The sequence below is a fragment of the Microcaecilia unicolor genome, chromosome 6, assembly GCF_901765095.1.
Source record: "Microcaecilia unicolor chromosome 6, aMicUni1.1, whole genome shotgun sequence".
Lineage (NCBI taxonomy): Eukaryota > Metazoa > Chordata > Amphibia > Gymnophiona > Siphonopidae > Microcaecilia > Microcaecilia unicolor.
The window spans coordinates 1,092,715-1,355,102 of NC_044036.1; the positions used below are offsets into that span (position 1 = coordinate 1,092,715).

Below are 262,388 nucleotides of genomic sequence, written 5' to 3' on the forward strand. Positions count from 1 at the left end.
TGCTGAAGGGGTGACTTCATTTGTTAACAAGATTTCTTTGGTGTTTAAAAGGTTATTGAGCAGATAATATAATTTTTTGGTGTTCAAGTTGGCACCTCCTATATAGATATTGAAGAACTTAGTTTTGACTTCTCTTATTTTCTTTTTATATTCTTTAATAGCTGCTTTTTTTTTAAACCCTGCCAAGCTAACTGCTTTTACCATATTCTCTGGCAACGAATTCCAGAATTTGATTACATGCTGTGTGTAGAAATATTTTCTCTGATTCATTATACATTTACTACTTTGTAGCTTCATCCTCTCCTCTTCCGGCTCTCCCTCCAACTTCCACATCTCAGCTCTTCCTCTCTCCGATCATCACATAATCACCTTCACACTTCTTCACCCCCCCCCCCCTCAGCCCCGTCCAACTTTAACCACTACCTCCAGGAATCTCCAGGCTATTGACCCTCCCACCCTATCCTCTAATATTTCTAATCTCCTCCCCTCCATCATGTCCTCCGTGTCTGTCGACAAGGCTGTCTCCGCTTACAATGCCACTCTCTCCTCTGCTCTGGACACCCTCGCACCATCTACCTCCCGTCCCACAAAGCGTACAAATCCCCAGCCCTTGCTGACCCCTTGCATCCGTTACCTTCACTCCTGCGCCCGATCTGCTGAACGCCTCTGGAGGAAATCTCGCTCCCATTCAGACTTCCTTCACTACAAATTCATGCTATCCTCCTTCCACTCCTCCCTATTCCTTGCCAAACAGGACTATTACACCCAATTAACCAATTCTCTCAGCTCCAACCCCCGTCGTCTCTTCTCCACCCTTAACTCCCTCCTCAAAGTGCCCTCCGCTCCCACCCACCCCCTCGCTCTCTCCTCAATCACTGGCTGATTACTTCCGCGACAAGGTGCAAAAGATCAACCTTGAGTTCACTACCAAGCCATCTCTTCTTCACCCTTCAACCCTCTCCCTTAACCAACCAACCCAGGCCTTTTTCTTCTCCTTCCCTGTCATCACCGAGGAGGAAACCGCTCGCCTTCTTTCCTCCTCGAAATGCACCACCTGCTCTTCTGATCCCATCCCCTCCAACTTACTTAACATCATCTCTCATACTGTCACCCCCTCCATCTGTCATATCCTCAACCTCTCTCTCTCCACTGCAACTGTTCCTGACACCTTCAAGCACGTCGTAGTCACACCTCTCCTCAAAAAACCATCACTTGACCCTACCTGTCCCTCCAATTACTGCCCTATCTCCCTCCTACCCTTCCTCTCCAAAATACTTGAGCATGCCGTTCACAGCCGCTGCCTCAATTTTTCTCTCCTCTCATGCCATCCTCGATCCACTTCAATCTGGTTTTCGCCCTCTTCACTCGACAGAAACAGCACTCTCTAAAGTCTGCAATGACCTGTTCCTTGCCAAATCCAGAGGCCACTACTCCATCCTCATCCTCCTTGATCTATCCGCTGCTTTTGACACTGTCAATCATGACTTACTTCTTGCCACACTGTCCTCATTTGGGTTCCAGGGCTCTGTCCTCTCCTGGTTCTCCTCCTATCTCTCCCACCACACCTTCAGAGTACACTCTCATGGATCTTCCTCCACTCCTATCCCCCTATCTGTTGGTGTCCCCCAGGGATCTGTCCTTGGACCCCTTCTCTTCTCAATCTACACCTCTTCCCTGGGCTCCCTGATCTCATCTCATGGTTTCCAGTATCATCTCTATGCCGATGACACCCAGCTATATCTCTCCACACCAGACATCACCGCAGAGACCCAAGCAAAGGTATCAGCGTGCTTATCCGACATTGCTGCCTGGATGTCCAACCGCCACCTGAAACTGAACATGTCCAAGACCGAGCTCATCGTCTTTCCACCAAAACCCACGTCTCCTCTTTCTCCACTTTCTATCTCAGTTGATAACACCCTCATCCTCCCCGTCTCACCTGCCTGCAACCTCGGAGTCATCTTTGACTCCTCCCTCTCCTTCTCTGCGCATATCCAGCAGATAGCCAAGACGTGCCGCTTCTTCCTCTTTAACATCAGCAAAATTCGCCCTTTCCTCTCTGAACACACCACCCAAACTCTCGTCCACGCTCTCATTACCTCTCGCCTTGACTATTGCAACTTACTCCTCACCGGCCTCCCACTTAGCCATCTATCCCCCTTCAATCTGTTCAGAACTCTGCTGCACGTCTCATATTCCGCAAGAACCAATATACTCATATCACCCCTCTCCTCAGGTCACTTCACTGGCTTCCAATCAGATACCGCATTCAATTCAAACTTCTCCTTCTTACCTACAAATGCACTCAGTCTGCTGCCCCTCACTACCTTTCTACCCTCATCTCCCCTTACGTTCCCGCCCGTAACCTCCATTCACAGGACAAATCCCTCCTCTCTGTACCCTTCTCCACCACCGCCAACTCCAGGCTCCGCTCATTCTGCCTCGCCTCAGCCTATGCTTGGAACAACCTTCCTGAGCCCATACGCCAAGCCCCCTCCCTGCCCATCTTCAAGTCTTTGCTTAAAACCCACCTCTTCAATGCTGCGTTCAGCACCTAACTCTTACCTTTCAGTAAATCCAGACTGCCCCAATTTGACCGCCCCTATCGGACTGACCGTTCACTTGTCTCTTAGATTGTAAGCTCTTTGAGCAGGGACCGTCCCTCTTTGTTAAATTGTACAGCGCTGCGTAACCCTAGTAGCGCTTTAGAAATGTTAAGTAGTAGTAGTAGTCATCGCATGCCCCCTAGTCCTAGTATTTTTGGAAACAGTAAACAAGCAATTCATATCTACCCGTTCCACTCCACTCATTATTTTATAGACCTCTATCATCTCTCCCCTCAGCCGTCTTTTCTCAAAGCTGAAGAGCCCATGCTGTTTCAGCCTTTCCTCATAGGGAAATCTTATCATCCCCTTTATCATTTTTGTCACCCTTCTCTGTGCCTTTTCTAATTCCACTATACCTTTTTTGAGATGTGGTGACCAGATTTGCACAGAGTATTCAAGGTGCGGTCGCTGAGATGTGCAGACACACCGCACTGGGCTCTGATACTGGGAATGGTGTGTGTGAGAGTGAATCTCCCTTTCCCTGAGGTATGCAGACACCCTGCACTGGGATCTGATACTGGGAATGGTGTGTGTGAGAGTGAAGCTCCCTTTCCCTGAGGTATGCAGACACCCTGCACTGGGCTCTCTGGGAATGGTGTGTGTGAGAGTGAAGCTCCCTTTCCCTGAGGTATGCAGACACCCTGCACTGGGCTCTGATACTGAGAATGGTGTGTGTGAGAGTGAAGCTCCCTTTCCCTGAGGTATGCAGACACCCTGCACTGGGATCTGATACTGGGAATGGTGTGTGTGAGAGTGAAGCTCCCTTTCCCTGAAGTATGCAGACACCCTGCACTGGGATCTGATACAGGGAATGGTGTAATGGAGAGAGAAACTCCCTTCCTCTGAGTTGTGCAGACACAGTGCACTGGGATTTGATACTGTACCAGCAATTCTGGCAGTTCTTGGTGCTGGCATCAAAAGTTTCAGTGGCCAGAAGCATTTCTCCCTGGTCTCCAGTGTGGTTGAGGATCCTTGTCATTGGAGCTTTTCAGTGGTCATTTTTCTTATAGGCTCCCATCGCATGTGCAGCACCTCTGTTGTCACACCTTCCACTACCTTCCTGCTGGCCCCAGCACACGAGAGCCCCTGGGTCAGTACATCGTACATATGATTAACAGTTCTGATCTACTACTGCTACTACTACTTATCGTTTCTATAGTGCTACTAGACGTACGCAGCGTTGTACACTTGAACATGAAAAGGCAGTCCCTGCTCAACACAGCTTACAATCTAATTAGGACAGACAAACAGGACAACATACCGTGTTTCCCCGAAAATAAGACACTGTCTTATATTTATTTTTCCTCCCCAAAATGCGCTAGGTCTTATTTTCGGGGGATATCTTATTTTCTGGGAAACATCGGTCGCCCCCCCCCCCCCCCACCCGAGGTCGCCCGGCCCCCCCTCCGTCACTCCCGGAACTAACTTGAAGCTCCTTTCACCTTCACAAGTTCGGATTTGGAGCAGCAAGCAACAGCAGGGCAGACCTCTCCTTCCTTCCGTGCCCTGCCCTCGCCTGACGTTATGTTACGTCAGGCGAGGGCGGGACACGGAAGGAAGGAGAGGTCTGCCGTGCTGCTGCTCCAATCCGAACTTGCGAAGGTGAAAGGAGCTTCAGGTTAGTTCTGGGAGCGATGAAGGGGGGGCCCAGCGACCTCGGGTGGGGGGGTGCGACCTCGGGTGGCTCTCAGCGGCCCTGCTTAAAAAAAAAGTTTGGTAGGTCTTACTTTTGGGGGGATGTCTTATATTTTAAATTTGCAGGAAAACCCCGGTAGGTCTTATTTTCTGGGTAGGTCCTATTTTCGGTGAAACACGGTAGTAACATAGTAGATGATGGCAGAAAAAGACCTGCACGGTCCATCTACTCTGCCCAACAAGATAAACTAATATGTGCTACTTCTTGTGTATACCTTACCTTGATTTGTATCTGCCATTTTCAGGGCACAGACTGTAGAAGTCTTGCTCAACACTAGCCCCGCCTCCCAATCTCAGCTAAGCTTCTGAGGATCCATTCCTTCTGAACAGGATTCCTTTATGTTTATCCCACGCATGCTTGAATTCCGCTACCGTTTTCATTTCCACCACCTCCCGCGGGAGGGCATTCCAAGCATCCACCACTCTCTCCGTGAAAAAATACTTCCTGACATTTTTCTTGAGTCTGCCCCTCTTCAATCTCATTTCACATCCTCCAGTTCTACCGCCTTCCCATCTCCGAAAAAGGTTCATTTGCGGATTAATACCTTTCAAATACTTGAATGTCTGTATCACCCCTGTTTCTCCTTTCCTCCAGGGTATACATGTTCAGGTCAGCAAGTCTCTCTTCATACAAATAAGAGAAAAGGTGGAAATGATAAAACATGGGTACTGAACAAGTGAGTAAGGGTTAGGAGTTAAAAGCAGCATCAAAAAGATGATGTAGCTGCCTTCCTGCCTTTGCCTGTTTTTCTTCTTTGTCCAGGCCCTTCATTAGCAGGTGAAATTGCTTTCATGGAGAGCTGGAATAAATTGTCTTTACGCTTTTCAGCTCCAGCCTGCAGTGAGTTCGTGCTGGAAAAAAGCATGGAACACTCTGTACAATTACTTCAGATTTACTGTGAATTCCAGGCCCCACTCTTGGTTGTTTTTTTAAAATGCAGGCAGATGTTAACATTAATTTGATTTCATTTCACTACTGGATGATTCTCTCACCAGCACAATCCATGTAGGACAGCCAGCGGTCGGTGCACACGAGGTAGAAATGAGAGGATATGGCAGAGTTTAGAGTTGTGATAGACCAAGGGAAAAGCTGGTGGTTAGATTCGATTTAAGAAAGGGCAGAGAGATGCCTGATGTTCAAACTGATACTGAATCAGCAGAATCCCAGTACAAATCCTGAACCTTCAGTTCTGCAAACAGGCACTACTCTGGGATGTAGACCGTTTGGTCCTGGCGATTTGCTACTCTTCAATTTGTCAAATTGCCCCATTACATCTTCCAGATTTACGGAGATTTGATTCAGTTTGTCTAGCATTGAATACTATTTCTGGCACCGGTATCTCTCCTACATTTTCCTCGGGGAAGACTGAAGCATTCATTTAATCTCTCCGCTATGGTCTTATCTTCCCTGAGTGCCCCTTTTACCCCTCGGACATCTAGCAGTCCAACCTATTCTTTTGCCAGCTTCTTGCTTTAAATATACCGAAAAACAATTTACTGTGCATTTTTGCCTCCAACACAATCTTCTTTTCAAAGTCTCTCTTTGCCTTCCTGTTGGCAGTCTTTAATGAATAGGAGTAAATACCAAGGGCATCAGATATTACTACTACTACTAATCATTTCTATAGTGCTACTAGATGTAAGCAGCACTGTACACAATATATGCACGTACTTTTTCTGTCCCTAGAGGACTCACAATTTAAGTTTTTGACTATAAAGGGCCTGTCTTCTGTGTCTAGGAAGAGATGTTGCATGCACTGAAAGACAACTGAAGGAACCTTATGGGGCTAAGATCACCTGAATTGTGTCTTGTTTTATAGACCACCAGGTAATTGGAACGAAGGCCAGACAATCTTCACTGACTTCATTTCGAACGCATGTGCAACCAACGCCAATATACTAGTATTAGAAGACATTAACCTTCACCTAGAAGAACCAAACTCCACAAACACACGAGAATGTAAGGAATTCCTCCACTCATGGGATCTCAGATGGCCTCAAATGGAAGCAACCCATGCCAAAGGGCATACACTCGACCTCATCTCACACAAACTGTCAATAGACCAGAACCTAATAATAACAGATATCAAATGAACAGAAACACCATGGACTGATCACTACAAACTAAACCTATCCCTAAAATGGTGGAAGAAGGGCTCAAACCATACACAAGAACACACAACCTACAGCACCAGAGGCCAAATAGACCCGAAAACATTCTGGTTACAGATATACAATAACGAATGGACAGCACAAACGGACCCCACACACTATCTCACAGAATGGGATAAAAGATGCAGAAGTATACTCGATGAAATAGCACCCATATGAACAAGAACCTCACGTAGGCATAACTGTATACCATGGTTCAACGATGAACTGAAAACATTAAAAACACAATCCAGGAAACTCGAAAAAATAAAAGATGAAAACACACTCAATGCATGGAAACAGATACAAAGAAAATACAAATACGCAATAAGACAAACCAAACGGACATACTATAAAATTAAAATAGGGCCTGATCACAAAGACACGAAGAAACTATACCAACTCGTGAACAAACTACTAGACACTACGGTGGTCACTACAACCAATACAGACATTCCATCTGCAGACAAACTTGCTAAATATTTTGATGAAAAAATCACAAACCTACGCAACACACTACCTCTACTAGACACTACGGTGGTCACTACAACCAATACAGACATTCCATCTGCAGACCTCCCTGTCTGTTCTCTCTCAGAGGTGCAGATTCTCTCACCCACCTCTGAACTGAACAGATCGCTTTCCTGTTCCACTCCTAGGGAAGGTATTCTCTCTTTCTCCCTCCCCTGGAGCCTTTCCACTTCAGCCCCTGCTTCTGATGCCAAGCGGAAAACCACCTTAGCTCCACGGGTTCTGGGCAACCAAAGACCTCATGCTGACTGCATAGGCAGTTTTATTCCCATCAACTCCACCCCCCCAAGTATAAGCATCCATCAATCATAAAACATCATAATTTAATACAGCATCAACAGCATATTGCAGCATAGAACATGTTAACCCTGTCCCTTACAGTGGAGGGCTAACAGCACTGATCGCCACTGCCCCCCCCCCCCAAGCAGAGCATCACTCCCAACCACTCTCCCTGCCTGTCATCAGTGACACACAATTCTTTCCTCTAGTAATCCCCTGGGGGAAATTCACTCAGTATTTTCTCTCTCTTCACCAGGGGGGGGTTTACATGTGCAATTAAAAAAACTTGGAATTTAGACACGGTGTCTTCACTGGAGATTGGTATCTGGTTTAACCGAATGATTAGCAGTCCATAGGTGCAGTGAGATTATTGACAATTGCATAGGTATAATTTGGGTTCCTCTTAGTAACATAGTAACATAGTAGATGACGGCAGAAAAAGACCTGCATGGTCCATCTCGTCTGCCCAAGATAAACTCATATCTTGAGTTTGTACCTGTCTTTTTCAGGGCACAGACCGTATTAGTCTGCCCAGCAGTATTTCCCGCCTCCCAACCACCAGTCCCGTCTCCCATCACCGGCTCTGGTACAGACCGTATAAGTCTGCCCTCCCCTATCCTCGCCTCCCAACCACCACCCCCTCTTCCCCCCAACTGCTCTGCCACCCAATTTCAGCTAAGCTTCTGAGGATCCATTCCTTCTGCACAGGATTCCTCTATGCATATCCCACGCATGTTTGAACTCCGTTACCGTTTTCATCTCCACCACCTCCCGCGGGAGGGCATTCCAAGCGTCCACCACCCTCTCCGTGAAAAAATACTTCCTGATATCTTTCCTGAGTCTGCCCCCCTTCAATCTCATTTCATGTCCTCTCGTTCTACCGCCTTCCCATCTCCGGAAAAGATTCGTTTGCGGATTAATACCTGTCAAATATTTGAACGTCTGTATCATATCACCCCTGTTCCTCCTTTCCTCCAGGGTGTACATGTTCAGGTCAGCAAGCCTCTCTTCATACGTCTTGGAACGTAAATCTCTTCCTTACATGCATCACTTTGCTCTTGCTCACATTATTATTTTTGGATTTTGCTCACACCTTTTTCAGTAGTGGCTCAAGGTGAGTTACATTCAGGTACACTGAGCATTTCTCTGTCCCAGGAGGGCTCACAAGCTGTTTGTAACTGAGGCAATGGAGGGTCAAGTGACATTAAACGTCATCTGCTGTTTGGATTCCCAGTCTTGTGAGGTGCTCTTGCAATTTTTCACAATACTCTTGTGATTTAATAACTTTGTGTCGACAGCAAATTTAATCATCTCACTAATCATTCCTGTTTCCAAATCATTTATAAATATGTTAAAAAAAAACAGTGGTCTTTGTAAATGTTCTTGCTTTATTCTGTGACTTATTGTGCATTTTTGCAGTTGAATCTTTATTAAATCTTGCAGCCTGAATGTACAGCTCCTGCTCTGCCCGTGAAAGGAGACTAGAATTTCCATTTTCTGTACCGCGGGATTAACCAGGGAAGGTTTTCATAAGTGGACAGCAGCTACAGACTTATAGTGCTTTACAGCAGACACATGGGACCTTCTGTTTGCCATTGTGCTTCCTGGTACAGATCAGAGACCTTGCTTAGCTCTGTTATGTACAGAGCACTTCATTACAGGCTATTTTTTTAGCTTATTAAGCAGTGATTTTCCAAGTGAATTGAAATGAGCACTTAGTTGCCTTGGTAAATAAGTGAAGTCCTGGGGGGCAGCAATGTGGGTGTCTATCTACAAACAGAGAAATGTATGTGTATATTTTTATTTATTTATTTTATTTCCGTATTTGTTATACCGCCAAATGATCCAATGGATATCAAGGCAGTTTATAAAAAGGTATAAGTAAACTGTAATAATTAGAAAAGGTTCAAAGAACAGCGACCAAAATGATAAAGGGGATGGAATTCATCTTGTATGAGGAAAGGCTAAAGAGGTTAGGGCTCTTCAGCTTGGAAAAGAGACAGATGAGGGGAGATATGATTGAAGTCCACAAAATCCTGAGTGGTGTGGAAGTAAATTGATTTTTTACTCATTCCAAAAGTACAAAGACTGGGGGACACTCGAGGAAGTTACATGGAAATAACTTTAAAACAAATAGGAGAAATATTTTTTCACTCAGCCAATAGTTAAGCTCTGGAACTCTTTGCCAGAGGAAGTGGTAACAGTGGTTAGCGTATCTGGGTTTAAAAAAGGTCTCGAGGGAAAGTCCATAGTCTGCTATTGAGACAGACATGGGAAGCATGTGGTATGGAGTGTACAGTATGGGATTCGTAGTATGGAGTGTTCCCTTGATATGGGTTTCTGCCAGGTACTTGTGACCTGGCTTGGCCACTGTTTGGAAAACAGGATGCTGGTTAGTTGGACCATTGGTCTGACCCATTATGGCTACTCTTATACATAGTAACATAGTAGGTGACGGCAGAAAAAGACCTGTACGGTCCATCCAGTCTGCCCAACATGTTCATTTAGTGCAATATATTCCAGCTCTCCCATCTTATTTCTTAGGCTTCTGGCATGCGCATAAAGGCATTTCTAACTATGTTGTTCCTATTTACATCATCATGCTCAGTACTTGACAGTATTAATTTGTAATCTCGTCTGATTTTTATTTAAGGACACCTGATCTACTATGTTGCCGATGCCAGCAGCCTGGTCCCACCCTGGTTAAGGTGGAGCTCATCCTTTTGGAATAGGCACCTCCTTCCCCAGAATGTTGTTCAGTTCCTAACAAATCTAAACCCCCCTCCCTGCACCATCGTCTCATCCATGCATTGAGACTCTGGAGCTCTACCTGTCTCTTGGGCCCTGCATATGGAACGGGTAGCACTTAGTATGTACATGAAAGAGGTTTTGCAATTGTCCTTTGAATGTTCCGATATTAAGTTTATGTATTATTTGCCTAGAGGAGTGCAAATATAATCAAGAGGGTGAATTTGATAATTTTTGCCGATAGCTTAGATTTTACAAAATTCTTAGAAACTTCTAAAGATAATACTGAAAAGCATGCTACTTTACTGGTTTCTTTTGTTTCCTCTGAAAAGAAAAAGGAAATTCTACATGCTTATTTTAAGAAAAAGGATTCTGACTTTTATGTTCTTATGCTTCCAATGTCTGTAAGTTCTGTCGAGAAGGGACTGTCTCATATTTGTTTATTGGGATTTATTAACCACCTTTATGAAGAGATTCACCCAAGGAGGTGTATAGCAGGTGCAGTTTAACATAGTAACATAGTAGATGACGGCAGAAAAAGACCTGCACGGTCCATCCAGTCTGCCCAACAAGACAAACTCATATGTGCTACTTTTTGTGTATACCTGACCTTGATTTGTACCTGTGCTCTTCAGGGCACAGACCGTGTAAGTCTGCCCAGCACTATCCCCGCCTCCCAACCACCAGCCCCGCCTCCCAACCACCGGCTCTGGCACAGACCGTACAAGTCTGCCCAGCACTATCCCCGCCTCCCAACCACCAGCCCCGCCTCCCAACCACCGGCTCTGGCACAGACCGTATAAGTCTGCCCAGCTCGATCCCCGCCTCCCAACCACCAGCCCCGCCTCCCACCATTGGCTCTGGCACAGACCGTATAAGTCTGCCCAGCACTATCCCCGCCTCCCAACCACCAGTCCCGCTTCCCACCACTGGCTCTGGCACAGACAGTATAAGTCTGCCCAGCACTATCCCCTCCTCCCACCACCGGCTCTGGCACAGACCGTATAAGTCTGCCCAGCACTATCCCTGCCTCCCACCACCGGCTCTGGCACAGACAGTATAAGTCTGCCCAGCACTATCCCCTCCTCCCACCACCGGCTCTGGCACAGACCGTATAAGTCTGCTCAGCACTATCCCCGCCTCCCAACCACCAGTCCCGCCTCCCAACCACCGGCTCTGGCACAGACCGTATAAGTCTGCCCAGCACTATCCCCGCCTCCTAACCACCAGCCCCGCCTCCCACCACCGGTTATAATTTTGTTAACAGCATAACAATAGCAAAAAAAAACCAAGAACAAACATAAATACAATAATTGAGGTAAACTTGAAAACAGTAAATTGAAAGCTAATAATAGAACTACCGTGAGACAGTTTCAAAAATATACACATTTAACAGCAGTGGAATTCAAGTACAAGAGATATAATACAATGTCAGCATAATACTTATGATACACCAAATAAATATTGTCATATGTTTTGTGCACATCATTGCAATAGTAGTGATACCCGTGTATCCATTATGTTTGGGTAAACTTCCATATTTAGTTAGTCTCCTTATTCCCTACTGCCGTGCCTGCGAGCTTCGTTCCACATTTGATTGCCATTTATCTGTGCCATCTGTTCTCGTGCAGGCTCAATGTGGCTTACAATATGTTAAAACGATAATCACATTAATGGAATAAGACTTTCAGAATATTGTTACAAATAAGGTGTATAAGAATATCATGGCAATCATAACTAATAATAATCATAATTGGGAAGCAAAGCCAGTGCTGGGCAGATGCCTCTGCATTTTTCTGTTGGGCTTCTTTTTTCTGGAACTCCTTACCCCCTTCTCTGAAGTCAGAGTTTTCATTTCCCTGCTTCCATTCTCTTCTTAAAGCACATTTGTTTTCTCAGGCATTGCCCTAACCTATATTCTTTTTTGGAGGCCAAGTTATTGATAAGCAACTGGTCACTCTGTTCCCCCTCTCAATTTGATCTATTCTCTTCCCTTCCTACTCTAATTTGTGATTTGCTCTGTCCTATTTGAGATTGGCGTTCTTTTCTTACTCCTTTTTTAATTTTTTTAGTGTTTGTTCACTGCTTTGATTGTTTGTGAAAGGCGGTATATCAAATCTTCAACAAACATAAACATGAACCCTGGGTTCCTCAGATCTGAGTCTGCTGTTCTGTAGAGCCATGAAGGAGCCGTTGGTATTCTGCAGGAAGCCTGGAGTTAATCAGAGGCAAAGTCAGCAATTTATAGCCATGAACAAACTGGTAGGAGATCCTCTCCAGTAGGGATGAGCATCCATGCTTTCAGTCAGTTTTACGAACACGAAATTCAAAGACAGCTCTGCTTCCAAAGGCACAATGACCCAGGAGCGCCTCAAGGCTACCTTTCTGGCTTGTGCTCTATGCAGAGTATTTTTCCAGCCTGCAGAGAGACCCTTTCTGCAGCTGACACAGAGGCAGGCTTCCTTTCCTTTCAGTAAGGACATGAAGTGGTGATATTGTGATAAGGAGGACTGGGTTTAGTTGCCATGCAACCCCCCCTCCCCCCCCCCCCCCCCATTTCACTACAAAGCTAGAGGGAAGGGATTCTGTCAGTCTCACTGCTACTGAGGTTGTGACCAGTTAGAAGTACCGAGAGCTCCCTGACTGCCACAGCCAGCCGCGATCCTCTAGACTCCTGCTGCCGACCACCAACCATGTACTGCCACAGCCAGCCGCAATCCTCTAGATTCCTGCTGCCAACCACTAACCACTGACTCCCACAGCCAGCCACGATCCACTAGACTCCTGCTGCCGACCACCAACCACTGACACCCACAGCCAGCCACGATCCTCTAGACTCCTGCTGCCAACCACCAACCACTGACACCCACAGCCAGCCACGATCCTCTAGACTCCTGCTGCCAACCACCAACCATGTACTGCCACAGCTGGCCATGATCCTCTAGACTCTTTCTGCTGACCACCAACCACTGATTCCCACTGGCTGCCACTGTGTTTGGCGCTCTCGCTACCTATTTCTATCTAAGAAAAAGGAGCAAACATTAACAAAAAAAATTAGAGAAAGTGCTGAAAAGCAGCCAGAACTTGTATTCTTTTATATGGAACTGGTTGTTAAGTTTCTATATTTCTTTACCAACTCGTTGGAGTCTGGCTATAAAGTCTGAGAGCCTTTCATTTTGCTTTAATTTCTTGGTTTTATGTGGTATAGTATTCAAAAGCTCTACACAGCTCTCACAAGAACATACATAATACCAGCACTTTACTGAGATTCGTTTATACAACTCAATAGCTTTTCAAAGAGTGGATTTTTGATGCTTTCTAGGAGAGTAGAAGGGCCGTGATGGTCTCTGTGAGAGATTGGATCACTGGAAGATGAGAGACACACAGTCCTCACCAGGAGGTGGACAAGAAAAGAGACTGCAGGGTGGCAGGCTGCCTTTTTTGCTCAGCCTGAAAGCGCATAAGCTGAAAAGGGAAGGAGGACACTGACAGCAGTCATTGTCTAGGGGACCATTTTGTCCATCAACTGCCCTGGTCTGGCACACACTGATACACTAACTCTGACACACTGCTCCCTGGTGCTGACAGACATACACACTGAGCCCATGACAGACAGACCCACAGACCTCGATCAAAACACATTCCTCACAGGACCTGAGCAGTAAGGCTGTGGATCCATCTGGAACCTCTGGAAGCGACGATGCAGAACACCTCTGCTGCATGTCTCTCAGACTGGGACAGCAACGGCTCCAGGGGGGAGAATGGGAATGGGACGGTTGCTGATTTGGTTCCCTTCTTGACTGATGCATGGCTGGTGCCCCTTTTCTTTGCCCTCATCATGCTTGTAGGGTTGATTGGGAACTCACTTGTCATCTTTGTTATCTCCAAACACCGGCAGATGAGGACAGCTACCAATTTCTACATAGGTAAGCCTGTGTGTCTACAGTCCACACACATGGACAAATACAGACGTACACTGTAATCCCGATATTCAGTCAGCAGTGACCAGCGTTTTGCTGACCGCCGCTTTCGTTAAACTTGGAAATTCAGTGCCAGGCCATGTCCAGGTTCTGGCATTGAATTTCCAGTTAACCTATAGCCGATTAACTACAATGTTCAGCCTTTAACCTATGGGTTACCGTATAAAGATAGGATGGACTTTTATGCAGTTCTATTTATGCAGTTAATCTGGCCGGTTAAATGCTGGATATTGGCGCTTAACTGGACAAGTGCTGACTGCATCCCCCAAATAGCTTGTTTTCAGTTCAGCGGTAACTGGTTATTTTCAGCAGGACTAACTGGTTAAGTGCTGCTGAAAATGACTGGTGATTTCCGGCTGGTTAAAGTTGTGTCTATGTATATATCAGTTCATAGGTAAGCATGGACCTTTCCCGTGTGTTTCTAAGTGTTTGTGCTTGGATAAACACAGACGTGTGTGTACATCGAAGCATTCCATGTGCGTGTGTACATATAGCTAAGTTGTGTGTATCTAGGCCACCAATTTGGGAGGGTGGAGGCACAGTTGCAGCAATCAATGTGTCTGTGTTCAGCATTTCCCTATTTCCCCCCCAAGGTGTTCAGCAACTTTGATTCCCTTCCTTACCCCCCTGCACAGTGGCCCTGGGATGTCAGCTTGCCGACACAGCACTCATCATGCCCAGTGTGGGGCCTTTAGCATCTGCACATGATCAAGGGCCAACAGGTCCTGCCCCTTAACTTCCTGTTTTGGAAGAAGTGAGACCACACAGGCCTCGAGTATGCACAGAAGCTCAAGGCCCTACCGGTTGCAATGAGTATTGTGTTGGCAAGCTGACTGACATGCCAGAACTACTGTGGAAGAGGTAAGGAAGGAAAAGGACGTCATAACAGCTTAGGGGAAGGATAGGGAGATGCTGGACAGCGCTGCATACGTCTAGTAGCGCTATAGAAATGCTTAGTGTAGTAGTATTATTCTTGTAACTCTCTTGCTTAAACTATTTGTCTTAACATGATATGATCTCAGTGATGTAATTTATTCCTTCCCAGTGTCTTCACTAAGGAAGTGACACGGAACTCACAAGGCATGAGTGGGGTGAGAGAGATGCTGGACATAATGGGGGGGGGGGGAGGAGGTAGGCAAGGAGTGAGTTGCTGGACACTATAGATTGTGATGGTGAGAAGATTATTATGTATAAGAAAGTGTGGTCTGGTATGATGGCAGAAGTGCCATGTGATCCTCTGGGCAACTTTTTCCAAGATAACTGCTCCAGATTTGCAAGTCACTGGTCTCTGGGGATGGGACGTATGATCAGCTGGGTAAGAAAGGAGAAGTAGTTGTAAGTTGTTGTTGTTGAGGTGGATGGACTTCTTTTTGCCTGTGAGTAAGGAGTAAATGATACTTTTGAAGGCTGATCACATAACTTACAAGGAGGAGCAATGGCCTTCCTGGCTTGTGAGAGCAGCTGAGTCAGTAGTAGTGGACAGACCTATCTGTTCTTGTAAATGCTTCCTTGTGAGACGTATTCCCAGTCTCTTTTAGAGAAGTCTAGACCAGGGCAAATCTTCCATACTTGTGACGGAGGAGATGGAGTATAATCTTTTAGATCCCTATCAGTTAAGACAAGGACATGAATAAAAAAGTGCACATACATTTTGAACCTGAATTGGGATTTCCGTGCGTACAGGCAATCTTAGCAGAGAGCATTCGAGTGCAGGGATGGTGGGAGGTCCACCGGAATGTCCATTACCAGGTTCTCTTGCACACATCCTTCCATCCTCTTCATTCTTCCCCTCATCTCTCCTTCTCCACCAGGCCTGTGGCAGTACTGGAAAATAATCAGTAGGGGGCCTGTGAGCACACGGAGACTCATAAATCCTGTGGCACCCACTGTAAAGTTTTTCTCCTTTGCTGCAGAATTAAGAACTACTCATAGACACATTAATCTAAAGCTGTTTGTATTAACAAGCCTCAGAATAGCTCTATCCAATTGCAATAGTTATAGTGACACCTAGTGCCCACCACAATATTACACCTCCAGTAGACATTTAGAATAAGAACCCGTTGCATCCATATGAATAGGATGGCTAACACAAGGTCAATTACAAGTGCAGCCTCGGTGTAGGCTTCACAATGAAACCAGAATGAGTGACCCGCATAATACTGCTCCTTGCTTTAGTCTCCGTGGCCTGCATTTACCCATCAGTATGTGTAGAACAGCTTTGTGGCTCCAGTAGCTCCTTAGGGCTATCAGTATTTGCCCCAAATTCTCTCCAAAACCTTCTGCTCTGCGTGTTTTGATGAAGTATTGATGATGACATCTGTAGCCCTTTCCATCTTCGGTTTTCACCACGTACAGCGTTGGAGCCTGTAGTGTTGCAGTGACAATGACCAGTTAAAATCGCCTGTTCAGGTCTTGACTCGATAATTTTCATCAGCATTTAACTGGTTAACGCTGAACTGCAAACTGGCTATTTCGGGGGTGTTTCAGGGGGAGAGGCAGCACTTGGCTGTTAAGTGCCAATATTCACCAGGTTAACCACATAAATGGAACCACGTAAAAGTTAGTCTTATCTTTATGCCATAACCCATAGCTGGTTGTGTTGAATATTGCACTACACCGGCTATGGTTAGTCAGCTCTGGAAACCTGGAAATTCAGTGCTGATGGCTGCCGGCTGAAAGTGGATGGGACGACTTCCCTATGAGGAAAGGCTAAAGCAGCTAGGGCTCTTCAGCTTGGACAAAAGACGGCTGAGGGGAGATATGATAGAGGTCTATAAAATAATGAGTGGAGTGGAACAGGTAGACATAAGTCGCTTGTTTACTATTTCCAAAAATACCAGGACTAGGGGGGCACGCAATGAAGCTATTAGTAGTAAATTTAAAACAAGTCGGAGAAAATATTTCTTCACTCAATGTGTAATTAAAGTCTGGTAAAAGCAGTTAGCTTAGCGGGGTTTAAAAAAGGTTTGGATAACTTCCTAAAAGTCCATAAGCCATTATTAAGATGGACTTGGCTGGGGAAAATCCACTTCTTATATCTAGGGTACCTGTTAAATGATTGTGGACCGTCACTCTGTCCCGTGATACAAAATACCAAAAGATATACACAGAGTGTGTGAATGCAAATATATGACCCCTAAGGGCTATTTGACTAAGGTGAGGAAGAGTCTCATATGTAATCCACGATAAGAATACTTTCATTCAACAAGTGAATCAATTCTTCGTGTTCATGTCTTAATCATTGACTCAGCCTCCACCATCCTAACTATACTACCAAAGCAGTGACTTACACGAAATTCTCTATATATTAATTAATGTACACTGCACTTATCTTAGGCAGGTTGGTGCGCTCTTAAACCCCGACAGGTCCCCGTTTCGTATTCACTTTATCAAGGGGGAGTGCTACCAATTCCGATTACTGCCCCAGACATATATGTGTGCTGACTGGGGCAGTAATCGGAATTGGTGGCACTCCCTCTTGATAAAGTGAATACGAAACGGGGACCTGTCGGGGTTTAAGAGCGCACCAACCTGCCTAAGATAAGTGCAGTGTACATTAATTAATATATAGAGAATTTCGTGTAAGTCACTGCTTTGGTAGTATAGTTAGGATGGTGGAGGCTGAGTCAATGATTAAGACATGAACACGAATAATTGATTCACCTGTTGAATGAAAGTATTCTTATCGTGGATTACATATGAGACTCTTCCTCACCTTAGTCAAATAGCCCTTAGGGGTCATATATTTGCATTCACACACTCTGTGTATATCTTTTGGTATTTTATATCTAGGGTAAGCAGCATAAAATCTATTTTACTGTTGTGGGATCTGGCCAGGTACTTGTAACCTGGATTGGCCAGTGTTGGAAACAGGATACTGGGCTTGATGGACACTTATGTTCTTATACACTAACGGCTGATACCACATCCTCTGTCAATTAATTCCAGAGCTCAACTGTTCATTGGGTGAAAAAATATTTCCTCCTGTTCATTTTAGAAGTAGTAACATGTAATTTCTTTGCATGTCCCTTAGTCTTTGTACTTTTTGAAAGAGTAAAAAATTGATTTACATTTACCCGTTCTACACCACTAAGTATTTTGTAGACCTCTATCATGTCCCCCCTCAGCCGTCTCTTTTCCAAGCTGAAGAGCCCTAATTACTTTAGCTTTTCCTCATATGAGAAGTTCCATCACCTTAATCATTTTGATTGCCCTTCTTTGAACCTTTTCTAATTCTGCTATATCTTTTTTTTTTAAGATACAGAATTGCACATAGTACTCAAGATGAGGTCACACCATGGAGCGATACAGAGGCATTATAATATTCTTTGTCTTATTTTCTATCTCTTTCCTACTATTTCCTAGCAGTGAAAGTCAATAATTTGCCTCTAGTCTGAGTACAGTCACTGTGTAGTTACCCACATTACACTGCTGGAGCAGTAACTTCTGCTCTCCAGTGCTGAAGATTTATTCCAGTTTTCAATCATTTGAATGGTTTTTGGCTGCGATATGTGGGTCCTTTGAAAGGTAGCATAGCCTACAAAGAGTCCCTTAAAACAATAGAGGGGGAGATCCAGGGATTCTAGAAATTGCACATAGTTAACATTTCGGGGGGGGTGGGGGGGTTGGCGGGGTAGTACCCATATCTCCTTCAATTCTTGCACAGAATTTCAGTGTGTGGATATTTGATGAGTGTTATCTTCTTTCCTATCGGTTATTGTAGTTCCTTTCCTCCTGTGGAATTTTGTTTGTAGATTGTAAACTGCTTAGATCTGCGAGTTAGTTTAGGTGGTGTAGTAAGTTTCAATAAATCATAAACCATATTAGTGTATGGATGCTCATCAACTGTTTTTTGCTGCAAGGGTGGAGGTAGGACTGAGAGGGAAGGTTGTGGGAACATGTGATGTCATGCCCTGAAAATCCCCCTTGGCCGCTCAGGATCTCAACGGTCTGGGAGTCTTGTGGTCCTAAACCTCCAAGACATGCTAAGATGGGATTGGAAGAGCTCTACAGAGAAGAGGAAAAAAAAGGAAGAGTGAGGGGTAGAAGGATAATTTGTGGAGAGAGTGGTGTAGGGTCTGCTGGTCACTCTGGAGAACGGTGCATGGTAGAGTGGAGGCATGTATAGTTTTAAGCTCCTGCCAGGCAGTCAGCCAAATAGTGGCTGTTGGTACCATAGGAGCCAACTCAATATTGAGCAAATGCCTTCTCTTTGATCAAGTATAGGTAATGTGATGGATTCAGCACCCCCCCCCCCCCCCCACCCCACACTCATTGAGAAAAGTTGGCTCCTATGGTTGGTATCCTTGGGCAGAGAAACACAGGGTGAGGCAAAAAAAAAAAACCCTACAATTTTTTGCAGTTTTCTCAGCAACCGTTTTGAATTTTAATGAGAAATTTTATGTGCTTATTTAGTTAAACAACTTTCAATTACGTTGACGTTACTGACATTTTAGCGTTACTACCTAGCAAGTTTTGCATGTTAAAAATGTTTGAGCTAAAACACAGAACAATTACGTCATTCAAATGATCCAATTAACAATGTGTCAGAATTTTGCCGTCATTGTGAAGGCTCAATATGTCCACCTCCAGCTTTAACATAGGCCTTCATTCACGTTGGGAAGTTCTTAACAGCCTTGTTGATCGGTCCCAGGCTGTCCCAGATCATCTTGCCCATGATTGCCATTCTGATCCAAAATGCTTTTAAAAAGAAATTATCTATAAATTATCATATTATCAAATACAAACTATTCAAATTATTGTTTACAGAAGTCAACGGCACTGTGATATCATTAACAGGAAGCTAGTACCTTATTTATTTTTGAAACAATGGTTGTTTTACAGTGCAAACATCTTTGAACAAGTGAAAATGCCTGAGTAGTCATGCTAAAAAGTCTGTAACTTCACCATGTTTAAAGATCATTTCATTCCACTCTGCACATAACTTAGATAGTAACAAGAAATAAAGCTGTAAAATTTCATGTTGAAATTCCAAGCAATTCTGAGAACAACAAAAAACTCCAGGGGTTACCTTTTTTTTGCCTTACCCTGTATATGTGTATACTAACCCCCCCCCCCCCCCCCCCCCTGTTTACAAAGCCGCATGGCAATGCCAGCACAGCCCATTCAAAGTGAACGGGTTTTCTCAACAGCACCGCAATGCCAGCCACTAGTGCGGCTTTGTATACAGGAGCATAAATTTTCAAATGTTTTGTTTAGTGAATTTTCAAAGGGAAACTACCTCACTATCTTATGTCTCTATTGCTGGGTGTACAACAGAAGACAGGAAAAAGATCCCTATGATGCATCAAAAGAGCAGAAAACAGAAGTAGGGAATGACGCAATGACGTCCAGTGAGATCTTGGTGGCAGTAGCGTTTGTGAGTTCTCAGCCACATGCTGGGAGTGTTTTTGACTTTAAGGCTCTTTGCATTTCCATTGAAAGTTTTCTGCACCAGACAACATGAGTTCTGCACCATTCACAGAGCAGCTGTCACCTGAAGTGCTGTTGACCCCTGAGGCAGGCAGTCTTATCCGCTGAAACATGGTCCCATGTCAGCTCCTATATTGGTGCTTGTTTAATAAAGACCTTGTTGACACCAAGCTCTCTCACTGGAAGCCATTGGGTCATTCCCTACTTCTGTTTTCTGCTCTATTCATGGGTGTGACACGCAGCCTGTCTCCTTCTGTACCCTGACTGCAGTCTCTCTGGTTTTTGGTTAGAGGTCTCTATACTCTTGCTGTAACTGGATCTTTATTTTGCCTCCTGTGTCTTTAGCTAACCTGGCATCCACAGATATCATCTTTCTGGTGTGCTGTGTGCCCTTCACTGCCACTCTCTACCCACTGCCCAGCTGGATATTTGGGGACTTTCTGTGCAAGTTTGTGGCTTATTTACAGCAGGTGAGTCCCAAGTTTGGGGTTGTGGATACCTACACTAGATGCGTCCTGAGCTGGAGAGGTGGTGTGGTGGCTTGATATTTACTGTAGCTATTCTCCTCAAGTTATGGGGAGGGTCATACCTACAGTAGTTGAGTTCTGAGGTGTGGGGCAAGAGAAATACTACAGGAAGTGAGTGCCAGTTCAGAGTGGTGGAGGAGAGGGAGTGTAACCTGAATCAGAGGAAGAAGAATATTTATAGCAGGTTAATTCCAAGTCAGAGAGGGATTGAGGGTGAAGAATATCTACAGGAGCAGCAGGCTGAGAACCAGAACAGCTATCAGATCCTCTAACACTTCTGATCTTGGGCAAGTGATGTTGTCCTCAGTTTCCTCAGATATGAACATACAGCTGGATTCACTAAACTGTGCTTCTCTGTTAATACATATTAATACTGTTAATGTGTTATCTATAAATAAGTCTCGTGTAACCCTGTGTGTGCTTGCAGTGAGGTTCCTTGGGAATGGGGAAATACCTACCATATCTGAATGTAACTTGCCTCAAGTTGATCCACTGATGAATAGGTATTAGCTAAATTTAAATCTAAATAAATACAATGGTTGTGTCCCAGGCTAGCTAGGCAAGTAGGGGTTGGGCGTGAGACCCCCTTGGGTGAGAGAAAGCATTTCCCTTGGGACGGGGATGAGGTCTCCCTCACTGATCTTTATTGGATCTGATGATTGTTCTTTGTAGACACAGTTCAAGAAATTGTGGGGAGGACCCCAGCAAGGGACAGGAAAGCAGTTTCATATCATGCAACTCCACTTTCACTGTGGCACCTGTCCCAGGAAACTGAGTAAAGGGTATCACACCTTTGAAGAGCCAAAATCAAGAACCCCCGCTGAACAGGGCCACTCAGGAGCCAACCAGTCGATTCTCCATATGTCAACACTGAGAAGAATAATCCAAATCATAGTTACTTAATGCTAGGGTCCTCCTTGGGGGTCAGCACCCAAGAAAAAGATCTAGGTGTCGTTGTAGACAATATGCTGAAATCCTCTGTCCAGTGTGCGGCAGCAGCCAAAAAAGAAATCAGGATGCGAAGAATTATTAAGAAAGGGATGCAAAATAAGACTAAGAATATTATAATGCCTCTATATCGCTCCATGGTGCTACCTCACCTTGAGTACTGTGTTCAGTTCTGGTCGCTGTATCTCAAAAAAGAGAGAGCAGAATTAGAAAAGGTTCAAAGAAGAGCGACCAAAATGATAAAGGGGATGGAACTCCTCCCGTATGAGGAAAGGGTAAAGAGGTTAGGGCTCTTCAGCTTGGAAAAGAGTTGGCTGAGGGGAGAAGTGATTGAGGTCTACAAAATCCTGAATGGTCTAGAATGAGAAGTATTGAATTGTTTATGTTTATTAAAATTTGTTAAACCACCCTATGTGGATACACAGGTCAGGGTGGTTTACAAAAACTAAAACATAAATAATAAAATTAAATAAGCATTAAAAAAAAGGAAATGGAATTCCATTATTGATAGGAAGGAATCATGCAACAAGAAACTTACAGGCTTAAATTATCAATAGTGATATCAGGAAATTGGACTTCACTGAGAGTTCATAAGTACATAAGTATTGCCATATTGGGAAAGACCAAAGGTCCATCGAGCCCAGCATCCTGTTTCCAACAGTGGCCAATCCAGGTCACAAATACCCGGCGAGATCCCAAAAATGTACTAAACATTTTATACTGCTTATCCCAGAAATAGTGGATTTTCCCCAAGTCCATTTAATAACGGTCTATGGACTTTTCCTTTAGGAAGCCGTCCAAACCTTTTTAAAACTCTGCTAAGCTAACCGCCTTTACCACATTCTCTGGCAACGAATTCCAGAGTTTAATTACACGTTGAGTGAAGAAAAAGTTTCTCCGATTCGTTTTAAATTTACTACATTGTAGCTTCATTGCATGCCCCCTAGTCCTAGTATTTTTGGAAAGCGTGAACAAATGTACAAGAGAAAAAGTAAGTTTTAAGTATTGAACTTTTTTAAAGAGGGTTCTGAGCGGATAGAGAGAGGTAAATCATTCCACAATTTGGGTTCTAGGAAATAAAAAGCAGTGTCGGGTGGATTCTTGATGTGTAGATTTAGCGGTTGGGAGAAAGAACGGAATGATCTAGTAGGAGTGTATGGAATAACCGAAGTAGAAAGAAAAGAAGGAAAACAAGTATGATATGACTTGTGGACCAAGCAGAGAATTTTGAAAAAAGAACGAAAGGGAAAAGGCAACCAGTGGAGTTGATGGAACAAAGGGATGACATGATCATAGTGCTTGGTCCTACAAAGAAAGCAAGCAGCTGAGTTGTGAAAAGTTCTTTATTTCTTTTAACTGAGATTGTGGAAGTTTTGCATATATAGAGTTACAGTAATCAATTTTGGAAATGACAAAGGTGTGAACCAAAGTGTGTAAAGATAGAAAGTCAAAGTAAGAGCAAATAGAGCAGAGTCAACGAAGAGAACAGAAACTGGATTTAAGAATGGAGGAAATGCGTTGGGAGAAAGAAAGTTATGAGTCTAATAGAACACCCAGATAATGGAAAGAAGTAACCAGTTGAACTAATCGTTTGAAAAGGGTCAAAGGAATTTTAGGGGTTGGAGAAGAACCAGTAACCCAGCAGGAAAGAGTCTTATCTGGGTTAAGAACAAGCCTGTGTTCGGTAAGCCATGATAAAATGGTGTCAAGACAGAGTTGTACTTTAGAGAGGTCGTTATGAAGTGGAATGAAAGGAAAAGCCAGAAGGATATCATCTGCATAAATATAAAAGTTTACATTCATGGAGAAGAAAAGCAAGCAGACTGAGAAAAATATTAAAAAGAAGAGGGAAGAGGACAGAACTTTGGGGGACTCCATATTGAAGAGATGTGCGGTTTGAAGTGGAGGACCCAACAGAGACAGAAAAGGAATGATCCGATAGAAAAGAGGAGAACCAAGCCAGGGCAGTGTCTGAAATGCCAAGAAAGGCGAAGAAGAAGGAGAGCGTGATCAACAACATGAAATGCGGATTAAGTGAAATTAGAAGTGAAATTTTGTGTTTGTCAAGAGTAGAGTGAAGATCACTAAATAAAGTGGTTAGCTCAGAAGATTAAGGTATCTTCAGGAAAAGGATAAAGATGAGAATAGACAACTCGTTCTAGTAATTTAGATAGGAAACATTAGAAATGGAACAGTACTTAAGACTGGACGTACAAATGCATTTTTCCAGCTTATGGGAACAACTCCTGTTGACAGGCTTTTGTTCAACTTCTCAAGTATACTAGGAAGAAGAATTGGGATGCTCAGCACTCTAATATTGAACATAGGGGTTGGGGGGGGGGGGATTGGGATGCCCAGTACTCTAATACTAAAGTTACTGCAGTGGGTCCAGTCCTGTCTCTCTATAAACAGAATGCGTATGTGTAGGGGGGGGGGGAAGCTGGTAGTGCAGGAGACATGGGATTCTCAGCACTCTGACATCTTCCATGGGGGGTGGAGAGGGAGAGCTGTTACACAGATTCAGTGCTTAACCATTCTACTTTGCCAATGTAGGTTACGGTGCAGGCGACCTGCATCACTCTTACTGCCATGAGTGCCGACCGATGTTATGCCACCATCTACCCTCTGAAGTCCCTGCGCCACCGCACTGCGCGTGCCGCCATGATCGTCAGCATCTGCATCTGGATCGGTATGTCCTGAGTGTTCATGGTGCAGCCGTACAGCTCTGCCACATCTGCATACTGCCCCCGTAGTGCAACCGCTGAGCTGAGATCCGTCGCCCCCGTGTTTCACTCAGACTCAGGCCATGCATGTTTTCATGATGTGATAAAGATGATCCCTTATCGGCCTCTGTGACTTACACCTGCACAGTAAGCAGGCCTGGTCTTCCCCTGTGTGCCTCCTTGCTGAAAGGAGCCGACTGTATATGAAAACACATACAAGCAGTGAGATCCTTGATTGCTCCTCCCCGTATGCACAGAATTTAGTATATCACTCGTATGGTAAAAATATAACTGCCAGAATTTAAGCTTTACACAGAGATAAGGTTTGCACATTTCTGTCATGGTTTCCATTCACCTGCTTTTAAGATTTGGTTATTTAGGACCTGGGAAATATAATTGGAAACTGCTATTTCTCAGAAGAAATCTCAAGAGATTCAGAGAAGTTTAAATTGGGGGTATTGAAAAGGGTGTGTCTGGAGAAAAAGGAGGTTTCTAATGATTTTGATTGAAAGGTGAGCCCTGAGTGTATGAACTGTATCTGAGTGATGTAAAGAGGACACAGTCTCGCATTCTTTCTCAGAAGCAGCCCATGAGCTCTTGGAGACTTACAAGTGAGAAGATCAGGTGTGATGAGATGGTTCTGAATCCTCTTCTTTGTTTGCAACACATACCACCCCCCCCCTTCAATACAAATACGAAGAATTAGTGGGTATCTGATGAGTCTCATCCCTGCTGAGGGAGATTCCATACCCCTCGTGCCTTATATTACAAAGAAAAGGCAGAGAGAGCCCCAACCTCACCAATTGATCCCCACCATAGCCCACTGGTCCTCAGAAGCTCCATCTGTGATCCATGTAACCCATCATGGAAGCATTTTATGAAAGAGAGGAAAGATTTATTATGAGAGCACACGCCCTGGCATCTCCACACAGAGAAAGTTTGGAGGGCTGGGACCCATCCTCTCGCTATGACATTCATTCCAGACTGTAGTCAGGGTTTCTTTTAGAAATATAAAAAAAGACGTGAAAACTATCAAACCCTTTTGAGATCTTGCCAGGTACTTGTGACTGGATTGGGCACTGCTGGAAACAGGATACTGGGCTTGCTGGACCTTTGGTCTGTCCCAGTACAGAAATGCTTGTGCGCTTATGTAGTTGAGCAGATTCCAAATTCTAGAAAATTCCCTTGAGAGACCAGCAAGGCCTAAGCATTTCTCCTGCCTCAGTAGTAGTTGTGGAATATGGAGAAGTCCTTATCTACACCAATAGTTCTCAAGTCAGTCCACTGAGCACAGCCAGCCAGTTGGGTTTTCAGGTTATCCATAGATTTGCATACAATCTCATGAAGAGTCAATATGGATATTCTGAAAACCCCCACTGACTGTTTGTGTCCTGATATCCTCTTAGGGTGGAAGCTGCACAACCAGAAAATTAAGAAGCCATGTACAACAACATAGAGAGGATCTAGCATTTAATTCAGTTTCAGCTCCCCCTGCTGTATACACAAGTGTTGGGGGGGGGGAGGGAGAGAAAGAGGGAGATGGATATAAGCTGAACTATTGTAGTGGGGGGCTATACCCAGAGGGGAACTAGAGAGAGAGATGGACATGGGGGGGCGTTGGAGGGAGGTGGACATGTGCTGGCAGTGCCAGTCTTAAGCAGTGGCTACAGGGGCGGTTGCACAGGGTCTTGCATTCCCAGAGGCTCTGTGGCAACAACCTCAGCATGTCCCTTTTTCTCCTCCTCACCTTGAATCTAGCGTCTCCCTTCTCCTCACCTTGAATTCAGCGTCTCTCCCTACTGCATCCTCTAGTTACTTATAGGAGCCAACTTTTCAAAATTATTGGGGATGCTAAACCCAACAGAAATAATCTTTTCCTGGACACAGTCAAGGATTTTGTTCAATATTGGGGGTGCTCAAGCACCAACAGCACTCACAGAGCTGGCTCCTATGACTTCACCCCCAGCACCGGCTGCGATTAAGGTACACTACTGGGGCCAGTGTTGAGATCTTCCCTCTGCTGGTCCTGCCCGTGTGGAAGCAAGAAGTTACCGCATGGAAGGCAGGACTACAGAGAAAAAGACCTGACGCTGGCCACATCAGTGTGCCTTAATTGCAGCTGGCACCGGGGTTGAAGTAACTTTAGAGGATCGGGGAGGGAGGGAGAGATGCTTGATTTGAGGTGGGGAGAAGGGAGAAGTATGTTGAACCCATTGGGGGGGGGGGGTGAGGAAAAGGAAGATGGATATAAGCTGGACTGTTGGGGGGGTATACCTGGGGGAAAATAAAGATTAAGATGGACATGAGCTTGGAGGGGGGAGGCTAGAGGGAGATGGACATGTGGACTGGGGAGGGGGGCTGGAAGGCAGATGGACATGTGCTAGGCCAGGAGTGGGGGCATTGCAGGGAGATGGAGGTGGAGAGAGAGAGAGACCGGATCAGGGGGGGTGGGGAGTGAAACAGGAGGAGAGACACGTACCCACAGATGCAGAGAAGAGGTTATACTAGACCACAAGGGGGGCAGGGAATAGAGAGTGAGAAATGCTGGATTTTTGGGGTATGGGAGGCAAGAGATGTCGAGCATGAAGTAGAGACAGGGACACAGGACAATGCTGGAAAAAGGGCAGATAGGTATGCTAAGAGGTCAGATGCTGAACAGGGACACAGAGGAGAGATGCTGGACAGGACAGATAGAGACGCAGAGAGAAGTTGGATGACAGACATGGAGATGGAAGAAATGTCAAATGGACAGGAGATCCAAGAAAAGCAGAAGAGACACAGACCAAATAAAATGGGAAAAAAGTGCTCAGATTACAAAGGTAGAAATAAATGTATTTTGAATTTATCAGTTGGAACATGTCAGCTTCAGGAAATATGCCTCTCTGATGGCTTGCATTTGCATTTCTGTTTGTCTAGTTTGCTGTATAGGCAGATTCTGACTCCATGAGTTTTCCAGTTCAGATTTTTGCTTTTGTATCTCTTACTAGTCTGTGATTCCTTGTTTCATATTTGTTGATGGCCTGTCTGTGTTTTGCACATGTGAGCAAGATGCATTATTCTGCTAGCATGTAGTTTCTGTGTAGAGTTCTTTAGCAGTCTCATCTGTTCTGTTTTCTCACTAGATAGTGTATTGGGGTTTTAGGGTCAGATGTAATATTTACAGTGCTGACTTTTCACAGATAAGGTTGTTTCTCTTTGCATCCTGGGAGTTAGTGCTGTTATGGTACAGTAAAGTTCTGAGTGTGTTTTTGTACAGGTTTGTCCTTAGTGTTTTGCAGTTGAGGGATTGTTTGTTGACCTTATTGAGGTGACTTCAAACTTGAGTTTTTCGTAACATCAGACAGGGTTTGTAAAACAATCATCAACTGTACATACATGTGTTAATTTGCCTTTTGAGATGGCAACCCTAGTGTGGACATTTGGTTATAGAGGGGCAGGGTGAGGGAAAGGGAAATGGGACTTGATATACTGCCTTTCTGAGGTTTTTGCAACTACATTCAAAGCGGTTTACATATATACAGGTACTTATTTTGTACCAGGGGCAATGGAGGGTTAAGTAGGAATCAAACCCAGTTCCCCAGGATCAAAGTCCACTGCACTAACCACTAGGCTACTCCTCCACTCCAGGGTGCAACAGTAGATGTGGCAAGGGACTTGGAGCAAGGCAAGGGATGGTCATGGAGCAGGGCAGTGTTGGGTTTCTCTTTGTCAAAAATTGCAACCCTATCTGCTAAGGTCTCCCTAAATACTCTTTGGCTTGCTATAGCCGATTTAGGGAAAATTTTGCTACCCGTAAATATGCTGTGATTTTGTCTTTAGTAAAATATATCTTTTTGGGAACCTGTGCACGTGACTTATTTTTTGGCTACTAGTTGCTGCCTCTCAATATTAGCGAGTTACAGTAATGGGGGAATTTTAAAGTACTTTGCCCACATACCTGGATCTTTTCTTAATTAATATTTTTCCTTTATTCTCTTCTATGTATGAGAATTGGAACTCCTAATTGTAGTGGACTTAACCAGAAATTGTTCAGTTCATTTTCATTGTTTAATACCAGGTTTCCTATAATTGCATTGTGCTTATTTGAATTAGTTTTGTGTACGTTTTGCTTGATTTGTCTTTATCTGAAATTTCATAAGTACAAATTTTAAAACACTTCTTGTCAACAAAGGGCGGGGTTAGGTGTGGGCTGGGCTAGGCAGGGGGGCCCACTGAATTTGTCTGCACAAGGCCCCACAATTTCTAAGAGACTAGTTACTTGTCGTGTCAGTGTGAGCTGTGCCATGGATCCCTGATTTATCTGTGTTTAAATCTTGATGAGGACTTGTGTGGGTGACTATTACTCTCTACTAATAATATATATACAATTTGATTTGTCCAATCCATCTGTAAAGTGCCTCATACTACTACTACTAGGGCAGTCTAGATTTCCTGAATAGAGATATAATGGTTAGGTGCCGAAGGCGACATTGAAGAGGTGGGCTCATACTGAGTCTTCTATCATTATGCCCTGACTACCTTGGCATTTTCATGGGAAACCAGCGGGGTCCATTCATGCTTACAGCGATAACCTGATGGTATACCTTGGCTCTTCTCCTTTCCTCCACCAGGCTCCTTTCTTCTGTCCACCCCCATCCTAACTTCGCAGAAGATGAAAGATGGTTATTGGTACGGGAACCAGACATACTGTATTGAACAGTTCCCATCAGATGCACATAAGAAGGCATCTATCCTCTACCAGTTTCTGGCTGCCTACCTGCTGCCTCTCCTTACCACTTGCCTCTGCTACTCCCTGATGCTGAAGAGAGTGGGACAGCCAGTGGTGGAGCCTACAGGTGACAGTCATCAGGTGAGAAAGCAGGACCCACTTCCCCCATACCCCTGTTACCATGAGATTTGAACAATCAGGGCTCCATCCATCAAGGTCTTCTGTGATCCCTTCAATGTATTCACGTGAATGCAATAGGAATGTATCTAGGGCAAGAGATTGACCAGACTCATCATCACCTCAAGCCTGACCCAAAGGTTGTAACCAAGTAATAATCAGTGGTCTCCTCAGCATTACCAGATTTCATCATATTAACTTATTTTCATCCCCAGTCTTTAATAACTACTCATCTCACCACAATATCTGCCCCAGGGGTAGCTCATGTCAATAATGTTCAGTCCATTTCCTTGACCAGGACAGGACACCTCCTCCCATATCACTCTTTTAAAAGGGACAGCACATCTCCTCCACACAAATAATCCAAATTTAAGATGATGGCATTTGCCTTACCTCCGTCTGTAACGTCATACCCAACACATACATCCTGAGCATCTATTCTAGCTCTCTAAGAAGATGCTTACATGAACACTCAGATTTGTTTCTGTGCCCACTTTTATTGATTCCAATTCTACAACATTCTGGATTGAAATCTTTTCTTACCCATGAAACTGTAAAACGACAAAGCCCAATTGCTTCTTGAATGGCAGATAAACATGGAAAGAATTAAATATTGAAATGTTTTTGGAGACTTCTGACCTCAGAAACAATAAAGCTGTTAATTAACGAATACCTCTGTTGTGCCTCTTTGCTTTTCATTTCAGGTTCAGCTATTATCTGAGAGGACCATTGCAATGAGAAGTAAAATCTCTAAGATGGTGGTGGTCATCGTGCTGTTGTTCACCATCTGCTGGGGGCCCATTCAGCTCTTCAGCCTCTTTCAAGGCTTTGATCCCAACTTCAAAGTCAACTACACTACCTACAAGATTAAGACTTGGGCGAACTGCATGTCTTATGCTAATTCCTCCATCAACCCCATTGTCTATGGCTTCATGGGGGCAAGGTTCAGAAAGTCCTTTAAGAAGGCCTTTCCCTTCATGTTTCGTAGGAAGGTGAGAGATGGGAATGTAACCTCAGCTACTGGCAATAATGAAATGAAATTTGTGGCCATGGATTCTACCCAAAATGAGCTGAAATAGCCAACAGCTTGCACTGTGTTACGCAGTCTCACACTGTCATTTGCAAAAGACAGAAGCATTGTAGTTTCAGGTCTAGAAGAGGGGAAGATAGGATGAAAGAATAGATGCTCAAAACCCTATATATGAAGCACAGACTCTGCAGGGATTCTGAGTCGCTTGCATTCATCAAAAACTTTCAAGTGATGTGCATGAGATTCTCATTTAGAGTACTGACATGTATTTATCTGTGCTTTTCCAGTTTCTTGTGTAGGAGGAACTAAGAGAAGCCTCTGAGTGAAAGTTTTCAGACATTAAATCAGCCTCTGATGGTAATTGAAGGAGTGTATGTGGGAGTGTTTTGTGCATTTGGAAAATGGGAGGGGATATGGAGATTTATGATGATGTAATATGAGTGGGAGGGATTTTTTTCTTTATGTCTTTTCTGCCATTCTTGTACAGGGTGCAGGACACAGGAGAAGAGTTCCTGCCCTGATGAGAGTTGGGTTCTAAACTCCAACCTGGTCTAAGTATCAAGGAAAAAGTGGTTTAGTGTTACTACTTCTTCATCCATGAGAGGGCTGGAGCCTGAACTTGAAGGTGTTTATTGCCATGGACACAGGTCCTAGATCAGAAGTTCTCGTATTCGAAGAAGAGATCCAGGTTTCTTGAAAGACATTTTAGGTTTTCACTTTGAAACCTTCAGGATTAGGAATCACCCAGAAAGTACCTGAATTTGCAGGAGAGAGTTCCGAAGGCCAAAGCAGCTGATGGATTGAAGAAATCAAGATATAGAGATTTTGGGGTGTTTTGCCACTGCACTAGGTTCTTCCAGAGTTTACAGGATGAGTTCAGGTCTCTGAAGTTTTAGGAGGGAAGAGAGAGGAGATTCTGTGACAGAAGAGAAGATCACTCTGATTTTCTAGAATTAAACCTGGATATTCAATGCAGGTCCATGTCCGGGCACTGGTACAGGATATATGGGGCTCATTCAGCATTTTCTGGCCACAGGACAATTCAGCTGGGACTGGCATACGACACTTTCATCCAGCATCTCCTCTCTATCTCTCTCACCTTTCCGTCCAATATCTTCCCCCTCTCTCGAATCCCTTCCATTCACTATCTCCTCTCTCATAGAAACACAGAAAAATGTAGGTAAAGACCATATGGTCTATTCAGTCTACCCATCCATGCCATCTACTCTCCCTATTACTCCCTTACTCCCATCCTATATACTTGTCCCAAGCTCTCTTGAATTCACTTACTGTTTTAATCTCTACCACTTCCACTGGGAAGACGGTCCACAAATTCACCACCCTTTCCATTAAAAAGTATTTCCTCAGGTTACTTCTAATTCTATCCCCTTTCACCTTCATCCTATACCTCCTGTGTATTTATGCCACATATTTATACGTCTCTTATCATATCTCCACTCTCCTGCCTTTCTTCCAAAGTATACATATTGAGATCTTTAAGTCTGTCCCCATATGCTTTATGACAAGGACCACTGACCATTTTAGTAGCCATCCTCTGGACCGACTCCATCCTGTTTATATCTTTTTGAAGGTGGGTCTCCAGAATTGTACACAATATTCTAAATGAATCTCACCAGAGTCTTGTACAGGGGCATCATCACTTCCTTTTTCCTGCTGTCCATTCCTCTTCCTATGCATCCAAGTATACCTCTAGCTTTCTCCGTTGCTTTTTCTTTTTTTTTTATTTATACTTTATTCAAATCTTCATTTATGCAATCAACATAAATACACCTTTCAAGATAAAAAATATCATGAAAATGGGAATTAATTCTCTAAATAAAGGAAAAGTCTTTAAATATTTAGTCCACATAATGTTGATCCAAGAACTAGGAAATATCAACTCTAATAAAATAAAGTAAATTAATACTTAATCAAGTAGACAGAGCCTAGAGGGACGCAGCTGGGCTACACGCTAGCAATCAGGAACTGCTGCAGTACATTCTTTAGAGGAAACAAAATCTATTAACTTCGCTGGTTCAAAGAAAATATAATTAACAGAATTCAAAGAAATATAATAACATTTACAGGGGAACCTTAACATAAAGGTCGCTCCAATATGTAATACTCTTTCTTTTAACAACAAAAATCGATTTCTTTTTCTTTGAGTTTCTCGTGCAAAGTCAGGAAACACTTGTATTTTTGAACCCAGGAAGGGTGAATTTGTGTGACGAAAATAAAGCCTGAAAATGTTATTCCGATCCAATTGCAAGGCAAAAGTAACCAAAAGCGTAGTTCTCTCAGTTATAACATCCAATGAGGACTTTAAGAATTACGTTAGATTTAAATCAGATTGGGGGTTAACAGGCAATCTTGTCTCTCCAGCTCCAGAAATATACAATGCTCTTGTAATAGGTGGATATCCCTCAGGGGGAATTCCCAATACTTTGTTAAAATACTTTTTAAGCATAACTAGAGCTGGCATGAGAGGAGACTTAGGAAAGTTGAGGAAACATAGATTGTTTTCCCTAATCTGATTTTCTAAATACTCTATCTTCCGCTTTTGGAGACTACTATCTTTCATCAATACTTGCGTAGAAGAGTTCACCATTTTAAGATCATTATCAAAAAGTTCCATCTTTATAGATTGTTCTGCAATTTTCCCTGTTAAGTAATTTTGCGATCGCTTTAGCTCCGTTACTTCACCTTTCAAAATACCTGTTATTTGCTGCAAGTTGGTGTTCTGTCCCTGTATTGCCTCCCACAAAGAATCCAATGTAACGGTCAATGGTTTATTCAATACAAGACTCATGGAAGGTACGTCAGGACTTCTTTCAGACATTACTATCTGAGCTGGCAAACTCACTGGCGTCGACACGGCGGCAGGGTCCCCACTCGCAGCCGCTGGTGACCGACTTCCGGATTCAGCTTGCTGCTCTCTCGCTCCCGCAGTTTCACTTCCCGGTCTTGGAGGAGCCGTTATTGAAGGAGGGCTCACTCCCTCAGCACTTAGGTCAGCTTGTTCTCCCGGACCTCCCAAAGCGTTCGCGCGAGCTCCCGGCATTTGGAGCCCAGATTCTTCCAACGTCAGTTGCCGCAGGAGAGGGGAATCAACCCTGCCTGTGGAGATAGGCACTCCGAGTTTACCCTTCTGCTTTCCCATTACGGGTCCCTGGCTTCTCAATTGGCTAACATTTGGAGGGTATCTGGAGCTCTTTCCTGCACATCTACTCAGGCGGCCATCTTGGATCCCACCATTGCTTTTTCTACCTGTTTGGCCAACTTAAGATTATCACATAGGGTCACACCCAAGTCCTGCTTCCTCTTTCGTGCACAAAAGTTCTTCACCCCTTAAACTCTACCATTCCCTCAGCTTTTTGCAGCCCAAATGCACGATCCTGCACTCCCCAGCATCAAATCTTAGCTTCCAAATTCCAGACCATTCCTCTAGCTTAGCTAAGTTCTTCCTTATGTCATCCACCATCCTCCCCTTCTATTCACCATCTCCTCTTGTATGCCCCCTTCCATCCAGGATCTCCTTTATCACTTCCCCCCTTCAATTCATCATCTTATTTCTCCCCCCTGTTCCATTCGCTAATTCCTCTCTCTCTCTCTCTACTCTTTCTATTCACCATCTCCTCCTTCTCATCTCCCCTTTCCATTCTTCATTTCCTCTCTCTTCCCCTTTCCATTCAGCATCTCCTTTCTCTCACCTCTTCCATCCTGCATACCTCTCTCATCCCTTCCATCCACCATCTCAAGTTTCAAGTTTATTAGGATTTACTATTCCACCAAATGGATATGCTATTTAGGCGGCTTACAATATTCATACTGAAAAAAGAAATAGTGTGAACGTGAACATTAGACAGAGAAGGGGGTAGAACTCCATTTAATCAAAGAGCAAGAGGAGAGAGGAACAAATAGTAGGAAAGTCCTCAGTCATTTCCTGGGGTTTGCCTAGGTGGTTCACCTAAATATGAAAGGATTAATGGAATGCACCATTAAACAGGAAAGTTTTAAGGTTGGTCTTGAATTGAGGTAATGATGTCTGTAGTCTTAGGTGTAGGGGTAGTAAATTTCAGAGGCCTTTGCACAAAGAAAATTGAAGAGCTGATTTATTCATGGACTAATTCTTTACAACTTGGTAGTTTAACTTGGTTTTAGTTCTGAGGTCTGAGAGTATGGGGTGTTATGAACCTTATGAGATGACAAAGATGCGAGTTCACCTGAAGATAGAATTTTGAATACTAGCAAGAGTAATTTGAAGGTGATCCTGTGAGTTATGGGAAACCAATGAGCTGTTTTCAAGAGGGGTGTTATGTGATCAAACTTGCTGGCGTGCATTATTCTGTACTAACTTAACTAACTGAAGTCTGCACAAATCATTTGACCTGATCCCCTTGTAAAGTGAATTACAGTAATCTAGTTGAGAAATGAGGGTGTGGACGAGAATATTTAGAGGGCTGTATAAGGTGTTGAATTGATCTGATCAGATGAAGTCTAAAGAAAGTACGTTGAACCAACCACCTGTCCTATTTGTGGTTCATATGAGAGATCAGCATCTCTCTCTCAACCCTTCCATCCATCCTTTCTCTCTCTTTCTGACCCCTTCCATTCACCATTCTCTCTCGCACCCACCCCTTCCATGTAATTTAGTATCTTGACCATCACCTGCCGCAGCCTGCTGTCATTGGCGCGTTCTGCTCCCACCCTGTGGGCTCTCTCCACTTGCAGTTTGTCCCCTTCCAGGTCCAGGCCCAACTGTGTGGGCAGCCACTGCTCCACAAACCTGCGGAGCTCCTTCTCCTTGATCGATTCAGGTATGCCCAATATTCTTATGTTGTTGCGCCTGCTTCGATTCTCAAGGTCGTCTGCCTTTTGTGCCAGCTGCTCACACTTTCTCTCAAGCGCTGCGATTCTTCCATTCGCGCCTTCCGCCGTATCCTCCCCTTCCATTCACCATCCTCTCCCCTCTCTCCCCCACCCCTTCCATTCACCATCCTCGCCCCTCTCCCCTTCATCATTTCTTCTCTCTTCCCCCTTCCATCTAGCTTCTCCCCTCTCTCTTTCCATTCATCACTTTCCCTTCTATTCAGCATCTGCTCTCCCCCTTCCATCCAGCATCTTCTTTGTCTATCTTTCCCCATTCCTTCCAGCATCTTCCCTGTTTCTACCCCCTTCCATCCATCTCTCCCCTCCCTTATCCATCCCCCAACATCTTCTCCTCCCCCATTCCCTGGCATCTCAGTTACTGCTGCAATATAATAAAAATGGTGCAGGGCCATATGGTCAGACCAATGGTCCATCAAGCCCAGTATTCTGTGTCCAACAGTGGCTAATCCAGGTCACAAGTACCTGGCAGAATCCCAAATAACAGCAAGTTGTTGCCAGCTCCTGCAATCCCACCTCCTCCAAAACAAAATATCTATATTGGAGAAGGCAGCAGCAACTGCAGCCTGCACAGAGGACTTAGCCTTGCATGTTTTCTGTTTGTTTGGCTGCTGCTACCGATCTTGAGAAGCAGCAGCAGTGGAGTTAGCAGTGGGAGGGTCAGGTTGGGGCTAAGGAGATCCTCCCCAAGCCACTTGTACTAGGTACCTATCCTACTTTATAAATGAAGAGTGACCGATGTGCCATGCATGCGCAGAACAGTGCGTGGCATGTCACAGGTCTCTCTGTACGTGCCATTGAAATCAGCTGGGATCCGTCACTCACCAAACACGGGCTGGCCTGCCTGCTTCATCTTCTTCCACTTGGCCCAGCACTGGGCCACGTTGCGCGGGTAGCCCTGCGCCGCCAGCTCGCACAGATGTTCTGCCGCAGTGCTTTGTTGGGCCGGCTGGTGGAGGCCATGAGGAAACGGATGCCCCCCTAGCTGCCGATCTGGCCTAGGAGGAGGCGCACCTCCTCCGAGTTCCACCAGTGGCCTCTGGGCATCTTCGGTGCGAAAGAGGACTAAGCCCGGCATACTAGCGCAGGCACCATATCAGCCCTCTGATTTTTGCCTGTAGCTATGCAGCTATGAAGGCATGCTGTTCCTTTCAGCTGCTCGAAGCCTTTCTAGCATCCTGCCCAGAAACAGGAAGTTCTGTCCGAAGAGGCAGGACGCTACAGCGGTTTCGGGCGATTGAAAGGAGAAGCATGCCTGCAGCACTAAAGATGAAGTCGGAGGGCTGAGAGGAGCAGGTATAAGAAGAGAGAGAATGTGGACTGGGGGGGGGGGAAGGAGTGAGGGTTCAGGAGTGAACAGAGATAGAGAAAGGGAACCAAGGGGAGGGGTAGGGACTCAGGAGAGCAGGAAAAATTGCAGGTAGAAGGAGGGCACAGAGAGAGAGAGATGTTTGAGAGGGATAGATGCTGGAAATAGGGGATGAAAAAAACAAGGGAGACTGTGGTCATGGAGTGGAAGGGAGAAATGGTGATTATGGAGGGCAGGGGAGAGCTGGTGCCCAAGTAGGGGAAGTAAAGGGAAAAGAGGAGAAAACAGGAGGAGACTGCGATCGGGAAGGGGAGAAAAGGTGCCCATGGAGGGGAAGGGACCTGGAGAGAAGAGAGCCAGGAGGAGATGGTCATACACACTTACACACTCTCTCTCTCTCGTAACTCACTCTCACACTCTCTATTTCAGACAGGCGCACACACACACTTCCTCTCTCTCTCTCTCTCTCTCTCACACACACACATTCACTCTCTCTCTCACACATACACACAATATTAACTCCTGTACTTTTACAAGACAAACAGAAGCAGGGAGAAATTTATCTCCTCCTTCCTTGACTCTCTCTCTTTCAGACAGACACACACACATTCTCTGTCTCTCTCTCTCTCTCTCTCTCTCTCTCACACACACACACAAAATATTACACCAATAAGGGAATTACATTTCACAAATAAAAAATGTTGCCCGTTTTAATGGGCTTAACGGCTTGTTCTTATATATTTATTTCTCTACAAAGCATTTTTGGTACCTTTGGTATATTTTATTTTTCCATTGGTTTGGGCTTGGCTTGTTTTTACCACTTCATCTTATTGGTTTTCTCTTAAGTCCTTCTTCAGGATCTTATTTCCAATTTGTTTGTTCACTCTCCCTGTCTTCTTCCCTTCCACCCCTACATCTTTAATTCTGATCCTTGTGTGTCATCTTTTTCTTCATTTCTCTCACCTGCTTTTCTATCTACCCATAGCTAGATTTCATTTTTTCTTCTCCCCCCCCCCTCCATTCTTCAGCCTCCCTCTTTTAACCTTTCACTTACCAACTTTTCATTTCTTACTCTTACTTCCCTAATCCTTCCATTCCCCACCTTTCTTTCATCAGCCTCTTTCTCCCTACCGTTCATCTACTTTGTAATCCCCCATTTCCATCATCTGTACTCATCACCTCCCCAGCCTCACTTCTTTTCCCTCAGCCTCTCACCAGCCCCATCCCTGTCACTAGTCCCATCTAGATGAAATGTTTCTTGTCAAGCCAATGCTGAACTAATTATAATTATCAGTGAAGCCAACACACTATCAAAGGTAGATCCACAAATGTCTTTAAAGATTAGTGCTAGATCTAACACTATTTGTGATTCCAGTTTTGTGATATACTCTATTCTTTGCCCTTGCAATTTAGTCTGCGTTGGTTGTACTAGGGGTGATCCATTAAGGTACAACACACTGAACACAAATCTAGGATTAACTGCAATGTTGTGACGGCACCATTAATTCAGCATTGGCTTGACAAGAAACATTCCATTTCTGAGATTTTTGCAACGACATTAAAAGCGGTTTACATATATTCAGGTACTTATTTTGTACCAGGGGCAATGGAGGGTGGTGGGTTTTGGATCAGATAGTGATGAGGCAGGAGGGTGGTGATCCAGAATCTCTTTTAACTTATAAAGAACAGCTTTGGATTTTGCTTTAAATACGTCCTTATGGATTAAATCTGGAGATTGAGTGGATAACAGTTATTTGAATTTAATCTGCCTGCTCTGATTGGTGCCTTTCAGTCATGTGATTGAGCCTCACATATCACTAGCAGGGCTGCCATTTTTTTCTGGCTGCATGATGGGAGATATATGAGCTAACGGATATAGGTTTGTAAATCTTGTTATTGTAGACCTATTTTTGCCACTCTGTCTGTTTCTTTTGACATTTTCTTTTTTAGGAGACTGCTTGCCCTGAGGCAATAACTGAAATATGGGTGTGTCGGCATATGGTTCTCCATAACATCTTCAGCTATTTTTCAGATACATTTTTCCATTTCTATAAAGTTCAAGTGTTTTGATTACAGTGATGTGGTGGCCCTATCAGTCCCTGTTTAAAGGTAATAAATAGAAATAAAACAAAACAGAGAAAATAAGATGATACCTTTTTTATTGGACTAGCAAGACATTTTTTAATTAGCTTCCAAAGGTAACTTCAGATCAGTGTTTTGATGAAATTGTGGAAGTTTTGTGCAAGAAATTAAATTGGACTGATCAGGAAACTCAACAGCTTTGAATGGACTGCAAAAAAAAAAAGTTAACAGAGTGACATGACGGGGGCTCATTTTCAAAGCACATAGACTTACAAAGTTACATAACTTGCTTTGAAAATATGCCTCTATATGAGAGAGTTTAAATTGTTTGGTGTGGGGCTATGATACATGTTACGTACGCTAAAAATAAGACAGGCAGATAACTGTAACAACCTGTGCAAGAGGGTCCCTCATCCAGGTCACCATGCTACACATCCTGATACAACTTGGCAGTTGAACCTTCCCTTGGATGAGCTGCCAGGCAGCCAGGAAGAAATAAGGAGCATTTGAGCAGAATTGCCCCTCTCTCTATCGTCCCATGAGAGAATCTAGGAACCAACACAGAGCTATGAACATAAGAACAAAGTAGAATGAAGATAGAAAATGCCTTCTTATGGTTCCTGCTGGAGAAGAATTTTGTATAAACTCTGATACATATCACTGCCTTGAAGATACCTAAAGGAATTATTTACAAATGATGAAATTCTTATATAGATATTGAGTTCAACATTCAAATAATTTGTTATGTTGACTTTGGGAGATAACCAACCAGATCAGATCATGAGTTCTTAAATTTAAGGTCCACAGACCAATTAACTCTGGGCAGGAGAACTCAATGTGTACCTCTCCCCCGCAGTTCTGTACAGTTGCTGGTAGTAGCAGCTTGACAGGCTGCCTTCAGCCAGTCCCTGGGTCTTCTTTCTGCTGCTGTTTCCTGTGGGTGGGATGCCAGCAGGGGGGGAAGACCCAGGGGCTGGCTGAAGGCAGCCTGTCATGCTGCTGATGCCGCCACCGCTGGGAACTGACAAACTTTGCAGGACTACAGGGGAGTGAGAGAGGTGAGGGATCAGTGCTGGACCCACAGGGAGAGAGAAGAAAGGGGATGGGACTTGATACACCACCTTTCTGTGGTTACAATCAAAGCAGTTTACATATTATATACATGTGCTTATTTTGTATCTGAGGCAATGCCCAGAATCACAAAGAGGTACAGTGGGGATTGAACCCAGTTCCCCAGGATCAAAGTCCTGACTACTAGGCTACTCCTCAACCAAGACTGGGAGTGTGGGGGGGGGGGGGGGAAGAAAAGGCTTAACCTTTAGACCAGGTGAGGTCAGAGGCTGGGTATTTTGGTGCCCTTAATCAATGGAGGGAAGATACTGAACCTGCATGGGGGTGGGGGTGGAGGACTGGAACAGAAGCCATAGTTACCATCCTAGAAGGTAAGCAAGAGAGATCTAACCATTGATAGCCCACCTGGAGCCCCAGACCTCCATGTTTGAACTGGTAAGACCAGCATGCTTTACACTTGAAAAGATATAGAAAACAAGTGTGTCAATTGGCCATATGTGGTCAGACTGGCAAAATTATTACTTTGGGACAGAATGTGGATAATCATGAAACCCCACCGATCCAACATAAATCCCCACATCCAGCAACACAGCATAACCAATGATTGTACTGGACAATAAACTATCTTCATTCCCTTCGACCCTCATGGTGCCTGACACACACCTACCTAACTCGACCACAATATCAACCGACTGGTGAATGCCTTTACGGTACTATGTAAGCCACATTGAGCCTGCAAATAGGTGGGAGAATGTGGGGTACAAATGTAATAAATAAAACACACTTGATTGTGCTTCAGAATTCTTATGAATCTCTTTCCACTTCTGTACAGCATTTTGATAATATATCTAACAGTTTGGCTAAGGGCTATACAAACTTTACAGGACTGCAGGGGAGTGAGAGAGGTGAGGGAGCAGTGAGAAGTTAAATGTGAGAACTTAGAATACTCTGGAAATAGGAGGCATTAGTTCTTTTGGAACATGAAGAATCTCAACACGAAATACCAAGAATTGGGGGGAAAATTTATTAACCGAAGATTTCTCCTATGGACCTGATTTTCTATCTCCCTCTATAAGAAAAAGTCTGGAGAAGGGGTATGAAGCAATTATCACCTAGATCTGAAGACGGTTTAAATTTGACTGCTTTTCTGGAATCATCAAAAGAGGAGGTAGCAATAGTATTTACATTGACAGCTACTATGACTCTTGATTATGATAGAGATTGGCTCTTAAGATTGTATTTTTGGCACAGTGGTTTGTTGTATGTTCCCAGAAGTGGCTAAGGTCACTCAAAAAAAGAGAAGGGAGCAGTATGACCAAGACACTTCCAAAAACCACAGAGGGACAACATATGTTCAATCTGCAAAAACTTTATTTCATGTAAGATGACAGCACCGTGTTTTGGCAAGATGCCTGCCTCAGGAGTCGTTAATAATGGGTAACAAAAATATAGAAATCCAAAGAGACAATACCCAATAGCTGCTCACAAATGACACAAGTAGTCTTTAAAAAGACTGTACAAGTACAGAAAATCGTGAAGGGCAGCAGTATTAAACTGCTTAAAACTGTGGTTTTTGGAAGTGTCTTGTTGGTTATACTGCTCCCTTGTCTTTTTCTGGTGGTGCGTTCGCAGTTGATCACGTTCTTCCACTTTGTTGAGTTCTGTACATAAGGCCACTCAGAAGCATCATAAGCAATTCATGCTTATGAAAACCAGGGTCTTGGTCACAGGGGTTTTACAACTCTTGAAGTTTTCCTGTAAATATAAGAATGAAACATATTTTTTATGAACCTTCACAGTTAACAAAATGGTTGATCAGGGCTGAGAGGTGGAACCCAAGTTGTTTGAGGATTGAATCATCCTGCTCTGATTTAGATTAATATGGTCTGCACTGTAAGGATTTTTCTTAAGGATATTTTTCTTTCCTGGCATATAGGTTGTTCTCTTACCTATCATTTTGTGGACTAAGCTAAAATGGTATAAACTGTTTTTTTTTTTTGTTCTTGATTATTGATCCTGTATTTGTTTTCTGTTTTCAAGTGCTCTCTTGAAATGAATAATTTGAAATAATAAATATAAAATGTAGAATCTTGTAACTTCACCATATTTAAAGATAATCTCATTCCACTCCGCACATAAATGTAGATAGTAATAACAAATTTTATTCAGAAAATCTGTGGTGTCTTGGATGAAGCTGCTTGTCTTGTGCACGAAAGGTTTCAGAATCCCCTCTATGTCCAGATATTTCCTCCGTGAGTGTGCCAATACCAGATCTGATTGGTCTGCCAGGGTTTCCAGGTTTGTCCCTCATCCACCCAGCTCTCCCTGTCTCTCACCTAATCCACCCTCATCCTGTTAGACTGTCACTGAAATACTTTATATATACTGTCATTTATCAACATTTGCTTATTTCCAATCTGACAAAGAAGGGCAACCTTCGAAAGCTAATCAAAAAAATGTATTATGTCCAATAAAAAAGGTATCATCTTATTTTCTTTTCCATGTTTTATTTTGTTCTATTCCAAGTCTACCTTAATAGTAGTTTTAGTTTATGGACTTTTCATCCAGGCATTTTGTCCAATCCTTTTTAAAACCCAGCTACACTACTTATAACAGGTCACCAAACTTGTGCAGGAAGTATACCAATTTTCAAATGAAAAGTATATGCACACTTTCCCTTTGAAAATTACCCCACGTACACACAAAACCTTTGAGAAAATTGACAAGCATAATTTTGTAAATCCAAAAGTATGTGCATGAGTCCAAATTCTGCCCCGATTCTGTCCTTAAGAAAGCAAAATGGCACTTCACCCATATTTTTACTTACTTCTACTCCTGGCAATTTTCAAACAATCCATTTCTGCACACACAAACCTCCGTTTTATGCGAAGAAATTCCTTTGAAAATTACCCCTTAACATTTTATTTTGGTGACTCTGATTCATAAGATTCTTTATCGATTAAATTGGGACCAGACTAATAGTAAAAATAGAGGTCTTTGCGATAATTTACATCTCCATTATCCCAACGCTAGTGGGCTGTAACATAAGACTATTTTTTTCTGCTAGTCTTACGTATCAAGCACCAGCTATCTGGAATTTGATTCAATTATGTTTGAGAAAAACCTCAAACTATTCTGAATTTAGGAGAATATTAAAATCTTTCTTTTTAAAGAATTTTTATCTTAAAGCCAAATTTGGCTAGTTTTATGCTGGTATTGTTTTATATCTTGTTTATTCATTCTTTTCTGTGATCGACACTGAACTCTAAGGATAGCTGAAGAATATAAGAAGCAATGTAATGTAACACATGTAAAATTGTCATTGCCAATAAAGTTATCTGAATCAGTGAAAGCCAACCACAAGGTTCCCCCCACCCCATCATTGATGACTACATAGTAGTAGATGACGGCAGAAAAAAAAGACCTGCATGGTCCATCCAGTCTGCCCAACAAGACAACTCATGTGTGCTACTTTTTGTATATACCCTACTTTGATTTGTACCTGTGCTCTTCAGGGCACAGACTGTATAAGTCTGCCCAGCACTATCCCCACCTTCTAATCACCAGCTCCGCCTCCCACCACCGGCTCTGGCACAGACCGCATAAGTCTGCCCAGCACTATCCCTGCCTCCCACCACCGGCTCTGTAAGTCTGCCCAGAACTATCCCCGCCTCCCAACCTGCAGCCCTGCCTCCCACTACCGGCTCTACTATCCAATCTCGGTTAAGCTCCTGAGGATCCATTCCTTCTGAACAGGATTCCTTTATGTTTATCCCATGCATGTTTGAAATCCGTTACCGTTTTCATCTCCACCACCTCCCGCGGGAGGGCATTCCAAGCATCCACCACTCTCTCTGTGAAGAAATACTTCCTGACATTTTTCTTGAGTCTGCCCCCCTTCAATCTCATTTCATGTCCTCTCGTTCTACCGCCTTCGTATCTCCGGAAAAGGTTTGTTTGCGGATTAATACCTTTCAAATATTTGAACGTCTGTATCAAACCCCTCCCCCCAAAGACTGCATTAGGACTATCATCAGAAACAAAACATAGCCCCCTCAGGGTTAATATGGGCAGCTGACCACAGCTAAGTTGGAGTTTGAAATGATATGGGAAGTGCCGATAACAGAAATACAATATCTTCTCTTTTGTTTCAGACACCTTTGGGGGTTTTTGTTTTGCTGCTGTTGCCATGTTCAACTTGCTTAAACCCCCTTCCCTGGGCAACCCTGGACTTAATAGATCCCCCATACTCCCTTCCTACAAAGTATAACCGTTTGGGCAGAGTCAATTCTTTTACTCTGGTCTTGCTGCTTCTATTATGAAGATGGTGCCACCACCATTTTGTTGTACAAAATTCTGCTCTACAATAAAATGTGCCATCCTTAGGCTGTCTAACATCATCTCATTAAAACAGCAACACAGCAGGAGCAAGAGAGAATCACTCCTGCCCAAAGTAGGAGTGTAGCCACGATGGGGGCCTGGGTAGGCATGGGCCCTCCACTTTCTCCTTAGACCCACCCAGCAGCTGGTGCACCATTGATGTGTATTCTTAAAGTCCCTCCAACTGAAGACATCCAGAGTCCACCACCCTTGGTCATGAAGCACGGCAGCACTTTGAGCTGCTGATGCTGCCGCTACCACCACAGGAATGCATGGATTCAGTTCATGCATGAGAACAGAGTATGCAGCCATGTAGTGCAAAGTGTATTTTTCTGAACAGGAGAGGTAGACTCTGGCTGTCTTCAACTGGCAAGATCTAGGGTTCCCTTCCTGCTAAGGTATTTCTGTCTTGGATGATTTTGTTACTGTTTTTGTTTTGACCAGTGAAAGGATTTCTTTTTCTGTAATGTACTGTTTCCCAGGAGTGCTAGCAGCTGATTATTCCTCATTGATAGACCTCATCTCTTCCTTTTCTATTGACTGTAGTAGACGGCATTCTGGGGAGGATGACAAATTACCATTCAGCCAATGAAGCACATGGTTCTTGTAGCGTGATTAGTTTGTATCTGGTAAATTATATGCTTTCAGTTTCCGCCTGTTTCCCAAGCCACGCATAAGGATGGACATGTACTAGATTTTGATTTTCCTCTCAGGTTTCCTTGATCGAGTCCTACTATATGCTCTAGTTCTTGTTCTACACCATGATCTTACCATATATTGGTAAAAATTGCCATTAGATTTTCTGGCCCTGGAGTCGAATCTGTCTCCAAGCCTTGATGTAGGGTCATTAAACCTCATCTCAACACCTCAGTACTATAGTAGGACACTCAATGAAATTTCATGGAAGTACAAACAGGAGGAAATATTTTTTTCTCAATAGTTAAGCTGTGGAACTAACTGCCAGAGGATGTGGTAACAGTGGTTAGCGTATCTAGGTTTAAAAAAAGGTTTGGACAAGTTCTTGGAGAAGTCCATAGTCTGTAATTGAGGTGGCCATAGGGGAAGCCACTGCTTGCCCCAGGATTGGTAGCATAGGATGTTGCTAATAATTCGGTTTCTGCCAAGTACTGGTGACCTGGATTGGCCACAGCTGGAAGCAGGATACTGGGCTCACAGATTTCCAAACTGTGAAAGATGCTGCTCTGTAGAATTCTTCTGACATATTGGACTTCCTAGCACCAAAGAAGTTGATACTTGGAAGAGATTTCTTGCCCTGGTTTAATGTAGCTTTAAGGTCCCTAAGCTGTGAACTCAAAGTCTACTACTACTACTTGACATTTCTAAAGCACTACTAGGGTTACGCAGCACTGTACAATTTAACATAGGACAGTCCCTGCTCAAGGAGCTTACAATCTAAAGGACAAATGTACAAAAGTCCTAAAGAATATGGTGATGCTCACACACATCTGAATATCTAGATTTTTATTTTCTGAATTCTGCAAGGAATATCTATTTTAAGACTAAAAATAGAGATGGCCCTGTATTGTCCAAAAGAGCTTTTTTGAAACTGTTAAATTTGATTCAGGATAAATGTCCTTTTACATGCTCTCAGTCTATTTCTGAGAATGACTTTATACTTGCTTTTAATAAGATTGAAAGTCTTTAACATTGTTTGATCCATATTTAATACCTGAAGTCCTCTTTCTTGATGTTGGCAGTGACTGGTCAGAGTTTGATGTGGCATCTACTGATGAGATCTGTTCAGGTTTAATGAAACAGAGTCAGCATGGATTCAGCCACAGGTCTTCTCACCAATTTGCTTAATTTCTTTGACAGTGTGAAAACATGTCGATAAAGGTGAGCCGGTTGACATAATCTATCTAGATGTAATTTTGTCAAAAGTTTTCTGAACATCATAACAGACTCCTAAGAAACTTAAGGAGTCATGGAGTAGGAGGTAGTGTCCTCCTGTGGCATAAGAATTGGTTATTGGACAGAAAACAGAGAGTAGGATTAAATGGCCATTTTTCTCAATGGAAGAGGGTAAATAGTGGAGTGCTAGAGGGATCTGTACTGAGACCGGTGCTATGTAACATTTATAAATGATCTGGAAATCAGAATGATGAGTACTATGATTAAATGTGCAGATGACACAAAACTATTCAAAGTTGTCAAAATGCATGCAGATTATAAAACATTGCAGGAAGACATTAGAAACCTGAAAGACTGGGCATCTAAGTGGTAGACCCAGGATGGCTATTCTTATGTTTTTATATTGAGACAGTTAAGGGATGACATAGCTCCTTCTTTGACTTGCTTAGTGAACATCCCTCTGGCTTCAGGCAAACTACCAGATTCTCTGAAAGTAGCAACCATATGCCCTCTCCTAAAGAAAGTCACTATAGACCCTCAGGTTTTGTCATATTACTGCCCTATCTCATCACTCCTGGCAATCGCTAAGGTGACTGAAAAGGTCATACTCTCTCACCTTAACACCTACGTGGCAAAAACCACAGTGCTGAATCCATACCAATATGGATTTCAAAGTGCCCATAACGTAGAATGTCTATTTCTACCATGTGTATCATTAGGACTGGGCTTGGACCACTGCTCATCTTTTCTGATAGTTTTATTAGACAGACCAGAACCATTTTTTTCCTTTACCATACTTATAGTCTTTTGTTCTACCATTTTACCCTTGGTTTGAATGGTTTCTAATTGTGGACAAGTTTTACTTGACACAATGTGTTCTGCCAGACCTCCACAGGAATCTGCTCCATCTGCATTACTGTTTAATCTGCATCTAGTGCCATAATGTCTTCTTTTCTAACACATTTAATGATGCTGTGTTCAGACACAATGACTGCCTCCAGGTTGTTTCATTCAGCATGGATGGTCACCAACCATCTAGCTTTAAACTTAGCGAAGTCTGATATTATAAATAGTTGTTCTCCACTCTCTACAGTTCCTACTCATTAGTCATATGTATTCCCCTAATGTCAGTTTCACAACTGTGCAGTTTAGGAGTTATTCTAGATACCTCCCTTTATATAAAATGTCAGTTGAAAGCAGTTGTGCGAGTGGCATTCTGTCATTTAAGATTGCTTAGTAAGCTGAAACCCATGTTGGTGCATGAAGATTTCAGGACAGTTTTGTAAAGTCTGGTATTATCAAATCTGGATTATTTTAATTGCCTATAGTTAGGGACTGCACAGGTACATTTGAGAGCAAAATACAACCCATCAATAGGAGTGGAAGAGCAGCCTAGTGGTTAGACATTGGGAGTGACCAGTCCAAATCCCACTGCTGCTCCTCTTGACAGGGGCAAGTCACTTAACCTTCCATTGACTCAGGTACAAAACTTAGACTGTAAACATAGTAGATTACGGCAGAAAAAGACCTGCACGGTCCATCCAGTCTGCCCAACAAGACAACTCATGTGTGCTACTTTTGTATATACCCTACTTTGATTTGTACCTGTGCTCTTCAGGGCACAGACCGTATAAGTCTGCCCAGCACTAGCCCCGCATCCCAACCACCGGCTCTGGCATAGACCGTATAAGTCTGCCCAGCACTATCCCCGCCTCCCACCACCGGCTCTGGCACAGACCGTATGTCTGCCCAGCGCTATCCCTGCCTCCCAACCTCCAGTCCCGCCTCCCACCACTGGCTCTGGCACAGACCGTATGTCTGCCCCGCACTATCCCCGCCTCCCAACCTCCAGCCCCGCCTCCCACTACCGGTTCTGCTATCCAATCTCGGTTAAGCTCCTGAGGATTAAACCCTTCAGAGACAAGGAAGTAACTAGTCTACCTAAATGGAACCCACCTTAAACTACTCCTGAAAAAGGTGTAAGCAAAAACCAAATAAACAGTAGGGATACCTGAACACCATCATATGTCGTCTCTCTGTAAGGCATTCCATTGTCTAGCAGTACAATTTTGCATCCCATTCAAATTTCTATAAGCTTATTCACCAAGCAATGTAGTATCCTGCATGATATTATTGCTTGTTTTGAATATATATTGAAAGCACCACACAAGATCTTAACATATGGAGCAACATTGAAGGGAAAACAAATTTCAGCACTAAAAAAAAGTGTAGAAAAAAAACTTCAGAAAAATTTAAGCCTACAAAGTACAAAAGGCTCAAAATCACACCATCATCATAGGTCAGAAAAAATATCCACTTACCATATAGTGTAAGGAAAACATTTTAATTCTCAAACAGTATAAAATACATATGTCCATCCACAGGAATGGAAAAAACCCCCAAACATTTCAATGAAATTTCAGCATGAGATAAGTAGATTATAAACAATTAAATATTGTGATTTTTTGAAATTTAATTGAAAAGTGTTTTTTTTCCATTCCTGTGGATGGACATATGTATTTTATACTGTTTGAGAATTAAGAATTTTTCCTTACACTATATAGTAAGTGGAGATTTTCTCTGACTTATGATGGGGGTATGATTTTGAGCCTTTTGTTCATTGTAGGCTTAAATTTTTTCCAAGGTCTTTTTTCTCCACTTTTTTAGTGTTGAAATTTGTGTTTTTTTGTTACATTTTTACCCTGCACTTTCCCACTCATGGCAGGCTCAATGCGGCTTATATGGGGCAATGGAGGGTTAAGTGACTTGCCCAGAGTCACAAGGAGCTGCCTGTGCCTGAAGTGGGAATCGAACTCAGTTCCTCAGTTCCCCAGGACCAAAGTCCACCACCCTAACCACTAGGCCACTCCTCCACTCATTCAGTGTTGGATTTTCTAATTATATAATACAAGGTGCTCGAGTGACCTTTAGTTTTGAATATATATTGACCCAGTAGATCTCTTAGATCAGAAGAACACAAAGTCTTCACACCATCTCTTTTCTTTGTCCAAAATACACTTCGTAGAAACTAGGGTCCCTACATACAGGACAAGCTCTCGAGTGAGTGAAGAATTCTCTCAGACACTTTATTCTGTTACTTTGTTGATTTATGGATGTATTGATGTAATCTGCCTAGGATTAAAGGTTAAATTATATAAATATGTAAAGACAAATTAGATCTTACCTGATAATTTACTTTCCTTGAGTCTCTCCAGACTATTCCTGACAAGTGATTACATTAGTCTCTTACCAGCAAAGGGAGACAGAACTATTGACTGCTGTCAATTTAGAAGATTGCGTTGAAGGCAAAAAATCATAGTAAAACTTTTTTTTAAGGTATATTAGAAGCCAGCAAAAGAATCAGTTGATCAAGGGGGTAAAAGGGGCACTCAGAGATGACAAGGTCATAGCATAGAGATTAAATGAATTCTTTGCTTTGGTCTTCATTGAGGAAGATGTGGGAGAGATACCATGGTCAGAAATGGTATTCAATGCTGACGTGTCAGAGAAACTGAAACAAATCTCTGTAAACCTGGAAGATGTAATGGGGCAATTTGATGAACTGAAGAGTAGCAAATTGCCTGGACTGGATTATATACAGTGGGGGAAATAAGTATTTGATCCCTTGCTGATTTTGTAAGTTTGCCCACTGACAAAGACATGAGCAGCCCATAATTGAAGGGTAGGTTATTGGTAACAGTGAGAGATAGCACATCACAAATTAAATCCGGAAAATCACATTGTGGAAAGTATATGAATTTATTTGCATTCTGCAGAGGGAAATAAGTATTTAATCCCTCTGGCAAACAAGACCTAATACTTGGTGGCAAAACCCTTGTTGGCAAGCACAGCGGTCAGACGTCTTCTGTAGTTGATGATGAGGTTTGCACACATGTCAGGAGGAATTTTGGTCCACTCCTCTTTGCAGATCATCTCTAAATCATTAAGAGTTCTGGGCTGTCGCTTGGCAACTCGCAGCTTCAGCTCCCTCCATAAGTTTTCAATGGGATTAAGGTCTGGTGACTGGCTAGGCCACTCCATGACCCTAATGTGCTTCTTCCTGAGCCACTCCTTTGTTGCCTTGGCTGTATGTTTTGGGTCATTGTCGTGCTGGAAGACCCAGCCACGACCCATTTTAAGGCCCTGGCGGAGGGAAGGAGGTTGTCACTCAGAATTGTACGGTACATGGCCCCATCCATTCTCCCATTGATGCGGTGAAGTAGTCCTGTGCCCTTAGCAGAGAAACACCCCCAAAACATCACATTTCCACCTCCATGCTTGACAGTGGGGACGGTGTTCTTTGGGTCATAGGCAGCATTTCTCTTCCTCCAAACACGGCGAGTTGAGTTCATGCCAAAGAGCTCAATTTTTGTCTCATCTGACCACAGCACCTTCTCCCAATCACTCTCGGCATCATCCAGGTGTTCACTGGCAAACTTCAGACGGGCCGTCACATGTGCCTTCCGGAGCAGGGGGACCTTGCGGGCACTGCAGGATTGCAATCCGTTATGTCGTAATGTGTTACCAATGGTTTTCGTGGTGACAGTGGTCCCAGCTGCCTTGAGATCATTGACAAGTTCCCCCCCTTGTAGTTGTAGGCTGATTTCTAACCTTCCTCATGATCAAGGATACCCCACGAGGTGAGATTTTGCGTGGAGCCCCAGATCTTTGTCGATTGACAGTCATTTTGTACTTCTTCCATTTTCTTACTATGGCACCAACAGTTGTCTCCTTCTCGCCCAGCGTCTTACTGATGGTTTTGTAGCCCATTCCAGCCTTGTGCAGGTGTATGATCTTGTCCCTGACATCCTTAGACAGCTCCTTGCTCTTGGCCATTTTGTAGAGGTTAGAGTCTGACTGATTCACTGAGTCTGTGGACAGGTGTCTTTCATACAGGTGACCATTGCCGACAGCTGTCTGTCATGCAGGTAACGAGTTGATTTGGAGCATCTACCTGGTCTGTATGGGCCAGATCTCTTACTGGTTGGTGGGGGATCAAATACTTATTTCCCTCTGCAGAATGCAAATAAATTCATATACTTTCCACAATGTGATTTTCCGGATTTAATTTGTGATGTGCTATCTCTCACTGTTACCAATAACCTACCCTTCAATTATAGGCTGCTCATGTCTTTGTCAGTGGGCAAACTTACAAAATCAGCAAGGGATCAAATACTTATTTCCCCCACTGTACATCTCAGAGTACAACAGAATTGAAAAATGAACTTGAAGAACTATTGTTAGTAAAATGTAATTTATCTCTAAAATTAAGCTTTGGTACCTGATGATTGGAGGATGGCCAATGTAACGTCAATTTTTAAAAAGGGTTCCAGAGGTGATCCGGGAAATTATAGACTGGTGAGTCTGACGTAGGTGCTGGGCAAAATGGTGGAGACTATTATAAGGAACAAAATTCCGGACACATACATAAGCATGGATTAATGAGACAAAGCCAACATGGATTTAGTCAAGGGAAAATTGCCTCACCAATCTACTACATTTCTTTGAAGGGGTGAATAGACACGTGGATAAAGGTGAGCTGGTTGATACTGTGTATCTGGATTTTCAAAAGGCATTTGACAAAGTACCTCATGAAAGACTTCTGAGTAAATTAGAAAGTCATGGGATAGGAGGCAATGTCCTGTTATGGATTAAAAACTGTTTAAAAGATAGAAAACAGTGTAGGATTAAATGGTCAGATCCTCAATGGTAGATAGTGGGATTTCCCATGGGTCTGTGCTGGGACCACTGTTTTTTTTAACATTTACAAATGATCTAGAGATGGGAATAACTAGTGAGGTAATTAAATTTGCTGATGACACAAAATTATTCAAAGTTGATAAATCGCAAGATGATTGTGAAAACGTGCAAGAGGACCTTACGAGACTGGACATCCAAATGGCAGGTAACATTTAATGTGAGCAACTGCAAAAGTGATGCATGTTGGAAAGAGAAACCCAAACCACAGCTACGTGATGCAAGGTTCTATATTAGGAGTCACCAACCAGGAGAAGGATCTAGGTGTCATTATTGATGCGATGTTGAAACCCTCTGCTCAGTATGCAGAAGTGGCTAAGAAAGCAAATAGAATGGAAAACAAAAATGAGAATGTTATAATGCCTTTATTGTTCCACGGTGTGACCACACCTCAAATACTGTGTGCAATTCTGGTCTCCGCATCTCAAAAAAGATATAGCGGAATTAGAAAAGGTACAGAGAAGAGCGACAAAAATGATAAAGGGGATGTAATGACTTCCCTATGAGGAAAGGCTAAAGTTGCAAGGGCTCCAGCTTGGAGAAAAGATATAATCCCACTCTTTCCTGCCTGCTGCCGCTACTCTACCTGTGCCTGGCGCTGCCGTCTTTTGAAAATGACTGCCGAGACTTCTGAGACCCAAAAGATTACCATGGGAAGTCTTGGCAGCCATTTTGAAAACACGGCGATGTTGGCCCCGCACACAGTGGAACTGATGACTTCTATTGACCAGACAAGTGTTCAGCTCTAGGCCTCCTACTCTAAATCTAAGAATTCTGCATACACATCCACCAGGCAGATTTGGGAATGGTCTGGAAAAACTCAAGGAAAGTAAATTAGCAGATAAGATCTAATTTTTTCTTCCTTATCTCTCCAGTCCATTTCCAACGAGGGGGAAGTACCAAAGCAGAACTCAATGAGGGCAGGACACAGAGAGACGCTGAGCTAGCACGGAAGCCCCAAAAGCCGTATCCTGTGAAAAATAAATCAAGGAATGCTTTGCCTAACATGAAGCCTGAGCTCTGGTACAATGAAAAGGAGCTGAAAGAATAGGGAAAGGATGTAGACCAAACCAAACAAACTGGTTTCCAGAGGTTTTGGCAAAAGGCTGCCTGCTTCACAAGTCAAATTTATCTAAAAACATATACATTAGAATATAATACACAAAGACTGATTAAAAAGAAAAGAAAAAAATGACATAACTCCATAAAACAATGTTTGCATTAAAAAATTTATACACAAATTGCACATATATAATGGAGATGAGAGAGCTTTTTGCCGAAACACAGATTGTGCTGAGTCTATTTATATCTGGCTTTTCAATAAATATATTCAACTACGATCAACCTCTGGAGAAGAGTTTGTCTGGTTTGGCCTACATTCCTTCCCTACTCCTTCAGCTGCTTTGGCTCTTCAACACCTCTGGTACCTCTCTGCTAACGGCCTCCTTAATACATTTAGTTAGTGAATCTTTTGAGACTGCTTCACCATTCTTCACACACCCCAAACAAGACCAAGAGTCAGTCTGTCTTCTGAAAATCCACCGTCCTTTGCACGTAATGCAAGGCCCTACAAACTTCCAGACAGGTAAGGGACAGGAAAGGCAGGTAGAGAAGTGGACTGATTGGCACGAAAGAAGAAACCACCTTAGGCAGAAAGATGAAACTGGGTGCAAGCTCTTTTTCTCCTGAGAAGGAATGTTTAATGTGAGAAAGTGCAAAGTGATGCATGTGGAAAGAGGAACCCGAATTATAGCTACGTAATGCAAGGTTCCACATTAGGAGTCACTGACCAGGAAAGGGATCTAGGTGTCATCGTTGATATGTTGAACCCTCTGATCAGTGTGTGGTGGCGGCTAAGAAAGGAAATAGAATGCTAGGTATTGTTAGGAAAGGAATGGAAAACAAAAATAAGGGTGTTATAATACCTTTGTATCGCTCCATGGTGCGACCATACCTCAAATATTGTGTGCAATTCTGCTCACTGCATCTCAAAAAAAGATATAGTGGAATTAGAAAACATACAGGGAAACAAAAATGACAAAAGGGACGGGATGACTTCCCTGTGAGGAAAGGCTAAAGCGGCTAGGGTTCTTCAGCTGGAGAAGAGACAGTTGAGGGGAGATATGATAGAGGTCTATAAAATAATGAGTGGAACGGAACAGGTAGACATAAATTGCTTTACTCTTTCCAAAAATACTATGACTAGGGGGCATGCAACGAAGCTACAAAGTATTAAATTTAAATGAATTGGAGAAAATATTTCTTCACTCAACGTGTAATTAAACTCTGGAATTCGTTGCCAGAGAATGTAGTAAAAGCAGTTAGCTTAGCGGGGTTTAAAAAGGTTTGGATAGCTTCCTAAAAGAAAAGTCCATAAGCCATTATTAAAACGACTTGGGGAAAATCCACTGCTTTCTAGGATAAGCAGCATAAAATGTATTGTACTGTTTTAGGATCTGGGCAGGTACTTGTGACCTGGATTGGCCACTGTTGGAAACAGGATGCTGGGCTGGATGGACCTTCAGTCTGTCCCATTATGACAATACCTATGTACTTAGGAAGAAAGCTCCCTTACATATAATAACCTGTAGCTCTGAAAATATGCTAAGGTGATAGCAACCAAATATACTACCTTCAGAAAAAGATCCTTAAGAGTAGCTTGCTTCAAGGGCTTGAAAGGCACCTTAATCAAGGCTGACAAGACCAAAGTCAGAACCCACAGAGAAAAAATCTGCCTGAGTGGTAGCCTCAAATGCTCCCTTGAAAAATCACGGCATGTTTGGATAACAAACTATGGACCTTGAATCATTGCAGGAAAGGAAGTGAGTGTTGCCAGATGCACCCGAAGACAGGGTCAACCCCTTCTCCAAACCATCCTGGAGAAAATCCAAGATATCCTCTACAGAAGCTCAGAGTAGGATGATTTACCTGTCATCACACCAATCTTTAAAAAAACGCTTTGCCTTTCTTTTCTCTGAACTTGGATGTATTCAACACGTACCATTTCCCATGCACCTGGCTGGACATATTCTTGATCTGGTCCTCTCCCAGTCTTCTGACTCTTTTGATCAGTGAGTTCTCTTCCTGTCCGTACTCCTAAACTGATTACTACCTTATTTCCTTTTCCTAATGTCTTTCTAAACTTCTTCTTTCTAAATGTTTATTTATTTATTGCATTTGTATCCCACATTTTCCCACCTCTTTGCAGGCTCAATGTGGTTTACAATACATCTTGAGTAGTGGAAGTACATTAAAAATAGACAATTATTGTTACAGAATGATCTTGGACAGCATGATAATGATAAAACATGATAATGGTATAACAAGCATATATTGTTATGTGTATTCACATAGGTTGATCTTTGTGGTAAGCCTTGTCGATGTTCCAATCATGAGACACATTTAGACTTTCACTCTATTGACCCTGTGACATTGTTTCCCTGTTTTACTTCTTTCCCCAATGATTTCCTTTCTCTGATGTTGTTTGAACAACTTTGGGATTCCACTTTACATAACTCACTCGCTGCAGCCATCCCCCTCCACCCAACTCTCCCCAGGATCTTGCACAAACTATGGTAGTGGCCAAACCTCTGGGTTCTGAAAAGACAAATGCATCAAGTCGAATGTATCTGGTGAAAGTCGCGATCTCCACATGACCTTCATATCTGCAAGAGCCTCATACAACAGTACAGATCCTAACTATGAAACCTCTGTTGCCTTTACTATACAAACTTAGTCAATAAATCTTCAAATTGCCCCCCAAAAAGCTCTTTTCATTAGCCAATCAACTATCTAGTCACCCTGGCATTTTCTTACTCAGAATGTATCTCAGTGCCTGATTTTATCATTACTTTTCCACTAGAATAGGATCACTATTATCCCTATCCAACAATCAGCCTCCCTACCCCCTTTGTCCCCTTCCACCCCTCCCAGTGTTCTCTCACTCTTGAACACAGTTCAACCTCCCTCTTATTAACTTCCACAAGCAAATTAGATCTCTGTACCACAGATATCTCAGCAAGTCTTGGGCCACCAAAACAACCTGGTCGGAGTGAGTCTTCTTCCGCTGAAGAACATGGACTGTCAGTGGCCACAGGGAAATACGTACATCCCTTCTTGAGGAGGCCATGGTTGGATCACCACATCCAGCCCAGCGAACGATGGCTCTTTCCTGCAAACGAAAAATCTTGGTGCCTTTGTGTTATTTATTTATTTAGATTTTGCTCACACCTTTTTCAGTAGTAGCTCAAGGTGAGTTACATTCAGGTACTCTGAATATTTCTCTGTCCCAGGAGGGCTCACAATCTAAGTTTGTACCTGAGGCAATGGAGGGTTAAGTGACTTGCCCAAGATCACAAGGAGCAGCAGTGGGATTTGAACTGGCCACCTCTGGATTGCAAGACTGGTGCTCTAACCACTAGGCCACTCCTCCTCTCCGCTGTTGTCTGCTGTGGCCATGAGATCCATCACAGGTAGGCACCAAAAATGCACAACAACAAAGACCACTCTCCAGGATTTAGAAGATGCCTGATAGTCTGCTTCTATATTGCTGACCCTACCATATGCCTTTGCCAAGAGTAACAAAAGATGTTCTGCTGAAGCCATGAGTTTGGCTGTTCCTAGGGCCAGTGGAGGACTTTTGGTATCCCCCTGATGATGAACATACGCAACTACTGTTGCGTTGTCTGACAAGACCCTGACCACTTTGTGGAGCAAAAGTGGCTGGAACACTAGGAGAGCCAAGTGAATGATCTTTGTCTCCAAGAGACCGATCGACCATTGGGACTCCACACTCAATCAGGGACCCTGCGCTTCCTGTCTCTTTTAATAAGCCCCAACTAAAGACTTGCATCCAGGGTCACTAGAATCCACTGAAGGGTCTCTAGTTCTAAGGCTGATCCAAATTACTCTTGGCTAACCACTGCAGACTGTGATACACTGCCCACCTGAGAATCAGCCAGCAACATTGAGGGGGAGGGGGACTGACTGAGGAGACCAAGTTGACAACAGGCCTGCCTACATATGTGCTCTCGCTCAAGGTACTAACTCTATGGTGGCTGCCATTGACCACAGCACCTGCATCACTGAGAAGGCGCTGGATATGAGAATGAATCTTCTGAATCTTGGTCTCCAGAAGGAAAACCCTACCCTCACAGGTGTCGAAATGAACCCGAAATATTCCAAGGACAGAGTCAGAAACAGCAAACCCTTGGTGAGATTCATAATTCAAACAAGACGCTGGAGGAGGTGAAATCACCCGGGCCATGATCCTCTGGTTCTCCTTGAAGGACTTTGCCCAAATCAACCATTCAGGTAAGGGTGAACCAAGATTCTCTCCTGCCACTGATGAGCTGCCAGCACAACCATTGCTTTGGAGAAGGTCCTCGGATGTCAGAGCCAAACTGAAGGGCAGGGCCTTGAACTGAAAATGGTCACTCAAGATCACGAAATATAAGAATTTTGATGATTTGGGTGACTAGGAATGTCAGATAGGCCTCTGACAGTTTCAGAGATGTCAGAAACTCTCATTGTATTACTACGATGATCGATCTGAAGGGTTTCCATGTGGAGGGATGAGACCCTCAGTGTTTGACTTACCTTTGTGAGTTTTAGAACTGGACGAAAGGCACCTTCCTTCTTGCACTATAAATAAATCGAATATCTGTCAGAACCTCTCTCATCCGAGGAATGGGGATAACTGTCTCCAGAGCTAAAAGCCTGTCTCCAAGGCAACACCATGAAGACATCTGAAGAGGCAAAGAAATTCTAGAGAATAGCCAGTCCTTATGATCTCCAAGACCCACTGGTCTGAAGTTACATAAACCCATATCTGATAAATCTGTTGTAATCTTTCTCAAATGGAAACTATCATAGGATGGGTCCCTAAACCTTCATTGGAAGGCTTGGGAGATGCCCGGTGCTCCCTGTCCTCCTCGACTACTGTGTCAACCACCCCAAAAGAACTAGAATTGTTGACCTTTGTTCTAGAAACTACTTCACTGCGGACCACTCACCTTGCCAGGATGATATCTCCTAGGGTCTCAAATATCCTCTAACTGAAGAGCAAGAACTCGTGCATGGCTTACCCTCCAGAAACCTCAGAACCTTAGACTCTCCCAAATTCCTGACCAACCTATCTTTCAAAGACAGATGACTCAAACTTTAGAAGACACATCTGCAGACCAAATGTCTCTCAGTAACTGCCAAGGCCAAATTCCTCGCCAAGGCATGAACTAAATCATACACCAGTAAGTACATGCCCATCTCTAAACTAATGAATCCCTGGACACCTGAGATGAACCCATTCCCAGGGAATCCAGCAAACGCTCAGCTCAACGAAAGCAAAATCTAGCAACATAACTACCACAAATGGCTTCTTGCAATGAAAAGGCTAACACAAAGAACCTCTTTGAGCGCTTCCATCCTGAGGGTCTTTCAGCACTGCTCCACCTTCTACTGGGATCGCCATCTTCTTAGTGACTGCCATGACAAGTGCGTCCACCTTAGGCAACTTAATGTTTATTTATTTATTGCATTTGTATCCCACATTTTCCCACTTATTTGCACATAATTTAGTTATGATGTTGTCATTCCAGGATATTAGATACAATTAGTAAGAAAGGGGAAGAAGAAGGAAGTGATTAGGTGTGTAAATCCTAGCAATGGCCCTGCCAATCTATAGGGCTGCATCCAGGGATTGCCACTAAGCTTCAACCATTTGCATAAGGCCTTCAATGAACAGAAAGGGCTTAAGAACATAGGTGTTGCCATACTAGGACAGACCAAAGGTCCATCAATTCAATTCAAATAAATTCTTGTATACCCGCTAATATCCACTTTTCAGGGTTCAGTGCGGTTTACATTCTAGGTGTGACAAAAGCAGTGTGTGAGGTATAAGAAAATTAGATATCATTGATGTAATGTATGAGACCAAAAATATTATAAGAAAGGATAGTGGGTGGTACTAGGAGGTAGAAGTCATAATGGATTATTATGAAGCAGTCTTTGGAAAGAGAAAAGTTTTTAGCCTCTTCCTGAAGCTAAGGTAGCTGTTTTCTGTTCTGATGGCAACAGGTATAGTGTAGAAAAACTCTAACTACTATACTCTGTAGAAAATATACCAACCTAACAAAAGGAGTTTGATTAATATATATGAAGATAGTTTGGAGGTGTCCCTTTAAATTGGTGGAAAACAAATTCTTTCACCTCATATACAATTTAAATCTTAACAAATAGAACCTCAAACCTCCTAACAAGGAACAATACCAGAGTATTACCAATCCCTTGTATAAACAGGAGTAGGTTAATATCATAGGTTCTATTTAAGGAAGAAAAAGAGAAAAAACCCCAACGCAAAAACTCATGCTACATGAGAAAACCGTATGGGATAAAAAACTCTCTTTCCCTCTTAAAATATATATATAAATTATAAATTAAACGGACACCAGAAAGCCAAACTACCCAAAACTGACCCCAGCCAGTGAAAGACTACCTAAAGAAGCCCCCCTGGGAGGAAAAAAGCCTGAAGTTCAATTAAAGATAACATAAAGCCTCAGATAAATATTTAAAGGAACCTTCTCTATCCTACCAAAATATATAGCAAACCAGGTTTACTTAACTTAGTCCAGGCGTAACAGCTTCAGGAAAATTTCGATCAAAAATCCCCCCCAAAAGGACTCCGGAGCCTTACAAAATTTCTGCAGCGGCGAAAAAAACGCCGACCCTTCAACAAGAGCGCCTTGTTTCGCCAACCTCGTGGCTGCTTCAGGAAGGGCGCTTCACATCCATCTGGAAAAATAAAGCCAAATTAACACTGAAAACTAAAGCGTCAGTCGTATGGATCCCAAAGATGGTGCAGGAGCAAGTACTCCAGATCTAATTGAATTTTTTAAAGAAACGTGTCGAGACGTCATGACGTCATAACGTAAAAGCGTCATTACGTTACATGTCCAATCCTGATGTCTAAAAGGCGAAGGAAACCACACCTCCCCAACAGCACCTCATTAATAATAAGCATTCCACTCGATATTTCTATTTAACCCTTGAGGAGCAACTGTTTTAAGTGTATAGATCCAATGTTGTTCCTTACGCCATAGAATTGATCAAGTACTCATGGGTAAGAGAGGGGGGGGGGGGATTTAAAAACAATTCTATGGCGTAAGGAACAACATTGGATCTATACACTTAAAACAGTTGCTCCTCAAGGGTTAAATAGAAATATCGAGTGGAATGCTTATTATTAATGAGGTGCTGTTGGGGAGGCTTTATGTTAACTTTAATTGAACTTCAGGCTTTTTTTCCTCCCAGGGGGGCTTCTTTAGGTAGTCTTTCACTGGCTGGGGTCAGTTTTGGGTAGTTTGGCTTTCTGGTGTCCGTTTAATTTATAATTTATATATATTTTTTAAGAAGGAAAGAGAGTTTTTTTATCCCATACGGTTTTCTCATGTAGCATGAGTTTTTGCGTTGGGGTTTTTTCTCTTTTTCTTCCTTAAATAGAACCTATGATATTAACCTACTCCTGTTTATACAAGGGATTGGTAATACTCTGGTATTGTTCCTTGTTAGGAGGTTTGAGGTTCTATTTGTTAAGATTTAAATTGTATATGAGGTGAAAGAATTTGTTTTCCACCAATTTAAAGGGACACCTCCAAACTATCTTCATATATATTAATTAAACAGGTACAGTGTTCCATATTTTAACTCCAACAGTGGCGAATCCAGGTCTCACATACCTGGCAAGTTCCCCAAACAGTACAGATTTCATGCTGCTTATCCTAGAAATAAGCAGTGGATTTTCCCAAATCCATCTTAATAATGGTTTATGGACTTTTCTTTTAGGTTATTATCCAAACTTTTTTTTACTTGCTTATACCACATTCTCTGGCAACTGAATCCAGAGTTTAATTACTTACACATTGAGTGAAGAAATATTTTCTCTGATTTGTTTTAAATTTACTACTTTGTAGCTTCATTGCGTATCCCTTAGACCTAGTATATCTGGAAAAAGTAAACAAGCGATTCTCATCTACCTCCATTATATCTCCCCTCAGCCGTCTCTTCTCCAAGCTGAACAGCCTTAGCTGCTGTAGCCTTTCCTCATAGGGAAGTTGTCCCACCCCTTTTATCATTTTTGTTGCCTTCTCTGTGCCTTTTCTAATTCCACTATATCTATTTTGAGATGCAATGACCAATTTAGGATGCAGTCGCACCATGAAGCGATACAAAGGCATAACATTCTCATTTTTGTTTTCCATTCCTTTCCTAATAATTCCTAATATTCTATTTGTTTTTTTAGATGCCGCTGTACACTGAGCAGAGGGTTTCAATCATCAACAATGACACCTGCAAATAGGTGGGAAAATGTGGGATACAAATGCTACAAATAAAATCTTTTTCCTGGACAGCGACTCCTAATGCGGAACCTTGCATCACGTAACTATAGTTTGGGTTCCTTTTTCTGACATGCATCACTTTGCACTTGCTCACATTAAATGTCATCTGCCATTTGGATGCCTAGTCTCCCAGTCTTGTAAAGTCCTCTTGCAATTTTTCATAATTCTCTTGTGATTTAACAACTTCAAATAACTTTGTGTTATCAGCAAATGTAATTACCTCTCTAGTATCATCTCTAGATCATTTATAAATATGTTAAAAAGCAGTAGTCCCAGCACAGACCCCTGGGGAACCCCCCACTATCTACCCTTCTAAATTGAGAATGCTGTGCCCGGTTTATGAAAAATCCAAATCATGGAGGGATCCTTCCCAGAGGAATATCTGTATCCCACAGGTCCTGTCTAGGGAATCATCCACAGGAGCCAGAGATCCTAAAGATTCCATGTCTTCCTACTCGTCTGTAACTGAAATGCAGCCTTTTGGGCCCCCCATCTGCATCCTGAGCATCAGAGGATTCCCATGGGGGGGGGAGGGGGGTGCACACAACTGGCAACCTCTTCTTCATACAGAAGGCCTGGTGTAGCTAAAGTATAAATACTCTGGGGAGAATGGAGCTGTAGCTGCAGAGGAATCCTGTCTTGTCAGCACCAGGGGCTCATCCTGCAGCCTGTGTACCTTTGCAAGAGCTTCCAAGATGGCAGGGTTTCCTGCCAGAATCAACCCTTACATCTTCACAGCCCAGCATTAACTCCTCCTAACTGAACCTCTGGGACTGCCCAAATTACCTTCATGGAGCCAGAGGGCTCTCTGAGATGAGGTCCCTTGGGTCTCTGGCTCTGTGAGGGCTGAATCTGCACCAACACGGCACAGGCTGCCTACTAGTCCACGTAAGTGGCACACAGATACCTGCCCTGAAAACATCCAGAGCTGAAAATCTACTTGGCAAAGGTACCATGCTAGACATTGTCTTTTTCTTTAATATGGTTGTTCCATTCAGCCCAAGGAGAGGTACTCAAGGAACTCTCTCCCAATATGAATGGGGGAGAAGGCCAAGGCACACATACACACTCCAGATCGTGGGAAAATGGGGGAGGGAGCCATAAAACTGGTGTATACACCCCCAGGGAACAAAAAATAAAATTAAATTAAATTTAAAAAAATGTGTGTGTGTGTGTGTATATATATATACTAGTAAAACAGGCCCGTTTCTGACACAAATGAAACGGGCACTAGCAAGGTTCTCCTCGGAGTGTGTGTTTGAGAGTGACTGTGTGAGAGAGAGAGAGAGAGAGAGAGTGAATGTGCGAGTGTGTGACAGAGAAGATTGAGACTGGGTGCGAGTGTGTCTGTGAGAGAGAGTGTGAGTGTGCCAGGGGCCTCCGCCCCTTCCTCCCAGTTCCAGTGTCACCCCTTCCTCCTTGTTCCAGGGTCGTCGTCACCCCCCCTCCCTCCGAGTTCCAGGGTCACCCCCCCCCCCGTTTTTTTTCCCCTAGTTTTTGTACAGGTGGTGCATTCCCTTCCTCCTCCGAGTTCCAAACCCCTCTCCTCCACCGAGTTCCAGACCCCCCTCCCTCCTTCCTTGCCCCCTCCCGATTTCTGGCCCCTCTCTCCTCCCCGAGTTCCAGACTCCCCTCCGTCCGATTTCCAGACCCCCCCAACCCGTTCCTGACCCCTGGACCCCCCTGCCGTGACCCTATGGAGCCCCCCTTCCCGCTGTCAACCCTCCCCCGCCGCCGTCACGTACCTGTGCTGGCGGGGGACCCCCAACCCCTGCCAGCCGAAGTCCTCTTCTCGGCCACGCGGCGTGGACAAATGATCTGATCAAGTTTTAATCTGTTTGTGTGCAGCCGAGAAAAGGACTTTGGATGGTGGGGGCTGGGGTCCCCCGTCAGCAGAGGTACGCAACGGCGGTGGGAAGGGGGCTCGAGCGGGTCGCGGCAGGGGGGTCAGGAACTCGGAGGGGGGAGGAGTCTGGAAATCGGAGGGAGGGATTCTTCTGACGTCACGTTACCATGGGCGGAGCTATTATGAAGCCTACAAACACTTCAGGGCTTCACAGCTTCACTTCCAAGCTGCCACAGAGTCAGCTTCAGAACGTTGGAGGTGCGAATTATTACATTATATATAAAATCCGAAGCCTATAATAATCTATGCTCTGTACATTTTGTTTTAATAGGGCCAAATATGGTGCTCCAAAACAAAGACAGGCCAAAAACAGGGCTGCACAGTCACTTCACTTGCTATCTGCTGGGAAACCAAGAAATACTGGCTGGCCCAGGGCTACACAGGACCTTACACAGTGACATCATCAGTCTGCACCTTCTCTGCTGGTAGGAGAGCACATAACCACTCACTGAGAATGGTCTGCAGGGAAGGGGAGGGAAGAGGAAATGGGAAGCAACCCATGCTATCCATAGGCCCTCCCCAAAATTCCTTTCTGGCTATGCTACTGGCGCAAAGACTATTGCACGTGGTAAGAAGGGAGGTAGGGTGGATAATGGCAACAGATAGTTGTGTTTTCATTGGATTAGTTTTAAAGAAATGAAAATAAATGTTCCCACTGGGCTGAGTCTAAAGGTAGCTGTTCATATGTGAACATGTCCATGCTGTGGCTGAACTTGTGACTGCACCAGTGACCCTGGGAGCTGTGTGTGCGGGCGTTGCTCCTTGCATCAGCTGTATCCCAGGAAGCTGTGCAAGGAGGAGTGGCTCCTTGGTCTGCTTGTACCTCTACGGCTGCGCACGAGGGATGGCTCCATATGACACTGGTAATGAGCACAATGTAGTAGAAGCTTGGCATCTGCAAAACAAAAGTAGCTCAGAGGCTGAGGAGGGGTACATGGTATTATAGTTTATTAAAAATAAATTAAAAGCAAAAACACAGAGGAAACTGGTTTGGGGAAAACATTTCATTCCAGGAGAATTGTAACCCCTCATAGATCCTTGAGCTCGTGTCCTGCTGCAATTTCCTAAGCACTAAGGGGCTTCAGCCCAGGAGCACTGCAGCGGGCAGACTGGGGGGGGGGGGGGGGGGGGGGGGGTGGAGGATACAATGCTGCCTCCACATGCAACGGAGTGGACAGACTGCCTTGCAGACCTAGCCAACGAGCCTGAAAGGAGGGGGGGGGGAGGTTGGGGGAGTGCGAGTATCCTCTGCATGCTCCATACAGGAGCACGGCACTAAGGAAACCAGTAGTGGAATCTAGTAATGCACCAGGGACCAGGATTCAAATCCTATATCACACACTGATGCTCCTTGTAAGCGCTTTTGTTGCTGCAGACGCCAGTGCAGATAAGCTCTTTGAGGAACGGACTCAATGTACCTGATTGCAATCTGTTGTATTATGTCCTGTTTTGTCCATTATATCAACACAGAAATAAATAAATAAATAACTGCCAACAGAACTCCTGCCAATCCCCAGCCTCTCACATATCACCTCTTACAGTAGTACACCTAAGGTGGGTGTATAGATTAAAAACTGCTTTGAAATGGAGGGGTGGGGCTACGTTTTACACTAATACAAGCAATGTCCAAGGGAAATATGGACAGAAGTGAACAGGGAAGTGGGTCAACAATATATGAAGTCATACAATGCAGGGGTCAATGACGTGACAGTAGACACTGGAGGGATTGGTGACACAAAGCTGTGTAGTGCAGTGGGTCAGTGATTCATAAAACCATAAACTGGAAGGGGTCAGTAACATGAACCTATTCACTAGGGGATATGGAACATGTGACACCAAAGGGAAGACGAGAGGACAGTTGCCAGGGTTTGGGGATGTGCAGATGGCTTTGCTGGTACTTCTTCTGGGGATAGCAAGTATGCTTTGAAGGATGTGAGAAAGGCTCACGGAAATAAAAAAAAAACTGCTAGCCAGCTGCCTGCAGGATCCCAGGGGCTCCCGAGTCTTCCTCAACTGTTGCGCTCCTGAACTGCCCCTCAAAAAGATTGAAAAACATATCCTATTTAGAAATATTAGTACAAGCAGTGGTCCTCAGAGGAAAGGGCTGGTTTGTTGTAACTCATTCAGAAGAACGTGCAACCCTCCAAAGACCAAGATTCACCCCTTCTGCTGCTTCTGTGCAGTTAGTTTGCCTCTGTTAAGATGTGAGAAAGGGTTGACAGGCTTTAGATGTAGCAGTCGACTTGCCTGGACTCTCTTCCATACATGCTGGACCCAGGCTTAGGTGGCATTCGGCTCAGTCACAATTCATTTGGTTGCCAGTCCTGGTCTTCAGAAAGAAAAGGATGAGGGAAGGAGGATGCAGGGCGATGGTCACAGCATTGGCAGACGCAGCTGGTTAGAATGGGAGATTACTATGGAAGATGTTTTACAAATGACACGTCCAGTTTCAAGTAGCAGGAGAGTCAGGGCATCCATCTACGACTCTGTGGGCTCTTTACAGTCTCTGCCACTTTGGTGTTTAGTAATCCGCTGTGTATTCTGTGCCATGCAGACCTCGACACAATAACGTGAACTCCTTCACCATTTCCTTCATACGTCTCTTATTTACACGTTCTCTGTCAACAACAACAAAAAAATCACAAAGAAAAAGGATCAGAATTTCTAGTGCTCTGGTTATTGCCAAAGATCTTCTGCTGGAGCCTGAAGCCAAACCTATAGAAGATGGCTGGTACCAATGGCACAGGAAGCTGAAAAGGGATTTGCACAAGGTCACACAACTCCAATGACTAGAGATTAGAGAACAGACACAGGAAGAGAAAGGGACTTGACCATTTTGTTCTGATTGTGACCTTGTGCAAGAGAAATTTTCAGAACATTTCATGTATGGAAACTGGTATTTGAAAATCTCTCTCTCTCTGCCCCACCCAAGTGGTGCAAGTATTCATGCTGTTTCTTTTATCTTTTGGATGTCAGATTAGGTCAGGACAAGACTATTGAGGATCTCATTTAGACATCCCCATATGTACTTCAAACACACAGGACTCACATTCCCTTGCCAGCAGCCCCAGACTTCCCTTTGGAAAATGAGTTTGCCAGCCCAAAAACTGCCCCCTCATTGTACTGCATCTAAGAGTGAAATAAGGACTGTAGTGTGATAAGCACAAACTGCCTCCCCTCTACAGAGGGACCCTTAACACATTACACAATTTCATGCATATAGGATCATGGAAACACAAGCACATGAATAGATGCACTCATGAAGGAATGCACAGAGATAGAGAGAAAACCAAGCAAACTTGCATGCATGCAGAGACAGACACACCTGAGCACTTGCTGGCTAAAGGTCTCCTTCTGTTCAGGGCTGATTCGGCTGGAGGGAAACCCTTCCTGCTGCAGGACCTCCTTGATCCAGATGCTTAGGTAGCTGAAGCATTGCTTGTTCAGAGCAAAGAGAATCTCAGCAAAAAGATCCATCAGGTTGCGAGATGCCTGCCCACCAATTCCCTACAGGAAACAGGATAAAACAGCACTGAATAAAACTGCCCTCAAACACACTGAGGGAGGCCCAATCGGGATCACAATGAAGCAATGTATAACACAGAGGACAAGCCATAAAAACATAAAACATAGTATTCTGGACCAAACCAAAGGACCACTGAGCCCAGCATCATGCCTTTGATAGTGGCTAATTCAGGTAGCAAGTATCTTACAGGATCTCAATGAACACACCCATTCCTTATTGCTCGTTCCCAGGAATAAGCAGAGGCTTTTGGGCTAGTCTAATGGTTAGAAAATAGGAAAGCTCAGTTCAAATCCCACTGCTGCTCCTTGTCATCTTGGGCAAGTCACTTAAACCTACATTGCCTCAGGTACAAACCTGGACAGAAGTGATCATCACACACCATGAGCTAAAGTGGAGAACAGACACACAAAACTCCGCTCCTGGATTGTATGCATTCTGACTTTAGTAAAATGGGGGAGTACCAAAAGCACAAGCTGCGGAAACGCAGTGGTCCAAGCTGAAGGAGCTATAAAAACGCCTTCAGGTTTTTAAGGAAAGTCAACAAAAGCAAGAAGAAAAGGGAATTGATGTAGTTCTCCAGTTGGCTGAGAAAATAAAGGCAGGATTCATGAAATACTGAAGAATGCAAGAGAAGGAACACAGGATAAAATTCAAAGAAGTGAAATGAGAAATGTGGCTGGCAAAACACTTTGTGATGTACAGATAGGTGACAAGGAAAGCAAGATGTGGAATTGTAAGACTGAAGGATGCTGGAAAAAGCAGATGTGTTAAACAAATACTACTGTTCTATGTTCACGGAAGAAAATCCTGGAGAAGGACCATGGATATCTGCCGAGGGTACAAGTGGGAATGGAGAGATATTGTACCGTTCACAGAAGAATGTGTCTGAAAAACTGAAACTGGACAAAGTCAGGAAGCCGGATAATGTTGAGGGAGATCAGAGAGCTTTTGGTGACAGAGAAGAACTGGGAAACTGCAGGTCGGTAAGCCTCACTTTGGTGGCTGGAAAAGTAACAAAGGAACTGTTGAAAAAAGAACAGGGAACTTCCTCAACTTGATGTGTTGCAAAAACCAAGGCAACATGGTTTTTCCAAAGGAAAATTGTGTCAAACATGTCCAACTGATTTCTTTGATGACTGAGTCACCAGAGAACAGGATCAAGAGTAGAAGCCAGATGTAGTCTACTTGGATTTCAGCAAGACCTTTGCTTGTTTGATTCTTGATATACTGCCTTTCTGTGGTATAACTATAGTGGTTTACCTTATCACATATATATAGGTGCTGTATTTTTTCTGTCCTCAGTGGACTCACAATTGACTCATGAATAAACTGAGCAGGCTGAACTGGATTGGAAACTGGTTGACTGACGGGTGATAAATGGATCCACTAAGAGAAAAGGAAGGTGAGTAGTACAGAGGCCTATTCTATTCAGTATATTGTAAGCAACATTGCCAAAAGAATTAGAACAGGGGTGGGCAACCTAAAGCTTCTGGGATAAATGTGGTCGTAAGACCATGGGAAGTATACACAGAAATCATTATTAGCCAAACGTTTGGCTATTTTAAATTCCGTACTTCACAACTATTTTCAGAATGGCCACTCGAGCAGTTTGTTTCCTTTGTTTTTAGTTAAATTTTTAACTTATTTATCAGAGACAGTGTGTGGAGTGCCTTGCATTTCCAGTTCCAACATTACATAATGTTCCAGCCAGTTAGGGATAGTTCTGTCATTCATGCGGTCCTCTGTGTATAAAGGTTGCCCACCCCTGGGCTACAAGAAGTTTCCTTTTTCGTGGATGAAGTGAAGATAAGCCACAGAGTGGACACTATATAGGGAATGGACAACAAGGAGAAGTCATTAGAGACTTGCACAGGAACGGGGTTCCCGGGGTTCCCATGGGGACGGAAGCAGTTCCTGTGAGGTTCCAGTGGGGATGGAAAAAATTCCTGTAGGGTTCCCATGGAAGTGTACGCTGCACTTGCACCAGCCTCTCACCTACTGAGTACCAAGTTCTTTGAGTTCTGTCTCCTCCTCCTCCTCTTTGCTTTAACAACACAGATGCAGAAAGTCTCCATTAAGGAGATGGTAGAGACACAAATGGTGACGGCATTCAAAAAGGAATGGGAAAAACACAGAGGATCTCTAATTCGAAAATAGAAGTTATAAAAAACCTAAACTTAAACGGCTGCATGTGTGTGGATGTGTCGAGTAACACTTAGATGGCGATTCTGGCTGTGATGAACTAGGGCTGATACCGGACAGACTTGTATGGTCTGTGTCTCATATATGGCAATCTGGTTTAGGATGGTCTGGAAAGGGCTTAGACAGCATGAGGAAAGTGCTGGACAGACTTATGGTCTGTGTCTCGCAAATGAGAAGACAAATAGGCTGGAGTGGGCTTTGACAGCAACTCCAGCAGTTGGAACATAAGGATAGGACCGGATGGAAACGCCAAAGAAAGACCATAATCAAGTATATAATAACACATTCATTGTTGATTTAATTATGAATTGATAATGAGCGTGACTATTGAGCAGACTGGATGGACCGTTCAGGTTTTATCTGCTGTCACTATGTTACTGTTAATCCTCTCTGCTCCCGGGCTGATGTGCAGACCTCAGCTCTGACACAGGCACGGTGTTATAGAATATTGGGATTTCGTGGCCAAATTGTGCACCAAGATGTTACCCGACCTACTGGCGCGTGCATGTGGCGACCTCTCAGCACACAGTGCCAGTGAGTCAGAGACAAGTCTTACTTGTGTGCACCAGAGTGTTCCAAGTTCCATTCCTTCCTTGCCTGCAGTGCTGCAGCTTGAACCCTGCGAGAGACAGAGCCGACTGGAATTTTTCTTTATGCACCATTACATTCTTGTGGGACTGAGTGGGGACAGGTTAAATTTTTGTGGGGACAGGTAAGATTTCTGTCCCCGTGCAACTCTCTAGAAGTCATCTACAAAAATTGGAAGAATGGTCTGTTTGGCAATTGAAATTTAAGGCAAAAAAAGCACAGACTGATGCGCTTGGAATGTAGAAATCCAAAGGAGCTGTACATGACAGGGGATGAGAGCCTGATGTGCAAGGCCTGGAAAGGGACCTTGAGGTGACTGTGTCCGGGGATCTCAAGTTGGTGAAACATTGTTATAAGGCAACAGCCAAAGCTGGAAGGATGCTAGGTTGCTCAGAGAAAAGCATAACCAGGAAAAAGAAAAAAAAGAGGCGTTAATGCTCCTATACAAGTCATTGGTGAGGTCCCATTTGGCGTACTGTGCTCAGCTGTGGATGCCTTACCTCGCTAAGGACACAGGAAGACTTGACACAGTTCAAAGAAATATGAAATGGGGTTTGCACCAAAAGACATGACAAGATTCTTACAAACCTGAATAATATATACCCTAGAGCAGTGGTTTTCAACCCAGATGCATGCAAGTCTCTCTCATGCATATTCACTGTGGATATCCTGAAAACCAGATTGGCCAGGTGGTCCCCGAAGAATGGGTTGAAAACCACTGCCCTAGAGAAAAGGAGAGAAAGAGGAGATGATACAAACATTTACTTGAAAGGTATTGGTATGCAAACAAATCTTTTTCAAAAACGGGATATAACCGAGCCCTGCTGTAATAAAAGGCCCTGAAAAATGCGTGGGATAAATGCAGAGGATGGAATCAAAACAAGCTTAAGTGACCTCATGGCTCATACAGGAGGATTCTATATATGGTGCCTAACGCTGCATGCAGAAATTGAGGAGCGAGTCCAAGTTGCATGCACAACTTAACTGATTAACAAGCCCTTAACTAGCAATAATTGGGTGCTAACCAATTAATGCAGTTAATTGGCATCAATTAAAATTTTCATGCACTATGCTATAAGGCTCAGCATTTAATTCTCATAGCGCATTTGTGAAAAGGGGGTGTGGCCAGGATTTCAGGGGCGTCCTGAAAAGTTGTGGGCGGAAGCACACTTAACTTGGGCACCAGCATTTACACCTGCTTTCAGCAGGCCTAAGACTAGCGCCCAAAAGATAGGCTTGGGATCCATGCCTAGTGGGGCCTTTATAGGATAGTGCTGCTTAGTGCAAAATGTTTTGGGTGCCATTTATAGAATCTTCTTCCCTGATGTGTTATAATGGGCAGGATAAACAAATATCAACTTATATTCCGTAAATTAGCTTAGTGGTCCAATGGGATGAAAAAAAAAAAAGCAAAACGTTACTCACCTGTAGCAGGTGTTCTCTGACGGAGCCCAGTTCAGACACTGCCTAACATGTATAGCTAAGTTCTAGCAGTGTCCCACCAAGCATGCGTGGGTGTGTTCCAGCTCAACATGCAAGTGTGGGTCCCGATAACTCCTAGGGGAGGTGGATACGTGAGAATACTTGGCCTACTGTAACTTTGCTTTCTCTGAGGACAAGCAGGTCAAATGCATTCAAATGTGGGAATCCCTAGCTAGGACAACAGGGACTCGAAATGCCAAGGCATTCAAGTAAATTAACCTGAACCTAAATACAAATTGGTCTTGAAGGTGCAGCCTGGAACAGAACAAAACTGGGCCTAGGAGGGTGGAATGGATTCTAGACTCCGAACTAATTCTGCACTACTGTCTGACTGAACTGGCTGTCACATCAGGTATCCTGCTCAAGGCAGTAAGTAGTAAGATGTGAACGTGTGAAGACCACGCCATCTATGGAACGCTCTCCCTAGACCTATCCGAGCAATCCATGACCACCTACCATTCAGAAAAGCACTAAAAACCCATCTATTCAAACAAGCCTACCCAAAAGACCCAGATTAATCTCATGAACCCATCTACCTTACATATACTGAAGAGAAAACGACATTGACTCAGAATCTATCTCCCACCTTACTCTCCTCTCTCTATCACCTGTCTCTACCTACCTACCCATCCATTTACTACCCATCCATCATTCTATTATGTTATACTTAATTTCCCACTTTACATAACAAAATTCTGTGTTACCTATTACTATTTAAGACGCATTGAGCCTGCTTTTAGTGGGAAAGTGCGGGATACAAATATAATAAATAAATAAATAAATAACCTTGCTAATCTCCTCGATGGAGCTGATCTCAAGAGGGCTACCGACACAGCCATAGCTCTAATATTATGAGTTGTGACATAACCCTGGAGAGTCAGCCTGGGCATAAGTGAAGGAGATGCAATCTGCTAGCCAATTGGAAAGTGTGCATTTGCCAATGGCTACCCCCATTCTGTTTGGATCAACAGAAGCAAAAAGCTGGATGGATTGTCTACGGGCTTTAGTCAACTCAATATAGAAGGCTAAGGCTCGCTTGCAGTCTAAGGTATGCAGAGCACTTTCACCAGGCATGAGGTTTTGGGAAGAATGTTGGCAGAACAACTTACTGGTTAAGATGGAACTTCAACACTACCTTAAGGAAGAAACTTGGGGTGCATTGAAAAGAACTACTCTATTGTGATGAAACTTCATGTAAGATGGATCAGCTAGTACTAGGGCCTGAAGCTCACCGACTCTGTGAGCTGAAATGACCACCACCAAAGTCACAATTTTCCAGGTCAAATACTTCAGATGACAGGAGTTAAACGGCTCAAAAGGTGCTTTCATCAGCTGGGCAAGAACAATGTTGATATCCCATGGCACAGCAGGACGTTTGACCGGTGTATCTGTCGGCAGCAAACCTCACATGAATCGAACTAGAAGCTGTACAGAGATGAGCTTACCCTCTAGAAGGAGATGGTAAGCACTGATTGCACTGAGGTGTACCCCTTACAGAGTTAGTTTTCAAACCAGACTCAGCGAGAGGCAGGAGACATTCAAACAGTTTTTGTGTAGGGCAAGTAAGAGGATCTAAGGTCTTGCCCTCAAACTAGATGGCAAATCTCCTCCATTTAAAAGATCATCATCTTGGTAGAATCTTTCCCGGAAGCAAGCAAGATTTTGGAGACACCCTCAGGCAGATTCAAGAACTGAAATTCTACGCTCTCAGCATTCAGGCTATGAGGGCCAGGAACTGGAGGCTGGGGTGCTGAAGGGATCCCTCCTTCTGCGTGATGGTCAGGAAAAGCGAAGATACTTACCTGTAGGCAGGCCTTATAGTTTTACAATTGGGTAATGCGGCACTGCATTGTCCAGTCTGGAGCTTATAACAAGACTTTTCAGAGCTTCCCACCCGCTATGAGGGCGTGGTTAATATAGTTAAATACTACAGCACAAAAAAAATAAAATAAAAAATAGGAGACAACTCCTAGGGGAGGTGGGAAGGTTTGTGAGAATATAAGGCCTGCTGTCCTCAGAGAATACCTGCTACAGGTAAGTATCTTTGCTTTCTCCCAGGACAAGCAAGCCATTACTTCTCACAATTGGGGTATCCCTAGCATCCAGGCTCACTGAAAACAACAATTGGGCCTCATGATGGTGAGGACATAACTCAGATTAACACAAAACTATATACAAACTGAGTGAGAGTGCAGCCTAGAACAGAATAAAACGGGCCTGGGGGTGGAGTTGAATTCTAGACACCAAACAGATTCTGCAACACTGTTTGCCCGAACTGACTGTCACGTCAGGTACCTTGCTCAAGGCAGTAATGAGATGTGAATGTGTGGACTGAAGACCACGTTGCAGTCTTGCAAATTTCTTCAATGGAAGCTGACTGCAAGTGGGTTACCGATGCAGCCGTGGCTCTGACATTGTGAGCCTTGACATGACCATCCAGTGTCAGCCCAGCCTGGGCAAACCGTGTGATATCCTGGGGCTCCATGGATGCCGGCTCACACCCAAAAACAAGGGAATAACAGCAGAAGCCAAATCTAACAGCTACTAGCAACTGCCTACAGCAAAGTCTTAACAGAATTACACTGGATACCACAATAAATCTTCTGCGAGATGGAGAAAAAAAGCCTCAAATTTTGGTAAACCCATTACTACTGTCTTAAGTGTGACTGGCATAAAAAACTCCATCTCACAGAATACAAAAACTTTGTCTGTATCACACTTTGCCTCACAGTACTTATCTGCAGTCTCTCTTCAAGGGATGCCACTAAATGTTCTGCAGTGACACCCTTCACAACAATCATCCATCGAATTGGTGCTCAAATCAAACTGCAAACCAGACTCCTGACAAAGATCCTTGTTTCGCCAGACCCACTGGCTGCTTCAGGGAAAATCAATCTTCAACTAGTGCACACCTTTCAAGGATGGCACCTGGGCTAAAAAGATGCAATTCCTACCGGAAGTGCAAATGCTGCCTCTACCAGTTGTGATGTCACTTCATTCAAAAAGAACTTTAATAAAATGCGAACCATTCAATTCTGTAATTAAGGTCCAATGGCCAAACAGTATCCAGTTTGTAAATCCACCATCAGATCCAGTATTAGCACCCTGCCCCGCCTGTAAAAATTGACACATGTATGTACCCTGTCTGATGTTATAAAAAAACAAATTAAAGTTTTGAAGTCACCTCAGTAAGGTCAACACACAATCCCTCACTGCAAAACACTAAGTAGAAACTTGTGCAGAAACACACTCAGAACCTTACTGTACCATAACAGCTAACTCTGAGGACTCAAAGAGCAATATTATGCATGAAAAGGCAGCACTGTAAATATTATACAATATCCTAAAAACCCAATACACTATCTAGTGAGAAAAAAAGAACAAGACTGCTACAGATCTCTACACTACATGCTAGCCTAGCAACACACCTTACTCACACATGCGAAACACAGACAGTCTAACAACAAATATGAAACTAGGAATCACAGACCAGTAATAGAGACACAAAGGCAAAAATCTGAACTGGAAAACAGTCAGACACGGCATATACAGCAATACCAGAGAAACAGAAATACAAAATATCAGAGAAGCATATTTTGCAGTCTGACATGTTCCAACTGATTTCCTGGATCTCCTATTCATTTCACATTTCTTCTCTATCCATGTCTGCCATCCATCTGTCCTGTCCAGCATCTCTACGCTGTGTTCCTGTTCAGCATCTGCCTAGTCTCTTTTCCACTCTCCATGTGTCTTCTCCTAAAATTTCTTTCCAGGGTGGCTTTTCCATTTTTTCTCTCCTCTTGTCTTCTTCCTTTTCTGATCTACATCTGTCTGGCACTAAGCTTTCATTTTATGTTCCCCCCCCCCCCCCCCCCCCCCACCACACTTTTCTCTCACCTGCATCTATCTACTGGCTTTTACCATCTCCCTCTCATTCCATTTCCAGCACTCCTATTGCCCCCCCCCCCCCCCCGTCTCTTCCTCACCCACTTCTTTAGTCCTCCATTCCCATCCTCTATACTTACCCTCTTAGCTCTCATCTACCTTCCACCGCATCGCATCACTCTATCAGTCCTAGCTCAATTCCTCTCTCCTTCCTTTCCTTGCCTCCAAGGCCATTCTTCTGTCTGTTACTTTATACCCAATAGCCCCATTTCCACTCTCACTCAACCCTTTCAGAGACCCATCCCCTTCCTCCAATACCCCATTACCCCCATCCCTTGTCAATGCCTCTGATCCTTTCTCCAGTCTTCCAGGTCATTCACGGTATGTCTCAACCTTTCTCTCTATCATCCCCTTTTCTTGCCCCTCTTCTCATATACTTCATTTCACATCCTCACTCATTTTCTCAACCCATCAATATACCCTCCCTCATATCTAAAACTGCCAAGTATTCACTATCTCCTCAAATTCCGTCATCCCCCCCTATCTGTAATTTCCTGTCCTGTTCCTCTTCCTCTCCCCTCCACCCACAATGCCTAGCCCCATCCTCTTCCACTCTGCCCCTCTCCCCATACCCCCTAGCCATCTCCTGCTTTCTCCTCCCCATACCCCCTAATCCCATCTATTTCCTGCTCCTCCCCCCACCAAACATCCTCGCCCCATCTTCTACTCTGTTCCCCTCCCCCACCCACACCCCCATCCATCTCCTGCTCCTTCCCCCTCCTCCCCATGGTCTGGAATCTATCACCTTCCCTTCCACTGCCCCCCCCCCCCAATATTCTGGCATCAATGTCCTTCCCTTCTCCTCCTCCCCCCCCCCCCCCCCCCCCCCCGTCTGGCATCTCTCTGATTTCATCCTCCTCTCCCCTATGGTCTGTCATCTCTCTTTTCCCTGCCTTCCCCCCCCACCCCCACCTGCGGTCTGGCATCTCTCTCCTTCCCTCCCTCCCACTCCTGGCGATGTGGTGGTTCTCCCTCCCCCCCCCCCCCCCCCCCAATCGGCAGATTCTGCATTCCTTGCTTCCTCCACCTCTCCCCCTGTGGGATCTGGTACTATTCTCTCCCTTCCCACTTCCTGCATCACTGCCCTTGTTTAATCTTCCATGCCGCTGCCCGCTGGCAGAGTCAGTGAAGTAAGCAGATTGCCTTTGGTGGCCTTGGAAGCTTTCTCTCTGCTACAACTTCCTGTCCCGCATAGGCAGGACATGATGTAGCAAAGGGAAAGCTTCTGGGGCCGTGAAGGCAGTGTTTTTATTTCACAGACACTGCCGGAGGGCAGCAGTACGGAAGATTAAACAAGGACATTTTATTTATTTATTGCATTTGTATCCCACATTTTCCCACCTATTTGCAGGCTCAATGTGGCTTACAATATGTTAAACAATAATCACATTAGTGGAATAAGAATTTCAAAATATAGTTACAAATAAGGGACATCAATGCAGGGAGTGGGAAGGGAGAGAATAGTACCAGATCCCACAGGGAGGGAGGTTGATAGGCTGGATTTCAGGTGGAAGAAGGAGAGAGAGGGCCATGCCAAGGCTGGCATGGGGTCCCTGGGAGCATGAGGCCCTGTGCGATCGCCCCTAAGACTGGCCCTGTCCTTTCTGGTGGAGTTTTGTTTTCAATTCCCCCTGACTACAGAATAGGGCACCACATCGATCACGGCACATCTTATGCACCAGTTCGATGGACGGTTGTTGAGAACAGTATCACTGCAGAACATTTAGTGGCATCCCTAGAACATAGTAACATAGTAGATGACGGCAGAAAAAGACCTGCACGGTCCATCTAGTCTGCCCACGATAAACTCATATGTGTATACCTTACCTTGATTTGTACCTATCTTTTTCAGGGCACAAATCGTATAAGTCTGTCCAGCAGTATTTCCCGCCTCCCAACCACCAGTCCCGCCTCCCATCACCGGCTCTGGCACAGACCCCGTATAAGTCTGCCCTCCCCTATCCTAGCCTCTCAACCACCAACCCCTCTTCCCCCCGCCACCCAATTTCAGCTAAGCTTCTGTGGATCCATTCCTTCTGCACAGGATTCCTTTATGCCTGTCCCACGCATGTTTGAATTCCGTTACCGTTTTCATCTCCACCACCTAAGACTGAAGATAAGTACTGTGATTCTAAGTGCTTATGAAGACTTGGAAGTTTTTCACTGTGATACCTGGGTTTTTATATTGTGTGAGACGGAGTTTTCTTTATGGCAACGATAGTACTTATGACAGTAGTTGTTATGGGGTTACCCAGAATATATAAAAGTGTCACCTAAACTTGACGCTGTCTCCATCTCGTGGAAGATTTATTGTGGTGTTCACTGTAATTCCATTAAGACTTTGCTGTAGACAATTGCTAGTAGCTGTGCATCTATTTCCTGGCAGGTGAAATACTTTTGAATATCGTGTGTGGGGGTGGGGGTGGGGTCAGCATTTTCTCTTTGCTAAGCCTCTAGTAACATTGCCCACTCACCTCCAATACAGCCTGCAGTAACATCTTTCCATTTTCATGCACCACCTGACCAACAGGTGCTATTTCCCCACAGCGAGGCAACATTTCTGTCTGTAATTAAAAGATAAAGATCCATGAATACCTCCCCCCTCAGCTTCTCTTTCATGAAGACTGCTATTATAAGGTACCACATTCAAGTGACTGGGATCATATGGTACTGGATCCTGAGATGGGACAGTTACAGGAATATCTGGGATGTTGTCTTACTGGGCCATAGCTGAAGGAGGGTACACCGAGTCCCTGGGAAAACACATTGAGTCTTTATTTATTTTTATTTATTTATTGCATTTGTATCCCACATTTTCCCATCTATTTGCAGGTGCAGTGTGGCTTACAATATGTTGTAAAGATGGAAGTACAATTGTAGCAGCTTGGTTATTGATTACATTGTGACGAGTTATGCGAAGACAAGTGAAGTATCATCGAGGGAAAAGAACAATTGAAAGAACAATGGAACAATGGAAAGAAACAGCAAGAAGAATGATAGGACAGCAGAATAGTAATAGGAGAACATTCTATAAAAAAAATATATATATATATATTATGAGTAATGGTATACATTGCGCCTGCATGAGTGGGAAAATGTGGGATATAAGTAACAAACAAATAAAGAAATAAATGTGGTAAATCTATTAACAGTGTGTGGACTTCATATGCTTTGATCTTTTCTATAAATTTTATCAAAGAGATGAGTCTTCAATAATTAGCGGAAGTTGGTTAGTTCGTAAGTCATTTTCAGGTTGCGTGGTAGTGTATTCCAGAATTGTGTGCTCATGTAAGTAAAGGTTGATGCATGTAGTGTTTTGTATTTTATTCCTTTGCAATTAGGGAAGTGGAGGTTGAGGAAAGTACGGGATGATCTTTTAGCGTTTCTGGGTGGTAGGTCTATTAAGTCAGACATGTAGGCTGGGGCTTCACAGTGAATGATTTTGTGGACTAATGTGCATACCTTAAAAGTAATGCGTTCTTTGAGTGGGAGCCAGTGCAGTTTCTCTCGTAAGGGTTTAGCACTCTCGTATTTTGGTTTTCCGAAGATGAGTCTGGCTGCTGTATTCTGGGCTGTTTGAAGTTTTCTCAGTATTTGCTCTTTGCATCCTGCGTATAGTGAGTTGCAGTAGTCCAGATGGCTGAGTACAAGTGATTGCACTAGGCTGCGAAAGACGGATCTTGGGAAGAGTGGTTTTATTCTTTTCAGTTGCCACATGCAGTAGAACATCTTTTTAGTTGTATTGTTTGCATGAGTTTCGAGTGTTAGGTGGCGGTCAATAGTGACTCCAAGGATTTTTAAGGTTCCTGAGATCGGAAGGTTTAGGTTTGGTGTGTTTATAGCGGTAAATTCATTCGTGTTGTATTGGGAGGTGAGTATTAGGCATTGAGTTTTTTCTGCATTTAGTTTCAGTCGAAAGGCATCTGCCCAGGTGTTCATGATGTGTAGACTTTGGTTGATTTCATTGAAGATTTCTTTGATGTCATGTTTGAAAGGGATGTATATTGTTACATCATCAGCGTATATGTATGGGTTAAGGTTATGGTTTGATAGGAGTTTTGCCAAGGGGATCATCATTAGGCTGAAAATTGTTGGTGAAAGAGGTGATCCTTGTGGGTGGGGGGGGGGGGGGGGGGAGGGAAAATGGTAGTGAAGTGTGGTTGGACCTTAGGTGGCTCACACATATAGATATAAATAACTATGATAACCAAGACTGAATAGATAGGGATGGGCTGGAGTGTTAAATTTTAGCTTCTGAACTTAGTACAAGAAGAGTGCTGGGCAGACTTCTAGGGTCTGTGCCCTGAGAATAGCAAGGACAAATCAAACTCGGGTATAAAGTATCACATACCATGAAAAATGAGTTTATATTGTTGGACAGACTGGATGGACCGTATCTGCCGTCATTTACTATGTTACCTGTAGAAAGTGTTCTCCACAGAGAGAGAGATACAAGTCCTCCTACTCTCAAGCTCAGAAAAGATATGTAAGTTTTAGAGAGTCCCTACTTTGCATGTGCATGACTTTCCATCACATACTATTACACGAGACCTCCTCAGTCAATGGTTGGAGGTTGGGCCAACAATTTATGTTAAAACTTAGCTTCCATCCCCCATCCTACTAGAAGGTTCTCCAGCACAAATACTAGAACTCCGGTTAAGTTATTCTGGAGGCAGACAGAACCCTATTCTGGGCTTTGGCCAAAAGGATGGTTGTAAGCTTTTGGGATTGCTGCTCTCTGGGATGAGAGCGAGATCATGGTGTCGAGGACAAATCTTTCATCTTGTTTGTGCAGAAAATTGGTTGATGCCTGCTTGTGGTAGCTTCTACTGACAACTGGCATCAAGGACAGCGATGTATTCTCAACACTGATTCATTCCCAAGGAAGCAGTGTAGCTCCTTGTTTCCTTGAGATTAATGCCAATGTTGATGGATTAGACTTCAAAGCCACCAAGAGGAGGAACGTCACAGTACAACCACAAAAGGTAAAGAAAACACTTATGTAAAGGGAATTAAAGGGCAGCAACACAGACCTTATTTACCTTTGAACAAGGATTCCTCTCCTGAGCTTAAGAAAGACCAATGCAATCATTAGGTTTGGCTACAATGCAGGCTATACAACTACAAATGAGGGAAATGTTTTTTTTAAAAAACTGTTAAGCATCCTGCTAGTCCAATAACATATATTCACTTAATCAAGAAAAGGGTATAAAAAAAGACTTATAAATAAATAAATGTCTCTTAGACCCTTTATACCCCAAGATAAAATTATATGTGAGAGATTCCAGCCATATTACAAGTATTAACCTAATGGTGACACTTTGGATTTACTCATCATCATTAGAAAGTTTATATAATGTCTTCAAATTTAAGGGTCCCCACTCATTTTTAAAAACTGATTTAACATCCTTAGCATTCAATGAAAAGTTATTTTTGTTTTCAAGGGCAATTTTTCCAACAAATTAAGGGAAATGCGATGGGTGCCACTATGGCACCCTATTGTTAATTTGTATTTTGCCAGTTTTGGAGAAGAAAGAATATAGATGATGCTCTTAAGGAGGAAGTGTGCTTCATTTTTGAACATGACCCAGTCACTCCATTCAGGACTTAACCAAGAGAAGGATCTCAGACCCTTTTTTTAATATTTAATTTTGAACTGCATTTTATAAATTCATAATGTTTTTCTTTATTTTCATTTGATTCAGAACATATACACAGTAACGGTGGTCTGTATCCACCCAATTCCCTTATTTGAAGAGAAGCCCTATTAGGTATTTTTATTAGGTCTTCAATGAGGTTTTTTTTTTTATGCAGATTGTTTGTTTCATGTGCTTTTCATGGAAATTTCATTCCTGCTTTTTAATACTGTGGTCCTGGTTCTTCATAGCAATCTTTATGCCTAATGTTTGTACCTCCTTGAAGAAATGTGAGAAACATATTTCCTGTTATGAAGAATACGTAAGAATATGAACAAATGTTTTGAAAATCTACATTGTGTTTATTAATCCTCAGTTCTTTAAAAGACGTGCTTTTGAAGTCTTCTTCAGTCTGTTTTTTTTTCAGGTGACATCATTAGAGACTCTGCTAAAGTTAGCGGCCCATGCATGATGACCCAGTCTTTACTTTGGTACGGCAGTTTTCCTGCAGAGAGGCTAAGGAAAGATTCTGGAGTGCAACGTTTCAAATGTTCAAATTTTTAGAACATTCTAGGCCACATGTTAACATTGGAAAGGATAAACTTTTTATGTTAGAGATTGTTTCTGTTCAATAAAGGCACTAATTTTTATTTTTAATCACTCGTGACTCTAATGTATTCTATTTAAGGAACACACCTCAATGCATCAGAATTAAGTCAATTTGGATTTGCATATCTTTTAAGGAGTGACCTAATGGTTAGTGCAGTGGGCTTTGATCCTGGCAACCTGGGTTCAATTCCCACTGCAGCTTCTTCTGACTTTGGGCAAGTCACTTAACCCTCCATACAACATTCTTCAGGCATGTCATCTTAAGGAATGTAATCAAGCCAAAGAGAAGGACTCAATGGTGCAACAGAAACTGTATAACAAAGAAAAAGCACACAGGACTCAGGATGGAAAGAGGCCCTCAATAAAGATCACTTTCTGTACCGATTCCTGAGGCTTACATGTTTTTTCTTTGTTATGTATCTCAAGGAATCTGGGATTCACATTTTTGTGTGTTTAGAGCAGTTCTTCATGAAATGGGCACATAAGGGAACATACATTTTACATCTATCTATATACACACACACACACACACACATTTAGTACTGTAGGGTTTGGTTTATATAATTATTTTTTATGCCTAATATTCCTACCCATTAGGACAAGATATGGGAGACCCTTGCCTGAACATACTATTTTCATAACATTTTTGTGGCCCTTTTTTTAATGGTCTGTATTTTAGAAATTGATGTCATTAAAACTCAAAAGCAAGAGTGGATGTGTGGTGCTTCTTTCTTGCTTTTGTTCAATGGCTATCAAACCACATGGCTTAGGTACATTTTAATTGTGGTCCATTAAGGTACAGTGTTTTGAAGCCTTAGACAAGATGCTTGATTATTTTACATGTTGTGCCTTAATGTGCTGTTTTAATGTGTGTATTTCTGATACTGTATGTAAATGCTATTACTAGGATTTAATTTGCCTATCTTTAAATTTACCTCATTGACTGTACCTCATGCATATATTTGGTCATTTTACTATTGATATGCTGTCAACACAATTGTAAGTTGTTTATGTGAAGCTATGCCTGATGTACACTGCCTTGGGGGGATCTTTTCATAAAGGGCAGTCAATAATTCCAAACTGCTTTAAATGGATATTCCAGGAAGGTGTTACGTCCATCTTATAGGCTCCATGGAAAAAGAAAAATCAAGAGGTCCCACGTGATGGCCAAAAGCAAGACGTCATGCAGATGTGTGGTAGTGACTTTCAAAACCTCTCTCATGCTGATTTTACTGGAAGACAACTGCCCAGTCAGGAGGGCTTACTATCCTACTTGTCCTTGGAGAACAGGTCTTATGAGGCCCATAGCTGGAATAGGTACACGAGTCCCTGGGATAATGCGTTTTTGGGCTCTACATGACATAAGTACTGTACTCCCTGGGATAAGGGTTAATGGACCCTGATTTGGATAGGTAGAGTTCACAGTTCAAATGCATTTAATACACCAGAAAATCATGACATCTAAGTGGTTTACAATATAAAAACATATAGAGAAATTGAGGAAATTAAAGAGAAAGAAAAAGGTGGGATGGCCTAGGTTACGACATTATGTAAAATGTAAATTATATTAGAAATTAAGTTAAAAAGTCAACTTTAACATTTACACAATAATTAACTATATATTACTAACTACAACTAAGACATTTAAGGGAGGGAGGGAGTGAAAAGAAAGACACAGAAAGTGCACATCGCTGTAGTAGGGCAGGCCTGATGCAAGAGGATGCATGAATGGGCAATCAAATCAATGATGGGGAAACCGCCAGAAAGGCATGCTCAAATAGATGCATTTTCAGGAGAGATTTAAATTTTGATGGTGAGGCCACAGTGCCTTAATTCTGAAGTGCATTCCAGAAGTCAGCAGGATGAGTTATTTGGCTCTCGTTTGGGTAGCTACAGGTTAATTGCATCCTTGGGCTCATGGAGGAGTAGGTACAACAATCCCTGGGATAATGTTATTGTTAGGACAAAATGGCTCTTCCAGGCAAAAATTGATTTCAGTAGCTCCTTCCCTTCAGGGCCCGTGTGCTTCCACCCAGTGGGATTGTGTTCCAAGTGATGTTATGCTTTCCCATCTCTTGCAACAGTCCTACTTAGAGCAATGTGTTATTAGGCTCTAGGTGAGGGTAGGTACAGGTGGATCCTTGAAAGAACAGGATAGGTGTAAGGCTCTGTGTGTGGAAAGTGTAGACATAAGATATGGAAAAGCAAGTTTACTACTCACAAAAAACCCACACGAGGCCTTGACTGTTGGAGCTTCTGGAAACTTCAAAGAGATAACACCTGGAGTAGAGAAATATAAAAACGTGAAACTTTCAGGAAACTAAATTTAATGCCCTCCCTGAAAACTCAGTAGAGGATATGCTCAACATTCCAAATATTGCCAATGAGCCAACAGGCTCATGAGACAGAGAGACAACAATCTACCAGGGCAATAAAGTCCAGGACTTATCCACAGAATCATATGTATATACAAACTTCTTGAAAGTTCAGTAAATCTTCTTTGAGGTTTGCAAGTTATATGTTCTTAGGAATTTGGCTGAAATGACCATCACATGGGCTGGCCTCATAAATATATATATATTTTTTATATATTTATTTCTGGAACAATCGATTGACAATACATCTGAAAGAGCTACATTATTGGTTTCCTTTGTATTCAAACAGGATCTTAATAATATCTTGAGACTTTAAGCACTAAAGATCTGTTTGGGGGTGAAAAAATCTGGATCTATCCAGACGTTACCAGAGTTACCCAAGAGAGGAGAAAGATCTTCTTAGAAATGAAACAACAAGTGCTTGATCTTGGAGCCATGTTTTTCTAGCTTACTCATGTAAATGCATGATAAGACTTGGAGACTCAAAGTACATATTTTATGTGCCAGAACAATTAAAAGTTTTTCTAGCTTTGAAAAGACTTAAGTAATATTAGATAATGTTAGAGTCTCTATTCACTGCCTTGATTTAAATTTGCTGTTTTTTTCCTGTTTTACTCCTTTATTTCATAATCACCCCCCCCCCCCCCCACAAATGTGGTCTAAGAAAGTTAATGTTTTAATTTCCTATTTTTTTTCTTTGTAAAATTCTTCATTAATAATACACTATACTGTGTTTCTGTATACAAGTGTTTGACTTGTAATAACATATGAAAATTATTATAAATAAATATATTAAAAAATATATTTTAATGGAACTTGTCATAGGTTCTAGGGGAGACAGAGCATTGAGGGACAAGATTGAGATCTGCTAATAGGTCTGATTTTACCAGAGAAGGGACAGAGGCCTAGTTATTTTCTCACATTAGATCACAGAATAAAGTCATTGTCACCCTGTTTCTGCAGTTGTTCCATGTTATACTCACCACACTGAAAGACAGCTTTGATGTCCAAACTACTACACAAAAACAAGTCCGGCTTCCTTTTCAGAGCCTGCAAAGTACAGACACAAGTTAAAGTCTGCTTCCACAGAGCCAGGCAGCAAAGCTTCCCTGCAAAGACTCCACTCAAGCCCTTGGCAGTGTGGGCTATTTCACTGAATGTTAGCATCAGGCCCCCAATAGACAATCCCAACTTTCAAGAGGCCTTGAGCTTCCAGAAAAATCACAGGAAATAAGGAAGAGTTTGCAAGGAAACTACCATGAGTAGGACTGATGTGCTTTTATTCCTGGATCCCTTTTTCCAGCACAGGATGGAAAGAGACAGTATATGCAATTAGGAGCTCAGAATATTGTTCCCAGCAGACCAACATCAGGCTCATTCTTACTCTTACACTCAATGTGTGCAGCTCTAAACCTTGAAAAGAGAAGGGTCTGTCTGCATTAAGTGTTACTGTTAGATTCCCATCCTTAAGAAACTGATTAGAACCTTTATCTGCACACCATCAATCACTGGCAGCTCATCACATTTCAGATTTCTAACTTGCCCTTTTTCAAAACAGGAGCCCTGTGGCCTCAGGACCTGAAGAGGAACCCAGGGTAAGATGCTCTCATGCACTCTTCCTGGAAATCACTTCCTAGTACATGTTATTAGTGGAGAAGAGACATCATGGTACCAAAGGCAGACGGGTACCCAAACACACTCTTTTCAGTACCATGTGCACATGCAGGAAAAGGAAACAGCAGAAAAAGTGAGGAGAGGCAATCAATCAACCAAACATTTTTAGAACATGTTGCAATTGAAACTCCAGCTTTTCTTTTCCCCGGTGTGGGGTGACAGTGAGGCACGAGCAGCAGTGAATGAAATGCATTTTCTTCAGGAGCTGCCTGTGCCCCTCTTTCCCTGCTCCACCTGAATACTTCTTTTTATTGACAGAAGGCAAACTGAGCCTCCATAGGAATCTGGGCTGATTTGTAAAACAAATCTCTGTTTCACTATCAAGCTCTTGAGATGGGAGAAGGCGAAAAGCTACAGAAAGTAAACCCCTCTGCTTTTAAAGACCTCTACCTGGTAGATAAAAATTTCCCAAAGTACTACAAGTAAAGAGGGAGTTAGAAAAGGAAAAATATTTTATCCTGAGGGTTATTCTCATTTTTGCAACTAGGATCATGCTTGCTCAGATGCTTCCAGAGAAGCCACGCTCTTCCCTTCCAAAAGTGGCGTTTTCAGCTGTATTCACGTACCTCTCTTTTGAGAAACTACTACATGCAGACAGTACTTTGCCTCTATTACCATCTTTTGCATATTTACAACTTGAAACAGGAGAAAAAAAGTACAACACAGATTGCAATAATCCCATGAAATAACACTCTCTGAATCATACTGCATCAAAGCTCTAAGTGTGCAGCACTGAGCAAAAGAAACACTACTAGCTACACGCAGTAACGGCAGAAAAGCAAATCTCTCCACACGCTCTCATGATGTCCCAAAGAAACAGAGGAAGACAGTACAAAAAAAGCAGCCAGGCCCAGGGGTGCCACAAGTCACACATCCCTTCCCTGTCACATCAGTCACTTACCTGTCCAGTGGGTGTCAATGTGGAGCATCTTCTCCAGAGTTCTGGAGAAGCTTAGAAGGCTTTTCTGAATATTTGTAGGACTTCCCACAAAGGTCTCCTCAAACCAATTTAGTAGCTCTAGAAGGGGGGATGGGGAAGGAAGAGTGTGTATGGCGGATTGCCTGCAACGGATAAACTTACGCTTTCTCTGAGGAAAAGCAGGACTCATGAGCTACACAGTTGGAATTCCATAGCTGAAAGTGGCTTTCCAACAAAAGAAAACACACACAATGAATGAGCCACTAATGGCTCAACATATTTAAGGTCTCTCTCTCTCTTTTTTTTTAAGAAAGCCCAAAATAAAAACGGGCGGTAGGTAGAATGGAGTCAAGTTCTGCCCCTAGACAACATGTTGGAAGTGTCCAGACAACAGTGGGATTTTAATACGTATACTGTAAATTTACTCAGCGAAAGCCACTCTCATAGGGGCCAGGGATGCTGCCATGATTCAAACGTTTTAAACCTTGGCATGTCCTTCTAGACCAGTGCTTATCAATCTTTTTGTGGCTGTAACCCCCATGAGTGTAGTCAAATAAAATTGGGTACCGGTACCGGAGACCTCACCTCGGGAAAAGGGCCAGCCGTCGCCTCACCCGATGGTACCGGTGGCGCAAGCACCCCCCGGTACCGGAGGAGAAGGGCGCAACAGCTCTCCCAGAATCTCTGGAAGAACGGCCCGGAGACTCTCGTGCAGAGCGGCTGTGGAGAAAGACTGAGAAGCCGATGCAGGCATTGAGGTCAGAGTCTGTTCCGGGCGTGGAGGCGGTTCCGGGCTGTCCAAGGGGGAGCGCATCGACACCTCCTGAATAGAGGGTGAGCGGTCCTCCCGGTGCTGATGCCTACTGGGTGCCAACTCCCTCGGCGACCCAGAGCTCTCGGTGCTGAGACGGGAAGGAGACCGGTGCCGATGCTTCTTTGACTTCTTCAAACGAAGCATGTCACCAGAGCTTCCCGGTACCGACGAGGAGGACGTAGAATCCAGCCGTCGATTCCTCGAGGCCGAGGCCGAAGAAGGTCGATCTCGGGGGGGGCTGTACCGCAGGAGCCCTCAGGGCAGGAGGAGACCCACCCGAAGGCTCACCGCCACCAGCAAGGGAATGGACAGCCCTCATCTGCACTCCAGACGAAGCACCACCGTCCGACATCAGCAACAGCGGAGGTCCCGGTACCACCGACTTCGACGCAGCCTTTCGATGTCTCGGTACCGACGATGCAGGAGGTAGAATCCTCGATGCAGTCGATGCCGATGCAGAGGCCGAAGACTTCGATGCTGTCAACGTCGATGCACTCGACGAGCCCCGTGCTGTTGTCGTCGAAGAGCCTGAGAACAGGACGTTCCACTGGGCCAATCTCGTTACCTGAGTCCTCTTTTTAAGAAGAGCACAAAGACTGCAGGCCTGCGGGCGGTGCCCAGCCCCCAGACACTGAAGACACGAAGCGTGCCTATCAGTGAGCGAGATTACCCGGGCGCAGTGGGTGCACTTCTTGAAGCTGCTGGAAGACTTCGATGACATGGGCAGAAAAAGCACGCCGGCAAAATCAAAATTCGCGATGATGACGAAAGGCAACAAAACGAAGGGAGAAAAAAACCCGTACCGAGGCCAAATAGGCCAGTCCCGAAAGCAAAAGGAAACTTACGCGGGGAAAAAGCTGGAAACACGGGAAAGGGGTAAAGCCCGGATCGGTCTCTTTTTTTTTTTTTTTTTTTAAAGCGAAAATCGCTTGTCCTCGGAGAATTCTAGATATAAGCAAAAGAGATGACAAAAACCGAAGCATCCTGCTGTACAAAGTCGCAGACACTTATCCTAAATGACTCATGGTGGTTACTGCTGAAAGAGGAATTATGCAATCAAAACTCTTTGCTTTCTAACTTTATTGAATATTCTTTCATGATTAAGTTTAGTCTGTTTAGATCAATAACACACAACTCCTACTTTAAAGGCTTTTCAAATTGTATTTTTCAGACAGGAGATGGTGTGAAGACTTTGATAAGGCATTGTAAGCACACATGTACACATGCTCTGAGGTAGGTAGATAGGGTGTGGTGTGTATAGGCCAAGTTCATCTTGGAATCCAGCTGGGAAGTGTAACTTTGGACTTTAGGTTAAGTTAGGATCCACTGTGTTAAGCATAAGAACATGTGTTGCCATACTGGCACAGACCGAAGGTCCATCAAGTCCAGTATCTTGTTTCCAACAGTGGAAGATCCAGGTCTAAACCTGCCCCAGCTACCTAATACGATCTGCCCCCCACCGCTTCATAATAGATCTTACATCCCACTTAAACTTCATGCTTCAACAGGGTATCTACCCTAAAGAAAAAGGCAACATCCTGCTCACCCCAATACCAAAAGACACCAAGAAAAAACAAATGACATTACCAACTACCGCCCAGTAGCATCTATCCCATTAGTAGTCAAACTAATGGAAGGACTGGTGACCAAACAACTCAATGACTAGATAAACAAATTCACTATACTACATGAGTCACAATCAGGGTTTCAACCCCTACAAAGCACCAAAACAGTACTACTCACTCTCCTAAACAAATTCAAGCAGGAATTAGCAATAGGTAAGAGCATTCTCCTCCTCCAATTTGACATCAAGTGCATTTTCGACATGGTTAACCATAACATACTGCTAAGACTCCTAGAATACTTTGGAATCAGTGATGGCACTCTCAATTGGATTAAGGGTTTCCTAACTACAAGAACATATCAAGTGAAACAAAAAACAAACATATCGTCACCATGGAAACCAGGCTGAGCAGTACCGCAAGGATCAATCCTATCACCGATCCTTTGCAACCTCATGATGACTCCACTAGCCAAGACCTTAACCCATTTATCTACGCTGATGACGTCACATTATACATCCCCTTCAAACATGATCTGGTGGAAATCACCAATGAAATCAAGTTTAAACATCATGAACTCATGGGCAAATGCATTCCAACTAAAACTCAATACTGAAAAAACACACAGTCTCATCATCTCATCTAAATACAATACATAAAAACAAACAAACAAACCTACAAACATTAACACCCTAGGATACACCCTCCCTATCTCAGTCTGAAAATTCTCAGAGTAACAATTGACTGTAACCTATCACTAGAGACCCAAGCGAAATCCACCATAAAGAAAATGTTTTTCTCAATGTGGAAACTCAAACACGTGAAACCATTCTTCTCGAGCGAAATATTTCGTAACATGGTACAGTCAATGGTACTAAGCCACGCAGATTACTGTAATGGAATCTATGGGATGCAAGGATCAAATCATAAAGAAACTTCAAACCACCCAAAACATAGAAGCCAGGCTTGTATTTGGAAAAACACTTTTTGACAGCGCCAAGCCACTCCGAGAAAAACTGCATTGGCTACCAATCAAAGAACGTATCACTTTCAAAAACTGCACAACTGTCCATAAAATTATCGACGGCAAGGCACCGGGATACATGACAGACCTTATCAACCTGCCAACCAGAAACACCGCAAAATATGCACGATCATACCTAAACCTCCACTACCCAAGCAGCAAATTACTCAAATACAAATCCACCTATGCAACCAGCTTTTCTTACCTAAGCGCACAACTATGGAACGCATTACCAAAAGCAGTAAAAACTACGCTAGACCACCTAAATTTTTGGAAAGCACTAAAGACAGACCTGTTCAGAAGAGCATACCCCACCGACCCAACATAAAAATACCTGGACATTTGCGACACAATGTAACCAAAGACCGTAACGGACATTACCTGACTCTTCGGGACACGCTACAGAGATACAATTCCTTGATGAAATCAAGGACAGCTTTATGGAGCAACTGGTGCAGGAGCCGACGAGAGAAGGAAAAATTCTAGACTTGGTCCTTAGTGGAGCGCATGATCTGGTGAGGGACGTTATGGTACTGGGGCCGCTTGATAACAGTGACCATAATATGATCAGTTTTGACATCGACCTTGAAGTAACTGTACACAGAAAGTCAAATACGTTAGCGTTTAACTTTAAAAAAGGAGACTATGATAAAATGAGAAGAACGGTAAAAAAAAAACTTAGGGGGGCAACTGAGAGAGTAAAAACTGTACAACAGGCGTGGACGCTGTTCAAAAATACCATCCTGGAGGCCTAGGCCATACATATTCCGCAAATTAGAAAAGAAAGACGGAAGTCCAAAAGACACCCGGCCTGGTTGAAAAGTGAGGTGAAGGAAGCTATTAGGGCTAAAAGAAACGCCTTCAGAAAATGGAAGAAGGAACCGTCTGAAAATAACAAGAAACAGCATAAGGAGTGTCAAAGCAAATGCAAGGCGCAGATTAAGAAGGCCAAGAGGGAGTATGAAAAAAAGATAGCATTAGAGGCAAAAAAACATAGTAAAAAATTTTTTCGGTATATTAAAAGCAGGAAGCCGGCAAAAGAATCGGTTGGGCCGCTGGATGACCGAGGGGTAAAAGGGGCGATCAAGGAAGACAAAGACGTAGCGGAGAGACTGAATGAATTCTTTGCTTCGGTCTTCACCGAGGAAGATTTGGGTGGGATACCAGTGTCGGAAATGGTATTTCAAGCGGACGAGTCGGAGAAACTTACTGACTTCACGGTAAACCTGGAGGACGTAATGGGGCAGTTCGGCAAACTGAAGAGTAGCAAATCTCCTGGACCAGATGGTATTCATCCTAGAGTACTGATAGAACTGAAAAACGAGCTTGCGGAGCTACTGCTAGTGATATGCAACTTATCCTTAAAATCGAGCGTGGTACCGGAAGATTGGAGGGTGGCCAATGTAACGCCCATTTTTAAAAAAGGCTCCAGGGGAGATCCGGGAAATTATAGACCGGTGAGTCTGACGTCGGTGCCTGGGAAAATGGTAGAGGCTATTATTAAAAACAAAATTACAGAGCACATCCGAGGACATGGATTACTGAGACCAAGTCAGCATGGCTTTTGTGTGGGGAAATCTTGCCTGACCAATTTACTTCAATTCTTTGAAGGAGTGAACAAACATGTGGACAAAGGGGAGTCGGTTGATATTGTGTATCTGGATTTTCAAAAGGCGTTTGACAAGGTACCTCATGAAAGGCTACAGAGGAAATTGGAGGGTCATGGGATAGGAGGAAATGTCCTATTGTGGATTAAAAACTGGTTGAAGGATAGGAAACAGAGAGTGGGGTTAAATGGGCAGTATTCACAATGGAGAAGGGTAGTTAGTGGGGTTCCTCAGGGGTCCGTGCTAGGACCGCTGCTTTTTAATATATTTATAAATGATTTAGAGATGGGAGTAACTAGTGAGGTAATTAAATTTGCTGATGACACAAAGTTATTCAAAGTCGTTAAATCACGACAGGATTGTGAAAAATTACAAGAGGACCTTACGAGACTGGGAGACTGGGCGGCTAAATGGCAGATGATGTTTAATGTGAGCAAGTACAAGGTGATGCATGTGGGAAAAAAGAACCCGAATTATAGCTACGTCATGCAAGGTTCCACGTTAGGAGTTACGGACCAAGAAAGGGATCTGGGTGTCGTCGTCGATAACACACTGAAACCTTCTGCTCAGTGTGCTGCTGCGGCTAAGAAAGCGAATAGAATGTTGGGTATTATTAGGAAAGGTATGGAAAACAGGTGTGAGGATGTTATAATGCCGTTGTATCGCTCCATGGTGCGACCGCACCTTGAGTATTGTGTTCAATTCTGGTCGCCGCATCTCAAGAAAGATATAGTAGAATTGGAAAAGGTGCAGCGAAGGGCGACTAAAATGATAGCGGGGATGGGACGACTTCCCTATGAAGAAAGACTAAGGAGGCTAGGGCTATACAGCTTGGAGAAGAGACGGCTGAGGGGAGACATGATAGAGGTATATAAAATAATGAGTGGAGTGGAACAGGTGGATGTGAAGCTTCTGTTCACGCTTTCCAAAAATACTAGGACTAGGGGGCACGCGATGAAACTACAGTGTAGTAAATTTAAAACAAATCAGAGAAAATGTTTCTTCACCCAACGTGTAATTAAACTCTGGAATTCGTTGCCGAAGAAAGCGGTGAAGGCGGTTAGCTTAGCAGAGTTTAAAAAGGGGTTGGACGGTTTCCTAAAGGACAAGTCCATAAACCGCTACTAAACGGACTTGGAAAAATCCAAAATTCCAGGAATAACATGTATAGAATGTTTGTACGTTTGGGAAGCTTGCCAGGTGCCCTTGGCCTGGATTGGCCACTATCGTGGACAGGATGCTGGGCTCGATGGACCCTTGGTCTTTTCCCAGTATGGCATTACTTATGTACTTTCCCTCCCTAAGTTCCCCCCAATTGTACCTACCATACATGTACCTCATTCTACCACAATATCACTTTGTATTCATTCATACCATGTATTTGTTCAGACCGGAATCAGCTAACGTCGTTAATGGTTATATGTAAGCCACATTGAGCCTGCAAAAAGGTGGGAAAATGTGGGATACAAATGTAACAAATAATAATAATACTATTCTTTCCTCTGCTCTGGATACACTCGCTCCTCCCATTTCCCGTTCTGTAAAACGTATCAAACCCCAGCCTTGGCTGACCTCTAGAATCCGTTACCTACGTTCCTGTGCCTGCTCTGCCGAACGCCTTTGGCTGAAATCTCGTGCCCATGCTGACTTCATACGTTTCAAATTTTTGCTGACCTCCTTCCAGTCTGCTCTTTTACTTGCCAAACAGGACTATTACATCCAGTTGACAAATTCTCTTGGCTCAAACCCTCGAAGTCTCTTTGCCACACTGAACTCTCTCCTCAAAGTGCCTTCAACTCCCCCTTCACTTTCCCCCCCAGACTCTGGCTGAGTACTTTCATGATAAGGTTCACAAGATTAAACTTGCATTCTCAACCAGGTCACCTCCACCTCTCCTTCCCTTAGTCCATTCTCTCAACCCTCCAACCCCTGCCTCCTTTTCTGAAATCACTGAAGAGGAAACTACACATCTTCTTTCCTCCTCGAAACTAACCACCTGTTCCTCTGATCCTATTCCCACCCATCTACTTAACACTATCTCACTTAACACTATCTCTTCTACTGTCATCCCTTTTATCTGTGGAGGAGTGGCCTAGAGGTTAGGGTGGTGGACTTTGGTCCTGGGGAACTGAGTTCAATTCCCACTTCAGGCACAGGCAGCTCCTTGTGACTCTGGCCAAGTCACTTAACCCTCCATTGCCTCATGTAAGCTGCATTGAGCCTGCCATGAGTGGGAAAAGTGCGGGGTACAAATGTAATAAAATAAATATCCTCAATCTTTCACTTTCCACTGCGACTGTTCCTGATGCCTTCACACCACTCCTTAAAAAAACCTTCATTGGACCCTACCTGTCCTTCCAACTATCACCCCATCTCCCTCCTCCCTTTCCTATCCAAGATACTTGAACGTGCTGTTCACCACCGTTGCCTTGACTTTCTTTCATCTCAAGCTATTCTTGATCCACTTCAATCTGGCTTTCGCCCACTTCATTCAACTGAAACAGCGCTTGCTAAAGTCTCCAAAGATCTGTTCCTGGCCAGATCCAAAGGTCTCTATTCTATCCTCATCCTTCTCGATCTATCTGCTGCTTTTGACACTGTTGATCACAGCCTACTCCTTGATACGCTGTCCTCACTTGGATTTCAGGGCTCTGCTCTTTCCTGGTTTTCTTCTTATCTCTCCCAGCGTACCTTTAGTGTATACTCTAGTGGATCCTCCTCTACTTCTATCCCACTGTCAGTTGGTGTACCTCAGGGATCTGTCCTGGGACCTCTTCTTTTCTCCATCTATACTTCTTCCCTTGGTACTCTGATCTCATCCCATGGTTTTCAGTATCATCTTTACTCTGATGACTCCCAGATCTACCTCTCCACACCAGAAATCTCAGCCAAAATCCAGGCCAAAGTATCAGCCTGCCTGTCTGACATTGCTGCCTGGATGTCTCAGCACCATCTGATACTAAACATGACCAAGACTGACCTTCTTATCTTTCCCCCTAAACCAACCTCTCCTCCTCCCCCAATCTCTATTTCTGTGGAAAACACTCTCATCCTTCCTGTCTCATCAGCTCGTAACCTTGGGGTCATCTTCGACTCCTCCCTCTCCTTCTCTGCAAATATTCAGCAGACTGCTAAAACCTGTCATTTCTTTCTCTATAATATCAGCAAAATTCACCCTTTCCTTTCTGAGTACACTACCAGAACCCTCATCCACACTCTTATCACCTCTCGCTTCGACTATTGCAACTTGCTTCTCCCAGGTCTCCCACTTAGCCACCTCTCTCTTCTTCAATCTGTTCAAAATTCTGCTGCACGACTAATATTCCGCCAGTGTAGTTATGCTCATATTAGCCCTCTCCTCAAGTCACTTCACTGGCTTCCTATCCGTTTCCGCATACAGTTCAAACTCCGCTTATTGACCTATAAGTGCATTCACTCTGCAGCTCCTCAGTACCTCTCCACTCTCATCTCGCCCTACATTCCTCCCCGGAACTCCGTTCACTGGGTAAATCTCTCTCTTATCTGCACCCTTCTCCACCGCTAATTCCAGACTCCATTCCTTTTATCTTGCTGCACCAAATGCCTGGAATAGACTTTCTGAGCCGGTACGTCAAGCTCCATCTCTGGCTGTCTTCAAATCTAAGCTAAAAACCCACCTTTTTGATGCTGCTTTTAACTCCTAACCCTTATTCACTTGTTCAGAACCCTTATTTTATCCTCACTTTAATATTCCCTTATCTCTTTTTTGTCCTGTTTGTCTGTCCTAATTAGATTGTAAGCTCTGTCGAGCAGGGACTGTCTCTTCATGTTCAGGTGTACAGCGCTGCGTACGTCTAGTAGCGCTATAGAAATGATGAGTAGTAGTAGTAGGAGGAGGAGTAGGGGAAAGGTGCCGATGCAAGCCAGAGAACTTTTTTTTCTAACTGTTGTCCTTCCTGTTAGTGTTTGAACCAATTACCATTCACACGCTGACAAAAGTAGGGGCTTTTATAATAAACTGGATATTACTGCTGCAATTTTAATGAAGTAGCAATCTGCATGCTCACTGACTACTGTATCTTGGCAGTAATGTTTTGTGGAAAGCTTGCCTTTAGAAAGCACAGCTTTTTTGCATCAGCCTTAGTTAATAGGCCTTCAACAAAAACAAACTATTACAAGTGCTCAGTTTGATACGAAACACTGCTGGCTAGGCAGACACTGGATGAAAACACAGAGATAGGGTTATTCCTGTTTTCAAACACATTAATTTGTTCCTTTTGTAACCTGCCCAAAATTGTAGATGGAGCGGGATATAAATCTAAATTTTAAACAATGATACCTTCCACACTTTGATCCTTTTTTTGTTCCTGACTCGCCTCTATTACTGTAACATTGTCTATGCTGACCTTCCACATACCACACTAAAGAAACTTCAAACCCTCCAGAACACAGCTATTCATCTCCTTTGCCATGCCCACTGAAACGATCGTATCGCTCACTCTCTGAAAGCTCACCATTGGTTACCAGTTGAACAACAGATAATCGGGTGTTCCTAGGTGGAAGCCCTTAAATATGAATGTAGCAACTTTGTCGATTATCTATCGGTCCCACAATCATGTACTCTCCTGTCAGACTTTTCCATTCTCTAAATGACCATTGCTTGGTTCTCCTTGGTCCCAAATCTGCTCAGCTCGAATCCACCAGCTGTCTTCTTTCTTGCACCTTTTGTCTGAAATGAGCTTCCTCTTTCTCTCTGTAACAATCTTTCTTTTAAGAAGTTTAAACTGAATTAAAAGCCTGGCTTTCTGGTACTTGATTGGGGTCCCAAGTAAGAGTCTGCTCCCCCCTTCCTATCAATATTGTAGTTCCTCTCCTTTTTCCTTTGTTTGTTTTAACCTAGCCTGTACACTGCTCTTCTCTGCCCACAAGTTACAGTGGTATAGTAAATTTATGTTTCAACGTTTTTATTGATGATGATTCAACAAAATTACACATTCAATATGCCCGTTCAATTTAGTCTTACTAACATCACAAACCAAGTGATCAACAGAAGAGCATAATAATCAATTAATCACCACAATTTTCTTACTTTCTCCCTCTTACTCCCCACTGACCCTCTGATTCTAAATGAAGACAATCTCTAGTAGTACTTCAAACTGGTGTTTTGCCACCACATTAGAGTTATTAAAGTGGTATAGTAAATTTAATAAAACTATAAATAAATAGGCTCTCAGTGGACAAATAAATTAAATAGAAAAGCGATCGTCTGACTTTTAAGGCTCTTCGCGGTATTGGTGCAGGATATCTAACAGACTTCACTCTTTGAACTCTCACTTACTTTATAGATTTAGTTCATATCTTTTCACTAGTAGTTCGAGTGAGTTACGTTCAGGTGCAGTAGGGTGCACATTTCTTAAGCACCAGATGTTGGAACTTTTAGATACATCAGGTTGTGGCTACAGAATACCTTAAACTTGAAAGCATCAGGACTTTGAAACCTTGTTACATTGAAACAGAGATAAATGTAGATAGATAAAGACCATATACATAGTAACATAGCAGATGACGGCAGAAAAAGATCTGCACGGTCCATCCAGTCTGCCCAACAAGATAACTCAAATGTGCTACTTTTTGTGTATACCCTACTTTGATTTGTACCTGAGCTCTTCAGGGCACAGACCGTATAAGTCTGCCCAGCACTATCCCCACCTCCCAACCACCAGCCCCTCCTCCCAACGACCGGCTCTGGCACAGACCGTATAAGTCTGCCCAGCACTATCCCCGCCTCCCAACCACCAGCCCCGCCTCCCACCACTGGCTCTGGCACAGACCGTATAAGTCTGCCCAGCACTATCCCTGCCTCCCACCACCAGCTCTGGCACAGACCGTATAAGTCTGCCCAGCACTATCCCTGCCTCCCAACCACCAGTCCCGCTTCCCACCACCGGCTCTGCCACAGACCGTATAAGTCTGCCCAGCACTATCCCCGCCTCCCAACCACCAGCCCCGCCTCCCGATCTCGACTAAGCTCCTGAGGATCCATTCCTTCTGCACAGGATTCCTTTATGCTTATCCCACGCATGTTTGAATTCAGTTACCGTTTTCATTTCCACCACCTCCCCCAGGAGGGCATTCCAAGCATCCACTACTCGCTCTGTGAAAAAATACTTCCTAACATTTTTCTTGAGTCTGCCCCCCTTCAATCTCATTTCATGTCCTCTCGTTCTACCACCTTCCCATCTCCGGAAAAGGTTCATTTGCGGATTAATACCTTTCAAATATTTGAACGTCTGAATCATATCACCCGTTTCTCCTTTCCTCCAGAGTATACATGTTTAGTTCAGCAAGTCTCTCCTCATACGTCTTGTAACGCAAATCCCATACCATTCTCGTAGCTTTTCTTTGCACCGCTTCAATTCTTTTTACATCCTTAACAAGATACGGCCTCCAAAACTGAACACAATACTCCAGGTGGGGCCTCACCAACGACTTGTACAGGGGCATCAACACTTCCTTTCTTCTGCTGGTCACACCTCTCTCTATACAGCCTAGCAACCTTCTCACTATGGCCACCGCCTTGTCACACTGTTTCGTCGCCTTCAGATCCTCGGATACTATCACCCCAAGATCCCTCTCCCCCTCAGTACATATCAGACTCTCACCACCTAACACATAAGTCTCTCGTGGGTTTCTACTCCCTAAGTGCATCACTTTGCATTTCTTCGCATTGAATTTTAATTGCCAAACCTTAGACCATTCTTCTAGCTTCTGCAGATCCTTTTTCATGTTTTCCACTCCCTCCCGGGTGTCCACTCTGTTACAGATCTTAGTATCATCTGCAAGTAGGCAAACTTTATCTTCTAACTCTTCGGCATTGTCACTCACAAATATATTGAAAAGAATCTGCCCCAGCACCGATCCCTGAGGCACTCCACTACTCACCTTTCCCTCCTCCGAGCGAATTCCATTCACTGCCACCCTCTGGCGTCTGTCCGTCAACCAGTTCCTAATCCAGTTCACCACTTCGGGTCCTATGGTCTATCTAGTCTGCCTATCCATGCCAACTACTCTCCCTAAGACTCCTTTATAGGCAGATGATCAAAAGCCCCATGCTGTTCAAAACAGCGCTCTAAAAATAGCGCTGGAACAGCGTGGGGCTTTACCATCCCTAAGATCAGAGATAATTGATAGCAAATTGAAGCACGCTATTCTCTCTGATCAATTGGGTAGAAGTGCGGGAGGATTTTATTTGACAGGTCTGGGCTGTCAAAAGCCCAGACCTGTCAAACATAGGGGCTGGAGGTCCATGGGACCACCAAACCCCAATTACCCACACCCCGAGCCGGACCGGCGCCAATGGAAGAGGTGGGAGGCCACCTCCCTCCTCCAACCGAAGATAGGGGATGGGGATGGGCCACTAGACCACCAGGTTGGGGGGGGGGGGGATTGACCTGTGGCCCACTGGGCCACCAAGGACATCTGAGGGGGGTTTAGGCAGACTGGAGACCCCACCAGATCTCCAGCCCCCATGAACCTGTGTTGGGGGGGTAAGGGGGACCGGAGGTCTGCCGGACCTCCAGCCCCCTGTTGCTGGGGGGGGGGGGGCTGCTGCTTTGGGGGGGGGGGGGGGGGGGAATGGGGGCCTGCTAGCATGCAAATGCATGCTGGACAGGGCTCACCATTCCTCCCCAATGGTCTGCAAACCCTAATGCCAGCTCTGAGCTTGCGTAGGGTTTGCTGCGGCCAGCGAGCCAATTGTTGGTGCGCTGGTCACTGATCATTGGGGATGAACAGGTTTACTAATACTACTACTATTTAACATTTCTATAGTGCTACAAGGCACACGCAGCGCTGTACACCATACACAAAAAAGACAAATCCCGCTCAAAGAGCTTACAATCTAAATAAGACAGGTAAACAGACCCATAGGATATTCACAATGAATATGCATCATGCGTTTGCATGCTACTTGCACTATTTTGCATGCATTTGCATGTTAGCTGCGTTCAGAGCCTGTGAGCACGTTGTTTCACACGCTCAGGGGCTCTGATCATGGGGCGGTAGCAAACGCAGGTGCTAGCATGGCGCTAACAGCCTCTAGCGTCTGAGTTTGCTTCTGATTATTGGGCCATTAGAGATCCTGTGTACTTGTCCCAAGTTCTCTTGAATTTAGATACTGTTTTCATCTCCACCACTTCCACCAGGAGGACATTCCATGAATTCACCACCCTTTCTGTGAAGAAGTATTTCCTCAAGTTACTTCAGAGTCTACCCCCTTTCAACTTCATCCATGCCTCCTCGTTTCAGAGCTTCCATTCAATTGAGTTTCGGCTCCTGCCTGTTTATGCCACATAGGTATTTGAATGCCTCTATCATATCTCCCCTCTCCCAAAGTATACATTTTGAGATTTTAAGTCTGTCCTCATACGATTTATGATGAAGACCATTGCCCTCTGGACCAACTCCATCCTGTTCAGATCTTTTTCTCCAGAACTGTACACAATATTCTAAATGAGGTCTCACTAGAAAATTATACAAAGGCACTATCACCTTTTTCCTACTGACCATTCCTCTCTAAGCACCCAAGCATCCTCCTGCCTTTTATATGTGATTGGCTACCTTAAGATCATCAGCTTTTTTGAGCACAATTAAGACTTGGTTGGCAGCAAATAAACTGAGGTTGAAATGTAGCCAAAATGCAGATTCTCTATCTAGTTTGGAAAATAATAGTATTCTGTCTAGTTTTTATTTTGAGGGCTTTGATATTCCAATATTGAAAGAAATTACTTACTTGGGCAATATTATTGATTCTTCATTGTCTTTTAAGTCGCATTTGAAGACCCTTGTGAGGAGGGTATTTTTTAAAATTGAGAGTGTTGCTGAATGCAATGAGCTTTAGATCCGTAGTTTTGGCTCTTGTTTTCTCTCTTTGATTACTATAATTCTCTGTTGATAGGGTTGCCATTTTCATCATTCTGTGTACTTCAAGTAGCACAAAATGTTACTGCTAGATTAATCTGTAATGTTCGTGGATTTCACCACATTACTCCGTCTAAATTATATTGGTTACCCAAACCAGAGTTCATTTTAACATTTTGTTGCTAGTTTTCAAAGTATTACATGATAAGACACTTGCATGTATGGCAAGTATGTTGAAAATTCATACTGCAATGCATAATTTGTGGTCTGCTAATAAGGGTCTGTTGGATGTACCATGTTTTAAGCAAATAAGATTAGATATTTTGGGGGGGAAATGTTTAGTTTCCGGACCAGCTCTTTGGAATACTCTGCCAGTTGCAATTCGCTCAATTCCTATATTGTTGATATTTCGAAAACATCTCAAACACATATTTTTCAAGTAGCCTTTTCAGACTAATATGGAAATGGTGAATATTTGTTTTACAGCACACATTTTGTAGTGCTTTCTGAGTATGTGAATTATAAAGTTACTAGTGAGAAATGCCCGTTTCGGATAAAAATGAAACTGGCACTAGCAAGGTAATCCCCCCCCCCCATCCTCCCTCCCTCCCAAGTTCCAGACCCCCCCCCTCCGTTCCTCCCTTCCGATTTCCACACCCCCCTCTCCCTCCCTCTGTCCCTCAGTCACTTGGTTGCGAGTTTGTGATTAAAGTTCGCAGCGCTCTCCCCGCTGCTGTCACTGAATGTGTGGGACTCCCCGCTGCTGTCACTGAATCTGTGGAACTCGTGTGTTGTGCCTTCCCCGCCCTCTACGTCATTGCGTTTTGACGCGAGGGCGGAGCTACACTGACTGCAGGCCAAACCGGATATCTCTGGCGCCTCAAGTTTCCGGCTTGAGGCTTCATTGGAATGTTGGAGGTCCCTTTTATATATATAGATATATAATTGTTTTGTATGTATTTTGGGAGAAACCTAGATTAGTAGATAGAACAGCACATAAGAATAAAATAAAGTCCCTGGCGTGCCTAAAATAGCCTTCTAGCTATTCCAGAAGCCCAGAGATGATGCTCCATGACACTGCCTTTGGAGGCTGACTAGTCCTGCCTGAGTATGGAAAATGGTGAAAACTGGCTTTTCAGAATCCATTATTTCAGAGCCATATTGGGCTCTCTGGGGAAGCTGTGACCTGCCAAGTTTTGGTCTATCACATATAGCAAGAGAAAAGAGATACAGTAAAGAGCAACAAGTTGCCATCTCTTGCAAACTATTACTTCACCCATATTAAACAATAATTAGATATTGGCAGAGTTTCTACTAAATGTAACCGTAGCATAGATAATAGCAGTGCAAGCTTTTATCATCCTCCCTTCTCCCTAAAGGAAGTCCTACTACAGAACAGATACAGCATGGGCTGAGCGGTGCATGCATCCCCCTAGCCACCCACCCTCACTACAGAACAGGCACAGCATTGAATGAGCAGTGCATGCATCCCCCTACCTCCCCTACAGAAAAGGTACAGCATGTGCTGAGCAGTGCAAGTATCCCTTACCTCCTACTACAGAACAGGTACAGCATGGGATGAGAAGTGCATGCATACCCCTACCTCTCCTACAGAAAAGGTACAGCATGGGCTGAGCATAAGTACATAAGTACATAAGTACATAAGTAGTGCCATACTGGGAAAGACCAAAGGTCCATCTAGCCCAGCATCCTGTCACCGACAGTGGCCAATCCAGGTCAAGGGCACCTGGCACGCTCCCCAAACGTAAAAACATTCCAGACAAGTTATACCTAAAAATGAGGAATTGTTCCAGTCCATTTAATAGCGGTCTATGGACTTGTCCTTTAGGAATCTATCTAACCCCTTTTTAAACTCCGTCAAGCTAACCGCCCGTACCACTTTCTCCGGCAATGAATTCCAGAGTCTAATTACACGTTGGGTGAAGAAAAATTTTCTCCGATTCGTTTTAAATTTACCACACTGTAGCTTCAACTCATGCCCTCTAGTCCTAGTATTTTTGGATAGCGTGAACAGTCGCTTCACATCCACCCGATCCATTCCACTCATTATTTTATACACTTCTATCATATCTCCCCTCAGCCGTCTCTTCTCCAAGCTGAAAAGCCCTAGCCTTCTCAGCCTCTCTTCATAGGAAAGTCGTCCCATCCCCACTATCATTTTCGTCGCCCTTCGCTGTACCTTTTCCAATTCTACTATATCTTTTTTGAGATACGGAGACCAGTACTGAACACAATACTCCAGGTGCGGTCGCACCATGGAGCGATACAACGGCATTATAACATCCGTACACCTGGACTCCATACCCTTCTTAATAACACCCAACATTCTATTCGCTTTCCTAGCCGCAGCAGCACACTGAGCAGAAGGTTTCAGCGTATCATCGACGACGACACCCAGATCCCTTTCTTGATCCGTAACTCCTAACGCGGAACCTTGCAAGACGTAGCTATAATTCGGGTTCCTCTTACCCACATGCATCCCCACAGGTAATGCATCCCCTACTGCCCCCCCCCCTCGAAAAGGTACAGCATGTGCTGAGCAGTGCAAGTATCCCTTACCTCCTACTACAGAACAGGTACAGCACGGGCCGCAGCAGTGCAAGCATCCCCCCCTCAAACTCCACTACAGAATAAGTGTGGCATGGGCTGCAGCAGTGCATGTATCCCCCCCCCCCCCCCCCCAATAAATCCTACAAGAAAACAAGTACAGCATGGGCCTCAGCAGTGCATGACACCAGACCATTGTTCAGTCATCCTGCTTTCAACAGAACTACTTGTAAAGGTCAGAATCATGTTTTTATGTCCAGTCAATCAGTTTAAGTTGGTTGCAATCAGGATCAGCCATGATGGTTATTTCACTGAAGAGGAACTGGACAATAACCACTAATTAATGTCATCTGAATCAAATAAGTCATGACCTCTTAACAGCAGTATTTACTATAATATGAAAAAAAAACCACACCTGACTGGCTCCTCCCCTGAGCTCTCCAGTTCTAAAAGTAAAGAGGCTCTGTATCCCTGTATCCCATTCTCTGAGCTTTCCAGTCCTAGAGGTGACAGCTCTGTATCCTTGTGCCCATCCCCTGACCCTCAAAGTCCTAGAGATGACAGGCTCTGTATCCCTGCACCCATCCACTGAGCTTTTCAGTCATAGAGGTGGCAGGCTCTGAATCCTAGTGTCCATCCCTTTCCAGAACTAGATGAGGTTTACTTACATATCACTTTATACCTTTTTGGATAAGCAGTTTCAATGGAATAACTAAGCAAATCCCTGTGCTCATCCCCTCATCCACGTGGTACTCAACTTTTATTTTTCCTAAACAAACTGAATGTTTTTGGTTTTTGTTTGTTTGTTTTTGGCAATGAAAGCAAGTTGAAAATGCAGAGGATCTTATACACACTTCTGTGCAGCCCATTGAATTGGGAACAGAATAGGGGGCTTGTCATTGAGTCGCTCGTCCTGTGCCATTTTATTCCTGGAAACTGAAGGAGAATCTCTGAGGAAACAGATGGAGAAACTCTATCCAACTAAAAGGAAACAAAACTTGTCAACAGAAAGCTAAAAATAGGTTTAAATTGAATCAAAAGAGGAAGAAATTGAGAGAAAAAAGAAGTAGAGAAAGAACAGAAAGTGAATGAAATAAGAAACTAAAACACACCTGTGCGAGGAGTTGCATAAATGAATCAACAATATCAGGATGATCCCTGGGCCCTAAAAATATAATAAAGATGTAACTTAAGAAAATCATACAAACAGCAACTCAATATCATATAGTTATGTGATACAGAAATAATTCTTCAGTGGAAAAAAGGAGTGTGGGGTGGGGAGGAGAGCAGGGGAGAGAGCACATGAAGAGCTGAAAGCAAGTCAAAGAAATAAAACATGTTCAAAATCATGAAACTTGGAAAAGAAAAGGGTAAAAGAAAGGGGCAGAGCTCAGGAGGCACATGGCACAGCAACAGCAAGGTGGCCATACTGAGGAGACAGGGGGCTGCAGGATGCACCCAGCACATGCCACACATGGGCTCCCTGGGTAACAGGCTGCCTCGACTCACACGGTTTAAAAATCATCTTTCCAACTCCTGGTACCCTATCAGGACCTGTCCTCCCCGGTACACCACTAGACGGTTCTTCCAAGCTGAGACTGCTCTGAGCCAACACTGTTATGATGGCAGACAGCCTGTTAGTCATCCTTAAGTGCCCAGAATGGACATAAGTGTGTGTGATGTGAGATATTCACTTCTATCACTACTTTCAATTCTCTCCTTCAATAAAACAAAGTTACTCACCAGTAGCAGGTGCTCTCCATGGACAGCAGGCCAAGTATTCTCACTGCTGGGTGACATCATCTGATACAGCCTGGTGCGGACACTGACTAGTGAGACTAACGTAGAACTTTCTAGTAGGGTCCCACTGTGCATGTGCTGGTGTCTTCACACCTGATGCACGAGTGTGGGTCCCTCAATCATTTAAAATAATTGAATACAACTCCAAGGGAAGATGGGAAGATATGTCCTCAGAGAACACCTGCTACAGTTGAATAACTTTGCTTCCTCAGAGTACAAGCAGGCTGTCAGCATTCTTGCTTCTGGGTATCCCTAGCTACCAGGCTCACTAAAAACAACAAGGCTAGGACAATAGGGACTCGAAACGTCAAGGCCCGGAACTCAACCAACATGAAACTATTTGCATATTAGTTGTGAAGATGCAGCCTGGAACTAAAGAAAACCGGGCCTAGGGAGGTGGAGTTGGATTCTAGACACCAAACAAATTCTTCAGGACTGCCTATTCAACCAGCTGTCATGTTGGGTATCTTGCTATAGGCAGTGATGAGATGTGAATATGTGGACAGCTTTGCAAATCTCCTCTATGGAAGCTGACCTCAAGTGGACTATCGATGTAGCCATGGCTCTGACATTATTGGTCTTCACATGAATCTCCACAGCCAGCCTAGCCTGGGCATAAGTAAAGAAGATGCAATTTGCTAGCCAATTGGAAACTGTGTGTTTGCCAATAACTACCCTCATCCGGTTTGGGTCAAAGAAACAAAAACTGGATGGACCGTGTCTATGGATTTTAGTCTGCTCCAGATAGAAGGCTTAAGGCTTGCTTGCAATCCAAGGTATGAAGTATACTCTCATCAGGATGGGCATCTGGTTTTGGGAAAAATGCTGGAAGAACGATCGATTAAGATAGACTCCGTACCTACCTTAAGAAGGAAGTTAGGGCGCATGTGGATAACTACTCTACTGTGGTGAAACTTGGTGTAAGGTAGGTCAGCTTCTAGAGCCTGAAGCTCACCGACTCTATGAGTTGAAGCGACTGCCACCAAAAACACAACTTTCCAGGTCAAATACTTCAGATAACAGGAATCAAGTGACTCAAAAGGAGCTTTCATCAGCAGGGTGAGGACAAGGTTGAGATCCCATGACACAGTTGGAGGTTTCACATGGGACTTTGTTAATAACAAACTTCACATTAAGTGAACAGCTAGAGGCTGTACAGAGATGGGCTTATCTCCAACATGGTGATCAGCAGTAACTGCATTGAGATGACCCTTGCAGAGTTGGCTTTCAAACCAGACTCAGAGGTGCAAGAGGTGTGCAAGCAGTGTTCGTGTAGGGCTGGTGAGGGGCTCTAAGGCCTTGCTCTCACACCAGATGGCAAACCTCCTCCACTTAAATGAGTTAACACCTCTTAGTGGAGTCTTTCCTGGAAGCCAGCAAGATGCGAGGCACCTTCCAGCAAATTTAAGGATTCAAATTCTACTCTCTCAACATCCAAGCCGTGAAGGCCAGGGACTGGAGATTAGGATGCAGAAGGGATACCTCATTCTGCGTAATGAGGGTTGGAAAATACTCCAATCTCCACGGATCTTCAGAAGACAACCTCAAAAGAGGAAACTAGATCTGCCTCGGCCAGTACGGGGAGATTAGGATCATAGTTCCCAGGTCATGCTTGAGTTTCAGCATATAGAATACACATATGGAAGACAGTTTCCCCAATGTAGGTGAAGGGCATCTGACGCTAGCCTACCGTGTGATCCGAGCCTAGAACAGAACTTGGGGACTGTTGTTGAGATAAGTGGCAAAAGATCCACTGAGGGGGTGCTCCACTCTCACATCTTGAGGGCTATGCCCATGTTGAGACCACTTGTACGGCTGAAAATCCCTGCTCAGTCTGTCTACCAGGCAATACTACTTTCCTAGTAGGTATCTGGTGCGGAGGATGCATCCATGAAGGAGGGCCCACTGCCACATTCCCATTGCTTCCTGACACAAGGGGTAGAACCCTGTACCTCTCTGTTTACATAAAACATTGCAACCTTGTTGTCTTTTTGAATGAGAATGATTTGATTCTATAGCTGATCTCTGAAAGCCATTAAAACATTCCAAATGGCCCTCAGCTTGAGGAGGCTGATATGGAGATCTGTGTCCTGAGCAGATCAAGTTCCTTGGGTGTGAAGCCCATCCATATGAGCTCCCCATCCCATGTTGGAGGCATCCCTTGCTAGCACCTTTTAAGGAGGTAGAATTTGGAATGGTAGTCCCACAGTCAAACTCGATCAAATTGTCTACCAGAGAAGGGCATGAGTCAACTCTGGAGGTATGCGGATGACATCCACTATATTCCCAGCAGCCTAAGACCACTGGGCCACTCTCAAATGGAATTGTGCCATGGGAGTGACATGTACTGTTGATTAATCTCAACATTTTCTGAGCTTGCTTGCTGCTTTGGACCTGCAGTCTCTGTTCTCGCTTGTGAGAGAAAAGTTCTAAGTTAGTCTTGCTAGTCAGCATTCGAACCGGGCTCCATTAGATGACATCACCCAGCTGTGAGACTACAATGGCCTGCTGTCCTTGGAGAAATTGTGTTACAACTCATGTGCCTTCCATACATTCAGAGGAGGATTCTGTAACAAGGCACCTACTACAGGTGGGGGTCATGTTGCTTATTTTAAGCCTGTTAAAGAGTAGGAACTTACTTTTCTTTATAGAATACTAGCGGAAGTGGCAGAGACTGTGCATCTATCTAGTCACAATCACTTACACCAAAAGCTGGGGTAAACACCCACGTCTAGGTGTGAAGATGTGTAAACTATAGTGTTCCATAACTTATGCATGTACATGTGCTCCACCCACTGGCAAAGTACACACTGTGCAGACTTTTCCACTCCAAGAGGCCCTTTATGTGCCTTCTTGCTGTATAAAACCCCTTAATTGTGTAAACATAGGCCCAATTTGCGTGTCTACATTTATAGAATCATGCTACTCACCCGGGTAAGAGTACGGTTACAGGCGTAAATGACGACACTGTGCTCAGCGCCATTCTAGACTGTGTATGTGTAAATGCAAAGGGAATACTCCCGGACGCAGTATGGCTGGACCATAGGTGTGTCTAATAATAATGCGGGCAACTGACAGAATACTTGAGTTACGGGAGTATCACATTCAGACGCAGCCTTTTATGTCTGCCAAGTGAATGTACCTAAATTTAGGAACACCGATGTTGACATGTAGCACTGTATAACAGAATCAAGACGCCAGCTGCCTGTATTACATTGGCACACTTAAAAGGGGGTGTGTAGTTCTAGACTTGCTCCTTTCCCACTGATCCTATATCCTGGCACTTAACATTTACATGCCACATGTACACACAAGTTAAAGAACACACAAATTGCACTGTAACTAATGAGCTAAAGTACCACATTTAGGCATGCGCATTTAGACCAACTGACATGGTGTAAATGTAGGTGTGCAGGTGTCAACTTCTGCTAGTATTCTGGGCAACCAGATGCCGTAACAGAATTAGCGCTCAGCACCCAGTTAAAGAACTGCTCTCTTAGTGTCTAAACATTGTGCTGTGCAGCATGTACCACATGCCCCTATGTATAGATATTTACAGAGCATCCGGTATGCTCCTCATGTATGTATGCTGTATAAGGGTTTCCGTGAACAAACTCAAGGGCTGATCATGTCTACACACTGTGTGACTCCTACAGGCTAAGAAAAAGTTTGTGAACCCCAAGTACTATAATTACAAATTCTCATCATGATACCCTTGTTCAATGGAAATCAATTTTTTCTTATGCAATACAAAGGGTATACATGAAACAATTCCATGTTTGACACAATAATGTATATAGTAGGGATAAGTAATTCAGAATCAGTGCATTGAATAGTAAGTGAACCCTTAGATTTCTTAACATTACCTGGTATTTATCATGTTACTGAAAATGCATCAAGCCACTCCCTCTCCCTCGTATCTCCCCTCATCCATCTCTTTTCCAATCTGAAAAGCCCTAACCTCTTTAGCCTTTCCTCATACGAGAGGAGTTCTATCCCCTTTATCATTTTAGTTGCTCTTATTTGAACCTTTTCTAATTCCGCTATACCTTTTTTGAGATACAGTGACCAGAACTGAATGCAATACTCAAGGTGCGGACGCCCCATACTCATAACAACTCCATCTTCTTCAGTAAACACCATTTTCACAGTGTAAACAATGACATTGCACCAACATCATTTTTGTATGGTAGAGAAAAAAAAAAAAGTAGGCAAGCAGCGAGGTTGTTCTGGTGTTTCAATTAGTACAAATTACCCAAATTTGCTTAAATTATGTTATTAAACACTAAAGTTAAATGGCAAAATCTAGGGGTTCTCTTTTTTCCACCAATCATCATATATATATATATATATATATATATATATCTTTAGTTATATGCTATTTTCATAAACACACATGGAAGGCCTATCCAGAATATAGATGTATTTTTTGAATACAAAAATACCACAGAAACTTTTCCTGTTGGTATTTCAGTAATGTAGAATCTCTAGCTAGCTTCTCTTTTGGACCTGGGGCTTGGAGGAGTGTTTGAGGGGGAAATAGTGCTCACCTCTCTGACATTCAAAACCATTTCTCTTGAGATAAAAGTTTGAGTTTTGGAGGAACTCCTTCTCGGATGCCTTGTATAATCTGCTCCATGTGTACTCTAAGTCTATGGCTCTTGGTATAGCGGCCCAGAAGTCATTGTGGATCCGGGGCCCAAGTCTAAATTGAGCAAGTTTTCCCTTCTGAGGCTCCCTATTAGTTGGCAAGGATCTGGATAAGTTGGTCAAAGTCTACGGAAGACTAAGGTTTCTTGGCTTTCAGATAGGCCTCATCCGGTGGGCAGAGGAATGCCCGGGAAATCTAGGTTTAGGGAGTAATGTTGCTATAAGCCAGGTAGAGGAGGTGGTCCTCAGCATAGCCATTTCTTTCAGATAATGCAGTCCTTTCGGGGGGGGGGGGGGGGCTAGGACTCCAGACCTTCGGCACCACTCTCCGGCAGACATGCACAATGAAGGTGTCTGGGTCTAGTCCTTGATTATCATATAGGCAAGGCTGCGGGAATTCTACCAGGAGTGGACCTGGATTACCTTGTATCTGTGGGTGCTCGAGGTGGTTCACGATGTCTATGCGCTTGAGTTTGCCCGTCCCTTGCTAGACACCTTCATGGTGTCTCCTTGCAGGGCCCCTTGGAAAGTACATGTGGGTTCAGCAGATTTCCTTGAAAAGTATGGATGGTCGGCTGGTGGCCTTAAAGGTGGTGGTTCCTATCCCTGAAAGGGAACGGAGAACAGGTTGTTATTCCATCTATTTTGTGGTCCCCAAGAAAGAGGATTCCCACCGGCCTATTCTGGATCTCAAAGAGGTAAATCACGCTCTTCAGGTCCTTTCCTTTCACACTCAAACCTTGTGCTCAGTCATTTTAGCGGTGCAGCCCAGGGGAGTTCTGTCATCTTTGAATCTGAAGGAGGCATACCTTCATATCCCTATTCGCCTGACTCATCAGCATTTCCTTCGCTTTGCCGTTTTGGGCAGGCATCAGTTTTGTGCACTCCCCTTTTGTCTGGCAATGGCTCCCCGTACCCTTTCCAAGATGATGGTGGTAGTGGTAGCTGCTCTGCTCAAAGAGGGCATTTTGGTGCATCCGTATCTAGATGACTGTCTCATCTGAGCAAAGTCTTACCAGAAGAGTGTGCGGGCTAAGGCCCAGGTGGTGCATGTGCTCCAGTCCTTGGGCTAGGTAGTCAATCTGGACAAGAGTCATCTTCAGCTGTCCTAGACCTTGGAATATTTGGGAGTTCGTTTCAACATCAGCGCAGACAGAGTTAATTTTTCTCCCGAAGGCCAGGATTCGCAAACTTCAGTCGCAGGTCCGGTCTCTTTTGGACTCCCAGTGCCCAAGGGCCAAAGATTACTTGCCAGGGCTCATATGCAGCCTTTGTAGTGGGTACTTCTATCCCGCTGGTCTCCCTAGTCGCACTCCCTGAAGGAGCACCTCCCTCTGCGCTGCCTGGTGAGATGTAGTCTGCGTTGGTGGATGGTGTCAAGTCATCTCTCAGGAGGCATGAGTCTGGATTCCCCACAGTGGACTGTGGTGATAACGGACGCCAGCCTATTTGGCTGGGGGGGAGTGCATTGTGTTTGGACCTGTTGATGCTGGGCCTCAGAACCAAAAACTCAACACGTCACCCAGACAAATTCTCCAACTGATTTCTTAGTACACCTGACCTGATGAGTACCAAAAACAACTATTAAAAAAGAAGCTTCTCACATTAATAAAGTTTACTCTTACCCAAGAATATGAAAAAAATAAGAAATTAGTAGAAGCAAATAAAAAGTAGGGTAATAAGGGAACATAAGCAAAAAGAATTTGCCATGGAAATGGACGCCTATTCCTTAGTATGCTAAGACAAACTGAAAAAGACTTTCAGCATGCTCTCCTGCCTTTCAGACCAGGCCTTTATATAGAGTTTTCTCAGCCCAAAGTAGAAAACTGGTTTTTCCAGGAATACATCATATAGAATATGTCATTTGTTTGTTATAATTGCCAAGAGTACATTAAAAAATATTACATTTCCTTACGATACGTCAGTCCTTTTGTTAATTAAACACATCCTCAGTAAAAGAATACTTATCTCACTTCAAAGGGTCAGGATCCAGTTTTCACAGAGTCCCCACCCTTGCAATATGTCACTCTTCTTCCCTTGCCCTTAGGATACAAGAATCTGGTCTCTCTCCCATGTCCACTGCCTTGCTCCCTTCAAGTTGGTGAGAAGAGGTGGCGTACCTACGCCTCAGAGTAAGAGGGACTCCTCCTCGACTTGCCAAAAGACCTTCTAGCTGAGGAGGCTGATGTAGAAGGCAACCGGTGGGAGAGAAAAGAGATAACAGTGTGCTTTTTGATCTGGTCAGTGACTTCCTCAGCCTTCTCTCCAAAAAGGTTGACCACCCCCCCCCCCCCCCGGCATGGGGCATCCATTAACCTCTGCCAAATCGACTGTTCCTAGTCAGAAACAAGCAGCCATGAGAGTCTGTGAACTGATATACTTTGGGCAGAAATCCTGGAAGCCACATCAAAAGTGTCATAGGCACCTCTGGCAAAGAACTTACAACATGCCTTCTGCTGCTTGGCCAACTGACAAAGTGACTCAGCTTGCTCCGGTGGGAGCATGTCAGCTAAGTATAGCATCCTGCAGACCGAGTCTCGCAAGTAAAGTGAAGAGCTGGTAAGACTGGATTCCTGAGACGAGCATTGAGGTCTGACCATCTTCCTCCCAAAAGTATCCAAGGTCCTAGCTTCTCTGCCTAGGGGCGCTGAGGCATAGTCTCTAGAACTCCTGGCTCTTTTGAGGGCAGATTCCACCACCATGGAATTGTGAGGCAACTGAGGCTTATCAAATCCAGGTGTGCTGTGGATCCGGTACATGGTATCTTCTTAGCAACACCAACAGAGGTGACTCCCAATTCCAAACGAGGACTTCCTGGAGTACCTTGTGGGAAGGGAAAGTCACAGCTTCCCTAGGAGAAGACTCATAGTCCAGGAACTTGAGCATCTTGGTCCTGGGTTCGTCCTCCACTTCCAAAGGAAATGGAATGGCTGCAGACATTTCCTTAAACAAAAGAAGGGATTGAAAGGCTCTCCGGAGACTTTCTCCTTTCAAGTGAAGGGGAGGGTTCAAAGGGGATTCCATAGGACTCATCTGAGGGAAAAGTACCTTGGATCCTCCTTTGAATCCCATGAGCACTCCTCCTCTGCATCAGACAATACCTCCAGAAGGGAGTGCCGCGACTGAACCTGCCTCAACGTGGAGGAGCCATGTCCTCTAGAATGGCGTAGAGAAGCTGGCTCCCATCTCAACTCCAGAGAAGCTTTCTCCACTGACATCAAGGGAGTGCCGGTCTCGGTCGGTGTCTGAGGCCGCACCACATGCTGAGGGTCAACTGGGGCTGCAGTGAAGGCGCAAGCACCTCTGATGCTAACTCGCACCACTACAAAAGGCCATCCAGCAGCTCAGGGTGCAAGGCACTGATACGCTCATCGATGGCCGACACTGGGAAAGGCTAAGGTACCGGCTCAGAAGCAGGCTGCAGCGCTGCCGGGGGTGATATGGGAGCTGAGTCTTGGCTACAGGGAGACCCATGCATCGGCACCTCCTGTATGGAAGGGGAGTTGTCCTCCTGGCGCCAACGCTTTTCAGGTGCCAAATCTCTTGATGCTCTGGAGCTCCCGGCACCATGTGTCAAGGGGGAGCGATGATGTTTCCTGGTCTTAGCCCGAAGCTCGTCATTGAAGCTCCTCAGTGCCGGGTCCAACAATGTACAGACCTGGGGGCTATGAACAGCAGGAGGCCTCTAGGCAGGTGGAGACCCACTCAATGTATCATTGCTCTAAGGGTCTCGCAGCAACCATGGTTACCGTCGCTCCCAATGCCGGTGCAATTCTCAACATTTATTTGTTACATTTGTACTCCACATTTTCCCACCTATTTTCAGGCTCAATGTGGCTTACATAGTACCGTAATGGCGTTCGCCAAGTTGGGTTATATTGTGGTTGCAAGAGGTAGGTGTGTTATCAGGCAACATGAGGGTCGACGGGAGTGAGGATTGTATATTGTACAGTAAGATCATTGGTTATGCTGTGTTGCTGGGTGTGGGGATTTATGGTGGATCGGTGGGGTAGGCCTTTTGAACAGGTTGGTTTTTAGTAATTTCCTGAAGTTTAGATGGTCTTGGATTGTTTTCATAGCTTTTGGGAGTCCATTCCATAGTTGTGTGCTTATGTATGAGAAACAGGATGCTTAGGTTGTTTTGTATTTAAGTCCTTTGCAATTTGGGTAATGTAGGTTTAGGTATGATCGTGATGATCTGATTCTGTTTCTGGTTGGTAGATCTATGAGGTCTATCATGTATCCTGGGACTATGCAGTAGATAATTTTGTGGACCAAAGTGCAGATTTTGAAGATGATCCTTTCTTTGATTGGGACCCAGTGCAGCTTTTCTCGGAGGGGCTTAGCACTTTCGAAATGTGTTTTACCAAATATCAGCCTGGCTGCTGTGTTTTGGGTGGTCTGGAGTTTTTTTGTGAGTTGTTCTTTGCATCCCACGTAGATTCCATTGCAGTAATCTGCATGGCTTAGGACCATTGATTGTATTAGGTTTCGAAAAATTTCTCTCGTTGATGCCGCCAACAAGGAACCGGACTTGGTTCCAAAAATCCTCTCGCGTTGTTGTGCCTCTCTGGAAACCTGGGTCCTCTTCTTCATACTAAGACAGAGTACACAGTTAGCCGGGCTATGGTCAGGCCCAAGACTCTGAAGACACTAAGACTTGGTGTCTTTCCCAGAGATTGTCCAATGCACTTGAAGTCACTGGGAATCTTTGTGGACATAGACAGAAAAAACTAATGCAGCTAAATTAAACAGAGTGATGTTGCCTGAAAAAGGAGCAAGGCACCAGAAAAATAAAGGGAAGAACCCGGCTGAAGTCAAGGCCTAATAATGGCCGTGTGATGACGGAAAAAAAAAGTAAACTTAAAACCGTGGAAAACAAAACAAATAAAGGAAGGAAATAAAAGTGGATTCCACAAATGGGAACACATCAGAGAAGCCTAAAAAAAAAGCCAGAAGGCACAAAGAAGTTCTTTGGACCGAGCAAAGAGATGGTACCCCCCACAACATACCTTCTCTTCACCGCAGTAGAAAAAGAACTGACGTGCCTGCGTTCCTGCGGCGGTCAAGAAGGCATTTGCACATGCACGGTGGAGCGTGTCTTGCACTCCATAAGGCTCTACTTTTGCTTGTCATAAGTCCTGGACTGGGCAAGATGGTTGGCATCACTCCACTTGTGAGAATAAATAGGCCTGCTTCATCTTGGAGGATCAGTATTTCTAATGACTACCCTCCCAAATTCTATATATTTTAGCCAGATTTGCACATCCAAGATGCACAAGCAAATTGAGTAACAAACCTTTAGCTATCAATACCTGGGTGCTAACAACCAATTCTTGATGTTAACTGGCACTCATTTAGATTTGTGCACCCATCTGGTTGCATGCTATTCTATAAGGCATGGAAGGGCCAGTCAAACCCGGTAAGCGGGGTAAGCACCTCAGGGGGGCGCCTGCCTTCAAGGGCGCCGCTGCAGCGCTGCGCCGCCATACCGCGCCGCCCTTGGTGCTTTAAATCTTTAACTTACCTCCGTTCCAGCAGCCGCATCATTTGAAAGCCCTGCCCCGTCTCTAGCCTTCCCTCCCTTCTTGAGTTCGTTCCGCAGTCCCGCCTTCTGACGTCATTTCCTCGAGGGCGGGACTGCAAAACAAACTCACGAAGGGAGAGAAGGCTAGAGATGGGGCAAGGCTTTCAAATGACGCGGCTGCTGGAACGGAAGTAAATTAAAGATTTAAAGCACGAAGGGCGGCGGGGGATGGGGCGAAGGAGAATCGCTGGACAGGGGCAGGGTGGGAGAAGAGAGAAAGAAGATGCTGGGGAGGGCACGCGGGCGCCAACTCTTAGTCTGCAGGGGGGCGCCAGAGACCCTAGGACCGGACCTGAGGCATGGCATCTAACTCTACACTAGTGTGTAACTCAAAAAGGGGAGTGGCCATGGGCGTGTCAGGGGTGTTCTGAAAAGCTGCATTTGCAGTTACAGAATATGGTCTCAGCAGGCCTAAGTCTGGTAATTAAAGCTAGGCGAGGAAATCGGTACCGAGTGCAATTCTATATTAAGTCCTGTCTGGTGGGTATAAGACGTATAGACCGTGCTTTTGTATATCTTGAGTGCCTTTTTAAAAATATAACTACCATCCTCTGGAATTAAGGATTGGGATTTCAACAAGCAAATTTAATTATAAAGACTTGGCTTTATGTCCAAGCTTATGGGTGTGTATGAAATGGCCTTCTGTAGACCAACGGCATGTGGCAGATGAGGTTGCGTAAAGTAAACTGCTCCTCATCTTTAATTTTGTCTCCTTCCTTTTCCTGTGCCATCCGTGGCTGTTTTGATGTCAATTATGTTTTTCCTCCTAGTCTTGGTATTGCCATTGTTTTCATTTTGACTAGGACTGTGCCCTGCCTTGTTGCATAATTTGTGCAAGATGGTTTAGCAAGTATTTTATAAATTAAATGTACTTCTTGAGGAATTCATGTACTTTTTCAGACAAGTATACTTAATTTTGAAACTATTAGTTGAATAAATAAATCAAAATATATCTGAATTATTTGCTGCTTATTCTCAGATCAGGATCAGATCCTATCTTGCATATACATTGTACTATAACACAGACTATCCTAAGGGTTCACAAACTTCCTCAGCACTGTATACACTGCACTCAGTCTAGTGGGAACATTGTTGTGTACGCACTGGTGAGTCACTTCTTATATGCAGTAGATGTTCTGTACATGGTCTGTCCTATATCCTGTTTGGTGTGTACTGTTTGCTGTGCTTGGAAGATAATGGGTTCCATACGTGCAGTTCGTATTTATTTCCATCCACACTCAAATGGTTACATACAGTACAAAGATATTAAACCTGGATCACAAAATTGGTACTCCTCAAGCAAAAAGCCAACCAAATGTAAGAGCTGTGTTTTCTGAGTGGCCAGCTCCCCACAAAGAGTTTCAGAATAGACCTGATCCCCAGGACTCCTAAAGCAGTCCATGATGGGATCTTTATCTTTATGCTGCAGTATGTATGACTGGAAGAGAGAGTTTACAACAACTGCATCACACAATATTATTTATAAATAAAAAAGAAGCCTCCAAGTTTTCCTTACCTTGGACAGATAACCTCCCAGAATTGACAGCACACACATTCATTTTGTCAGGCACTCTGCTGCATTTGCAAGCCCTTGCCCCCTTCCTGTTTCCACAGAACAGGGTCGAGGTATAATTGTCTTCCTTGTCTCACCTCCACCACTGAGCTCTGAAACCAGTGGAAAGTTGTGGCAAGAGGCTGTCTTACAAATCTCCTTCATAACTTACCATAACTAGTGTCTCCAAGCTTTTCAAAGAAATGTAGACTTTTAAACACTCTCAAAAAGGACAATATGCTATTGCTCTCCCTGCCAGACACCCCACAGCAATGCAATCAAACTAAAAGGAAGCATAAATCGGAAAACTCACACGCACCACTGGGCATTTTCCATCCATGAGATGAGCTGTACACAGCAAACAGCATGCCAAACAGACAAATATCCAGCACATGTATACACTTTACACCACACACATGGGAAATTACCCAAGCGAAAAGTCCAAAAAGGCAAAATGTGTACATGTACTCTTTTATTTCATAAAATACACACACACATTGCGACTCTGCCACATGGGCACAACCACCACTTAGTGTATGTTACTGATGGAAAAACTGGTAGGAGCCTCACAATGCTTATCTCCGGTTGAATGCCGTCATACTGCCTGCCAACAGAACTGCTGAGGCAGCAACTCCCCATTCATACCAACACTGCAAAGCTTCCAAAGGTATGGAGCAGTGTCTTCCCCCCACAGAAATCAGCCCCCTCCGGCATTAAAGATACAAACCCAGTTTAAAAGGCTATATCTGGAACAAGGTAGGCAGTTTCACCACTGGTGCCCCTCTTACCCAGTGAGGCTTCCCCTGCACCCTCAGACAGGGAAACATCATTCCGCTCCCTCAAGAAAAAACTTTCCTCATCCTTTACCCGAGTAAATTGCTCACCTCCCCCTCCCTCCCCAAGTCTCTTCCACTTTCTGTTTTACTGCTGCACCTCTCGTGGACATTCAGAATTAGTCTTCTTGCAAGATTTGATCCTCTCAGTCTCACATTTCCTGTTGGACAGGCCGAGTTACAGCAAAGGGATCTGAGGTACACAGTTTTCCACTGAAGAGTCCGATCACTCATCCACCATGGGATAATCATCAAAGCTCAGCATCCCCGGGGCCTGAACAGGACTACGTACAGTGCATATATTTTATTATCAGTCACACATTAAAGCAGCCTAGCAGGCGAGGGTCTAATTGAGGAATTCAAAGAGTTGAAAAGGACCTTGCCTGCACTCTTTCGGCCCAATGTCTGCTGCTTATTCAGAGCAGAGGATGTGGGCAGCTCACAGCTTCACATACTCTCCTCGACAGAAAGGAAATACAGCCTTTATCCAGAGTGGCAAGAAGAAAGGCAGACAGAAGAGGCAACTTGGCTCAGGAACTTACCTTGCTGGAAAAGAGAGAGAGTAACCGAGGTGACCAGCAGGAAGAGAGCCTTAATGGGTGGGAAATGAGCAGGCTCGTGAGCGAAGATGTGCACCAGCTGAGAAAGAAGAAAAACTTGTTGGTCACTATGGTCAGAAACTTCTCACATACAGTAGCCCAAACAAGTACAGTACTTTGATTGGGAGCCCATTAGGAAGCACCTTATGTATGTAATACCTTTGGCTGTACCACAGAAAGGTGGTATATTAAGAATCTAACAAACAGGCAAACATTCTGAAAGGGAACGATCATTCCTACAAAATCTAAACTGGAATGCAGCTTTGTCACAAGTTCCACACAATCTTTAATGTTCACAGAGTAAACAGGACCTTGGATTAATGTACAACACACACCATGCCGGGCACCGGATAATTGGGACAGAGGGAACAGCACCCTAATACCATACCAGGCACTGGATAACCGGGACATAGGGATGAGCGCCCCTGACACCATGAAGGGCACTGGATAACTAGGACATAAGGAAGAGCCCCCAACACCACGCCAGGCACTGGATAACCGGGACAGAGGAAAGAATGCAAACAAAAACAAAAGTCTTCCCTATGAGATATTTGTTTATCCCACAGGTTCAAAGTACGTTGGAGTAGGTGTGCTAAAATAATCAGGTCCCATGCTGGAGCTGATTCCTTAACAGGTGATCAGATGTATCTGGGTATCCACCCACTTCGTCATGATATACTAATAAGGTAGACAGACAGATGACGTCAAACTGAGGGATGAGAACTCCTTAGTAAGTATATCCTGATGCTGACAGTTTGACCAAGATGATCTCAGTGGACAGTTTGATGGTGTCTTGAATAGATATAGATGATATCATAGTCAAACTATCTTTAAAACTAACTGGAGGTTATAAAGTTATTTAAAAAAAAACAAAACCCCTGAGGCTTCCACCTACCAGTAGGTTGTCCAGCATGGATAATGTAACACTGGTTATTTATTTATTTAACTGAAATAGACCTTTGATGCAGGCAATAGCCGAAACACGGGCCATGTCAGGTCCATGAATACACACCACTTCCTCTACAAGATTGTCTTTGTCTATTACATCTGTGGCTGATCACACTTCTTTGCTGTTCCTTATGACTTTTTTGTTTCGGTGATTCCCTCTGAGCTGTTTGCTAAAAATATACGGAAGACACCCCCCCACCACACACATTGAAATCACATAGTAAATCTCTTCCAAAATTCGGGTGGGCCCTGTAGGGGTATTTCCCTGTGTGTCTCGCCTTGCTGGTCTTGGCCTGTATAATCCTATGACATCAAAATGAAGTCTGCAACCTATGACCTGCACATCAGTGATTTAGCTAATTCAGTTTTCTGGAAAATCACTAGCAGTAATGTAACACCAAGGACATGCTGTGGGCAAACCAGCACCCCCTTTATCTCCCTGAGAAGCTGAAAGGGAGTGAGACATGGCCAGCAAGCCGGGTGAGAAACAGAAAATGCATACCACAATGTAACAACTTGAAGGTCAAGAACAATGGACCCTTCTTGCCATGCAGTGAGCTGAAGAAGATCCAGATTGGGTTCCTGCAGTCACCTGACCAAGAGGTACTGGGAAAAGCGGGAACAAGGAGAAGTTAGTTAGTCGGAATCCTTGGAAGAAGGTGGAGGCTGGAAGACCAGAGAGACCTGATAAGGTCCACCATCTTATGAACTGTGTATCTGGAGAAAAGTACCGTTTGGTTCAGCTACCTGCACGGAGTGACCTGTGCCCTCCCTGTCTGCTGTATAGTATCTGTCCTTGCTCTGACTAAAGACTCGCTGGAAACTCAGCTTGAGTCTGGGAAGTATCCTGTGCCGAGAGATGCCACGAAGGTCAGCCTGGTGAGAGATACAGTGATTTATTTCCTATTAGTCTGGGTTCAGTGAATGGTGATTACCTGAGCAAAAGACTGGTTTATAGTCATAACCGTGGTCAGGAGATAAGCTGATAATAACCGTACTACCGCGTAACATAGTTGTAGCATTATCAATCAGATGTGTAATTTACCTAGCAACCTGTAAGGACAGTGTGTGTAGTGTGACAATATAGTTTGTAATTTTATCAGCCCGTATTTTTGTATTCAGCTAAAGCTTTGCCAGAGTTTCTATTTTGCATATCTTTTCATATATATCTTATCTATATATAATAAAAGCTAATATATTCCAGCCTGCTTTCTCAGTTTCATTTCTCTCTATCGGACGTATTGGCGTGGGGCTAATCCAAGGTTTCCCCCCCCTCCCCTAGACCGAGTACAGAGTATTTTGCTTGCAGATAGTTCTGTTTGGGGAACCTTGGGCACAGATAAGTATTACCTGTGATAATCCTACAGCTCTCAACTTGTCTGGAAGGCCTAAAGGAAAGAAAACCAGCAGGTAAGTCCTAATTTCTCCTTACTTAGCAACCATCCAGTCCAGTCTTGATTCTTGGGAAGTACCAAAGGAGTAACCTCAAGGGCAGGACCCTTTGAGACCAGATGTCAAAACCCTGGAACCAAATGCTGCATCCTGAGACACTTGCACTTCAATGTGGTAATGCTTCATGAAAAAGTGCAGGGAAGACCACACAGCAACCCTACAAACATCTAGGGGTGGAATCAAAGTGCTCTCTGCCCATAGTGACATCACCCTTCTATTGGGGTGGACCCTGAGAATGGAAGTGACCGAGCGCCCCTTAAGAATATAGGAGAAAGCAATAGCTTCTTCAAACCACCTTGCTATGGAAGCCTTGGATACCGCCATGCCTTTGTTCGGACCCCAGAACAACCCAAACAGCCTGATCTGCAAAAATCCTTGGTCCGACACAAGTATTCCATCAACACTCACTGGACATCCAGGCAAGCCAAACAGCACTACTAATCCTTTCTATAGCGCTACTAGACCTATGCAGTGCTGTACACATTATATATAGGTACTTTCTCTGTCCCTAGAGAGCCAACAATCTGTTTTTGTACCTGGGGCAAGTGACTTGCCCCAAGGTCACAAGGAGCTACAGTAGAAATCGAACCCAGGTCACCAGGATCAAAGCCCATTAGGCTATTCCTCTGCTCCCCACTTCAGGGCTTATCCTAGGGCAACCACGGAACCTTAAAATCTCCAAGACCTCTCACCAACTTATCCAACTCCTCCCCAAACAATATAGAACCACAAAAGAGAAGAGTACAAACGTTAGAATTAGATGCCATGTCCGCCACAAAGCCCTATGGGCTGCTCCCAAAACAGCCATATTCTTTGAGAAAGACCTCAGGAGATCATACAATGCATCCGCCAAAAGAGGACACACCCATCTTCAGCTTAGTTTCCTGTCCGCCGACTGTCAATCCAATGACGTAACATGCAGAAGCTTCTCTGTCCACTGAAAACACACCCTAGACACAAAACAACCACAGATGGAGGCCTGAAGAGTCAGCGCTGAGAAGCCAAAGCTTTGCTTGAGCAGAGTCTCCATTCTCCTATCCTGTGGATCCTTAATGCCCCCCATCCACAGGAACTGTAGTCTTCTTTGTAAGCGCCGTGACTAACATATCCACAGTAGGAGGACGAAAACTGTCAGTCCTCTGCAGGAATGGGGTACAACTTGCCCAATGCCCCTACCACCCGGTAAGGGGTGTCTGGGGACTTCCACTCTGCCTGGACCATATCCCTAAGGTCCTGGTTCATGGGGAAGGAGATATCAATTCTGCCAACTCTTCCCTTTGAAAAATGCATACTACCATGTGGTCCTCCCCAGGGGGAAGCTCCCTGTCCTCCTCAAGGATTTCCTCCAGGTCCTAGAGGTCTTTCCCCACCGATTCCTGCTCCAAAATCCACCAGATCAGCAGTCCAGCCCACCCTAGAATGTACGGCTGGCTCTGGAGCAGCTCCCTCCCCTTGAGTCCCCAGCCATGGATCCCCCAGACTGTGAGGCTCTGTACATAGTCCAAATTCTGGGGGAAGCCCCACTCCCCCCATCGAGTTCCTGTCACTGGAAGCCCCTGGGCCTGGGAGAGAGATCAGACTGATGAGCCCACTGCTAAGGGACTCACTAACTGACTGATCCTCTGGGCACAGTGCTTCCTCTGACATTCATCTTGTTGCCTTTAGCTCCCCACAGAGCCAACAAGGAGCTCTGGGAACATCAACAGTGTTTTTGCCACACACACGGCAATGGTGCGGTTTATCTGTGTTCATGGCCCTGTACTGCGGTAACCGCAACCAAGAAACAAGGGGAAGCACATCCAGCACCTCACAGACATCCTCAGCTGCCCTGATACTCACAGAATCCTGGAGCCTGTTGTATACATGTGGTTTCGCTTTTGATTGAATAATGCAACACACACACCCCAAACCCAAACAGCTTGCAGCTGGAGGAAGAAATGGGCACTCAAGGCATCCAGTGAAGTTGGAGCCAAAGCACACTGGGACCACGAGAGGGATTACTGGCTATGGGGGGAGGGGCTCGGCTTTCTGGTTGTAACACCTCCAGGGAAATTAGGTGACCCCCCCAGACCTAGCAATAAAGAAGAGGCAAAGGGTGACCAAAATATATGTATATATATTTTTTTAAATCAAATGAAACAAGCCCTGAAGCACACTAGGGCTGCCAACCAGAAACTCAACCAGATTATCACGAACATACTTAAATCTTCACCACCCTAGCTGCAAAGGACTTAAGTATAAACCAATTTATGGATCCAGCTTCTCCTATATAAGCACGCAACTCTGGAATACACTACCAAAAGCTATAAAGACAACGTACAACCACCTCAACTTCCGGAAATCACTAAAGACCAACTTGTTCGAAAAGGCATACCCTACTGACCGAACCTAAATGCCTTAACCCAGCAACACAAAGAAACAAAAACTTATAATGAACTCTAAATAACTCCCCTTCTCTACAATCCCCTACTGTGTCTGTAATATATTTATCTCATTGACTATAACATCACTCTGTATTTGTTTCACCACCGAAGGTAGCTACTGCCTCATGGTACTATGTAAGCCACATTGAGCCTGCAAACAGGTGGGAAAATGTGGGGTAGAAATGTTACAAATAAATAAATAAATAACTAAATCCTCCAAAACAAAAATAAACCTCCAGGAAACCCACTCCGGGCATACCAGACCGGCAAGACTGCATAGGCTGCATGTTCACCATCTGCTAGGAGACTGAGAAATACTGGCAGGTAGGCAACTGCACAGGGGTTTTATACAATATTCAGAGTCAGTGCTCTCAGTCTCCATCTGCTGGTAGACGTGCATAATACAAGCGTCTTGACCAGTCTGGATGGCTGCTAAGGAATCCTGTATTATTTGGGAAGAACAGGAAGGAGGAGGGTACCGAGGCCTTTGAGATAACAGGACCTTCTTTCCATCCACTCTGATACTTCCTGGAAGAGGACCTGGAGGTGGTGTTAAGGGTATCACCATGCTGTTCCATGAATGTAGCAGCTTCTTGAATCTTCTCTCCAAATTCTCTCCATGGCATGGCCTGTTGGCAAGCTTTACTTGCACATCTTTATCTGAGGCACAGAGTCATGCAACTCTTTGGGTGCCAATACACATAGCAGAGCTTTCAATACTGTATCAAAAGTAGAGGAGTATGGTAGCTGTGTTAGTCCACTCTTAAGGTTATCAATAGAAATAAAACAAAATAAAACATGGAAAAGAAAATAAGATGATACCTTTTTTTATTGGACATAACTTAATACATTTCTTGATTAGCTTTCGAAGGTTGCCCTTCTTCGTCAGATCGGAAATAAGCAAATGTGCTAGCTGATAGTGTATATAAGTGAAAACCTTCAAGCATTACTATGACAGTCTGACAGGGTGGGAGGATGGGGGTGGGTCGAAGGTATGCATGGGGACATCAAAGCATATCATTGATATTCTAACAGGATGGGTGTGGATCGGTGAGGGGTGGGGTGATCAACAGAGACATACAGCTTTATGGTTTATAATGGGCTAGGAACCCCAGATCCTTGTTAAGTCCTTTCTGTTGGGTGATACTGTATCAAAAATAAAGTTGCTCAGACCATGTAATTCTGCACTCCTTCCCTCAGCCTTCTCTTGAGGGAGAGTGTCTGCATACTCCTCAATAATGTGAATGTTTTGCAAGTGGAGTGGCCTAGTGGTTAGAGCACTGGTCTTGCAATCCAGAGGTGGCTGGTTCAAATCCCACTACTGCTCCTTGTGATCTTGAGCAAGGCACTTAACCCTCCATTGCCTCAGGTACAAACTTAGATTGTGAGCCCTCCTGGGACAGAGAATATCCAGAGTACCTGAATGTAACTCACCTTGAGCTACTACTGAAAAAGGTGTGAGCAAAATCCAAATAAGTAAAATAAATAAGTACATACCTACGAAGAGCTGGTAAGAAACGGTGAGAAAGCTACTTCTCCTTGAATCTGGTAGCGTTTTGTACTTTGCCCACATTATTATTGATAGAAGATACAGGGGGGAGGGGGGTTCTCACATTCTCATCTGTATATTCTAGAATATTCTGGGAATGGAGACACTGCCGAAACCTCTTTGGGAATGGGCAATGTGGGGATCAAAGAATTGAAAGATGTTTACTGGTTCCGGCCTGGGCTCCTCCTCCATCGCTAACTTAGATGAAATGGTCTAAGTCATTTCTCACACAAAAAAAAAATATTAATAAATGAAAGTTCCTCAGATGAGTATTTCCTTCTGTCATGGAGTAGAGAGGGATTTGATGGTAAGCCAGCTCACAATCAGAAACCCAGGCGCATTTGGAGACTTGGAAAGTACTCATACTACCCCTCTCCTCAAGTCGCTTCACTGGCTCCCTATCCGTTTTCGCATCCTGTTCAAACTTCTTCTACTAACCTATAAATGTTCTCACTCTGCTGCTCCCCAGTATCTCTCCACACTCGTCCTTCCCTACACCCCTTCCCGTGCACTCCGCTCCATGGATAAATCCTTCTTATCCTTTCCCTTCTCCACTACTGCCAATTCCAGACTTTGCGCCTTCTGTCTCGCTGCACCCTACACCTGGAATAAACTTCCTGAGCCCCTACGTCTTGCCCCATCCTTGGCCACCTTTAAATCTAGACTGAAAGCCCACCTCTTTAACATTGCTTTTGACTCGTAACCACTTGTAACCTCTCGCCTCCACCTACCCTCCTGTCCTCCTTCCTATACACATTAATTGATTTGATTACTTTATTTTTTGTCTATTACATTGTAAGCTCTTTGAGCAGGGACTGTCTTTCTTCTATGTTTGTGCAGCGCTGCATACGCCTTGTAGCGCTATAGAAATGCTAAACAGTAGTAGTAGTAGTAATTCCAGATTTCTGCATGTCTCGACCTACAGACATCGTTGGGCTTTAGGCAAGGGTGTCAGGACACAGAAGATCTCCGATGCTTTGGTGAAGCTTCCTCCTCTAACACACTGGCCATGTTGCCAGGAGCTGAAAGAATTTTTTCAGTAATGCTACAGTATTTCAAAGGGTTCGGCTGTCTGGATGAAGAGGTATACTTTCAAACGTGGATATATTATCTGACTCACAATAAATATATGATTTGCCCCTGATGCAGGTGCTATGGTCGCTGAAACATGTTAGGCTTAAGTTATAACTTTTTGTGGAAGTCTATATATTTTATACCTGGTATCATCTTTAATATTGAAAAACTGAATAAAGCATCTTTTGAGCCTAGGATGCTGCATGTATAGCTACGTAATGCAAAGTTCCACATCAGGAGTCACCGACCAGGAAAGGGATGTAGGCATCATCGTTGATACTTTGAAATCCTCTGCTCAGTGTGTGGCGGCAGCTAAGAAAGCAAATAGAATGTTAGGTATTATTAGGAAAGGAATGGAAAACAAAAATGAGGACATTATAATGCCTTTGTATCGCTTCATGGTGCGACCGCACCTCAAATATTGTGTGCAATTCTGGTCTCCACATCTCAAAAAAGATATAGTGGAATTAGAGCATGTACAGAGAAGGGCAACGAAAATGATAACGGGTATGGGATGACTTCCCTATGAGGAAAGGCTAAAGTGGCTAGGGCTCTTCTGCTTGGAGAAAAGATGGCCGAGGGGAAATATGATAGAGGTCTATAAAATAACGAATGGACTGGAACGGGTTGATGTGAATCACTTGTTTACTCTTTCCAAAAATACTAGGTCTAGGGGGCATGCAATGAAGTTACAAAGTAGTAAATTTAAATGCATTGGAGAAACTATTTCTTCAATCAACGTGTCATTAAACTCTGGAATTCGTTGTCAGAGAATGCAGTAAAAGCAGTTAGCTTAGCGGGGTTTAAAAAAAAAGGTTTGGATAACTTCCTAAAAGAAAAGTCCATAAGCCACTATTCAAATGGACTTGGGAAAGTTTCTAGGATAAGCAGCATAAAATGTATTGTACTGTTTTAGGATCTTGCCAGGTACTTGTAACCTGGACTGGCCACTGTTCGAAACTGGATGCTGGGCTCGATGGACCTTCGGTCTGTCCCAGTATGACAATACTTATGTACTTATGGTTCTTTTTATCTACACTGGAAAAATTGACAACAGTGTTGCAGACATTGACCCTGAGGCCCTTTGAGGTCTCAGGGTTGATGCCTCCCTGCAGGCAGTGCATTGGGCTCGAAGATCAGCTGGATCTCTCAGCATCAACACTGATAATGTAGACGCTGCAGCACTGCATCAAATAAAGAAACACTCCGTCCACTCATCAAATCGTCTCATGATCAGCTCCTCAAAGGCTGCCATACATAAAGATTGTCAGATTCTCAGGTTCAGAGCCTGTGGGGCCGGGCTCTGGAGCAAACGTGAGCCCTTAGGCTGCTGCCGAGGAGCGACAGCAGCAGGCAAAACCCACCAACTAACACTGGGCAAGCACACCGGCAGGGACTGCAGGTACTGCCCAGTGAACCGGAACACATGGACTGGAATCCCCCGGACTGAAGGACACAGGACTGGAACACACACCGGACCGGAACACACTGGACTGCAGCGCACCAGACTGGACACACACCGAACCGGAACACACTGGACTGGAGCGCACCAGACTGGAACAGACTGGACTGGAGCACACTGGACTGGTCCGTACAGCTTCACCTGCACTTGGCCACTATCCCCCCCCCCCCCCCAAGGGTTGAGCCCTTGGGTTCGAGTGGCCGGCAGGACTTACCGGATGACACAAGGACCAGGACTGGAAACAGAAGAGACAGCAGTGCTTCAAGGAACTGGACTAACCAGGGCACTCCTAGGCCTACACTAACAAAAGGACTTCCTAAGCCCTATACTAACAAGCTAAACACAAAACTAACAAGCTTCCTAAGCACTACTCTAGCAAGCTAGATACAAGGTGCTTCCTAAGCACTACCCTAGCAAGCTAGACACAAAACTAACAAGGTGCTTCCCAAACCAAGAGGGAAAAGCAGGGGAACCACAAGGGAAAAGCAGGAAAGCTAAACACACAGACACCAGTGCACACTGCACTAACACTAACCTGGACCTTAGCAAAAGCAAGCAGGGAAACTAGACACAAAGTCAGAAGTGCACACTGCACCACCCTACCTAAAGCAAACACCACCGTTGCAAAGGCTCTGAAGGCAACAACACCACTGCCTTATCAAGGCCCTCCCTGATGATATCACACTCCCTAGACGTAGGCAAAAGCACACTGACCCAGAGAGGTCCAACCCACACCAATGCAGCACCGTGAAGCACTTAAAGCCAGTACACCCCTGTAGAACTAACTCAGTCCACCCACAGCTGCAGTAAAGTGAGACAATTAGCCCCAAGCTACTGAAAGCTGCCAGCACAGAGAGAGAGAGAGCCAGCTGCTCAGAAAGGACAGACAAAAGAAACAGAAGCCAGCTAAGCTGACCACCAGGAAAAAAGTAAGTTTGAGAGGGGTTCTGACCACAATCATAACAAAGATGTTGAAAATACAGTAGGAGTAGCAAAGTCCTCCTGACTGGCATGAGGAGTCTTGGATGCTGTGACCCGTACAATACCAAGGAGGATGAGTGGTCCTTACCTCAGGGATGCTTCCAGAACACTGGTGACTTGGTATTCATGATACTGTGCTCTGATGAGGTGCAATGCTAACGTGCAGAAGCCTTAACCTGGCTTTAGGTGATGAAACCGAAAAAAAATCCTTCCTCTTCTTTAGGGAAAACTCAGAAGATGACTGGTCCTTCAAATGGGAAAGGTTTTCTTTCTAGGGTTCCACACAAGACCAAGATCCTTTCAATATTGAAATATCATACTCCAAAACCTATAGCATGTCTACTAGTTAGGAATCCTGATGTCCTCTGTCAGAGTGCATTTCAGAGCCCTGTCAGCCTATCATGTCCTCATAGATCAGGATCTGGCTTCTTAGTCTCTCATGGCCTCTAAATTCATGAGGACTTTTTCATGTCAAACCTTTTAAAAATGGGCGTTACATTGGCCACCCTCCAATCGATTTTAAGGATAAATTGCATATCACTAGCAGTAGCTCCGCAAGCTCATTTTTCAGTTCTATCAGTACTCTAGGATGAATACCATCTGGTACAGGAGATTTGCTACTCTTCAGTTTGCTGAACTGCCCCATTACGTGCTCCAGGTTTACCGTGACGTCAGTAAGTTTCTACGACTTTTCCACTTGAAATATCATTTCCAACACCGGTATCCCACCCAAATCTTCCTCAGTGAAGACCGAAGCAAAGAATTCATTCAATCTCTCCGCTACGTCATTGTCTTCCTTGATCGCCCCCCCCCCCCCCCCTTTTACCCCTCGGTCATCCAGCGGCCCAACCGATTCTTTTGCCGGCTTCCTGCTTTTAATATACTGAAAAAAATTTTTTACTATGTTTTTTTGCCTCTAAAGCTATCTTTTTTTCATACTCCCTCTTGGCCTTCTTAATCTGCGCCTTGCATTTGCTTTGACGCTCCTTATGCTGCTTCTTGTTATTTTCAGAAGCCGGATAACCAAAACAACTCAAAAGAATGCGTTGGTAATTTACTACACAGGAAAGTTGGCCTTGAAGAGGGATTCTCTGTCCCATTTTATTACATCAAAACAGCTCGAGAAACTTGAAACAGTTGAACAAAAAAAAAATCACACGCTCAACTAGAGAAGAAAAGATACTTTCCAGAATCCAAATACTGTTCTCAAATAAATCACAGTAATACTCTCCTGTGACTCCAGAAAGAGCTGAAACTGCTGCCTCAAAGCTTAAAACGTTTGGGGTAAAGATTCTTGCTATACTAGAGGCAGATTGGTCATGTTAGGACACTAGTACAAAGACCAACCCAGTCTTTAATGTTTTGCCGTGAACACAGAACTGTGGACAGAAGGGCTCGAATTTCCAACATGGTGCCAAAAAAGCCTCTCAAGGCAGAGGGGAATTTGATGCACTGTGCCAAGTCTTCTGCATGATTGGAGGATTACCTCACCCTCACAGGCTGAACTGAATGAGAAACTCGCTGTTTAAAAATAAGTCAAAAATGGAGCTGAACACTGGAACAAGGAGCTAAACAGGAACCTCCTCAGAAGCTGAAAAAATAAGACTTCCTCAAAAAGAAAGGAGTCTGGCAGTCTTACCTGAAGCCGCAGTGCTAACACACAGTGAAAAATTAAAAACTTGGTATGTTTTTTTATAAATAATATGCAAAAGGAAACTAGAGAAGGAAAAGTCCCCCAAAAAGGGGTGGGGAAGAACTTGGCACCCATGCTCCATTCTGAAATCTACTTTCCAATTTTTAGGAACATAAAAGCTCAAAAGATGCACCTCTCTGCTCAACTGATACCCAGCAGCAACCAGGTAAAGAGCTTTTCATCCAACACTCCAGAGGTTGCACACAGTGTGTTGCCACCATCCACTGGAAACAGAGAAAATATTGAGCATTCCAAGGATGTATGTGGTACCCTTAAGGGGTGAAACACATAGCAACATAGTAAATGTTGGCAGATAAAGACCTGCACTGTCCATGAAGTCTGCCCAACAAGGTTGCCAGATACTCTGCACATATGATCTACATCTTCATGATTAAATTCTGGTATACTTCTCTGTGTCTCGCTGACAATTTTGGGGCACAGACCATACATGTCTGCCCAGCAGTGGTTCTACTTCTGAACTACTGGTGTTGCACTGTTAGTACACAAAGTGCAAAGCTTTTGGTTAACTAAAAGGCATAATCAGTATGCAGTTTACCTGCCGTGTGAGGTCAAGTGCTGAGGCCTGTGGGATGGTGCTGTACATCTGACCAAGCATTTCGCACAGCTGAGGAACCATTGGTGCAAAGTCATCCAGCAATGTCTTCACTGACTTCTCAAAGATGGCACATACAGACTGCAGAAAAAGAAACACCCTGCGTTAGGCAGAACACCCAAAGCAAAAGGGGCAGGATTAAGATTTAATACACTATGTCTTTTTTAATTTATTTTAATTTATAAAGTTAACAATTAGAAGCATTCTATCCAGCTTCAGTCTAAGTCTCAGTACATTTCTTACAGCAAGCATCAAAAATCCCCCCCCCCCCCCCCCCACAGGCGCTCCAAATGTGTAAACTAAAACAGCCTGATGTGCTCAATGATCTAGCATGACAGCCAGTTTCGTTTACTAGGTCCAGCCATTGAAAAGTTGAAGAAAGGATGTTCCCAAACACACAAAGACTGAGCTTATCTCCTTACTGAACCATGACTAAAAGTATAATCTGACCTTGCTCTACCAAGAGGACCATAATAACTGAACATTTGAACTTAAAGAGAGAAAACTACTCTACGTCCGAACAGACTAAGGACTGATGCCCAGAGCCAGGGATCCTGCTTTACCAGTGTCCTGGGCACCTTATAAACCTGCTGCACCAGTCCAGCACATTCACAGGCTGCTGGAGACAGAGAATACTGACTGGTATGTTCTGGGACAACACCACTTCTTATAACAGTGATGCTTTCATTGGAAAATTTTGCTCCCTGTCTCATCTGCTAGCAAAGTTGTATATATCCACGTCTGTCATAAAGAGTTGCACGGGGACAGAAATCTTATCCATCCCCGCCCATCCCCACTCAGTTCCGCAAGAATTTAAATGATACTTAAAAAAACATTTCTGGTCGGCTCTCTCAGTCTCACTCTGGGTTCAAGCTGCAGCACTGCATGCAAGGAAGGAACGGAAGTTGGAAGTTAGAAAACTCTGGTGCATGCATATACAGTGGGGGAAATAAGTATTTGATCCCTTGCTGATTTTGTAAGTTTGCCCACTGACAAAGACATGAGCAGCCCATAATTGAAGGGTAGGTTATTGGTAACAGTGAGAGATAGCACATCACAAATTAAATCCGGAAAATCACATTGTGGAAAGTATATGAATTTATTTGCATTCTGCAGAGGGAAATAAGTATTTGATCCCCCACCAACCAGTAAGAGATCTGGCCCCTACAGACCAGGTAGATGCTCCAAATCAACTCGTTACCTGCATGACAGACAGCTGTCGGCAATGGTCACCTGTATGAAAGACACCTGTCCACAGACTCAGTGAATCAGTCAGACTCTAACCTCTACAAAATGGCCAAGAGCAAGGAGCTGTCTAAGGATGTCAGGGACAAGATCATACACCTGCACAAGGCTGGAATGGGCTACAAAACCATCAGTAAGACGCTGGGCGAGAAGGAGACAACTGTTGGTGCCATAGTAAGAAAATGGAAGAAGTACAAAATGACTGTCAATCGACAAAGATCTGGGGCTCCACGCAAAATCTCACCTCGTGGGGTATCCTTGATCATGAGGAAGGTTAGAAATCAGCCTACAACTACAAGGGGGGAACTTGTCAATGATCTCAAGGCAGCTGGGACCACTGTCACCACGAAAACCATTGGTAACACATTACGACATAACGGATTGCAATCCTGCAGTGCCCGCAAGGTCCCCCCTGCTCCGGAAGGCACATGTGACGGCCCGTCTGAAGTTTGCCAGTGAACACCTGGATGATGCCGAGAGTGATTGGGAGAAGGTGCTGTGGTCAGATGAGACAAAAATTGAGCTCTTTGGCATGAACTCAACTCGCCGTGTTTGGAGGAAGAGAAATGCTGCCTATGACCCAAAGAACACCGTCCCCACTGTCAAGCATGGAGGTGGAAATGTTATGTTTTGGGGGTGTTTCTCTGCTAAGGGCACAGGACTACTTCACCGCATCAATGGGAGAATGGATGGGGCCATGTACCGTACAATTCTGAGTGACAACCTCCTTCCCTCCGCCAGGGCCTTAAAAATGGGTCGTGGCTGGGTCTTCCAGCACGACAATGACCCAAAACATACAGCCAAGGCAACAAAGGAGTGGCTCAGGAAGAAGCACATTAGGGTCATGGAGTGGCCTAGCTAGTCACCAGACCTTAATCCCATTGAAAACTTATGGAGGGAGCTGAAGCTGCGAGTTGCCAAGCGACAGCCCAGAACTCTTAATGATTTAGAGATGATCTGCAAAGAGGAGTGGACCAAAATTCCTCCTGACATGTGTGCAAACCTCATCATCAACTACAGAAGACGTCTGACCGCTGTGCTTGCCAACAAGGGTTTTGCCACCAAGTATTAGGTCTTGTTTGCCAGAGGGATTAAATACTTATTTCCCTCTGCAGAATGCAAATAAATTCATATACTTACCACAATGTGATTGTCCGGATTTAATTTGTGATGTGCTATCTCTCACTGTTACCAATAACCTACCCTTCAATTATGGGCTGCTCATGTCTTTGTCAGTGGGCAAACTTACAAAATCAGCAAGGGATCAAATACTTATTTCCCCCACTGTAAGACTTGTCTCTGATTCACTGGCACTGTGTGCTAAGAGATTGCCACATGCACGCACCAGTAGGTCAGGTGACATCTAATGCTCGTGCCTGTCAGAGCTGAGGTCTGCGCATCAGCCTGGGAGCACAGAGAATTAATAGTAATGGTCACCGCATCTCAAAAAAGATATAGTGGAATTAGAAAAGGTACAGAGAAGAGCGACGAAGATGATAAAGGGGAAGGGACGACTTCCTTATGAAGAAAGGCTGAAGCATCTAGGGCTCTTCAGCTTGGAGAAGAGAAGGCTGAGGGGAGATATGATAGAAGTCTGTAAAATAATGAGGAGTAGAACGGGTAGACATGAATCATTTGTTTACTCTTTCCAAAAATACTAAGACTAGGAGGCATGCGATGAAACTACAAAGTAGTAAATTTAATACGAATCGGAGAACATTTTTCTTCACCCAACGTGTAATTAAACTCTGGAATTTGTTGCCAGAGAATGTGGTAAACGCAGTTAGCTTAGCAGGGTTTTAAAAAAAAGGTCTGGATGGTTTTGTAAAGGAAAAGTTCATAGAGCATTATTAAATTGATTTGGGGGAAATCCGCTGCTTATTTCTGGGATGAGCAGCATAAAATGTATTGAACTTTGTCGGGATCTTGCCAGGTATTTGTGACCTGGATTGGCCACTGCTGGAAACAGGATGCTGGGCTATACGTAGTGCTGTATAATAAACGCATGTGAGATAGTCTCTATAGTGGTACTAGACGTATGTAGTGTTGTATACTAAACACGTATGAGACAGTCCCTGCTGACCTACTACTACTTATTTCTAAAGCACAACTAGACGTACAGAGCTCTGTGCAGTACTGCTGCTGCTATTAATCATTTCTATAGTACTACTAGAAGTACGCAACGCTGTACACATTATATGCCTGTACTTTCTCTGTCCCTAGTTTTGTGCCTGGGGCAATATGTGAGTTGTCCAGAATCACAATAAGCTGCAGCAGAAATTGAACCAGTTCCCCAGGATCTCAGTCCCCTCCACTAAACGTATATGAGACAGTCCCTGCTCTACTACTAATTATCATTTCTACAGCGGAGCAGTTGGGGGGAAGAGGGGTTGGTGGTTGGGAGGCGAGGATAGGGGAGGGCAGACTTATACGGTCTGTACCAGAGCCGGTGATGGGAGGCGGGAAATACTGCTGGGCAGACTTATATGGTCTGTGCCCTGAAAAGGGCAGGTACAAATTCAAGGTAAGGTACACACATATGAGTTTGTCTTGGGCAGACTGGATGGACCATGCAGGTCTTTTTCTGCCGTCATCTACTATGTTACTAGACATACACAGCTGTGTACACTAAACACGTATGTAAGAGTCCCTGCTCAACTACTACTACTAATCATTACGTATGCAGTGCTGTACATTAAACAAGAGGTTACAATCTATTCTACTCCTTATCCCTCCTGATTACTCTCTGAGATGGCATTTTTCTAGAGTGAGTGCATCTCTCTCCATCTGGCTCTATTTAAACACACGCTTGTTTGACATGGTTTTCTTTCCTATCTGGACCTCTTGTTTAAAACTTATTTTGCTGTAAGTATTAAGAGGAAACCTTTTTAAACGTTTGCTGAGCAGCTAAAACAATCAGCTAATTTTTCCAATTATCTTTAGATGAATTTACAGATGACTTTAACTAGCTAAGTTTTCGGCTAAAATTTTGACTGAGGAATTTTACTTGAAGACAGCTATTAAGATCAGTCATCTTTCTCTGAAAATTAGCTAAAGCCCCACAGATGTCGGAAGTAAATTTAATTTATGGAAAAACACACAAGCTACGAAACAGCACTTGCAAAAGAGATACAAAGGTAGGATTAGTGCCTCAGCAAGAAGGATTAGTTGTGCAAAACAGAGAAAGCCCAATGCTAACATACGTGTACACGATACAGTGAAAGAATGTATTAGCAAAGCCATCAGCTGACAAGGAAGTGCTGAATGACAGCATTCCTCAAAATGGCTGATCTTTTTGTAAACCGCTGTAGTTTGTAGGAAGAAGCCCAAAATGTTTGAAAGGTTAGAGACGGAAAATACAGCTGCATTTTCCTCTGCAGCGGATTCTCTCACCTCCACTACTTGTGCATCATTCAGCCACTTGCTGAGCACCTTCTGGATAAGCTGGAAGACTTGCTGCAAGACCATCACAACCTGCAAGAAAAGAGGGGGACGTTTAACAGCGCTCCGACAGCCATCAGCGGCAGCACAGCACTCGCCCAATACTCACTGGGTTTGGTCCCTGGATGATGGGATGCTTCTTTAACTTGGTGCTTTCGTGGTCATCATCGTGGTGACTAATGTCCAGCGTGGTAAAGAGGTTGGAAAGCAGCCCCAGGATGTGAATGATGGCCAGCTTGTTGGAAGGATTGGGCTGTAGGGATGGAGAGAGGGAATAACAGAGACAATCGGTTCCTTTTCCACTCTTGTTCCCATACACAATATTTTGACAAAATTCCTATTGAAGCTTCATGGGGACAATTTCAGACTTCTGCAAAGAAGAGTCACAGAGTATGTGGAAATTACACTAGTCCCTGATCTTCGGTGAAAGCACATAGCTCTCCTCAGTGATTCACTATAAGCAAACAGTACTAGGATAACATATGTGGCTCTGAGCATGTCACTGTAAGCTCATGGTACTAGCTTCTACATACGGCTGGCTAAACTAGGACAATGCACATGACTCTCCTCATGTTATGTTTCAATCATTTTTATTCAAAAATTAAAGAAGTTAACATCATCATGTATGAACGTCTGATATTTTCCCCCCATGTGGCTAAACTAACACATAGTACTTCTACTTCAACAAATAGGACTTAACCTTCCCTCCCCTTCCCCTCCCACCCCCCCCCCCCTTTTTTTCCCTTGCTATGGCATCAAATGAACATAACGCAGGGTACATGGCAATATCTAGAAGTTTAACAGTCTACTCCTGGCAGTTGGAGTCAGAGTATTCCAAAAGGGAGTCCAAGTGAGTTGGAAATGCACTCCAGTCTTCGTTTTAAAGTCTGTAATTCCCACCCTCTCTACCCGCAGTAACGATATCATACGCACACGCCACTGCGATACTGTAGGGAAGTTGTACGTAAGCCATTCTGAGAGTATTGCTTGTTTAGCCACTACAATAGCTTTGCGTACAAAAGCGGTCAATCCTGATGGGACAGGGTGTATGAGAACAGGACGCCCCCAGGAGCAGCGCCGAGTCATACTTCCAGCCCATCTTCCACATCTCAGAAACATATTGTACTAGCTCCTTCCAAAATCGGACTATGCCCTTGCAGGACCAAAACGTGCCTGAGGGTGGCCCCCGGATCCCTGCATTTGAGGCACTCTCCCCAAGGCGAGAGTCCCATGTGAAAGGCTCTTCTGGGAGAACTGTAGAGTAGAAGAGCAAATTTGTATTGTAGCTCCCAGTGCTGTGTCATGTTCATTGTTTTGCGCATTGTAAGCACATGGGACTTGAACTGAGGCAATGTAAGGGCCATGGGGATATCTCGTTTCCAGGCAGCCAGTAACTTGGCATAGTCCAGTTCGGTAACTGTGTCCCTGATGTGCCTGTGATGGAACGTGAGGGGCACTTTTTGCTGTGCCTCTAAAGAGAATGCTGTTGCCAATTCTTCCTGGACATCCTCCGCCAGCGCCTCCCAGGACAAGGAACGTATATAACTCTCCTCATGTTCTACTATTCACAATACTCTCTGGTTCTCATCTGAAACCCCAAGTCTCAAGGCAGTACCATGCTGTATGCATACAGAAGCCTACCTCTACAATCACAAGCCATCGCTCTCTCCCTCATGCAACACTGCTAGGACAATTTGCTAACAGTACTAACAACACAGCTGGGATAAAGAGACTACTGAAACTGCATAGTCACAAACCGAGAAGTCTCTTTGATTAAACAATCAGCAAACATTAAATACAGCTTTTGCACTCTTAATAGCTTTATGCATAAATGTTTTCTTCATTAAAATGCTTAATGATTTCTACAGAAAATGTGCTCAAAACTCATAAGATCAAATGCAGCAGCCATGTATAACATGATTTAAGCAACAGACAAACACCCAGCTTAATCTTCCGGACGGGACCCGTTTCGCCGATCATTGTGTATTTGTCAGCAATCAAACTGATGGGTCTCCCACTACACTTTATGTCACTTTACATCACTCATAAGGGGAAATTATGCCTTACCTGATCATTTTCTCTCTTTTAGTCCTACCAGACCAGCCCAGACAAGTGGGTTATGTCTCACAGCAGATGGAGAAAAAAAAGTAATTCCAGTGATTTGCCCCTTAAGGGTATATTGCGCAGCCTACAACACTCAATATTTTGAGTAGCCAAGCAATGGTGCTCACAACCCTTCTGCCGGATAATTTTTAAAAATAATTCTAGATCCAGTGTCCATCCAGGTATCTGCTATACTGATCTGCAGATATTTCACTAAGCCAGGAGACGTATGACATAGTATATTTAGGTAATTCAAAATAGAAGCGAAGATACCAGAGACCTATATCTGGTCTGAGCTTCCATGATGGTATTTTTGAAGAGAATCCACGCCCGGTATAAATTTTTGACATTTGCAGTTGCCCCTCTAAGGTTGGCTTAAAAAAACAAACAAACAAACAAACAACTTTCTCCTCATTTTATCATAGTCTCCTTTTTGAAAGTTAAATGCTACAGTAATGGATGTCCTGTGCGTACTTACTACAGTTGTTAAATCAAATCTGATCATGTTATGGCCACAGTTATCAAGCACCATTACCTCTCGCACCAGATCATGCGCTCCACTAAGGACTAGGTCTAGAATTTTTCCTACTATTGTTGGCTCCTGTACCAGTTGCTCCAAAAAGCTGTCCTTGATTTCAACAAGGAATTTTACCTCCCTAGCATGCCATGATGTTACATTTACCCAGTCAATAATCGGGGTATTTGAAATCATCTATTATTATTATGCTCCCAGTTTGTTAGCCTCCTAATTTCTTATAACATTTTTACATCTGTCTGTTCATCAAGTACACTCCTGTCACTATCCTTTTCCCCTTTACACGTGGAATTTCTATCCATAAGGTTTCCAAGATGTAGTGTCCTGAAGAATTTTTAATTTATTTGATTCGAGGCTCTATTTAACCCCTCCATCAATTTTTGATCCACCCTATCACTGTGATATAATTTGTACCTTGGTATGCCAGTATCCTGCTGGTTATCCTCCTTCCACCAGGTATCTGAATTCAAGAAAACTTGGGACAAGTATATAGGATCTCTAAGGGAGAGGAAGGGATAGTAAATGCCATGGATGGGCAGACTGGATAGGCCATATGGTCTCCATTTTACTAAATCACCTGGGCAACATGGTAAAAGATGACAGATAAAGACCAAAATGACCCATCTACTTTGCCCAATATGGTGGTGAGGTTTTTTAACTTCCACACCTTCACTGAAGGTGGTGAATTCGGTCAGCTGTGACATTGCCCATACATGGTAAATTACACTGACACATAAGGTCAGTCATCACGGGTAGCTTATGTAAATAGCACTGCGATGATACTCACTGTTTCATCTGCTAGTTTCTCCAGCTGTTGGATGTATGGTGTGATGAGCGAGTGCAGGTTTTTCAGAATCTCTTCAACCTGCAGTGCCGAGAGCAGAAATCCCAACGCCTGCATGAGCCACATACACTGGCTCGTCTGAGACAGAATAAGAGACACTGGGTCAGAGCTGAGACACTAGAAACCCAGGAATACAGAGAAGCCACACTTCTAGCATGGTAAGAATTCAACTTTCAGCAACACTTATGCCAGTTAATCCAGTACGCCTCGATCCTACCCTATCGTACTCTCTGCTACTCCCAGAGATCTGTCAAAGCCCCTCAGTCTTACCCCGCTATACCAGTACTGGGGATCCCATACACATCTGTGCCAATGCATTTTATTCTCCACATCATCTGTCATCACGTGATTGTCACACTAATACAAGGAAAATTTAACCTTTCAAGGGTTTCATAACAAAGAAGCAAGAAACACAATCCTGTCAATCAGGGTTTTACCATCAGAACGTATAAAGATAAGGGCCAGATTCCCTACTGATCGTGGTCTTTTGTGGCAGCATTTAAGGGAGCTGGAAGTTTCCGACTGCCTTAAAATGGTTTGGGTCTTTTCTATCTGGCTGTAACAGCGAGTGTGCAGGGGAGCCCACTGCTTGCCAGTTGGAGCTCTCTTGGTTCAATCCTTTTGCTGCTACTTCTCAATTTGTATTTAGTCTCCTTAGTAGCATTATTCCAAGAGTCTGGATTTAACAGTTTTGCAGATGATATTCCACTGGTTGCTTAGGTGAAGCCCAATTAGACATGGGCAATCTCCAAACTCACTGAATGTCTAGATACCATTAGAAGAATGGGGACAGCTGATTTTCTTAAGGTGACCTAATTAGCAAAATGGGAGATCTTTCTTTTGGCTTACTTACAGAGTCTGGGGATTCCTCTCTCTATGAGGTCCCACATCAAAGAGATAGCAGGCGAACAGGGCGCAGTTGAGAAATACAAGAGAGAGGAGTATTTTGATGTTATCATAATGTGATTAAATTCCAAAGGAATGCAAATAGGCTGGATGCACTATAGCTTTTGCACAGCTCCGACCAGTGGGAAATGTTTTTGTTCTGTTTTTAACTCTGTATGATATGTGAGATCCATACTGCAGCCAGTGCAGGCTCAAGGGGTTGTGGTACTCTGAGCCAGCTCTCGCTCGGTAGATGCCTTCCTTCTCCTACTGGCAGGCTGACATCGGTTCTATCTTTTACAGTGGTCAGAACATGTCACTTTGCTCTCACCACTGTGCTCTTCTCCATGCTCGACCACTGGCACAGCCCCAGATTTGAAATGCGAGAAAGCGAAGATACTTACCTGTAGCAGGTATTCTCAGAGGACAGCAGGCTGTGTTACCGACTTGTGAGAATTAACAGGCCTGCTTGTCCTTGGAGAACAGGAATTATCTTTTCTCACATCTAAACCTGCAGTGGTGCCAGTGACAGTGCAGAGAAGAGAGCACAGAGGTGAGAACAAAATATGCTCTCGCCACTGTGAAGACTAAGCTAGTGAGGCAGGCTTTTGGTGCCTTAAGCCAGTGTTTCACCTGACTGAAGCCATGAGCCAGCCCCGTTCAAATATTTTATACGGACGGGGAGAGGGATCTTGGGGTGATAGTATCTGAGGATTTGAAGGCAACAAAACAGTGTGACAAGGCGGTGACCGTAGCTAGAAGGTTGTTAGGCTGTATAGAGAGAAATGTTACGAGCAGAAGAAAGGGGGTGTTGATGCCCCTGTATAAGTCGTTGGTGAGGCCCCACCTGGAGTATTGTGTTCAGTTTTGGAGGCCGTACCTTGCTAAGGATGTAAAAAGAATTGAAGCGGTGCAAAGAAAAGCTACGAGAATGGTATGGGATTTGCGTTACAAGACGTATGAGGAGAGACTTGCTGACCTGAACATGTATACCCTGGAGGAACAGGGGTGATATGATACAGACGTTCAAATATTTGAAAGGTATTAATCCACAAACAAATCTTTTCCGGAGATGGGAAGGCGGTAGAACGAGAGGACATGAAATGAGATTGAAGGGGGGCAGACTCAAAAAAGATGTTAGGAAGTATTTTTTCACAGAAAGAGTGGTGGATGCTTGGAATGCCCTCCCGCAGGAGGTGGTGGAGAGGAAAACGGTAACGGAATTCAAACATGCATGGGATAAACATAAAGGAATCCTGTGCAGAAGGAATGGATCCTCAGAAGCTTAGCCGAAATTGGGTGGCGGAGCCGGTGGGGGGAAGAGGGGTTGGTGGTTGGGAGGCGGGGAATAGTGCTGGCCAGACTTATACGGTCTGTGCCAGAGCCGGTGGTGGGAGGCGGGACTGGTGGTTGGGAGGAGGTGATAGTGCTGGGCAGACTTATACGGTCTGAGCCCTGAAAAAGACAGGTACAAATCAAGGTAAGGTATACACAAGAGTTCATCTTGTTGGGCAGATTGGATGGACCGTGCAGGTCTTTTTCTGCCATCATCTACTATGTTACTATGATGAAATCGTGGAATCAGTTCAGGACAAGGAACATGAAGAATCAGAAAATGATGATGATCACCAAGTTGATGGTGATGCGGGACTGACAAGCAGAAGCCTTTGAATGTTTAAATACAGCAATGGCTTGGATGGAAAAGCAGTAAGAAAGCAGTGCAAATCAGCTCCTTTTTCTGAAAAGACTACGTGACCTTGCAGCAGAGAAATGAAAATCAGCATTTATTTATTTAGATTTTGCTCACACCTTTTTCAGTAGTAGCTCAAGGTGAGTTACATTCAGGTACTCTGGATATTTCTCTGTCCCAGGAGGGCTCACAATCTAAGTTTGTACCTGAGGCAACGGAGGGTTAAGAGACTTGCCCAAGATCACAAGGAGCAGCAGTGGGATTTGAACCGGCCACTTCTGAATTGCAAGACCGGTGCTCTAACCAATAGGCCACTCCTCCACTCCACTGAAGCAATTAAGAATTATTTCCTTTTTTAGTGTACAGTAGTGTATATACAGTATGTACAAGAAATACAGCACTACATTTTACTTACAAAAACAGAAGTACTGTAGATCCTGGAGGCACCCCAGCCAGTCAGCTTTTCAGGATACCCAAAATGATACTCATGAGAGAGATTTCCATGCACCACCTTCACTGCATGCAGATCTCTCTCATGAATATTCATTGTGGGTATCCTGAAAACCTGACTGGCTGGGGTGTTTCCAGGACCAGGTTTAGGAACCACTGGCATAGAATTAGAGTGAAGACAAGAAGGAATAATAAAAGAAAACCAATCTCTCTTCTTGATGTGGACGTTTGGATAATGTTTTCCTGCAACAGCTATGTCCACTCTTTTTTTCTCTATTTGGATTGTTCCTTATATCCTTTGCAAGACTACTACTATTTAGCATTTCTATGGCGCTACAAGGCGTACGCAGTGCTGCACAAATATAGAAGAAAGACAGTCCCTGCTCAAAGAGCTTACAATCTAATAGACAAAAAATAAAGTAAGCAAATCAATTAATGTGTACTACTACTACTACTACTACTATTTAGCATTTCTATAGCGCTACAAGGCATACGCAGCGCTGTACAAACATAGAAGAAAGACAGTCCCTGCTCAAAGAGCTTACAATCTAATAGAAGGAAGGAGGAGAGGAGGGTAGGTGGAGGCGAGTGGTTACGAGTCAAAAGCAATGTTAAAGAGGTGGGCTTTCAGTCTAGATTTAAAGGTGGCCAAGGATGGGGCAAGACGTAGGGGCTCAGGAAGTTTATTCCAGGCGTAGGGTGCAGCGAGACAGAAGGCGCGAAGTCTGGAGTTGGCAGTAGTGGAGAAGGGAACAGATTACTACTACTATTTAGCATTTCTATAGCGCTACAAGGCGTACGCAGTGCTGCACAAACATAGAAGAAAGACAGTCCCTGCTCAAAGAGCTTACAATCTAATAGACAAAAAATAAAGTAAGCAAATCAAATCAATTAATGTGAACGGGAAGGAAGAGAGGAGGGTAGGTGGAGGCGAGTGGTTACAAGTGGTTACGAGTCAAAAGCAATGTTAAAGAGGTGGGCTTTCAGTCTAGATTTAAAGGTGGCCAAGGATGGGGCAAGACGTAGGGGCTCATGTCCAGCGACCCTCCTCTCCTCTACCCTCCATCCACCCATGTCCAGCGACCCTTCTACTACTACTACTACTACTATTTAGCATTTCTATAGCGCTACAAGGCGTACGCAGCGCTGCACAAACATAGAAGAAAGACAGTCCCTGCTCAAAGAGCTTACAATCTAATAGACAAAAAATAAAGTAATCAAATCAATTAATGTGTACAGGAAGGAGGAGAGGAGGGTAGGTGGAGGCAAGTGGTTACGAGTCAAAAGCAATGTTAAAGAGGTGGGCTTTCAGTCTAGATTTAAATAAATAAATCTGAAATAAAGAAAAAATACAACATACTTCTTTCCTTTACAGGTGACCAATTAAGTACTTTCAACAGAGGTCTAGCACTATCCTCTCTCTTTTTCTTCATAACTATTCTTGCTGAAACATTTTCAACCAATTGTAATTTTCTTATTCAGATCTACATATGGAGCATTACAATAGCCCAGCAAACTAGCGTCTGTATTACCATCCTAAAAGCAGAATTCATCAGACAGGGTCCCAATCTAGATACTAGTTTCAAAATTCTACAAGTTTGTTGTCTAATAACCTGGTTCAAACTGTTGACTACCCACTCCTCCTTCCAACGTCCAAAGATTTCCCTGACTCAGCCAAAGGTATACTCATGGCTTAGCTTTGAATTTTAATTTTTTTTAATCTTCACTCATTTTTATTAATCCAGATAAAGAGAAAAGACAATTCAAACATGTCGATAACGTTTTACAAAGAGAACCCCCCCCCCTTTCCCCACAGTTATAAACAAATCTGAAAGTTGGTAATCCCATACTGTAAGCGAAATTCGACAGCAGGATCAATAACACCATAACACACGAGACAAAGACAAGTTAACAGAGTATACTACTAAGGACCCTGTTTCTCATAACTCTTCCTTAGAACATCGCATCTCTGCCGTGTGCATAAATAATGGCCGTTATCAAATGCTAATATTATGGCTTCAACCGCGTGTTGGATTTTTAAATATCTAAGTGAATACCAACTAGATCAGTGAATTGCGCCATTTGCCATTTTGAACCGTGACAACCCAATTCACCGATAGTTGCTCCAGTTTCTTGTATTGTCACTTTTAATTGAAACCATTCTTGCAGTCAACTATCTTGCTGTTGATTCCGCCTCCCAACCAGCCAGCAGGCTGTATGTGCAATATATGACCCACAAATACCTACAGGCCTATAGCCAGACAATATTCTTATCAGCAATAATCCTGAAGTGGTACCCCATTTTAACTCTTCCCTTATCCAAAATTCCCTCCCATTCTTCCTCAAATTATGTATGAAATATCGTTACGTAAACAAAAACAAGAAAACTCAATTTTCCCCGGGGCACATTAACAGTGCCAAAACTACACTATCCTAAAATTATTACGTCCTTATGCAACAACGACATCCTGTTCCTCCTCTTACCCTCCCCCCCACTCAGATACCCCACCCATCTAAATCCGGAAAGATACCTAGCTCTCTCTCAAAGACAGGAAACCATACCACTTAATCTCCCACTTTATTAAGGATCAGACTCCTACCACGAGGAGATAAAGAAGCCAGGTAGACCCCCCCCCCCAAAAAAAAAAAAAATTTTTTTTAGAAAACGGGCTTTTCGTTTAAAGGAACCCCTTACCTCCCTCGCCTCCCAGGACAATAGTAAATGTATCGTGTTACGCCAATGCCAAAAATCAGGTGAGTGTGACAATGTCCACTCCTGTAAAATGCATTTCCTCGACAACTTTCGAAACAGCCGCACCTCTTCCACCATGGAGCCCCTAAAGGATCCAGGGCAACCTAGTACCAGATGAACCGGATCACCCGTAACTGTACGCGAAAAGAGAAAGGAAAGATAGTCAATAACTCTACGCCAAAAATGGCATAACACTACACATTCCCAAAAAGCGTGAAAAAACGTATTGTTGGCTGACATTTAGGGCAGCAAGGCGATTGAAAGCCCCCCTACTTAAACAACTGAACTTGGGTAAAATTAGCTCTGTGTAACACGCGAAATGCACATTCTCTGAAGCTAGCATTGCTTACCAAATGTGGGATCCTCCTAATCGAACAAAATAAATCCCACAAAGGGAAATTCCTACCTAGATCTTGTCCCCATTTTTGTTTGATGACTTCCAGATCTTTAGACCTCTCAAAGGTGCCCTTGTCAACCTGCCAGCAAGAAATTCACTCAGAACTGCCCGCTCTTATTTAAACCTTCATTATCCTGCGTGCTCCAGACTGAAATATAAAACCACATATGCTTCCACCTTCTCCTATGCCAGTACTCACCTGTGGAATGCACTACCCAAATCGGTGAAAACGGTCCAGGATCATCTGACTTTCAGGAAGTCACTCAAGACCTGCCTATTTGGGCAAGCTTACCCTAAAGATACTGTCCTATCTCATTGACCCCAGGACACTAACTCCTCTAGTGCTCTTATGAACTAACCCATTTGTTCTCTTTACCTCTCCATCCCACTTATCCTTCTCAATTTATTGTACTCGCCTATTTGTTATTTAACTGTTGTAAGCCACATTGAGCCTGCCAGTGGTGGGAAATTGTGAGGTATAAATGCTGTAAAATAAATAAATAAAATAAATTGCCACAAAGCCCTTTGAATGCCTGAAATAGTGGGAGCATCCTCCGATATAGTATCATAAAATTGCTTAAGGCTGGCTCCGATACGCCGGCCCAAAGCCTCCCCTTGTAAAGATCGTATATAATGTTTTAGCTGACAATAAGCAAAGGTGTCACCCCACTGAATACTCTCCGGGCCTTTTAAGAGGTCCAGTGACTTCAAAGCTCCAGTTGCATCCAGAACATGTACCAAATATTCCAGTCCCAGATCTCCCCATTGAGCAAATACTGAATTGTCTAAACCCGGCTGAAAAGCCGACGGTGGATTTGATTTATCAAGTTGAGGGTCCCATATCATGTTAAAATCTCCCCCTAAAATCAGAGGCATAGAATCTACATTGGCTAGAATACCCACCATCTTCCTATAGAAAGCTTTATCTAATTGGTTAGGGGCATAGATACTTCCCACTAAGACCTCCTTACGCGCTATTAGAACATTACCAAAAATGAAACGCCCCTCAGCATCTTTAACCACATTTCTAATCTGAGTGGTCACCCCCTTCCTAAAAAGCATGGCCACTCCACCTTCCCTATCCACTGCTGGTGTCTCCACACAATCCCCCACCCACCACTTTACCATTTTTTTGTGTTCTTCATCGGAAAGATGTGTTTCTTGTAGAAGGGCAATGTCCGCTTTAAGACGTTGTAGGTGTTGTAAACTTTTTTAAACGCTTAATGGGTGAATGAATATCCCCCACATTCCAAGTGGCCACCCCTTACCATAATAAGAATCCAGGGGCCATATGATACACTTTAAATCTAGCTTTCAAATGAGAGAGAGACCGCCCCAGCCTACCATTTCTCCCACCTTTATCCATCCGCTGTTGAATTGAAAGTCCCAAAATCTGTTCATTCAGGTCCAAAAAACTAGAAAAGTTCCCTCCCCCTCAGTCCCCCCCCCCCCTTCTTCCCAAAATCCTCCTGAACATGGCTTCTAAACCTTCCCCCCCCCCCCCTTCCTAGTAACTAATTCTATTTGGAACTGGGCTCATCTCAACGCCTTCCCCCCCCCCCCCCCCCTCCTCATCATCCCCTGTTTAACGGCCTTTCCAATCCCCTAACCACCAAAAAGTCAACATACAATGTTCTCAGACTAGGAGCTATGCCAAAAATAGATTCCTGCTCGTTCCAGACCCACCTGTGGTTACCTCGTCATACTATGTGGTTGGGTCAGATAAAAGTCCTGCAGCACTTCCATCCACAAATGTCAGCAAGTCTTCCGTTTCCACATAGAATCTACAACATCAGTGGGCGCAGGCACCGCATAGTACCCGCAGCCTTGTCAACACAATTGAAAGAGGTGTCCTCCTCGCTCCAGTCCTCGCAGATTACTAGCATCCGAGGAGGATTCGTCTATTGGTGCAGCACAAACAATCCCAGCTACAACCACTCAAACTCCATATAGACTCTAACTTCCGTGAGTCAGTTCGCCAAATTTCACAATGTCCACATACACACCAACAAATAAATAAAATATAATAAAATAAAATTCTTCCTCTTTCTTTTCCTCTTCACTCTCTCTCCTTTTCTGCTCTTTTAGATTGTCATCTTTAACTTCTTAACGGCAGTTGTAAATGTTTAGTCCTCAGGTGCTCCACAAATACCCAAGTCACCTCCTTTCTAGAGCCCGCAGGATTCAAATGATCATACGTCCAGATTTTCCCTCTGCAGCACTACTGGGTTTAACTGATTCAAAAAGCACTTTGCCTCTTCAACAGTGGTAAAAAATTTTCTGTTGGCTTGGTAAGTGACCCTTAATTTTAGCTGGATAAAGGCAAATTTAATTTTACGCTTCACCAGTTGTGAGCAAATCGGTGAAAACCTCCTTTGCGACGTCGCCACAGATGCAGAGTAATCCTAAAAGCATAAACTCTGATTTCAAATTGTAATTTCCTTCCTCCTCATAAGGACTGCATGATCATTGCTTTTTGACAGAAGTTAAGAAATCTGCAGATAACCACTCTCGGTCGAGTAGAATTGGGGTGTGTAAGACCAATTCTGTGTGCCCGCTCTATTTGCAATGGCCCCACCAATGTTGGGAGAGACAGTTCTTTAGCCAGGCATGTTTCCAGAAATCCTCTGAGATTGCGATCCCCCACTGCTTCAGGTAATCCCACGAGTTATTGCGTCTGGAGCGATTCTCCAGATCTTCCAATTTTTCCGCGTATGTCTCCACTAGCTTCTCCATACGGCCTTGCTCTTCCTCCAGCTTCGTGACCCGGTCCTCTGTTGATACCCTGCCAAATCTTGCTCCAGCTGTTCCACATTACTCTGTAGATGTTCTAGTTTCAAGTCGATAGGGCTTAATCTTTTGTGCAAAATCGTTTCCATCGCTGCAGTCACTTCTGCAGCGACTTCTGCAACCCACACAAATCCAACTAGAGCACCCAGGACTTACTGGGTTCGCCATCTTGTCCTCGTGCAGCTTATTTTTCTCTTTGTCCTTTCGCAGTGATTAAGATGCCATCCTCTCCACCAAACCACACACGCAAGTCTCCAAATATCTTACACTGATTCTCTGTCCACTTTAGGGTAAAAAAAGATTGTTTGGGAAGCCTCCGATTGTGGGGATTAATGAGAGGTGGCAGGAGCAATCCAACTAGCAACTACGCCTGATCATAGCATCACGTCTTTTTTTTTTTTTTAATACAAGCTCCTTTGATGTTCGCTTGACACGGGTAGACTGAAAGTAAAAAGTTAAAGGGGGAAGGGTAGGTAAATATGCTTTAAGGTAGAAGATCTAGCGGAGGGGAAATCTGGCTGTTTAATATTCTGGAGATGGAAGGGAGGGAATTTGGCATTGCTAGCTCCCTACCTGTTCTCCCCCCATCTTCAATACATCAATGAACAGCCATGTTATCCAGATAACCTTATCCAAGTAACTTAACTGAGCAAATTAATGGTATGAAAGACTAGAAAAAATTCTGTTGATAATACAAAAAAAACATGATCTGAATATTCAATATATGCATTTTTACTACACAGGAGAAGATGGGGAATTAAGTATAAACACACATTTATTCTTTTGGTCACACAAAATTTTGATTGGCTCATTTATAAAATCAGGATAAGTGATTAAATAGAACAATTACCTTGTGGATCTGCTTCATTAGCACATCCTGTTTATAAAAGAAACAAGTTTTAGGTTTCATTTTCAAACACATTTCTCTCCAACAGGGACAATTTCTCCCACAAACATTTCCCCCATCACCTTCTCCCCTGTCAGCAAGGCCCAGCTACATCCCAATCCCCAGGGGTGCTCTTGCTAAGATCTCTCTCTCCCGTTGTCCAGGACCCACTAAGTATATTTTTCCTCTGCCTAAAGCCCAGCTTTTCCCCTATGCCGTAACCAGGATCCACGCAGTCCTTAATTTAGCTGTGGAATCTGTTGCCAGAAACTGTGGTCAAGACAATTAATACAGAGGGATTCAAAAGAAAGGTTGGGACTAATTCCTGAAGGAAGAGTTCATACACAAATTATTATTTATTAGGATTTATTTACTGCCTTTTTGAAGGAATTTGCTCAAAGCGGTGCACAGCAACAGCCAGGTAGACTTGGGGAGAGCCATTACTCATCCCTGGACATGAGCTACAGAAAACAGATCTACTCTTTGGGATCTGCCAGCCACGGTCAGAGACAGGATGGATCTGACTCAGCATGGTTTTTCTTATGCTCCTGGTACACTCTGCTCTTTACCCTTGACCCTAGGGCCAACTCCTTCTCAGGCACTCTTCCTTCGCCTGTCTGAAGGGGCCAGTTCCTCTCAGACACACATCACCTTCCCGACATCCAATCCTGAGAGGTATAAACCCTTCCCTCATCAAGGGCCAACTCCTTCCAGACATTCCTTCCCCATCTCAAAGCTCCTGCTCTTCTCAGACACCCCTTTCACATCAGGATGTAGGCTTCTTCAGAAACTCTTCTCTATTCCCCCTGAAGGATGCTCATTCTTTCCCTTTCTCTCCCAGGTGTCAGCTCCTCCCTTCCACATCCCATTACCAGAGACTGGTTACACCTAGGCTCTCTGTCCCTACCACTGCTACCCTGTGCCATGGCAGCCCTCCTTCCATTCCATCAGTTCTAGGGGGGCTCAGTTCCTAGTGTTATCTCCTGTCTAGACCCTCTCTCCCCCCACACCACCTCCCATGTGTTTCTCTCCCACCTTTCCCCCAAGGGCTGGCTTCTGCCATGCCTCCCCCTTCCTTTACTGGGAGCCGCACCTGAGACACAGCCACGATGTTAGCTGCGTAGGGGGGCAAGTCGTACTTGCATTCTCGGCAGATCTTCTTCAGTGTGGAAACACTAGATATGGACAGGTCAGGGTTCCCCAAGGCATGCAGCACCAGTGGCAAAACGTTGTTAATCATGACAGGATGATCTGCCAGCCATTCTGCCAGTGCCCCTGAAAAGACACAAGGTAATTATATATCTCCCCATACAAACCCTCACATTTCCTGTTTGAGGCACCTCAGTACTACACCAGAAGGATGTTGTCTTTGGTATGATACAAGCACTACAGCAAGCACCAGCACTAAATGTGCCTTGTAGTGGGGCTGCAACATTATAATGGTAGAAAGCTGCTATACAGAAAGACACAATAAAAAGAGGGGCACGTCTCATTCATTGGAAACTTGTAGACACTACAACATTGCTGTCCCTGAAAAGCATTAGCTTCACAATTCTGGAGAACTGGGGTGTTGTCACCTGGGACACTCCCATTCAAACCATTGAAAAGATGGATGAAAAAAAGTAAGCACAATAGAAAAAGAGAAAAACACTAGAACGCCTGAATTTCCAGCTCCAAGCAATTCTTTCTGTGAATTGACAGGGAGCATTTTCCATCTTACAGATAGGCTGCAGAGAATACCTTCTCCTGCTTTAGACTTAATCCCACCCACCCTACCCCTCTACCCACCCACCCCTAGAGTGACATGTCTTATATAACCTCCCTATCAACCCACTCATTACTTTACCTCACCCATTTCTATTCTTCTATCACCTTCTCCCACTACTCCAACCAGAGTTAACACCTAATCACACTGACCACCCTTCAACATGTTCAGTCCTTCTGTGACTGTTCTTTTGTGCTTGACTGCTTAAATATTTTAAATTTAAATGCTTTACTTTTTGTCTATTAGATTGTAAGCTCTTTGAGCAGGGACTGTCTTTCTTCTGTGTTTGTACAGTGCTGCGTACACTTTGTAGCGCTCTAGAAATGTTAAATAGTAGTAGTAGTAGTAGGTAATGAAGTCAGAGACCAACAAAATGTGGCACAAAGAAAAGGATGCCACAAGATCGATTAAAAGGAATATTCAGGCACCCCTTGATAGGTTGCATATGTATGTTACACCATATGAACTCCAGAAGGATGTTGTCTTTTGTATAATACAAGCACTAAAGGAAGCACTAGCACTAAATCTGAGCCACTTAGATCATGCTCCATATAAGCTCATGACCAATAGTCTGCTTGAGTGTCTTCCTCAAATCCCATAAGGACTGTGACCTCAGTGTCTGTTTTCTATCTCAGAGACAGTCTTTCTTGCCCAAGTCCCCCCTCCCCCCTGGTTACATCATTGGGGTGCACAAATATAGTCTGGGGGCCAGTGCCCAGTGACTGTCTGGCTGTTATCATCGGACCCTGCACAGCCCGTTGTCTTGCCTCAGAATTTCTACTGTTTTCTACCTCAGAGTGAGTCTTTCTGCCAGCGTTCCCCCCCCCCCCCCCCCCCGCCCCCCAGGTGACAGTATCAGGATACACGGATATAACTTAGGGGCAAGAGCTGGTGGAATGTGAGGAGAATAAAGATTTGGATGTTTCTCTTATTCCAGTCTTGCTTTTAGGGCCAGATGTACTAAACTTAACGAGCCAGTAGTAAACCCTGGCACGCACTAAAGACTTTTTTTCTACGACGGTAGCAGCTAACGAAAATGGAATGCAGATGAGCAAATTGTGCAGAAACCCTATTGTAATGAGATGCACTAACCTTTTCCGATTGCCTTAACGGTGGAAAACGCCAGAAAATGCACTGCGCTGGATTGAAAAACTGCTATAAAAGTAACAACAACAAAAAATTGCCAAAGCCTTCCATTTTGGCCAGTTTTCAATCAGCTGATATCGGAAAGTGCAGTTGAAAACGTCCATCACAAAAATAGCCTTCCATTTTCGCCATTATTCACACCCAAATAATAAAAACGTCCCTTTTGGCTGTGCTTAACTCAGCTGAGAGATCTGGAAGTCTCTGAGCCAATCATAGCGCGTAGTGCATAGCATCGCATTCTCATTATAATAGTAATTAGATCATTTGCATTCCGTTTTCGTTAGCTGCTACCATGACAGGAAAATGGCTCGGAGAACCCTTTTGTGCATGTCCCGGTTTACTACTTGCGCACTAAACTGGCTAGAATCACGTTGCTGGCTCGTTAAGTTTAGTGCATCTGGCCCTGAGACCCTGTAGTGTAGGGACAATGGAAGGGTACGAAGCATGACCTGTGATCCACGTTGCTAAAGATTTAGAATCAAAGATTATTGAGAAAGTGGTCTTGCATCAGTTAACTGACTTAGTAGAATGAGCCTAGACCCTTAGTTTTAGGAGGCTCATAGTTCTACTTTCTACTCTTGGCTTGCTTCCACACTAGATCAGCAATCACAATTCTTAACTTTTTTGACATTATTGCACCTTTTGACACATCACTTGGAGTCACTGAGATTTCTGCTAGGATTTTATCTTGCGTTAAATCTTATCTGTCAGACAAAACAGGCACAGCTTGACGGAACTAGCTTTCCAGTAAGTGCTGGGGTTCCACAGGGATCAGCATTCAACTCTTTTGTTTAATATATGTTTAGTGTGTCCGAGTCTTCTTTCAGATTTATGCCGATGACATTCAATTCTTTTTTGGCTTTGATTGCTCAATAGCAGACACTTTGCTAAAGTTAGAGTCTTGCTTTTCAGCAATTTCTAGCTGGACAGACAGAAATCATTTGTTACTCAATTTGATTTAGTAACAACATTTCTGACTTATTTAATCTACTACCTTGAAGGTCCCATCAAAACTTTTGTTTTATGCTGTTTCCATTAACATTTCATCTCTGATTTAGAGTCTGGGTGTTTTGCTAGACCCTAATTTTTTAAACTCTAAAACCTCATACCAGTAATGTATTACATGTGGTATTTTTTAGACTCTAGTAAGTAGCAAAGTTGAAATCTATGTGAGCATTTGCTGATTTCAGGACAAATCTTTAGAGTTGGGATTTATGTAAATTGGTTGTCATTTTTCACTTCTAGGTCTTTCACTATCTTGTCTGAATCCTCTGCAGCTGCTGTCAGGCTTAAATAGCTCCTTAAAGATGCAGCATATTACTCCAATTCTCCATGACCTGCACTGGTTACCAATTTATAGAATTGTTTAAAATTCTATTATTGATTCATGAAGTTTTACAAGAGTGAGGCCCTATTATATTTTAACTCAAGTTTAAAAATCTGCCTGGATAGGTCTCAGCTACTACTGTTTATTGTAAAAAAAATCTTATATTCTGCATATCTCAAAATTTCTAGACAGATTACATAGTGAACATACACAATTACTAAACAAGACGACATAGTTAACGTTCTCAATCTACAAAAACATAAAATACAAGCAGAATTAAAAATATCATCAAAGTAAATAGAGCAGGACCTTAAATAACAAACAAGCCTTCACCAAGTGCTTGTTGAAAAAGAAATGTTTTCATCAAAAGAACAGAACAGCCCTTGCAGATCATACAAACAGAAAAAAAGTCACAACGAAGATGACAACAAAATCAGCGCGGTCAGTGACGATGTTGTTAAAACTTTAATAAAATAAAGCATGACTCAAAAGGGCCTGTGTTTTAGCCAACCGGCATCAGGAGTCAATTGTCGCTACTGGGAACAACAAATTCAGTGAACACTATAAACACTGCCAGTCTCCTAATAAATAGCAAAACTAGTCGAACCCGAGACCTTCACTATAGTTCCACACAGGCCGGTTGGCTGAAACACAGGTCCACGTCGAGTTGTGCCTTATTTTATTAAAGTTTTAACAGCACCATCACTGGCTGCACTAAAGAAAGGTTTTCAAAAGATTTTATTACACGAATCTGAGGTGGCAATTTGTTCCCTAACTTAGGTCCTGATACTTTAAAAATATCACTGACCTGTATTCGATTGATAAGGTTGGAAGAATACAGGTCAGTGATTTTTTAAAGTATCAGTGAGATAGCATTTATTAATACATTCTATTTCTGCTATTGGGGAGACATGAGCTTGCTCTTTTCCAACTGCAGGGCAGGGAGTGTGGAGTCAACTGCCTAATGCCTCTTAAGAAACACTTAAATGCCTTCTTAGTTATCAATACATTCTCATGAAAGCATGTGTACATTCCCATTAGGCCAGGTGATAGTTCGAGATGTGCACTTTCGTGAAAGCTGTTTTTGTGTTTGTTATGGTTTAGTTTGTTATTTTTATGTATGTTTTTGTTGCAACTGAGTAAATGAGGATCATAGTGTTTGTGAAGGCTGGTGAATATGCAATAGGCAGGTTAGAAATATTATGAAAGAAATACATAGATAAATAATTAAAAATAAATGGTATGCACAAAATCCAGCCTGTTGGGAGAACAGTCCCCCTTCCAGAATATTACATCAGTAGAAAGACTGGGGTTCAATTACACTGCTGTGATGTACGGCACCAAAACCAAGATTCTCAGGGAGGGACTGACCTTGGGGCAGACATAAGTAAAACACCTCATGAAGGTAGCAAAAGAATGCATTAACGTATTTCACAGAAAAATAGAAGAAATGTTTGAAATCAGGCAATTTTCTTAGCACGGAACAGTGGACTCATCTTACCAATGGTGAACATAACTGTATCAGCCAGCTGCACATTATTAATGCTGATTCTCGGGATCAAACCAATCAGTCCAGGCACCACATCTGAATAATTCACATCAATGGTTTCTGCGATGGATTGGAAGCCATAGAGCAGAGCTTCAGTATGCTGTTAGAGAAAGAAAGAAAAATGAACAATGGCAGTACTGAGAATACACACCCACTACAAATCGAAGGGAGGGAGAGGGGAAACGGTGTGAAAGCAGAAACAGTGACAACACTGAAGATACACACCTACCACAACTCAAGAGGTGGGAAGAGAAGAGTGCAAGCAAGAACAGTCACTGAAGGGTTGCTAGTAGGACCACAAAAGAGAAACAAATAGAAATGCAAGTGAGGTAGACCCACCACCATTCCAGTGGATAGGTCTCAAGCTAGAACACATATTAACAATGGTTTTCAGAGAACTGTGTTCGCGAGGGGCAAAGCGATGGAGATGGATGGGACACGTCTGAGGCTTTTCAATGCTTTTTTTAGAGCAATGAGTGGTCCAGGAGTGCAAAGAGGACGTTGGGAACTGCAGGCTGGTCAGTCTCACATCTATGATGAGTAAATTAATGGAACCGCTTCTAGAACAGGGAATAGAGTGTCTTTTGCAATCCAATGGATTATAGGATCCGAGACATGATTTTACTTAAGGGAAGTCTTGCCAGCCAAATCAGATTCATTTTTTTCACTGAGTGACCAGTCAGATCGAGAGAGCACTGAATGTGATGTACTTAGATTTTAGCAAAGCCTTTGACACAGCTCCACATAGGCAACTTAAAAATAAATTGAGCACTCTCAGTATGGACCCTAAAGTAAATGACTGGGTTAGAAACTGATCGAAAAGAAGACAACAAAATGGTAGTGGTACAGGGCACTCACTCTGAGGAAAAGACAATACCCCTAGATTCTAGATAGTGCACCTAGAGATCTGAGCCGAATTCCAAGCGTATTCTGTAACACCACGTAACTTAAGTAGTTTAAACAAGCTAATCAGCAATGATAACAGCTCAAAAAGCAATAACGAGAACTGGTAATAATTAGAATTTATGCGCACAACTCGTTAAGTGCATTCTGTAATGCAGTGCACCTAACTTCTAATGCACACAGGCAAAGACGGGCAGGGAGATGGACATTCCGTGGGCTTTCCAAAATTTGCACACGTAATTACAGAATATGGACCTGTGCGCTTAAATGTACGTGCCAGGATTTACGCCAAGTTTTCGCTGATGTAAATGGAGGCACACAGTTTTAGACGCTGAGATATCAACATATTCTATAGGCACCGCTTATAGAATACACTTAGACGGCATTGATTTCCACACCATATATAGAATCTCCCCCACTACCAGTGGTGTGCAGGGGTTCTTTTTAACATTTTTATAAGCGATATTGCCGAAGGGCTATCTGGTAAGGTTTGCCTCTTTAAGGATAATACCAAAATCTGCATAAGATAGACACAGCACCCAGCAAAGCTTGAAGAATGGTTCCAAATTTGGAAAAGAAAAATTTCATGCTGGTTCTTCCAGAGGAGTTTGTTATCCTTCTAACTTTTTTTCATTAGTTATCTGTCTGTATTCTCTCCTGTGTTTGTATATACGTTTGATCTTAGGAGCATGCCCTTTCTGTTGCAGTACGTGAGGCACGGTGCACCACTTTAATAGTACTACTCTGCGGCACGTCGGGTCGTAGTCCCACCCATTATCATTTTCATTTTAGATTCATTTTTATTTTAATACTAGTAAAAAAGCCCCGTTTCTGATGCAAATGAAACGGGGGCTAGCAAGGTTTTCTTCAGAGTGTGCATGTGGGAGTGTGTGTCCCTGCCCTCTGCCCTCTCTCCCTCCCCCTCCCCCCTCCCAGTCCAGTCCTTCAGTGTTAAGTTTCCTGCTGTTCTGTGTTTTTGTTACAGAGAGAGTGAGGGCATCTCTCTCCCCTCCCCCCTCTGAGTCCTTCACTGTGTGAGATTTCATGCTGTGCTGTTTTCCTTCACTCATGGGGAAACCGGATATCTCTGGCGCTTCACACTTCCGGCTGGAGGCTTCATAGAACGTTGGTCTTGCCTTTTATATATATAGATACTTCCCCTTTTTCCCCCCTTTTTTCTTTCTTTGTTTCCCTTTTAGTTTTGTGTTTCTGTACAACAATCGGATGGCGTTGTCTGAATAACGGCGTCTTTATGTTTCCTTGACTCTGCCCCATGACACGCCGTATCGTAGCCCCGCCTATTCAACGCATACCACGCACAGCTTTTCTTATTCTTATTTTTATTTTTGCAGTTTTTCATTTTTCATATTTAGTTTTGCTACACTGTTCTCATTTTTTGTCGAAATGTTTATACTGCGTATTATTTTGTCCCTAGCAGAGGTTTTGCTTCATATTTACGTCCATCATGACGTCATCCTTTGAGATCGCGCGGTTTTTCTTTATTTAAGCATCCTTGTAGCAGCATACGCATTTGTTTTCTTATCGTTGGTGTAGTACACAGCGGCAGACGGATCAATTACGTAACGGTCTTTTTCAAGGTATGTTTTTCTTTATTACCATGAGGGTATCTCTTATACATATTTTTATCTTATGTTTAAATACCATCCTCACGAGCGTTAGGCTGCAAGTACTGCCGACGTTGCCACAGAGTTTACCACAGCTTGACTTAAGGCCAAGTGTTTTCTAGTTTTGTACCATTGTGGGCACACATGCATTATTGATCACGCAGTTTTTTGTAGACCTTCTTCTTTTGTAGATCCTGTCCGCAAACTTTTCAATTGGTTTTTCTTGAGTTTTGAGGTTAGTTGTTCACATTTATTATTCTCCCCCTTTTTTCTTTTGTGTTTTTCACGTTCCATTAGTTATTATTTTTTATTCATTTTTTCCAGTCTTATTACAGATCTTGTGATTATACCCATTGATAATCTTTAGTTATTGTTTACCCCAGTGATCAGGTCAGTTTTTTCATGTCCCATAAATATTTTGAATGTACATGTAATTTTGTGTTTTTCATATATTTTGCTTTATGGCATTTATGTTCCACATTGTTCGGAGAGTATATGGCATCTATGTTTTCATATCTTCTCCGTTTTCATACCTTCTCTTTTTTGATTTATCCCTTTGTTGTCAGCTTATACATGCATCATATGTTTATTATTATTGCTTAATGAATATGCATTTATATTAGCATGATTTAAAATTATTTATTTTTTGTTGTTTATTCATATATCTGTTATATGTTTCCCTTTTGGCATTTGATTGTATTTTTTAACCTCAACTTTTCATTGTTTTTATTTATAGACTCCTGGTGTAGGCCGTCCGGCCGAAACATAACGTTATGTCGAGTCATTTTTTATGTACAATTGTTTTATTATTATTTGTTTTAAACTATTAAACGTCATATATTTTAAGTTTACCCAGGTTTCAGTCTTTGGATTGCCTGGCTTATACTCCCACCTTTTGCATTCTCATTTCACGCCCCGTGGGATCTACTGAGTTCTCCACGTAAGTGGATTCTCTCTAGACAACAGTATCCTTGAGCCATCGACAGCTAAGCATGTGTGGGGTGCTGGCATCAGTGGCTTAGGGTCATTGCTGCTGCCTGCCAAGCTTGGTAAAAGAGAGTTCTGGTCACCGCTGACTGAGCTTGAGGATCCTCATTAGCTAAAGTATTTATATTTTGAGATGGAGGTAGGGCGGAGCAGAGAAAATTTTGTGCCCACCCTCTTTGGGCTCAGGCCCACCCAAAACTGGCTGTCTGGCTACGCCACTACCGCAAAGAGACAAACCTTACCAGACAGTCCTTCTGTAATATCACTCATGAAGATGTTAAAAAGAGGCAGCCCGAGGACCAAACCCTGAGGTACACCACTGATAACAGTGCTTTCCTCAGAGCAAGCTCCATTTACCACTACCCTCTGTCTCCTTCCACTTAACCAGTTTTTTAACCCAGTCAGTCACTTTAGGTCCCTACTGAGGGCACTCAGTTTATTATCAGTCGCCTGTGCGGAACCATGTCAAACGCTTTGCTAAAATCCAAGTACATCAAATCTAGAGCTCCTCTCACGTTCAACTGTTTGGTCACCCAGTCAAAGAAATCAATCAGATTTGCCTGACCCGACCTGCCTCTAGTGAAGCCATGCTGCCTTGGATCCTGCAGCCCATTCGATTCAAGAAACCTCACGATCTTCTGCTTTGGAAGCGTTTCCATTAGATTACTCACCACTGAGGTCAGACTGACAGGTGTATAATTTCCAACCTCCTCCTTACTTTCGCTTTTGTGCAGAGGGACCACTCCAGACCCTAAGGAAGCATTGAAGAGGTCAGACAGTGGTGCTGACAGAACATCTCTGAGTTCCCAGAGTACCCTTGGATGTAGCTCATCAGGCCCCATTGCTTTGTCTACTTTTAGTTTAGCGCTCCTCATGAACACAGTCTTCCAAGAATCGGCTCTGGTCTACCATACATCCATCCCCATTAGCATTTGTTTTCTGTGATCCTACTCCCGGCCTTTCATCCATGAACTCAGAAGTTCAGCTTTATCCTCATCAGCTTCTACATATTCCTCCCCTTCAGCTTTGAGTCTCACAATGCTATTATGGCACTTCATCCTGTCATTTATATATTTGAAAAAGGTCTTGTCCCCCAATCCTTTCTTCCATTTGCCTCTTCGCATTCCTTGAACAATAAGAATTTTCCAGGTTCAAAATAATTGCGAATCGCCCTCAACTTTTTTTAATATGTAAAAAGATTCTCTTATAAGTGATTTAACATGACTAGAAAATGTCAAAAGGCTACCCACTACCACTCCCCAAATCTTCAAACAGGATACCAAGGTGAAGATGTTAGTATCAATGGAAAAACGTTGAGATAGCATGAAATGAATGTAAAACACCTGAAGCACATTCGTGAAACTCTGGTTGTTCTACCTACCTGCCAGGACATGGGCGGATCAGTGCTCGTGAGAAGACGCCCCAGCTTGTCATAAAGATTACTGAGTAGCTCAGCTCCCAACATCTCATACACATACATCAACGTATCAGAGATATCCACCCTAGAGGAGATAAAGCAAAAAAAAAAAATAAGTGGCATCTGTACAGCCACACCTCCCCCCAGGCCCATAATCATACACACTCATAGACCAGTATATGCATAAATTATACTTCCTCTGTGAAACCACATCTTCTTCTGTTTACCAATTTATGCAAAATCACACTTCCACCCAAGACCATATCAATGGAGCTACGTTCTCTTCCCTACATCAGTGCCTGAAGAACCACACCCCCTTCCCCTCCTCCACCAAACTCTGGGATACCACAGTCCCCTCCCCTCATCTACCAGCAAATACAGGATTCTACCCCTCTCCTTCCTCATCTACCAGCAAATGCGGGATCACTCCCCCCCATCCTCCCCCCCCATCTACCAGCAAATGCGGGATCACTCCCCCCTCCAGTCTCATCTACCAGCAAATGCGGGATCACTCTCCCCTCCAGTCTCATCTACCAGCATATGTGGAATCACTCCCCCCCCCCCCATCTACCAGCAAATGCGGGATCACTCCCCCCTCATCTACCAGCAAATGCGGGATCACTCCCCCCTCCAGTCTCATCTACCAGCAAATGCGGGATCACTCCCCCCCCCCCCCATCTACCAGCATATGCGGAATCACTCCCCCCCCCCATCTACCAGCAAATGCGGGATCACTCCCCCCTCGTCTACCAGCAAATACAGGACCCTCTCCCCTCCTCATAACCTTATAAGAATGTAAGTATTGCCATACTGGGACAGATCGAAGGTCCATCAAGTCCAGCATCTAGTTTCCTTATCTACCAGCAAATGCGGGATGACTCCCCCCTCCTCCACCAGCATACACAGGATCACATCTCCTATGTGTGGAACCGTTTCTACTCTCGGATCCTTATCAGCAGAGCCATGTCTCCCTCTAAGACCTATATATGCAGAATCATGTTCTCTCTCCTATACCTGTATATACGGAACTGCTCCTTTTCATCTGAGGACCAAGATCCATACTCTTCATCAGATGGGAACTGTGCCTTATGGAGAAGCACATCCACCAGCTGGAAATACACAGGCCGGTACACTTGAAGATAAACTGCTTGCTTCTCTGTCTCAAATGACAGGATGTCATCCTGGGAAGGGCAGAAAAAAGAAGATGCTCATTAAAGACTGCTTTTGGGTTGGACTTTCTTCTCAGCCATCTGCTGCTGCTGCTTCCACTGCCTGCTCATTAGCCCTGAGCGAAGACTACTACTATTTAGCATTTCTATAGCGCTACAAGGCGTACGCAGCGCTGCACAAACATAGAAGAAAGACAGTCCCTGCTCAAAGAGCTTACAATCTAATAGACAAAAAATAAAGTAAGCAAATCAAATCAATTAATGTGTACAGGAAGGAGGAGGGTAGGTGGAGGCGAGTGGTTACGAGTCAAAAGCAATGTTAAAGAGGTGGGCTTTCAGTCTAGATTTAAAGGTGGCCAAGGATGGGGCAAGACGTATGGGCTCAGGAAGTTTATTCCAGGCGTAGGGTGCAGCGAGACAGAAGGTGTGAAGTCTGGAGTTGGTAGTAGTGGAGAAGGGAACACATAAGAAGGATTTATCCATGGAGCGGAGTGCACGGGAAGGGGTGTAGGGAAGGACGAGTGTGGAGAGATACTGGGGAGCAGCAGAGTGAGTACATTTATAGGTTAGTAGAAGAAGTTTGAACAGGATGTGAAAACGGATAGGGAGCCAGTGAAGGGTCTTGAGGAGAGGGGTAGTATGAGTAAAGCGACCCTGGCGGAAGACGAGATGGGCAGCAGAGTTTTGAACCGACTGGAGAGGGGAGAGGTGACTAAGTGGGAGGCCAGCAAGAAGCAGATTGCAGTAGTCTAAACGAGAGGTGACAAGGGTGTGGATGAGGGTTTTGGCAGAGTGCTCGGAAAGAAAGGGGCGGATTTTATGGATGTTGTAAAGAAAGAAACGACAGGTCTTGGCGATCTGCTGGTTATGAGCAGAGAAGGAGAGAGAAGAGTCAAAGATGACTCCAAGGTTTCGAGCTGAGGAGGCAGGGAGAATGACAGAATCAATTGCTTACAGCAGCAGACTGAGAACCAGTCTGGTCAGGGTTCAAATCTCACTTAACATAAGACCATAACAACATAAGTATTGCCATACAGGAATAGACCGAAGGTCCATCAAACCCAGATTCCTGTTTCCAAAAGTGGCCAATTCAGATTACAAGTACTCGCAAGATCCCAAAATAGTATGATACATTTTATGCTGCTTATCCTAGAAATAAGCAGTGGATTTTCCCCAAGTCCATCTTAATAATTGCTTCTGGACTTTCCTTTTAGGAAGTTATCCAAACCTTTTTTAAACCCTGCTAAGCTAACTGCTTTTACCACATTCTCTGCAACGAATTCCAGAGTTTAATTACACGTTGAGTGAAGAAATATTTTCTCCAATTGGTTTTAAATTTACTACTTTGTAGCTTCATTGCATGCCTCCTAGACTTAGTATTTTTGGAAAGAGTAAACAAGCAATTCATGTCTACCAGTTCAACTCCACTCATTATTTTATAGACCTCCATCATATCTCCTCCTCAGCAGTCTTTTCTCCGAGCTGAAGAGCCCTAGCCGCTTCAACCTTTCCTGATAGGAAAGTCATCCCATCCCCTTTATCATTTTCTTTTTTTTTTTTTTATAAACATTTTTATTATATGAATAAACAATCTCAGGTTACATACAAGAATTGCTAACTGTGTTTCTTTGTTTCATGTAGCATTACATATTCTTGATTGCTGCTGAACTCTCAACTACCTAAATTATCTATTCTAGTACATTATATCACTATCACTCCCTCCCCCCTCCCACCCCTTCTCCTTCTTGGCTAGGCTGACCTCCATTTATATATTGTTCATATGGTTGCCACATTTTCAGAAAATAGTCCATTTTACCCCTTCTCATTGCCGTAAGTTTTGACATTTGATACAAGTGTCCCACTTTGCGAAATACCATTTCTGTAGCTGGTAAAGTCGATTGTTTCCATGCTCTCGCTATTGCTATCTTTGCCGCCACCATATATTGTATCGCCAACTTATGATGAATTGTTTTAATTCCTGTGGGAGGAAAATGCAGCAGGCAATGCTCTATCTTACATGGAAATATCCCTTGTAGTATCGTGTTGACCTGCGCCATCACACCTCTCCAAAATTTCTGTACCTTAGGACATTCCCAAAATATATGTATGAATGTTCCCTTTGCCCCACATTCCCTCCAGCAGGCGGCTGACACTTCCCTATAGATACGTTGCAGCCTATCCGGTGTGTAATACCACCAGTAATATATCTTAAATCCATTCTCCCTCGTGGATTGCGCTAATGATGGTTTAAATAATAGCCCTTTATCATTTTCATCATCCTTCTCTGTACTTTTTCTAATTCCACTATATCTTTTTTGAGATGTAGTGACCAGAATTGCACCCAATATTCGAAGTGTAGTTGAACCATGGAGCGATACAAAGACATTATAACATCCTCATTTTGTTTTCCATTCCTTTCCTAATAATACCTAACATTCTATTTGCTTTCTTAGCCGCCGCACCACACTGAGCAGAAGGTTTCAACGTATCATCAACGACACCTAGATCCCTTTCCTGGTTGGAACTGCTCCTGGTGTTTCCTGTAACTTTAGGCAAGTCATTCCATCTTCCATTTTTTTTTCCTTTTTTATTTTATTAATAAATTTCAATATTTCACTACAAAGTGTAAATATGCAATCGGCATTATTATACAAATGAAATTCAAAATGCAATTAAAGTAATAAAAAAATTCTTAACAGCCTATTTGCCCACAAGCAAAGAAATTAGGTTCCAAGAATTCAAAGGTCTAAAAAGAATTAAAGAAAATTTTAGCGGATGCTACCTCGGGTTACCGACCCTAGCCTGCTATTTAGGGAGGGCATACAACATTCACATCAACTCTAGCATCAATAAATTCTTTAAACTGTTTTGGGTCTACAAACTGAAACGGTTTACCCTCAAGCAATACATTACAAATACAAGGAAATCGTAGTACAAAGTTTACTCCCAGTGCCAACGCTCTAGGGCGCTGCTCCAAAAAAGCCCTGCGCCTTACTTGTGTGGGCCTCGAGAGATCTGGAAAAATTCGAACCTTTGAGCCCAAAAACAAGTTTTCTAAATGTCTTAAGGAAAGTCTTAAAACAGCATTGCGGTCAGGCTCCAGTACAAAAGTGACCAGCATAGTTGATCTCTGTGTAATTATTTCCAGTGAACTTTCCAGGAAGGAAGAAAGATTCATTCCATCCCCCACTACTGGGGGGTTTCCATCAGCCCCCTTCGGGTTCCAGATATAATAGGCCCGTGTAATGGGAGGTAGTGAGTCCTTATCCATTCCAAGAACGTCAACCATATATTTTTTCACCATTTCCAAAGGAGAAATTAAAGGAGATTTGGGGAAATTAAGAAACCTAAGGTTAAGTTTCCTAACCTGGTTCTCCAGGTATTCCATTCGCTTGTGCATGAAATTATTATCTTTAACCAATGCAGTTTCCAAATTCCCCATTTCTTGAAGCTCAGTATTCACTTTCTCTAATTTCAAGGATTGCTGTGCAGTCACTTGCGCTTGGAGCAACGCAGCTTCAGACAGAATTTTAATATCACCAGTGTTTTCTTTCAATGTATTCTGCATAGAGACCTGAATGCCATAAACCATGTCCCACAGTGACTCAAGTGTCACTATTGCTGGTCTAACCACGCCACTAGAGACTGGGAGAGATTGAGGTTGAGCCTCAGCTCGAGATAATCTAGAAACAATGTCTTGAGGCAGTACCTGTAAAGCTGATTGAATTAACTGATCTCGTTCATGAGATCCACTCTCAGTAGCTGCAAAGCTTCCCTCGACCAGGTTCGGTTGAACTACTTCGGTTTCCGTCGCTGTTCGGGCTGCAAACAACTCTCTCCCAGGCTGAGGCGGAGCAATACAATCCACAGGGCTCAAGGAAGCCCCGTTAGGACTGTCAATCGACGGCGATGCGTTGAGAGTTGCAGTAGGGGTCGAAGTTCCCCGAGGACCCGATTGCTGCTTTGGAAATTGCAAGGTTGTCTGCTTCAACATTGAAAAGGTCTCAGGAACCGAGGGATGTTCCTTAACCTTTCCCCTCCGCTTCCCCATCCAGAAAAACGAGGCGGCACAAGCACCAACGGAGCTGAAAACCGAAGCAGCCTCAGGAGCAAACACAGGTGCGTCCGCTCACAGCGCCATCTTGGAACCTCCCCCCATCTTCCATTTTCTCACATACAAAAAAGATTTACAGCCACATTTACTAACCTGTGATAAGCTGTTCAAGCAAGCCATGGTATTCTCAGTGGGATCTAACACTTCAATTAATCCCCACTGTACTTGACTAACTCATCTTGAGTAGGATGTAGTCAGGTGAGTAAATCGAAAAACAAAAACTTTCCTCTTACAGGACTGGGATTTGGATTTTGCTCTCGCCTTTTTCAGTAGTAGCTCAAGATGTGTTATATTCAAGCACACTAGGAATTTCCCTGTCCCTAAGGCAATGGAGACTTGCCCAAGATCAAGCACCGGCTTCCCTGGTTCTCAGCTCACTGCTCTAACCATTAGGCTGCTCCTCCACTCCACTGTGAGCTTCTGAACTGGCTGAACTGGTTTCAGTGAGGAACTGCCTGGAACAGATCTCCTTCTCAACAGTAACAGACTAAACCCAGATAGGGAAGAGAGGGTGAGAGCGAGACAGAGAGAGAGAGAGAGAGAGAGAGAGAGATAGAGAGAGAGAGAGAGAAGGTGAGAGAGAGAGAGGGAGAGTGAGGGACAGAGAGAGAGGGAAACCGGTCAAAGTTAGCCACTTCTGATCTAGGAGTGTCTCTACCAGTGCTTTTTTTGTAGGAAAAAAGGTGCCGGTACTCATAACGTGCCAACCTTAAAGGGCGGGGTCACTATCTATGGCTCTGCCCCCATAGTAGCCACACCCCCACATTAGCCACATACATTTTACTAGCCATGGAGCATATAAAAAGGTAAAATTATGTCTTACCTGATAATTTTCTTTCCATTAGTCCCTCAGATCAATCCAGAGACTTGTGGGTTATGCCCCTCCTCTAACAGGTTAGATAGAGAGAACTCAGAAGTTTGCTACAATAGAGCATGTGCAGCCAGCCTCACTTCAGTATAACGATACCAAAGCAGTAAGAACCATAGAACACTCTCCTGTCTCTGCAAAAGCAGCATAAACTTGGAAGAAACTCTCCGAGCTGCTATAACTTAGAAATGTAAATATAAACACACCCTAACAGCCTTACCCATCCATAGACAAAGGAACGTGAACAGAACCGACTGAAGTATACTGAATCCGATCAGAGATTACGAAAGTGAATTCCAGGGAGGGGCTCTGGATTGATCCGAGGGACTAATGGAAAGAAAATTATCAGGTAAGACATAATTTTACCTTCCATAGCGTCCCCAGATCAATCCTCATCAAGGGTGGGACCGGCCTACTCCGGCCACCAGCACAGAAGTCCCAACAAGCGCCTCTCGACACGCAGCAACATCAAGACGGCAATGCATAACAAAGGAATGTCAAGACGACCAAGACGCCGCTTAACAAATGTCCTCCAACGACACCAGACGACACTCCGCAAAAGAAGAGGCCTGAATAGGGAAAAAATCCCCCAACAACAGGTAAGCCGACGCAATAGCCTCCCTAAGTCACCGATCGACCATGGCCTTAGAGGTCATGTTTGCTTTCTTATGACTTGCGAACAGCACAAAAAGATGATCTGCTTTCGAAACGAATTAGTCGCCTCCATATAACACATCAGAGGTCCCCTAACGTCTAAACCCCGTAGAGCTCGAAAATTGTGAGGGAAATCCTCTTGCTTGAAGGATGGATGGCAACACCACTCCCTGGTTAACGTGAAAACGCATGACTACCTTAGAAACCAAGGACGGCACCCTTCAAATTGTCACTCCTGCCTCCGAAAAAATGGAGAAAGGGGCCCTGCATGAAAGGGCCTGAAGCCATTGCCACCAGAAACACAGTCTTCAACTTGAAAACATTCAAGATCTTTACTCAGGGGCTCGAAAGGAGACCGCTGAAACGCCCTAAGGACCAGGTTCAAATTCTAATCCGGCACCACCAGAACCCAAAGAGGTCTGAGATGCCCTACACCGCTAAGAAAACGAACGAACTCCGGAAGAGACACTAAGGAGTGGCTCCCCGAACGACCCCTCCAGGAAGCCAATGCCGCTAAGTGACCCTTTAAAGTACTTAGCGACAGTTCCTTAACTATCACTTCCTGCAAAAAAGCCAGAACGAACCCAAGAGGGTCTGATTGAGGGGAAATGCCTGCCAAGGAACCCCAAGCCACAAACGACCTCCACACTCCATCATATGCAATAGAAGTGGAACATTTGCGCGCCTGTAACATGGTCCCAAAAACCGCCTCCGGCTATCCTGGACACCTCAGACGCGACCGTACAAAGGCGAGGCCATAAGCCCAAATGGAGCATGATCTTTCATGACTACCAGCCCCTTAAGGATAAGACCCGGCCTGTGAGACAGGTGGAACGGCTAGTCAATCAGAAGGCGAATCAAGCCCGCATACCAAGGATATCTGGGCCAGTCCGGCGCAATAAGTATTACCGGACCTGGAAGACGAGAGATTTCCCCACTACTTGACCGACCATCGGCTACGGAGGAAAGACATATAGAAGCTCCAACGGCCACGGCTGAAGAATAGCGTCCATTCCTTTGGACTAGAGAGTTGCACGGGGACAGAAATCCAACCCATCCCCGCCCGTCCCTGCTGGAATCTTACCCATCCCCACCCATCCCCACTGGAATCTTACCCATCCCCACCCATCCCCGCAAAAATTTAAACCATCCCAACCCGTCCCCACCCGTCCCCACCCGTCCCCACCCGTCCCCACCCGTCCCCGTAAGAATTTAACCATCCCCACCCATCCCCGTAAGAATTTAATAGTACATAAAAGAAAGTTCCAGTCAGCTACCTCAGTCTCTTTCTGGATTTGAGCCACAGCACTGTAGGCAAGGAAGGAATGGAAGCTGGAACTTGGAACACTCTGGTGCACACATGTAAGATTTGTCTCTGATTCACTGGCAGTGTGTGCTGAGAGGCCTCCACATGCACGCGCCAGTAGGTCAGGTGACATCTGATTCTTGTGCCTGTGTCAGAGCTGAGGTCTGTGCACCAGCCTGGGAGCAAAGAGGATTAATAGTAACATAGTAAGTGACAGCAAATAGACCTGAACGGTCCATCCACTCTGCCAATATTCACACTCATGATCAATTCATCATTAAATCAACGAGTGTGATATTATATACTTGATTATGGTCTTTCTTTCGTGTTTCTGGAACAAAGACCACAGAAGTCTATCTGGCCCCATCCTTATGTTCCAACTGCTGGAGTTGCCATCGAAGCCCACTCCAGCCTATTCATGTTCTCATTTGTGGGACGCAGACCGTAAAAGTCTGTCCAGCACTGTCCTCATGTTCCAGCCACTGAAGTTGCTGTCTAAGCCCTTTCCAGCCCATCCTACACCAGATTGCCATGTATGAGACACAGAACATACAAGTCTGCCAGGTATCAGCTCTAATTCATCACAGCCAGAGTCACCATCTAAGTGTCACTTGACATATCCACACACATGCAGCCATTTAAGGTTAGCTTTTATATAACTTCCATTTTCTAATTAGGGATCCTCTGTGTTCATCCCACGCCTTTTTGAATTCCGTCATCATTTGTGACTCTACCACCTCCTTAATGGAAGACTTTCCACATTTATGCTGTTAAAGCAAGGAAGAAGAGGAGGAGGAGGAGGAGACAGCACTCAAATAAATTGGAATTCGGTAGATGAGAGGCTGGTGCAGGTGCAGCTTACACTTCCACGGGAAGCCCACAGAACTGGTTCCATCCCCACGGGAACCCCGCAGGAACTGCCTCCGTCCCCGCGGGAACCCCTCAGAACTGCTTCCATCCCCGCGGGAACCCCGCAGGAACTGCCTCCGTCCCCGCGGGAATCCCGCGGGTTCCGCGGGATTCCCGCGGGGACGGAAGCCGTGCAGCTCTCTACTTTGGACTCAAACTCTCTGTCTCTTAACTGTTGTTGCTCACAGCTTTATTAGTAGTAACAGTGGGATTTGAACCGTCTACCTCTGCATTACAAGACCATGTTACCACTTGGTCACAGCTGCACTTTGCTGAAGAACCGGGTCACCTTGGGATTGTAGAATCAAGCCATGAAATTCATCACCGGAGTCCGCCAGCGATCTGAAATCTCGCTGACAACCGGCGGAGAGAGCTCCCACTACCCGGCATCCAAGCGACTGCGACTGAAAAAGTTGGCCTGTACACTTAGCACTCCCGCTTTGTGAGCCGCCGACAACCGAACTCGACACTTCTCTGCCCCAAGAGACAGCACGGACGCCTCTTCTGCCAGCAGAGCACTTCGAGTTCCGCCCTGCCGAATGACGTACGCTACCGCCGTCGCATTGTCACAGAGAACTTGGACTGGTTGAACTCTCAACAACATCTCGAAAGCTAGGAGCGCCAACTGAAACGCCCGAAGTTCCATGAAATTGAACTGCAACCAACTCCCCTGAGCTGAGTGGCCGAGAACCACACGCCACTCCGACGCGGCGAGAGGCATGCCTCAAGTCAGTATCTGACCTGAGCCAACACCGCAGAGCAAAAGAAGCTCGCGGTGTCCAGGGAAAAAGAATCGAAGAACCTTGGAAAGGAAAGACCAACGGCTGAGTAGATACCATTGCAAAGGCCGCATGCGGCTCCGGGCCCAAGGCACGACCCCTGAACATAGTCCAACGCTGTTGGAGCCTTCAGACGAATGAGGGAAGAAACCTGGCACAGCTTCGCCCGTTGCTGTTCCGGAAGAAAAACTCCGCCCTGACGGGTATCAGTCGTACTACCAGGTACACCAGAGACAGATGGTGTAGCAGCATATGTCTGTAGTACCATTGCATGCTACAAAAAGCAAGCTACAGTGGGTCGTGAAGCCGCACCCCTAGAGCTCAGTGCTTACTCTCAGCTGATTGCAACCACTATTAAGCTATCTCTACACTGAAGTAGCTCCTGGGCCACTCCTCATGAAATTTAGGTACCCCATAAGAAACAATTAGAGGTACCGGGAACGCTGCAGTACCAGGCAGCTGAGGCTAATATGTAAAAGTGTGTCCAGTATCAGTGTGCTAAGAGAGAGAGAGAAAAGCAAAATTTAAAACTGAAGAGTTCTGAAAACTGTTCCAGTCATGTAAGAACTACTTGGCCAAGGAAGCTATAAGAGATAATGAAATAAAACATGCCCCACTGGAAATCTAGCTGAGCCCACAGTATCTAATAGGATGGAAAAACCAGCCTTGAACCTATAACCTTCAGGCTGAAAGGCCAGCAGCCCTCCTCAATAAAACTAGATTGATGTAACCAATACCCACCGAGCAAATGCCACCAGGGGAGCCCAGAGGGTGCAGGGTTACCAAGGAAACCGAGAGAAACCTGAGAGGTCTGCACTAGCCTCAAAATGAAACATTTCTCACAGAAACATCTAGTCAACAGTCTTAAGCCTGACTACTAAAACACTGTACTGCCATGTCTGAGAAAGAAGAAGAGTGGAAGAGTGAAAACCTAGGTTAGGATCCCTAATCCTGATCCCTTCCTCCCTTCCATTAAAGATGTACACACCCCCTGAACCTCCTCAAGGAGGGTCCAGAAATAGTCTTACTGTAACTCACCTCGAGAAGCTCAGACATCTCTACCAGGAGACTTTCAAATAGGCAGTACTTTCCAAGCAGCAGCATAAGGCTCTCACTGTCATAGCACAGCTGCAGGGGACTAAAGGGTCACCTACCTCGCCCCTGGAAAGCTGAGGAAGACTCAAAGCTGTGGAAAACCAATATGCAGAAACTGGAGTGCTCCACACTAGGTTCCCAATCACATTCCTGAAAGATCTACATTTAAAACTGCCTGAATTGCAAGCACATCAGAACCCAGGGGAGCACTGGGGCCTCAGCAGTGCCATGTGGAGTGGCAATAAAGATGGAGCTATACTAGATTGTAAGCTCTTGAGCAGGGACTGTCTCTTTATGACACACTGAGCCTGCAAATAGGTGGGAAAATGTGGGATACAAACGCAACAAATAAATAAATGTCAGGTGTTCAGCGTTGCAAGTGTTTGGTAGCGCATACAAATGCTAATAATCAAGCGCGCACATACACCCAAGAACAGAATAGCCTCATGAAACTAACAGGCTTCCGCCGGCTCCTAGTGCCCGACCAAATGGAAGAGCCAACCGCAGAGGATATAAAATTAGAACTTACAATGCCTGTATAAAGAACGGAATCAGTTCTTCCCTTTAAAGAGCCTGGTCGCGGTGAGGTCAACTCCCTCCCCCGCGGGCAACTCCCTCTGTTCAAGGTGCCCTGAAAAGGATTCCCCTGACCCTGGGACACCCTCCGAATCCATATGTCGTCCCAGGGTTATTATGGAGGGCTAAGTGACTTGCTCACGGACAGAAGGAGCAGCAGAGGGAAATGAACCCAGACAGCCAGGTTCAAAGCCTGCTGCACTAACCATTATGCTACTCCTCCACTCTACCGGCCCCTTAAACCCAATCGGGCCGTCTTAGGCGGCTTCTGTACGAACTCAGAGCCCGAGGCAGCAGAGCCTCGAAAATGGCCGCCTCCTGCCCCTCTCCCTCAGAGCGCAATAAAAACGCTTTGAGCAAAAGAGTAAAAACTCCGGGGGAAATGCCCTCATAATAGCCTTTTCCGGGAGAGAAATCGAGGCTTCTCTGTCGGAGGGAGCCCCAGCAGATCCCGCCGCCGCATCCTGAGACCGCGGCGCTAGCGAGAAAATGGCGCCGGCGGATCAACCGGTCCAGTCACAGACTTTCCCGCCAAGCGAGAAACGATCCCTTTTGGTGCCATGGTGCCCAACACGCAATCCCCTGATCCGCACTATGACTCACTACCGTCGCGGAACAAAACTCACAGGGAAGCGACGTGCCACCGTGCCCCGCAGCGCGAGCTGTGCTTAACGGACTCCAACAGAACGGACATAGCCCCAAAAGCCTTACCTTCTCCGCAGTCCCAGCCCTGCTCACGTTCCAATTAAGCTGAACGGAGAATTGTTCCAAGCGCCAAGCAAGACAAAATGAGGCTGGACTGGAGAATCGTTCCGTCTGGTTCTTTTTTTTTTTTTTTTTTTAAGAGACAGGAGAGGAATACAGTCAAAATCCTCAACAGAATTTAAGTAGGCTGACAGGGGGAGAAGGGTAGGGACCTGGCACCACCAGGTGTATCCCAGAATGTGCTCCAGCACCTCAACCCCAGAGAAAGCTCAACACACCCGAGGGAACGGGATAAGAGCCTCAGGCCACAGAGCTGCACTTTATGCTCCCTTTTACCTGCTAGATAGAGAGAATACTGAAGTGAGGCTGGCTGCACATGCTCTATTGTAGCAAACTTCTGAGTTCTCTCTATCTAACCTGCTAGAGGAGGGGCATAACCCACAAGTCTCTGGATTGATCTGGGAACGCTATGGAATGTATCATTGAAAATAGTACATAAGTCCCTAGGCCCAAAACAAGAACCCTGAAGACTGATTATAAACTAATAAAAATGTAGACAAAAAAATCAGCTACAACCTTATGCGTGGAAAGGCAGCACTATAATTACACCAATCTCTAAAACATCAGTAGACAACCTAGTGAAACAAACAAAAAAAAAAAAAAAAAAAAAAAGGGCTGCAAAATACTGCACCTTGATCACACATGAAAAACACATGACACAACAGATATGAAGGCAAAATAATGAACTGGAAAGTTACTTCAAGAAGTCAGACTCAGCATGCAGCAATACTAGAAAAATTGGATTGAAACTTGCATGCAAAATATCACAGATGCACATTTCCAAAAGCTGACATATTCCAATTAATAAATTCTGAATAAAAAAATGTTTTCTACCATTGCTGTCTGAGCATTTAGTTTTTCTATTAGCTTTGGTCCCAGTGTCTTCTGTTTTACGCAGTGTCTTCTTTCCATTTCATATTTTTTCTCTCACCATGTCCACCATCCTTCTGTGTCCTTATGCATCTTCCTTCCTTTGTTTTTCCTTCTCTCCATCCTTGTCCAACATTTCTTCTCTCTTCCCTGCCCTCCACTCCATCCATGTCCAGTATTTCTCCTCCCTTCCCTCCCCTCCATCCATGTGCATCTCCTTCCTGACTTCCCTCCCCTCCATCCATCCATCCATGTCTAGCAATTCTCCTCTTTCCCCTGCCCTCCCCTCCATCCATCCATGTCCAGCGATCTTTTCTCTCCCCCTGCCCTCCCCTCCATCCATCCATGTCCAGCGATCTCTTCTCTCCCCCTGCCCTCCCCTCCTCTCCATGTCCAGCGATCTGTTCTCTTCCACCTGCCCTCCCCTCCATGTCCAGCGATGAGCTCTCTTCCCCCTGCCCTCCCCTCCATGTCCAGCGACGAGTTCTCTTCCCCCTGCCCTCCCCTCCCCTCCATGTCCAGCGATTCTCCCTGCCCTCCCTCAGCTCCCCGACAGCCCTCCTCTTCGTTCTTTCCTGCCCCCCCCCCCCCCGCCCAGCGTTTAACCTTTTACTGTCCATGGCAGCGACGTCAGTAAAGAAGGCGGCACTGCAGGCTGGCTTCCATCTTCTCCCTTCCCTCTTCACACAGTGTCCTGCCTTCTTCGATGATGCATTTCCTGTTTCCGCGATGGCGGACACTGTGTGAAGAGGGAAGGGAGAAGCTGGAGGCCAGCCTGCAGTGCCTTCTTCTTTACTGACGTCACTGCCATGGACAGTAAAAGGGTTAAACGCTTGGGGGAGGAGGAGGAACGGAGCTGAGTCGGGAGGGAAGGAGACCTGCGCCTGTGGGGTAGAGAATAAAAAGGTGCCGGTATGCCGTACCGTTGAGTACCGGCACAAAAAAAAACACTGGTCTCTACAGGTCCCAAAGAACAACAAGAGTCTCGAAACACAAGAGGCTGTTCTATTTCACTCTTATCTTTAGATATATTCACCACTCTTACCCAGAGATTCAGCATGGCTCACAACACAATTAAAACAACAACTACATCACAAAAAAAAAAAATCAACACATCAAAATTAAAGGAATTAAACTGCAGAACTGCCCATCCAAGTCTCCCCCTTCAGCACTCCTGTCATTAAAAAATATATATATATCTTAAAAATAAAAACTCTCTCTCTATATCTATCTATCTATCTATCTATATATATAACAGTGAGGTGAATGCAAGGAGGATATCAAATAGTCTTTATTGGAAAACAGCTAATAAAACGACCCGACACGGCCGCGTCATTGTTCTTTCTCCTTCACAGACACAGGTCTATAATGGATCTCATTGGTTCTCTCTTACATAGGGGCTGGTTTAATCTATTCTTCACACAGAGATAGTGTATCATATTTCTAACATATGTTGCATGGACACCAATATTTAAGTTGTTTATATGCAAATGTATGAAGTTATTTTCATGTTCTATTCATATCTCACAGCCAAGACTCTAGAGCTAGAACTTTGACCACCATCTCGCTGTTAAGCATGTTTACCATATCAGAGGTACTTTCATAGTTTCTTTGCTCATCCATACACCACAAATTCATGCGTTTTATTAACCCAAACTTTTATATATAATTTTTATATACATTTTCTTCCTTCATTTTTACTTTTTTATTTATTATTGTATTCCATTTGTATTCTATTTGCAATATCATTTAAGTGTCACTTCACCTTACATTTAGATGCTTAGATGTGAGTTTTATTATTGTATTTTACTACTTTATCTAAATATTTGTTCAATTATTTATTTAATTACTTATCTATTTAATTATTATATGGCCTCATTTATTTTATGTTGGTTTTTACATATTTATGTTTGTTTTTATGTAGATTCACCAGATCCCTGAGGCAGGCCTTTGGTGCTGAAACACAGCTGTTTCAGGTCGGTGTTTTAGCTGTTTTCCACTAAAGACTATTTGATATCCTCCTTGCATCCACCTCACTGCTTTGTTGCCCACTTCTACATGAGGTCTGATCCTCCTTTCTGCTTGTTTCTTTTATTTATTTATTAAGGTATTTATACCCCACATTATCCCCACAGACATGCAGGCTCAATGTGGCTTACATAAACGAGAGAGCGAGAGAGAGAGAACGAACTCCGGGTGACATCAGATACAAATGAGAATAGAAGAGTAGAAGGGCAAGAAAGAAAGGATAATTTCTTGTTTTATTTTTAAATCCTTTTATGGCCATTTTCGATGCATAAGGTATATAGCATCTCGGAGTCCTAGCTTCTCTAACAGAAAGACTCTCCTTTAATGCAGTGGCTCATTCCTCATTTCCCCAGGCTAATCTTACTCCTGATGCACTATGAAAATTTAATGAGGGGAAAATTACTTAAGATAACTGTACTAAAGGGAAGTGCACTGGGCATGCAAAACACATGCAAATCGCTAAATAAGAATTTGCTCTCCACATAAAAAAACTGCATTAAAATCTAGCATGGCTTTTTCCTCTTCTTTTAGCATTGAATCTTTTTGCTGGCAGCACAGAAGCAAAAGGGTGATCTGAGGTGAAGTGCTACAATTACTAAATAAACTCCAACTTCTACAAAACACAGCTGCCAGAAGTATTTTCAAGTGTATAAAGCCCAACAGGACCACTCTTCTTTTGATAAAACTTCAATGGCTTCCAGTAAGAGGACACGTAATAACATTTCTTGTTTTATTTTTAAATCCTTTTATGGCCATTTGAGTGCTTTGTTAAAACAAAAGTTCATAATTTTCATTCTTATGGTCAAAACTTGCTTAATTTTCCATCTATCAAAGGGTTATTTTTTATAACAAAGATTTAAACAGGTTCCCCCCCCCCCCCCTGGAATAGTGTTCCTGTGGAAATTAAGCAAGACATTTTATTACTCCTTCCATAAAGAATTACAACACTTTTCTTTTCAGTAAATTGTTAACTATGTAAAAAATTTTGTCATGTATTTTTCACAAGGATTTTGTTATCCCAAAATTATTTTGGCCTCTTTATTGTCCACAGCTGAGGAGCATTTGGGAATAGGTGGTTTATAAAAATTAGATTAGAACCCCCCCCCCCCCCTCCTGCAGCGTGCCACTGTGTGAAAAGTACCACCATCCATGTAAAGGTCACTGTACATTAATGATGCATTTCAGATCATCCTCACTGCTTTCTGATGTTTTCAGCACTGCTGAGTAATTATAAATCTGAGCCCTAGTATTATTATTTACTAGTAAAAAAGCCCCGTTTCTGATGCAAGTGAAACGGGGGCTAGCAAGGTTTTCTTCAGAGTGTGCATGTGGGAGTGTGTGTCCCTGCCCTCTGCCCTCTCTCCCTCCCCACTCCCCCCTCCGAGTCCAGTGCTTCAGTGTTAAGTTTCCTGCTGTTCTGTGTTTGTGTTACAGAGAGTGAGGGCATCTCTCTCCCCTCCCCCCTCTGAGTCCTTCACTGTTACAGAGAGAGGGATTTCGTGCTGTGCTGTTTTCCCTCACTCATGAGGAAACTGGATATCTCTGGCGCTTCACACTTCCGGCTGGAGGCTTCATAGAACGTTGGTCTTGCGTTTTATATATATAGATTTTTATGTGTTACATTTGCATCCCACATTTTCCCACCTATTTGCAGGCTCAATGTGGCTTACATAGTATTGGAGAAGCATTCGCCAGTACCGCTTTGAACAAATACAGGAGGAAGAGTTAAATTATGTCCAGTTCTAGCTTTGGTTTTGTCATGCTACTGGGTTAAGGCATTTAAGTTGGATGGTTAGGGTATGCCTTTTTGAACAAGTTAGTTTTGAGTAGTTTCCGGAAGTTTAGGTGGTCATATTTTGTTTTCAAGGCACTTGGTAATGCGTTCCATAGTTGTGTGCTTATATAGGAGAAGCTGGACGCATAGGTTGATTTGTATTTGAGTCCTTTGCAGCTTGGGTGATGGAGATTTAGATATGTTCTTGTTGATCTAAATGTGTTTCTGGTTGGTAGGTCTATGAGGTCAGTCATGTATCCCGGGGCTTCTCCGTAGATGATTTTGTGAACCAGGGTGCAGATTTTGAACGCAATACGTTCTTTGATTGGGAGCCAGTGTAGTTTTTCTCGTAGTGGTTTGGCGCTTTCGAATCTCATTTTTCCATATATAAGCCTAGCTGCTGTGTTTTGTGCTGTCTGGAGTTTCTTTATGATTTGTTCTTTGCTTCCCGCATAGATTCCACTGCAGTAGTCCAAATGGCTCAGTACCATGGATTTTACCAGGTTACGGAATATTTTCCTCGGGGGAAAAAAGGTTTCACTCGTTTGAGCTTCCAAATTGAGTGGAACATTTTCTTTTTTTTTTTTTTAATGTTTGAATATTTTTATTAAGCATCATTACAATGCAACAATGTAAACGTATTCATTTTTCCCCACTTTTCCCTCCCCCCTCCCAGCTCTATTTCAACTGTCCTTATTGGGTTAATCGCTGAAATCGAGACCACAGTTCAGAAGATGAGTTGTACCTTCCCATTCTTTTGTCCGTTAGTTGCTCCAATTCCCCGACCAGGGAAAGTTTCAGAGTCCAGTCCAGCTCTGAGGGAGCCATCTGTTTCTTCCAGTGCATTGCAATGACACTCTTAGCCGCTGTTAAACAAATCCTCTTAAGGCGTCTTTGCCATTTAGTTCCCAAAAGACGAGTGGAACATTTTCTTTGTTGTAGCTTTCACTTGACTCTCTAGTGTGAGGTTTCAGTTGATTGTAACGCCAAGAATTTTCAGGCTGTCTGAGATAGGGAGGGTGTAATCTGGAGTGGTTATGTTGGTGGGTTTGTTCATGTTATATTGGGATGAGAGGATGAAACTGTGTGTTTTTTCTGTGTTAAGTTTTAGTTGAAATGCATTCGCCAAGGACATATCTAAATTTCAGGATGTCTACAACAAATATTCATCCAGTACTTAGTACACTGTATTCTACAAACCCAAATAGTCTGTGGTTCTGGGAACCAGCCTGGCCTGTCCCTGCAACAGATGGCTTTGTAAGCTGTCAGTTCCTTGCACAGCTTGCCAAGAGCATTCAGTACTTTGATGCAGCAAAATCCCTCTCACTGCTCATTTCCCATGAGTCCAGAAAGCGAGCAGGTAGCTATCAGCTGCTCTGTCCCTGCTGGGAGCTCCAGGACATTGAATATTCATCTCCAATTATCATCGGTGACACATTCCAACACAATGGAAGGCCTCATCCAAACTGCAGCTGGTGCCAAGGCACAGATAAAACATTCTCAGCTGAAATGACCACATCTGTGGGTAAATAAAGCTGCCTCTGCCATTTTAATTATTCATGTTGATCAGGTTCTTTACTAGCCCTTTTCGTCGTGTTATGAAATCTGGCATCATATTCCCAACAGCCAGTTCTGCTTATCTTCCTGAAACTAGTCCCACCTTTCCTTCCAGCACCATCTGCATAACTCCGATGGCTGGACCCAGTACTATCCCAACTCCTGTTTAACTGCAGTAGCCAGTAACAGGGTTTGGGCTTGGACAGAAACTGTATTTTTGAAATTGTGCTCTCCCTTGTACAGATATTGTCTGAAAATGACAGAATAATTAAACCCACGCCTAGTACCATCTCTACCCCAACTCTATGGTCCTGTCTCCAAGCCCTCCCCCTGCCACCATCTCCTCTCTCTTACAGACAGCCCTGACCCTGCCCGAACACCATCACCACCCATGCTCCCACATAACTCACCTGTAGCGTGTACCAGAAAGTCAGGGTGAGGGAGCTGGTGGTTTCATTGACAGGATAGTGCCCTGGGATGCCCGTGCAAAACATGATCATATTGACAAGTGCTAGGAAACTCTGCCAGTGTTCCACCTGGTCCAGAAGTGCCCTAGGACAGAAAGTCTGACGGTCACATTGTAATTCCAACTCAATATTATCTAGAGGCCGACATAAATGACAAGTGCCCCCTCCCCCCATCATGCACTGCTCTATTGGATTTCAGCATCTAGAAGCAATGAATGAGAAAATAACTAAGCATAAGGAACTTCTGTATAACAACTGCTTTGGCCATTACTGGATTTCTCTTTTGGCCCATGTAGGCATTAAGGTTCAAAGCTTTCTGCAGGACCCTGAAGGAAGATTCTACAGATCTCTTGGGATACCTGCAGTGCAAGTTACATTTGCATACTGCCATTACTCAGTGAGACAGGCACTGAAGGAGAACTTAACATGATCATTAGCAACAATGTGCACAATGGAAAGTCACCACCTTCCATAATACTGAAGCCTCCATATATATGGTAAACTTCGCATTTCTCACTTTTTTTCTGTGCATCTCATTACAATAGCCCCTTTGGCAATCAATTAGTTACTACGGTTGTGCAGCCCCAAAATATTCATTTTGCATCATTGCCCATGTCATTTCCAGGAATTTAAGTTTTACTCTGCAGTTTTTCTCATACGGAAGAAACATCAGAAAGCGTGCACACTTTTCACAAGGAGAGCACACTTTCCCAACAGTACATGTGCAATGGTTCGTGCACTATCAGGAAACAGTGCTCACTATTGATAACTTACAAAAACACAAAAATTGTGTGATTTTTCCTGTCTTTCAAGAAACAATGACTTGAAACGACATGGGAACATTTTTCACGTCACTTCAAATAAATGCACTTCCCTATTAATTCCTGGAGGAAAGAATCACATGACTAAAATGAGGTAAACTCACAATTTCTCTGCTCAACACAAAAATGCCACAAGAATAAGTAAATGAACACAAAGACAAACATCATACCTACAAATGACCCACACTATAGATACATGTGCACCCTACCCCGAGAAACGCTCCAATGGTGCAGGCACTTGAATACAACCCTCAGCCTCCATGCCATAGCATAGGTACATTTGCCCTCCCCCTCCCTAAACCCGCCAACACACTCACCGTGAATGATTTTCTCCCAGTGCCACAGCAATTCGGCAAATGCCATGCGACGTCTCCATATCTCCACTCTGCACTGCCTGGCGGAGCTGATCTTGAAGCCCCAAGACTTGAGGTATAAGTTTCAAGAGAGTGTTCACATATCTGTGGTGAAAAGGCATGACAGCACGCATGAGAAAAAGCAGAAAGACCACCACACATACTCCGACTCTCTACCCTGTATAGCCTTAATATTGTAATGCAACCTCTCAGTTCTGGCAGCAAAGCAAGTGATATTCTGGAGTTGGTCAGAGGTATCAGCAGCTGTGAAGCCATTTTTCCAGTTGATTCATGATTGGTTAAGACAGACTAGTTTGGTACTGAGATGTTGGAAAGAAGGGGAAAGGAGACGGGATCTGATTTACTGCCTTTCTGTGGCTACAATCAAAGCGGTTTACACATTATATACAGGTACTTATTTTGAACCTGGGCCAATGGAGGATTAAACGACTTGCCCAGAATCACAAGGAGCTGCAGTGGGAATTGTACCCAGTTCCCCATGTTCTTAGGTTGCTGAACTAACCATTAGGCTACTCATCCAGTTAGAGTTGCTTAAAAGACAGTGGAATTACAATAGTCAAGGAGTGAAATAAGAGACAGCTAATAAAAAGGATGTGATCAGGAGAGCAGCTGATGCCCCTGGCACATCTGAGGGGTAGGGAGGGCACATACTGGCTTGGACCAATAGTCCATCTCTCTCATTTCTTCTTTTACATTGACTTTGCACAATCTGACCAGGATATCAGGATTAACCTTCTAAAGCTTCCATATGCACTCTCACTGTAATATGCTATAGAAGACCTCAGCATTGCGCTGAACCCAAAACACAGTATCTTCCAGTGGGTTATGCTGGAAACGCAAGGACCAAGGCTGTGATCCTACAGCAGGAAGCTTATGACAACATAGATGCTGTATGCCCAGAAGCATTCTCTCATTTACAGAAAAACAAACGCAGCTGTTTGCCTCAAACCAACAGCTACCTGAACGGCAGGAAACCAAGGAGACCAAAGCAGATGGGAAACCTCTTTGGAAGTCCCTGGAAAGTAGGCCAAGGCTGAGATATGTTGCATGGTAACTTCCACTGGGTGCACCGAGTTTCTACCATTGTTCACGCTAAGAAACTCAGATAGAAAAGAATGATTTTACTAAAGCACCAGCAAGGAAGTGGTTATTTATGAACCAGCCAGCACCAATGGGAGAGAACAGAGCTAGGGAACCTGAAAGTCTGCTTGTGAATTCTATCATAGTAACATAGTAGATGACGGCAGAAAAAGACCTGCACGGTCCATCTAGTCTGCCCACGATAAACTCATATGTGTATACCTTACCTTGATTTGTACCTATCTTTTTCAGGGCACAAACCGTATAAGTCTGTCCAGCAGTATTTCCCGCCTCCCAACCACCAGTCCCGCCTCCCATCACCAGCTCTGGCACAGACCCCGTATAAGTCAGCCCTCCCCTATCCTAGCCTCTCAACCATCAACCCCTCTTCCCCCCGCCACCCAATTTCAGCTAAGCTTCTGTGGATCCATTCCTTCTGCACAGGATTCCTTTATGCCTATCCCACGCATGTTTGAATTCCGTTACAGTTTTCATGTCCACCACCTCCCGCGGGAGGGCATTCCAAGCGTTCACCACCCTCTCCGTGAAGAAATACTTCCTGACATCTTTCCTGAGTCTGCCCCCCTTCAATCTCATTTCATGTCCTCTCGTTCTACCGCCTTCCCATCTCCGGAAAAGATTCGTTTGCGGATTAATACCTTTCAAATATTTGAACGTCTGTATCATATCACCCCTGTTCCTCCTTTCCTCTATCACTGACATATCTTCTGTGCATTTCCCTACTTACACAAACAAAGGGTACAGCAGACCTTAAGGTCCATCTATTCCACCCACTTCCTGGTACACTGACTTTGGCAATCCGCCTGTCTCCCCACTCACATCTTTATTACTCATTCTTTAATTTTAGAGGGTGAGGTCATTTAAGAAACATAGAAACATGACGGCAGATAACGGCCATATGACCCATCCAGTCTGCCCATCCTCTGTAACCCCCAATTCTACCTGTTCCTAAGTGATCCCACATGCTTATCCCATGCCTTTTTAAATTCTGGAACAGTCCTCGACTCCACCACCTCCACTGGGAGGCCATTCAACGCCTCCACCATCCTTTCTGTGAAATAATACTTCCTTAGATTACTCCTAAGCCTATTCCCTCTTAACTTCGTCATATGCCCCCTCATTCCAGAGCTCTCCTTCATTTGAAAAAGGCTCTCTTCCTGTACATAAATGCCCTTGAGATATTTAAATGTTTGTATCATGTCTCCTCTCTCCCTCCTCTCTTCCAGTGTATACATGTTGAGGTTCATAAGCCTGTCCCTATAATATTTGCATTCAAGACCGCTTACTAATTTCGTAGCCGCCCTCTGGACCGACTTCATCCTGTTTATATCTTTCTGTAGGTGCGGTCTCCAGAACTGCACGCAGTACTCCAAATTTACATCAGGCGTGGATGCTGTTCGAAAATACCATCCTGGAAGCCCAGGCCAAATATACTCAGTCTATTAAAAAGGAGGAAGGAAGACCAAACGACAGCCGGCATGATTAAAACGTAAGGTGAAGGAAGCTACGAGAGCTAAAAGAAAATCCTTCAGAAAATGGAAGAAGGATCTGAATGAAAATAATAAGAAACTGCATACAGAATGGCAAAGAGGGCCTTTGAGAAAAAAAGATTGCGCTGGAAGCAAAATCACATAGTAAAAAAAATGTTAAAGTATATTAAAAGCAAGAAGCTGACAAAAGAATCAGTTGGACTTCTAGATGACTGAAGGGTAAAAGGGGCACTCAGGGAAGACAAAGCCACAGCAGAGAGATTAAATGAATTCCTTGCTTCAGTCTTCACCGAGGAAGATTTGGGAGAGACACCAGTGCCAGAAAAGAAGCTCACAAGTCAGAGAACTGAATGAAATCTCTATAAACCTGGAAGATGTAATGGCACGATTTGACAAACTAAAGAAAAGCAAATCACCTGGACTGGATGGTATTCATCCCAGATAGAATTGAAAAACGGACTTGCAGAACTATTGTTAATAATATGCAATTTATCTTTAAAATCAAGCATGGTACCGGAAGATTGGAAGGTGGCCAATGTAACGCCAATCTTTAAAAAAGGTTCTAGAGGGGGAAGGAAGTGACGTCACCGACCTAGATGAACGTCTGAGAGACGAGCTCCGGTCGCCCCGCGGCAAATACAGCAAAAATCGCAAACTTAAACGCGGTTCAAAAGCAAGATAAAAGCTTTACTAAGTTCAGGAAGCAACACGGCACCTGCCTATGCACTTAAATTTCACAGCACCGGATCTTTCACGATTTGCCTTCGTGAGAGCTGAGTCGAAGCCCAAATCCAAGATGGCGGACGCGCGCAGAACAAAAAATACAACGGAGGCAGAAAAGGCTCTAACACAAGACACTTTGCTGGAACAGCACAATTCCGTGGAATTAACGGAAGGGGAGCAACTTAGTCTGCACCAGTGGCTACAAAATATTAGCTCCGATCTTAAAGCCCTGCGAACGGAAGTGGCTACGCTGGGAGCAAACTTACAAGGTGAAATCCGCGAATTGGGAGCACGCTTGGAAGACACTGAGGTGCAGGTGGAGGCACAGGGGGAGGCCTTGGGAACATTAGAGCACCAGTTTGCAGGGCTGCAGAACGAGCACCAACAATTATTGGACAAAGTAGAGGACCTGGAAAATCGGGGCCGTCGCAGCAACCTTAGATTTCGGGGCCTCCCAGAAACCCCCAACTACCAGAACTGTGAGCAAACAATACAGCAGATTGTGCAGGACCTGTTCAAAGTAAATGGCGAAATGATAGATCTTGAAACAATACAGATTGAAAGAGCACACCGGGCATTAGGTGCTGTGCGTAATAATAGGCCAAAAGACATCATTGCCTGTTTCACCAGATATAAGCAAAAAGAACAGGTGCTGAAACTGGCGCGCCAGACGCAGGACTTTAAATGGGATTCGTATACTATTGAAATATATCAGGACTTGGCGGCAGCAACACTAAAAAGGAGAGGGGAGCTGAAACCATTTACAAGACACCTTCGGGAGTTAAAGATCCAATATAGATGGAGACATCCCTTCGCCCTCGTGCTATATAAAGATGGAAAGCAACATCAAATTAAATCATTGGAGGAAGCTCAAGAACTGTTTCCGGAGACAGCAGTCCAAGGAGAGACAGCAGAAATGGGCACTGGAGTGCGACCTGCTTCCCGCCTTCCCCCGCCGAAGTGGCAGAGGGTGGGAAAAGGTCCGAGAAGATTACAGCGCCAACAATCAGCAACACGAATTACCTGAAGTAGCCTGGACAATATAATTGGTAAAAGCTTTGAATGTTAAGTAAAAGTTGTTAAAAGATGGGTTATGATACGCCTCTGATGGGGCTCTGGACATGAAGAGATAATTTAAGAAATGTTGATGCTGCGGGGTGACTGAGACGAGATAGGGGGTACCTTCCTTCTAGACTAGGTAATCACTGAGATACCAAGTGATGCCTAAAATTCAGAGGGGTGAGGCGGGGGGGAGGGAGGGAGGATTAAAAAAGAATGGAAGGGGAAGGAGAATAAGAGTGGTGTGGTGGGGGATACAGATGGGACATAGAAGAATAACTTCCATGATTGAAGGACTAGGGGCATGGTTACTAAATGTTGAGATAAATGGGAGACATTAAATGTTTGTTGTTAAATGTTCGGGGACTGAATGTACCTAGGAAGCGACAATTGATGTTTCGGGAATTGCAAAGACAGGGAGTGGACATAGGGCTGATTCAGGAGACTCATTTAAAACCCAGGTATGAACGCTTATGCAAACATAAGGCATATCCCCAAATTTACTTTGCTTCTAGTTTAGATGATACAAAAAGTAAAGGGGTTCTTATAGCTTTTCGCAAGGGGAAACCATGGGATATAAAGAAAATTGTAAAAGACAAAGGTGGGCGATACCTATTGATCATTTTCACGCTGATGGGTAGAACATACACATTAGTAAATATATATAGCCCAAATACAAGGCAAGGGGACTTCATTAAAGAAATAGACCAGCTACTGACCAGACATATAGAAGGTTCCCTACTATTAGGAGGTGATTTTAATTTAACACTGAATCCACACATAGATAACACCATACGTAAAATAAATTATGCAAAAAGTGACAGAAGACAACTACATGAGTTTATTACTCGTTGGCAGCTACAAGATTACTGGCGCAGAGATAACCCCACTCAGCGGGCCTATACATATTTTTCTATGGTCCATCAATCGGCATCTAGGATAGATATGTGGCTGGGAGACACCTCATTAATGGGAGCAATTGGAGAACATATAATCTTACCGAGGACCTGGTCGGACCATTCCCCGGTGCTTTTGCGGCTTCGGGGGGTGGGGCCACAGGGTGGACGGAGGCAGTGGCGCCTGGATAATGCACTGCTGTTAGATACAGAGAACAGGGCTCAGATAGAACAATACATCACAGAATATATACACTTTAATGAAAACGAAGAAGTGTCCCCAACAGTGGTGTGGGAAGGATTCAAGGCAGTTCTTAGGGGCCATTTGATAGCCTTACGTTCTAGGAGATGGAAAGAGAGATGTGCGAAAGATAATGATTTGCGCCAGCAATTAATGCAAGTAGAAAAACAGCTGCAGGAGGGGACAGCTCAGAGTCCGCTACGTTTAAGGGGACAGGCATACGAGCTGCGCACACAATTACATGAGCTTGAGCTAGCTGATATATCAGAAAAATTACAACGTGTGCGTCAGACGCATTTTGAATTTGGTAATAAAGCCAGCCGGCTATTGGCCCATAAATTAGCACAACAAACTAACAGGAATATGATAGGGGGAATCAGAGAAGGTGGAGGAGAGGTGCACTCGGAGCCTGAGTTCTTAGAAACGGCATTTAGAAGATACTATCAGCAACTATATAGTGCAGAAGGGGAAGAGGGAGATGGGGAAATAAAGGCATACCTAACAGATATAGACCTCCCGAGGCTTCCAGAACACACTATGCAGATTTTGGGAAAACCTATCACATTAGAAGAAGTGGAACAAACGATTCGTGCGTTGTCCCCGAATAAAGCTCCAGGATCAGATGGGTTCACCCCACAATTTTATAAAATATATATGAAAATGCTAGCCCCAATGCTATTGCGAGTATTTAACTCGTTGGATGAGACCACAAGCTTACCAGATACCTGGAACATGGCCACAATGACGGTTATACATAAACCAGGCAAAGATCCCCAATTATGCAGCTCATATAGACCGATCTCACTGTTGGGGGTGGACTATAAGATATTTACGAAAATTATGGCTACACGGCTTCAGAAATACCTTCCACAACTTATACATGAAGACCAGTCGGGCTTTGTCCACTCACGGCAGACATTTGATAATATTAGGAGAATATTGCAGGTAGTACAAGGGGCCCATATACTTAAATCACCACTCTGTATATTATCTTTAGACGCAGAGAAGGCTTTTGACAGAGTCGGTTGGCCTTTCTTATTTGCAGTACTGGAAAAGATGGGAATTAAAGGGAGGTTTGTGGAGTGGCTCCATCTCATTTACCGAAGCCCATCGGCGGCAGTGCGTATTAATGGAACATTAACAAGCCCATTTCTCCTACACAGAGGTACCAGGAAGGGTTGCGCGCTATCGCCCTTACTGTTTGCATTGGTGATGGAGCCACTGGCTGCCAAGATTCGAGCGAATCAAGAGATAAAGGGCCTTAGAGGAGGGGGCATTGAAACCAAGATACTTCTCTTCGCAGACGACATTCTCCTTATCCTAAAAGACCCTCAAAAGGCTCTCCCGATGATAGGAGTGGAGATACAAAAATATGGGGCACTATCAGGCTTCAAGATTAATTTTGATAAGTCTGAGGCATTGGACGTGAACATACCTAATTCAACCTTAGCCTTATTGAAAAGGCAATTTCCCTATAAATGGGCTTCTAAATATATCAGATACCTGGGGATAAATATCACACGACGAATAGAGGACCTATTCGAGAATAATTTCCCGGGTAAGGTACGGGACTTATTCCGAGAAATGGACAGATGGGAAGGCTTGACACTGTCATGGGTGGGCAGGATTAATGCTGTAAAGATGATTATGCTTCCGAAACTGCTATATTTGTTTATGGCTTTACCCATAGATATACCCGATGCCTTCTTTCGAGGCTTACAAGGCAAGGTCTTCTCCTTCATTTGGAGGAAAAGACCACCTAGGGTTAATCGAGCTACAATGTACCAACCACGAGATAGAGGAGGTATGGGGGTCCCATCCTTTTATGACTACTACTATGCGGCACACATTAGGCTCTTAGCAATTTGGTCCCAGAACACAGAAAGATATGGGTGGGTATTGAACAACACTGGTTGGAACCGTACCCACTAAGAGCGGTCCCATGGCTGCCCAAACAAACACTTAAAGAATTGAGTCGGAAGAGTCCCTATCTTCTACGATGGCCTTTAGAAAAATGGATCAAGATAAGGGGAACTTTTTTCCCGGAACGTGTGTATTTCCTACATACATACCTTAGATTTGCCCCTCAGTTTGGATCTGAAGAATCTAGCAGGATATATAAAGCTTGGGAGGAAATGGGGTTGTATGAACTGGGACAAATGTGTAACGAAGATAAGATCTATACATATCAGGAACTATGCCAGGAATATGGGCTCTCCCCGCTTCAGGCCTTCCACTATGTTAGGGTGCAAAATTTCATTAAACAAAAGGCGGGAGAGGAACTTGAATTAACTGAAACGCAATTAGAGAAAGGGATAACAGGAGGAGGAGGGCGAGGGAGCATTACTAGAATATACAAAGCCCTATTGGCACGAGAGTACCCAGTGGAATACTATACACAAAAATGGGACCTAGCCATGGGAACAGCTCATAACCCTATACAATGGGCAAGAGTTTTTAAATCTTTGCTGCGGGTATCAGTGTCCAGCGCCATGGTAGAAAATGGACACAAGATTCTATATAGCTGGTATTACACCCCTAGCCGCTTGGCTAAAATGCTCAGGCTAAGCTCAGCAGAATGCTGGAGAGACTGTGGGGAGGAGGGAAATATGTATCACATTTGGTGGTCCTGTGTACATGCACAAAGATACTGGGCAAGCATAATGGATGTTATTTGTTCAGTGACAGCTTTACATTATGAAATGAAAATGGAATACTGTCTACTACACTTTAAACCACCTAATATACCATGGCATATACACCAATTTGCCACCCAGATGTTTGTAGCAGGTAAATTAGTGCTTGCAGCAGCCTGGAAAAAACTGAGTCTGCCGACTCATCTCAATGGTATTGGGAAAATTGGAGTACATTCAACTGATGTCCAAGCTTACAGCTTTAAATAAAGGACGTTTGACTCAACATCAAAAGATATGGGAGCCTTATGTAAATTGGAGGGCTACCACTGTAAAACCCTGAAGCCACATAGTCTGTAGAAGAGGGTAAGGGGGGAGGTGGGAGGGAGGGGGTTAAGGGGATTATGACAGAAGACACAATATTGAGTTGGTTAGAATCTGGCAATGTTGTTGAGTTGATCAGTTAATGCAAATTGAAGATTTGTACTGTTTGAAATGCAGCATGTAAAACCTTGAAAATGCAAAATAAAAACTTAAAAAAAGAAAAAAAAGGTTCTAGAGGTGATCTGGGAAATTAAAAACGCAAAATAAAAACTTAAAAAAAGAAAAAAAAGGTTCTAGAGGTGATCTGGGAAATTAAAAACCTCAGAAAGGCGGTATGTCAAGTCAGGTGTCAGGCAAGATAGTAGAGACTATAATAAAGAACAAAATTACAGAGCATTTTCAAAAACATGGATAATTGAGAAAAAGCCAACATGGATTTAGTGAAGGGAACCAATCTACTACATTTCTTTGAAGGGATGAACAAACATGTGGATAAAGGTGAGCCGGTTGATATTGTGTATCTGGATTTTCAGAAGGCGTTTGACAAAGTACCTCATGAAAGACTCCAGAGGAAATTGGAGAGTCATGGGTTAGGAGGTAGTGTCCTATTGTGGATTAAAAACTGGTTAAAAGATAGAAAACAGAGAGTAGGGTTAAATGGTCAGTATTCTCAATGGAGAAGGGTAGTTACTGGGGTTCCCCAGGGCTCTGTGCTGGGACCGCTGCTTTTTAACATATTTATAAATGATCTAGAGATGGGATAAAATTAAATTTGCTGACAACACAAAGTTATTCAGTTGTTAAATCACAAGAGAAATGTGAAAAATTACAAGAGGACCTTACGAGACTACACATCCAAATGGCAGATGTTGTTTAATGTGAGCAAGAGCAAAGAGATTCATGTGGAAAAGAGGAACCCAAACTACAGCTACGCAATGCAAGATTCCACATTAGGAGTCACCAACCAGGAAAGGGATCTAGGCACCATCACTGGCGTCATCATTGATAATACGTTGAAACCTTCTGCTCAGTGTGTGGCGGTGGCTAAGAAAGCAAATAGAATGTTAGGTATTATTAGGAAAGGAACAGAAAACAAAAATGAGGATGTTATAATGCCTTTGTATCGCTCCATGGTGCAACCGCACCTTGAATAATGTGTGCAATTCTGATCGCCACATCTCAAAAAAGATCTAGTGCAATTAGAATAGGTATAGAGAAGAGCAATGAAAACGATAAAAGGGGATGGGATGACTTCCCTATGAGGAAAGGCTAAAGCGGCTAGGGCTCTTCTGCTTGGAGAGAAGAAGACTGAAAGGAGAAATGATAGAGGTCTATAAAATAATGTGTGGAGTGGATCGTTTGTTTACTCTTTATTTATTTATAACATTTGTATCCCACATTTTCCCACCGATTTGCAGGCTCAATGTGGCTTACATTTGCCGTAATGGCAGTTGCCATTTCCGGGTAACAGAGTTACAAAAGGCATTGCATTAAGGTGCATACATACATGGTAAAGAAGAATGCATTATGGTATTGCATATTAGTTCCTGAGTAATAGATTGGTCATCGACTATAGACAGACCATATTCGACATAAGGATTAAAGTGGTAGTGCTTGGTCATTATTAACAAAGAGGTTACTCATTCAAGTGATAAAGAGTTCGGTTTTTCTAGTTCATGTGGTGTCTTATTATTTAGTATATTATTTACTATTCCAAAAATACTAGGACTAGGGGGCACACAATGAAGCTACAAAGTAGTAAATTTAAAACGGATAAAATATTTCTTTACTCAACGTGTAAACACTGGAATCTGTTGCCAGAGAAATGTGGTAAAAGCAGTTAGCTTAGCGGGGTTTTAAAAAAAGGTTTGGCTATCTTCCTAAAAGAAAAGCCCATAAGCCATTATTAAAATGGACTTGGGGAAACTTCACTGCTTATTTCTAGGATAAACAAACACAACCACACTTAGCAGTAGAGATTAAGTCCCTTAATCACTTACGGGATGTATTATAGGGAAGTCTCATACAGTCACTTAAGGCAACACACTTGTGTGTAAACCTTTATGCCTATTTTGGTGACACATTTAATCATAGACAACCCCCTGCCATCCAAATCAATTTTTATAAATATTTTTTCTTTCAATTGCTGGGGACAACTAAAATTCCTGGGATCGCTCTGAGACATTTATACAGGTAAGTGTTTGAATTCAGTACAAAATTTTATGTAAGAAAAACTGAATACTTCCACTGGATTCACAAGAGTCTTTTAATCACAGCACAACAAGACATATTGTTATGTATTCACCAGCAATTGAAAGAAAAAATATTTATAAAAATTGATTTTGATGGCAGGGGGTTGTCTATGATTAAATGTGTCACCAAAATAGGCATAAAGGTTTACACACAAGTGTGTTGCCTTAAGTGACTGTATGAGACTTCCCTATAATACATCCCGTAAGTGATTAAGGGACTTAATCTCTACTGCTAAGTGTGGTTGTGTTTGTTTAACATTATAAGTAGAGTGCCGTTAAAAATATTTCTAGGATAAACAGCATACAATGTATTGTACTCTTTTGGGATCTTGCCAGGTACTTGTGACCTGCATTGGCCACTGTTGGAAACAGGATGTCGGGCTTGATGGACCTTTGGTCTGTCCCAGTATGGCAATTAAGTATTTATGTACTTACCCTTGCCTGATCTTTAGTTCCCAAGGTGGCCTGGAGGCCAAGATCTGGGTCCCTCATAATCCTGATAAAGCACAGCTGAGTCCCACGTACCATGCCAGCCAGCGCCTCAGCAAGTTCAAGACTCTTCTGCTCCACGAGGCCGAAGATCCACAGACCAAACCCTGAGAGCTCACTGCTGTGTAGGGGGAATGATCGCTTAAGCCCTACGAGAGGCCACAAAGAGTGAGGGGAATAGTAGCAAAATGGTCACCGTTCCTGCTAAAGCCATCGAGACCACAGTTCTCATGGCTGAGGCTCCATTGGGTATTAGGTATACCCCCCCCCCTTTCCCAATCCAGCCCTCCAATTTCCACAATTGGAACCAGCCCATTGCAAGCAGTACAGAGCCAGCCAGCTGGTTTGTCTGTGCACATAGCCAGAGCCTGCTCGCGGCTCCTGGGATGTAAGAAGTTCCTCACTTGCTCCTCCAGGTATAGGAGGGTTTCCCATGGCAAACAGGGAATAAAAGCTGCTAGGCGGCCAGCTGAATTCCAACATTTTTTTCCACAAAGCTGCCTAGTGTTGCAGGGAAACCTTAGGTGAACACTCCAAATGAAGGGTTTTTTTTTTTTTTTGGGGGGGGGGGGGGGGGGGGAAGGAATGGAGACCCATACCCCCACCCCACAGGCAAGGACCCCATGGGACCCGTGCCTGGAACCACAGCAAGTAAGCATTTGTAGGTGCTGGCTTGGGACTGCAGAAACTGAAAATTAGCACTCTACTGGGGTAAGGTCCGAATCAGAGATCCAAATCCCAGTAATAAGGAGTAGGTCTTAGCCTACATGCTGGGGGAGTAGACATGGACCTGCTGCATCAGCCTGCACAATCTTAGCATCTGCTGGAGGTAGAGAAATATGGATGTTTTGATGTCATCTCTGGGGTGTGTGTGTGTGTGGGGGGGGGGGGGGGGGATCAGCATCTCTTCCTCCATCTGCCTGCAGGAAAGGGACACAACCTACAAGTTCAGACTGGTATAGCAGAGAAAGAATAGGAAGATAAATAAGGACTACGCTTTAATGTTAATGGTAATCAAATAAAACGTGATAAGGGTAATTTAATAAGTTATTTGATGGTTGAAGTATGGATGGTTATAACTGTTACATGGAAATGCCCCAATTCTCCAAGAGTATCAGAATGGCATAAAAAGGTAGGGAAGGTAATGGAACAGAGCAGGAGTGGAAGAGCAGTCTGATGGGTAGAGATCCAGGCTGACAATCAAGGAAGCTCACTTCAAGTCCTTCTGCTGTTCCTCATGATCTTGGGCAAGTCACTTAATCAAGCATTGCCTCAGGTATAAACTTAGATCAGTGGAAATACCCACTGTACCTTAATGTAACTCACCTTGACCTATAAGGTATGAGCTAAATCTAAATAAATTTGTGCAAAGCTCAGGAGGAGATTTGAATACACATTAAGGCAAGGCAGCAAAACATCTTCAGAGCAGTAAAGATCAGATAGTTTACAAGCAAGGTCAGCCACCTTCTGAACATTAATCACGATTTACACAAGTACCAAGATGTGAATGGCTTCTAGGAGCCCCCACTTGCCGACAGTTTCTTAGCCATTGCCTTCTGCAGTCACTGTTACCAACCTAAAGTGAAAGGATGGCCAAGTGGGAAAGGTCATGGGCACAGTAGGCAAGCTAACCTACCAACAGCACCCTACTTAGACTTTTACAGATACAGTTTTTTTATTATTATTACTACAAGGTAGCTGTGCATTTTTACCTTTGCATGTCTGTTTTGTATATCCCCTGTGGAATAGCTCAAAACTCTATGTTTTAGAGGTATAATTTCCACTTCCAACTGGGAGGAATTTGCAAAAGCAGATGTGTTTCCATGTCTTTATGTGTAGTGGAGGAGTAACCTAGTGGTTAGTGCAGTGGACTTTGATGCTGGGGAACTGGGTTCAATTCCCACTGCAGCTCCTTGTGACTCTGGGCAAGTCACTTAACCCTCCATTGCCCCTGGTACAAAATAAGTACCTGAATATATGTAAACCGCTTTGAATGTAGGTTGCAAAAACCACAGAAAGGCAGTATGTCAAGTCCCATTTCCCTTTCCCTTATGACATCACAATATCAGAAGTGAGCCAAGTATTGGGCAATCAAGCCATTGTGACATCACTGATGAGGTTGGCTCTTATTGGTGGAATGAGTGGAGGAGTAGCCTAGTGGTTAGTGCAGTGGACTTTGATCCTGGGGAACTGAGTTCAATTCCCACTGCAGCTCCTTGTGACTCTGGGCAAGTCACTTAACCCTCCATTGCCCCTGGTACAAAATAAGTACCTGAATATATGTAAACCGCTTTGAATGTAGTTGCAAAAACCACAGAAAGGCAGTATATCAAGTCCCATTTCCCTTTCCCTTATGACATCACAATATCAGAAGTGAGCCAAGTATCAGGCAATCAAGCCATTGTGAGCCATTGTGACATCACTGATGAGGTTGGCTCTTATTGGTGGAATGAGTGGAGGAGTAGCCTAGTGGTTAGTGCAGTGGACTTTGATCCTGGGGAACTGTATTGGGCAATGAAGCCATTGTGACATCACTGATGAGGTTGGCTCTTATTGGTGGAATGAGTGGAGGAGTAGCCTAGTGGTTAGTGCAGTGGACTTTGATCCTGGGGAATTGTATTGGGCAATGAAGCCATTGTGACATCACTGGTGAGGTTGGCTCTTATTGGTGGAATGAGTGGAGGAGTAGCCTAGTGGTTAGTGCAGTGGACTTTGATCCTGGGGAACTGTATTGGGCAATGAAGCCATTGTGACATCACTGATGAGGTTGGCTGTTATTGGTGGAATGAGTGGAGGAGTAGCCTAGTGGTTAGTGCAGTGGACTTTGATCCTGGGGAACTGAGTTTGATTCCCACTGCAGCTCCTTGTGACTCTGGGCAAGTCACTTAACCCTCCATTGCCCCTGGTACAAAATAAGTACCTGAATATATGGAAACCGCTTTGAATGTAGTTGCAAAAACCTCAGAAAGGTGGTATATCAAGTCCCATTTCCCTTTAAGTAAAAATGGATATGCTGGTGCACAAGTTTGTTCAAATGTTAAAAATTGCAGAAACAAACATTAAAAACCCCAACAGATCAAGGCCAGTGACAGGTGCTCAGGGAAATGTGAACCTCTATACTGAGAACAGGCTCAGAATGGAGAAGTGGCAAATTTTCTGCCTGCGCAGGCCACCTTTCCCTCAGCTTCAGGGACTAACCAAAGATCTAACCTGAGTAGGCTGGGATGCAGGGAGCCAAGCAGAAGTCTTCCCAAGAGTGAGCGTAGGAGACTAGACATCAATAAGTACATAAGTACATAAGTACATAAGTAGTGCCATACTGGGAAAGACCAAAGGTCCATCTAGCCCAGCATCCTGTCACCGACAGTGGCCAATCCAGGTCAAGGGCACCTGGCACGCTCCCCAAACGTAAAAACATTCCAGACAAGTTATACCTAAAAATGCGGAATTTTTCCAAGTCCATTTAATAGCGGTCTATGGACTGATGAGAATTCAGTGAAGTAGCACTCCGATGTCAAATACATAGGTGGCGAGTGAAATCTAGAAAGATATGTCCTGGGCAGGAAACAACACGGCCGCCAGCAGGTAGTTTGGCTCCCAGGCTAACAACAACTCCTGGAGGCCTAGTGGGACCTTACAAAAGCCAGACTGTATGGAAGTGAACCATTTATGTACTGTTGTCTTCACTATCAAGTAATGCATTTTGCTTTTTTAAGTTAAAGACAAACCACAGTATATAAAGAAATGATTAACATATATAAATTAAATATTTAGCCTCTAATCCCAAACTGTACCACTGGCTCTCTGTACAACCCTGAGACAGGTCCCTTCACCAGTATTTGTTCAGTTCATTTTCAGTGTGTAAATAGCCCCTTAACCCAATTTGATTTACAGCGTCCAAGCATGGAAAATTTCTGGCATCTAAATCAGGCGGAACAGGAGCCGCCACCATCCAGTCATCAATATGACTACGGAACCAAGGTCCAAGTCAGCCTGCTGTTACCAGGCCCCATCACGGAGGCTCAGCAAAGCTAAAGGAAAGAACATATGAAGTACAGGAAGAGGATGGGGGAAAGACATTCTTAAATTAAATAATACCAAAGGCTACATTACAAGGAGTTTTTGTTCTCTTGGTTCTTCACTGCTTGAAACATTTTCCAGACCTCAATGTCTACGCCAATAAGAAATAACAAAAAAACAGAAAAAAAAAGTTCCTGGGGAAAAATTCTATACAAAAAAATAGAATTTAAAAATTCTGTGTAAGGTTTTTGAAATTGCACACAGTATGTTAAAATTGTACAAAATTCTGTATCCTCCATTTCTAAAGTTTTGTGTGTGGAATTTTCCCATGATAATGACCCGACTCCATGTCCCACAGCTCTTCTCCCCATTCCCCAGTTTAGCTTAAACCCTTCTCTAGGCTTGACCCCTCTCACCCCTTGGCAAATTCAAGTCCTTGACTTTTCTCTGCCCCCTCTCCAGAATAAGGCACCCCCAGCTGTTTCTCTCTCTGTACCCCAGCAAAATCCCCTATTCTCTTTCCATCCCTTTTTCTCAAACACCCCCTAGCTCTCTCATCCCATCTCCACCCACACATACCTCTACCCCAAACCTCACTGGCACCCCTCCACCACCACAGCACACATTCCAGTCACCAAAGTATGGCCTCCTCCCCTTGCTTCTTCCTCCCACCCACCCCCAGCACTGAAAGGCACAAGAGGAGAAAGGTGGCCCTTTCAGTGCTGAATTTGAACCACACAGGACCCCAAATTCAACAGCCAGACAAAGGAGGAGGAGGAAGACATGGCCCGATGTCCAGTCACTCTTTTCCTATGCTGATCAACACGGGGAAGGGGGGGGGGGGTTGCTTTAGTAAGTCAGGAGGGAAGTGGTGAAGGGTACAAAATGCCCAAGGCAGTAAGCTGCCTGCTTCTAGCACAGGAACATAAGAGTGTGTCTGTAAAAGGGAGCAAGTGGGTGAGGGCATTGTGAAAGATCAGCAAACACTGACTGAAAACCCTGCACGCTAATTACTTTGTAGCTCTGGGAGCTCCTTCCATTTCTCTGTGCTTTTCTTTGGAGAGGAAATAAATGTTCACCCGCTACAGACAGTCAGGATAACGCCCTACAGACAGGGAAAAATCAGCTCTAGCACTGATGTAGCAACGGAGCCCAGACCTGCAATTAAGGATTTATTCCACAAAGGAGAAGCCAGCCAGGGGTGAATGGGGATCGGTTGCTAAGCAACAGGACCGCTGTGGCCAATAGGAGCTCCGCACACAGCATCTCCCTTTTTGGGCAGGCTGGGTAGGATTTTTTGCCTTTTCTGTAACCCTGGACAGGAGGGAGAAGGTGAGGCCCAGGCTTTGCTTTCTAAGGGACAGACCCCACTGCTGTAGCAGATCCAGGGTCTCTCTTCACATTAGGTGAAAAGCAAATTTGCTGGTGGCCAGTTGGGAGGTGTGGGGAAGCTCCTAAAAGGAAGCAGGACTGGCTGGCCAAGAGCCCCCACAGCGAGCTCAATTACATGGAGCTCCCACAGTCTTATCTGCAGAGCCGAGGTGACCAGAGTCTGGCAACTGAAAATAATTCCCTAATGTGACTAGCAGGATGAGAGTCTGGCTGCTACAGGAAGACTTGTAGAGCTCTGTCCAACACAGATACAGAAGGCAGTGGCGTACCAAGGTGGGGGCGGTCCACCCCGGGTTCACGCTGCTGGGGGGGGGTGCCGCGCGCCTGTCGGCTCTTCGTTTTCATGCTCCCTTTGCCCCGGAACAGGTTACTTCCTGTTCTGGGGCAGAGGGAGCATGAAAACGAAGAGCCGGCAGGCGCGCGGCATCCCCCCACCCCAGCGGCGTACACCCGGGGGGGGCGGGGCGCATCGGCAATCCGTCCCGGGTGTCATCCCCCCTAGGAACGCCACTGACAGAAGGTACCCAGATGTCTTCAGTAAGAAAACAGCAGCAGTACACTACCCATACCCAAGCTAATCTTTCTAAATTTCATAGTCAACAGAAAGGATCCTTGAATCATAAGAGTGAACTAGATCAGATGGTCACTTTCGGGACCCATCAAGCACACTGCGCAGCATTTGGCTTCCTTACCTTTGGGCGTCAGGCTGCGAGATGGAATTTACAATGGCCTCCACAGCTGTGTCAAAGAGCTCTGCATCCTGAAGCGAGGAGAAAGCTGCCTGTATCAAGTTCTCACAGTCCAGCAGTGGGATTTCCAGCTGCACCCAACTGGAGAAACACTTCAGTACTTTCTGCTTAATGAAGCCCGGTGAGTCCTGCAGTTGGAGCAGCTGCTGGAGCAAAGGGAAAACGGACACGCATTCCTGGGCCAAAGCAGCACGCACCTGTCCTTTCCTGTACTGAGGCAGACGGCTGGTCTGAAACTCCTCAGGCAGCACCGTTAAAAGTTCCAAAAGTGCCAGGCACCGGGCTCGCCCATCCACATTTGAATCTTCTACCTGAAACATATGCACCATATCTGCCACAGCACATGGCCATGCTTCCGGCATCATGCTGAGCGCCAAGGATGCCAAAGCTACGCAAAGCCTTGTGAGCACAATCTTGGAGCCACTGGCAAAGCGAGTGATCTGACTGAAGAGCTGAGACTTAAGGCTCTCATACTGATCCACAGGGATGTCACTCCAGTAACGCGAGATCTTGATATGGAGAGCACTGGCACCAAAATATTGGATCTCTGGTACTTTATCTGGGCTGAGGAGAATCCAGCTGAAGTGCCAAGCCTGTGGAGAGACCTGGGCCTGCATTAACCATTTCTGGGCCAAGTTCTTGTTCTCAATGTTTGGGTCATAGTACAACTGATGAAGAGCCTAAACAGAAAACAAAAGTCTCGTTAGAGAAGTAACATGTTAAATGGCTCAGTACGTGATCATTCATATCCACTCTAACCCAAATAGAACACAAGAGCCAAGCAAACTTGTTTGAAAGCTAGAAATGATAGCTTGATCCCCTGAGCTAACGAGGCACCAGCAGAATCATGCACAGGACAATCATCCATGATTACACCACTCATAAGGCTACCCAGCCTCTAATAACTTAGCATAGGATCAGTCAATGATTTCTAGCTTCTTTCTTTACATGGATTGTAGTCTATTAAGTGAAAAATTCTTGAGTTTAAAGCTCAACTTAATTACAAAATGTGAAGATACATTTTTTTGTTCAAAATGCCAGGAAACTACATATAAAAATTGTAGCCTTTTGATACAAGAACTTAAAACAGCCATAAATTCACAGATGTCTCACTTTGCAGGTGTATCTGTCACATAACTAGTACTTAGATTTTAAACTTTAACACTCCCAATTTAAAAAAAAAAAAACTACATTTCAACTTCAATCAATCCACATTTAAGATAGTGGTGTGTAAGTGACTCCCTTTTCTATCGTCTAAAGTAGGGTTTCTCAGCCCAGTATTCAGCAGACCGCAAACCAGTCTGGTTTTCAAGATATCCACAAAGAATATGTAATGACATATCTGCATGCAATGGATGTAATGCATACAAATAAATCTCATGTATAGTCACTGTGATGTGAATATCTTGAAAACAAGAATGGCTTGGTGTTCCTTGAGGATTGGGTTCAGAAACCCTGGTCTAAATTGACTGAGAAGGCCAGAGTTTTCAGCTATCTAAATATCTGGATAAAATTAATCCTTTGCATTCAAGACAAACATTTTTGCTGCCATGGCTGTGCTGAGACAACACCGATAGATTTGGTGAGTCATGTCTGGATGACTTTGCATTAAGGAAAGGATGACTTATTCGTTTCCTCAGACTTATTGCACATTTCGATTTAGAAGACCACTTTATATTACCTCAAGTGTTATTCAAATTAGGGATCAGAGATATAGCTCTTACTTGGTTTCAGCTATATTTGGAAAACATCCTGGAAGCCCAGGCCAAATATATTCCGCGTATTAAAAAAAAAGGAGGATGGAAGACCAAACGACAGTCGGCATGGTTAAAAAGTGAGGTAAAGGAAGCCATTAGAGCTAAAAGAAAATCCTTCAGAAAATGGAAGAAGGAACCCACTGAAAATAATAAGAAACAGCATAAGGAATGTCAAGTCAAATGCAAAGCGCTGATAAGGAAGGCTAAGAGGAACTTTGAAAAAATGATTGCACTGAGGCAAACACACAGTAAAAGTTTTTTTAGGTATATTAAAAGAATCGGTTGGACTGCTAGATGACCGATGGGTAAAAGGGGCGATCAGGGAAGACAAAGCCAAAGGGGAGAGATTAAATGAATTCTTTGCTTGTGTCTTCACCGAGGAAGATTTGGGAGAGATACCGGTGCCAGAAATGGTATTCAAAGTTGATGAATCGGAGAAACTGAATGAATTCTCTATAAACCTGAAGGATGTAATGGGGCAGTTCTACAAATTGAAAAGTAGCAAATCTCCTGGACCAGATGGTATTAATCCTAGAGTACTGATAGAATTGAAAAATGAACTTGCGAAGCTATTGTTAGTAATATGTAATTTATCCTTCAAATCGAGTGTGGTACCGTAAGATTGGAGTGTGGCCAATGTAATGCCGATTTAGGTTACAGAGGAGATCCGGGAAATTATAGACCGGTGAGTCTGATGTCGGTGCCAGGCAAAATGGTAGAGACTATTATAAAGAACAAAATTACAGCACATATTCAAAAGCATGGATTAATGCGACAAAGCCAACATGGATTTAGTGAACGGAAATTGTGCCTCACCAATTTATTTCTTTGAAGGGGTGAACAAACATGTGGCTAAAGGTGAGCCGGCTGATATTGTGTATCTGGATTTTCAGAAGGCGTTTGACAAGGTACCTCATGAAAGAGTCCAGAGGAAATTGGAGAGTCATAGGATAGGAGGTACTGTCCTATTGTAGATTAAAAACTGGTTAAAAGATAGAAAAGAGAGTAGGGTTAAATGGTATTCTCAAAGGAGAAGGGTAGTTAGTGGGGTTCCCCAGGGGTCTGTGCTGGGGCCACTGCTTTTTAACATATGTATAAATGACCTAGAGATGGGAGTAACTAGTTATTCAAAGTCATTTAATCGCGGGAGGATTGTGAAAAATTACAAGAGGACCTTATGAGACTGGGAGACTAGGTTTCTAAATGGCAGATGACGTTTAATGTGAGCAAGTGCAAAGTGATACAAGGTTCCACGTCAGGAGTCACTGACCAAGAAAGGGATCTAGGTGTCGTCGATGATACATTGAAACCTTTTGCTCAGTGTGCTGCTACGGCTAAGAAAGCAAATAGATTAGGTATTATTAGGAAAGGAATGGAAAACAAAAATGAGGATGTTATAATGCCTTTGTATCGCTCCATGGTGCGAACGCACCTTGAATATTGTGTTCAATTCTGGTCCCCGTATCTCAAAAAAGATATCGTGATTTTGGGAAAAATGTGGGCAGAACAATTGACTGATTAAGATGGAACTCCGACACTATCTTAGAAAGGAACTTAGGGTGTGTGTGGAGAACTACTTTATTGTGGTGAAACATCATGTAAGATGGATCAGCTGCTAGGGCCTGAAGTTCACTGATCCTGTGAGCTAAATTGACTGCCACCAAAAACACAACAAATACTTCAGATGACAGGAATCAAGAAGAGGTTCAAAAGGAGCTTTCATCAGATGGGTGATGACAACATTGAGATTCCATGACACAGTTAGAGGTTTGACAGGGGGCTCTGTTAATAGGAAACAACTAGAGGCTGTACAGAGATGTACTTACCTCACTTAGGGCTCAGGCCCACCCAATAGTAGCACATGTTTAGTGGTAGCTGCTGGGGATCCCCAGCTCCACCAGCTGAAGACCTCCCTCCCCCTGATGGTAATGAAAACGCTACTCTCCTTGATACTGTCACCTGCGCATGCTCAGTCTTCGGCACATGCCTGCTGCAGACTGTCAAGGTGGAAAGAAGCGTTTTCTCGCCAACTGAGATATTTTTTTTTGGTGGTGGTGCGGGGGGGGGGGGGGGGGGGGGAGAACACTTGGTGCCCACCCACTTCTTGCCTAGGCCCACCCAAAATCTGTTGTCTGGCTACGCCCCTGCTACACAGTGATAAGCACCAATTGCACTTAGATTAAACCTTACAGAATTGGTTTCAAACCAGACTCAGAGAGGTGCAGGAGGTATTCAAGTAGTTTTTGTGTAGAGCAAGTAAGGAGATCTAAGGTCTTGACCTCACACCAGTTGGCAAACCTCCTCCACTTAAATGAGTTAACACCTCTTAGTGGAGTCTTTCCTGAAAGCCACAAAGATACGGGAGACTCAGTGGCGTTCCTTGCCTGGATGGCACCTGGGGCGGAGCGCCGATGCGCCCCCCCCCTCCGGCGAAATGACACCCCCCTCGGGTGTACGCCGCTGGGGGGGGGGGTGCCGCGGTGCGCACCTGCTCCGAGTTCGCTAAACTTCTTTGCTCGTTCGCTGCAGCTCCCTCTGCCCCGGAACAGGAAGTAACCTGTTCTGGGCCAAAGGGAGCTGCAGCGAACAAGCAAAGAAGTTTAGTGAACTCGGAGCAGGCGCGTGCCGCGGCACCCTCCAGCGGCATGCACCCGGGGCGGACCGCCCCCCCCTTGGTACGCCACTGGGGAGACTCCCTCCAGTAAATCTAAGGATTCAAATTCTATGCTTTCAACATCCAAGCCGTGGGGGCCAGGGATTGAAGGTTGAGATGTAGAAGTGATCCCTTGTTCTGCAGAATAAGGATCAACAAATATTCCAATTTCCACAGATCTTCAGAGGATATCTCCAGAAGAAGAGGAAACCAGATTTGCTTTGGCCAGTAAGGAGCCTTTAGGATCATAGTTCCCTAGTCTTGATTGAGTTTCAGCAAAGTCTTCTCTATAAGAGGTACTGGAGGATACGCATATAGAAGACCCTCCTAAAAGAAGGGCATCAGAGAAGTTTCTGCAGATGTTTGATACAAAGTCCATGAAGCCATCTTGTGCGCTAGACCAGTTTCCTGGTGGACGGTAGAAAAGTATACAGCATAATGGGCCAGTTAGTGTTGCATCAGTTAGTTGTTTTACATGCCAAAATTTCAATTTCAGGGGATCTATGCTCAGAAACAAGCTCTACTGTGAAGTAGGATTTGTATATTAAGGCAACCCCACCTCCTTTATTTTTGGTTCTATTGATTATGTGTTATATGTGATGGGCATAGGTCAACTTTGAGGTGTAGCAACGTTTTGGTTATAAACAGAAAACCTAGTTGTTCAGTTTCAATCCAATGTCCGATTATATCTGGATTTGTTATTCACTGATCTTGCATTTATATAGCCTATGGGATAGGAACGTAAGTATCATTTTTCATGTTGATGTACTTAACTGCATTGTATCTTTTTTAAATGTATTTTCATTTTGATTATTAATCCGACTCCCATGTCTTTATATTGGCCATTTTTTAGTTATGCAATGGTATGGGTAATAAGTCAATCAATAGTTATTCGCTGACTGTAGCCGATTATCAGCTTTAAATTTCTCGTGTCTATCTCATCACAACTCGTATCACTGTCCGACAGCCTTCAATTATCGATTGTCCCACACCCTTAATCAGTGCCGACGTTACCTACTTATCTGCACCACCACCTAGTGACTCTATGCAGTCAACAGTGTTCATGCCAAACACAATAAGACAATGGCTCTCAACCGACAGTCAACAATAAGTCCAATGGTGCGAGTTCCAGATGACACAGGTACGCTTTTCGAACGACGTAGTTAGCATTAAAACGGTTAAGTTTGCGGTGTGTCAGAGTTTCACTGTCACTGTGGTCATGTTGGGTGGATGAGCATTTCCTTACACCCATCTTCTTAAGCAGCAGTGCCCGCATCTTGAATATAGCCTAAGCACATCAATGCTTTGAGCATAGCTTACAAGTATCATTGTATGTTCATCTGGTTGGGGTTTATGAGGCAAAACCAGATTTTCAGAGGATATTCTTGCATGGTGATCCAAGTTTCACAGAGAGTTCACTGTCCAAACACATCTGTAAACCCGCCCAGGATCAAGGGACCACAATGTGGCCTTTAGATTGCCTGCCCTTCCACTCCCCAGCAACAGCACCGCTCCCTCTGTTTTTCTCACTTCTCTGGGTTGACCTGCCCCAGTGCTGACCGTAGCACTCTCTAGACTACCTGCCACTCACTCCTGAGATGAGTGTTGTTCGCAAGAACCAAATGCATTTTGTGGAAGCCTCCTTCGCTGGACACAAAGAGAGCGACTCCTTTCAAGCAGCAGGTGAGTAGCCAAAAAGCAACAACCTTGCATCACAGGCGCCATGTGGGTTCTCTAGTTAATCTCCTGCGAGACCGATGTCCACTCTCCCCTCAGTCCTCTCAGTGCCAGGCAGGCTCCGCCTCTTAGTGCCAGTCACCAAGAGGGGGACTCTCTCAGAGATCTCCCGCTGCAGGCACAGGGTGCTCCTGCAACTGGAAGCGGCCCAAGTATCGACTTTGCCTCCCGTGTCTCTGGGATCCGTGGGTTCTGTTCGGCAATGCTCCAATGCAGGGTATCTCCCTTCCCGCAGCATGATCAAGGAGGTTCGCCGGTAAGGCACTGGCTTTCCTCCTCTTCTGGATCCGAGCTGGAAATCCTTGGCTGGAACCAGGTGCCAGTTGACCACTGCCCGAATCCCTGCCCGGATCTGGCCTGTTCTAACCAAATTCCAACTAGGTCTGTAAAGCTGGCTGCTCCCGTGACTTCCTAGTTGGCAGCCATCTTTTAAATATACTGGGCCCAGGGCCGGTATTAGTAATTGCAGGGCCCCGTGCAGACCAGTTCAGTGGGGCCCCCCCTGGCCCCTTGCCTAGCCCTAGTTTATTTATTTTTTGTTACATTTGAACCCCACATTTTCCCACCTATTTGCAGGCTCAACGTGGCTTACTTAATACCGTAGAAGCGTTTGCCAGTCGGTTGATAACAAATACAAGGTTATGTTGTGGTCGAATGAGGTAGTTGTGTGTCAGGCAGCATGAGGGTCGGGGGAGTGAAGATTGTGTATTGTCCAGTACGATTACTGGTTATGCTGTGCTGCTGGGTGTGGGCATTTACGTTGGATCGGTGGGGTAAGCCTTTTTGAAGAGGTTGGTTTTTAGTGATTTCCTGAAGTTTAGATGGTCATGGATTATTTTCACAGCTTTTGGGAGTCCATTCCATAGTTGAGCGCTTATATAGGAGAAGCTGGATGCTTAAGTTGTTTTGTATTTAAGACCTTTGCAATTTGGGTAATGTAAGTTTAGGTATGATCGTGATGATGCGATTCTGTTTCTGGTTGGTAGATCTATGAGGTCTGTCATGTACCCTGGGACTATGCCGTAGATGATTTTGTGAACCAAGGAGCAGATTTTGAAGATGATCCGTTCTTTAATTGGGAGCCAGTGCAGCTTTTCTCAGAGGGGTTTAGCACTTTCGAAGCGTGTTTTACCAAATATCAACCTGGCAGCTGTGTTTTGGGCGGTTTGGAATTTTTTTGCGAGTTTTTCTTTACATCCCGCATAGATTCCGTTGCAGTAATCTGGGTGGCTTAAGACCATTAATTTTACAAGGTTTTGAAAAATTTCCCTCGGGAAGAAAGGTTTTATTCGTTTAAGTTTCCACATTGAATACAACATTTTCTTTATTACAGAATTTACTTGGCTCTCAAGGGTAAGGTTGCGGTCAATTGTGACGCCAAGTATGTTTAGGCTGTCTGAGGTAGGGAGGGTGTGTTCTGGGGTGTTTATGGTTGTGGGTTTGTACTTGTTATGTTGAGATGAAAGGATGAGCCAGTGTGGTTTTTCAGTGTTCAGTTTCAGTTGGAATGAATTTGCCCAGGAGTCCATGATGTTCAGGCTGTCATTGATTTCATTAGTTATTTCTGACAAGTCATGCATGAAGGGAATGTATATTGTTACGCCATCTGCATAGATGAATGGGTTGAGGTCTCGGTTGGATAGGGACTTTGCCAGTGGGATCATCATCATGTTGAAGAGTATTGGTGACAGTGGTGATCCTTGAGGTACTCCGCAGGTGGCTTTCCAAGGTGGAGATATGTTTGAGTTTGATTTTACTTGGTAAGTTCTGGTGGTTAGAAAGCCCTTTATCCAGTTAAGTACATTTCCATCAATCCCGAAGTGGCCAAGGAGTCTTAGTAGTATGTTGTGGTTTACCATGTCAAATGCACGCGACATGTCGAATTGGAGAAGTACACTTTTACCTGTGCTATTTCTTGCTTGAATTTCGCCAGGAGAGTGACTAGGACAGTTTCAGTACTATGGTGGGGGCGCAATCCTGACTGTGAATCGTGTAATATTGAGAACTTGTCCATGTACCGCAAGCTGTTTGGTCACCAAGCTCTACATCAGTTTGACTACTAGTTTCTAAGAAAGGGGACTGATCCAATTAATTTTTGAAATGAAGTTTCATCTGAAATATACGAAGAATCTCAAAACTTTGACTGAGTGTTTGGGAGGAGGTGATTAGTAGTACCCTTGACAATTTAGCACCTTTACAGGAAAAAAAAGCCTAGGGCAATAAAGAACCCTTGGTATTGTGAGTCTATTGCAATGATGAAAAGATTATGACTGAATTAAAATTATCATAATTTATCCTATGTAGCCTGGAAGAAAGAAGTAAATAATTACAAACAGCATGTCGCTAAGGTAAAAAAAAAATGATTTTATAGTCAAGATATAAGGAAACCTGATAATTCTTCTAAAACTTCTTTTTCAAATTTTTAAGAAATTAACTAATACAGACTCTGTTCTCACAATTCCTGAAATTCTCCAACCTAGTGCTGAAGATCTTGCAGTATTTTTCCAGGATTAGATAAATCAAAACAGGATGTCTTTCATAAAGGCTGATCCTAATCAGGTTGGTTGATTTAACTCAATTAGTGAAAGTTGATTCTTGCTATCAAATAAATGATATGCCTGAAGATAGACATTGAACGAGTGGCTCCTGATTCAGTTCATAGACCTCTTCTTAGATTATCAAAGAAGAGATGTCCATCTTATTTGCTAAGGGCCCTTTTACAAAGGCATCTTAGTGTTTTCAGCACACGCTAAAAATAAGCACGTGTTAACCTTTAGAGACACCCATATATTCCTATGAGCGTGTCTAGCATTTAGTACACGCTATCATTAGCGCATGCTAAAAACACTAGCACACCTTAGTAACAAAATAAAAATCCCGAGTGAGGTTCCAGTACAAGTTTTGCAATGGTTGACAGACTTTGTTAATGTGTTGTTCACACAACCTTTATCTGAAATTATCTTAACTCTCTTGCCAAAATCCGTTGGTGCAGACCTGGCAAAGGTTGAAAGTCACCGTCCGGTAGCAAGCATTCCCTGGACAGCTAAACTTTTACAACTTTTAGTGAGTGAAGAATTTCAAAACTTTCTGAAGACTTTCAATATATATTTCATAAAATACACTATGGTTTTAGATCGCAACATAGTACAGAAACATTGCTTCTTGTTCTCACCACAAAAATAAGACATTTTCTTAGAGAGGTCGAGCCTTTTTGCTACAGTTTGATATATCAGTGGCGTTTGACTCTATTGATCACACAGTTCTTTTCAAATTAAATGAAATGGGCATTACCAGAAGAGTACTTGGGTCGTTTGAGCAATTTCTAAAGAATAAGTCTTACAGTGTTAAGGGGAGGGGTGGTAGATCTCCTAGTTGGAACCCTGGCTGTGGGGTTCCACAGGGTTCTCAACTCTCCCCCTCGCTGTTCAATGTGTATTTGAGTTCTCTAGGTGACTGTTTTACCAATGATGAACTCTCCATATTATCTTACACAGGTGATATCTTTCTCTTGGGCCCTGTTTTAGAGAATTTTCATAGAGTACTCCATTCCATTAAATATCATATTTCTCTTATAGATAATTGGGCTAGAAATCATTTTTTAAAACAAAAGATACTCTAGTTTGGTGATATAGCTAAAGTTCCAAGTTCAACAGTTATACTGTCTTCAGGGGAAGTCTTCAAAATCGAAGAGCACTCCAAAATGCTAGACTCCACTTTACCATTTGATAAACAATTAATGTCCTTAGTAAAAAAAAAATGTTCTTTAAGCTTCGGCAATTATGGCCACCAAGACCTTCATTAATGAATGAAGATTTTAGAATTGTAGCTCAACTGGGCTATTGCAACTCACTTTATTCTCAGATTTCAACTAAGTTGCTAACTCATCTACAGCTGATGCAGGACACCGCTATCAGACTGACAACTGGTCTTGGACATTTCGACAGTATATCTTCTATTTTTCAAGATTTTCACTGGTTGATGGTATGTAAAAGCATCGATTTTAAAATCCTCTGTTTTAATATTTAAATCAATATTTGGTTTCAATTCTGAGGGCTTGGGACAATGGTTGGTGTTTTCATCTGCAGATGGAAAATCAGAGCACCAGTGTTGACGATTCTAACCACCACTCCACTATGTAGGTTACCCTAATACCAGGGAACACTGGCATCCTCTGAGGCAGTACATGCTAAGCTAACCAGCTCACAAGCACTGGAAATTACTCTACATGGAACAGCTTTCTGTACCCTCAGAGTTCTGAGGTTATTATGGCTCCAATCACCTAAATGAAAAGGGAAGATGGTACCTTGTAACTGCCTCCATTATAAAAGGGGAAGCCATAGGGTCTAGACTGGACTAAAATATGTGACAAACTAAAGTAGAAAGATCAAAAACTGACAGAAAGCAGTTGAGTCATAGATGAATGGCAGTGGCCTCCACAAAAATAAATATACATGAAAGGTGAGGGTCCAGTTTCTTCTGAAAGAGGAAGCGTAGACATTACTGGGCTGTAGATTTTAAGAACAGCCAAACAATAAAAATGTGTTAGAAAAATAATAATAACCATGACTAACATCCATAATCAAGCCTAGGTTCGTAAGCCTCCCATCCATCCTTTGCACACAGTAGGTATCTATTATCTTTATGATAGACTGTGTGGGTATGAGCTGTACATAATATCCATAGTCACAGACCTACACATTGGTGCCTGTGCATGAGAGCAGGAGCTCATTCTCCATTCCTGCTCTTCTGGGCACCCAATTCTCATGCCCGACTTCACTGTTTCACCAGCTGGTCTTCTCTTGTCACTTACTGGCTATTTTCAGAGAATGGGTTCTGAAGCCTTAATCTCTGTCTTCATCCAAATGTAATATTAAACCCAGTAAAGAGCTGAGCCAGCTCGACCTCTTGCAACAGTACAAACCACCACAGTAATGCTGGAATCACTAGTTCATAGTAATAAAGTACTTGAAAATCATTGCATTAAAAATACGAGAGAAGACAGGAAAGTCAAAAACTATACAGTGACAAAAGGAACAAGAACAGAGGGAAATGGAGAAAGACCTATGAAAAGGTCATGAAAAGAGCGAAAGGGGAAACAGGAGATAAGAGAAAGGGAGATCTAAACAAAGGTTAACAGAAAACAGAGAGAGAGAGAGAGAGAGAGAGAGAGAGAGAGAGAGAGAGAGACCCTAATCAGCCTGTTTGATGTAGAACCTGGAGCTAGATTTCTCCTAAGCCAGCATCTTGCAAACTGTGCACCGTGGCGAACTCAATGGGGTGATGTGGAGGGAGAAGGGCATGCACACACTGCAGTGAATCCTGCCTGCCACTGCAACCTTGACAGTGCCGCTCTTGCTTCAAGGGTCCGAGGCAGCGATTCCCACACACTATCTACTGCTAACCCAGGGGCAGGAAGTGGCAAAGGGGAGGCTTCTGGGTTGGCAACAGGCATCGTGTGGGAATCATTGTCTTTGCCACTGCCGGGGACCCACTGAAGCACAGGGAGAATTGTAGGTGGGGTGGAGGGAAGGAGAGATGCTGCAGGATGAATGAGGGACATAATTGTTGGATATGGGTTGGAGGGGGAGGACGGGAGAGATACAGCAAAGGGGAGAAATCTTTTATATGGGGGTTGAGGGGTGGGAGAGATTCTGAATGGAGAAGGGAGAGGGGCTACAGAGGGAGAAATGTTGGACATGGGGTGGAGGGAAGGGAGAGATGGTTCATGGGGGAGACGGAGAAATACAGGACATGATGTGTGGTGGAGATGCAGTGAAAAACCCTGCTGCTAAAATGCTCATCCCAACTGAGGTGGTTCAATGGTTGACATCTAGACTCAATGAGCTTTTACAGACAGGCTCTCGTCCTCCAGACATGGGCAAAATTGTCCTTACACCCTTGCTGAAGGGCTCACAAACTACCACCAGTAGCCAGCATACCTCTCTTCACGAAGAAGATAGAAACCTATGTTAGCAGACAATTTACTTGTACTACTACTACTATTTAGCATTTCTATAGCGCTACAAGGCATACGCAGCGCTGCACAAACATAGAAGAAAGACAGTCCCTGCTCAAAGAGCTTACAATCTAATAGACAAAAAATAAATAAAGTAAGCAAATCAAATCAATTAATGTGAACGGGAAGGAAGAGAGGAGGGTAGGTGGAGGCGAGTGGTTACAAGTGGTAACGAGTCAAAAGCAATGTTAAAGAGGTGGGCTTTCAGTCTAGATTTAAAGGTGGCCAAGGATGGGGCAAGACGTAGGGGCTCAGGAAGTTTATTCCAGGCGTAGGGTGCAGCAAGACAGAATGCGCGAAGTCTGGAGTTGGCAGTAGTGGAGAAGGGAACAGATAAGAAGGATTTATCCATGGAGCGGAGTACACGGGAAGGGGTTAGGGAAGGACGAGTGTGGAGCAGCAGAGTGAGTACATTTATAGGTTAGTAGAAGAAGAAGTGGAAAGATTCTTGATCCTACACTAATCCCAATTCAGTTTCAGTGATACACATTGGGAAGAATAATCCAAAACATAGGTACCTGATGCAGGGGTCCACCTTAGGAGTCTTCACTCAAGAAAAAGATCTAGGTGTTACTGTTGACAATACACTGAAATTTTCTGTCCAGTGTGCGGCAGTGGAGGCCAAAAAAGGAAACAGTATGCTAGGATTAGGAAAGGGATGCAAAATAAGACCAAGAATATTATAATGCATGGCTCCATGGTGTGACCTCACCTTGAGTACTGCATTTAATTCTGGTCACCGTATCTCAAAAGAGATATAGCAGAATTAGAAAAGGTTCAAAGGAGAACGACCAAAGTGATAAAGAGGATGAAACTCCTCTCGTGTGAAGAAAGGTTAAAGAGGTTAGGCCTCTTCACCTTGGAAAAGAGATGGCTGAGGGGAGAGATGACTGAGGTCTACAAAATCCCGAGTGGAGTAGAACAGGTAAAAGCAAACTGATTTTTCACTTTTTCAAAAAGTACAAAGACCAGGGGACACTCAATAAAATTACATGGAAATACTTTTAAAACAAATAGGAGGAAATAAGTTTTTCACCAAAGAATAGTTAAGCTCTAGAACTTGCTGCCAGAGGATGTGGTAACAGTGCCTAGCGTATCTAGGTTTAAAAAAAAGTTCTGACAAGTTCCTGGAGGAACAGTCCATAGTCTGTAATTGAGATGGACATGGAGGAAGCCACTGCTTGCCCTGGATTGGTAGCATGGAATGGTGCTACTAATTGGTTTTCTGCCAGGTACTTGTGACCTGGATTGGCCACTGTTGGAAGCAGGATACTGGGCTAGATAGACCATTGGTCTGACTCAGTATGATTATTCTTATGTTCCTTTCAGAAACTGAGCAAACCCTGACTTAAGGAGAGGATTAATTCCTATCAAAGTGTCTGCAAAGGAAGCTCATTTAGACTCACTGACCAAGAAACGCACATGAGCAGAGGTATTAGGCTGGAAAGGCCACCAATTTCTAGGGGTGAAACTGAGAATTAGTTCAGACACTGTCTAAACCTATTTATCAGTTCAATATCCCGTATTATCCAATTGACCTAAATGAGTATCAAAAATGCATAAAATACAAGAGATAAATAAAAAAAACCCATTGTAAATCATTTTAAATTCTCTCTCAATATAATAAACAAACCCTAAAACAGTCAGCCAGTCAAATCTGATACAGACCAACAGCTTATCTTCAATAATAAGCCTTTTGAAATAAATATGCTTTAAATTGCTTTCTGAATAGAGTCAGTGAGGATATCTGATGTAACTCTACAGAAAGATCATTCCACAAAGTTGGACCAGCGATGAAAAATGTCCAGGAGCAATCCTGCTCTAGTCAGACCTGACGGAACAAGGATACATCTAATAGCAATCTTCCTTGAGAGTCAATTTCCTAACGGGTTGATCAATTTTCAAACTTTTTGAGATAGCAATTGGGGCATCATCCTGTAAAACTTTAAATACCAATGATAGTATCAAACTTAACCCCACCGAACAACTAGAAGCCAATGTAATTTAATAAGTTGTGGAGTAATATGATCCATTAATAGTACCTATCACCCGAGCAGCAAAGGTTTGTACCACTTGTAAGGCTCTTAAAACCACAATAAAGGGCATTGCAATAATCTAAATGCAGTAACACAACATTTTGCATTACCAAGCAAAAATTCTTGAATAGCAAGTTCTTTAGTCGTATCACTAGCCTGATTTTGAAAACAACAGTTTTAACAACCACAGAAAAACATAATTTCAAAGATGAATCCAAAATTAAACCCAGAGTTGTAACTGATGAGAACAAGACTAGAATCCAGCAAGGCTTAGAGCAGAAACCAGAGGAAATCCTGGACTAAAATCTTAAAAAGAAAAATGTATGCATTTTCACATTAATGGCAAACAATTCAAATCTACAGAATTACTAGGGGACTCAGATTATCACTTTATTTCTGGCTTAATAATTAGTGAAGAACAAAAGACCCTCGCACAGGTGAAGAAAGAAGGTGACACACACAGATGTCAATGTTTTACATCAAAAGGTCTCAGTTAGTTCAAGTAGTTTATTCGAAAAGTGTAGTGGACTTGACACAAATCATGTTTTGGCCACAAAGACCTGCTTCAGGAGTCCCTAAAATAAAACAAAATATGAGTTCTAAAATATATAAACAATATAAAAACCTCCAAATATAAACAGACAATAACATAACAAGGTAACGATGACAGTTATAAAATATGTATAAAGCACATATATATACATGGGTGTGTATATTAAGATGTATACAATTTTATAAATATAAGAGCATCAATAGAAAATAAAAAAAGATAATGAGAAAATTCTAAAGAAATGTAAAAGTTTAGATGTATGTGGGTAAGCATATCAACAGTGTGTACAATTCTACAAGCATAAGAACAGTAACCTCAAGGGGTTACACTGTATGTATAAAAAGGCACATGGGCACACCTGGTAATAATGAGAGACACAGTGGTGAACAAAAGCATGTAAATATATTGCCTAAATACCAAAGTCTATATATATATATATATATATACAGTGGGGGAAATAAGTATTTGATCCCTTGCTGATTTTGTAAGTTTGCCCACTGACAAAGACATGAGCAGCCCATAATTGAAGGGTAGGTTATTGGTAACAGTGAGAGATAGCACATCACAAATTAAATCCGGAAAATCACATTGTGGAAAGTATATGAATTTATTTGCATTCTGCAGAGGGAAATAAGTATTTGATCCCCCACCAACCAGTAAGAGATCTGGCCCCTACAGACCAGGTAGATGCTCCAAATCAACTCGTTACCTGCATGACAGACAGCTGTCGGCAATGGTCACCTGTATGAAAGACACCTGTCCACAGACTCAGTGAATCAGTCAGACTCTAACCTCTACAAAATGGCCAAGAGCAAGGAGCTGTCTAAGGATGTCAGGGACAAGATCATACACCTGCACAAGGCTGGAATGGGCTACAAAACCATCAGTAAGACGCTGGGCGAGAAGGAGACAACTGTTGGTGCCATAGTAAGAAAATGGAAGAAGTACAAAATGACTGTCAATCGACAATGATCTGGGGCTCCACGCAAAATCTCACCTCGTGGGGTATCCTTGATCATGAGGAAGGTTAGAAATCAGCCTACAACTACAAGGGGGGAACTTGTCAATGATCTCAAGGCAGCTGGGACCACTGTCACCACGAAAACCATTGGTAACACATTACGACATAATGGATTGCAATCCTGCAGTGCCCGCAAGGTCCCCCTGCTCCGGAAGGCACATGTGACGGCCCGTCTGAAGTTTGCCAGTGAACACCTGGATGATGCCGAGAGTGATTGGGAGAAGGTGCTGTGGTCAGATGAGACAAAAATTGAGCTCTTTGGCATGAACTCAACTCGCCGTGTTTGGAGGAAGAGAAATGCTGCCTATGACCCAAAGAACACCGTCCCCACTGTCAAGCATGGAGGTGGAAATGTTATGTTTTGGGGGTGTTTCTCTGCTAAGGGCACAGGACTACTTCACCGCATCTATGGGAGAATGGATGGGGCCATGTACCGTACAATTCTGAGTGACAACCTCCTTCCCTCCGCCAGGGCCTTAAAAATGGGTCGTGGCTGGGTCTTCCAGCACGACAATGACCCAAAACATACAGCCAAGGCAACAAAGGAGTGGCTCAGGAAGAAGCACATTAGGGTCATGGAGTGGCCTAGCCAGTCACCAGACCTTAATCCCATTGAAAACTTATGGAGGGAGCTGAAGCTGCGAGTTGCCAAGCAACAGCCCAGAACTCTTAATGATTTAGAGATGATCTGCAAAGAGGAGTGGACCAAAATTCCTCCTGACATGTGTGCAAACCTCATCATCAACTACAGAAGACGTCTGACCGCTGTGCTTGCCAACAAGGGTTTTGCCACCAAGTATTAGGTCTTGTTTGCCAGAGGGATTAAATACTTATTTCCCTCTGCAGAATGCAAATAAATTCATATACTTTCCACAATGTGATTTTCCGGATTTAATTTGTGATGTGCTATCTCTCACTGTTACCAATAACCTACCCTTCAATTATGGGCTGCTCATGTCTTTGTCAGTGGGCAAACTTACAAAATCAGCAAGGGATCAAATACTTATTTCCCCCACTGTATATATATAGACACACACAATGTAGCCATGTAAGAACACCACCAGGCTGAAAAGGGGATGAGCAGAGATTGTGAAAGCATTGTACCCATTAGAGGTGTAGAAGAGTGTGTAATGGGACAAGACCACAATATCATCAGACAGATACCAATAGGGAGAAAGTAAATAAGTACTAAGGTAGATGAGAGCGGAGGAAGAGCTGCAAATGCAAGTGTGTGATGATAAAGGTGCCTACATTGGCGTTGAAAAAGAGCCCCTGTGGTGTAGAATTAGTATCTGTGCTGTGGTTTGAAATAAGTGAGACCTTTTGATGTTGCAGGTTGACATTATCTGTGTCGCCTGCTTAATAATTACTGGTCATGTTGAACTTGAATAAGTATTTGCATAGTTGCAGCTGTGAAGGGGTTGCCCAAGGCAGTGTAGAGCAACAATTACCTGGTCTAGGACAAGACCCTCTTCCCCCCAACTGCTCCACCACCCAATTTCAGCTAAGCTTCTGAGGATCCATTCCTTCTGCACAGGATTCCTCTATGCATATCCCACGCATGTTTGAACTCCGTTACCGTTTTCATCTCCACCACCCCCCGCGGGAGGGCATTCCAAGCGTCCACCACCCTCTCCGTGAAAAAATACTTCCTGACATCTTTCCTGAGTCTGCCCCCCTTCAATCTCATTTCATGTCCTCTCGTTCTACCGCCTTCCCATCTCCGGAAAAGATTCGTTTGCGGATTAATACCTTTCAGATATTTGAACGTCTGTATCATATCACCCCTGTTCCTCCTTTCCGAACATGTACACCCTGGAGGAAAGGAGGAACAGGGGTGATATGATACAGACGTTCAAATATCTGAAAGGTATTAATCCGCAAACGAATCTTTTCCGGAGATGGGAAGGCGGTAGAACGAGAGGACATGAAATGAGATTGAAGGGGGGCAGACTCAGGAAAGATGTCAGGAAGTATTTTTTCACGGAGAGGGTGGTGGACGCTTGGAATGCCCTCCCGCGGGGGGTGGTGGAGATGAAAACGGTAACGGAGTTCAAACATGCGTGGGATATGCATAGAGGAATCCTGTGCAGAAGGAATGGATCCTCAGAAGCTTAGCTGAAATTGGGTGGTGGAGCAGTTGGGGGGAAGAGGGGGGTGGTTGGGAGGCGAGGATAGGGGAGGGCAGACTTATACGGTCTGTACCAGAGCTGGTGATGGGAGGCGGGACTGGTGGTTGGGAGGCGGGAAATACTGCTGGGCAGACTTGTACGGTCTGTGCCCTGAAAAGGACAGGTACAAATTCAAGGTAATGTATACACATATGAGTTTGTCTTGGGCAGACTGGATGGACCATGCAGGTCTTTTTCTGCCGTCATCTACTATGTTACTATGTTACTATGTTACTATGTAAGACGAGATAGATAAAGATAGATAGATAGAGATAGATAGATAGATAGATATACCTATTGCTGATGAGTGAATTCCTTCAAAAAAGGCAGTGGCCACCAAGGACTTTACTACTACTACTACTTAACATTTCTATAGCGCTACTAGGGTTATGCAGCGCTGTACAATTTAGCAAAGAAGGACGGTCCCTGCTCAGGTGAGCTTACAATCTAAAGGACAAAATGTCAAGTTGGGGTAGTCTAGATTTCCTGAGTAGAGGTGTGGTGGTTAGGTGCCAAAGGTGACATTGAAGAGGTGGGCTTTGAGCAATGATTTGAAGATGGGTAGGGAGGGGGCCTAGCGTATGGACTCAGGGAGTTTGTTCCAGGCGTGGGGTGAGGCGAGACAGAAGGGACGGAGCCTGGAGGAGGTGGTGGAGAAGGGTACTGAGAGGAGGGATTTGTCTTGAGCGCGGAGGTTACGGGTAGGGACGTAAGAGGAGATGAGGGTAGAGAGGTAAGGAGGGGCCGCAGATCGAGTGCATTTGTAGGTGAGTAAGAGAAGCTTGAACTGTATGCGGTATCTGATTGGAAGCCAGTGAAGTGACTTAAGGAGAGGGGTGATATGAGTATATCGGTTCAGGCAGAAAGATAGTAGTAGTAGATAGATAGATAGATAAGCTCTGTGGAGCAGGGACTGTCTCTTCATGTTCAAGTGTACAGCGCTGCGTACGTCTAGTAGTGCTTTAGAAATGATAAGTAGTAGTAGATAAATAGCTAGAAATGCCTATTGCTCATGAGTGAATTCCTTCAAAAAAGGCAGTGGCCACCAAGGACTCTACAGAGTGAGGTGATGTCACTAGTAATGTCCAGTGTGTTTTTTTCTAGCAAAAAAGCTGCTGCTACTCAAATGTCAGGCCACCTTTCAGGGGTGGGTGGGGGTGATCACTGAGGTTCCCCCCCCCCCCTGCAACCAGTCCCAGAATCTATGGCAAGGCAGAATTGGTCAAAACCCCCTGTGGTAATTACAGTAAGAGCAATGCAGCATCCCCTCCCCCCCCCCCAGGCCTAGACGGGTGAACCTGCTTCTGCGCACTCCTGCCTTGGTATTTTCAGAAAGCGGCGCAAGTGCAACGTCCCCTCCCCCCCCCAGCCCGTCGCTCACTTTCTCCACATTGTCCACCGTGAAGTCCAGCGGCTGCTCCGGCCTCTTCTCCATCTCTTGGGGGAAGGGGGGGCCCCGGCCGTTACTCCGTCCCCAGCAACAGCAGCTCCCTCCCGCCCGCCGGCCGCACTCAGACACCCTGACAGAGGAGGGAGGGAGGGAGGGAGGGGGCCTGAAGAGCGTCACCGTCCGCAGGGGCTGCCCACAACGCGCCTGCACCGCCTGGACACGGCCGCAGCTCCGCTACTACTACAGCCACCAACACGTAGAAAAAGAGAAGGAGAAAAAAAAAACAAAACGCTTCACTAATGCCAGCAGGACCCCTCCGCCTCGCTGCGCACTCTGGGAGCTGTAGTTTGCGGGCACTACGTCAGCGCGCAAGGCCCACGCGTGCCAAACGTCTGACGGCTCAGTCCAAGGCGTGCGCGTGAGTTTATCTAGTCCGTTGTAAGCCAGGAGGAAGTTTCCTCTTCCCAGCGCAGCCGTCATCTCGTGCCTTATTGTTGGTCCATCTGTAGCACTTTGACATTTCTAAAGCGCTACTAAGGTTACGCAGCGCTGTACAATTTAACATAGAAGGACAGTCCCTGCTCAAAGGAGCTTACAATCTAAACAACAAGTCTAAAGCTCTTTCAATTGGATAGGCAGTGCCTTAAAAGCTGGAGGACAAAAGGTGCTTGTGTTTTAATTTATTTGAAACCTTCACATATCTACTACTATTACTTATTATAGCGCTACTAGACCTACGCAGCGCTGTGCACTTGAACATGAAGAGACAGTCCCTGCTCGACAGAGCTTACAATCTAATTAGGACACACAAACAGGACAAATAAGGGATAAGGACAAAGGGTAGCAAGATTCTGGAATCCCAAAAAGTAACAAGATTCCATACAGAATCTCAAATACTACTACTACTTATCATTTCTATAGCGCTACTAGACGTACGCAGCACTGTACACTTGAACATGAAGAGACAGTTCCTGCTCGACAGAGCTTACAATCTAATTAGGACAGACAGGACAAATAAGGGACAAGGACAAAGAGTTTCAAGATTCCGGAATCCCAAAGAATAGCAAGATTCCGGAATCCCAAAGACTACTACTACTACTTAGCATTTCTATAGCGCTACTAGACGTAGGCAGTGCTGTACACTTGAGCATGAAGAGACAGTCCCTGCTCGACAGAGCTTACAATCTAATTAGGACAGACAAACAGGACAAATAAGGGATAAGGACAAAGGGTAGCAAGATTCTGGAATCCCAAAAAGTAACAAGATTCCATACAGAATCTCAAATACTACTACTACTTATCATTTCTATAGCGCTACTAGACGTAGGCAGTGCTGTACACTTGAGCATGAAGAGACAGTCCCTGCTCAACAGAGCTTACAATCTAATTAGGATAGACAAACAGGACAAACAAGAGATAAGGACAAAGAGTAGCAAGATTCCGGAATCCCAAAGAGTAGCAAGATTCCGGAATCCCAAAGACTACTACTACTACTTAGCATTTCTATAGCGCTACTAGACGTAGGCAGTGCTGTACACTTGAGCATGAAGAGACAGTCCCTGCTTGACAGAGCTTACAATCTAATTAGGACAGACAAACAGGACAAATAAGGGATAAGGACAAAGGGTAGCAAGATTCCGGAATCCCAAAGAGTAGCAAGATTCCGGAATCCCAAAGAGTGGCAAGATTCCGGAATCCCAAAAAGTAACAAGATTCCATACAGAATCTCAAATACTACTACTACTTATCATTTCTATAGCGCTACTAGACGTAGGCAGTGCTGTACACTTGAACATGAAGAGACAGTCCCTGCTCGACAGCGCTTACAATCTAATTTGGACACACAAACAAGAGATAAGGGAATATTAAAGTGAGGATGATAAAATAAGGGTTCTAAATATAAACATCATGAAATAACAATTGCATATCACTAAAACACCTTAAAAACAGCAATTTTAAACTCTGTATTTTGTGTGCATTTTTCCACACTAAAAACTACAAAATATACTGTATAAAATACAGATGGCCAAATTTCAGTGACAATATCCTGTTTCCTGATGGCTTCATCTTAAATGTTGTGATCTGCCTTGGGAATCCTGGTGTTCCAAAGATGTGAAAGGCTTATACTGTGCCAAAACCGGAAATACAGTGAGATAGAATAATACAATTCAGTAACATCCAAAACTTATTTTTTATGTTTTAATCATCTTTATTACAAGCAAAATATGTTGGTTGATAAGATTCATACAGAACAAGAAAAAAAAAAAAAAAAAAAAAAACAGTAAACCATCCAACATGGCTCAATAAAAACTTTTACCCAGAACATACCCCAAGAACCCTTCCCCAGTGGCGTTCCTAGGGGCACTGACACCCGGGGCGGTCGCCAATGCGCCCCGCCCCCTGGGTGCAGCGCCCCGCCCCCCCCGGTGCAGCACGAACCCCCTCATCACCCCCCCCACCCCGGCGAAAGAACCCCCCACCGGGTGCACGCCGCTGGGGGGGGGTGCCACGCGCCGGTCAGCTTCGCTGTTTCCATGCTCCCTCTGCCCTGGAACAGGAAGTAACCTGTTCCGGGGCAGAGGGAGCATGGAAACATCGAAGCTGACCAGCGCGCGGCACCCCCCCAGCGGCTTGAACCCGGGGCGGACCGCACCCACCGCCCCCCCCCCCTTAGTACGCCACTGCCCTTACCCTCCCTCCCTATAAGCCCACCTGACTGTAACACAACAGATGTACAGATCAGTAGGACTCAAAGCATTTCATAACAAGCACTACCTCCGGTGTATGCAAATCTCTCTCATGAATATTCATTGCCAGTGGAGGCGTGGCCTAGTGGTTAGAGCACCAGTCTTGCAATCCAGAGGTGGCCGCCCGGTTCAAATCCCACTGCTACTCCTTGTGATCTTGGGCAAGTCACTTAACCCTCCATTGCCTCAGGTATAAACTTAGATTGTGAGCCCTCCTGGGACAGAGAAATATCCAGAGTACCTGAATGTAACTCACCTTCAGCTACTACTGAAAAAGGTGTGAGCAAAATCTAAATAATAAAATTAATAAATAAATATCCTGACAAACCTGACTGCCTTGGATAACTCCAGGACCAGGTTATATTAACTACCATAAGAGGCAGACACAGTCATATAATTAACATTATAATTTTATTTGTATTTGGGTAATAACTGAGAAAATGCTATTAAAAATTATATTACAAAGCATGAAGTTGACTGGTTAACATCTGCTGTATATCAACCAGTAGCAAATAATAGTAATAAACAGTATTAAGTGCATTTTTATAATATACCACTGCATTCCACAAAACAAAAGGAGCAAGTTCCCACAAACCATCTTTCTCTTTTGATATAGGCACAGGAAAAAAAATGTTAAATGCTCCCTGGTTTCAACCTAATACATGTTAAAATTTGTGATATGAATGTCATAAATAAATAAATAGAAACTCTGAATGTTGAGCACCTGATTCTCATAACATAATGTCTGCTTTAGTGGCCCATTACCAGGAGAAAAAAAATCTCTGCATGAATATAACACGTGCTAGGGTGTCCCTGCTGTAACCAGCCCCTCCAACTGGCCACTGATTAAGATTTATAACAAATTACTACTCTACTACTACGAACCTTTTCCAGAGATGGGAAGGTGGTAGAACGAGAGGACATGAAATGAGATTGAAGGGGGTCAGACTCAAGAAAAATGTCAGGAAGTATTTTTTCACGGAGAGAGTAGTGGATGCTTGGAATGCCCTCCCGCGGGAGGTGGTGGAAATGAAAACGGTAACGGAATTCAAACATGCGTGGGATAAGCATAAAGGAATCCTGTGCCGAAGGAATGGATCCTCAGGAGCTTAGTCAAGATCGGGAGGCGGGGCTGGTGGTTGGGAGGCGGGGATAGGGCTGGGCAGACTTATACGGTCTGTGCCAGAGCCGGTGGTGGGAAGCGGGATTGGTGGTTGGGAGGCGGGGATAGTGCTGGACAGACTTGTACGGTCTGTGCCAGAGCCGGTGGTTGGGAGGCAGGGCTGGTGGTGGAGAGGTGAGGATAGTGCTGGGCAGACTTATACGGTCTGTGCCTGTGCCAGAGCCGGTGGTTGGGAGGTGGGGCTGGTGGTTGGGAGGCGGGGATAGTGCGGGGCAGACTTATACGGTCTGTGCCCTGAAGAGCACAGGTACAAATCAAAGTAGGGTATACACAAAAAGCAGCAAATATGAGTTATCTTGTTGGGCAGACTGGATGGACCGGGCAGGTCTTTTTCTGCCGTCATCTACTATGTTACTATGTTACCTACGAAAAGTTATTCCACTATACTTTCTCTGTGTACATCCGTATGCTACACAAGCTGGCATGTTTGAAAATATTAGTGACTCAGGAGGTGGGATAAAACAGGAAATGAAGTACTGTCAAAACATTGAAGCCAATTAGGGTAATCTCTGCTTCCCCTTCCCCACGCAGCCATCATGGCCGTACACTCAAAATTAAACAAGCAAACCTATTCATGTATTTATTGAGTGGAACATCTTCTTGGTTGTGTTTCTCGCATGGTTCTCAAGTGTTAGGTGTTGATCGATGGTAACTCCAAGAATTTGCTGCATCCACGTTGACGTTCTTTATTGCTGCTGGCTTTTAAATTTAATTTCACTTATATTTTCAAATATGCCAGCTTGTGCATACGCATGTACACAGAGGATGTATAATAACGGAATAACTTTTTATAGGTAGAGTAGTGATTTGTTATAAATTGTAATCCAGCTTGTGCAAACGCATGTTATGAGAATCAGGTGCTCAACATTCAGATTTTCTATCTATTTATTTATGACATTTATACCCCACGTTAAACATGAATTAGGTTGAAACCTGGCAGCATTAAAAAAAAACATAGTAACATAGTAGATGACAGCAGAAAAAGACCTGCATGGTCCATCTAGTCTGCCCAAGATAAACTCATATCTTGAATTTGTACCTGTCTTTTTCAGGGCACAGACCGTATAAGTCTGCCCAGCAGTATTTCCCGCCTCCCAACCACCAGTCCTGCCTCCCATCACTGGCTCTGGTACAGACCGTATAAGTCTGCCCTCCCCTATCCTAGCCTCCCAACCACCAACCCCTCTTCCCCCCACCTGCTCCGCCACCCAATTTCAGCTAAGCTTCTGAGGATCCATTCCTTCTGCACAGGATTCCTCTATGCATATCCCATGCATGTTTGAACTCCATTACCGTTTTCATCTCCACCACCTCCCGCGGGAGGGCATTCCAAGCGTTCACCACCCTCTCCGTGAAAAAATACTTCCTGACATCTTTCCTGTGCCTACATCAAAAGAAAAAGATGGCACATGGGAACTTGCTCCTTTTATTTTGTGGATTGCAGTGGTGTATTATACATGGTAACATAGTAACATAGTAGATGACGGCAGAAAAAGACCTGCATGGTCCATCCAGTCTGCCCAAGACAAACTCATATGTGTGTACCTTACCTTGAATTTGTACCTGTCTTTTTCAGGGCACAGACCGTATAAGTCTGCCCAGCAGTATTTCCCGCCTCCCAACCACCAGTCCCGCCTCCCATCACTGGCTCTGGTACAGACCGTATAAGTCTGCCCTCCCCTATCCTAGCCTCCCAACCACCAACCCCTTTTCCCACCACCTGCTCCGCCACCCAATTTCAGCTAAGCTTCTGAGGATCCATTCCTTCTGCACGTTATTTTTTATTACTACTATTTCACAGAGAGGTATTTAATAATGAGGGAAGGGCTTCCTTCATGCAGAAATTCTGTCCAGAGTCTGTCTAAATGTGGTAACATTGTCCAGTTCAGTACACTATTAGCCGCCAAGTTCATACAAAGTTAATTATGAAGAAAGACTAAGGAGGCTAGGGCTATTCAGCTTGGAGAAGAGACGGCTGAGGGGAGACATGATAGAGGTATATAAAATAATGAGTGGAGTGGAACAGGTGGATGTGAAGCGTCTGTTCACGCTTTCCAAAAATACTAGGACTAGGGGGCATGCGATGAAACTACAGTGTAGTAAATTTAAAACAAATCAGAGAAACGTTTTCTTCACCCAACGTATAATTAAACTCTGGAATTCGTTGCCGGAGAAAGTGGTGAAGGCAGTTAGCTTAGCAGAGTTTAAAAAGAGGTTGGACGGTTTCCTAAAGGACAAGTCCATAAACCGCTACTAAATGGACTTGGGAAAAATCCACAATTCCAGGAATAACATGTATAGAATGTTTTTACGTTTGGGAAGCTTGCCAGGTGCCCTTGGCCTGGATTGGCCGCTGTCGTGGACAGGATGCTGGGCTCGATGGACCCTTTGTCTTTTCCCAGTATGGCATTACTTATGTACTTATGTACTTATGTTCAGTGGAAAATAAATCTGTTGTCTCAGGCTACCTGCTATGTGAATATTCCATAATTGTTTAATTATTGCTCCACGCATTACATATTATGGGCATTTGCTTTAAACTTTGTTTTAATTTGTTTATCCAGACCTTACATGCACATGGTTTTGCTTTTTAAACCCAAAGGTGAATCCTAAGATTGGTTGAACAATTAGGTATAAACCAGGGGACAATAGGGCAGTGCCCGAGGGCCCACAACAGTAGGGGGCCCATTGTGCCCTAACTTCTATATAACTTAATCACTTTTGATAGGTGGTTGGGGGCCCATAATCCTTTTTGCTCGAGGGCCCAGATCACTGTCAGTCCATCCTTGGTATAAACTATGTTGTTTCTGACTTTACTTGGGGGCCCTTTTACAAAGCTGCGTAGGTGCCTATCCGCATCCAACATGTGTCAATTTGGAGTTACTGCCCGACTACCACGTGGCCCTTTCAGTAATTTCATTTTTGATGCGCGTCCGCTACCCACGCTGGAAGATAATTGTTATTTTCTGTTTTATTTCCTGGCACACGGCAAAAACCTGGGTGGTAATCGTCATTCTACGTGCATGGACAATTACCGCACAGTTAACGCGTGAGACCTTACTGCTAAGTCAATGGCTGACGGGAAGGTCTCAGACCCAAAATGGATATGCGCCAATTTTTATTTTGCCACATGTCCATTTTCAGCAAAAATTTTAAAAAGGCGTTTTTTACAGGCACACCGAAAAATGGATCTGCGCGCACCCAAAACACGCACCTACACTAGCGCAGCCCATTTTTCAGTGCACCTTAGTAAAAGGACCCCTTGTCTTGGAGTGCTTTGGGTCCTGCTGATCTGTACATCTGCTGCCTGGAATTTTGGAAGATAGAAATCAAAAAATAAAATTCTGGATGTACTCTATAGAAGTTTTTGTTCACTTTTGCAATGTGATGGATGCGTGTTCTGGTGTGTGTGCCTATACTAATGGCTATGATTTCTGAACATGTGGCATCATTAAATAATAAACTTTTAAATGCCCAGTTGGATATATATGTTAATCTCAACTTTGTTAAATGTTTCAGACATATCCATCTATCTGCTCCCATGATATAACTGAATATTATTATTCTGTCTCACTGTATTTTCAAATGTAAGCCACATTGAACCTGACTTTGCTTGGGATAACGTGTGATATAAATGTAAAAAAAAAATCCTTTATCCTCCACCTTTAAGACACTGTCTACCCACTGGATAGTGATGGCACAAGGAAAGCAAGTTTGGTCCAGTGACGACTAACTTAAAATAACTTGAATAGCTACGATGAGGCGCACAATAGCTGGACGGTGTGAGAGTCCCCTTTGATGAAGCGTTGCGAAACAGGCACCTGTCGGGGCACGCAGGCACACCAGTCACAAAGGAGCGCATTAGCTCGTTAAGCTAAGTGTCTTACCAGTACATATATACGACAATTGTACGAGTATAATACATATGATAACTACATGGTAGATTAAGATCATCATAGGATGGAGGAGGTATGAGTCGATGATTAGATTCAGATACACTAGCATGGATTCACCATGGGAGTGATGTGAACAGTAGCCGTGTGCAATAATATGAGACCCTACCTCATTTATAACATATAAGTGTTTCTTGTGATATCCCATAAATAAGCAGTGGATTTTCCCCAAGTCCACTTTAATTATTATCAATTATTACCAAACTATTATCAAACCGAAACCTCAACCCATACATATACGCAGACGACGTAACAATCTACATCCCATTTAAACAAGATCTAAAGGAAATTTCCAATGACATCAACCAAAGCCTCCACATCATGCATTCATGGGCGGATGCATTTCGGCTGAAACTTAATGCAGAAAAAACCCAACGCCTAATACTCACCTCTCAACATAACAAGAACAAATTCACAGCCATTAACACACCAAATCTGAACCTTCCAATTTCGGACACCCTGAAAATTCTTGGAGTTACCATCAACCGACACCTAACACTCGAGAGCCATGCGAAAAACACAACCAAAAAGATGTTCCACTCAATGTGGAAATTAAAAAGAGTAAGACCTTTCTTCCCAAGAACTATTTTCCGTAACCTGGTACAGTCAATGGTGCTCAGTCATCTGGATTACTGCAACGCACTCTACGCCGGCTGTAAAGAGCAGATAATCAAAAAACTTCAGACAGCCCAGAACACAGCAGCTAGACTCATATTTGGCAAAACAAAATATGAAAGTGCTAAGCCCCTAAGAGAAAAACTACACTGGCTCCAACTTAAAGAACGCATCACGTTCAAAATCTGCTCCCTAGTTCACAAAATCATTCATGGAGATGCACCAGCCTACATGTCAGACCTGATAGACTTGCCACCCAGGAATGCCAAAAGATCATCCCGCACATTCCTTGATCTGCACTTCCCTAACTGCAAAGGTCTAAAATACAAATTAATGCACGCGACAAACTTTACCTACATGAGCACACAATTTTGGAACGCAGTGCTGCGCAACTTAAAAACGATCTACGAACTAACGAATGTCCGCAAACTGCTGAAGACCCATCTCTTCAACAAGGCATACCACAAAGATCAACCAATGTGAATATACACAGCTCCTCCACATACATTCAGAACTGTCTTACAATATCTGCTATCACGTTTATCATCACCATGTTACCCCAAATCCTTCTTGTTATTCTACTATTATGATTTTTTCATTATCATGTTGCCCAAGATCCTCTATAACACTAATTGTCTATTTTTTAATATATTTCCATTACTCGTGATGTATTGTAAGCCACATTGAGCCTGCAAAGAGGTGGGAAAATGTGGGATACAAATGCAATTAAAATAAATAAATAATAACGACTTATGGAGTTTTCCTTTAGGAAGCCCTCCAAACCTTTTTTAAACCCCACTAAGCTAACTGCTTTTACTACATTCTCTGGCAACGAATTCCAGAGTTTAATTACACATTGAGTGAAGAAAAGTTCTCAGATTCGTTTTAAATTTACTACATTGTAGCTTCATCGCATGCCCCCTAGTCCTAGTATTTTTGGAAAGCGTGAACAGACGCTTCACATCTACCTGTTCAACTCCACTCATTATTTTTTTTTTTTTTGTTCAGACAAGGTTTTAATTATAACTGAAGATGCCTAAAATTTTCTTAGCTAAAATCACTACTTAGAACATAATAGCCATACTGGGTCAGAACAAAGGTCCATCTGGCACAGTATCCTGCTTCCAATAGTGCTAATCCAGGTGACCGCTATCTGGCAGAATCCCAAGAAGTAGCAAGATTCCAAGCTACTGACCCCAGGAATAAGCAGTGGCTTTTACCAATGTCTACCTTAATAGCAGTTTATAGACTCTTCCTCCAGGAACTTTTCCAAATCTTCCTTTTTTATTTTTAACCCAGCTACACTGCTTTTACCACAACTGGAGCTTAACTATAAAAATATTTTCTCCTATTTAAGATATTACTATGTAACTTCATGGAATGTCCCTTAGTCTTTGTAGCTTTACCCATTCTACTCCACTCAGGGTTTCATGAACCTCTGTCACAGTGCTGCCCAGTCCTTAGGGCGCACCCTGCCCGACTGATAGGGTGTGCTCCAAGGTCTGGATTCAGAAGCACTGCTCTTATATCTCTCCTCAGCTGTCTTTTCAAGCTGAAGAGTCCTAACCTCTTAAGCCTTTCTTCATGAGGAGTTAGTCCCTTAATAATTTTGGTTGCCCTTCTAATTCTGTGTGTTTTTTTTGTGAGATGTGACAGAATTGCACACAGGACACAAGGTGAGGTCGCACCGTGAAGCAATACAGAGGCGCACTCATTTTCTGTTCCTTTCCTAATTCCTAACATTGTTTGCTTTTCTGGTTGCTACTGCATACTGAGCAGGAAGTAACTAAGTTTTGAATCAAAGAATGACTTTCATTGGTGGATCTTTCAATAACACTCTGACAAAGATCTGTATACCCTTTCCAAACTTCTGAACTTAGCTAATACAGTAAATTGACCCCCAAATATAGTCCAGTTTAATATTCAACCTATGAAGGTCATGCTATAGGTAATTCTGCATCAGCACTATGTCATCCAAGTGGGTAAGTGATGTTTGATGTTAGCTTTAAAGTGTAATATTTTCTCCAGACTGTTGGCCTTTTGAAAGAGGGAGAAATGCAGCAGGTGACAGTCGGTGAAGATCATACAGTATGATTATTGTATTGACTCACTAAGGATGTCTCCTTAAATTTTTCTGCTCTCCATTGCTTCCCAGCCCCACCTGATGAGCCAGGATATCCCAGATGACTGGGACAAGAACCCTGTTAAAGTTCTGGTTGGAAAAAACTTTGAGGAAGTTGCTTTTGATGAGAACAAGAATGTCTTCATTGAGTTCTGTAAGTCCAACTTTGTTCTGGCTTTTGTAGAGCAGCCTTGTTGGGTTGCTTTTTGGACAACGTAGTTGCCCCAGTAGCCAGTAGATTTAAATAAGGGATTATCAAATGTGTTCTCCCTATAGATGAACTGAATAGACACTGGAATCTAAGGATTTCATGCAGCTCCTACTCTGAACTTGATTGTGTAGCTTTGAAGTCTGACCCCTATTTGATTTTTGCACAAGTTTCCATTCCCTTTGGCAGAAATACAGGACTCCATCTTTCTTTAGATTCAGGAGAGTCTTCAGCAGCTTATTTATTTTGCAGATGCTCCATGGTGTGGCCACTGCAAGCAGCTTGCTCCCATCTGGGATAAACTGGGAGAAAAATATAAGGACCATGAGAACATAATCATTGCCAAGATGGACTCAACTTCCAATGAAATTGAGGCTGTGAAGATCCACAGCTTTCCCACACTGAAATTTTTCCCTGCTGGAACAGATAAGGTGCGTAATGTACCATCTGCTCACCCTGAGGTTAGGTGACCTATTTGCCACTGCAGGGGTAGGTCTTCCAGCTCTTAGGCAGTTTTTTTTTTTAATGTATTTTTATTGATGACATAAACATTCAAACAGACAATTCTACATGCTTGGTCTTGTATAACATCAGCTTGTCATCGAAAATTTTTTTCTTTTTTCCCCTCCCTCCCTCTCACTCCCTCCCCCCCCCCCCCCCCTTCTTCACCAGGCCTCTATTCGATCAGATTTTTATTTAACCATTTAGAACTCTACTGCGTGCTTGCGGTGTCAGAGTGTCTAAAAACGGCATCCAACATTGTAAATATCTCTCCCCCTGCTTAGAGGCCAAGTCACGCACATCTCTTCGTTCCAAAGCACATAGTGATATCATATATGCTCGCCAAAGTTGGATTGTGGGGCCATCGTCCTGTAGCCATAGCTTAAGTATTGTTTTTTTCCCCATCATCACCGTTCTATCCACTCATTATTTTATAGACCTCAGCCATCTTTTCTCCAAGTTGAAGAGCCCTAGCCGTTTCAGCCTTTCCTCATAGAGAAGTCATCCCATCCCCTTTATAATTTTTGTTGCCCTTCTCTGTATCTTTTCTAAGTCCACTGTATCTTTTTTGAGATGCGGCGACCAGAATTGCACACAGTACTCAAGGTGCAGTCTCACCATGGAGCGATACAAAGATGGCACCAGAGATCACTGAGTGCTGCTTCTTGCTCGTGAGTTTTGCGGGGGTCAGTGATGGTCAATTGCAAGGGGAAAACCCAGATCTACCCATCAGAGTCTGGAGGAGTTCTGACTCTGGTTCAGCAGAAGATTTCAAGCTTTGCCCGCAGCCAGTGTTGAAACTTGGGCAGGGTGTTCCAGGAAGGAGGCATGGTGCACAGCATTCCTAACGTGACCCTGAGTTCTGAATGCCACGAGTCTCCTCCTTGACCTGGAACTGGAAACGCAATGTAGGAGAAGCTGGTGAATTCCAATGCTTCTGCCAAGGTTCAACCTGATGGAAGGGGGAAGAGAAGGGAGTGGGACTTGATATATTGCTCTTCTGTGGTTTCTGCAACTACATTCAAAGTGGTTTACATAGTCTATACAGGTACTTATTTGTACCTGGGGCAATGGAGGGTTAAGTGATTTGCCCAGAATCACAAGGAGCAGCAGTGGGAATCAAACCCATTTACCCAGGCTACTCCTCCATGGGGCTGCGGCATTCCCAGTTGATACAGAGGCTGAGCCTGATCCCCCTAGTGAGGGGGAAGTTGAATGTGGAGATGGAATGGTGTGAGGCAGTTTGTTTTGACGCTCAGTCTTTTAATTGGAGTTAGCAGCAGCACGGGGAGAAGGAGACCAAAGAAGATCACACTGGAGGAGATTTGGAACATCAATGGGAAATTTAACAGTTTCAACAAGGGAAAGACTCTTTGGCATGATGAGCGTTTGGTTCAGTATGAGAAACAGGATTTGGGTTTTCAAAAGGATTTGAAAAATTAGAAAGAAGAGCATAGGATGTTATGGTAACTCACCAGTGATATGAGCCCCTAGGCAGATGCCTATCCTATGAATTATGTGGACAACTAATTCACAGTCTCCACAGCCTGCCAGCTAGACAGCCTCTACTACAAGCTTTCAGCTACAAGCCTTTCCTGCTTGCCCAATCCGGGTCATGAGGCAGCCTGCTGTAAGCTCTTCAATGCTTGAAGTCTTCACTGCTCCTCCAAGGCTCATAGTTCTTTTGGGTTCCCAAAGGTATGTGCAAACAACACTCAGACAATCAGCATAGGTAACTAGAACCACTTAGCTTTTATTTGCATACTGGAAAATTGGTGAACCTTTGCATACAGGTGTGGTATAAGCTCAGCTGCCAGGAACCAGGGATTATAGGAACATATAAGAATGGCAAACTCCCAAATCCTTCCTGTCTATCTTCAGAGTTCTGCCTACCTGCAGAGCTCTTTTGCATAAAAAATGGCCAGTAGTCACAACAAAGAGATGTTAGTTCAATAAGTGAGAGGGCAGAAAGTTTGGGGAGAAAAGGTGCCAAAACAGACAAACAGGCTCATTTTCGATAGAGAAGGACGCTCATCTTTCGACACAAATCAGAAGATGGGCATCCATCTCACAGGGTCGTCCAAATCGGTATAATCGAAAGCTGATTTTGGACGTCCCCAACTGCCTTCCGTCGCAGGGACGGCCAAAGTTCAAGGGGGCGTATCGGAGGCGTAGCGAAGGCAGGACTTGGGCATGCCTAACACATGGACCCATAATGGAAAAAAAAGGGCGTCCCTGACGAGCACTTGGATGACTTTACTTGGTCCTGTTTTTCTTACGACCAAGGCACAAAAAGGTGGCCGAAATGACCAGATGACCACCGGAGAGAATCGGGGATGATCTCCCCTTACTCAACCGGTGGTCACTAACCCCCTCCCACCCTCAAAAAAACATCTTTCAAAATATGTCCTGCCAGCCTCAGATGTCATACTCAGGTCCATCACAGCAGTATGCAGGTCTCTGGGGCAGTTTTAGTGGGTGCAGTGCAGTACATTCCCTACCTATTAAGTTTGTGGAGGAAACAGCGAGCCCTCCAAAACTCACCACAAACCCACTGTACTCACATCTAGGTGCCCCCTTTAACCTGTAAGGGCTATGGTAGTGGTGTACAGTTGTGGGGAGTGGGTTTTAGGGGGTTTTTAGGGGGGTTTTGGGGGGGTTTTGGGGGGCTCAGCACACAAGGTAAGGGAGCTATGTTCCTGGGAGCATTTTATGAAGTCCACTGCAGTGCCCCCTAGGGTGCCCGGTTGGTGTTCTGGCATGTTAGGGGGACCAGTGCAGTAGAAATGCTGGCTCCTCCCACGACCAAAGGGCTTGCATTTGGTCGTTTCTGAGATGGACATCCTTGGTTTCCATTATCGCCGAAAATCAGAAACGACCAAGTCTAGGGACGACCATCTATAAGGACGACCTAAGTTTCAATATTTGGGTGTCCCCGACTGTATTATCGAAACGAAAGATGGACGTCCATCTTGTTTCGATAATACGGGTTTCCCCGCCCCTCCATCGGGACGTTTTGCGAGGACGTCCTCAACAAAACTTGGGCATCCCTTTTGATTATGCCCCTCAAAGGCACCCTATCAGCCAATAGGGAAATCCCTGACCATGTAGGGAAAAACTGCTTTCAGGCTGAGGACTCTCTCCTTATCAGATAGAAAGAAATGTGAGGAATCTGGTTTTTATTCTGACGTAGCTCAGAATGCAATTCAGGTTTTAACAAAAAGTATGCAGTTTATTATTATACTAATGTTAGCTAAAATAATATAATACACAGGAATGCAATGCCATATATATATATTTTTTTTTTTTTGTTACATTTGTACCCCATATTTTCCCACCTATTTGCAGGCTCAATGTGGCTTACGTAGTACCGTAAAGGCATTTGCCAGTTCGGTTGATAAGAAATACAAGGTTATATTATGGTCAGATGAGGTAGATGTGAATCAGGCGTCATGGGGTTGAAGGGAGTGTGGATAGTGGATTGTCCAGTACGATCATTGGTTATGCTGTGTTGCTGGGTGTGGGGATTTATGTTGGATCAGTGGGATATATAAGTTCATTGATCCACTTTCCAAACCCAACCAGCTATGAAAATCCACTTCTACAATCACCCGCCCAATCACTTCCTCTTTTCCCTATTTAATCTCTACACACTACTAACTGTATCTGATATTCTGGAATGACAATGTCATAACAAAATTCTGTAAGCCACATTGACCTGCAAATAGGTGGGATAATGTGGGATACAAATGCAATAAATAATAATAAATAATATATATATACACACTCACACACAAACCAAAAACAGGTAATTTGGTGATTGTTTAACTTCCATATAGTTAGTTTGCTGCAATTCCCATCAACCAGAAGTTGTAAACTTTGGAAAACTATGAGTGGTGCTTGAATTTGCGGTTTATCAACTTTCCTAAATCTCCAATTTTTACACCAATTGATATGCTTGAACAGTCTTTACCATATTAGTAACCCTTTTGCACTATGTGGACTCACAAGGAAATCCCCAAGTGAAGCAAGAAAAGATGAACCATGAGCTTTGACCTATCCAGATTTCTGGAGGGGTCTAAACCTGAGGTGACTAAAGCTACTTTGATTGCTTAATTTGGCTTGGAGCCAGATAGAAACTGGCTCCTCAGACTGTATCTTCATTATAAACATGTTGAATTTCTGGGCCATAAGGTGCAAATATTTCCCGATCTTTGTAGGATCACTCAGCTTAGAAGAAAGGCCTTTTTTTACTTTTAAATCTGAACTGTTGGCCCTAGAAGGGAAATTTTTCCTTCAGTTTCCGTGAAAATTTTTTATTAAAATAGACTGTAAGAATTATGTTTTTCTTGACCCAGGACATCTTAAGAATTTTCTAGCGGCAAGGAAGTCCATATTACCTATTATGGCATGCACTCCATCTCTTAACTCGATGTAATGGCAGTCTTGAAAGGCTAGTGGGTACTGTTAATGAGACGTTTCCTATGATTTCTTCTAGGTTTAAAGAAGTTGTAGAAAAGTTTAAAGACATTTCCTGCTACCTAGTGTTTTTCTGTGACTTTCCCCCTTCTTTTCCTTTTCTTTTCGTAAGTTTTGTGAGATTATATTCCCTGTTACAATGAGCTTTTTCCTTTGGAAAGGTTTTCTGTAATTTTATATTTGCCTGTACTAAGGATTTTTTTCAGTTGTCAAATGTTATCTTTATTGTATTATTATAAAATGCATAAATATAACATTTAAAAAATTGGCATATAGGGTCAGACCACAGGTCCATCTGGCCAAATCATCTAACAGTCTTGATGGTAACTTGTTCCATGTAGTATCTGTAGTCACAGTATAATGAAACGTATTCAATGAAGGAACCTCCAGTTGACATGAACCTTCCTTGCTGAAATTTGTCCAGTTTGGTAGATACCCAACACGAGCTCCCCCTTGGCTTTTTACTTGATCCTCACAACCCTTTATCTACCACTGCTCTCTATGCCCAACCTAACCATGTCCAAAATCTGACACAGCGATGGCCTCTACCATCTCCAGGCCTTATGGCTCGGATTAGGATGTTTTTGAGCTGGGTGTTTTTAGTTTCCATTATCGCTAAAAAAAAAACAAACGCCCAGCTGAAAAACATCCATTTTTTCGAAAATACGGTCTGTTCCGCCTCTTCACGTACCCATTTTCGGACATAGACGCCCATGGAGATAGGCATTCGCGTTCGATTATGCCCCTCCACGTATACCATAAATTCAACATCCACAAAAACTGAAAAATAGAGAGCTCGTGATACGGACTGTGTTCAACACTTAGCTTAACTCTGAAGCTCCTCTGCCGGATTCCTTCACTCCTCTTCCAATAATCACAGAAGAATAAGAAGAAATCTTTACCATTAAATCTTCTTATCACAGACGGAGGAAGCAACAACAGTCTCTTATCCAAAACCCCAACAAGAGCTGCTTGTTTTGCAACAAGTCCCACCTTCGCTACGCCTCCAACATGCTCCCTTGAACTTTGGCCGTCCTTGTGACGGAGTGCAGTTGAAGATGTCCTAAATTGAGCTTCGACTATACCGATTTGGACGTCCCTGGGAGAAGGACGTCCATCTTCCAATTTATGTCGAAGGATGGACGTCCTTCTCTTTCAAAAATGAGCCCAATGGGGTCTGTAACTAGGTTTAAAGACTCTAGAAACTGAAGGACGGTCAGTACGTCTGGGTTGGAGGAGTTGTCTAGATGTAGGTTTAGGTCCTCCAGTAATAGTAGTTCTGTAAAGCGGGTTGAGTAGTATGCGATTCTTTTAAATTATGTTTTTCCAGTATTTGGGAGGTCTATAGATCCTCATCAGCCCTATTTACCCTTGTGACATATGTTTGTGCATTGGCAAATCATAATTTAAAGATTATCATTGTGATAGCTGTCTACTAGGTTAATGTCAGAGAAAGATCTATAAACCAAGGCAAGACCCCCTCCCTTCCTTTCTTGCTTTGGGCAGAGTATGGCTTTGTAGCTTGCTGGGCAAATAGCTAGGATATAAGGTGAGTTGAGATTGGGGATCTATGTCTCCGTTATGAAAACCAGTCCGGACCTGGAAATCTTTGACTATATGGGCCTTTCCTCAGACTGATCTGGCATTGAAGTATACACATTCAGTAGTTTTATAATCCATAGGGACATTGTTGACCTGCTTGAGGGGGATCTTGACTAGGTTTTGGTTTCCTACTCGATTGTTTTTCCAGCTGGGTTTTCCCATTCTAGCCCCAGCATGTACTAGTATGGTTCTTAGGCATGCGAGCATGCAGTTAATCAGGTTTCCAGGGTTTTGTGTGTGTGTGTGTGTGTGTGTATTGTTTTGTTGGGTCCCCGTGGCCAGTTGGTGATTAAGGGACAGGTTGTTAGCACTAATCTTCACCTCTGGTGGTCTCAGCCAGCCTCCTAAACCCAGAATCAGATAAGGCCAGTGCATTTTGGTTGAAAACCTGCATTCAGCAGTCACTGCAGTGGGAAAGTGAAAGGAAAGGAAAGGCTTGTCTGAGTACTTGTGGTTTACAGTCAAGACGGGTGGCTTGCAGTAGATTCAAGGTGCTGCCCAAAAGGCGCGTGACTTTGGCTTGTGCACCAAGCGACGGCACACCACTATCCGCCCAGGGGATATTTCCACAGCATCTGTCATTGCTGGTATGGGCGGGGCCTGCTCCCACACTTTCTCTCAACTGGTCTGAGAAAGAGCAGAGCTTGCTCCTGCATCCCTGTTGTTTTCTGAGGCCAGACAAAGGGTCCATGGAGGGCTCCGGCTCAGCGACAAGGTGGTGTGGCGGGATCCCAGCGGTGGGAACAAAGCAAAAAATTTCACCAGCTCACCTTTATCGACATGTTTATTCACGCCTTCAATGAAATGAAGCAAATTGGTGAGGGAAGATTTCACGGCCTTGTCTGAACCATTCTGACTCTGTCCCATTAAATCATATTTATCTATGTGTTCTATCATGTTATTCTTTATAATAGTTTCCATTATTTTACCTGGCTTTGGGGGCAGGCATACTGGGGTGCAGAGAGAGTTACTCTTTTTTCTTCAGTGTGGGGTGGGTATGCTGGGGTGCATTTTGGGTGCAGGGAGAGTTACTCTGCTTTCTTCCTCTGTGGGGTGGGAATGCAGAGGTGCATTTGGGGTGTAGAGAGATTTAGTCTGCTGTCTTCCTTGGTCGGGCAGGCATGCTGGGGTGCATTTGAACAGCACGGCCTACTTTTTCTCTTCTGATTGCTTAGTCTCTTTTTAGCAGCTGCTCCACTTGACTGGAAACTAAGTAACCCTAAAACAGCTTCATGCCTCCATGCAATCATTGGGGTAGCCTGCAGTAAGATTAAAACTCACACTTCAGTGTGCCCTTGATGTTAACAGTGCTGTATATAAATATTATCTTATTTTTATAATTTCATATGTCTATGGATTACTTTAGCCCATTCTAATTGAATTGTAGACTGTTTAGTTGCTGTCTTATAGGCAGCCTATCAAAAAAAGCTAAAATCTGAAATGTAAGAGAGGGTGACAGCCTTAGGAGTTGTGGGGATTAACACCAAACTCGGTAATAAGACAGGGAAAGGCTTTGGACTTTGAAAGAGGCAGATTTAAGATGGCAAAGTCTGAGTTTTGCTAGTTCAGATCCAGGGACAGTGATGGGATGGAAGAATTTAGTATTGCATGATATATGGTCATTAATAAAGAATTTCATTTGTCCCAGTCTTGCTTTTTTGTTTGTGTTCTATTATATGTGCATCTACTCAAAGTGGATGAATTGGGCGAATCTCATCTGAGTCGAATGGATGGACTATTTTACCCACTGTCTTTGATAAGTTTCTGAAGAATAAGTCTATTCATAATTTATTTATTTGTTACATTTGTACCCCACATTTTCCCACCTATTTGTAGGCTCAATGTGGCTTACACAGTTCCGTCAAGGTGTTCGCCAAGTTGGTTGAGAACAAATACAAGGTTGCATAGTGATCGAATGAGGTAGTTGTGAAGGGTCAGGAGGGGGATGAAGATTGTATATTGTCCAGTACGATCATTGGTCATGCTGTGTTGCTGGGTGAAGGAGTTTACGTAGGATCGTAGGGGTAGGCCTTTTTGAATAGGTTGGTTTTTAGTGATTTTATGAAGTTCAGGTGGTTGTGGATTGTTTTCACAGCTTTCGGGAGTCCATTCCATAGCTGTGTGCTTATGTAGGAGAAACTGGATGCGTAAGTTGTTTTGTATTTAAGTCCTTTACAGTTTGGGTAATGTAGGTTTAGGAATGATCGTGATGATTTCTTATTGGTAGATCTATGAGGTCTATCATGTATCCTGGGACTATGTCATATATAATTTTGTGGCCCAAAGTGCAGATTTTGAAGATGATCCGTTCTTTGATTGGGAGCCAATGCAGTTTTTCTCGGAGGGGTTTGGCACTTTCGAAGCCAGGTAGACGTATGGATCACCACTCAGGGAATCAATAGCAGGAAATGGATCTCCCTATTAGGATCTGCCAGAAACTTCCAAGAGACCCAGGCTGGCCTCTGTTGGATGCTGAACTAGATGGCTCCTTGGTCATGTTTTTGTGTTAAATTGTAAGGTTCAGACCCCAGGCAGGAGGAGGTTGACTGCTGGTAGGTGACTCACAATGGACCTGAGCACAGGGACCCATCAGTTGTACAGCCAGCCTGACTTTTGGGTCCCTTGCCACAGCTAGAGATGGAGGTCAAGGGCCCTGCTCATGGTGAAGGTCTTACACTAAACACCCTCAGTTCATTCCCATTGGTACAGACTGCAGTAGCGAATATTGTTCAGCAGATGGCAGTGTAGCACCACGTTCTCCAAAAATCCCAAATCATAACCTCAGAGAGGAAGATAAATCCTTGTAAAAGACTTTGCTACCATCTACACCCTTTCTGGGACATAACCATTTTGGAGGCAGTAATCATAAGTTTTATATGGCTATACTTAACATTTATTTGCATAAAATATTTATTTTCCCCAAAGTATGCAAATAAAAGATGATGCATGCTTTTTGCTTCTGTCAGACATGGGCAGCAGTGGAAGCAGGATCAGGGTAGGACAGAAATGTATATACTACTATTATTACATGTATGTAGCACTGTACACGTACATATGGCGTGGAGACGTGGAATGGCCTCCCGGTGGAGGTTGTGGAGTCGAGGACTGTCAGAATTTAAAAGGGCATAGGAAGGATTAGCATGTGGGATTGCTTAGGAAAAGGAAGAGTTAGGGGTTACAGAGAATGGACAGACTGGACTGAAAGCCCACCTCTTTAACATTGCTTTTGACTCGTAACCACTTGCCTCCACCTACCCTCCTCTCTTCCTTCCCGTTCACATTAATTGATTTGATTTGCTTACTTTATTTTTTGTCTATTCGATTGTAAGCTCTTTGAGCAGGGACTGTCTTTCTTCTATGTTTGTGCAGCGCTGCGTACGCCTTGTAGCGCTATAGAAATGCTAAATAGTAGTAGTAGTATATGGCCTTTAATCTGCCGTCATGTTTCTATGAGAGAAAGTTCCTGCTTGGCAGAGCTTACAATCTATTCAAGACAGAAAAACATGTGAAAACCCCGGATACTGTTATACTTGCTTCCAACGTATGTGAGTACAAAGTCCCTGCTTTCCCATGTTTGCAAAGTGATTTTGAAAAGTGTAAACTCACTAAAAGTACACGTTGCATGAACTTTGAAGTAAATGTAGCATTATTGAGCTGCTGTGTTGCATAGCCCCATGGATGCCAGATAATACAACTTCTATCAGAGCTTCTGTCTACATATTGTCTGGCAACCATGGGGTAAAAGGAGATCTGGTTAATTGAGCAGCTGGTTAATAACAGCTCTCTCTTCCCCAAAGAAAGAAACTAAGACACCAATTAATGAGTGACATGAAAAATAAACGGTGGAAGGCATCACCCAGCTCATTGTACTTATTACAGACTCCCCTCTATTGTGGATCAGCTGTTTCTGTGGCCCTTCTGATGCTTTTTTTATACTAAGACTTGAAAAAGAAAGTAAATCGGGTCAGACAAGATCGAAAAAATCTCTGGTACAAAATAAACTGTTTTTTTAAAAATTGGTACTGTTCCCCATAACTGTACAGCTTTATAAGAACATGAGTTTGCTCAAACTTTCTTCAAATGTACAGCCTTGAAAGAAGGATAAATCAGATTGCTTTATAAGGAAAGAAATTCTTCAGGAATCAGGCCATTTAATATTTGGAAAACAAAGCAAATCTGTTTAAAATCAATGTGCTCTTTTTCAACAAAAAGAGGAGTTTTATGCTATATTTTGAGTAAGTTGTCATTTTTTTTTAGCATTGTATCAGTTTTTCCCCCATAAAGGGAATTACAATAATCCAGCCGTGAGGCCTAAACAAGAAGTGCGAAGACTAAAGAACACCCAGTTCATAATTGTTTCATCCTGAAAAACACACTTTTTTTTTGACCGTATTATTCATTTGCCACTCAAAGTTGAGCAAAGAATCCAATATTACCTCAAATACCCTTGAAGTAGAACCAACCGTAAGAGTGTCTGTATTTAAGACAACAGTGGAAGGAAAAAAGGAATTATGAGTTCTAAGCCGTAGAACACAGATGCCCATATAAGAGGCCCTGACCACAAACTTCCTGTCCAGCAAATCCGCTGCCTCTCCTCTCCCGTCTCTCTTCAGTTGGTGCATGCTACATGCTTACCGCCTGGATAGCATGAGACCTTACCGCTAAGTAAACGGGTGGCGGTAAGGTCTCAGGCCGAAAATGGATGCACACTGGTTTTCATTTTGCAGCGTGTCCATTTTCCGGACACGGTACTAAAAATCACAACAATTAAACCACTAACCCAACCGTCATCCCACATCATCAATACTATTCACAGAATATCCTTCATATTCTGCCTCTAACCTATACAGTAACTAACTAATTAAGAGGCCTTTTAATAAGCCGCGTAGGTTCGTACGTGTGCCCAATGCGCGTCAATTTAGAGTATTTCATTTTTGATGCGCATCCGCTACGCGTGCCACAAAATATTTTTATTTTCTGACGCATGGAGGGTAATCAGGCAGTAATCGGCATTTTACGTGCATAGACCATTACCGCCCAGTTACCACATGAGACCTTACTGCTTGGTCAATGGCTGGCGGTAAGGTCTCAGACCCCAAATGGATGCCTGGTAATTTTCATTTTACCACATGTCCATTTTTTGTCAAAAATGTTTAAAAAAGGCATTTTTTACAGGTGCACTGAAAAATGATTCTGCACGCACTCAAAACACGGGTCTACGCTACCACAAGCCATTTTTCACCGCACCTTTGTAAAAGGGCCCCTTAGGGCCTTGTTTACTAAGCTGCATTATAGGTGCATTAGTGTTTTTAACGCACGTTAACAATGTACACACGTTAACCATATATGTGCCTACAATATTCCTTTAGGCGACTACACGGGTGAAAGTGAATTACAAAAAGTACAAAACTGGGGGACACTCATTTGAAATTGCATGGAAATACTTTTAAAACAAATAGGAGAAAATATTTTTTCATTCAAAGAATAGTTAAGATCTGGAACTCATTGTTGGAGGATATGGTAACAGCAGTTAGCATATCTGGGTTTTGTCACGGTCTCAGGATCTTAGCAAACTGTCACAGACTCAGGGACAACGTGAGCCTTTGGGCTACTGTTGACGAACGGCAGCAGCAGGCAAACTCTCCAACTAGGACAGGACTGAACAAGCAGGACTGCAGCAGACTACAAGTGAAATAAGCACACAGCCAAAAACAGACCAGAAGTGCACAGAACACACAGGTTGTACTAAGACACAAACCAGGACTGGACTGAAAAAGCAGGACTGGAGAAGACTAGAAGTGCAATGAGCACATAGAGACAGACCAGAAGAGCATAGAGCACACAGGCTGTACCAAGAGACAAACCAGGACTGGACTAGACAGGGAACACAGGGACAGAACCAAGTAAAGCTAGAAGAGAGAACACTCAAATGGGCCGCAAGGCCAAACTGGAACCTGTGCACACAGAGCCCTCTCTTACGGGCTGCAAGGCCGAACTGGAACCCAAGCACAATGGCAGAAGACACTAGGCAGAGCTCTAGGTGAGGCAGACTAGACAGAACTCTAGGTTGGGCCACACAGCCACATAAACAAACAACAGAACAAACCAAGACAGGAGTGCTAACACTAGCACACAGACAAACGGAAGAACTCAGGCAGAAGTGCTAACCCTAGCACACAGACAGACAGATTAGAACCAAGGCAGAAGTACCACACAGGTACACAAACTAGGAAACAAGACAGAAGTGCTATACAAGCACATCAACTAGGAAACAGGACAGAAGTGGTAAACTAGCACACTGACAAACCTGGAAACCTTTCCTCACCTTCCTTATGAGGGCCTTCACTGATGATGTCACAACTCCAGGAAATAGACTTGAAACACACTGAACACCAAAGTGAGGCTTGGAACACAAAGGAAGTGGCAGAGGCAACAATGCAAAGAAAAGAACAGACTGGAGCGACTAAAGCTGACCACCGGAAGACAAGGTGAGATTGAAAGTAGAGTCATGACCACAGTTGTGACAGGTTTTAAAAAGGTTGGGACAAGTTCCTAGAGGAAAAGTCCATAGACTGTTATTGAGATGGACATGGGGAAGCCACTGCTTGCCCTGGGATTGGTAGCATGGAATCTTGCTACTCTTTGGGATTCTGAATGCAATCTTGCTACTCTTTGGGGGTTCTACATGGAATGTTGCTACTCTTTGGGGGTTCTACATGAAATGTTGCTACTTTTTGGGATTCTGAATGGAATCTTGCTACTCTTTGGGGGTTCTACATGGAATGTTGCTACTCTTTGGGGGTTCTACATGAAATGTTGCTACTTTTTGGGATTCTGAATGCAATCTTGCTACTCTTTGGGGGTTCTACATGGAATGTTGCTACTCTTTGGGGGTTCTACATGAAATGTTGCTACTTTTTGGGATTCTGAATGGAATCTTGCTACTCTTTGGGATTCTGAATGCAATCTTGCTACTCTTTGGGGGTTCTACATGGAATGTTGCTACTCTTTTGGATTCTGAATGGAATCTTGCTACTCTTTGGGGGGTTCTACATGGAATCTTGCTACTCTTTGGGGTTCCACACAGAATGTTGCTATAATCTGGGTTTCTGCCAGATACTTTGTGACCTGGCTTGGCCACTGCTGGAAGCAGGACACTGGACTAGACGGACTATTGGTCTGACCTAGTATGGCTATTCTTATTCTAATGCTGTCTATAATTTGCAGCATAGAGCTTTAGGGTCTGGAATCCTGCAATTGAGGACTAAGTTATGGAGTATGCAGTAGGCCATGAATATGTTACACACTTTGCTTTAGTTATACAGGAGTTCTCCCTCTGACCTATCCATGCACTTAAGTAGATTTCAAAATGCCAAATGTCCTCTCTGTGATAGCCCTGGTCTTCCTGTGTGCCTTATTATAGTTTTCAACTGGCCCTTCCGGTTTGGCTATGGAAATCAGCCAGGGCTTGAGAAGGAAACAGGGCTACGAGTGATTGTGTGGTTGGAGGTTGGTACATTACTGCCTTGATGGTCCCAGAGGCCTGTACAGCTGGGTGTTGCTGCATATAGTGAGAGTCATCTGTGGGGAAAGAGCTGGTTAGTGATTGTAAAGGTGTGGATGGGTGTTTTGTGCTCACCTAGAAGGTATCCCCTGGTGATCTGGTCACTCTCAAAGCACTCATGTAAGCCCAACTGTAATAGAATGTAGGCATCAAGACAGGAGTCTTGGAAGAATGTACACACATCTGTAATAATATTTGAGGCATTGCAGACCACTTGCATGTTAATGGAATGGGAGGACTTTTGGTTTCTAGAGATGGTCTCTTTGCTTGCAGGTGGCTTTATAGCTAGTATGTGGGGTCATTGGCTCTGAGCACAGAGGGAAAGTCTGTCATAGTTTGGTGTTGCTACTGCTCTTGTTCAGGGAAGAGAGTATAATGATAGCTCTCCTGAGAAAAGCCTGTAGTACATAAGTACATGTATATACATAAGTATTGCCACACTGGGACGAACCAAAGATCCATCAAGCCCAGCATCCTGTTTCCAACAGAGGCCAATCCAGGTCACAAATACCCGGCAAGATCCCAAAAATGTACAAAACATTTTATACTGCTTATCCCAGAAATAGTGGATTTTCCCCAAGTTAATTTTAATAACGGTCTATGGACTTTCCCTTTAGGAAGCCGTCCAAACCTTTTAAAAACCCTGCTAAGCTAACTGCCTTTACCACATTCTCTGGCAACGAATTCCAGAGATTAATTACACTGAGTGAAGAAGAGTTTTCTCTGATTAATTTTACATTTACTGGTTGGGTAATAAGTGCCAATGCATTGAGGGGTATCTGGAAGGATCCAGCTAAAAATGTGCTGCCTTCAGCTGGTTGCACAGGTGTATTATTGTCTCCTTATCAAGTCTGAACATATTTTTTATTTTTGTTACATTTGTACCCCGCGCTTTCCCACTCATGGCAGGCTCAATGCGGCTTACATGGGGCAATGGAGGGTTAAGTGACTTGCCCAGAGTCACAACGAGCTGCCTGTGCCTGAAGTGGGAATTGAACTCAGTTCCTCAGGACCAAAGTCCACCACCCTAACCACTAGGCCACTCCTCCACTGTTGCTACTATTTGAGATTCTACATGGAATGTTGCTATTCCACTAGAAGTCGGCCCTTGGAGATCACCAATGTGACCGCGCAGGCTTCTACATGGAATGTTGCTAGTGGAATAGCAACATTCCATGTAGAATCTCCAATAGTAGCAACATTCCATGTAGAATGTCCAATAGTATCTATTTTATTTTTGTTACATTTGTACCCTGCACTTTCCCACTCATGGCAGGCTCAATGCGGCTTACATGGGGCAATGGAGGGTTAAGTGACTTGCCCAGAGTCACAAGGAGCTGCCTGTGCCTGAAGTGGGAATCGAACTCAGTTCCCCAGGACCAAAGTCCACCACCCTAACCACTAGGCCACTTCTCCACTATATGGTGGTATAGCTCTTCTATCATGTCCATGAATTGTATTCTGGGCCTGTCCATCCCCTGCAGAGGGGTCTTCCGCCTTCTCTGTTGCCTCTCTTCCTGCAAGCCAGTGCTCACAGGACCAATGCAGCCTGAGGGCAAAAAGTGGCCACATCGGGTAACTGTTTAATAAACCACTTTTTTAAAATTTACTTGTTTTGGTATTTTGTATGTGATCTGCTTTTACTTTGTTCATATCTCAGTAGGCAGATCATTGCCTCTTGTTTTTGTTTTTTTAGATTGCAACTTCTACAAAGTGCCGCTGCCAAGTTGATCTTTGGATATGATAAATATGAAAGAGTTACACCATTGCTGAACGAGTTACACCGGTCACCAGTAGAAGCTAGGCTAGTGTATAAGATATCGTGCCTGGTTTGTAAGTCTTTAAATGGTCAGGGTTTTGTTTACCCTTTATGATTTGTTGAACTGTTCTACTTTTCATTTGACATCTAGAATTAAGAAAAGTAATCTTCTTAAATACGCAGCCATTAAACATACAACATCTAAACGTAACCATAAACACTCATACTCCTATCAGGCAACTTGTTTCTGGAACTCTTTACGGTTAGAAGGTTCCTATGGCTTATTCCTTCAAAGATTTTTGTTTCATGAATACTTAGTAGCTGCTGCATAATTGACTTGTTTATTTTATATTGATCTGTGTAAATTCTATCTGTAATTATTATTGTTGTTCACCGCTTTGGACCCATTTGAGGAAATTAGCGGTATTTTAAGTGTCAGATTAGATTAAATTTGCACTTTCAATCCTACTTTGTAATTGCTCATTGTAAACCTTTTAGATGGTATCTACCAATGGGCGGAATATCAAATACGGAATGAAGTCAGAGAAAGACCTGGGAAGGCAGCTGGTTTGAGTGGTGAGAGAGAGCGAGAGTGTGAGGAAGGAGGTGAAAGTTTGAGGACTGAGATGCCAGACAGCAGCATAATGCACCAATCACTGATCCGTGTCAAAAAAGACATCTTTCCATTCTAGTCAGTGTATAGAGCTGGTGTAAATGTGGGCATTAGTCATGCATCTTATTTTTTGGTCCCACTCAGCTCATGCCCATTACATAAGTACATAAGTATTGCCATACTGGGAAAGACCAAAGGTCCATCAGGCCCAGCATCCTGTTTCCAACAGCGGCCAATCCAGGTCACAAATACCTGACAAGATCCCAAAAATGTACAAAACATTTTATACTGCTTATCCCAGAAATAGTGGATTTTCCCCAAGTTCATTTTAATAACAGTCTATGGACTTTTCCTTTAGGAAGCCGTCCAAACCTTTTTAAAAGTCCGCTAAGCTAACTGCCTTTACCACATTCTCTGGCTACGAATTCCAGAGTTTAATTACACGTTGAGTGAAGAAAAATGTTCTCCGATTCATTTTAAATTTACTACATTGTAGCTTCATCGCATGCCCCCTAGTCCTAGTATTTTTGGAAAGCGTGAACAGACGTGCCCCTCTTGTTGGTGTGTACCTGTGCGCATAGCTCTACCTCCTTTAGAGAATGGTGCTTCGCATGAGCCCTGCTGTTCGGACACCTGTCTGTTCTTTCTAGAGCACATTTGACGCCTGTCTCTTACTGAATGACTTTCGTAGTGGCCAGGGTTAGGAGCTGTGATTTCAGAGTTCCAGAAGGAGCTGCAATGACCAACCTAGAGTCATCTGAAGAGAAGACTGTTATTGCCAGACCCCAGGCCTGGTTCTGAGCGAGCAGGAAGAAACTGCTAGCAACCCCCCCCCCCCCCCCCGCCCCCACCCCGGTATCAACAAGTGCAGAAAGTCACTAGTGCACTGGATGTAGAAGGCAGATCCCTGTCTGTATTAAAATAGAATTTGGGGTTAGGGGGGAAGCTCAGCCATGAACGTTAACAGCTGCTGTTAAAGGCAGCACATCCCACTCACAAAGACATCTGTAGGACCAGAAAATATGTTTGTATAAACAGGATGGCATAGCAAGAATTATTTCCATGGGAAGGACTGAAAGAAGACATTACTTCTGAAAGACACACTTCTTATAACTACTATCTATGGATAACACTTCTCCCACCATCTCTCCCACACATGGTAAGTCTGTTCAGCCCTTTATCCCTAGTAGCGCTCTAGAAATATTAAGTAGTAGTAGTAGTATCCAGCCCTTGAGTCGCACAAACTCACCCTCTCCCATACTGTGCTGCTGCTCCTCCTCCTTTCTGTGCCAAAATCCAATGCCAGGAATTTGCTAAGATGCAAACACCCAAGGGAAGAGATAGCATTTATTTTTGTTTATATTAGGAATAGCTCTCAGAGCAGCAGAGCGTGTTCTGTTATTCAAGCTTATTTCTGGCAGTTATAGGACAGCCGGGTCATACGTACATAAGACAACCTCAGAGCCACACTTCTGCTGTTAGCACCGGTGTCACATGAAATGTGGACCTGCCACTGAAATCTAGAGTTCTTCTGCCTGCACGTACTGTATTCAGGCAGCTTCCCTCACCCACCAATACCAAGGCGCTGGTCTGATCTTGCCTGCTGTACGAAATACAATGCTCGTTCTGAAGGATGACAATTATCCGATATACTTTTATGGATTTCTACCCAGAAATTACTGGGACTTCTGTTTTGAACTTGCTTCAATCTGAAAAGAGGTTGACAAGATTATACCAGAGTGTGTGTGGGTGGGCTTGAGGTAGGGGTTTGAAATTTTGGGGGTATCAAGGAGTTTAGCAAGGAACGTGACTTTATACCTTAGAATCTTGGAGCTTGATGTCTGGCAAAAATGCAAATACAGGAGACTGAACAGGATGCTACGGAGAATTTGTTAAGTTTCTAGTTGGGATTAAACAAGATTTTTCTCTCTGAATGGGATTTTAAAATTCATCTAATTTAGGACAACTGATTGTGGTGTACCTCAGGTGGATACTCTGTCTCGTACACTACTAATTTGTCTGTGACCAATACTGGGACATATCCAACCATATGAGCTGACATTCAAAAGATTTGTTTGGATAATAACATAAGAAGAGCCACTCTGTGTTAGACGGAGGCCTATCGAGCCCAGAATCTTGTCTTTCACAGTGGATAGAAACAGAGAAAAATTAGTCAGATAAAGACCATATGGCCTATCAAGTCTGCCCATCCATAACATCTACTCTCCCTATCACTCCCTTAGAGATCCCTTGTACTTGTCCAAAGCTCTCTTGAATTCAGATACTCTTTTTGTTTCCACCACTTCTACCGGGAGGCCGTTCCATGAATTCTCCACCCTTTCCGTGAAGGTTACCTCTGAGTCTACCGCCTTTCATAAGAACATAAGAATAGCCATAATGGTCCATCTAGCCCAGTATTCTGCTTCCAGCAGTGGCCAATTGAGGTCACAAGTGCCTGAGAGAATCCCAAATACTAACAAACTTCCATGCTACTGATCCCAAGGACAAGCAGTGGCTTTCCCCATGTCTATCTTAATAGCAGACTATGGACTTTGCCTCCAGGAGCTTCACCCAAACCTTTTTTAAACCCAGATACACCGATCACGTGATGCTAGGCTAGCGAGAGGAAGCCACAGAGTGGAGCTCCCAGGCCCCCCGATTAACATCTAGCCCCAAGTAACTACAAAGTTATTGCAAAAAACTCGTTTTACAGCAGCTACTAAATGTGAGAGCGCCTGGAGGGAGAAAAGAGCAACCTTTGTTCTTTTTACTCGTGAACGTGTCAGAAAAAGGCCCAGAAGAAAGAGGAAGCACAGTGGAGAACAAGATGGTGGAGAACGGCCCCTTGGGAGCGTTGTCAGTGGGCTCTGCATGGTTTGCTGAAGTAGCTGCGGAGGTCTCAGCGCTCCTGGAACCTTTGGTCGATCAAAAATTATAGAAAGTTTTGAACAAATTGGAAGAGATGGATGGAAAATTAGAAGGTCTATGCACCAATTTGACGAGTTACCAGCAGAGACTCTTACATGTGGAAGATAAATGCCAGCAACAGGAAAACCAGCAGCAAACATTGCAGAAAAAGCTAGAACAACTAGAATCTAAGCTTGAAGATCTGGAAAATCGTGCACGTAGAAACAACCTTAGGCTGGTTGGTGTCCAAGAGACGATAAAGGACTCTGAGTTCCGAGGCTTCTTAGAGATCTCGCTGCCCAAGACACTAAATTTACAAACAACAGAGGGCCCATTAAAGATCAAACGTGCTCACTGCTTGGGTCCGGTCAGACCAGAAGAGTCCCGACAGAGAATGGTAATCTTCAAACTGCTCAACTATGTACACAAGCAGGAGATTCTAAGGGCCCTCAGGGTGATGGGAGCGCTGCATTATGAAAATCACAGTTTTCTGCTTTCAAGATTTTTTGGTGGCAGTGGCCGCACAGTGCCGGCTATCCTCTGCAACTTGCAACATATGAAAAAAATACAATTTGCCTTGCTTTACCCAGTGCGCTTGAAAATACCACACACTGGTAAAGCCTGCTTCTTCATGTCATCCACAGAGGCCTTACAATATGCTACCCAGCTGGAATCATTGTCAACCACCCTCTCCGTGAAAAAATACTTCCTGACATCTCAGGGAGGTGGTGGAGATGAAAACGGTAATGGAGTTCAAACATGCATGGGATATGCGTAGAGGAATCCTGTGCAGAAGGAATGGATCCTCAGAAGCTTAGCTGAAATTGGGTGGCGGAGCAGTTGGGGGGAAGAGGGGGTGGTGGTTGGGAGGCGAGGATAGGGGAGGGCAGACTTATACGGTCTGTACCAGAGCCAGTGATGGGAGGCGGGACTGGTGGTTGGGAGGCGGGAAATACTGCTGGGCAGACTTATACGGTCTGTGCCCTGAAAAGGACAGGTACAAATTCAAGGTAAGGTATACACATATGAGTTTATCTTGTTGGGCAGACTGGATGGACCATGTAGGTCTTTTTCTGCCGTCATCTACTATGTTACTATGCTACCCAGCTGGAATCATTGTCAACCACCCTCTCCGTGAAAAAATACTTCCTGACATCTCAGGGAGGTGGTGGAGATGAAAACGGTAACGGAGTTCAAACATGCGTGGGATATGCATAGAGGAATCCTGTGCAGAAGGAATGGATCCTCAGAAGCTTAGCTGAAATTGGGTGGCGGAGCAGTTGGGGGGAAGAGGGGGTGGTGGTTGGGAGGCGAGGATAGGGGAGGGCAGACTTATACGGTCTGTACCAGAGCCAGTGATGGGAGGCGGGACTGGTGGTTGGGAGGCGGGAAATACTGCTGGGCAGACTTATACGGTCTGTGCCCTGAAAAGGACAGGTACAAATTCAAGGTAAGGTATACACATATGAGTTTATCTTGTTGGGCAGACTGGATGGACCATGTAGGTCTTTTTCTGCCGTCATCTACTATGTTACTATGTTACCCAGCTGGAATCACTGTCAACAGAGGGAACTGTGGTGAGCAAGGCTTGGAGCCTCACCTCAGGCCACTGCTCCCATACCACCTGATACCAGATGATTTGGACGTTATGACTATAGCTGTTGAGGCCAAAGTGTGGATTATAAATTGGAACCAACTGCCCATAGGCTTCTTTAGCGATTGAAAGCAAGCTATTGGAATTACACCTTACAGCAAGGGTAAGATTCATTATCATAGAGAGACTGAAGTACTGGCTATTCTTCTTTCCTTTTATGACTACGCATCATTTTGGCCAGAAGGTAGAGACCAGAACTGTGGTGAGCTACGCTTACTACCAGTCGAAGGAGCAGTATTGATGGAAGCCACAGCAGAGCAATCTAAAGTCTTGGAGCGTAATTACACCATTTGCTACATGTATTAAGGGTTAACAATCTTTCATTATCTTTGAAATGCTTGGGTGGTGGGGGGGAAAGGGAGGGACTCGGTGTGATCAGATCCTTAAGAAGATATACTACATTGGGGGAAAAAGATTGTTTTGAGAGGGGGATTGGGGAGAGGGGTGCGGTTGGGGGAGGAACAGTATGAATGTGGAAGGGTTTGTGCTTTTGATTTTGTAAAATGATATTATTTTAGGAGTCAGTAGAGCAGGATTATCTCCTTGGAAGTGTTTAAAACAAGTGCGGGAGCTGTCGGCTTGGCAGTGGAGGGGATACCCAGGGGCTGGGGGGGGGGGGGAGGTACCCCTCTTATCAAAGCTATAGTAATCCTTACTGTAATAACGAGTAATTCTATGGTTCCCTAGGATCACTTAAGCTAGTTTCTTGGAATCTGGGGGTGGGGGGGGGGGGGGTCTCCTTGCTGATTAAAAGAGCAAAGGTATTGCAAGCTCTGCAACGCCATAAAGCTGATGTAGTGTTTCTGCAGGAGACCCACCTGACATTAGTGGAGCATGCGAAATTCCAAGGAGGATGGGTGGGACACCTGGTAGAGGCCTCGGCGGTGCAGAGGAGGGCAGGCGTAATGATCCTTTTTCGAAAGGGATTAAAGGTACAGAGGGTAGATATGTCCCGGTGGAGGTCATGCTGGAGGGCCAATCAGTGGTATTATGTAATATTTATGCCCCCAATGTCTTTGAACGGAAATTCTACCGAGGGTTAATTGATCTTTTGACTCCTTACCAGGAGGGCAATGTCGTTTTGGGAGGCAACTTCAATTTCATATATGACCCCCAGATGGATAAATCTACCTCCACAGCCCACAGCTCACTACAATACTCTATAGGCCTGCCCTTTCTCTGCATTGCTTTAGATCTGATTGATGTGCAGAGGGTGCTGCACCCAACACTTAGAGACTATACGTATCTGTCCTGTGCTCACTTAACACAATCACGTATAGATTATTTTTTAGTCTCCAGTGCTCTTTTTCCTAGATTCCCATCTGCAGAGATTGGCCCACGTGAGGTATCAGATCATACTCTCACATGGTTGAAGTTGGAAGTAGGTGCTGGAACACGACAGAAAGGTGCCTGGAAATTTCCCTTAGACCTATATTGGGACACCACATTCCATGCTTTTCTCCATGAGAAGTGGGAGGATTTTGCATTTCATAATGGGGAACATGTTCACCAGCATGGCCTCTATTGGGAAACCACAAAGGCCATAATGAGAGGGGAAATAATTTCTTACAGAGCCTGAGTTCAGAAAATTAGGGATAAGGAAATACTCCGCTTGGAGAGAGTGATACACCATCAATGACTCGAATATGGGGCCACTCAGACAGACGTTTCAAGAAAAGCCCTCTTGGCTTCCTAGAGAGATTTAAACGAACGGCTCCATCAGAGGGAGGTGAAATCTCAGTTATATTATAAATACCAGTTACTCCTTCACGGAAATAAGGTGGGAGGCCTGTTGGCTCGCTTAATATGAGGTGTAAGGGGAGCATCCCGCATAATACAATTGTGAGACTCAGAGAGCAGATACATTAGATCGGATACTGAAATAGTGGCCCATTTCAAGAAATTCTATGAGCTCCTCTACCAAGCACCCATAGATGTCATGCTAGATAGTAACCTATACTTGGACAACCTAGTTTTACCTAGGATCTCGCCCTCACAGCGAATTAAATAAATGAATGAAATAAGAAAATAAAGATCCACCAATAAAACCACGGCCCAATCAACCTCCTTATTCAAACCCTTAGGAAAAATTGTATTCCAAGTGAAAATAAATGTTTCTCTTTGTGTTTGAGTATGGCAGATATATCCCCTCCATAAGTTGAATGCAACTGAAGCAAAACCATAAATCTAAGATCATCTACTTGATATTGAGCCAAATTCTAATGACCCACTAAAGGGGCTTCCATGCACTGAACCCCGTAAATTCCTTCCTCCTTTTTGTCTAATGTATCAGAGATTGTATGGGCACTTGTGAATTACAATTGGTATAAGAGTGTAATGAAAACATCTTCCCAGAAGTATGAGGTATCGGGACCGTACATAGTTCTATAGCGCATTGACAATAAGTACAATTGTTGCATTTGTGATGTCCCATTCTCTCTTCCTGCAACCTTTCAAATCTATTAACTGATCATCTTTCCCCAAAATTGCGACCTCTAGTATATGCAAACTGTGCTACTTGTTGAAATTCTGAATAGATTGCAATATTTACAAATAAGTCTTTTTACATCAATAACAGAATGAATGTAAGGCAATATACAAGTCATTCTATAATCCTTGTTAGTTTTAAGGGAATGTAATAGCCATTCCCTCTGGGTATTATCCGCTCATACAACTTATGAATGATTTTAGAAGGAGAGCCCCTTTGTCTGAACCTACTACTACTATAAATCACTTCTATAGTGCTACCAGTCATACGCAGCGCTTTACAATTGAACATGAAGAAGACAGTCCCTGCTCAAAAGAGCTTACAATCTAAATCAGGACAAACAGACAGGACCAAAAAGGAGAAGGGAAGGACAGACAGAAGGACACATAAGATAAAAGTTACAAGTCAGGAGTCGAAAGCAGCATCAAACAGGTAGGCCTTTAGCCTGGATTTGAAGGCAGCCAGGGATAGAAGGAGCGGAGTCTGGAGTTAGCGATGGAGGAGAAGGGCGCAACTAGGAGAGATTTGTCTAGCGAACGCTCCTTCTATCTCGCCGCACCTTATGCCTGGAATAGGCTTCCTGAGCCATAACGTCTAGCTCCATCCCTGGCTGCCTTCAAATCCGAGCTAAAGGCCTACCTGTTTGATGCTGCTTTCGACTCCTGACTTGTAACTTTTATCTTATCCTTATGTGTCCTTTTGTCTGTCCTTCCCTTATCCTTTTTGATCCTGTCTGTTTGTCCTGATTTAGATTGTAAGCTCTTTTGAGCAGGGACTTTCTTCTTCATGTTCAATTGTAAAGCGCTGCGTACGATTGGTAGCGCTATAGAAGTGATTTATAGTAGTAACCTACATAGTAACATAGTAGATGACGGCAGAAAAAGACCTGCACGGTCCATCCAGTCTGCCCAACAAGATAACTCATATTTGCTGCTTTTTGTGTATACCCTACTTTGATTTGTACCTGTGCTCTTCAGGGCACAGACCGTATAAGTCTGCCCCGCACTATCCCCGCCTCCCAACCACCAGCCCCACCTCCCAACCACCGGCTCTGGCACAGGCACAGACCGTATAAGTCTGCCCAGCACTATCCTCACCTCCCCAGCCCTGCCTCCCAACCCCGGCTCTGGCACAGACCGTACAAGTCTGTCCAGCACTATCCCCGTCTCCCAACCACCAGTCCCGCTTCCCACCACCGGCTCTGGCACAGACCGTATAAGTCTGCCCAGCCCTATTCCCGCCTCCCAACCACCAGCCCCGCCTCCCGATCTTGACTAAGCTCCTGAGGATCCATTCCTTCGGCACAGGATTCCTTTATGCTTATCCCACGCATGTTTGAATTCCGTTACCGTTTTCATTTCCACCACCTCCTGCGGGAGGGCATTCCAAGCATCCACTACTCTCTCCGTGAAAAAATACTTCCTGACATTTTTCTTGAGTCTGCCCCCCTTCAATCTCATTTCATGTCCTCTCGTTCTATCACCTTCCCATCTCCGGAAAAGATTCAGCTTCATATCCTCTGCCTGATATTTAAATGTTGCCTGTTGTGTACGTAATCTGCGTATATGGAGAAACTGACCAGCAGCATTGCAGTCTCTCAGCCTCCTAGGATGACGACTAAGGTAGTGGAGAACAGCACTGCTATCAGTTTCCTTGCGATAAGATTGAGTAAGAAACTCCTCAACAATATATTGTATTTGAATGTCCAAAAAATGCACCTGTTGATAACCAACAGGGCTTGAAAAGGATAAATTGGTATCACAATCATTCAAATACTGCAAGAAAATCTGTAATGCTGCTAAATTATCTCCCCATATGAGCATCTAGGGCTCTTCAGCTTGGAGAAAAGATGGCTGAAGATGATAGATATGATAGAGGTCTATAAAATAATGAGTGGAGTGGAACGGGTAGATGTGAATCATTTACTCTTTTGAAAAATACTAGAACTAGGGGGCATGCGATGAAGCTACAAAGTAGTAAATTTAATATGAATCGGAGAAAATGTTTCTTCACTCAACGTGTAATTAAACTCTGGAATTCGTTGCCAGAAAACGTGGTAAAGGCAGTTAGCTTAGCAGAGTTTAAAAAAGGTACCACAGACCATTATTAAGTTGGACTTGGAGAAAATATTTCTGGGATAAGCAGTATAGAATGTTTTGTACTTTTTGGGGGATCTTGCCAGGTATTTGTGACCTGGATTGGCCACTGTTGGAAACAGGATGCTGGGCTTGATGGACCTTTGGAGGGGCATAATCGAACGCGAATGCCCATCTCCATGGGCGCCTATCTCCGAGTACGGGTATGCGAAGGGGCGGGACAGACCGTATTTTCAAAAAAGATGGGCGTCCATCTTTTGTTTCGATAATACAGTTGGTGCCAGGCAAATGCATCGGATTTGGGCGGATTTGAGCTGAGCGGTATTGGTTTTTAGCGATAATGGAAACCAAAAGCGCCCAGCTCAAAAACAAACAACTCCAAGGCATTTGGTCGTGGGAGGGGCCAGGATTCGAACTGCACTGGTCCCCCTCACATGCCAGGACACCAACCGGGCACCCTAGGGGGCACTTCTAAAAAGTAAAAAAAAAATTAAAATACTTCCCAAGTCCATAGCTCCCTTACCTTGGGTGCTGAGCCCCAAATACCCCCCAAAACCCACTGCCCACAACTCTACACCATTACCATAGCCCTTAGGGCTGAAGGGGGGCACCTAGATGTGGGTACAGTAGGTTTTGGGGGCAGTTTGGAGGGCTCCCATTTACCAGCACAAGTGTAACAGGTAGGGGGGGATGGGCCTGGGTCCACCTGCCTGAAGTCCACTGCACCCACTAACAACTGCTCAAGGGACCTGCATACTGCTGTGATGGAGCTGGGTATGGCATTTGACGGTGGCATACAGGCTGGAAAAAAAGTTTTTAAAGTTTTTTTTTTTGGTGGGAGGGGGTTAGTGACCACTGGGGGAGTCAGGGGAGGTCATCTCCGATTCCCTCTGGTGGTCATCTGGGCAGTTGGGGCACTTTTTGGGGACTTGTTCGTGAAAACAAAAAGGGTAAAAAAAACCGACCCAAATTCTCGCTTCTGGCACCCTTCTTTTTTCCATTATCGTCTGAGCGCGCCCATCTCTCCTCGGCCGATAAACACGCCCCAGTCCCGCCTTCACCACGCCTCCATCAACTTTGTTTGTTCCTGCGACAGACTGCAGTTGGAGGCGCCCAAAATCGGCTTTCGATTATACCGATTTGGGTGTCCATGGGAGAAAGGCGCCCATCTCCCGATTTGGGTCAAAATATGGGCGTCTTTCTCTTTCAAAAATAAGCTGGTTGGCCTGTCTCAGTGTGGCAATACTTATGCACTTATGGGAACATCACCGATGTATTGTTTCCACTGTATAATAAGCTTATGGAACTGTGAATTATACTCAAATTTCTCCTCATACTGTGCCATGTAAAGGCAAGCCATGGTAAGAGCCACTGTGGCCCCCATGGCTACCCCCTTAACCTGGAGGACAATTAAGTACATAAGTAGTGCCATACTGGGAAAGACCAAAGGTCCATCTAGCCCAGCATCCTGTCACCGACAGTGGCCAATCCAGGTCAAAGGCACCTGGCACGCTCCCCAAACGTAAAATAATTCTTCAATATAACCAGTTTAAACAGTGCATGTATTGTGATTCAATGGTCTTAAATTTTGATAGGATTATTGTAATAAAGTTATAATGTGTTAACAAATAGATTTTATGCATATTTATTGGGGAAATCCTGTAAACCCAACTGGACCGAGGTTGCCCACCTCTGGCTTAAAGCCTCTCTCTATTGCCAGATACGCTGTAAGTGTGTGTGTGGGAGGGGAATGGGGAAAGCAGTAGCCCCTTATCCACTCCTTCCCTGTGACTTTAGGGGCCATTTTGCTAAAGCTTAACAGAATTAGCGCACAGTAAATGCTAAAAAACCCACTTTATACCTATGGGCTTCTTAGGATTTAGTGTGTGCTGGACTTTAATAAAAGGGTCCCTTAATAAATAACTTGCTGTGTATAACCTTGAACACATTATGAACGTATGATTTATAAATACACATATCTACAAATTCCAGTCATTCCAAGACCAAAGGAACGGAGTTCAGCCGTGGTGTACGTGTCTTGCTAGTATTTCCTTGGCTATGTACGCAAGTGCTACTATTCTGAATGTTTATACACACAAGGGGGGGGTGGAAATTCGGGCATCTGGATTATGGAATTGTTGTGGAGTCCGGTGGTAAGTGCCCACTGAGTGGAAGAGGGTAGATGGGTCACAAGCATGATATGAAATGGCCCCAGAGAATTTCAAATCAATAAATTCATCCTGAACAAAACACAGCACACCAAAAATTAGACTTCTGTTTTATTTCTACAGAAAAATCCTGCTGTACAAAAATAAAGCTTTATTGTACACTTGAAATACGATAAGAATAATTAAAAAAAAATCAGCCTTTTGTGTGACAAAACACATCTGCATTGTTTTAAAATACTGTGTTTGGAAAGACAGGAAGCAAAGAGCCTTCTGGCTGAAATTCCCTTTACTATCACAGAATTTAAATTATTATTAACAACAATATTTAAAAAAAAGATGAAACACATCCACTTTGTAATAAATAGGATTTGCTATCTGAAAGCACAAATTTAATAAAAACAATAAATAAATAACTTAGCCATAATAAATAAAATGGTTATATGGAAAGAGAGAGAGAGAGAGAGAGAGAGATGCATAGCATCCAGTGACATAGCCTGATGCATAACAGCAGTGTATGTATGTTCGGGCACATGTGTACATGTGTGTTCCAGTGAGAGGCAGAGCGAAGACAAAGCGCTAACTGGAGAGAGCGAGTCACCGTGGAGGTAGTGTGCAGACACTGGCAGCTGATGTGGAGGCAGATACATACCGGAGGTAATTCTATAACTGAAATCTACAAATAGATGCCCAGAGGTCGTGGCGTAGTCACAGGTGGGCCTGGACCCACCCATTCAGGGCTCAGGCCCACCCAACAGTAGCACACGTTTAGTGGTAGCTGGTGGGGATCCCAAGCGTGGCCAGCTGAAGACTTCCCCCTGATGGTAACGAAAACGCTACTCTCCACGATACTGGCACCTGCGCATGCCTGCTGCAGACTGCCAAGGTGGAAAGAAGCATTTCCCCGCCAGCTGAGGTATTTGTTTTGGTGCTGGTTGGGACGGGGGAGACCACTTGGTGCCCACCCACTTCTTGCCTAGGCCCACCCAAAATCTGTTGTCTGGCTACGCCCCTGCCCAGAGGGTGCGTGGAAGGAGCCTGCTTTCCTTCATATAATAATATTGTAACAGCAAAAGTAGGTGCGACCACTTAACAACAGCCATAAGACTAGCTGCTGGCACCTAAATGTGGAAGATACAGGAGTAATGTGAGTCTCGCCCAGACTCCGCCTACCTGTAAGATATGCGCTACACAAGATATGCACGTTTTTCCAGAATAGCGCTTAGGTGGATTTTCAGCCATTACATAGATATATACCTACATGCCATTATTCTCATCACTTTTGTGCGTAAATGTTAGAATTAACCCTATAGTGCCAGATGTCCACTATCCTTCCCCCCCCAATATTCAAAGGCATTTAACTGGCAGGATCGGCACCTTGCCGGTTAAATGCTACATAGCTGGCTAACCGTCGATACTGAGTGGGGCGTTGGCCATGGCCGGCCATGTCCCACTAAATATTGCTGGTTAGTGGCTAGCCAGTCATATCAGGTGATATAATTGGTTAAGTGCTGAATTTTGGCGCATCACTGCTTAACTTAACGGGCCACATATGGTCACATGCAAGGCATCAACATGGACAGTCAAAGTCAAACTGGCCAAAAGTAAACCAGACATTCGATGCCGGTCGCTGGAATATCGGGTTGTAGCGCCAATGGTGGGAGTTCGCCTGGCTAACTCCCGTGCTCTGAATATCGTCCCCTTTGTTTTTTTGTGATTTTGGACTTTGACCCCCAAGTGAAAGAGATACAGTACAAAAGGTCAATTCAGAGCCCTACTTGAGCACAGGATGTGAACTCGCAAATTTGTAACAGGGAACTCCAAAAAGTGTCCAAAAATGCACAGCTGCCCAGGTGTTTATAAGGTTGGCTCCCAAAACTATCCCCAGTAGCCCAAACTTGTGTTTGGAGGGGGGGGGGGGGGTTAATTCATCCGAAATTCTCCTAGCATGACCATGTACAAGACACACATACACCCTCGGACCCTTTTAGACACATGTGCCACAGGCTTCCCCAAATTACTCCCAACGTCAGCAGACAGTGCAGTGCAATCTACACACCCTGCTTCCAATCGCACTCAACTAGGCCAAAGGAAAAGAAGGGCTCCTCAAGACCCATCTGCAAAATCCTTTATTTCTCTTTTCAGCTTACCTGATTCTGACAAACTTTCACGTTATTTTGCCTCTTCCTACACTGCTGTACCATGGAAAAGTTTGCAGTAATACTACATATCAAATAATCCAGATAGTCCACAGCAGTTCCCGCCCCAGAGGAAGTGCATCTCTTACAATGCAGTTCCTTCCCTACACCTGCATTGGAGGATGGGCCCCTCTTACAATGTAGTATAGGTCCCATATTTAACAGCCTCTAAACAGACAAAACTTTGAATAATTCTTCCATTAAGAAGATTGAAGCTGATACTAGGAAAAGAGATAGGATAATGTCTCCAGAGGCAACCTATTTTTTTGGAATTCAGCTGTGTGTGTGGAATATACCATTTCTGCAATACTTACCGTGTGGTGGAAGAAAGCAACTGAACTAGGGATGGGCTTATCAGCTTTCAGATAAATCATTAAGCCCTGCTGAATCCAGAGGTACTCATGGAACTGCCTACAAGAGAAGGCGTGTGAATTACAGTGTCCTGGCTCTTTCTTCCTCTTCCCCCTTCATGCAATGTTTCTAGATTAAAAAGGATTGGAGGAGTTTCATGCACTGGCAAATCATTGTTGCTACTGCTAATGCTGAAGGCACTTGAACACAGTGTGCTAAATTTTGGTAACTGTCATTAGCGACTGTAAACACAAGAGTGCTGTCTGCAGTACTAAGCACTGAAAGGTGCAGAAAGCTACAGATGTCCAACTCTGCCACACTGCAGGTCAAAGACGAGGCAGGCTGTGCTGTAGGCTTCCTCTCTGCTCACGATTTAGCCATTCCTTAGCAAATGAGGTATCACACTAGATCCAAACAACTCAGCCTTGTCGGAATCAATAGCAGGAAAACAGAAATTGTCCCATTTGTAGATATATTTACATAGAAACAGAAAAACGTAGACAGATAAAGACCATGTGGCCTATCCATACCATCTACTTTCCCTAACACTCCCTTAGAGCTATTGTGTACTTGTTCCAAGCTTTCTTGAATTCAGATGCTGTTTTCATCTCCACCGCTTCCACCGGGAGGCTGTTCCACAAATTCACCACCTTTTCCCTGAAGAAATATTTCCTCAGGTTACTTCTGAGTCTGTCCCCTTTCACCTTCATCCTATTCCCCCTCGTTTCAGAGCTTCCTTTCAATTGAGAGTCGCCTCCTATGCATTTATTTGTTACATTTGTACCCCACATTTTCCCACCTATTTGCAGGCTCAATGTGGCTTACATAGTACCGTAAAGGCGTTTGCCAACTCCGGTAAAGAACAAATACAAAGTGATGTTGTGGTAGAATAAGGTTCATGCGTTACAGACACATATGGGAATCATAGAGAGGAAGAGTTATGTTAATGTCCATTACGAGCGTTTATGTCGCTCTTTGGTTACTGCTCCAGCATTTTGATGTATTTCCAGGGTGTAAATTTAAATGTAAGCCCCCCCCCTGTTATAAAATGAGGGGAAAGTGCTGATAACGCATTCCAGCACCGCCTACAAAATGGTGGTGCCCTGCCCAGTGCATTCTGGGATGCACTAAGAGGGGCTTTCCTACCATATAAGGGAGTTTCTAAAATTACCGCCTTTGTGTGTAAAGTGTCACACTTTCAGAATCCTACTGTATTACTAGCAAATGTGATCTGACCAGTGGAGGAATATTAAGATCCTGGGGGTTATTTTGGACTCCCTGAATGAATGCAGAAATCTCAATGATGGTGAAAATAACTCCTCTGGTTTTGACATATTCAGTTGCTCTGCCGGGTTCTTGACTCAGTGTAGGAGTTCAGTCTAGACTATTACAATAATCTATGTACTACCTCTGAAACAGATCCAGAGATTACAGATGGTACAGAATAAAGCAGACCAAGAAAACAAAAGCACAAACGGGCCTCCAGGAACAGGACATGGATCCAAGCACCTGTGTCAGGGGTATGATGGTAATAATGCAACAGCACCTCTGTTGGTACTTCAATTTAAATCTATTGAAATCCTGCCAAAATAGCCGAGAAAAGGATCCTTTTTCTTTGTATTTCACAGTCCTCAGTCCTGTACTCCGAAAGTGATGGCTAAAAAACCACCAAACGTTTTTCTTGGTTTGGTTTTGTGGTGCACTATCAAGATCATATCACACCTGTTCTGGAACAACCGAACCAGCTGGTAATACAGCACACAGGCAGTCCAAGGCAACAGACTTAAAATTTCAGGTGCTCTACAGAGGGAAGCACAATTGTCAGAGCGCTTGATTAGCTGTATACTTAAGCCTTGGGACCTTCCCAAGCCATGATATAGCCATGAGGAGGGTGGGGGGGGGGGGGGGGGAGCCTGGGTTTTGGCTGGGGGGGGGGGGTCCTCAAGCCCTGCCGGCGGAAGCCCTCCTCCTCTCCTCCACTTTTCCTGGTCTGCTGCCGTGCCAGCTGACACCCCTTTCTCCCGCACATGCTTGGTTTTTGTGATCCTGAACATGCATGAGGGAAGCCTGCCCCCTGCGCATGCTTGGTTTTTGCACATGCATGTGGGGAAAGCCTCCCTCATGCGTGCTCAGTTTCAGAAAAAAGCATGGGGTGGGGGTGATGGTGGGGGGTGTCAGCCAGCAACTGCCCAGTAGGGCATGTCTTATGTTATTTAAGGTCTGCCAAAGAAGCATTTTTAATATTTCCAACTGTAAAACAGATAAAATCAACCGAGGCTAAGTAAAGGGCCTTTCTTTTGGTCTGCCAGCAACATGCTATTCTTTGCCAAAATAACTAGCAAAGGGATTGTTAGTTTTCTTTGCATGCTTAAAATGTGGCTATTTGACATCAAAGAAGATGGCAGTTCTCTAGCGAGGAGGTGCACCTCGAAACTCTTACTAAATCTAAGCACTTGCCAATATGGGGAAATGGAAAGGGAGACTTTAGTTTTCTCCTTTATCTGTTCTGGGACACAGGGGGCTATTTGTGCTCCACTGACAACCGTTAGAGATGAAGGTGAGGGACTCTGGAGCAGCGAAGTTGCTGCCCCCATACCAACGATTCCCAGTACTGAATTCAATTGCATTAGTCCTACCAAAAGCAGTTCCAGAGGAATCTCTGCATTGGTGGCAGTTGGAGGTGTAAGATCTAAGTCGCCTGATGGTGCCGGAGAGATGCTGACATAATTTGGATTGGGGTAAGATTTTCCCTGCTTGGAGCCCCAGGGTGGATTATCAATGGATAGAACGAGTGTCTCTGGTCTTAAAACCGGTGGGACCCTTGGAACCAATGAGAAAAGATCTGAGTAACCTAAAGTGGTCACGTTGGATTCCATTCGGGGGGGGGGGGGGGGGGGGGGGGGAGGTGGCCTTATAGGGCTGTACCAAATATTCATACTCGATTCAATTCGGCCCTGCATACATTATTCGTATTTGGCTGAATAGTGATTTAAATTTGAAAATGAATAATCTGGGGCTCTCCTGTGCTGAATAAAATAAACACTTGATCTCTGATTTCACGTTAATTCTTTTATTATTTGTTATGTTAAAGCTCAAGGTCCATTATTCGTATTCAGCCAAATAGTAAAATACGCTATTCGGTACGGCTCTAATTTAAATAAGAGATATGATGAACTGGTTTAGCTAAAAAATTTCAGGTTAAATGTGAACTTTATAATAATGCACAGGTGGATCACGTTCCAAAAATTGAAAATCTTAAGAAAGGAGTTTCTGACTCTTCTAATTTGAGTCGAATGATAATCAAGGAAAATAGGAAATGAACTACTATTGTGGAAAATTTAGGGCCTCTATTATCAAAGCGTGAATGGGCTTCGTTGACTTGATAAAAGAGGTCCTTAGAGAATTATCAGAAAAGACTGAATTTGCAAATGATCATTTGTCCTTGACGTCCTATTGTTTCTACTCATGAAATATGAATGACTGGATATTATTTTATTTCTTCCTGTATTTCTGCACAAGGTTATCCTTGAATAATGTAATTTAAAACTATAAATAAAGAAATAAAAAAAAAAAAAAAAAAATACTTGTTGGAAGCATTGTTTTTTTTTCTTGAAGCATTAGCTCCTCCTGAAAAGTCTATTGTTGTCCAGTTAAGAAGATTCCTCCTGGTGATGAAGGAGCTCATACTTCTCAGTCCATTGACAATCTTGAGGCTTTGTAGATATCGTAGACCTTGTTTGAAAATAATATTGTTTTTTCTACTTTTGTGGAAGCATCGGCTTTGGCTATGGATGGGGATTACATGTTCTGAAAACTATTTTTGTAAGTGTGATGTGATTTTTGGGAGATCTAAACCTGTTTTCCCTGATGTTTCTAAGTCCACCCAGATGAAACGGAAAGCATTTCTTGCCCGTAGGCCTCAGCTCAGCAGCTTGGAGCTGTAGTTTTTCTTCAGTTTCCTAGTAAATGTCTTTTAAAATTTCACTGGATATATTTTGGGGATCCTGAACATTTAATGTACTTTTTGTCTGGTTCTAGGGACTACGTTGGACTTCATCTTCCAGATTGCAAGAGACTGCACTGTAAGCCGGTTCACATACAGACACAAAGAAGAAAGAAATCACACAGCATACCGGCAAGGACATGCACTGGTGAGAAAGGAATGACGTCAAAGAAACCTTTGATAGGAATTCTATTTAGCGTATGTACTCTGTGAATTTCAGTTGTGACCCCTGAGGCAGACGCCTTGATGCATCGAAACACGGACTGTGTCAGGTCCTTTCAATAATCAATAAAGCGTTTTCTCAACAACACCTCCCAAGTCTGTGGTCAGCCTTTACTTCTCTTGTGCTGTGTGGATTCGTCGTAGAGGCTTCTCCTGTTTTGGTGTTCCTATAGTTGTTGCATGTGACAGAATGTTCGTCTCCACAGATTATGTGATTCAAAAGTAAGCAAAGAATCTAATATTGCTCCTAAAACCCTGGATTCTTTTACCACTTGCCAGTAATAAAGTAGCAGGGATAGTCTTAAGAGTTAGAAAACCAGAGCACTTTGGTCTTAGTTGGATTTAGTTTAAGCATGTTTTCTTGAGCACATCGCTGAACATGAAACGCGGGTAAATGTATCATCCAGAGTAGAACATACCAGCACTAGCATTAAGATATCATCCGCATAGGAAAACAAGTGCTCTCCGTCGTTAAGAGGGATGGAACCAACAAAGCTCACAAAAAGATTGTACAGCCTGGGAGACAGTGGGAAGCCCTGAGGCACATCTGACAATGCCAACTCTTAGATCAATGCATCACTCTTCCAAAGTCTATACGATTGATTACATAAAAATTCTCTAAACCAGTTCGGGACATGACCCACTAAGACAAGTTCACTCAATTTCCTCAACAGTAATCCACGGTCTACAGAGTCAAAAGAGGCAGAGATATCATATTGTAATAGAAGTAATTGCTTACATCTACATAAATAATTGCAAACTTTGGTTGTCAATGTCAGTTGCATTGCATTGCGTTGCGATGAATGTAAACATGAGTGTAATTCTATATAGTGAGATAATTGCTTACTAATAAAGGTCTCTGGTAAATAAAGGAATCCCTGCAATAGGCCTAAAGCTGGAGGTAAGAGATAGATCTAAGTCTTCTGATTTAGGTATGGGAGTGAGTGCTATGTGCTGGTATTTAGAGGGTAGTTATCATAGAAACATAGAAACATGACGGCAGATAAAGGTCATATGACCCATCCAGTCTGCCCATCCTCTGTAACCCCTAATTCTTCCTGTTCCTAAGCGATTCCACATATTCTTATCAAATGCATTTCAACTAAAACTCAATAAAGAAAAAACTCATAGAAACATTCAAACATGACGGCAAGCTGCGTTAGGGCAATACCCTACATTATTAACCTGTTAATGTGACCTAAAGGGCTCTAACACAAGTTGTCTTGCCCTAATGCAATGATATTTATGGATTACACAGTAATGAGATGCAAAATATGCAAATGCATGTAAAGCAGCTCATTACTATGTAAAAAAACAATAATGCGACTTGCGGTGAACACTTGCAGTGTAAATTGTATTCTGGCCACAAAATTACATTATTTTTCCATGCTGGGAGCACAGGCCACCAACCCCACACCCCTGATCACCCCCCCATCATATCTCCCCGAAAGGACCCCCCTCATCATCGTGTTCCAGTGGTCCTAGGGCAGGAGTGATCCCCAGTTGCTCCTGTCCTGCTGGTGTCTCCAAAATGGTGTCCCCTAGTGGTAGTATCGTGG

General features: G+C 43.8%; 2 protein-coding genes across 2 annotated transcripts; one reads left to right on the top strand and one right to left on the bottom strand.

The window, feature by feature from the left end:
• The first annotated feature begins 13,710 nt into the window (after positions 1 to 13,710).
• LOC115471729 (G-protein coupled receptor 54-like) lies at positions 13,711 to 30,584 on the top strand. The gene is made up of 5 exons (XM_030205528.1): positions 13,711 to 13,936; positions 20,768 to 20,892; positions 24,451 to 24,586; positions 29,231 to 29,469; positions 30,210 to 30,584. Exons 1-5 carry the CDS (start codon positions 13,711 to 13,713, stop codon positions 30,582 to 30,584), a joined length of 1,101 nt encoding a protein of 366 aa, XP_030061388.1.
• A 33,540-nt stretch (positions 30,585 to 64,124) lies between these two features.
• IPO13 (importin 13) lies at positions 64,125 to 215,518 on the bottom strand. The gene is made up of 20 exons (XM_030205803.1): positions 215,391 to 215,518; positions 196,012 to 196,748; positions 178,643 to 178,783; positions 177,448 to 177,589; positions 159,588 to 159,754; positions 158,538 to 158,658; positions 153,594 to 153,741; positions 148,948 to 149,129; positions 147,819 to 147,845; positions 137,948 to 138,082; positions 134,632 to 134,775; positions 134,475 to 134,555; positions 129,780 to 129,917; positions 117,585 to 117,681; positions 103,733 to 103,785; positions 84,538 to 84,604; positions 83,401 to 83,459; positions 77,409 to 77,498; positions 66,517 to 66,698; positions 64,125 to 65,809 (listed from the first exon to the last, which is right to left on the bottom strand). The coding sequence occupies exons 1-20, from the start codon at positions 215,442 to 215,444 to the stop codon at positions 65,713 to 65,715; spliced, it is 2,862 nt and encodes a 953-aa protein (XP_030061663.1). The 5' UTR covers positions 215,445 to 215,518; the 3' UTR covers positions 64,125 to 65,712.
• Positions 215,519 to 262,388: the final 46,870 nt, after the last annotated feature.

Bases quoted from the DNA above. Each gene is read 5' to 3' on its own strand.
- LOC115471729 (XM_030205528.1), top strand. From the start codon at position 13,711: ATGCAGAACACCTCTGCTGCATGTCTCTCAGACTGGGACAGCAACGGC. The intron at 13,937-20,767 runs GTAAGCCTGTGT...CTGTGTCTTTAG, and splicing joins AGCTACCAATTTCTACATAG to CTAACCTGGCATCCACAGAT. The intron at 24,587-29,230 runs GTATGTCCTGAG...TTCCTCCACCAG, and splicing joins CAGCATCTGCATCTGGATCG to GCTCCTTTCTTCTGTCCACC.
- IPO13 (XM_030205803.1), bottom strand. From the start codon at position 215,444: ATGGAGAAGAGGCCGGAGCAGCCGCTGGACTTCACGGTGGACAATGTG. The intron at 196,749-215,390 runs GTGAGCGACGGG...TTTTCTGTTTAG, and splicing joins CGGTGGACAATGTGGAGAAA to GCTCTTCATCAGTTGTACTA. The intron at 149,130-153,593 runs GTAAGATGAGTC...GTGTCTTTTCAG, and splicing joins TACAGTTATGTTCACCATTG to GGGCACTGGCAGAATGGCTG.